This window comes from Vulpes lagopus, chromosome 18 (genome assembly GCF_018345385.1).
Source record: "Vulpes lagopus strain Blue_001 chromosome 18, ASM1834538v1, whole genome shotgun sequence".
Classification (NCBI taxonomy): domain Eukaryota; kingdom Metazoa; phylum Chordata; class Mammalia; order Carnivora; family Canidae; genus Vulpes; species Vulpes lagopus.
In genome coordinates this window covers 10,923,899-11,203,679 of record NC_054841.1, presented here as the reverse complement: position 1 = coordinate 11,203,679, position 279,781 = coordinate 10,923,899, and the positions used below count along the sequence as shown (strand labels likewise).

General features: G+C 52.1%; 3 protein-coding genes and 3 long non-coding RNA genes across 10 annotated transcripts; 2 read left to right on the top strand and 4 right to left on the bottom strand.

Annotated features, from left to right (window-relative positions):
• Positions 1-64,277: 64,277 nt before the first annotated feature.
• On the bottom strand, positions 64,278-95,081 carry UBE2V1 (ubiquitin conjugating enzyme E2 V1). 3 transcript variants are annotated; one of them, XM_041732698.1, is made up of 4 exons: positions 95,003-95,081; positions 76,642-76,790; positions 67,291-67,416; positions 64,278-66,071 (listed from the first exon to the last, which is right to left on the bottom strand). In XM_041732698.1, exons 1-4 carry the CDS (start codon positions 95,022-95,024, stop codon positions 65,925-65,927), a joined length of 444 nt encoding a protein of 147 aa, XP_041588632.1. In that variant the 5' UTR covers positions 95,025-95,081; the 3' UTR covers positions 64,278-65,924. The 3 variants fall into 3 exon arrangements, with proteins under 3 accessions (XP_041588632.1, XP_041588633.1, XP_041588634.1); XM_041732699.1 differs by lacking the exon at positions 95,003-95,081 and adding an exon at positions 77,494-77,562; XM_041732700.1 differs by lacking the exons at positions 76,642-76,790; positions 95,003-95,081 and adding an exon at positions 76,456-76,577.
• Positions 95,082-103,803: 8,722 nt separating this feature from the next.
• LOC121478010 (plasmanylethanolamine desaturase) lies at positions 103,804-127,598 on the bottom strand. The gene is made up of 6 exons (XM_041732697.1): positions 127,373-127,598; positions 119,305-119,424; positions 110,165-110,256; positions 108,867-109,011; positions 107,322-107,534; positions 103,804-105,305 (listed from the first exon to the last, which is right to left on the bottom strand). The coding sequence occupies exons 1-6, from the start codon at positions 127,494-127,496 to the stop codon at positions 105,184-105,186; spliced, it is 816 nt and encodes a 271-aa protein (XP_041588631.1). The 5' UTR covers positions 127,497-127,598; the 3' UTR covers positions 103,804-105,183.
• A 142-nt stretch (positions 127,599-127,740) lies between these two features.
• LOC121477715 lies at positions 127,741-143,173 on the top strand. Of its 3 annotated transcripts, XR_005984347.1 has the most exons (4): positions 127,741-128,555; positions 128,849-129,023; positions 140,995-141,930; positions 142,412-143,173. It is a non-coding gene; the product is annotated as an uncharacterized LOC121477715 (long non-coding RNA). The 3 variants fall into 3 exon arrangements; XR_005984346.1 differs by lacking the exon at positions 140,995-141,930 and having other exon boundaries at positions 127,741-128,192; XR_005984345.1 differs by lacking the exon at positions 140,995-141,930.
• Positions 143,174-154,885: 11,712 nt separating this feature from the next.
• CEBPB (CCAAT enhancer binding protein beta) lies at positions 154,886-156,881 on the top strand. The gene has a single exon (XM_041733236.1). It carries the CDS (start codon positions 155,091-155,093, stop codon positions 156,132-156,134), a length of 1,044 nt encoding a protein of 347 aa, XP_041589170.1. The 5' UTR covers positions 154,886-155,090; the 3' UTR covers positions 156,135-156,881.
• A 37,960-nt stretch (positions 156,882-194,841) lies between these two features.
• On the bottom strand, positions 194,842-198,076 carry LOC121478358. The gene is made up of 3 exons (XR_005984460.1): positions 197,915-198,076; positions 196,394-196,634; positions 194,842-195,500 (listed from the first exon to the last, which is right to left on the bottom strand). It is a non-coding gene; the product is annotated as an uncharacterized LOC121478358 (long non-coding RNA).
• A 70,821-nt stretch (positions 198,077-268,897) lies between these two features.
• Positions 268,898-272,548, bottom strand: LOC121477711. The gene is made up of 2 exons (XR_005984339.1): positions 272,454-272,548; positions 268,898-269,309 (listed from the first exon to the last, which is right to left on the bottom strand). It is a non-coding gene; the product is annotated as an uncharacterized LOC121477711 (long non-coding RNA).
• Between the last annotated feature and the right edge of the window lie 7,233 nt (positions 272,549-279,781).

Genomic DNA, 279,781 nt, shown 5'->3' with positions numbered 1-279,781 from the left:
AGGGAGTTGCAGGAGGGGAAATGGGGCTGCTGAGACAAGAGAGAAGGAGCAGAGAGACAGTTTTTTAGATTTTTTCTTATTATTTTAATGACTTTTTTTTTTTTTTAAATTCAGGAGAGACACACAGAGAGAGGCAGAGACATAGGCAGAGGGAGAAGCAGAATCCTGATGTAGGACTTGATTCCAGGACCCCGGGATCACGACCTGGGCCAAAGGCAGACACTCCACCACTGAGCCAGCCAGGTGTCCCCCCCCCCACCTTTTTTTTTTTTTTTAAGTAATCCCTACGCCCAACACGCGGCTCGAACTCACAACCTGGAGATCAAGCGTCGCATGCTCTACCGACGGAGCCAGCCAGGCGCCCTAGTTTTTTACATCTTGAAAACACGTTTTATTTTGAAATAATTTAACCTGACAGAAAAGTTGGGAGAAAAACACAGCAAACTAGGATCTTTCATTCAGATTCTTGAAAATATCGAACATTTCTCCTGCTTGCATCTTCTCTCTCTGCACACGTACACACCTACCCACCCGTCGTTGGCTTCGGAGTCATTGGAGAGTAAGTTTCAGACGTGCTGCCCCTGGACTGTTAAACAGTTGAGCATGGATTTTTAAGGTCAAGAACATTCTCTCCTATAACCATAGACCAATGCTCAAGATCAGGAAATGGAACATTGGTGCAATACTATTATCTAATGCACAGACATGATCAAGTTTCCGCAACTGTCCCAGGGATGTCCCCCCCATAGCACGTCAGAGGTGAGGTGGAGAGAGGTCCCAGGCCATACACCTGTCTCCTTATTCTGAGATAGTTCTTTTCTTGATCTTCCATGATTTCGACGTTCTTGAAGCATTAGGGCCAACCGTTTTGTAGGATGTCCCCCGATTTAGACTCTCCTGATGCTGCCTCGTAATGAGGTTCGGGCGGTGCGCTTTTGGCAGAACCACGGGAGTAGTGTGACGTCTTTCTCGGTGCAAGGTATCATGAGGCACATGGGGTCCGCTTGTCCCGTTACTGGAGACGTCGACTTGGACCACTTGGCTAAGGAGGTGCCTGCCAGGTTTCCCTGGGATCAAGTTCCTTTTTTTTCCCCTTTTGTACTTAATCCGTATCTTGTGGGGAGACATTCCGAGACCATGTGAATATCCTGTTACTCCTCAAACTTCCACCCCCGGCTCTTAGGCCTCACTGGCGATTCTTGCCTAAATCAATTATTCCCGTGGTGGCTGCCGAGCAGAGATTTTTCTAGGCTCCCGTGTTCCTTCTGTTTTTCCTGGTCGGCTTTCTACGGTAGCGCAGGACCTGCCCCGCGTGTCCGGGCCGCGCTCAGAGCCGCCGGGTGCCCAGAGACGGGGTGGGCAGTGGCAGGGTCCCGCAGGGCCATTCGAGCCTCCCCTGGGCGCTTCTTTAAAATGAATCCAGGACATAAACTGATGGCCACGTGGGGTCCAGGCCGGGGCCACCTCTGGGCACCTCTGGGCCCCATTAGTGACTCGGCAGCTACTTCTGGGCATCCCTGGAGCTGGGATGGGGGGTCTCTGGCAGGTGGGGATCCGGGTCCTTCTTGCTCTTCTTTGCTTTCAAATTATCAAGATCACATGCTATGGGGATTTATTCTTTAACAAAAAAGAGAGGGACCCCTGGGTGGTTCAGTGGCTGGGCGCTTCCCTTCAGCCCAGGGTGTGATTGAGTCCTGTATAGGGCTCCCCGCATGGAGCCTGCTTCTCCCTCTGCCTGTGTCTCTGCCTCTCTCTCTCTCTCTCTGTGTCTCTCAAATAAATAAATAAATAATAGATAGATAGATAGATAGATAGATAGATAAATCTTTAAAAAAAGAAAAAAGAGAGATTAGATGTGAGGCTCATTTATGGGTGATTAACACACCTCATCCTGGTGCCTCTACTGCACTCAGTGTGGTGCCACGAGAAGCTCTGAAATTAAAATATAAACATCTATGTACATGTGCCCAAGCTCCAATCTCAGCCACGGGGACAGGCCGGACTCCTCCCCCGGGGCCCACAGATGCTGACTCAGGCCCTATCACCTCTGCCTCAGCCCCTCCCCCGTGCCCTCACTCCTCTGGCCTCCCAAGCCCTCTGCCACCTCAGGGCCTTTGCACCTGCCTCCTCTACTCTCATCAGAGAAACACACCAGCTCCCCAAACCGTTCCTCTCCCGTTTGCTCCCGGTGCCTTCCCCTGTTGAGATGTGTTTCTCCGTAGTGCTTGCCATCCTCCAACAAACCATATTTTCACTGTTCACAGTTTCTGTGTTGATCGTCTCACCCACCAGAATGTAGCTCCCTGTGAGTGGAACTTTTGCCTGCTTTGTTCACTGTCCAATCCCTGGTGCCTCGTGTCTCTTATGCAAGGAGGTCAAGGAGGTGTGCACTTGGTAAAATTTTGCTGAATGGTTAATGAATACACGTGTGCCCCTAGGAAAGACAGCAAGGTCACCACATTTGTGGGGTACCTTTTTTTTTTTTTTTAGATTTTACTTATTTATTCACAAGACCCACAGAGAGAGGGGCAGAGACACAGGCAGAGGGAGAAGCAGGCTCCCTACAGGGAGTCCAATGTGGGACTTGAACCCAGGACCCTAGGATCATGACCTGAACCAAAGGCAGACGCTTAACTGAGCCACCCAGGTACACCTAAAATTTCTTAAATTGCGGTGGAACAGATTCTGGGTCTTTATCTACTGCCCCGGCCTGCCCAGCAGCTCTGGCACAGAGGGGCCCTGGTCTTCTAAGAAACCCCACACATCCTTCTCCAGTCAACAGTGTGTGGAGGCATGGGAGTGGGGTGCACAGGGTAAAGAGAGCTCAATGCCCAGCGGTACCTCTGTGTGGTCCCTGCGGACCAGGAGAGAGGCTTCCAGACTGGGAGCTCTGTGACCACCCGGGCCTGATTTCCCCCTGCGCCGTGGGCCTTGGGCCCACTCTGGGCACCCCTAGCTGGGTGATATATTCATTTCCTTCCTTGCCTCTCCTAGCTTGTGGTGGCTCCTGGTAATCCTGGAGTTCCTGGGCTTGTAGCTGCATCGCTCACTCTCCACCCCTGGCTTCTTCACGTGGCCTTCTTCTGTGACTTTATTTCTCTGGGTGTGTCCTCTCCTCTTCTTATAAGGACACCAGTCATTGGGTTTAGCACTCGCTCCAGTTCGGCATGACCTCATCTTGGTTTGATTACAACCAAGACCCTGTTTCAAAATGAGGTCACATTTACTGGTTCTGGAGGCTGGGACTTGAAAATACCAATTTAACCCACTACAGGGGGCTATAGCCAAGGAGGGGCACGTCTTCCTCGGGGCCTGGATCTATTTATTATCTTTCCCAAACCCTGAGGGAAGGTCTGGAATGGGCCTGGAGGGTGGGGCCAGGGTGGGGGGCATTAGGAGCAAATCTGAGGAATCAGACTTGGCCTCTGTGCTTCCTGGGAGGGAGGATGCTTTAAGCAGCCCCCAGTCTCAGGAGTTACAGGGTGTGCAGGTGGAAGGGGGTGGGGAGCACAGAGGTGGGAGAGGTCAGCTGGGACTAGGGCCTGGGAGGTGAGGGGATTTCACGGTTATCCTGAGGGCGCTGGGGGGCCACAGCAGGGTTTGCGCAGAGGAGGGACATGAGAGGGTTGGGACAATCGATTGTCTGGGTGACTGTGTGGGGGCGAAGCCAGCAGCAGGGAGCCCCCTGCCCTCTCCGTGAGGATGAGGAGGAGGGAAGGGTAAAGTTGAGGGACGTTTGGGAAGCTTGGTGACCTGCAGACAGGAAGACTGATGGAGAACACAGGGAAGATGATGCTTTGTCTAGATTTTTCAGCAACTGAGGGAAATAAAGATCCAGCAAGGCAGAGAGCAACCAGTTGGGCAAAATCATCATCATAATGATGATAATAGTAAACATCTCATGACGGTTCACCGTCTGTTTTGCACAGATCACCCTCACAGCAACCCTGGTCCCATAGTGGGTAAGAGCTTGAGTTCTAGAGCCAGACTGCCCCGGTTCACATCTCTCCTCTGTGGCCTCCCTGCTGTGTGACCTCGGACAAGTTGCTCTACCTCTCTGTGTCCACTTCCTCATCTGAAGAACAGCCCCTCCTTCTGGAGGTGGTTGTGCAGATTAACTGAATGAATGTTTACAAATTGCTTGGCCTCAGGCCTGGCTTTAGAGTAAAGCCTCAGTAAGCACTGGCTGTTCTTATGTCCATTTTACAGCTAGGGAAATCGAGGCTCTGAAAGAGTAGAGAACTTCCCCAAGATCACACAGGATCATCCTACTCTTTCTGGCTCTTGGAGTCTCCCGGCCCTCAGTGAAATCTGGGGTCCGGGCTGGCTTGCCCACTCCCAGAATCTGGTGTCTTGCCGCGTCCCCTGGAGCCGTGTGCAGCCAGGGCCCCAGGAAGCGGAGAGACTCTCCACTCAAGTGTCCTGTTGAGTGCACCTCTGTGGGTACAAGCGGGAAGGCCTTGGGTGAGCGGCACTGATGCTCCCGGACACAGTTCGACTGAGCTGGTGCTATGGCCCGAAATAAACGCTTTAGTGGGGGCTGACAAGGCAGCAAGGAGGGAGGAACCCCATGCTCGTGGGGGTGCTTGGGGCAGGACAGGGGGATTGCCTGAGGACCTCGATGCTTTCCCTGCAGGTCTGAGCACCACAAGGGCTTCACTCCGTGACCCTGGATGAGTCCCTGCCCACTCGAGGCTTCACTTCGCACATCACTAAAAACATGTTCCACCTTTGACCTGATAACACAATTAAAACTACATAAACTCAAAAAAACAAACAAACAAACAAACAAAACCCACTACATAAACTCATTCTGCCCAGCATTCCTCAGGAGAGCAGCACGTCACCAACATCCTCAGTGCCCAGCACAAGGGGACTGGGTATGTTAGCTGGGGTAGCTGGGGTCCTGGGGAACTCTGAGAACTTGCAGCCATTGTAGGTGATGCTACAACCTTTAAAATATATATATATTGCGTGTAGCACCCGAACAGACAAACACAGAATGCCAGGCACACGGAAAGCGCTCCAAATGTTTCTTGAGTGATCTTGTAAGTGAATGAGTGGTTAGTACTCAAGGAATATCTGTCGACAGGAAGGGAAGAAGAGCAGGAAAGAGAAGGAAAGAAAAAAAGAAGGACCTGGAAGAAATGTACCCACTGTTCGTAGTGATTTTCTCTGGGCACCGGTTCAAGAGCTAGGGAGGCGGAAGACGTTTCATTTGATATAATTTTCATTTCTATTATCATTGCTTCTTTCAGTGAGCATCTCTTGACTTTCAATCAATCAATCAATATTTTAACATAAACTAGATGCTCCCAGGGGGACTTGAAAGGTACCCATGTGTGCTGGCACGTGCAAGCAGCAACTTGCAGAGCAGCCTGAAAAAAACATGGTATGATTCCATTTATGTAAAATTTTATCTCCGTTTCCACCCACGTACCTTCGTGGCGAGGGAAATGCGTGCCCTGGGGGGTCAATGGGGCTTCTGTCTAGATGGCACGGGCCCGTCGCTGGGGTTTTAATTCTCTTCTCAAGAGATCTCTGAATTTTCTGCAATGGGCCTGTGATTTTCTTTCTAAACAGAAACACGCACAGTGAAGAAGCGTGTTCAAGAGAGGGCAAGGTCCCACGCTGAAGAAAGTGGCGCTTGGTGATCACAGCCGCCCGGTCACTTTCCCTGGGGCCTGCGGGGTGACGTCTGGCTGCCTGCCCTTTGGGAACCATCCTGGGCACCGCCCGGGAGCCCACTGCCCTCGGCCTCTGAGCTCGGGCAGCCCCTTCTGCAGCCGGTGGGCGCTCGCTCCCCGAGGGCACGAGTAGGGGCCGCGTGGGCCCTCCACCTGCGCCGGGCACCCCGCGTGGGAGAACAGGCCGCTCCAGCTCAGGAAGCGCACGGGACTTCCCCAGGAACACACAGCTGGGAGGCCGCTGGTGGCAATGGCATCGTTTTTTTTTTTAATGGCTTTAGATTTTTTTTAAAAAATGGTTTTATTGAGCACAGTTCAGCGCACAGGGTTGTGCAACTCTCCCCACCACCTATCCCAGAACATTTCATCACCAGGAAAGGAGCCCCCCGTCCCCATCCCCCCGGTGCCCATTGCAGCTGCTCCCCATCTCCTGCTCCCCTCGGCCCCCTCTCAGGCCCGGCGATCTGCTGTCTGCTGTGAGCACTGGTCTATACCGGACATCTCAGATGCGTGTGCCACCTTATGAGTGAACACACGCGTCGCCGTGTGCCCCTTCGTGACGGCTTCACAGCATCCTGCCGCTCCTCCACGCGGCGGCTTGTGCTTTGTTCTTTCCGGCCGGGCCACCTGCCACTGGCGGACGCTGGGCATCCTGTCTATGCGGGCAGCAGGGTGGCTCCCTGGCTCCGGCTCTGCGTGGGGGGCTGCGGCGCCCACTCGTGGGCCTGACTGTGTGCGTGGACCGGGCTTCCGTGAGCGTCCACGCTGCCCTGCACCCTTGCCTGCACCTTGTTAGTATGGGGGGGTATTGTTTTCCTTTAGCCGTTTTGGCAGGTAGGTGTGTGCGGGTGACAGTCTTCTCAGGATGTAAGCGACATACAGCAGCCTGCCACATGGAAAGTGCCAATTGTGGGGGCGCCTGGGGGGCTCAGTGGGTTAAGCATCTGCCTCCCTCTCTCTCTGCCTCTTCCCCTGCTTGGGCGCTCGCTCTCCCTCTGCCAAATAAATAAATAAAATCTTAAAAGAAAAAAGCACAAATTGTAATTTTTTAAAAAAATTTCTCTTGGGAAATAAAAGGAGTGGAATTTGGGTGCCATGCAGTAACTCTCTTTAGACACCAGGGTTGGAATGGGATCGTCCCTGCCCGGGGGTCAGGGTGATTTCTGCTGGCGGGGCCCACTTCCCACGGGGAAGGAGAGGCCGGGGAGCCCTCCCTCTCCCATCTGGGTCTCTGCTCTGGGCGGAGGGCAGGGGTGCAGAAGGTCTGCGGCTCCAGCCCTGGGCCCCTGCCACGGTGGCTCCGTCTTCCCTGCATTCAGCACGCGTGCGCCCCGCCCCTACTCTGTGCCAGGCCCTGTTCCAGGCGCTGGTGGTGCAGCAGTGAGCGGACAGGCAAGTCCCTGTTCTCAGATAGTCTGGGGGCGGGGGGGGGGGGGGGGGCAGTGATGTTGCCTGGCAAGACTGCAGGGTGCCGTGGGAGAGCAGCAGAGGTGCACCAGGTCGGTCAGGGATGTGGGGGGGGGGGTGTGGGGAGCCTTCCCCGTGATGGTGAAGGAGGAGGGGTTAGTCTGGCACAGAGAATTGAGTGGGGGGAGGAAACTGTGGGCAGCGGCAATGGCAAGTGCAAAGGCCCTGAGGTGAGAATGTGCTGGGTGTGTTCAAGAAGTGGCCAGTGTGGCCGGAGAGGAGAGAGGTGGGAGGTGGGGTGGGAGGGGCTGGCAGCGGCCCGCCGGCCGGGCATTGTGGGCCGGGTGCTCGGATCTTATTCTTAGGCATGGGAAGCTGCCAGGGGATTTTACACAGAGGAGTCACTCCTCTGTGTGTGGGAAAGAGACTGAGGGGATTGAAAGGAAGTGGGAGACAAGAGAGGAGGCACCTGCAGGCCCTGGCTTCCGCTGGAGAGTCAGGAGGAAGAAGGGGTGGGAGACATCTTTTGCCTGTGCTGGCAGGGTGGGGGTGTGGGGGGCATGACATGACGTAGAGGGGGGACTCTAGCTCGGCCAGCTGTGGGCTTGAGCCCTGAGAAGGGGGGCGGTGGGTGGTGGTGCCGGTTGACAAAATTGGGCCCTCCAGAGAGGAGACGGGGAGGGAAATGATGAGATGTCTCTCCTTAGGATGCTCTTCTCACCCAACCCTCTCCCAGCTGTCTCCACCAGCCCCCCAACGACCCCCACGTTGCCTGAGTCCTGGCCTCCGACTCGGTCGGTCACACCAGCAACCGAATGCGCAGATCCCAGACTCTGTGCACCCCTCCGCCACTGCCTCCCTGGCCCACCACCCTTCCCCATCTGTGAGCTCTGAGAGGGGCATGACCTGGTGCAGCGCCTGGCACACAGCAGACTCTCCACAAATAATTGTTAATTTAATTAAAGAAGGCTGTGGATGACCTTGGTGGAGAATAGAGTACTAGGGAGCCATAGAGGAGTTTGGAGGGAGGAGGGAGGACTGAGTTCTCTCACTCTCTCTCTTTCTCTTCACCCAGGACTATGGGAGGGCAGAGGCTCTTTGGGATCTTGACTGAGGTGGAGCAACAGGAATGAAGCTTTATCACAACAGCCAGTCCTTGGGGGAAATGAGTACCCCATTACTATCACATCTCCATTTTACAGAGGGGGAGACTCAAGTCCCAGAGGGAGGTGACATTTGCCCAAGGTGATCCCCACGTGATAATGGCGGAGCAGGGATTCAAATCTAGACCTGCCTGGCTGCATAGTCCTCATCCAACCTTTTGTCCTCAAAAAGGATTTTTAGAAAAATAAAAATAAAAAGTAAGGACCCAAGGGGCAGGGAAGAATTTCTCTCTGTAGAGGCCTTTCTAGATTTCAGGAGTAAATACGGACATGTGTCAGCATCTGTGTTTGGTGGACTCCGTGGAAGAGACTGGAGGCTGGGGTCTGGGCAGGAGGAAGACTGACTTGTCACACTTTTCATTCTGATCTCTCTGGATGATTATGATGTTAAAAGTGTTAATGAGGGTATAACAATCGTACAGAGATGCAGGCATCTGCATCGTTCAACTGTTCAGCTCAATGACTTTTTTCAAATTGAATCCACCTGTGGGATGAGCACCCAGGCCAGAAAACAAGAAACAGAACATCCCAGTCCCACAGAAGCCAGGTTTTACTCAGCAGATTTTTCTGTGGGACTCATCCACGGTGTTGAGCATATCCATAATGTGATCCCTTTTCATGCTGTTTGCATATTCCACAGTGTGTTTATTCACTGAGTTGCTTCTGGTGTTTTTCAGTGTTTTTTTTTTTTTTTCAATTATGAATAAAGCTGCTATAAGCGTCCACATGAAGATTTTTATGTGAATGTTAGGTTTTCATTTCCTTGGGGGAAATATCTAAGATGGCATTGTTGGGTTGTATCGTAAGTTATGTGTTGGACTCGATAAAAAAAAAACCTGCTGAACTGATTTCCAGAGCTCTGCCACTTTGCCCTCCCACCAGAAATGTGTGAGAGAGTTCCAGTTGCTTCATTTACATCTTTGTCAGCACTTGGTATTCTCAGTTTTTTTGGTTTTGTTTTTATTTTAGCCATTCCAGTAGGTGAGAGAAGTGGTATCTCATCATATGTGCACCTGTGTTTAACAGCTTCCTCAAGATATAATAAAGTACAAATATAAAGGTCAAAATTTGGTAAGTTTTGGCACATATCTACATGAGTGAAGCTAGCACAATTTTGACAGTGAACATATCTGTCACCCCCAAAAATTTCTTTATGCCTCCTCTTTGACTTTCCTTGCTCCCTCCTTACTATTAGCCCCACCCCCAGGCAATCAATGATCTGTTTCCTGTCACTATTGATTAGTTTTGCCTTTTCTAGAAATATTGTATTTATTCATGAGACACAGAGAGAGGCAGAGACACAGGCAGAGGGAGAAGCAGGCTCCCTGCGGGGAGCCCGATGTGGGACTCAATCCCAGGACCCTGGGGATCATGACCCGAACCAAAGGCAGATGCTCAACCACTGAGCCACCCCCACCCAGGTGTCCCTGCCTTTTCTAGAAATTATATAAATGGAGTCATGTGAACTCTTCTCTTTTGTGGTCTGGCTTCTTTCACTCAGCATAATCATTTTGAGGCGCATCCATGTCGCAGTGTATATCGACAGTTGTTCCTTTTAGTTACTGGGTGGCATCCCACCGTGGGAATGGGACCAGTGTGGGGATACACCCTTCACCTTTGGAGGGATTTCTCGGTTGTATCCTGGTTTTGGCGATCACAAACAGAACTGCAAGAAGCATCCACGGGCACGTCTTTGCATGGGCATATGTTTTCATTTCTCTTGGGTAAATGTACAGGAATGCAACTGCTGGATTGTTTGAGAAGAAACCTTTTCAGAAATCATTAAACTCTTTTTCCCAAGTGGCCACACCACTTTGCTTTCGGGCCAGCGGTGCCCGAGCGCTCTAGTTCCTCCACGTTCTCGCCCACACTCGGTATGGCCAGTCTGCTAGATTCTAGCCCTTCTCCTGGGTGTTTAGTGGTATCTCGTTGTGGTTTTAATTTGCATTTTCCTAATGACTAACGATATTGATCTCCCTTCCACATGCTTACTTATAACCCATATATTTTAGTGAAGTCCCACAATACTTAAATCTTTTGTCCATTTCTTAATTGATTTCTTTTTTGGGGGGTGTGGTTCTTTATATATTCTGGATTCAATTTTTTTAAAAATCAGACATCTGGGGGCACCTGGGTGGCTCAGTAGTTGAGCATCTGCCTTCAGCTCAGGGCAGGATCCCCGGGTCCTGGGATCGAGTCCCACATTGGTCTCCCTGCAGGGAGCCTGCTTCTCCCTCTGCCTGTGTCTCTGCTTCTCTGTGTCTCTCATGAATAAATAAATGAATAAATCTTAAAAAATAAAATAAAATTAAATGAATAAAAATAAAGATCAGATATATGCTTTGCAGATACTTTCTCCCTAGTCTGTGGGGATTTCTTTTCTGACCATATCCTCTGCCCACTTTTCACTGGGCTAATTGAAGGTCTGACTGATGTTTAAAAGAGTTTTGTGTTTTTTTCTAATCTTCACTTTTGGCCACAGACCTTGTGTGTCCTAGCTCAGGGGGCTGCAGTGGGGGCGTGGAGAGAGGGTTGTTCGAGAGTTTGGCATTGGAGAAATTCCACCCCTGCCCTTTATAGCATCTCATGTGGCCTCACTTCCCTCTCGTGGGGACTGCTAAGTGCCTCTCCTGGGCTGATGCAGTCTTCACATACCACGCTTAGGAAACACTGGCTGGCAGTTTTGTTACTCTCGTTTTCATCACTGTGGTTGTCTGGACCTGCAAGTGTGAGGTCCTAATCTCAGCCCTGCCACTCCCTGACTACATGACCCCCAGCCAGGGCCTTCGGCCAGGTCTCCCCATCTGTGGAGCGGCCGATGAGGGGTGAACATACAATGCGCATAAAGCACTTGGCATAGAGTAAAGGCTGCAAAAGCAGGTGTTACTCTTTTTTTTTTTTAAAGATTTTTTAAAAAATTTTTATTTATTTATGATAGTCACAGAGAGAGAGAGAGAGAGGCAGAGACACAGGCAGAGGGAGAAGCAGGCTCCATGCACCGGGAGCCCGACGTGGGACTCGATCCCGGGTCTCCAGGATCGCGCCCTGGGCCAAAGGCAGGCGCCAAACCGCTGCGCCACCCAGGGATCCCTTTTTTTTAAAGATTTTTTTTTTAATTTTTATTTATTTACGATAGTCACAGAGAGAGAGAGAGAGAGATTTTTTTTTTTTAATGAAAATCAAACAAGTTTAATGGGATATCAGATTTTTGGTTAGCTGTGGCTGGAGGTGCTGAGAGAGCAGGTCTGTGTCTGAACAGATGCGGGGATGAAGCACCAGTATCACCATCCCCTCACATGGATCATCTTACTTAACCCTCATAGTGGCTCTGAGTGATCAGAGCTGATGACCACATTTGACAGAGGAGGAATGAGGGTCCTTCATGGCTTCACCTCCCTCCTCCAGGACCCACACCTGAGCCTGGCCTGTGACACTGTGCAAGGGAAATACCATGTCTCCTCCAAGGTGTCTGGGGGCTGAAAAAGCACCAAGAGAGGTGACACCTGGGACCCAAAATACTAATGAAAGCATGAGCGGGTGGGGGGGTCGATGATCAAAGTTAGGTGTGACCAAGCCTTGCTTAAAATAACCCAAATGGAAACAGGAACAATGAGAGCTATACCTGTGTCCATCTGATAGAGTAAGGATGAAAAATATTTTAAGAATTTAAGAATTATTTTAATTTTTTTTTGTCTTTCCTACACTTGGCGTGACCTGTGAATATGTGAACATGTTGTCATCTCATCAGTCTTAGTGACAATGGCAGGTCAGTGTCAGGGATAGGTCAGTGACAGTGACATGAACCAAAACCGTTTTCACATTACTGGTTGCTTCTGAAAGTCACCATTAAGGACACCTGGGTGGCTCAGTCAGTTAAGCATCTGACTCTTGATTTTGGCTCAGGTTGTGATCTTAAGGTCGTGAGATCGAGTCTCAAATCAGGCTCCAAGCTCAGTGCAGGGCCTACTTGAGATTCTCTCTCCCCCTCTGCCCCTACACCCATGCATGCTCTCTCTCTCTCTCTCTCAAATAAATAAATAAAATCTTTTAAAAACAATGAAAAAAAAGTCATTGTCAAACACAGCCAAAATCCTAGTTGGCAGTTGACTAGTCGATTATCTTCTCATGGGCTCTTGATTGAAAACCCAACAGTCACTTAAAATATAAACGTATATTGATTATAAAGGAATAGAATATGGTCCTATTTTAATTATTGTGAATGTGGCCAAGGGTATTAAAACAAGAAGTTTCAAATAAATAAAATCTAAGAAAATAAATCAATGGTTAGTACAAAAGCAATAACTTTGGATGAAACTTGGAGTTTTTTTTTTTTTCTGGAGCAAATGTTTTCAAATAATTAAATGATAATGAGTAGCAGAACAGTAGAATTAATTCTAATACTTGTATCATTATGTGGTTTGCTAGCTTTCATAACAAATAATAAAATTCATATTAAGAATATAACCTTTAAGAATGTAATATTCTTCAGTTATTTAATTTCCTCTAGGTCCCTGAGACTGTTAGGAAAAAATCTTACTTGGGCCTATTCAGAAAATGAAGGAAGATTTGGAGAAAATGAGGAACCCACATGTCCTTTGTCCCCGTCAATCAAATTTCAGAACAATGGACATCAGGAGGGAGGCATAGGCATATACTTTTTTTTTTTTAATATTTTATTTATTGGGACATCTGGGTGGCTCAGTCAGTTAAGCATCTGCCTTCAGCTCAGGTCATGATCTCAGGGTCCTGGGATGGAGCCCAGAGTCAGGCTACCTGCTCAGCGGGTCATCTGCTTCTCCCCCTCCCTCTGCTGCTCCCCCTACTTGTGCTCTCTTTTCCTCTCTTGCTTTGTCAAATAAATAAATAAAACCTTAAAAAAAAAAAAGGCAGTTTCATGAGCAGGGGGGAGTGGTAGGCAGAGGCAGGGGAGCCCAATGGGGGGCCTGATCCCAGGACCTGGATCATGACCTGAGCCAGAGGCAGGCATTTCACCCACTGAGCCACCCAGCCGCCCCTAGGTACACACTTTCTACACTGTTTCTGTCCTCAGACTCCAGTGCTGCACAAGCAATGTGCTGTACTTCTCCCTACCAGATGCAACTACTTCACTAGCTGAAAAGGAGTATCTTTAATTTGCCCAACTCTTGATTCCTGGGTAAATGTTCCAGTACGAGCACATGTTACTAGGAAGCATGTCTGGGATCTCACGGCCCTGGTCCCAGGGAATCAGTGACATCCTTCAATGTTTCCATGGAGAGGCGTCATCTCTTCAGTGTGTCCCAGGCAGAGTGGTGACCGGGCACTGGGAGGGGGTCCCCAGGCAGCCGACAGTGTGAAATAATCTGCCCAACGAGCTCACACCTTGATGACTAATCAGGATAATCACAAAATGGACCGATTGCTTGGAACTGTCCGATAGAATCTTGCATTCCCCTCTCTTCCATATTTGTTCCATTGGGTGGTGACAGCCTCAGTCCGTGTCCAGAAAACAGATGTAACCCTCAGAATGGCAGCAAAATTTATACCCAGGGGAGGAGTGGCCAAAGAGGGAGTGGGGGTTGATGCCCTGGGGGAGACATAGCTCACAGCGCAGATGGGTGGGTGCATGGACACAGGGGACAAGCCGGGGGTTGATGGTCTGTATGGGAAAACCCAGGGACAGAGAGCAGAAGGGGTGGTGACAGAAGACATGCAATCAGTATGGGTCTGAGCACAAAGTGGGGAAGACCTTACAGGGTGGAAACAGAGGGGACGACTGGCTCACAGGGGACCGGAGCCTCTGGTGAAAGGAGCCAGGAGCAGAGATGAAGTCAGGGCAGGGCCGGACAAAGGTCAAAGACAGGCGGGTGGGGGCTGGGGGCAACATAAATGCAGGTGATGATGGGCATCAAGATGTAAGTGGATCTGGGGACGGATTAGGGTCTGGGGGGAGGAAGGGAATAAGAAGATGGAAAGAACTAGGTGGGGGACTCAGAGTTATAGAGACAAGGTCTCCGGGAGGGGTGGCACCAGTGGGAAGGATGGGAGAGGAGAGGCAGACACAGGGGAGGAAGGAGGGAGACAGCAGGAGGGGACATAGAGAGGGGAACATAGGGAGAGCCCAGGGCCTTTGCACGTTCCCCAGGACGGTGCAGAGGGAAGCCTGGCGTCAGCGGGAGAAGGATCAGAGCAGCAGTGGGTGATAGCAGAGGGAGGTTGAGGCAAGACAAGGGCCCGTGCAGTGGGACACAGCGGGAAACCAGACCCAGAGGAGGAGGGAAAGATGGTTGAGCCATGTGGGGAGGTGAGAGGTGGGAGCCAAGAAAGCTGGGAGCACAGGGAGCACCTGGGTGCCGGGGAGGTTGTCCAAGGCCTGCAGGTGAGACCCTGGGGAGGAAGCCGGTGAGGTCTGTGGGTTAGGAGGGGTTTCCTGTGGGTGGCTGACTGTCACAGAGGCAGGCCTGGCTGCAGGGCAACTGGGTGACACGGGTGGTTCTCCGAGCACAGTGGGAGGACAGGAAATGGGGTACCCTACTGGGGAGCAACGGGACTCTGAGGGATGGCCAGGGAAGGCCGGGCGGAGCAAAGGGACTTGGCGACTGTCCACTGTTGGGTCTGCTGTGGAGAGGGAAATGTGAGGCTGCATGGTAGGGGGGATAGTGAGATGACGCCGGTGTCACCCTGGGAACAGCGTGACATAGACTGGGGTCCCTGCAGTTGCCTCTTGGTTCTGAGATGCCTGGAGTGGAGAGCTGGGTGGGGCCGGCAGCTGGTGGGGGAGTCAGGGCTGGGGGCCCCGGCGTGGAGAGGCCAGACGGCACCCCACTCTCCTCAGATGGGCTGCAGCCGAGAAGGCCCCAGCTCCCAGGACCCCTGACTCCTCTTTGGCAGCAGAAACGGAGGGTCCCGCGGTGTGCATAAGCCAAGTGTGGGAGAGCATCCTTGAAACAAACTCAGAAATAAACAGAGCAAGGCAGACAGGTTCCCTCGCCCAAGTTTTGTCCTTCTGTCCTCTGGATTCCCTTCCGGGTCCCAGAAGCTGCAAGCACCACGTGCAGGTGGTGCAGGCTGGTCCAGACGCTGCCATCCTCTGCGAGGCCCTATAGGTGTGACTATTGTCGGAGCGTCTTCACATAGAAAGGAGCCATCACGAGGAGTCCCACCACTCCTCGGTGCAGGTGGGCACCGACCTGACATTCTCCCTCCCTTTGTCCCTCCCCTGCTGCCCTGGCCAGTCCCTTGCTCAGAGACGGGGAATCAGACCTGGCCTTGCCCACATCACATCATTGGACCCCGTCATTATGAGTACAAGAGATTGGTTCACATCCTGGCTTGACTACCACCTGCTGAGGGGCCTCAAGAGGCCCCTTAACCTCTCTGAGCCTCAATTTCCTCAGCTGGAGAGATGAAATTATACAGATTCCTAGATTGGCAGAGTGGTGGAAAAAAGAATGGGGAAAAAAATGCATGGGAGGTAACTCGAGTAAATGATCAACAAACGCTGGCCAGGCAGGCTCCTGCCTCAGGGCCTTTGCACAGGCTATTTCTTTCATCTGGAATGCCCTTCCTTTATTGATTGATTGATTGATTTGTTTTAGAGAGACCGAGGAGGAAGGGCAGGAAGAGAGGTGGAAGAGAGAATCTCAAGCAGACTACCCCTGAGTGCAGAGCTCACGCAGGACTCAGTGTCACAACCCCAAGACGGTGACCTGAGCCCAAACCAAGAGCACAAGCTTAAGTGACTGAGCCACCCAGACGGCCCAGAACACCCTTCCCCTAGAGGCCCACATGACTCCAACTTTCAAAGAGACCTTTTCTGACCATCCGGTGACCATTTCATGCACCCCTCCCCACCTTCAGTCCTCACCCCACCCTTTCCTGCCTTATTTTCCCCTACACTCAGCACCACCTGACACTTGATGTTAGGTGTTTATTTGCCGCCGTCTGGCTCCCCCGCTGGAAGGCCAGCCGCAGGAGGGCAGGGGGTGTGCTTTCCCATCAGCGAGGTACCCAGGTATCCTGTACCGCATCTCCCAGAGCAGCGCGGGGCACACAGTAGGTGCTCCCCAGAGGAGCCTCCCGGGATGCCACCCGCCCTGTGTGACCGCGGACGCTATTTCAACTCCCCAGCGTGGCTTTCGGGGCCTCCCCCCCACCCCCAGTCTGCCGGGAGGGTCTGGGGCGCTGGGGCGCTTCTGGGCTCGCCCTGTACTTTCAATCGCCTGTTTGCAAATGTGGAGCTGGAGCGCTCTGCGCGTCCCCGGGAGGGGCCCGTCCTGCACCGACCCCCCTACCCACCCCCACCCCCACCCCGCCCCGGCCTCGCAGGCGGGCGCCCCTCCAGCCCCCTCCCCGCCGGCCCCCAGCGAGACGAATGCAGCACACGGCCGCCTTTATGGGGCCCGCAGACAGCGCGTCGCCAGGCTAACCCTGCGTGGAAAATTCGGAGGTGGAAGGCAAGGCGCCTTAATGAGGGGCCGGCGGCGGCGGGGGGAGGCGGGGCGGCCCCACCGGAAACGCGAGCCGCTCCCCGCCCCCCCCCCCCCCCCGCATTCCCGGCCCGCGGACCGCGCGCTCCCTGGCAGGTGGAGGGGGGCGGCTCGGCAGCTGACCCCCTGGGTGACACGGTCCGACCCCCTGGCGGGGGAGGGGGGTCAAGGGGGGCGGGGGGGGGGACACTGCACCAGCTGACCTGCGGGGGGGCATGTGGGAATGTAGGGATGCAGCGAACGTTACCATTTCACTTTCACCAGCTGCAAGTGGAGCCCCAGATATCCAGGAGAGGGTGGCCCCTTGGGATTTCCTGCCTGTGGTGGGACCTGAGTGGGGACTTGAAATCGGGACAACCCCTGAAGACCAGGCCAGGAGGTCAAGGTTATGGGCTGAGCCTGGAGAAGGAGGCAGCTGAGTGCCAGCTCCCCCCGCCCCCCCCACCACCAGGGAAGGCCGGAGTCAGCCAGGGTGTCACTCTGTGGGACCTGTTTTCTCCTGTGTTAAGTGGGTCTGGGCCAGGCACCGTGCCCTGGGCTGTGGGACAGCAGGGGCAGGACGGCCCAGCCTCTGGACTCCTGGGCTTGCCCCAGTGGGGGTGACCCAGGAATTCCCCTGAAAGAGGAACACAGGTGTGCACAGGAGCTGCTATAACCACCCTGAGCCCTTGGGCTGGAGAGAGAGGGAGGGGGGACAGGTGACTGGGAGTGGGGGACTTGGAGACCCAACTGCAGACTCACCCAGAGCCAGCAGAAAGTAAGGCCCGAGGCAGCCAGGCAGCAGCCTGCTCCGGCTCCTCCCTGCACCCAGGGGGCTGTTCTTCACCTGGTATCCCCTCAGCTCTTTCCCTGACTTCTTTCAGGTCACCTCCTCCGAGAGGCCTTCCCAGGCCACTATCTCAATACACTCCTAGCCTGGGCCTTTCTCTCTGCCCTGGCCCTGATTTATTTCTTTTCATTACATTTATGTACTTTTTGTTCATGTTTTTAAAAGATTTTTTATTTATATGAGAGAGGGGGAGAGAGAGGGGGAAGGGGGGAAGCATGAACAATGGAGGGAGTGAGAAGCAGGCTCCCCAAGGAGCAGGGAGCCCGATGTGCGGCTCGATCCCAGGACCCCGGGGTCATAACCTGAGCCAAAGGCAGCCCCTTAACAGACTGAGCCACTCAGGCACCCCCGTTCATGCCCATGAGCTTGATGAGGATGGGGACTTTGTTCACAGCTGTTGCCTCTGCACCCAGCCTGGCACCAGTAGGTGCTCAATAAATGACTGAGGAATGAATGAATGAATAAATGAATGGATGGAGCCAGGCAATGGGGGGACAAAGGAAGGCCCCACCTCTTTTCTGGTGATTCTGCTTCTGGCTTGTATGGGGCAGTTTCCTGAGCTACAGACAGGCAGACAGAGGTCAGGTGAATAGAGGGACAGGGGACGGAGAGCCCTAGGGCCCACCGGCCATTCCTTCCTCCAGGGGCCCCACAATAGGAAGCTGATTTTCCACATGTGTGCGGCCCCAGCAGGGCCTGCGAGCTCAGGAGCCAGGAGCCTGCTCTGCCTGCCTTTGCCACCGGTGAGAAATCTCACACGTTGTAAACGCAGCTCGGCTCCCTTCTGGCTGGGGCAGCCCTCTGGATCTGCCTTGGGTTGCCCTGCTGGGTGCTGTGTACGGTGGGGCTCCCAGGCCCCGGGATTCTCTTCCTGGTGTTGGGGCACGGGCCTCAGCTTTCCACAGACAGGACAGCAGCATAGGGCTCCAGGGTGAGCCCACCTTCCTGGGTTCAAATCCCAGCCCCGCCATTTGGAGCTGTGTGATCCCCGGCAAGCTGTCCAACCTCACTGTGTCCTATAGAAGGTATCATGATAGTAAAAATGTGAAATAATGTAGTACTTGGGTTTAGTTCAAGGGCTCCTATTTGCTTTCGTGCTGTGGATCCCCTTTCATGTTTATCAATCTAGATTTAAATGTACAAAGTGTATACAATTAGAAGAAAGCCAATTATATCGAGCTAGGTTTATTTAGCTATGTAATAGCGAAGTGCTTGATACAGTGACGGCTGTCCTGCTTTGTTAGTGCATTTAATGACAAGATCTGGCCGCAGGCTCACTAATAACTACAGTCATTTTGAAGCCGGGAAGAGAATAAACGCTATTTCTGTGATGCTGTAAAGGTTTGTGGAAATGCCTGTGATTTCCGACTGACAAAGTCACAGTCGAGCTACAGCCGCTGTGCTTCATTTGTCATGTCTGCCCCCCCCCCCCCCCCGCCCGGGAAAGGAAATGCCAGATTTCAGCTGGAGGTTACTGGAAATCAAGATGTACCTTTCTTCCCCAGTGCAAGTTCATGGGTCCCTGAACTGCCTTGTGGGGCCCTGGTGCCGTGTGACGGGGTCTCTCCAGAATAGTCTAGGTGCCCAGGAGCTCAGGTAAGTCAGGAGGGACACCCTCAGGTGTTCTAAGGAAGGCACTGGATGCAAAATCCTTTGGGTCTGAGTCCACATCAGCAGTGACTGCCGGTCCCCAGGGCTCCTTGGCCTTTTGCTCTTGGCCTCTGGGAGGGAAGGGGCCAGGGTAGCAAGTGGCAGATGGCTGGCACAGGAGCCTGGGCCCTGGAGAGCAGCTCCCAGGTTTGGGGGCTGCGGGAGATGCGGGGGTGGGAATGGGGCTCTGAGAGAGGGCAGCATCCACTCTGTATCTGGCAGCCTCTCTGGGACCAGGGCCTGTGTATAAGTCACTGTTTCGAGTTTGTGTCATCTGGTCGGGGCAGGTGTGTGTGTATGTGTTGAGGGGGCACGTTTCAGGATGGTGCGGCTGTTTGCACGTCGGTGGAGGAGCCTAGTGTGATTGGATGTGTGAGTCTGTGTGTATATTTGTAAGTGGGTTTGTGTGTGTGGGGTCCATTATGGGAATGGACTGTTGAGTGTATGTGTGTATGTATGTGTGTATGTGTGTGTGTGTGCGTGTGTGTGTCAGTCAAGGTTGGTTGCAGGGTGCGTTCTGACGGAGATCTGTCTGTGTTCAGGTTGGATGTCTTTGGTGCTGGTGTGAGTGTGAGAGCGTGGGTGGATTTGGGGGCAGATGGAAGGGTGGATTGTGTATGCACACTCACATCAGGGCTGGTGGGGGGTGTCCGATGTGTGTCTGTGTGAGCGTGTGTGGCCCTGTCACCGCCGGCTCCAGGCCTGGCCACATAAACTTCACACCCCTGCGGGCGGGCTCCGTCGGCCCCGCAGTGGCCGCGTCAGGCAATGGGAAGCAGATGGGCCGGGATGGAGGCCATATGGGGCTGGGGGTGGGGGCGCATTCCTCCCTCCCAGAGCCGCCAGGAAGCCCCCTGCCTGCTGGCCCCCCATCAGGGTGGGGGCTGGAACTGACACAGTAACAAATGTCCTGCAGCCAGCATGGAGCCTTGGGGCGGGGCGGGGGGAGCAGCCCCAGCCCCACAGGGGAGTGTGTGTGTGTGTGTGTGTGTGTGTGTGTTGGGGGCTGGTCCAGGAGATGCCAGCTGGGCGAGGACACTGCCCTGAGAAACCACAGCTAACCCTGGGACCGTGCAACCTTGGGCACTGCACATACTCTCTGTGCCTCAGTTTCTCCAGCAGGGTCACAACAGGGTGGCCATGTGGGATGGGACACTGGAAAGTTTGGGCCTACCCTACTCCCCAACTCAGGGTAGAACCCTAACTCCAGAAAGCTGGGCAGATCCCAACAGGAGGGGCAGCAATAAGCCTTGACTACGTGCGGGGCGAAGGAGAGTGGTTAAGAGGTGGGCTCTGGAACCAGCCTGGCCCTCGTTCTGACCCCTGCCCTCCTCCCCCTCCTTGGCTGTGTGACCTCAGGCAAGGCAGGTCTCTCTGTGCTTCTTCCTCGGTAAAACAGGTAGTAACAGGAGCACTCCGCTCCCTCCGCACGGTCTCGAAGATGGTGAGTTAATCTGGGCAGAGTGCTCACCGCCGTGGGCATCCCAGGCCACGCTGGCCAGGCTGGGGCCCCGGAGCCATGCCGCACGGCTTTTTATTAAGTGCTAGTTGTGGGCTTCAGCTCACCCGAGCTTCTGGGAGCTTCGCCACGACCCCAGGGGTAGCTCCTGGGCTTAGGGCCATTTTGCAGGCGAGACCTAGAGATCTGAAATGCTCACTCTTGCCTGCGGTCACGTGGATTTAAGGGGCAGAGCTGGGCTCAGACCCAGGCCTCCTGTCCCTAGAGGCCACTCTTCTGCCCACCTTCTCAGGGGGCCTGGCCCCGTGGCAGGAACCAGCCCTGGAGGTTCTGAGTGGACTCAGGCAGCACCAGGTCCCGAGCCTGGCTGCCCCTCCCTGCCATGTGGCCCTGGGCAAGTACCTGGACCGCTCACGGCCCAGGAGCTGGGAGGGGTGGGGGACAGGAAGACAGGCTGAGCTGAGGAATCGAATGTTCTTACCGCAGTGTCGTATAAATCATCCTCCTGGAGGTTGAGATGAGAGAGGGCAGGGGTGAGGGGAATTGAGGCCGGTCTAGGTAGCCTTGGCCTGGTCCGCTCCAAGCATCCTCCAAGGGGGTTGTCAGGAAGCCTAACAGGAACACATAAATAAATAAAGTGGCACAGGTGGGGTGCTCTCCTATTCGAATTCATACCCATTCTGGGCCCCTGTAGGGGAATCCGGTGTTGGTTGCTAGCCAGCACCCACTCCGCTCCTCTGATCCTCAGTCCAGGGGTTCTGGGTGGAGCCAACTCCATGGGGGGGTGCGGGGCATGTGACCCAGTACCGAGCAATTGGAGCACTGCATCTTCTCAGCCAACGAGAGGCTGGCCTGGGATCTTGACCAGAGCCATAAGGAATGAAACCTTTTCTTTCTGTTGGGATTGCGGGTTGGGGGGGCAGCCTGGAGTGTGGAGCTCCTCTTGCCTCAGTGAGCGGGGAGTTTGAGAGGAGCCAGCAACAGAGGACAGAGAACAAGTCCTGGATGACATCTAAACACTTAGACGTAGCCATGCCTGGTACCATCATGGTTCCTGCTTTGTGGGTGAGAAACTGAGGCCACAGCCAGGATCATACAGCCAGAAAGGGGCAGAGCAGGGATTTGAACCCAGGCGGACTGGCGCCAGCGGCTGTGCCCTGACCCTCTAGACTCCACAGAGCCCTTTGGTGTAAATCCCTCCCCCCGCCTGGAGTCCTCTCACCCAGCCTAGTGTTTGGACTCTGCTATTTCTGATCATCCCAAGGGAGAATGTTTCCTGCCTCTGGCAGAAAAATCAGGGGAGAAATGAGAGCCCTGCGGTCTGGCCCCAAACTCAGTTTGGGCAATCTTGGGCCAGATGAGAATTCTTTCCTTTTTTCATTCTTTCATTCTTTCATTCTTTCTCCTTCTCTCCCTCCCCACCCCCTTTCCTTCCTTCCATCCTTTTACCCTCCTCTCCCTCTCCCTCTCCAAAATACAATATTCTTGCTGCAGCCCACCTCACACCTGGATGGTGCTCTCACCTGTGCCTGGGTGACCTCCATCTCGGCCCTGCTCCAGGCCTCACGGGCAGCATTAGGCCCCAGGGCAGCAACCATCAGCAACACTGATAAAATGCAGACCCCTGGGCCCTGCAGGGACACAGGTGTGTTTGCCCACTGGGGGTGGGCCCATGGAGACAGCACCTGGCGGAGGTTCGGACGCAGGTGATCCGCTGGACACTGCATGTGGGTGTCCTTGTAGGGCCTTGAACACTGACATTAAAAGTTGTGCCTGGAGCAGGGAAGGGGCTGGGGAGCTGGCCCCTCTGAGCTGGAATAGAGTGAGTGCGGATCGCTTCCTGAGGAAGGGGTCCCTTCAATCCTTTGGACATCCGGAGTCAAGTTCCACCTTGACTAGTCTTTCATGCGGGGCAGGTGTCATAACTCCCCTGAGTCTGGGCTCACTCAGCTGAGAAGGGGAGAGTAAAAAGAATACTCAGTACGTGTTGAGCGGTTAGTGTGCACCAGGCTCTGTGCTGGGTGCTGGCCGTGGAGGAATGTGTGAAATCCTCAGGACCCCGTGAGGTGGGCACTGTTATTACTTTTTCAGAAAATAAAACTGGGGCTCAGAGTGGTCAAGCTACTTGCCCAAGGTCACACAACTTGTAGGTGGCAGAGCTGGGACTTAAACCCAGGCATCTGGCCTTCTCCGGTGCTGTACAGAGTTCTGGCTTTATTTTCGTCACTGCTATGTCCTCAGTGCCCCGTACGTGCGTCTGGTGTCTGTCCATCACTGCCCATTCTCCCTAAACAGGAGCGATACTGAAGCATGTGCTAATCTTCGCTCCCCACTTTGTGTGACAGACGTGGTCGCAGCCCTGCCACTTAGGGTCATCAGGAGCATTGCAGGAGAGGAGTCCGGCACCGCAGTACATGCTCCGTGGTCGCTAGCCAGTTTGGTCGACGGCCTGGTGTCTTCATTCTGCTTTCCTGGTCTGATCCTGTCTCGCTCACAGGCCTGTGCTGAGCCCACAGTAGGTGCACGGAGGGAAAAGGGTAGATATATGAGTGCCTCGCTGTGTGTTGGGCCTTTTGAATACTTCTCATCCCACTCTCTGCCCTGCAACCAACCCAAGAGGGGGGCCCAGGGCCTGGCCCGGAATAGACCTCTGTAGATGTTTGTTGAATGACCCAAAGAGATGCAGAGCTGGCCGCAGGGGCGGAGTGTGTCTGGCCCAAGCCCCGCCCACCACCCACTGTTTGCCAGCTCAGAGCCAAGCCTGGTTTCCACATCTGCTGGTGCTGCCAGGAGGTGAGCAGGCCTTGGGGGAGGCAGTTCCCGGCCGTGGAGCTGGGGATCGTGGGAAGGCTGCCAGCGGGAGGAATTTCCTCCATGAAGTTAAACTGGGGCTGAGTAAGTCCTCGTTGGGTCCTGGTCCAGCAGTGGCCGGGAGGGCAGGCAGGGGGCCGTGGGACTCACCAGTTAGAGCCGAGCCTGGAGCTCTGCCAGCTGCAGCCCTCGGGCCCCAGGCTCTGCCCCAGGACGAGGAGCAGCATCCAGGAAGTGCCACTGTCAGCTTGGATTAGTCCCATCGACTTTCTGAGCCTGTTTCCTCGTTGGCACCACGGAGGGGCAGCTGTCCTAGCGTGGTGGGCTGTTCTGAGATTCGGAGGGATCCCAGGTGTCAAGCTGCGGTGGGTTTTATCATCGGATGGAGGACAGGAGCTTCGTGGGAGTGAGGATGGGCCTGGCCTCAGAGGCAGCAGGCCCGGAGGGCCCTGGGTGAGTCACTTCCCTCTGCAAGCCCCGGCTTCCCCCCACGGCCTGAGCCTGAGACCAAGGCAAGAATGTTGTCAGAGGCAGGAACTTCTGAACCATGAGTTCAACCACAATGAACAGATTTAGCAAACACAAAAGCAAGATCGACAACAAGAGACCCAGGATGCCCACTTACATTTGAATTTGAGATAAGCAACAAATAGTTTTTTTTTAGTGTAAGTATATCCTATGTAATATGTTAGTGTACGTATATCCTGTGTAATATGTTAGTGTAAGTATAGCTTACAGCAAGCCCCTTGGGAGGCATTCTGTTCACACTGCCCCATTTCTTTCTCACACAGTCCTGTGAGGTGAGAATTATCACCCGTGTCTACCCACAAGGAAATGGAGGCTCACAGAAGTGTGTCCACCTGCCCAGGATCACTCGGGCTGGGCATCCTGAGGGCCATTGGCCAACCCGCCCTGACATGGGCACGCTCACCCTCTACTCAATTCCCAGAAGGCAGTTTCGGGAACACAGGGCCAGCCTGGCAGCTGCCCAGCACTTTCCCCCTGCCACAGCTGTCACCTGCTGGGGAAGTCCCTGTGGGTCACCCAGTGCTGGAGGCTGTCACAGTCAGGATGTGGGCTACGGAGCTGGGTGGACAAGACCCCCAGGACGTGTGAGCAGAGGGGACGCCCAGAGGGAGGGAAACAGATGGGCCTGTGGTCACCAGGAGTAGCTTGGCCCCCGCCCCTCGTCAACAAGCCCCTCACGGATTTCCTGGGTGTGGCCTGGGTTGATAGGGGTCCCTCGAGGCAGCCCTGTCCCCTCCTGCAATGCCCTTGTGGCATTCTCGGCCCCTTTCATGGCTGAGCCCCATCCCCTCTACAAAGACGCATTCATTCGTTCATTTACTCACACATTCTACTCATTCATTTATTTGTGCTTTATTCCCAAGGTTACTTCTGGAGCACCTGCTAGTTGCCAGGCATAGGGCACCAGGGGATACACCGGAAAACCAGACAGACAAAAAAAGCCTTGCTATTGTGGAGCTGATGGTTTAGCAGAGGAGATGGATAACAGACACATAAAGAAGATAATTTCAAATGGGAAAAGTACTAGGATGGAAACAAAGCAGGGTGTGGTGATGGAGGGTGATTTCAGGGGCCCCTTAGGACAGGGCAGTCCAGGAAGTCCTCCCTGACGAAGTGATATGTGAGGAGTCAGCAGAGAAGCAGCTCGTCTGGGGCAGATATGGGGAAAGTGCTCCAGGTAAAGTGAGAGGCAAGTGCAAAGGCCCTGGGGACAGAGCAAGTGAGACAGTGAGAGAAGGTGTTGCTGGAATTCAGTGAACCAGAGAGAGCCTGGTGGGGCTGAGGGGGCTGGGTGTGAAGCATGCAGCACCGTGCAGGTCACAGCTGGAGATCCTCTCGGTTCCTTGAGTCACCTGCTCCAAGGAAGCTTCCCTGACGACCCTGGCTAGACTAGCCCCTTTTCGTTCTTCCTCTCATTGCTATGTGGCACCACAGTCTCCGTGTACTGAGCGTATGGGATATATTGTCTTTCTTTCTCCATAATTACAATGTCAGCTGGGCAGAGGGACCCAGAGTCACCTATTGGCTGCCATGTGGCACGGAAAATGTGACCACAGGGACCCAGGCCTGGGTGCCGTTGACGGATGGCAGGGAAAATAGGTCCTGTGTTTTGTGGATTGTGGCTTTGCCTCGATTTTGGCCTCACAAGCCAACTCTGGAACCCAAGCCTTAAATACAACGAGATTCTCCCGAAATGATGTTAATAATCGTGGTTGACTTTCATTGGATGCTTGCTGTCTGCCAGGCACTGTGCTAAGCACTTTTTAAAAATTATGGTAAAATACACATAATATCGACCGTTTTGAAGTGTGCAATTCAGTGGCATTCAGTACACTCACAACGTTGTGCAACCACGACTCTCCCATTCCAGAACATTTCCATCACTCCAAAAGGAAGCTCTGTACCCATTAAAGAGTCACTCCCCATTCCCCCCCTCCCTGCAGCCTCTGGAAACCACTAACCTACTTTCCATCTCTACGGGTTTGCCTCCTCTGGGTATTTCACATCCATGGAATCACGCAGCCTGTGGCTTTTTGTGTCTGGCTTCTTTCACATGCTCATCCACGTTGCAAAATGTATCAGAACCCCATTCCTTTTTATTGCCGAATAAGTCTATTGGATGAATATAGCACATTTTTTATTCATTCGTCAGCTGGTGGACATTGGTTCCCCACCTTTGTCTATTGCGAATGGTGCTCCCGTGAACATCTGTGTACAGGTTTTCGTTTGGACATCGGGTTTCGGTTCGTTGGGGTATGTACCTAGGAGTGGAATTGCTGGCTCAGGTGGGAATACTAGGCTTAATTTATTGAGGACCTGCCAGCTAAGCACTTTTCCGAGCGTCCGCCACCTTGGCAGATTCTCACCACGAGCTCCTGAGGGAGGCTCTGCATTGCCCCCCATTCTGCAGATAAGGAAACTGAGGCTCAGAGAGCGGGAATTGGGAGCCAAGGTCACACTGGTGAGAAGTGAGTTGGGTTTGTTGGATTCCAAACGCCCTGGAGCCCAGGCTGAGATGCGAGAAGAAGGGAGAGCGAGAGCAAGGTGGTCTTCCAGCCTCTTGCGGAGGACGCTGAGCAACAAGGTAAATGCCAGCGTTTCTCTGTCGGACTTGCGTGGGTTTCGATCCCCCTTGCTGTTCCCTGCCTGTGTGGCTGTAGGCCGGCGGGTTCCCCTAGCCTCTCTGTATCCCCAGGAAGTGGTGCTAAGGAGACAACTCCTGCAAATGGTGGTTCTAAGAATGAAACGAGAAGCCTGCCTCTGCTGTCAGCATTATGCTTTTTCTGACCCAAGGGGAGGAGAGTTTTTCCGGCCGTGAGATCTCATGCTCTTGGTTTAGGTGGGGCTGGGGTGGGGGGACAGCAGGGACTCAGGGACTCCCAGGATCTCCTCTCCAGGAGGGCTCAGGGGGCAGGGGGTGGGGTGGGCAGCCCAGGCTGGAAGTGGCATCCACCTCGAAGTCCCATGTCCATAATGACATTTGGATGGGAAAACAGTGCCTCGTTTCCCAGAAATGCTAGGGATGCCACCTCATCAGAAGGGAAAGTAGCCTGGGTCCATTAATTTCCCCAAACCGCACTGTATTTTAGGCCAGAAAGAATAATAACTATGGGTTGTTAAGTGGATGCCAGAGAAGAAAAATCTAACTTGGACATGTAACTCTAGCAGGAGGGACAGGGTGACTGAGGAGTTTCGCAGATGAGCTTTCGGTGTGGGCATGGGGTGGGGTGCCCGGCCGCATTGCTCCACTCGGCACGGACTCAGGCTTGCGAACGTGGAGGATCACGGGAACCCTCGCTGAGCGCTTGCCGTGTGCACCGGTTCGTTCAAGATGCAGAGCAACCCTGGAAGTTGTAAGTCCTGCAATACAGATAGAGACGCCCCGCGACTCAGAGGGGGACGCCCCACTATACACATGAGGCCCAGAGAGGTGAAGACACTTGCTCAGGATTGAACAGCTAAGAAGTGGCTGAGCTGGGGCTTGAACCCAGACAGCCAGGATCTGGCTGGAGCCCGTACTCTGAATGACCATGAGCCTTTTTCAGAGAAGGCCGGAAAAATGTTGTGTCGGGTTCTGCAAAATTAAGTGACCTTGAGGTCACTGGCTGATGGGCAGGAGGTCACTAATGGAGGAGAGTGGGAGGGGACAAAGCCACCCCAGGAAGTGCCCCTTGTCCCATTTGCTGGGTGTTTTCCTTCCCGGACTCTTGGTCAAGTTGTTTCTTGGTGTGGGTCTGAGGGCTAGTGAGAGCAGGGTGAGCCCAGCTCTGAAGTTGGGGGACAGGTCGGCAGCCCTGCCTGGGAGGTGCCTGGGGAAGCGTGTGGTCTGTCTACACTGGTGAAGGCTCGGCTCCACCCAGCCTGCCGCCTTGGACTTGCCAAACGGGCACTGCCGTTGCAGGCACCATAGCCCCGCAATGCCGGGTCTGCTGGGTGACCCGGGCAAGTGGAACAGCTTCTCTGGACCTCGGAGTCCTGTGCTGGAGGGTGGAGACAGTCCCTGCACGCGGCGGGCAGGGTCGCATGGTTGGGGTGGCCGCTCTTGTTCCTGCCGCCGCCAGTAGGAATCCACGTGGAGCGTCTGCCCCGCCGGGAGGATGCCCTTGGCCGGAGCCCAGATGAACGTCAGGTGGGAGGGTCCTCGGTGGCAGCCAAGGCTGGCTCCTGCCCGGCCACCCGCCCAGACGCCTGCCCGGATGTGGAGGGAGGGACGGGGGAGGGAAGGGGGAGGGAAGGGGGGGCAGGCCCCTTGTCTTCCAGACTCTTGAGTCACAGTTCCCGTTCTGCCAGCGGCACCAGGCGGGAAAGGCGGGAGGTGGGTGGAAGAAGGGGGGCAGAGGGCGGAGAGCTGAGATCCCAATTGCGGCCGCTGTTGGGTGGGACAGACAGAAAACCGTCAGGCAGGAGCAAGTCAGATACTAAGGGGGCCTCGGGGTGTCCGGGTGGGATCCTTGCACCGCTGGGTTACAGGCAGCAACATCAATCCCCAAACTTGCCTAATCGCCCTCCGCCCCCGGCAGACGGGCACATTACACCCAGCTTCACGATCCTCTCTCTATGTCTTGAGTTTGTGGATTAGGTTCTTGCCTCAGGGCCTTTGCACTTGCTATCTCTGCTGCCTGGAACACAAACACTTGGAGGGACTGGCTCTCTGTCTACCTCAGGCTTCAGCTTCAATGTCACCTCCTCAGAGATGCTCTCCCTGAACACCTGTGCTTTAAAATGTGCCCTTCCTACTCCCCTTCCCGAGTTCTCCAGCTCAAGCCTCCACTCACTGATCTGCCCAGACTATACTGAGCACCTGCTGTGGGCCAGACCTTGGCCTGGGCACACGGGATAGAAGGGTGAGCGGAGCAGACAATCTCCCAGCCCTCGTGGAGATGTTGCGGTACCAAGGGAGGTGGACAAGCACCGGTGAATATGTAGTACAACGTCCGGTGGTAAGGGTCAGGAAAGAAGAATCAAGCACAGCTTGGGGAGCCAGCATGCTAGAGAGTGGTCTCCATGTTGGGCGAGGAGTGAAGCAAGACCTCTCTCAGGAAGTGATGCCAAGCAAAGATTTGAAGGCAGTACGGTGCGGGGGGTGGGGGTGGGGCATGTAAATATCTGGGAAAAAGAGTTTCAAAAAAAAAAAGTTTCAGGCAGAGGGAAGAGCCAGTGCAAAGGTCCTGAGGCAGGAATTTGGTTGCCATAATCAAGGAACAGCAAGGAAACCTGTGTGGCTGGAGCGAAGTAGGTGAGGTAGGATAAGGTCATCGAGGAAATGGGTAGATCGAGCAAACCACAGTGAGGATTTGGCTTTTGCTCGAAGAGGCAAGAGCCCCTGGGGAGGATCCCGAGCAGAGGGGCAATGGAGGTGGTGAGACGTGGTCAGATTCTAGATAGATTTCGGTGGAGCATCGCCCTAGTTCAGTGATGGGTTATGGTGAGGGCTAAGGAGAGAGGGAGAGGTGCCAAGATAATGCTCGGGTTGGGGTCAGGACCCTCCAGGCAGACAGGCAGGGTCCCCCTACTGAGCCCCTTCCCTGCCAGGAGGCCCAGGCTTTAGGCCAGCACCCCACGCACCAAGGGAACAAAGGCTTCCTGAATTGTGTCGGGCAGGGAACAGCATCTCACTAGTCAGCCTTCCCCCGTGGAGGGCTTCTTGGTGGGGGCGGTGCCCCGCATCTTCTCTTCTCTTCTTTCCTAACCAGCAGCACTTGGTCAGGCCTGGAAGCGGGGCTGGGTCCTCGCAGAGCCGAGCTGTGGGCCGGGGTGAAACAGAAGCCACCAAGGAGGGGGAGCAGCAGGCTGTGGCCCGCCCAGCACCCATCCTTCACATAGACTCGGTGTCTCATCCCTCTGGCCCTGGTCACCCACCCCCAGCACGATTAGGCCCATGGGATCCTGTTTAGAGCCTCAGCCAGTGACTCAGCAGGAATCACCCCAGACAGGAGCCAGTGCCCCAGTGCCCAGACCAGAAACCACCCCTGACCTGTCCGGCTGGACAGGAACAGGGACCAAGTGGGCGGAAAAGCCCTCAGACTAGGGGAGCTAGAGGAGAGGTGGCACGGGGAGCCCCTGCCCCAAGTCCAAGTGCAGCACTGAGCCACCTGTCCCCAGTGGTGCCCACCTGGGCCCTGGTCATAGTTTTAGGTGGAGGTTCTGCAGGAGGGAACCTGACAGTTTCTCCAAGTCCACTGAAGCTTGAGGCTCCTCCTGGTTCTTCTGGGTCATGTTGGGTTGCCATGGTGTATCACATCCATTCCATTGTTCCTGTTCTCTTGTATGTTCTGGTCTGTTCTAGAACCTTCCATTCCTTCCTAGTCTGTTGTGTTTCATAATGCATTCATTCAGCAGATATTTTTTGGGAACCTACTATGTGCCAGGCAGTGTTCAACTTTGCACAAAGAAAGAGCCCTGCCCCGGAGAGTTCACAGGGAGATGGGCAACAGATAAAAGAACGTCAGGTGGTGGTGAGAGCTGTGGAGAAGAGCAGGGGCCAAGAGACAGACCATGAAATAGCGCTGCATGGGGAGGGGCCTGCAGCTGGGGTCGGGAGCGGCCTCACTGAGTAGGTGATACTTGAGCAGAGACAGGAAGCAGGAGTTATCCCCTCTGGGGAGGGAAGCACACCCGTTCCAACGCTAGCAATAAGCAACAGCCCCTCCCTTTCCTGAGCCTTTACAGGACGGGCTGGATCCTCCTCGACAGAACTGTTCTGTTCCTTGTGGCTCAGATGGGGAAACGGAGCCATGCAACTATCCGAGGGTCAGGAAGAGCGTTCTGGGCAGAGGGAAGAGCAAGTGCAAAGGCCCTGAGGCAGGAATGTGCCTGCTGGGTTCAAAGAACAGCCAGGAGGCCAGTGTGGCTGGAGCAGATACCAAGGGGGACAGTCAAAGACACCGAGTGGGAAGACAAGTCTGCATTGTGCATTTTGAACAACTTAAGGATTTCCAAGGATGTTTCTGCCTTTGCACCAGATAGAGCAGCAAACGTCGCCACCTGAAATGAACCTGCAGGCATTTTGGTCCAAGCCTTCCCTGGTTAGGATCTGATCTTGCCAAACAAGATCTCGCTGCCTCCTGGCGCTGGGCCAGCTGTAGCAGGGCCCCGGACTGGTTCCTTCACCCTTCACGCTCTCCTGCGCGCATTCATTCACTCCACCAGCATCTATTCAGCTGGAACAGTGAGGAGCGAGACAGCCTCGGTTGCTGCCCACAGGGAGCTAGAAGTCCAACATTGGAATCCCCGACAGAGGATCCCAGAGAGCCCGGTGAGAAAACTGGAAGCTCCAGCTGCCCCTGGGGAGGGGATGAACACCTGCTTCTACAGTAATGAGGACCGGGCGGTCCTGGACCAGCTCGTTGGTTCTTACATCGGTTACTGCTCCCATTTCACAGACAGGGAAGGGGAGGCACAGGGGAGGAAGGGGCAGGATGGGCGGAGCCAGGCTTTATTCCTCAGGTGTTGGCTTAGGCCCCGCCCTCTGGTGTACCCCACTGGGGCTGGTCCTCATGCATGGAGGAGGGGGGCTCATTGACAGGTTTATGCTGTTATTAGGTAGGAAGCGATTTTTAAAAAATTGGGATCCCTGGGTGGCGCAGCGGTTTGGTGCCTGCCTTTGGCCCAGGGCGCGATCCTGGAGACCCGGGATCGAATCCCACGTCGGGCCCCCGGTGCATGGAGCCTGCTTCTCCCTCCGCCTGTGTCTCGGCCTCTCTCTCTCTCTCTCTCTCTCTCTCTCTCTCTGTGACTATCATAAATAAATAAAAATTAAAAAATTAAAAAAAAATAAAAAATTGATAAATCGCTGCGGGCCCAGCCTGAATAGCCACCGCTTGGCGGGGTGGAAGGCAGGGAGGGATGGGAGGCGATGTCCCCTGGGTGGCAGGTCATCGTCCAGGGTGGGAGTCGTGGTGCCAGCCGGCTGGGGCAGCTTCGAATGGAAGGTAAATGTGTGTTGTGTGTCCGTGACGTGGGTGCCTGCGGATGTGTGTCCGTGTATTTATGTGTGTCTGTCTGTGCATCTGCACTGTGTGTCGGATTTGGGGCTGTTTGTGCTTCTGTGTCTGTAGGCGCCTGTGAGTGTGTGCATTTGGTGCGTGTGTTGTGTGTCTGGGATTTCACTTGATTGTAAGCGTGCAGGTCAGTGTGTGCCATGGGTCTGGTGTTTCCGTCAGGTGCCCAGTGAGTGCTACTGTGTATGTGGAGGGTGTTGTGTGTGTCTGCTGTGTATTTGGGGGTGTGTGTGCGCGTGTGTGGTAGGAGTGTCCGTGTTCCTGTGCCTGTGATGTGGTCTGTGACAAGTGTCTGGGTTCCATTGGGTGCAGGGGCATGGGAGGACCCTTCCTGCACACACACCCAGCCAGCAGCAGTGCCTCCATATGGTAGGGGATGGATCTGGGGGTCAGGGGGGAGTGCTACCCAGGGCAGGAGGCTGAGTCCCCGCCACGAGTACCCCCCTTCATGTCACCAGAGCAACTCCACAGCAGCAGGAGGATCAGGTGTGGAGGGAAGGTGGGGATTCAGCTCACCATTCTTTCTAGGTCTTGCAAGGTCCCTGTCAGGACTCTGGGGTCAGGAGCCCCCAGAGGAGATGTGGAGTGTGGGGGCGGGGGGACAGTGGACATTCGCAGGCTGGAGGGTGAGGGAGCTTGAGCAGCTGGGGGAGCTCTGGCCTCCATGGGTCCCAGAGAGTCCCCTGCACACACATGCCCACCATGCACATGGACACACACGCGCGTGTCCATGCGAGCGAGGCCCAGGCTACCACTGACACATGCACACTGGGCCCCAGTGAGCTCAGGAGCCCCTGCGGATGACGTGTGCCCCTCGACAGCAACAATGGAATGAGAAGAGCGAGAATTGTACCCAGAGCAACATTCTCCGTGTGTTGGGGGTGTCAGCATGTGGCCCCAAGAGCCGGGAGGCCTGGCTTTGAATCCTCTTCCTGCCCTTCCTGGCCAGTGGCTCTGGGCCGTGGGCTCCACCTCTCTGGTCCTTGGTCTCCTCACCCCTTAGAACATGCCAAGCACTTGGTTTTACATCAGATACTAAAGACCTCTCCCTCCTCTCTGGCACCAGCCCCGGGTTCATTTTCCAGATGAGAAAACTGGGCCCAGAGAGGGTGCGGCCCTTGCCCAGGACCACACAGCCAGGAAATGGCAGATCCAAGATTAGAAGCCGCCAAAAGTTTCCTGTGCCCACAAACACACACCCGTCTGCAAAATGTGCACGCTGAGCTCACAGATTCACTTGGAAGAAGCCCCAGGCTCTGCGCACACTCACAGGCAGGGCCCTGGCTACAGGAGGGCCCCGGGGTCAGCAGCGCCTGGAAAGATCGGAGGGCTGCTCCTTCCCAGCAGGGATTGCAGATTCTGGTGCCTGCAGGGGCTGCTCTGGGGAGCCCAAACCCTTCCTCCCCTGACCCCTGCCTAAATGTCACAGTTGTTCTTTCCCCTGCTTTACGCAAGGGGTAGATGGCTCCTAGGTGCCCGGCAGGTACCTGAATGAGCAGGGACCGGGCAATAGGGTTTGGTGGGGACTGCAGTGGGTGGGATTCATTGTCCCGTAGAAAAGGGGGCCCGGTGCCCTGGGAACACAAGAAGTCTGGATTTTGACGGAAATCCATGGGCAAGGAATTCCAGTTTTTTCGAACCCCAGGGGGCCACATCGACTCCTCTGTCCCTCGTGGGTCTGGGTGGGCCCTTGGGCCCCCGGTTTGTGATGTCAGCCCGCCGGCTGAGGCCAGAGACTGGACGCTTGCTGGTGTCCTAGAGAAGTCCCAGGCATCTCTGCATTCAGTTTTCCTTCAGCCCAGGCAGGGGGAGGACCCACAGGCTTGAGAGCCTGGCCTCCGGGGAGGAGCCAGACCTGGACAGAGAGAGGAGGCGCTGTCCTGCCTGCAAAAGTCATTTCTCACTCCCATCTCCACCCTGCCTGTCTCCTGGCGTCCGCTGGGACCTTAATGGATAAAACATCCTGCCAGTGCCTAAGCTTCCCCTTCCAGCCTGAGATGGGCGCCAGCTCAGGATGAGTGACTCTGGGCACCCGGATGGAGGGGGTCGGTGTCCTTCAGCCTACGGAGTCCCAGAGTTCCCTCGGGGCAGGGTCATTACCGAAGGCTTCCTGGAGGAGGGAGTGGGGCTGGAAGTTCTGTGCTGGCTTGGGTGTCAGGACACTAGGGCTCCACCCAGACCCCAAAAGGGCAGCGACTATATCATCTTGGTCCCTCTGTGTCCTGAGCTCCCAGATTAGAGTCTGGTACACAGTAGGCACTCAATAATTTTTTGTACAATGAAAGAAGAGAAAACAAGAGCTTTGGAGAGCCATTTCCCTATGCTGAGAACTGTAACCAACCCTCTGAGGTAGGGGTTATTATTGCCTCCCAGGAGGAAACAGGCACAGAGAGGTTAAATAATTTACCCAAGGTCGCACAGCTAGCAAGTGACAACCCGACCTGTCTGCAAAGCTTGGTGCGTATCACTTCTTGAGTGGTTCCGTGTCTGTCTCTGCGGGGGGACTGTGATGGTCGTGCAAGCTGAGTGTGTCTGATTTGATCCTTCCTCATCTACTTTGGCCTGGCACACAGCAGGTGCTCAGCAGATCTTTGCTGAGTAAATTACAGAAGCCCTGACCTGTCTCTGAGTCCCCAGACAAGTCACTTCTCTCTGCACCTGTTTCCTCGTCTGTGCGCGGGGCCTACTCTGAGTAACAGCCTCATAAGGTATTTTGACAATGAAGTGATTCTCTTGGTAAATCCCTACCTGCTGAACAAGGGTTCTCGACGAATTTGGGCCTGGCCAAATGCCTGGCACAGAGCTGGTTTTCGGCAAAGGCTATAGCGACAATGATGGCTCAAGAAGGACATGGTGAAGGAATAGGAAAAAACCTTCGGGTTCTGGATCTGCCTGCTGTGTGACCTTGGGCAAGTGCGCTGCCCTCTGTCGCTGGGCCTCTATCACCTCAGCCAGGAGAAGGGAGGACCGCAGGGCCTGCCTCCAGGGTTGCTGGGAAACCTAGTGAATTCTATAAAAACCGGAACCAGCCCGTCCCCAGCAGGTGCCCACTCACTCCCCTCCCCCAGCTCTGTGCCTGGAGGTTCCCCAGCTGGCCAGGGTGAGTGGGGAGGCAGTAGCCAATGGTGTCTGTGCAGAAGGATGGAGACTCCTGCCTGCTGCCGCTGCCTCCCCAAGCCAAAGCAGGGTGCACCTGCCCCAGGTCACAGAGCACAGGCAGGGAGCCGAGGGGGTGGGGAGCAGGCATCCTGGGGTCTCCAAGGACAAACCATCCATTGTGGGCTTGTGGGTGGCGGGGCCTCTCAGGGCCTGAATGAGGGTGAGGAGGCAGGGGCAGGTGTGGGAGCAGGTGGTAATCCCTCAGCATTACCCGGCAGGAGGGAGGGGTGGGGCGGGGATGCCCCCCAAACATGCCCTGGAACCGGCCTGGCTGGTCAGACACCTGTCCCCAGCTGCTTCTTGTCAGGAGCCATCACAGGCATGAGCCAGGCCCTGGGGGAGGAGGGGGGCGCGGGGGTCTGGGCAGAGGGACCTGGGATAGAATCCCAGCCCTACTCGGTCAGACTGGGGACACTGGGCAAGTCACTTCATTTCTCTGAACCTGTTTCCTTACCCACAAAATGGGGCTGCACCCCCCTTCCGTGAATCTTCCAGGCACATGTGAGGCATGGGCGGTCGGGGCCTCTGAGAAATGCTTTGGGGGCTCACAGCTCACCCCCTCCCCAAAGATTTTATCATTCTTTCACTCAAGAAACATTTATGGGGCACTTCCTGTGTGCCAGAAGTGTGCCAGGCACCGGGGCCGCAGAAGCGGGACAAGTGTGGTTCCTGTCCCAGGGAGAAGGCAGACAATCCATGGGAAAAAGAATGAGCCAGAAAATTTCAGACAGCAGCACAAGTGACGAAGAATTAAACTGAGGTGCTAGAGGGTGACGAGGGTGGGAGCTACTTGAGCCGGGGAGGTCAGGGAGGCCTGTTGGCGGAGGTGACGGGAGTGACCTGGAGGAGGGGCAGTGGGCAGGGACAGAGCTGGGGAGTGGGCTGGGGGCAGCTGGCACCGCCAGGGCACAGGCCCTGCGGGGGGCCGGGCTGGCAATGCTCTTACAGAGGAACTGCAAGGAGGCCCCTCCGTGAGGGGGTCTGGTCGGGGAGGGGGGACCCTCGTGCCCTGTTCCCAGGGGCTGAGGCCAGGGGGCAGGGCAAGGGCCAGGCTGGAGGAAGTGGGGCCCAGCCCCAGGCCAGCAGCCTCTCGGGGGACTGCTAATATTCCCGAGTGCCGGTGACGAGACCCAGCCCCGGGTGGCAGGGGGCGGGGGCCTGCGCCTCCATAAACAGCCCGGGCTCGTAAAGCAGATCAAAGCGGCCTGTCCGAGCCTGGCCACTTCCTGCAGGGCCCAGAGCCCCCTAGCTCGTGGGAAGGGGCCTCTCGGACTTGCTCGGGGGTCTCTGTGTGGCTGGAGGCAGCTCCCCGAGCCTGCCCACACCTCGGTTTTCCCACTGGCCTCACAAGGGGGCTGAGTAGAACCTCTGGACGGCCTGTCTTGTTCTCCAGCTCTGGCAAGAGCCTGGCCTCTGGAACCACAGGTCTGGGGGTTCAAATCCCAGGGCTGCCACTGTGTGACCTCAGGCAGTGACACCCCCCCCCCACACCAGACTGTCCTCAGCTCTCAAATGGGGCTACTGATAGTATCTACCGCAAAGCCCCTGGGCTGTGGGGTGTTATCATTTATAATTATAGTTGATTGCTTATCTAATGACAATGGTAGTTCTCCTCGGGCATCCCGGTGCAGAAGCCGCGTCACAGGCAGCAGAGTGGCCGGGGTTCGTGGAGCACAAGGCCAGAGTCCAGCACTTCAATTGCACAAGTCTGGGGAGGAGAGGCCCTGGAGGTGAGGATTTCCAGGCCAGGTGGAGGCTTGTCCGGGCAAAGCCCCAAGCCCAGGGCCCCGGGGGAGGCAGTCCTTCCCAGGCCGCAGGGCCCTGGGGTGGGGGGCTCCAGGACCACAGTGCAGCCCTCCCCATCACACTCTCCGACGCACCCCCCCTTCCACCAAACCCGCTCCGCACGACTGCCTTTCTCTGGTCTTCTCCATCTCCAACAGGCTGCGTAAAATACAGATGCTCCCTGTCTGTCTCCCCCACAAATAGCCACTTCTGAAGGGCGGTGCTGGTTTTGTTTTGTTTTGTTTTTTTTCTGTTTTGTTCTTAGCTGTACACCCGCTCCCCCCCACCCCAAACAGTAGGTGCTTGATAAGTATTTGTGGAATGCATGAATGGATCCTCACCCAGCTCCCGGAAATAGGCACTATTGTTATTTCAGTATATGAAGGAAGAAAGTGAGGTTGAGCAAGACAGCAAGTTGGTGAGTTGCCCAAGATCTCAGACAGCTGGGGAGTGGGAAAGTCAGGGTCATAGTAACAGGAATAATCACAGCCAAGACGTATATTGAGCACCTACTGTGTGCCAGGCCTTGTGATGGGTGTTGGAAGAGAAGTGGAAATAATAAAGCCAGGCACATAGTAAGTGCTTTATAGGTGATATTCTTGGGATCCTCAGAAGGAGTCTCTGTAGAGGAGGGGACTGTTACACCCATTTCACAGATCAGGAAACCAAGGCTCAGAGGGATTAAACAACTACAACAACTAATCCAATAAGAACAGCTCTAACAACAAGCCCGGTTTACTGAGCGGTGTTCCGGACACTGGCTTTACATCCACTATCTCTCACCTTTACCACGTCTTTTATTATACTTTACAGCGAAGAAACCTCTGAGAAGCAACTTCGTATCTGTGGTAGGATGGGATGAGGGAGCTTGAGCTCATTTCCCAGCTTCTGTTCCAGGACACGTCTGCCCTGGGTGGTGAACAGGCCCAAATATAGAAGCCATCGCACACTTGGTGCCTCAAAGCCAGAGGATCCTCCCTGGTACCTTAGTTCCCCCAAGTGTCCTAGAGTCTGGGGCTCCTCTCCTCCTGCCTCCTCCACATGGAACTGGCAGGTGGCTTCTTTCCCATTTGGACTTGGGTCTCCCACTGTCTCTGGGTAGGGAAGTAGGGGGGAGGCTGAAGAAGTACTGGCAACTCTGCTGTGTGACCTCAGGCCAGCTGCTCTGCCTCTCTGAGCTGCCAGGCTCTATTGAGTCCATGGAGTCACAGCTTGCTGAGAAGGCTCTGGGCTGGGATCTGGAGCCAGGGTCTGGGGAGGAGTGAGAAGTACTCATAGAAGCCCGGCAACTGAAAACACCTTCCTTCTGCCTGAAGGACCAGGGGGAGAGGACAGAGCCACCTTCACCCCTGCCCAGGCCTGTTTCTCTCACCCTCCTCTCCCCTGTTAGCACTCTGCAAGCCCCCAAGAGATGGGGCTCGTCCCACCTGACCTATTCTGGCCCACCCTTTATCACGAGGAGAGAAAACCAAGGCACAAGGGGGCTACATTCTTCGGCTCCCAAAGCCCTTAGTGGCACCTGTCTTGAATCCACTCCGTGCTCCCTTCTCCCGATGCTGCCTACGGGGTGATCCCTTCTCCTGTCATTCACTCCCTGCCAAACAGCCAGCATCCCAGCTCTTATGGATTGGGAAGGTGAGGTGCAGAGAGGCACCTGGACTGGCCCTGAGTCCTAGGAAGCCAGGACATCCTTCCCAGAGGGCCCCGGGGACCTCTCTGGAGGCCAGCCTCCCCTGTCACACCCCTGCCTGGGGTCATGTAATCGTGGGTCTGTTGAGGGAGCAGGTGCAGTGTGCACGGTCCCCCATCTTACAGAAGGAGTTGTGGGCTTCAGAGATGAGAGCCACCTGCCGTAGGCCCCACAGCCAGGAGAGGGCATAGCTCTGATTCTGAGCCTGTGACTACGGAGGGGGAAACTGAGGCCCCAAGAGGAGACAGTCTTGTCCAGGGTCATGCTGCCCTGAGAGGCCTGGAGCCCCACTGAGGCTGGGCTGGTGTTGAGGCACCAGAGCCTCAGGCAGAGCCTTCCCACGGCCGGTGGTGGGGGGGTGTAGGTGGCGGCACTGCCTGGCATTTCCTGTTTGTTTGGGCAGGACTTAGGGCAGGACCTGAGTGAGGAGCTGTGGGGGGACTTCCCATGGCCCCTCCTCACTCTCAGGCAATAACCAGACTGAGAGGCCAAGCCCCTAGCGTCCCCTGGGGATGCAGAGGCTGGAGGCCAGTGTCCTGGCTCCCAGGCCTCCTCTCCCTCCTTGTCTGTGTGTCCTTGCCCTGTCCCCCCCATCATGCCACCCCAAAGTCTCTGTGTCCTTGGGTGTCCCCTTCTTACCATCCAATGAGTAGACTCAGCCAAAGTCCCTGGCCCTCAGGAGACCCCAAGGTCACGAACTTGGAGAATCACTTCCCCCTTCTGAGCCTCAGTTTCCTCTTCTGTCAAGTGGAGTCATGGTGAGGGTAGACTGGGGAATGCCAGCTCAGCACTTTGGGAACTCCGCCGCCCCAAGGGAGGGAGTCATCAAGGTCCTGACACTGACCTGATGCCGGTTCCCAGACGGGGAACTGAGGTAGTCAAGGTCAGGGGATCCACAGAAGGACACAGCCCACAGAGGGCACCCCCTGCCATTTCCTGGGAAGTATCGATACAGTGTCAGGAAGGCACATGCTAGTCAGATACCCTGGGTTCAAACCCTGGCCCTGCCACTCACTGTGTGGCCTCAGGCAGGTCACCCTACCTCTCTGGCACTCAGTTTTCTCTTCTGCAAAAGGGGGAGAAAATTAACCAGGCATTACTTTTGAACTAATTAAGCATGTAAACCACTAATGGGACAGCCTGGCACCCAGTCGACCTTCAATTCGTGGTAGGTCTTCTTCCCAGAGGGGAGGCTATGCTGGTTCCATTTGGTTCCATTTGGGGCAGGAAGGGCCCCTGGCTGGAAAGGGTCAAGAGTCCAGCTCGTGTGGCTGGTCACTGACCCTCTGCTCTATGTAAACAAGATCTGGCTCCTCTGCCGCTCAACCCTCCCTGTGCTGGTGTGCTGGCCGCAGCTGCTGCCCTTTCTTATGCTCTCAGGGACTTGGCGCTGCTGACTTTTCCTGCCGCACCCCAACCATGCTCTTTTGCTAGTGCAAATTTTTTGCTCCTCTCTTTCTCCAAGCTCACTCCAGCCCCAGGGGCTTTGCACCTACAGGTCTCTCTCCCTGGATTCCTTTTTCCCCATATTTCCCCTTCTTTAACCGAGATTTTATTTTTAGGTTCTAGCATTAGAATCTAAAACAGGACCTAGAATATTTTAGGCATGGAGTAAGTATTTGTCCTATAAATAAATGAATGAATTTTGATTTCCGATCCAATGTAAGAGTCTTTGTTTTTTAATAGACCCCTTCAATCCATTTACATTTATTGTTTACATGGATATGTTTGGTCTTATTTCTTCCTCTCTTGTTTTCTATTACTTATCTGAATGAATAAATGAATGAGTGAATGAATGAAGCAGAATACATTGTGATTGCTGGGGTGGATTGGGGACTGGGGCTTCTCCAAGCTGCCCTGGGCGGTCCAAGGTAGGGAGAACATAGGACTGTCCTGGGAGACCGCTCATTCTTTTTTTCTTTTTCTAAGATTTTATTATTTATTTATTTATTTATTTATCCCAATGTGGGGCTCGAACTCACAAATCCAAGATCGAGAGTCACAGGCTTTCTAGACCAGGTGCCCGGGGGACCCCCTCCGCTCATTCTTGCAAGTATTTATTCCACACACACCCCCCCTCCATCTCCCAGATAAGGGCTTATCTTCGCCTCTCCATCCCCCCCCACAGGAAGTGCCAGGCTTATGATGTGGGTTCTGGAGCCAGACCCTCCCCCCTTCCCAGGTGCCTGACCCGGTGGCCTCGTCCTCACTCGCCTCCCCAGCAGCAGGGTCCGCTTCCTCCGTGATGTTGTGGTGTCGTGATGTCCTGGGAAGGACCAAAGGACAGGACTCGAGGCCCGGGTCTTGCATGGTGCCCGCTTGGAGTGCGTGCTCAGGGATCGTCAGCGATGACGGCACTATTGTTGTTCCCGTACCTCAGTTTCCTTCCATTGTACGGAGGCCGCGGGTCACTTCCTCGTCGGCACCTCGGGGTCCTCTTCAGAGTCTGCAGCTGGATGACAGCTCCGTCCACCCGCCCCTGTCCTCCTGCCCCAGCGCCAGGGGTCTTCATCCAGGACTCCAGGGCCCCCCAGAGGCCTGACCTGCCCCCGGGAGGTGGGGAGCGGCTTGTTCCTGCCCTGCGGCCACATCAGCATCATCCCCATCACGCAGATGAGGAAACTGAGACCCCTGGGTGCATCACATCCGCAGACATGGTCTGAGCGCCTACTGTGTGCAACCGTGCTGGGCCCTCTCCCCTAGGGCTCACGGCCTAGCAGGGAGGTCCCTGCAGGACATAAAGCAAGTGTCTTGTCCCGCCCTTAGCAGTCTCCCAGAGAACCTTCCAGCATCACTGAGGGGGTAGGTGGGGGCACCACTCCCTTTGCACAAAAGAGAAAGTGAGGCCAGAGAAGGGCATTCCTGGGCAGAGGCGCCAGCTTCCTGGGGTGTGGCTGCCTTCCTGCCTTTGCAGCAGCTGGTGCCCCTTCGGGAATAGTCTTCCCCAGCCGCTCTGGCTCCAGGGTGCGGGGCGCTGCGCGGCTCGGGCGCCACTTCCTCAGGGACCCTTTGGGCCTGGGAGGGCGAGGTCGCCCCAAAACTCTTGCTCAGCGCCCGCGGCCTTCCTCTTCTATAACCCCGTCCCTACCCCGCCCCCTGCTCTCCCCGCTTTACCTGGCGCTGAGTGGGTGCGCCATCCAGGTGCGAACGAGCCCCTGTGGGGCCCCGCGTCGTGAGGGAGGCACCCCCCTTGGGCCACTGCAGGTGCAGCCACTGGAACCTCGCCCCTCCTCGCAGCGGCTGCACTTCTGCATTTCGTCTGAGGGATGACTGCATCGCTGGCTGGTGGGCATGGTCCTCTCTGGAACGTGAGCTTCCAGGACAGGGCTCTCCGCCGTTCCCTGCGCTGGGGGGTCCCCGGCACCTAGTACAGGGCCTGGCCCACAGCAGGTGCTTAATTACTATCTGCGGAAGGAAGGGAGGAAGGAAGGAAGGAAGGAAGGAAGGAAGGAAGGAAGGAAGGAAGGAAGGGAGGGACAGCTTGCAGTTTATTTATCCAGCTCTATTTGTTCATCCAGCAAATTCTTACTGAGGGCCGACTGCACGCGAGTTTGGGGACCAGAGCATGACAGGCGCAGACTCAATTCCTACCCCCGAGGCACGGACTTTCTGGTTGCTGCAAACAATTGTGATGTCAGTGGTGGAAAGTGCTGCGGGGAAAGAGCTGCAGAGGGGGTGTTTGGGCTACGGTGGGGGGGGGGCTGCTGGGAGGAGGTGGCAACTGGCAGAGGCAGGGGCAGGCCCCGGGTTCCGGGCCCCCAGCTGGCAGATGCGGGGCTGTCGTAACTGTGGGCAGCCGGGGTTGCCAAATGCCACCACAGCTGCGTCACTGAGAGCCGGGAGGGCCAGGGGGGAGGGGTGGGGAGGGGCCCCCACGCCCAGGCTGGCTTCAGCCCCGAGTCATGCAGAGTGGAGGCCAAGCCTGCTCGGTGTCCAGTGTTAGTCACTCGTCATGGGGTCACATGGCCACTTGACCATTTTCAACATACCCGAGCGTCTGTGTTCCCACGCTGAGAAAGACAACGTGGCAGAAAGCGTGGAAGACCCTGTGCACGCCCCTGCCCTCCGGTGACTTCATCCTGGGTTTGGCGTGCGTGACCTGGTGGGTGATTTCATAACGTTACTTTCCTGGGTTTGCTCTGTGCGTCCCTGGGCAAGACGCTTGCCCTCTCTGGGCCTGGGATTGCTCATCTGTGTGATGGCCGTAATACTTCCCACTCAGAGGACCGGTGAGAATTGAACCGGCTCATCTGTGTCAAGTGTGCAGATGAGGGCCTGGTGCATAGTGAGCTCATTAATGTGGTGGAGCACCCACAAAGGGAGAAGCAGACATCAATTGTGTCAAGAATGTAACCTTTAAACAAGCTCTCTCGTGGTGGTGCCAGGAACCAGCAGCTGGCTATGTGTGAGGTGCCCAGGCTCTAATTCTGGTTCACTCTGCTCCACTTCCTGTTGGGTTCATCTCCCTCATCAGCTCGGAAAACCCAGAGTCCAGGCCTGCCTTGTTATCTGCTGTCACCCCAGCTCCCAGCCCAGGTTCTGGAGACTCCCAGGATGGGTTTGTGGAGTGAGTGAAGGGGACTCAGTTTCCTCATCTGTATGATGGGTCTCATCATAGGAATGAGAAAATGCCTGATGTGCAGCAGGTGCTTTGTAAATGTTGTGCCCCCCTCTCCTCCTGTCCCCAGGGCTAGTGCTGGACCCCACTGCCCTCGGGGCAGCCGTTATGCCAAAAGATCCAGGCTTTCCACTGACTCATTCATTCATGCACTCATACATTCATGCATTCATTTCTGCATGCATGCCTTCAACAAAAAAATTTGTGTGTGTGTGTGCACCTGCTGTGTTCCAGACTCTGCTCTAGGATCAGAATATACCAAAAGGGATCAAACAGGCAAAAATCTTTACCTTCCTGGAGCTGACATTCTGTCAGGGGACACAGCCAGGGGACACTGTTAGACAACAGTGTGACCCAAGCTAAGATTTGCTGAGCCAGGCAGGAGGAGCCAGGGGAGGCATCTCCTTAACCCAGTCTGGGGGTTCGGGGAAGGCAGTAAGCTCAGACCAGTAAGCTCAGACCAGAAGGTGAGAAGAAGTTAGCCGGATGAAGGGTGCAGAACCCTCTGCACGTTCCAGATGGATGGACTGTGCAAAGGGTGAGGTGGGCGTGGCAATCTGGGGACCTGTCTGTGGCTTGGCCTGGATGGAGGGAGGGGGCAGTGGAGAGGGTGTTGCACCTTATCCTGAGAGGTGGGTAGTGAGCCTGGAAAGGCCTGGCTCGATTTAGGTTTACAAGGTTTGCTGTGGCTGCAGCACGTGGCCTGCACTGGAGGGGTGAGGCTGGAGGTGGGACGATCACTAGGGAGTCTGGAGTCCTGTCCACCCATCATAGAAGAGATGGCCGGCAGGCTTTGGACAGACCCTGGAGCTGCAAACCCTGGATGTGCTGGCCCGGATCTGGGCTTCCCTGGAATCAGGCCCGGGATGTGGCTGCTGCTGAGGCTTCCCCTGTCCTCCCCGGGGACCAGATCAGGCGTCAGCACACCTCCACCACGAGAGCCTTTGGGCAATGGTCCTCGGCCCTCCGGCTGCTAACCCCTGTGACCGGCCAGGCCCTTTGGGGAAAGGAACCCCCCCAAACCCTGTGCAGCCTGACGTCCCACCAGAGTGTTTGCACACAGTAGGCACCAGCCCAAGATGAAAACAATCCCATGAGGCATCACCAGAGGCCTCATCAAATTTACCAGGAACCATCCAGACAGGATATTCTGGAGCCTTGGGAGAGGCAAATGGTACTGAGGTTTGGAGCACAGACCTCGGAGCCTGACAGCCTGGGCCTAACTCCCAGCTCTGCCTGTCACTGCTGTGGTGCTAGGCCTATGCCTTGCTGCTCTGTGCCTCGGATTCCCCATTTACAATGAAAATAATAGAGCATCTTAATAGGATCACTTGAAACTTACGACTGATTAATCCGTGTAAGGCATCTGGAATTGTGCGCAGCACACAGTAGGTCAGAGATACAGAAACCCTTGCTGCTACTGTTTACATGATGGTGATTAGCAGCAGTTGTGCCAGAAATATGGATTAATCCATGGGAGAGAAAAGGAAGGGGCAGGACAGAGTGTAAAGTGGGCTGCTGCTTGTAGAAAAAGGCCAGAAGAGTAAGTGGATGGTGTGCGTGCAAACACTTGCACTGTTGCAGGAGACCCCAGACACTGGCAACATTGAATTCTCCAGTTAGAGGGAATAGAGACCTGGGAGGAGGTGGGTAGGGACCCAGACTTTTCACTCCACACCCTTTCCATCCTCTGCGCTGTTGGAGGAGTGTGTGTGTGTGTGTGTGTGTGTGTGTGTGTGTTCCCCCATGCACTTGTATGTATATTCAAAACCAAACACCAGAAAGCAATTCTGCAAGAGGTTTCCTTCGGGAAGGCCCCAGGTCCCCCGCCCCCACCCTCCCCAGCCCGCCCCCGCATCCTGGCCTGTGTGTGGCCCAGTCTCGCCGCTGCTGGTTTTCAGAGCTCTAGGCCTTGGAGCAGGTCCGAGCTGGAATGCCCTGCAAGAAAAGGGGCTCCTTGGAGACCCCCAGAGCGGCCTCGGCTCCGGGTGGCGCGGGGTGTGGGGGTTGGGGAGGGGGGTCCCGACCCACTGATGAGAACTCCAAATGCTCCCCGGCCCAGGCTGCTAATCGCTTCCAGATTGGCCGGGTCAGGGCCAGGGCCGCCGCCGCCTGGCTCCATAAACAGCCCGTTGCTCCAGATGGTGGCTGGCTCCAGCCTGGCGAGCAGGTTCACGGGAGACTGGGGGGTGGCAGCAGGTGGAGGACCCCCACCCCGTCTTGTTGGGGCAGCGAGGCCCCAAGCAGCCGGCCTCGGCTGCCGCTCGCTCGTCCATGCTGCTCTGAGTCAGGGACGCAGGGCCGGGAGGGGCGGGCTGGGAAGTTGAGCCCATTGCTCTGAGGAGGGAAACTGAAGCCCAGAGGGTCAAGGAACGGTTCAAGGTTGGCGGAAGGGGCCTCTGAGGTTGACACTGGGTTTGCTTTGTCTCTGAAAGCAGCACAGGGTAGGGGCATGGTAAAGACCCAAGGAGGGATGGGGGTGCTGCAGAGATGGAAGGAGGGAGGGAGGGAGGAGACCAGGAGGCATTAGTGCCCTCCTACGTTCAGATTCTGGCTCTGGGGTTTTACTTCCTGAGCAAATAAATGATTTTTGCTCTCTGAGCCTTAGTTTCTTCATCTGTAAAATAGGGATGGCTAAAGTTCCGACTTCAGCAGATTGCTGGAAGAGTCGGTGATGTGGCTCCTGTGAACTACTGGGCGGGTGTGAGGGCCACGGACATTGTTCCGTCTCCCATCCTCTCCCTGATATGTCTTTGATCCCCACTTCTCAGAGCACAGTGGCCTCCTCCAAGAAGCTGCCCTGACTTCCACTCAGACCTCTCCCTTTGTGCCAAGCCCTGTGCCCTTCCCATGGCCTCTCTCACGGAGTCTCCCCAACGCCGTGGCCCCGCTGGAACCCACGCTGTGGCCCCTCGGCAGATGGGGGGGTGGAGGACCAGGTGGTACCCGGCCGTCTCGTCCCTGTACATGAAGACACGGAGGCAGCGGGACGTGCTGAGCACCTCATCGCCAGGAAGAGGCGGAGCCAGTGTGCACTGGAGCCGGTTCTCCTGGTCACACAGCACCGGGGACCGAGTCAGGAGACCCGGCTGCTTCTCCTGCCCCTGCCCACCGACCTGAGAGCCCACGTCGTGCCAGGAGGTGAGGACCTGGGCCGGCTGTTGCCCTGGTTGGTTCTGGGCTGTGATCACCCAGAGAAGGGGTGTGACACCCTGGCCAGACCACTTGTACCCACACCAGCCTGGAGCCCAGGGGAGCAGGCTGCGGGACAAGCTGGGGGCCTCCCCTGGCCATCATGCCTCCCTGCTCAGCTGAGCCCTGTCGGTCACCCTCTTAACCCGTGCATGGCACAGGACACCCTCCACTCAGCGTGGTTGGATAAGTGACCAAGCAGTCACACTACCCAGCCCTGACGGGCCTCACACTCTTCGGCAACTCTAACAATCACCTAAGCCACCGGGGGAGGGCCTGCCATCATTCCCACTTTACAGACGAGGAAACGAGGCTCAGAGAGGGAGACGGCCTTGCTCAAGATCACACAGCTGAGCAGGCCCTCGAACCCAGGCCTTCTAGCTCCAGAGCACACACTCTCAACCACAGGTCCCCACTCCTGGGGCAGCGGGGAGCCCACGGGGAGCTGCACCCCTGGCCTCCCTCCCTTCTAGCCCCGCTTCCACGTCGCCCAGTGCCTGGATTCCCATTTCGGCCCAGCCTCGAGGTCAGCGGCCCGTTCTGCCCCGAACGGGGAGGAATGTTGGTGGCGGCCTCGGCCCGGGTCCGAGAAGAAAGGCAGCCTTGTGGGCGAAAGGTGAGCCGCTGGGTGGGCGCGGGCGTGTTTACCCAGGGCCGGGCGTGTGGCTCAGGGTGGCGCCGCTGTCAGCCGCGCCGGCTGCCCCGGGCCTGTGCTGGCCTCCAGATGTGTGCTGGCTCCAGCCGGCCGGGCCCCCCCACCCCACGCACAGAGGGGCTTTATCAAAAGCGGCTGTGAGGAGGCCCGGGAGGCCGCCTGGCTCCAGCCTGCTGGCTCCGAGCCCCGGGCCTGCAGGAGCCAGGCGAGCCGCATGCGGGCTTTTATGCCTGGGTCCTCGTTGGCTCCACGGCCCGGCCGCTCGGGTCTCCTCGGACCCCCCACCCTGGGGGGCGGGGGGGTGCAGCCCCCTTTTCTGGAAAACCAGAGCTCGAGGAGCAATCTGGAGGGGTGGCAATTCAAGAAAACTTTTTAAAAATATGTTTTCCTGCATCCCTGAGGGGAAAGGTGACCCACATGGGATGAAAAAGTCCAAAAATTAGTAAAGCTCGAGGGGTGCTAGGTGAGGGGTCAAAGGAAAGACCCTCGTGGGCAGGATGGAGCGCAGATTTGGCACAGTGCTGCCCTTAGCGGGAGGGGAGTCTGAGGAGGGCTCAGTTCTCGGCCCTGGGTCTCCTTTCTTGGGGTGAGGGGTGGGGGGCGGTCCTTCTGTATATAGTTTTTGGTGGCCGGAACTATTTTGCATTAATAAACAATAACTGGAGAAGAACTCGAACAAACGAAGACTCCCTTCCGCTTCTGATCCTCAGCCCTACCCCTGTTTGAAATTGTCTTCCGACACCTTCTAGAAACGGCTTGAGAACCCACACACGGATCCACATACATTCTCTTTCCTATTTTCTTTTCCTTTTACAAGCAGCATTCAAATGTACACTGCGTGGTGCTGGCTGTTTACACCTGACAGTCTGTCCGAGGCCTCCTGCTGCCCCGTGCTTTGTTCACGGCTGTGTAGTAGTCCCCCGGGCTGCAGCCCACATCCGCTCCCGTGGACCACCCTGCAGCGGGCCCTCCCCCACCCCTGTACCTGGGTCTGGGGCTTGGGAGTGTTTTCTGGATGCTCACCTCTTAGAACTACAGGGTAAGTGTGTTTAGTGGCCAACTTTCAGCACCCAGATCCTGTCTCCGGATGCTGAGGCTTGTGTCCTGCATTGTCCCACAAGGAAACTGAGGCACCGACACGCAGCTGTTCTTAAGGATGAGCAGAAATAGCTTCACGTGAGTCTCTCCTAAAAACACAAACTAAAACATCTTTTTCTTGGCTTCGTTTCATCCCGCTTGCAAAAGAGAAGCATGTCCACTGCAGAAAGTTTAGGAAAGTCAGAAAATCACCAAGTTAGAAAATAAGGCTTCTGCCCACCTCGCCGCCCACCACCAGCCGCTCCAGCTGCACTGTCACAGCCCCCTCCTCACCCTCACTGGTCTCCCCCTTTCCAGCCTTGCTGCCCTGCAGTCCCTTACAGGCTGAGGGAGATTTTGCACCCCATCGCCAGGGACTTGTGGCAATTCTGGGGACATTTTGGGTTGTCACACTGGCAGAGGGGTGTGCTGCTGGCATCTGGTGGGTGGAGGCCACTGCTGAACATCCTAGTGTGCCCAGGCTGGCCCCGGGACAGGGAATGACCCCGCTCCAATGTCAATAGTGCGCAGGCTGGCAACCCCGCGTTAGGCCCGGGTCATGTGCCCAGACCTTCCACGGCTCCCACCGGGCACAGAGAAGAGCCAAGTCCTCACAGCGGCCACAGAGGCCCTGCAGGCTGTCTCTGTCGCCTCCCTATCCTCCCTCTCTCTCTCTCCAGGACACCAGCTCCTCCTTCAGAGCCTCCTTGCCACCGCCCACCACCATCTCTCTCAAATGTCACTTCCTCTGGGAGGCCTCCCCGAACTCCCTATTTCATACGTGCCACTCCCTGAAACTTGCTGCCTTCTTTCTCCCTGGCACTGGGCCCTGGAGTCCTACTGCTTCGTCTGCTGGTCTCCCCACCCAGACACCAGCTCCATGAGGGAGGGAGAGGGCTGGTCTTCTGCAAAGCAGCCCCTGGCACACAGCAGATGCTCATGGAAGGACAGTGGACCCTCTGAAGTCCTGAAGTCTGGGCGGCAGTTGGAGACAGAGGATCCGGATGCTGAAAGCTGGTCACTGAGGTGGGGGCCCAGAAGGAGGAGCAGGTCCCCAAGGCCACAGGCTGGAATTTCCTCCACCGGGCAGCCCACCTGAGTCTCTCCCAGCAGCTATGCCCCCGGCCCCCCTGGGCCACCCCACTCAGGTCCTGCCCTCATTACACCAAAGCTTCCCTCACCAAGGACAGCAGGAAAGACAGAGGGGACTCCAAGGGCAACTCCTGAACCACCTCCAACACTTATGGAGCACCAACTGTATGCCCCACCTTGGACTGGGCACCATAGGGATTGTATCTCAGTGATTTCCTAGAGGCCAGGGGTGGTGGCTTAACCATCTCCATGTCCTCAGGGCCTACTGTGTCCCAGTGTCTATACAGAATGTGCCTTCCTGCAGGAGAGAGAAATTCTGCACAGTGGATTTAGGGAGGGAGAAAGTCAGTACATTTTTGTGTTGAAAAATTAATTTTAATTTTTTTAAACAGAAAGTGATTTCTTAAAAAGATTTTATTTATTTATTCATGAGAGACACACAGAGAGAGGCAGAGACTCAGGTAGAGGCAGAAGCAGGCTCCCTGTGGGGAGCCCAATGCAGGACTCCCTCCCAGGATCCCAGGATCACGACCTGAGCCGAAGGCAGATGCTCAACCACTGAGCCACCCAAGCATTCCAGAAAGCAATCTTTGTAAATAAACAAAGAATTCTCAAGTAAGAAAAAATACAACCCTACCACCTACCGATGCTGGGAGTTCAGGAGGCCTCGGAGCCCAAAGTGGGGAGCTATGGGGCCGAGGGAGGCTTCCAGGAGGAAATTAGTTCTGAGCAGAGGCCCCAGGACATGTGGGCAGAAAGAGCCTTGGGGGAGAGGCTGCTGCCCAGACCTGCGGGAGGCAGCTGGTCGGCTGGGGTCCTGATGGTCCAGCACCCCCGGCCCAGCGGGTGAGGACCAGGCTCTCTCTGTGTGTCCCTGGGTCCAGTGTTTCTTGGTGGAGTCATTGCAGCCTCATTCCTGTGATCATGCTTCTGTCTGTCTGGCGCACTGCTGCGCTGGAGCTCTGTGAGGGCAAAGCCCACTCTGTCTCGTCCACCTGTCCACCCCCAGGGCCCGGAGCTCCCAGCAGGCACCAAAACTCAGGTCTTCCCTGAAGCTCAGAATGTGGCTCTTTGGACATCGGTCTTTACAGATGTCATTAGTTTAAGGATCTTGAGATGAGACCCTACTGGATCAGGGGTGGGCCCTGCCTCAGTGACTGGTGTCCTGATGAGGAGGGAAGGACACACAGACACACAGAAGGTCTCGGGAGACAAAGGCAGAGACAGGAGTGATGTGTCTATGAGCCAAGGGACCCTGGAAGCCCCCGGGTGCTGGGATGGGCGAAGCTTCTGCCCTGGAGCCCCCAGTGGGCATGGCCCTACTGACCTTGGCTTCTCTTGCTTTAAGCCACCAAGTTTGTGGCACTTTGTTACAACAGCTCCTGCACACTCGCCAGGTTTGCTCACACAGATAAACAGGTGAGTGAAGGAATCAGCTGAAGCAGCTTTGGTGGCTGTCCCTAGCCTGTTGTGTGTGGCGAGGTGGCTGCCCTCACCCCCTATGACTGGGTTCGTTTTCTGGGGTGCTGGGGTAGAGCTGGGGAAGCTGGAGGCAGTCCAGAGAGGGGGGTTGTGAGGAGCTGCTAAGGTGACAAGGAAAACAGGTTGCATAGACGTCACCCCCCCCCACCTCTACCCCCACCCCCAGGAGCCCATGTCCATACCCCGTGTGGCTGCCCAGCATCTGGGGACCTCACCCCTCCTGAGGTCTTTCAGATTCGCAGCAGCTGGTGCCTGTCCTCAGATACAGGCGCTGCTCGGGATGTCCACCCAAGTGACTGTCCTCCTTAGAGCCTGGGGCCGGCCTGCCCTCGGTCCTTCTGCTGTGGCCTCTGGAGGTCAGGTGGCAGCGGGACGCAGAGGGAGAAAGCTGGACCCTGGCTCTGGGCTGAATGACTGAGTGAGGGCCGCTCCCCTTGGAGCCCGTTGCCCTATCTGCAATGGGAAGGATGTCACCTGGCTTCCAGAAAGCCACGGTGGAGAGTGGGTGAGACGAAGCTGGTCCTGGGCTGGTGGAGCACCTGGCCTGGAGATGCTTACTAAGCACCAGGGTCCCGCTCTCCTGGGACACAGCCCTGAACCCTAAGGAGGGTGAGCCCTTCCTGGCTTCGGATCCTTTCAAAGCCCCAGTCGCTGGTCGGTGGCCTGTCCAGTGGCCCCACAAGCCACTCCACCCCCAAGGAGCACGATATCTTTAGAAGGACCAAGGCTTGGATTTCATGCCCTTAAAATGCCTGAAATCAAAGCAGGGCTGGAGACCCGGAGAGTTTTGAAGTTGGCTCAGGGCAGGAGGGGCCGTGAAATCCCCAGCAGTCTGGGCTCCTCTCTGGGAACCGGCGTGAACGGGGGGCCCCTGGCTGGAGGGTAGTGGCCAGGTACAAGGGGAAAGCTGCATTTTGGGGATCATCTGAGTTCCAGCAGTTGATCATGCCAAGCCTTAGAGAAGACAATTGGGACAACTCGCCTGAGAGATGCCCCTCTGCTGGTGTCAGAGGCAGCAAGGGCGCCGGCGCGTGGGCCCTGAAGCAAGGACCGTAATCCCTCCTCTGCCACTTACTTACTGTGTGATGCCAGGCACTTTGCCTAACCTTTCTGAGCCTCAATTTCCTCACCCGCCAAATGGGAGACAATGATCTCTCCCCTCAAGGGTTGCAGTGAGGGTGACCGGAGTGATCGCTGCGTGTGATGTGCGGGCCCAGCCCCAGGGCCTGGTTGGCACTCGGGCGCCGACACTGTCACTGTCATTTTTCCTAACGACACAGACGTGAGCTGCTCTACCTACGCTCAGGCCGTCCATGGCATCTTCCTGCGGTCGCTGGAGCGGGTGTCGTGCGCACCCCCAGGCCGCGGCCCGTGACCCAGGGGAAGGCCTCGCGCCCCGGCACATAACTGGTGCAGCTCCAGCTCCGGGTCCTCTGGCTGCGCCACCGTCCGTCCCCCTGACCACCTCCTTCAGGAGATCTGAGGAGCGAAAGGGAGGCGAGAGAAGCCCCCCACGTTCCCACAGGCTGGGGCAGGCCTCCTCCACCTGGCACCCTTGAGCTGGATCAGCCTCTGTGGTGGGACCACCCGGTACGGGCTCTTCAGCAGCAGCCCTGGGCCCTACCCCCCAGATGGCAGCGGCACCCCCGAGTTGTGACAACTATAAATGTCTCCAGGCACGGCCAAGGGTCCCAGGGAGGGTGCAGCCCCTGGCTGACAGCAGGGCTGGAGTGAGGGTGTTAGGTGTTGGAGTGTTTCCTCCCCGGTTATGCACGCACGCATGCACGCACACGCACACGCACAGACACGCTTCAGAAAGTAGATGAGCATTTCAGCCGAGTCCTATTTTTTCCCATAAAAACACAGCTGGGTGACGATCACTCACACCCTTGGCTTTGGCAAATCCATCTTCTTGGGAGGGGGTTCAGGAGAGAGAGCGGGAAGGTGCCTGAAGGATGGGGTGACTCTGTGCCCGTGAGCACGAGCCGGGGGGCTGTGTCCGCCCGCTGGCCTGGGCCGTGGGCATCTTGCGGTGCTGAGTGAATCAAAAGCTCAGCATCTAGGTGTTCAACCCACACGCTCCTAGATCCTCTGTGAGGTGCAGCCAACAGCCGACTGGATTCTGGGGTGGAGGGATGGTGGGGGCGGGCTTGTGGGGGTGCTTGAGGCCTTTCCCTGGGACCTCTGTCCAGCCACCGTGACCACGCCTGGAGTTGGGGTGGGGCGCCTCTCCCCCTGACTCTGCACCCCGTGTGGTGCACGACCGGGGCCCTGACTCTCCTGCTCAGCCTGGGCCTCCAGAATTCCCCTTTCTCGGCAGCAGGACTCCAGCCTAATCCCACACTCCAGGCCAACTCGTGGTAGACTGAAAGGCACCATTCTTGCCACTGAGGAGTGAAAGGGGGACACTGAGGCTCAGAGAGAGACCAGAGCTGCAGAGTTCCAAGCCTCTGGAACCCACATGTGGCTTCACATCTGGGGGGCATCCCTCCAGGGGCTCCGGGTCAGGCTCTCACTGCTCCTCAGGGCATCCCCTCGTCTGGACCCCTCTGACCCATCCCAGGGCCTCCGGAGGACAGGATAAGGAATCAAGATATGCTGAACACAGAAGGAAAGGGGGGGAGATGCCCCGGAGTCCTGAGGCCGGGCACAGCACCCACTGTCCCCATCTGCAGCCACCTGAACTTCTGCTGTGGGAAAGCCCCTGTGCTGTGTGCCGAGGGAGGCCCGGGGCCGACAGGTCCCTCAGGTGGCAAAGCCTACAATGAGGGTCCGTTATTGTTCCCATTTCCCAGGCAAGGACAGTCAAGGCCCAGAGGTCAGGTGGCTTGCCCAGATGCACAGGGCAGTGTGTCAGGGGGCTGGGGTTTGAACCCAGGCTGTCTGCTTCAGAGCCTATGTCTCCCCACCGGCTGTGTTACACAGCTGCTGGACACACACACACACACACACACACACACACACACACACAGTCTCAGCGCCTCCCAGATTCAAGGACCCAGCACCCATCTCCTGGGACCCCCGGGAGCCTCCATTGGCCACTTGCCAGTTGTGTGACTCTCTGTGCCCTGGGGTCCCCCTCTCCCTGTCTCCACCCTCCTGCCTGGGGCTGAGCTGTTTCCACTGAACCAATGCCCGGGCAGCAGAGCCCGTTCTGTGATTTATCTGAACAGAGCTTTGGGGGGTGCAGAGACCCCCCCAACACAGCCCACGCAGATTCAGCCCTGGCTGGACAGCTGGGGTGGGACTCCCTGGGCCCTGGGCTTGTATCTATGATTTCATGGGAAGCTCTGGCCTTTGGGGGAAACTTCCTGGGGTGTCAGCCCAGCAGATCTGGTCCCGGGCCGGGGGTGAGCAGCGGGGCTGGAGTTTCCCTCCTAGGGTTGAATTCTTGGGGGTTGGGGGGGGCACTCGGAGCTCTGAGTCACAGTCTGTGGTCAGGCTGGCCTCTCTCACGACCTCGGGGCCCGTGGGGAGGTTGGGGTCAGAGGGGGCAGCAAGAGCTGCAGGGGCCAGCGGACTTCCCCTGACAATCATTTAGGTCTCGGTTTCTTCTCCCGTGGAATGGGTTTGGTAAATAGTCCCTGCCTCTCAGGGCTGGGGGAAGATGTTTCTGTGATGTGTGCAGCACGCAGAAGATGCTCCTTAAGATCAGACTGGGTCGCCTGGCTCCCTCTGCCCCCTCGAGGGCCCAGAGGGAAAGCTCTGGACGAAGAGTCTGGGTTCCGATCCCAGGTCAGGTGCGCCGCCCTATACTAGCGATTTAACTTCTCTGCCTTGGTGCTCTCATCTGTAAAATGGGGACACCAACAATGTTACAGGATAGTGGGGGTTACAGGAAAGTGCTGTCGGGGGTTGGGGGTGCGGTGCGGTGCACTGGATTGAATCTGTGCTGAATAAACGGACCTCACCAGGCTGGTCAAGATGCTGATAATCCTCGTGGTGGGGCGGGAGGCGGGGGGTAGGCAGTTAGGGCAGTGCGACTGCTTGGACGCCAGTGTGGTCAGAGTGAACCTGGCTTTGTGGCTCAGTGCTGTGTGATCTTGGGCCAGTCACTCAGCCTCTCGGGGCCTCAGTTTTGTCCTGTTAACATCAGAAGGCCGCAGAGCCTTGCAGCAGAGGGCTGCAAGGAGGGGGACCTGTTCCTGATTTGAAGGCATGAGCAACAGAAGGCCCTTTTCTCTCCAGCCGCGCTGCTCCCAGGAAGTGCACACCCGAGCCTTAAACTCCATTCTATGGACACTGGCCACTGCGGCGTCCGGCCCCAGCCCCAGCCCTCCACGCAGCCTGGACCCACCAGCCCCCTTGATCCCTCTGTCTAGAGTCCAGGACCATGTGACATACCCAGCGCTGAATGCCCCACCCCCGCCCCCCGCAAAACGGGCTCCTCCCAGCAGGAAAAGGCAACTCTCGCCTCCCTGGGCTGGGCCAGCGCTGGGGAAGAGTCTGGGTTCTGATCCCCTCACCCCGCACCCACTCCGTGGGCTCGCTCTCTGATCACTTTGCATTTCGTGAATCTAAGAGGCTCTGGAAAATGGAGAGACGTGCAAGGTGACGTACAAATGCGCGCGTCCTTGAACCAGCGGAGGGCGGTGCCCAGCACCCAGGTACGCCTCACCTGGTCCCCTGGGAAGGCCCATGGCAGCCCCGTCCTCTCCCCACGGTCCATCTCCTCCACCTGCCCGTCCCCTGCTTCCACCTTCCCCGCTACTGTCCGTCCCCCTGGTGCAGCTAGGACTCTGTGAAACCCCGAGTCACCTCCTGTGGCCCCTTTGCAGTTTCTAGCTCCCTCGGAGAAAAAGGAGGTTTCTCCCTCGGAGAAAATTCTTGATAAGGCCCCGCATGAGGTGTCCCTTGTCACTCGGACCTCATCCTCTCCCTCATCTCCTCGCTCACTCTGCTTCAGCCACACCAGCCTCCTGGCTGTTTTGCCACCAAATCGGGCATGGTCCTGCCACAGGGCCCTTGCACTGGCTGCTTCCTCTGCCCAGAGTATTTTTCCCCAAGGTAGCCACATGACTCGCTCCCTCATCTTCTTCAGGTCTTTGTTCAAATGCCACCTTCTAAATAGCAGGTCTTTCCTGCCCCCATGCCCGTCACTCCCCTCTGCCTACCCTGCTTTATTTCCCTCCATGGCATTTATCAGCAACCAGTATTCTACATAATTGAGTTCTTACTTGTTTGTTTCTTCCTGTCCCCTCCACGGTCACCACCCCCAGAACATCAGCTTCAAGACGACAAGTGTTTCTGTTTCGTGGTTTGCTGCATTCCCTGGGCCTGGGGCAGAGCCTGGCACACAGTAGGTGCTCATTAAATACTTGCTGAATGAATGAATATGGAGGTGTGGATGCTGACACATCCCTGGGTTATCTGTAAAGCCCTGAGGAGCTCTATGATTGGGAATCACCCTGTAAACTGTAAAGTGCAGTACTCCCTAGACACCGTGGCTGGGTCAGCATGTTCTCAGCTGAGGTTTGCGGGAAAGGGGCAGCTGAGGGTCCTGGTATTTACAGTCCGATTCCCAGAGCTGGGTCCTGATCAGGGGCCAGGGCGAGAAGGGGAGGCATGGGGGCTCCAGGGTCTGGCTTTAGGCCTCTGACCACAGTGTCAAGTTTGTGGACAGAAAGATCAGGAAGGCAGTGGGGTCAGTGTGGCCGGAAGTGGCTGGCCCAGTCTTCTGGCCTGAATTATCTGGGAAGAAAAATAATCACATTCCAAGGAACCCATGGCTTGGGCGCCACAACCGCTTGTGGGGGCGGGGTGAGGAGGCGAGGGGCAGGGCCGGCCTGGGCAGGTGGCGGCCCTGCCTGAGGCTCACAGAGGTCAAATGGTCAGGTCAGGGTGACCCAACATGGCTAGGATTCGGGCAGAGCTGGGGGAGGTGCCCCCAAATTGTGAATGGCTGGGGCACGCAGCCAAGGCACAGCTCTGGGGGAGAGGAGACCACTGCTGCAGGGTGGCGTGCAGCCCGGGGCCCTGCAGTGTTCACTCCCATCCCCCAGGCCCTGGTGGGGGGGGGCAGCCGGGTCCACAGAGGGGGCTACTGACCCTACAGGCCACAGCTAAGGCCTCAAAGAACTGATGGTCCTTCCTAGGGTGGTCCCGAGGCCCAGAACCAGGGAGAATGATTGAAGTTGGTGATAATAGTAATGATAGAGCCTCGTATTGTATTCCAGAGACTTTCCTGTACTGTCTCATTTTACCCTCCCATCACCTCATGAGGAAGTCACCATGCTGCCACTGCAGGTCCCCAAGGACCTGTGAGGTCTGCCTCCGTCTCACTCCTACCACCCATAACCTCATACACTGTCTTCCAGCCACACTGGCTTCCTTGCTGTTCTGTCAGCCCATCAAACGCATGCCAACCTCAGGACCTTTGCACCTGCTGTTCCCTCTGCCAATTCTTTCTATAATCAGCACCCAGCTCAGATGTCACCTCCTTAGAGATCTTCTCTGACCCCCCACCTAAGGTAGCTCCCCGCCTTTTCTCCCATCACATTAGCTCACTGTACTGTTTTTATTGCCCTGATCCAGTTGTTATCTTGTATATTCATTATTTCCTTACTCTGTATCTCCCATGCCTGGAATGACAGCAGTGTCCGGGCAAGGGACTTTTCTGCTCTATCCTCTTCTGCACCCTTGGTGCCTGGCAAGAAGAAGCCCTCCCAATATTTGTTGAATGAATAAGTGTCAAACAGACAGACAGACGTGTCCTTTCTCTGGGCCTCACTCACAACTAGACGGGCCAACAAGGCTACCAATCAGGAAGGGTCTCATTTCATCCAGGGGGTGGGGTTTCTGTGGCCCTCAGATCACTGCCTCTCTCTGAGGACAGGCCTGAGGTTCCTGGAACCCCCTGCCCACTCAGGCCCGGGGAAGTCAGCTCAGCTCCCCGCTCCACCCTGTGCTTCTTGACAAGCCCGTGTGGACTCTGAGCTGGTTTGTAAAACATAGAAAACGGGGCTCAGGCCAGATGTGGGGGGATGTCGGGGACCTTGCAACCAGAGGTAGAACTGGAAACTCACTCCCAGCCAGGCTGCGCATGAGACCAGAACACGAGTGAGAGAGGCTTGGGATCAAGCTGATGAAGCCAGGGCAGGAGCAGCTGGGCTGGGTCTGTTCATTCATTCATTCTTCACCAGGCATCCCCTCCCCTGTGCCCAGCACAGGGCCTGGTACAGCACATCCGTGTGTCTACTTATCCATCCATCCACAGAATGCTTGCGATGGGTCAGGCACTGCGGACTTCTAAAGTGATGATGTCACATGCGTCTTCCTACCCCAGGGCCTTTGCTCGTGTTATTTCACCTGGAACTATTCACCCTGCCAGGTTCTGGGCATAGCAGGGCCTCCACACACTTGGGAGTCCCGTCCTCAGAGAGGCCCTCTCTGCCCAGTGCTGTTACCCTTCCATCCTGTTCATGTACTTGGGTATGTGCTTAATGCTTTGAAAATGACATTGTCTCTTGTCCATTTCCTCCATTCAAACATGAGCTCTATGAAGGCAAGGGGTTTTGTGCCCTACAGTGTCCCCACCATAGTGGTCAACATATAGAAAGCACTTAGTAAATGCTTGCTGGATGAATGAATGAACAAACCAGTGAATACAGCTTTTCTGGGAGGGGCGCCTGGGTGGTTCAGCGGTTTGAGCGTCTGCCTTAGACTTAGGGCATGATCTCGGGTCTAGGGATTGAGTCCCACATCGGGCTCCCTGCATGGAGGCTGCTTCTCCCTCTGCCTGGGTCTCTGCCTCTTTCTCTGTGTGTGTCTCTCATGAATAAATAAAATCTTAAAAAAAAAAAAAAAGCTTTCCTGGGAAAGCTCAGGGATGGGGGTTGGCTCCCAACCCAGAGGACAGAGGTGACCTACAAACCGAGGCCTGGAGGGAACCTGAGGGGGCAGGTGCAGAAACAGAGGGATATGGGTTTATCTCAAAATGTCTTCCTCCAAGGCAGCATTAAAAGGTAGGTCAGAGGTGGCAACTGGTGGTTAAAAGTTTAAAAAAAAAAAAAAAAAGTCTTTAATCCATTTCCACCATAAAAATTGAGATATTTTACTAAATCCTGATGTCTGACTTCTCTCTTGAAAAATCGAGAGATGTGAAAAAAAAAAAAATCGAGAGATGTGGCCGTCCTGAGCCCCTGTTCCAGGGGCCAGGTTTCCAGTCCACAGAGGCCCGGGTCAGGTCTGTGGCTGGTGTCTGTGACACCTGGGGCGTTTGGGTTTGTGACCCCTGCAGCCAGAGGCTGCTGGAGTGTAGCTGAGGTGCAGTCGGGGTAGAGCTCGTCCAGGTGTGGGGGAGGAGGTGGCTCACCCTGCAGGGTCCCCTTTGCCAAGTGCACGCGCAGCCACCTGAGAGCCGGCTCAGGAGCGGTCCCTCCCCGCCGCATCCGAGCCGGGCCCTGGGGAACCGAGGCGTGCCCGGCAGCGGACCGCAGCGCGCGGGCGCCCCCTGCTGGCCTGTGGCGGGCGCGCGGGGCCGGGCCTGGAACCCGGCACCTGGGAAACTTGTGTTCTGTTGAGTGTTCAGCAGGTAACTAACGTTTCTTGAGGGTTTGCTATGTGCCGAGGGCTGTGAGAATCCCACGACACGTAAAACCTCTGGAAATCCTTAGAACAACCCTGTGGAGTGGACACAGAGAGAGGCTAAGGAGCCGGCCCCAGGGCCGCACAGCAGGTAGACGAATGAGCTGGGGGGTGGGTGAGGGTCGGCCCACCTGAGCCAGGTAGAGGACGTGGAGATCTCCCCTCCACTCACGCACTCGTGTGCACGTCCTTCCATCTACTCACCATTTACAAGCTTCACCTGTAACTGCCAAAGTTAGTGGAACCTTCGGCCCACTCACGCACCCACCCTGCTGCCCAAATGTCACTGAGTGTTCATGGCAGAGGCAGACGGAGGCCTCACAGGCCATCAAGAACTCCCCCACCCCCCGGGCCCATCAATGTCCATGGCCGGGAGGGGAAGGCCCAGGAATAAATCAGATGAGGTGCTCACCTGCATGAGATCCACTCTAGTGAGAGAAAGGGGAATAACTAAACTAATAAATCCAATTGTTAGGTATTAGTACAAAACACAGGTGACAGGGACAGAGAAGGCCCGGGGACTGGGAAGGCCTCTCTCAAGAGGACACACAAGAGCGGCTGTCCTGGTGCCGGGGAGCCAGCCACATAGAGAAGGGAGTGAAGCGCACTCTTGGCTGTGCCTGTGTGGAGATGGGGACAAGGCCGAGAGCCCAGGGAGCCAGCGGAGGTAGTGGTGGATTGAGAACTGGCTTCTGGAAGCACGAAGTTTCTTAGTGCACCCACTCGTTGGCATGAGATCTGTGCTTTCCCAAGCACTGCCAGGGGGCAGGACACATCAGAACACACACCCACGCCAGGCAGCAAGCTGTGGGTGGTGTCAGGAAGCCACTCTGCTGGCCACATGCCTGTCTTCATCCCAGTACATTTACAGGCCCAGGAGGTGGACGGGGAAGGGACTGAAAGTGTCCCCAGCTGACCACGAGGGAAGGGCCCCTGATGGCTGGTGAAGGTGGCCACCCATCAGCCGACCCAGCCGAGTATACCAGCCCCATTCGTGTATGCTTCGGATGACCGTCCCAGGCGGTGAGAACTCCTGTGGGGCGCGCTGACAGATCAGCAGGAAAACGTAACAAACATGCCGTGGTCGAGAGGGAAACCCAGGACTCCTCAGCTGGAGGAGACGCAGCCTCACACATAAGAACAGGCACAGGAAACTGTGGGACAGCCGTTCAGCTCAACGGTGGGCAGGCAAGGAAGTCCCATCAGAGAGACCGGCGGGGGGACCTGCCCTACTGTCGACGGAAGGGGTGGCGGGGGCGCCTGGGGGGCTGGGGGGCTGATCCTCTGCCTTCAGCTCCCGTCATGATCTCAGGGTCCTGGGATCGGGCCCCACATCTGGCTCCCTGCTTAGTGGGGAGGCTGCTTCTCCCTCTCTCTCTCCCTCTGCCCCTCCCCACAGCTTGTGTTCAAATAAATACATAAACTGTTAGAGAAATAACTATCTTAAAATAAAGGTGGGGGAGAGTTGGTACTTCTTTGGCAGGCAGCTTGAAAATGACATAAAGTGCCCATGACCTTGGATGGAGGAGCTCACTCCCAGGACTTGACGCCACAGATGTGTGCCTGCACATGCGTACGAGCGCGCACACACAAATGTGCGTGTGCCTTGAGGCCGCCGGTGAGTGCTGCCAACCGTCAGAGACCACCTCAGCGTCCCGTCAGGGCCGGGTCACCGGGTGGGGGTGCACTGTGTCCTGGGTGCCCAGCAGCTGTTCAGAACTACGCACCTGTTCCCTCCGTGCTGCTCCCCAGGGACCCTGACAGGTCCTGTTGGGGAGAAAACATCCAGGGGGAGAGCAAAGTGGAGGCCACATTCCCAGTGGGAAGGAGAGGCGGGGAGGGGGCCAGCACTGGTTTGCATGTGCACACGGGACCTCACAGGGGCCCACTGCACGGGTGCTTGTCTGGACAGGATGGGGTGAGAAGCCGGAGAGGACTGCACCTTCCATCCCTTCGCTTTCTACTGTTTGAAGTCCTTTCTAAGCCCACGTATTCTCTCTTTAGTAAATTTAGAAATGGGAGTCAGGTTTGCCCATCACAGGTTTGCAGACTAGGGTTTTTAGCAGGGGATGTGAGGCGGTATCCGACCTTTGTCACAAGTGTGGCCACCTCCTCTGTCCTTATCATGACAGTACACCCTGCTTCTCACCAACTGGACATTTCCACATCTTAACATTTCTGGGTTGGGGGGGTTCCTTATAGTCAGTAGTGTCTTGCACTTGTAACTGACAGCATGTTTTCTTGGTGGCACTAAAATAATGGGGCATGTCAGTGGACTGCATCTGCTCAGTGAAACATGGGTCTGTCTCCTGTGGATCCTGCAGCAATTCTGGTTTCTTAGAACCTTCTACCTGTGCCCCTGCTCGGAGGACCCACCACATGTCCTTGGGCAGAGCTCCCAGGGTCAAAGGCCACCATGGTAATGATCCTGAGGGCCAAGGTGCCACCGGTGACAGAGCCTTATGCACACGGAACTCTCCCATGGCCTGCAAGTCGTAGGGGTACTTTGTTTATACATAGAACGAGAAGCTGGTCCGTCGACACTAGTGTTAGGAGATTTCACATTACATATCTGCATTCAGTTTCTCCTGTGAACCAAAGATGTGGCATTCATTGAACTCACATCCCCAACACTGAGTAGCACCTCCACACCCCTGTCCCCACCCACCTGCACCACATCAGGCTCACACCTGAACTCCAATGCGCAGCCTGTGCCGTCTTGTTCATGGTAAGAAGTCAAGTCGTCTGGCAGCAGCAATGAGGTTGGCTCTAGCACTAAGACCTCTTCCAAGGTCACCTCTAGGCAATGTGAGGCAGCCTGGACTAAAAGCAAAAGCAGGTAACCTCATGTCATCCCAAGAATGTCTTCAAGGTGAGTCCAGTTATTGTGCACACAGCTCAGAACTATCTGTACAGCCCCCAGCCCAGATGATGACTCACAAGCTGGAAAGATGACCTGCTTTCACAAGCTGCCCTTCCTTAGAATTTCCTCCTCTGTTGAGTAAGGAAGGGGAAATCCCTAACGCTAGGCCCCAGTCTTTTATGGGATTGACGATGGAGTAATATGAAGCAGGCACGAGTAAGGAAGGGGAATGTGGCTGAGTATCCACTAGCTCCCTGGAGGCAGGGAGGGAATTCAAAAGGGCAAGAGGCTGAGCAGGGGGCCCTGATGGCCAGGGTGGACAGGGGAGGGACCTGCGGAGTCTGTGCCATTTATTGGACACCATCCATGCTGCCCTATCACAACTAAAGGCACTAGTACTGCAGGGTGACCCCACCCAAGGGCTCCAGGAACTGTCTCGGCAGGGCTGAGACACAGCTCAAGACCCTGCTCTCGTCCCAAGATTATGGTCAAAAGTCATGGGATAGTGGAGACCCACCACTGGTTTGCTGTTGGTAAGTATCTGAGGGTGCATGTCCTCTTCCACCTGGTCAGATCATTGGAGACCTCCGTGCACCCCCACACCCTGCAGTTCTACACAGTGAAAAGTAACAGGAGTGTCTTCTCTCAAAAGCAAAGACCTGACTAGAGCTGCGGATGTGGAGGTGTGAGCAGAGGCACCTGGTGAAGCAGCGCACTCAGCCCCCCTACACAAGCGTTTCTTCTCTGCCCTAAATTTAGGCCCAAACTGCAGACCACCTGTAAACCCATCAGCAACAATGAGAAGCAAATCACATGACTGTGGGACGTAACCACAGATGAGGCTCAGCTATCACAGAAAGTTCCAGCTCAATTTCCCCCAACTCTGAGGTCAGTTCTGTCGTACATGAAGGAAAAGGTGCCCACTCTAGGATTCCAGATGACTCTTCTCTCTGGAGGTCACAAAGCATGTGAGAGCTGCTACCTTTAGAGTTAGCTCTGAATTTGCCTTGGAGTTTTCCAGCAGCATTTTGAAATAATTTTAGAATCCCCCCCCCCCCCCCGCCAAAAATCTCCTGTCCTTGTCCTCCCTTGGTGAAGCTAAGTACTACGGGTGAAGAACCCACAGCTGAAAGGCAGTAATTCACTCTGGAGGACTCCTAGGGACCATCTGGCAGTGCTTTCTGAAGGGTGACCCAGTAAGAACAATTTGGCGCTACCCAGGCACCAGGTTCTGACATCTGACCTGGCCCCCAACAGCCACAGAAGAATGGCCTGGCTCCTGCCACAGGACACCAAGGTCACGCCTGCTGGTGGCTGGGACCACAGCAGGAAGTTCAAATCCTGGATAAAAACAGCCACAGACACGTTTCTACTCCCTACAGCATAGGGAGTAGACAAACTGTCAACTGTCAGGCAAAACTCTGGTCTCAAATGCCAGAAATTCATGTGAAAGCCCTATTTTTCCCTTCCCAACAGACTACTAAATCCAGCTGGTAAGTAGGTGCTAGAGGGGACTTAATAGCTAGAGTCCCACAAAGCTACTTAAAGGAAAGATCACCCGCCCCCCCCCCCCCCAACCTTCTCACTATAATCTTGTAAGACAGGGGTTGGCAAACTGTGGCCCATGGGCTAAATCTGGCCCATTGCCTTTCTGTACAGTCCCTTGATGAAGAACTATTTTTGCAGATGAACATTTACAACAGACTTGATAAATCAGGAATACTAGCTTTAAATTCCAGTAAGCAAAATGTTACTCTCCAAAAAAAGAATTCCATTTTTCTCATTAGGCCTATAACATTAGAAAAGAACTGCACTCAGCTGCTAGATTTTGAATTTCATCAATAACCAATTTTGTGGAAATCCATTTTCTCTCACTATATAAATATTTACACAGTACCTTCAATTTTGTCTCTTGGCCCACAAAGCTTAAGTATTTACTGACATAGGCCCTTGGCAGAAGGATGTTTGCCGACCCCTGATTTAAGGACATCAATTTGAATCCCAAAGCATCTTAAGATGTCAAATTCCATTCCTAAATTATATGCCAAGAGGAAGAAGGGCACAGCTTCTTAAATATTAACGCACACTTTCTTTTTTATTATATTAAAATCAGGCAATGGTCTGACAATAAAAAGGCTGCTTATGGAATACTGTTATGTTCAACTTTACTTACAGGATGTTAAATCCTTAGAACTAAGGTATCCCCCAGAAAAAGATTAATGGAAACATCGATTGCTTTTCAGACTTGATAGTTGCTGCTTCAAAAGGTGGTTTTATACAAACACTAAATTTAAAAAAAAAAATCTTTAGAACACAATGAATCGCTTTTATTTCGGTATGCATCCACATCTCAGCATTTAGTGGTCCTGAACAGAAAAGTGGAAAAACGCAGCAATTTGCCAGGAAGTCAAGCCCGCCAATTTCGGGGATCTGCTGTGCACACTGAGTTCTTTCTCGATCCCTGCTGAGGACCATGAGACGCAGCAGCACCAAAACCAAAGTATGCACCGAATCCAAGGTTCTTTTCGTTCCAGTTGTCAGATTCCAAACTAGACCCAAATGGATTGTAAGATGACCACATGAGAACCCTGTTTAAAACTTCTTCAATTGTTAAAAGCAAAAGCAATTACAGGAAAAGAAAACAATTCATTCAGAGGGATCGTGTGTGCTTACAAGTGTCTTCTGTGGCCTTTCTCCAAGTTTTACCACCAAGCACTTTGAGAGCTGGCAGGTCTGAATACCCCTGGTGACTGTTCTTTTCACTTTATCAAAACCTGAGCTAAAAAACGGCATCAGCTGATGATGACAGCAGAGGGTGGCAGGGCTGAGGACCCAATATTCATTCCCAGGCTGGTGGAGAGTGAGTAAATGTGGTTCCAAACTAAACGAGGGAAGTCAGAGACTCTTTCCAACCTTACCTGATGGCTTCTGGCCAAAGCAAGGAAGTATTGGGTTGTGATGGTGCAAAAAGGGACTTGAGGAGGAAGGAAAAAGCAGCACCCCTCGATTAAGGTGGGGGAGAAGATATGGGGAAAGCCCTGAATTCCTCACCAAAGGCCAATTTCAGAGGGGAGCAGAGGGGGTTACAATCTATGCTTCGGCCGAGGGTGGTCATGGGAAGTGGAGAAAGGATGATGGCTTGGAGGGGGGAGGGCATCATTTAAGACTTAAAAAAAAAAAAACCAGGGGTGCAGCTGGAGCACCCCTGCACACCCAGCAGTAGTCCCACAGGCTGCGACCTGAAACCTTCACGCCTATTCTAGCAAGCCACCCCAAGCTGGAGGGCTGTTGCAGGGACAGAGGGGTGGGTGGGTGGAGGGAGGGAGGGAGGCAGCAGGAGGAGAAGGGGAGAAGGCAGAGACCCCAGGCCATGTAATCAGCAGCAAGGTGATTGTGTGATGTGTCTTTTCACAGTTGAGTTAGATGTGCCCCACCGGTTATGATGGGAATCAATTTAAATATACTTTCTTGATCCCAGAAGTTCAACTATGTGGACAGTGGTTACACTTGACAGGATGATTTGTTATAGCACAACTTATATATTTCAGATGGACAAAAAATTAGTATCGTTTACAGTATCTTAAGATAAATTGCCTTTGAATGGGAGCTTCCTTTCCAGTACTTTTGAGGTCTACAAGACGTATCTAGAAAATGTACTACTGTGGAAAATGACTGCTTAAATCGAATGGGGGGGGAGGGGGGGCCTGTGGTTTCTCTTTTTGATTAATTGCTGTAACACTGTCCTTCGGGTGGCTGAGGGAGTTTCATGTTTTCTTTAGACATCATTAGGCGCCGGAGCTCTTGCAGGACAACTTTGATGCTATATGAATTCTGCCATTTTGCTAGCACGGATATGGCTCTTGGGTCCACCTACAGAAAGGCAAACAAAAAACTGTCAGGCTTTCCAACAAATGAATCACTATATGCTGGAGTAAAACTGCAGATAGGAGTAAAGTGCATCTCTCAAGTGGAACATGCCCATCACACCACCATATCTGACATGTAGAATTACCTGCATGACTCCCTCCCTCTGGGCAGTCTATTTTTTCCTGTTTGTGTCTGAACCCTCACTGTTTAGGAGAAGGAAACTATGGATATGTAAAGCTACCTTCAGAGAAATGGCCCTGACACTTAGCAAGACTCCACCCAGCTGGCTCTAGAACAGTGACCTGCTCTCCTGGACTGGCTGCTGCCTCTGCTCAAGCCTGTCCTTTCTTGGCTCTACACCCAGGTGGTAGATGATAACAATGTTCAGTGCAGTAAGGAGCAAAGGCAAGTGGTGGCCCAAATCCACACTCTGGTGACAAGGCCCTGCCTCTGAGTCACATTCTCTCATGTTAGTACAGCAATTCCCAAAAGAAATTTCCCAAAGTGTGAGTTGAGTTCTGGGTTCAGGACTTTGGTGGAGCTCAGATACAACATTAAACACTGAACACACAGCAACAAGCCCATCTCTTTTCGCTTTTCTTTCAAGTCTTCTGAGCGTCTCAAAACAAAGGCTTAACTCACATAATGCTAACACGTAAAACCCTTCAACACTTGCTGATCTCCCCTTTGAGCAGGTCTCAAAGGCTCAAAGCCTTTGGCAAGAAACATGGGGCATTTATTAATGTCACTTTGATTCTGTAGTATTTACTGTTGCCATTACTGCCTTCTATGACGAGAGGCTGGTTTTCCATTTATGGTAGTAAAAATGAATGTGAAAAGGCAGGCCATTAAAGGGGAAAAAAATAGCATGTCCTGTAAATAAGGCTCAGGAAGTACAATTATGACCCCGGATAGGACTTTGCAGCTCCAAGCCTCAGGCTCCTCATCTCTACCTCATGAGGGTGTATCATGAAGACAGAATGAGCTCCTATCTCAAAGCAAGCAGCACAGTGTTGGCCCAGAGTAAGTGTCACACGAATGATGATTTAAACACAGCTGAGGAATAGGCCCTTACACCAAGTCTGCATATGTTCATACTGCAATATATTTCATCATCAAATCACCAAGGAATATATAGAATTAGGGCCACAGTGCTCCTGGTGTTTGAGTACAAAGCATCTCTCAACCCAAAGAACAAGTATGGGCAGGAAAAACAACTTACCACTCCATTAGAACTATTAACTCCATTCATATTAATTTTTGTTACAAATCTTACAAAGGGGGGTGCTTCTGGGTATTTAGGTCCACATTCTATTTTAAGGCTGTATATTCGGTTTTCATAAATTGTCTGGAAAAAAAAGGTACAGAGATGTCAGGCAATTACACACCATGAACTCAAAAAGGCAGATCTTTTGAAACCCCATTTATTCCTGCCTGCAGAACTGGTGCATCTGCTTCCTATGTTTATACATAGTCTACCTGTTATTTGTTAAATTAGTAGTAACTTGTCCCCACACTAGTGTATATCAATTCTGGTCTTGGGGGAATAAAATGGCAGAAAATTTAAAATAGTATCACTGAAGTTTCAAGTTAGTGTTATTTAAATCCAATCAGATGGATTTGTTTTTATATTAATTTCTCTACTTTGCAGACCTGTCCTGTGCTCTGGGTAATGGTGTGTAATAGGCATTCTTTACTCTGGAAAGCCACATTAAAGGTCTACTCACAGCAGGGTCATCAGCCAATGCAGTAAATACCACCATGTGCAAAGCACTGAAAAGGTAGCTCCTTTGAGAACTTCAAAATTAAACAAAAGTTAGTGGGTGTGGGTGCGGATACAAGAACTGTTTTCCCATTTCCTCATCACTTTGGGGTGGTGGGCAACATCATCTCTCCCTGCAAACTTCATCAATCTGAGAGACTACAGGTATTTAGTGGGTGAGGTGGGGAGCCGAGGATGCCAGGCCTACAGAGGGAAAAGACTGTCCTTCAAACACCAACCGTGGCTCTGTAGAAAAACACAGCCATGCCAGTCGCCCATGGCAATGAACTTTTCACTGTAACTTCCACTTGACGAGCAGCAAAATGTGCTGTCTTAGCTTCCATCTGCCTAGAGGGCCCTGCCCCAACCTGAACTATCTACCGTACACCCATTAAGACCCAGTTCAAACATCATCTGCTCAAATGTCACCTGGCTCAGTCATCATACGGGATAAGTTAGTCCACAGCTTTCTGTCTTATATGAAGTGGTGATGTCCTAATTTAAACATCTAAAGGCCACCCTGAAGGGGGACGTCTCCTCATCAGACTGGTCCCCTTGAAGGCAGAGGCCACCCACCCTCCAATGGGACCCCTTCTCAGGCACCAGTGCTCCAGCCTTCCTCAGGAACTCCTGCCCAAATAATGACTCCTGTGTAAACAGCGACATCTAGCTGTCTTTGGGGGAAGACTAAATTCCAGAAGATCCTTGAAAAGATTATGTTTAAATAATGGTCTATCCCTAAGAAAAAAACTGGAACATATTTTAAGATTCAGAAGACATTCATAATGTACCCATAAAGACCTTTCACATCTACTTAACATGGACTCCAAACTGTGACAAACTTAAACTCAATTCTGGATTTCCACCCACCCTCAACCTGCTCTTCCTCTCTTCTTCCCTTATAAATGGCACCACCATCTAGCAGTTGGTTAAAACAAAACCTGGCAGCCAGCCACAATTCCCTTTTCTCTTACCCACTACCTTCCAATCAAAAGGAGATCTCAGCTTCCATCTCCAAGAGTAATCCCACACCCACCCACTTCCCTTTACCACGCCCCTCGTCTCAATCACCCCAGGCCTCTGTTTTCTCTTGCTCCTCCTACAATCTGTTCTCCACACAGCAGCCTGACTGATCTTTCAAAATCAAGAACCAGCCCTGACCCTCTAATGGCTATGAGTGACCCAAAAAGGAAGACCACATTCCCAGATGGGACCCTGTGTACCCCTGCCCTCCTCTCTTTTTATTCTTCTTCCTCTTCATCTAGCCCCACACTATCTCTCCCTTGGGGTCCTGGCACCACTTGCTGTTCTGTGTCCATCCTGCAGCTCTTTGGCTCAAGGGTACCATCCTCGCAGAAGTCCTCCTGACTCCCCATCTCATGCCAGACTGGATAAACTACGAAGGAGGGCAGGGGCCTCCACGGAACTGGTACTCAAGTGTTTCTTGACTTGAATATTGCTCTTTACAAGTTTATAAAATGAAGAGCTTGTTGCAACTAAGGTGCTCCCTTGGAAGACAAAAATTAACTCAGTCAACACAACAAAAGGGAAGCAAACAGAGGTTTGTGGAAAATATGATAAAAGGTCTATCCTCAGGGGCTAGCACCATCTCCATTGGCAACTATGCACTGAACAGTACCTGCTGACTGCATGGATCCCAAGTTCATCTCTGGACGTCTGGCCTGCTCATCCTCAATGGTTTTGTCACACAATTCAGACAGAATTCCTTACATAAAGTAGTCCCTGGAGGCATGGGCTTGTGGTAAATATCGAAATAAGTTAAAAAAATATTTGATATCATATTTTGGAGGTTCTGATGCACCAATTTATTCACCTGCTAGTATGTTTTGTGGCTTATCAGTCTTGACAAGATTTCACTAATCGTTCTACCTATTAACAACAGCATCAAATGGTTAAGAAGGTGAGCAGCCTGGTAACAGGATTCTGTTTATTACATGTGTTAAATCTTATTACTCTTGACACTATGAAGTCTAATCTAAAAATGTGCGTTCTATGATTACTTTCTTAGAAAGCAAAAAGAAATACTAAATTTCTGACCATAGATGTTCAACTTGCAACTTTCCTAGAATACACTAATAAATGCAAGTCAAGTGAACATCGAGACACCTGAAGGATCATTAAAAAGTACAAAGCAAGACTTTTGTAGAAAACAGGGTTATGTTTTTTTTTTCTGTTTTGTTTACTAGTGCTCCAGAGACCTGCTGAAAATGTTCCATTGATGAAAGGAATTATGCCTGAAGGAGAACTGCCAGAACATTCTATGAGGAAACACTGGTCAAGATTCATTATTTGATCATGAAACACTTTCCACTTTGTGGATGTGACCTGAGCTTCATGGGGCAATATGGTAGTGCCTATCAAAATGTGAAACAGGCATGCTCAAACCAGCAAGACTATTTTTAGGAATTTCCTACAGGCAGACTTGTATTTGTGCACAAAAATGTGAAGCATTAAAAAAAAAAAAAAAAAAGTGAAGCACTGTCTGCAATAGCAAAAATAACTACAAACAATCTAAATGTCCACCTGCAAGGGAATGATTGAACAAATAGGGCATATTCCAAAAATCAGATACTTTGTAGCCTTTTCAAAGGCTGAGGCCCAGACAAGCACATGGAAAGACCACATGGAAAGACTGCTAAGAGGTAGGTTTCCATACAGCCCAGTTGCTGAATATGTACAGCCTGTAAAAGCAGACAAACACCTCCCTCTAGCTGAGACTACTAATGTACACATGGGTTGTTTCATCCACTAGACACTACAGGCCCTGGGTCTAAAATACATATATGAGAGAATCCCAGCCTAATCATGATGAAAAACAGCAGATAAAGTCCAACATGGACATTCTACATAACACCTGACCAGTACACCTCAAAACTGTCAAGGGCCAACAAAAAATAATGTAGTATCTTGGATAGGATTCTGGAACAGAAAATAGACACAAGGTAAAAACTAAGAACGTCTGAATAAGATATGGACTTTAGTTAATAGCAATGCATCAATATGGGGCCACTGGTGGTGACAAATGTACTATTCCAATATTAGATGCTAACGACATGGGAAGCAGGGTTCCCCTGCTTCCAGGTACACCTGGAACTTTCCATACTATCTTCACACCTTTTCTGTAAGTCTAAAAGTATTGTGAAATAAGTTTATCTTGAAAATGCAGGAGATATGAACAAAAGGAAAAGGTACTGGTTGCAAAACAAGCAAATCACAAAACCTCAATATATAAAAAGGTCAATCAGGTCAAGCCAGATGACTGGTACTCAACTGAAATCTTACGCAGGCACCTGCAAGTTATATGTGATGTACAATGTGGGCAATGTGCTGTGTGAGAATGAGGGGTGAGGCCTTCAAAAAGTGAGAAGGTCTATATGGCTCTGGAGGAGGATAGGGAGGAAACCACATAGGAAGAGGTGTGTAAGAAGATGTACTGAACACTGCTTACAGTGAATTTGGAGAGCGGGGATATGGCAGTTAGGATAAGCCAGAAAATGAGATGCAGCACTAAGCATTTTAAGAGAATTTAGCTCAGGGAAATGGTTAAACAGGTGTCACTGGACTGAAAACATAAAAGGGGAAGCTGAGCTAACCAGAGGCAACCTGCAGAAAGCAGGTGGTACCCCTTGAGGCTGGGAGAACAAAGGGAATAAGCCGCGGTTTTTCAGACCTAGAGGCTCCGGGACAGAGGTCTCTAGAGCTGAACTCGACCTCTGAGGAGGAGATGCAGCCGCCGGCTCTGGGAGGAGCCCCAATAGCTGGTGCCGGGATGAAGGGCCATCACCAGAGTGGTGCATACAGAACAGGCAAACAAGGAAAAAGTCCTTTTTCCTTGCCTTTCAGGCACTGTCCTGCGTTCCCAACTGGAGGAAGCTAATAGGGTGCCAGCTGGCAAAGGAAAAATGTAGTCTGCAGAGTCCCAGCCCCAGTATCCAAAAGTGGAGCTGAGAAAGATGGGCTAGCTTGAGTTGGCACCTGCCAACATCCCTCCAGACACTGACAAGACAAAATTTTCCTCTGTACTGAGCCTCTACCTCTTTCCACAAGTCAGAATATCCTGCTGAGTGAGCTACTGGACCTATCTTCAGGCAACATTAACCATTCATTTCTCCAAGTCAATGCTAGTGCCACTTAGAAAATTCTAGAACCTAAAAACTAAATTGTCCAATTAACCACACAATCCTAATCTAAATTACAAAGGAGAAGGCAAGTACTTATCCTTTCCATTTGTCGTCTGTTCCTGTCGTGTCAGCCCGCATGTGCCCCCCCATCCAGGCTGGGAGAGCTGCTCTAGTTTCCAATGTCTTTCAGTGTCCCCGATATTGTTGCTGCCTCCTGGGACCTCTCCTCTGGGTGCTCGGTTCTGCCTCCCACGTCCTCCAAGCCCCAGGGCGGAGTTACTGTTTGCTCCACTGTTATCTCTGTAGCCCCACAGTGTATCTTCTCTGCCTTTTCAGTCCAACACTAATTTGATCAACTCCTTGTATTAAATTCTCTCTGTTGAAATACCTGGCATGGTTTCTCTTTCCCTGACTGACTCAAAGAGTTAAGCGGAACAAAGTGAACTTCTTATTTGACATACTCTGTATTGTCTGAGAATGTTGAGGATATATTCATGGATCACACATGCTACATAAAGCTTTTTTTAAAAAAAAGACAAACCAATATGCACCGATATGGAAAGACATCCACCATCTGTTAAGTAAAAAAAATGAAGTTTCAAACCATTGTGTATATATAGCAAGGTCTCATTTTTATTAAAAAGGATATGTACTTATGTTTGTGTACCCAAAGCAAAAGCCAGTAGAAACACTCATTCTGTGGGCAACATGATGAAAGGGGGAAGGATTACTTTCCTTTTACCTCACACATTCCTGTAATTATGTTTTGTTCTCAAGCACGCACACAGTATTTTTAGATAAGTACGTGTATAAACACACACCCAGGCTCCAGCCCGCACATAAAAACATTATCTTGGACAACTCAAGACATAAACAGTGTTTCTCAACCAAGGCAATGTCTGCCCGCCCCCATCCCCCACCCCCACAGGGGGTGGGATTTAGGCAACATCTGGAGACCTTAATGGTTGTCACAACTTGGGGAGGGAGGTGCTACTAGCATCTAGTGAGCAGAGACCGGGGGTACTGCTAACCCTACAATGCACAGGACAGCCTCACAACAAAGAATGATTCAGCTCAAGATGTCAATAGCACTGAGGCTGAGAAATTTCTCTGTAACCTAGCTATTCTTAGCACCTCTGTGGTTAGAGGTGAAATAATCCACATCTAATGCTGTGGACAGTTGGGCATTTGCCAGAATTCTGCAAAGGGCACTTGCATGAGAAACTCTGCTTTTAGGTTTGGAGAAGTTGCTTTCTTAAAAAAATAAAAAATTCAAATAGCTAACACACATAATTAAAGCAACTCAGAGTACAAAAAAGTCTATGATAAAAAATAAGTCTCCTTTCTACCCTGATCCTAGCCAGCCAGATCCCTTTTGAAGAAGGCAACCACTGTCAACAACTTCTTTCATGTTCCCCCAAAAGTACTATAAACACACAGAGGCACAAGTATATGTATGACTTTCCTCTTCCCCACCTCACCACCCCAGTAGCAGCATATTCTATACTGCTTTGTACCTTTTTTCACTTAAATATCATGGAAATAATTCCATTTCAGCACACAAAAATCTTGCCTCGTCCTTTTCAATAGCTAAACAGTACATACTACATGGTCTACTGAAAGACACTGAGGTGGCTTCCAATATTTCACTACAATTGAAAATGCTGCATTCCATAATTTTGTATATATAGGCCTTTGGGCAACACATTAAAAAAAACTGACTAAATTCCTAGAATTGCTGGATCACTTTTGATGGAGGATCTTCTTTTGAGTTATATAGTCACAAAAATATAATAGGGAAATAAGTTACTCAAGTGCTCTATTTGGATGCTTTAGTAATTATGTTGATAGTCCAGAGGCCTAGCATATACCTTGTATGCTAGTAGGCTGGTCACAGGAAGCACCTAGGGCAGACATTTCCTTTTACAACTCTGCTTTTAATCTTGGGGAGCCTGGGCAAGTATAAATATAGGGGTAAGGGCAGGCCCGGTGGCTCAGCGGTTTAGCAACGCCTTCAGCCCAGAGCGTGATCCTGGAGACCTGGGATCGAGTCCCACGTCCGGCTCCCTGCACAGAGCCTGCTTCTCCCTCTGCCTGTGTCTCGGCCTCTCTCACTGTCATTTCATGAATAAATAAATAAAATCTTAAAAAAAAAAATAGGGGTAAAAAAACAATCACTGACAACATTGGTGAGGGTAAAGAGAAACTGAAACCCTCAGGAGCTGCTGCTGGGAATGCAAAACGGCTTCCACTTTGTAAAGCAGTCTGGTGGTTATGTAAAATGTTAAACATAAAGTTACCATATGATCCAAATGATTCCACTCCTAGATATACACCTAAGAGAAAATGAAGACATATGTCCACACAAAAACCTGCACACAGATATTCACTGCAGCATTATTCCTAATAGGCAAAAAAAAAAAAAAAAAAAAAAAAAGGAAAAAAATCCAAATGTCTATCAAACAAAGTATAAAGAAAATATGGTCTATCCACATAAGAGACTATTATTCAGCTATCAAAAGGAATAAACTACTCAATTACTGTTAAGTGCTAGAACATGTATGAACCTTGAGAACATCATGCTAGTAAAAGCTACCACAAAAGACCCCATGTTGTGTGATTCCATTTATATGAACTGCACAGAGGAGACGAATACACAGGGGCAGAGTAAATGAGTGGTTATCTTAGTAAGGGAGAGGGGCAGGGAACAGGTTGGGAGCGACTGCTAACGGGGAAAGAGGTCTTTCTCTGGTATAATGAAAACGTTCTGAAATTAGTGACAGCTGCAGAATTCTGAATATAATAAAAATCATGGAGCGGTATACTTTCCACGTGTATTCTACAGTAAGCAAATTCTATGATATGTGAATTACATCTTGATAAGACTGTCATGTGTATATGAAGAGAATGTGTGGAAAGCATCCTGCCTACTGTAGCCACTCACTAAGCAAGCCCCCTGTGGAAAGAGTTAAACTGAAATGCAGGGTAACCTAAGGTGTTGTAGGTAGAACAGAATATTTTCAATTGAATTTGGTGGCTCATTTGTTTAAGTGTATAATTCAGTGATATTTAGTGTATTCATAATGTTGTACACTGGTCCATTCTTATTTTGTTAAGAAAATCAGTCCGCTAATGAACAAATCTATTGAACAACTGCCCCATTCCGAGTCATTTCCAGGTGCTCTGGGGAGCAAGGAGGAGGGAAGAATAGTTTTCACCTTCAAGAAACCTAACCATTCTTAGGAAAAGAAGAAATGCAGTGAAGGAAGCCATCACCATACAGTGGGCTTTCAGAAACAGCAAGAAATGATCTCCATGAAGAAACGAGCTTTCTAGATCAAGTTTTCCTCAGTATTTAATAGATTTATAAATCCTAGCTTTCAGAGATTTTTTAAAAAGATAAAGAAATGAGTAAAAAACAGTAAATTGAATATATATATTTTTAAACCCAAAAAACAAAACCATAGGGTCAAAGATGACTCAAGAAGCAACGTTAAATAGCAAAGGCAGTCATTCACTGTGTATATTTACGATAGTCCAAGATGAACGGTAGATTATCCTAACACCTAATGAACATGACCCTCTTCCTTGTTTCAGCCAGGGCCACATCCTATGTCTTTCTCCTTCCCACAGAGTTGGTGCAGAGCCTGTGCACACAGTGAAAAGAATGACTGGCTGCCACCATCTTTGAGCACACACAGGAAAGGTCCTGTTACATTCAGAAGGAATCTCCCATGGTCTGAAACAAGTGTCACATTATGAGAATCTATTTCTTCACTCCTACCTCATATTACTACTTAACACTCTGGAAAATTCTATAATGGGAACACATGAAAACTCAAAATCTAAACAGAGAGGAGATAATGGAGCATAGGGTTAAGAGTACAGGGTCTAGAGTCAGAACCCCTTTGGGAATTATCAGCTATGTGACTTTGGGCAAGTAATTTTACTTCTCTGTTTTGTCACCTGTAAAATTGGATGTGACAACACAATAGTAGCTCTTAACAGCAGGTTCTTGTGAGAATTCAATGACATTTCTTGGAGGTTTTACTATGTACACTAAAAAGTTAGCTGGTACTACAAAGCCTGGGAACTCTCACAAAACACAAAGCTCTAAAAGAGAGGTCAATTTTCTCATCCCTGTTGTCTCTGTCTTCTTTGCAAAGGCCTCTGGGTCTCACAGTGCCTGGAAGAGACTAGAGCCAACCAGGCAGGCAATAAGCCTTTGCTGAATGGCCTGATGAATTAGGACATGAGTGTGTGGCAGACCTGGGAAACTGTAAATGAAAACCACAACCATGAAGGCATTCCAAAATTTGTTTGGATGCTGTCTTCAGAACGCTGGCTACTGTACCTGGGGCCTTGTTATTTGATAAGCCCAAGAGTCTGTTCTAAACTAGCCGTGAGGGTGTAATGACCTCACACCTCCCTGTCTACATGTTATGTAAATTCACACTATGAGTCTAAACAGGTTTTTGCTTACCATGAGAGGGATTAAACAGCATCAGAGGAGGTTCAAATATATAAACTGAAACTGGTCAAAAAAGAATAGCCACATTTCAGAAAATATACCATTGGTGAGCTTTTTCCGTGATAAGGCTAATATTTCTTAAAAGGAGGCACAGTGAATTTAAGACATTGACATTTATAGCCGTAGCTCGACGCTTACTCTTGGAGGCCCAATTATCATCCCTGTCCATCTTGTAAGTGTCATGTCTTCGTCATCTTCTAGACCCCAGCTAACTGTGCCATCTCCTACTCCTTTCTGGCCTTCTTCCAGTTCTTCCAACAGTCGAAAATTGCGAGGGACTTTTACTCCTAAAATAAATGGAAAGAAATTCAAGATACTAGCAACTCCAGGGGAACCTGTAAGCCTGGATCTAGCTGCTCATTATTACTACGTGGAAATAAAGATGCTAACATGCAAAAAATGGCTCAAAGTTGTCATCCCTCCGACTTGCTTACAGAGCTTCTAGTACCGACCAGCACACCCACACGGAAGGGGCACATGGTTTTGTTTCAGGTGATGTGACCACTGAACCAAACCTAGAAGGACCACCACCCCCCCCTCCCTGGCCCCGCAGCTTTGATAAATTTCAAGAGTTTACATGTCAAAATGTTGATCAATTTGGGTCCAGAACAGATGAAAACCACCAATATCAGTATCATGAGGATTAAGTGCCTCAGGAGAGAAGAGGCTACTGCTTTTGTTTCATTCTTATTACACATTTCTGAGGGTAAGGGTGTGTGCGCATTTGTTGGAATGACACTCAAACTACCTCAGGAGGAACAGCCGCCAGGGCTGCATGAAATAAAAATGGTGTCCTTTTGATCAGCTAAGAGTCAACTGAAGGCACCAAGGATAAAATTTTCAACTATTCAAAACAGTTTCTCTCTTATGAAAAAGCCAAAGGAGGGTGGCTGGCTCCCTGATTTACTTGTTTCTGAAAATTCCAAAGCCTGGCAAGTAGCTCACGGAAGGAATCACACAAACACATCTCATAGGTTCAAGCTACTATACCTGAGTTCAGATTGAGGCTTGAGCCATTTCTGGGTGTTTTCCAGAACAGAGCCGAGGCATTGGGGCCAGGTAGGGGACGAGGCTGTGGGAGGGCAGGGAGAGCAATTTTCTTCCTGTGCTTGGGCACCAAGTAACTCTCCCAGGGATGCTCTCCCAACCAATCCTGCCTGCCTCTCCCCTCCTCCCACCTCCCTCCCTGGCATTTGAACTATTACCACTGGGGGAAAAAAACCCCTCAGATTCAGACAAGTTACAAGCTCTCTCTTGCCTTCAATGCTGAGCCCCCAACTGGCCAAACTCCATGAGGCGAGCGGCACTTACCACGTAACCGTGGAGGAAAACCCACTGGAGAGACTCCAGACTGGGAGGTGTTCCCAGTATACCTTGTGTTTCCTAAGGTGGGACTCCTGCTACTATTCATTCAACTGGAGTAAATACCCGAGAATCCACTATAGGTCAGGCACTTTCCTAGGCAATGGGGAATAAGCAGTGAACAAAACAAAAATGCCTGTCCTCATGGAGCTTACCTTCTAGTGGGAAACATAAAATGACAAAACAAAAATACGAACTATATATATATATATAGGAGGACAGCTGTTGGGAGTTCTGGAGCAGGGAGTAATGGGGGAAGAGCTACAACATTAAATGGAGTGATCACAGAAAGCCTTACTGAGACCAGATTTCATGACTAAGACCTCACATGAAGGAGCACGACCTATGCACAGCTCAGGGGGGAGTCTTCCAATGAAGAAACAGCAAGTGCTAAGACCCTTGGGTAAGACTTTGCCTGGGATGTCAAAGAACAGCAAGATCCTAATTCAGCTAAAACTGAGTCAGTGAGATGGAAGAGCAGTGGGTGGTTAAGGACTCCAACTACTACTGACCTGAGAAGCCACTGGAGTTCTGAACAGAGGAGTGACAGGATCTAACTTGCTTTTTTAAATAGGATCCTCTGACTGCCGTGTGCAGAATAAAATGAAGGGAGCTAGGGCCTACGGCAATAATCTTGGCAAAAGAAAATACTGACTTGGACCAGTAAAGGTAGTGAGAAACAGCACAATTCCAGGTATTTGGGAGTTACGTATAAACTGGTAAGATTTGCTGTCAGATTGCTTGAGAAGTAGGAAAAAAGAGTAGTTAACTATGGCTTCTAGGCTTTTGTCCAAGCAAGTGGAAGGGTGGAGTTGCTAGTGGCACATAAATGAACACCTCATTTTACAGTTACGTATTTACTTTTAAGAATAATTTAAGGCAAGTAACATACAAATTTCCCATGTACAACGATGGTAAGAAATTTCTTAACATAAATGTAAGCAAAAGAGCTGGCTGATTGTAGGTACTTTTAAATGACACAAATAAAATAAAAAAGTACATAAATAAACGACACAGTACCTGAAAGTAAACAGAATAAACTGGATGGTTCGTTTGGAAAACATTGGCATCTTAAAAAAATTTATTTATTCATGAGAGACACACAGAGAGGCAGAGACATAGGCAGAGGGAGAAGCAAGCAGGCTCCATGCAGGGAGCCTGATGTGGGACTTGATCCTGGGACCCCAAGATCACACCCTGAGTTGAAGGCAGCCGCTCAACTGCTAAGCCACCCAGGTGTTTTCAATCCAAATAGTCACCTGAATTATTCAACTATAGTGGATTGTGTTTTCTAGCAAACACAAAACTAAAGGATGTTTGTGACATTATAAGCCAAACAATACAATGCCTTTTGTCCAGAGAGAATTAAATCTGAATCTTTAGTAATCTTCATTTCCCTGGGCAGTAGAGCGGGGAGCGGGATCACTATGTTCAACTACTGCTTTTACCACTGTTTAATGTATAAGCCTATTCTCACAAAAATGAATACCAAAAGAACACAAAATCATACAGATAGGAAGACTGATAAATATCAAATGGTGTAACAGGCTGAATTGTGTCCCTGCAAGTTAAAGCCCTAGCTGCTAGCATCTCAGAATGTGACAGTATTTGGAAATGAAAGTCTTCAAAGAGGTGATTAGGTTAAAATGAGTCCATTGGGGCATGTAGCTGGTTCAGAAGGTAGAGCATGTGACTGTTGATCTTGGGGTTCTGAGTTCAAGCCCCATGTTGGAGATGGAATTTACTTGAAAAACAACATCTCTTAAAAAATATAAATAAAAGGGGCCCCTGGGTGGCTCAGTTGGTTGAGCATCCAACTCTTGATTTTGGCTTGGGTAATGATCTCAGAGTCATCAGATGGAGCCCCATCTCCATCTGATGGGCTCCTCACTGGGCAGGGAGCCTGCTTAGAATTCTCTCTCTCTCCCCCCTTCCTCCCTACCCAGCATACAGACTCTCTAAAAACAAAAACAAAACAAAACACCAACAACACAAACACACATAAATGAAAAATAAAATGAGTCCATTAGGATGAGCCCTAATCTAATTTGGTGTCCTTAAAAGAGAAGGAAATTTAGACACACAAAGAAATAGGGATGCACAAGTGAATGGAGGAAAGACTGTGTAGACACAGGAAGGGCAGCCCTTGGCAAGCCAAGGGGAGAGGCCTAAGAGGAAATGAACCTGTTTGACACCCTGATCTTGGACTTTTAGCCTCCAGAGCTATGAGCAAATAAATTCCTGTTGTATAAGCTACTCAGTGTGTGGTGTTGTTTTATCAGACCTAGAAAACTAATACAGATGCTAGGTAATATTTCAAGAAGCTTAAGAAAGTTGAACGGGGCGGGGGGGGGGGGGGGTGCCTGGGTGGCCCAGTGGTTAAGCATCTGCCTTCTGCTCAGGGCATGATCCCGGAATCCGGGATCAAGTCCCGCATCGGGCTTCTTGCAGGGAGCTGCTTCTCCCTCTGCCTATGTCTCTACCTCTCCCCCCACCCCGTCTTTCATGAATAAATAAATAAAAATCTAAAAAAAAAAAAAAAAGAAGTTGAATGGGTGAGAGACCAACAGTGACATTGGTTATCTCTAAGTATATGGGTGATTCCAACTCCTTTCCTGTATTTTTTAAATTGTTTTATTTTTTTTTATCATAAGTGCACTCTTTAATTCCTATCCCCTACCTTTCTGTATTTTCTAATTTCTTCTATGATGATCTTGTTATTTGCAAAACAAAACACATTTAGGAACTATGCCAACTATACTCGAGACAATGCCATTGTTTGGGCTTTCACATTTGCTGTTCCCACTGCCTGGAACACTGTTCCCCTAGATTCCCATCAAGCTCCCTTATCTTCTCAGGGCCTCAGTTATATGACCCCTGATTAGAGTACAGATCAAGGATTCTCTGAGGTAGGAATCTCACTTAATGGTTTTCCTAAGTGACTAATTTTAAGTGGTTCAGTTTTCAAATTTTATTAAAACTTGTTTAAGACAAATGAACAATGGCAAAGTACAACAGCTCCCATAGCTAAGCCCTTCATTACTAAATGGAAGCTATGTGTGTGACCTCTATTTCACACGTGTGCCTTTTTGTGTAAGGTATTTCAATCAGGCAGGATTAACTATTTCCAGTACAACTATTTCTCTTATACACTTTAACAAATCAGGCTCCCTGCATGGAGCCTGCTTCTCCTTCTGCCTGTGTCTCTGCTTCTCTCTGTGTGTCTCTTGTGAATAAATAAATAAAATATTTTTTAAAAATTTTAACAAAAATTTTATGGCTAGAAATGTCTCTTCATTAACAACCAGATCTGATTAGGGAATCTTAATCCAAAGATCACAGGCTCATTGTACTAGTTTCAAACAAATAGTGAATTCAAGTTTTGTTTTTTTCCTTAAAATTTTATTTGAGAGAGAGAGAGAGAGAGAGAGCGAGAGCGAACATGAGCAGGGGGGAGGGCAAGAGGGAGAGGGAGAAGCAGACTCCCTGCTGAGTAGGGAGCCGAATATGAGACTTGATCCCAGGACCCTGGGATCATGACCTAAGCCAAAGGCAGATGCTTAATGGACTGAGCTACCCAGGTGCCCCCAAGTTTTATTTTTCTGATGTTTGATTTCTACTTGTGAAAGAGGTAAAAATATTCTATTATTTAATCCTATACTTCCAACAGACCTTTCTATTAGGATTAGACATTTTAAAAAAAATATATTTTATTTATTCATAGAGACAGAGACACAGGCAGAGGAGAAGCAGGCTCTATACAGAAAGCCTGACATGGGACTTGATCCCGGGTCTTCAGGATCACACCCCAGGCTGCAGGTGGCACTAAAGCACTACGCCACCGGTGCTGCCCTAGGATCAGACATTTAATTTAAGCCCATGTACACAACTGAACCAAAGAATAATCAGTTCAACTTATTTTAGGTTAGCATTTGGAATAGTCACAGAGCACCACACAGGTCAAAGCAGTGTGCAGTTACTGCAGTACTGACATTATAGGATCATTCAATTTGATTCAAGTTCTAAAACAGGCATCAGAAACAGTTTAAGGGATGCCTGGGTGTCTCAGTCAGTTAAGCATCCAACTCTTGATGTCTTGATATCTGGGCTGTGTTCAAGTCCCATGATGGGTGTGGAGCCTACTTTAAAAAAAAAAGTTTAGGGCAGCCCAGTTTAGCTTTAGCTCAGCTACAGCCCGCTTTAGCTCAGCGGTTTAGTGCTGCCTTCAGCCCAGGGTATGATCCTGGAGATCCGGGATCGAATCCCACGTCGGGCTCCCTGCATGGAGCCTGCTTCTCCCTCTGCCTGTGTCTCTGCCTCTGTGTGTGTGTGTCTCATAAATAATAAAATCTTTAAATAAATAAATAAAAGTTTAAGGAAATAAAAAACTTTGGATTGGCTAGTATCTATTAGGTAGTCAAAAAACATTCCAAGCGAGAGTTAGAACATACATATAAATATAATTGTACTATATATTGATTCATTACAATAAGCATTCATTCCATTTGAACAGCAGCTCTCAAGCTTTTCTGGTCTCAAGACTACTTTATACTCTCTTAAAAATTACTGAAGATTTCAAAGAGCCTTTGCTTATGTGGGTTATAGGTATTGATACCTGTCAAATTAGAAATCAAAATTGAGAAATGTAAAAAACATTTAACTCATTTAAAACTAATCACAATAAATCATCACATGTTGAATTAAATAACATATCTTATGAGATAATTACAGTTTCCAAAGAACAAAAGAAAATTAGTGAGAAGAGTGGAATGGCTTTGCAAATTTAATGTCTGACTTAAAACAGGGAGTGTTAAGAACTGAGGTAAGCTGGAGAATACATGTTCTGTCCAATGGGGACAGTCACTCCTTTGGTCTGGCCAAGTGTCTGTGGGTCAGGTTCTGCATATGGACCACCACCATGCATTTGGGGTCACCTAATTGTTCTCAAGATTCTCTTTGATCCTTAACATCCTAGATTTAGCCCAGAGAATATTTTAAACCCTTTCTTTTGTTAGAAAAGTAAAGATTGATAAACACTGTCCTAATCTGGCATTGGGTGGGTAAGTACTCTGTTAACCTTTATACAGCTAAATATTGAAGAGTTTAAGTCTACAAACTATAGCTTTAAAAGGGACTGTCACTTTGAATTCATTTTTACTAAGACATAAACTTTCATTTTTACTCAAAAACTGACTAACAGGGCACCTGGGTGGCTTCATGGTTGGGCATCTGCCTTCGGCTCAGGTTGTGATCCTAGGGTCCTGGGATCGGGTCCTGCATTGGGCTTCCCACAGGGAGCCTGCTTCTCCCTCTGTCTGTCTCTGCCTCTCGCTCTGTGTCTCTCATGAATGAATAAATAAAATCTTAAAAAACAAAAACAAAAAACCGACTAACAGCAAAGTCTGGGGAATAGTAACAGCTAACAGAAATCAGGAATTATAAAATTATGGAGTGGTTCATTTAGTTTTTTTCTGATATTTACACATAAGTGGCTACTTGGCACCTGATTAACTAGTTTACTGAACTCTACTTGGTAAGGTACCATTCTGGGGTTCACCATGTTTAATGGCAGTAAAACTGAGCTCACTCCACACTTCCAAGCAAAAAAAATTTTTTTCTCTCTATTCCTTAAAACCGACATTTAAGGACTGCAATTTAAAAAGTTTGATAGGCTTTTTATCTGCTTGTCAAAATTTACATATATAAATGTCAGTAACATATATGTACACAATTTCTTTCTGTGCAATAATATCCAACTTTTTATTCAGTACCATGCCAGACCTTTGAGGAGCTATTAAAGAAATAAAAACAGAAGTCTCCCAAATGGAATATAAAATCTCACTATGAAAGTAAGATCTATACATACAAAGCTCAATAAAACAAAACAGTATCAAAACTTCAGATATAAGAAATATAACCTATCATAGGACAATATTTCTTAGCCTTCGTAGGGGGTCCTAGGCCCCTCTGAATTTGATGAAAGCTAAAGAGGTTGGGCCATACCGCCAAGAAGCTGGACTTTATCCCCAGGGTCACTAGGCGGGAGCCACAGAAGGCTCCAAGTAGGAGGAGAGATAAGGCCAATCTCCTGGGTAACCTTCAGGGTGGGCTGGGAAGGATGAGAGGCCAGGTTAGGGGTATGCAACCATAAATGTCTCAGGATGCAAAGCCAGAAGTATTTGCTTAGAGCAAATACTGTGGCAGAACATTGTATCAACTTCTTACAGACCCAGGGTATGGGAAACAGAAGGAATGTTAAGAGATTTAAGGCAGTGCATATTTGCATGACTGTGGTGGTAGTTTTCATTTTCACAAAGTGACAAAAACAACTAGCCTGTACACAGCAGGGTTTACGTAAGTACTTGTTGAAAAATCCAAAACTGGAGTTGGAGGTGAGGCTAAAAAGGTATGCAAACCCCATTTAAAATAAATAAGCACAGGAGCACCTATGTGGCTCAGTCAGTTAAGTGTCTGACTTGATTTCAGCTCAGCTCATATCTCAGGGTCTTGAGATCAAGCCCTGTATCTGGCTCTGCACCGTGCATGTGGGACCTGCTTAAGATTCTCTTTCTTTTGCTCTGGCCCTCACCCTTACTCTTGTTCTGCCCTGCCCCCCCAAAGCACAAAAGTCACCCATGCTTGTATGCTATACTGACATAAAAGATCTTTAGATGTCACAAACACACAATCATAAAGATACTTGGTCTACCATTCTTTTTTTTTTTTTTTTTAGAGGTTCTATTTTTAAGTAATCTCTACAGCCAACATGGGAACTTAAAACCCCAAGATCAAGAATCTCATGCTATACTGACTTGAGCCAGCCAGGCGCCCCATACCATTCTATTTTTTAAATGTTCATCAGAGCAATGGCTAAATTATCTCCCCCCACACAAAAAAAAATTAAGAGTACACTCTAGAGAAAGTTCTATAATCTCTGCACAGAGGTTTAAGAACACGACCTGGGACCAAATCCTCGCTCCACAGCTTCCTAGCAATCGAGTTGTGTGACTATAGCAGTTACCTCGAGCATCAACCAATGGGGACACCTTCATTCCTGTCTCTATGGGCGGCAAGAAGAATCGATGAGATAAAACCTGTAAAGTGCTGTGTGTAATATCTGGCAGAGTAATTTTTCTATCGAATCACTTTCATTAGCACATTGTATCATTCATCATAAAACGAAGACCAAAACCCTCACTTGATCCCATACCATTTTCTGCTACCGTCTCATTTCTTGGTCTCTTCTTACTTAGCAGAAAAACCTCAAAAAGTGTTGTCTAGACTCCTTGTCTGCCATTCCTCACCTTACCTGCACCTACTCCAGTCAGCCTTTGCTGTAGCCACTCACCAAAACCGCTCTGGTCAGGGGCACCAGAGGCACCCTCTAGCCAAATCCTGGGCAGAATTTCAGCCCCTAACCCCCCTTCCTAGAGCTCCAGCAGCAACTCTAGGGGCTTCCCTGAGCCTCAGATTCTCTTCCTACCTCACTGGCTTCTAGGCCTCACCTCCCTAACCTCCAAATACTGGCTGCCAAGAGATTTTACCCAGACCAAGGAGGCTGGTGGTGACTTTACAATTTACATTTCCAATTAACTGACCCCCTGAAATCTCAGTTTAGATGCCTATGAGGCCTCTCCAACTTAAAACACTTCAAAATAGAACTCCCTTGTACTCCTCAAAAGAAATAGAAAAAAAAACACCCCCCTTCCCCCCAAAAACCCCCAAACCACCTACTCCTCAAACTCCATATATGGTACAAACATTTACCAGATTGCTCTGGCCGAACATCTTGGAGTCAAGATGAGAAAGCTTTCCTTTACATCCCATACCCAATCCATTTCCAAATATATTCCAAATATGGTCATTTTTGCCTTGTCCACTGTGATCGCTATAGTCTGTGGCCCCTTCAGCATCCTAATTGGTTGCTAAACCTACTGACCTCTAGTCGCCACAGTGAGTTTTTACAAGTTCGCTCCAGTCACTTACTCAGCCCTCCACCCACCTAACACTCACCAGAGCACCTTATCCTGCCTCCAGAGCACCACCTGTATCCCCAGCATTTCCCACCACCCTCTTCCGTGCTCCTTGTCCTTCAGCCACACCACCTTTCTCTCTATTCCTGAAAGAACTGGCACCCTCTCTCTTTGCCTCACCCCGGGGATTCTCTGAATGGCTGGTGGGTTGGCTCTCTTCCTCACTAAGGTTGAATTAATTTCCCATTCCCTTATCTTGCTTTGTTTTTCTTCATAGCACTGGTTACCACTTGACATTTTAAATATATTCATCTCTCCTTCATTAGTTGTTTACTCTCTCCCACCACCTGAATATAAATAAGCTCCATGAAAGTAAAATTTCATCTTTTTGTTCACTGCCAAATCTTCAACCCCTCAAAGAGTGCTGTGTCAGAGTATGTGCTCAAATGCTTGTTGACTGAATGAATGGGTGGCTGGGTGTTAGCGAGGGATCTTCTTTCAGAAAATATAGCATGGAAACATTTATAGCACTATTAAAAGAAAGTCTTAATATTAGAAAGAGTATCAAAGAGGCTTACTATGGATTTTAAGTAGCGGAAGGTAAGTTATACACTGAGTTCTGAAAGATCTTGAGAAGTAGAAATCTTAATTTTGAAGCCAGGCAGTTTACAGAGGTCTTCTCAGAGCACTCCTCACTCATATCCCTTTACCCTCCTCACACAATGTCTGTGCTGGACCCTTTCTTTTTTCTTAAAATTTTATTTTCTTTCCTTTTTATGTTCTGACTCACTCCCAGAGCTTCTCGAGTTAGAGTTGTGACTCATTCAATCCTGCCTCCCCAGAATATGGTATGTTACCTGGCATACAATGGTACTCAATAAATGTTTCCTGATTGAAGAAACAGCAGTAGCTCTTCCTTTCCTACCATAAACTCTAACATGGTCTACTGTGGCCAAAAAAACTGAACACTGATACCATGATACCATGTAACTGAGATACCTAATGTCTTTTATTTTGAGATAATTAAAAATGAATAACAAGTTTTATTTTTTAAATCAACTATGATAGAGACTTTTAGGGAAACCTACATTTTTTTTTAATGAGGAAAAACTGTTTTTTTTGTTTGTTTTTACCTAAATCACACAAGCCAAAGGATTCTTCACTACAAAATGAACTGTTTCATAAAATATACATAAAAGCATGTTACTCATATTTTACACCCTTTAGAAACTGTACACAAAGTTAATACATCAGTATTTTCTACAAAGTAAGCACATTTAACTCCAAATGGCCTGACTACACCCTAGTGCTAGAACGTCCGGGGACAAATCCAAATATTGGTGGAGTTCAGGGGCGCCTGGCTGATTCAGTAGGTGGAGTGTGTGAGACTCTTGATCTCGGGGTTGGAGAGTTAAGCCCTAGGGTGGGTGTAGAGATTACATAAAAATAAAATCTTTTTTTTTTTTTAAATTTGTTTTTTATTTATTTATGATAGTCACAGAGAGAGAGAGAGAGAGAGGCAGAGACACAGGCGGAAGGAGAAGCAGGCTCCATGCACCGGGAGCCTGATGTGGGATTCGATCCCGGGTCTCCAGGATCGCGCCCCGGGCCAAAGGCAGGCGCCAAACCGCTGCGCCACCCAGGGATCCCTAAAAATAAAATCTTTAAAAAAATATATAGACTCGTGGAGTTTCAGAGATCTTATAGATCTTGTATCAGTCACAAGTTAGGACTTCATACCATTCTGAATAGAGAGTATAGGTTTAAAATCATGATACCTTAATTTTAGCAAAAGATTTCAGTGAATATATTTAAAAATTAAATCCACACATGCCAAAGAACAAAAAGCATCACAGATCAGAAAAACTTAAGAATACTCCAATGTACGTTTAATTCCTATGGCACTTTAATCCCCTGAATCAACCTCAATTTTAAGATTCCTAATATTTGTGTGTGAATCTGACACCAAAAGGCAGCTGGAAAAGCAGCTTCAAGTAACAGACAATACAGAGGATGTAAAAGTGAACTCTTGTTAATCTTAGTAAGCTATTAAAAAAGTTAACTATGAAAATGTTAAGATAACTTCACCAAGGTGCTAAAATACCACAGTAGTCCAAGATTTCTTGAAAGAAAATATTTGTCCTGTTACTTCAGAATTCCTTCCAGAAGGATTTTTCCTGGATCTGTGTCAGTATCAAAAGTCAGCCAGTTATTCTCCTGGCTAAATATAAACTGAAAAGTCAGCAGCTGCAGGATATTACAAAGAAAATACAACAACCAGGTTGAAAAAGCATGAATATTTGATAGGGTTTTACACCATGTCATAGTAAAACATTTAATGAAGTACTCTGAAACACGGCAACATATTAAAGTATTTGTGGTACAAAATGGATGGGAAGCCCTTTAAACACCTTTTGGGAAAGTCACGACCACAAAGCAGCCGCTACTGTAGCATGCCAATCCTGGAAAACCCTCGCCTGGAAGGACCTCATAGGTTTTCTCCTAAAAAGAAAGTTGCCAGTTAAAACTGGTTTGGTTGCCCATTTAAGGAAGACAGTGAACTAAACTAGGAGTCTGGTGCTGCTCCCGTTTTGGAAAATAAGGAGGCCTGGAAAGTGATGTACCAGCTTCAATGTTCCTGAAAAGTAGGTATAAAGTCAGGGGCAGGTAACTTTTATTCCTGAGCAGTGGTGAGCACAGTCTGGCTCCTATTTAGTCTCTGCCCAGAGGAGCAGAATCCTTCTCTCCTCTACAGCAATTGTCTTCCAAGGATGGTCCCCAGACCTGCAGTCTACACATCACTTGGGAACTAATTAGAAACGTAAATTCAAAGTCCCCATTCCAGAACACCACAACACACTACAGAGGTACTATATCTGGAACCCTAAGGGTGGAGCCCTGCAATTGAGCAAGTAATCCTGGTGATCTGGACACTAGTTTAAGAGCTGCTGATCTAGGGGAAGAAACGGTGGCAATCTGTCTTTACAGTCCAGACAATGGGACAACAAACAGCTGGAGACAAAATGCGAGGCATTGGGTTTCTCTGACACTAGGGTGACCAAGGACCAGATTTTCTCTGACTGGGGTGGAGACAAAAAATAAGATGTGGGAAGCGTATCAGGACAGTTACGGGAGAGGACCAAGTGAAGCCTATGCTAATGTCCCCCTAGAAATACCAACTTATCAGGATAAGAGCTTTCCTTTATTGAAAGGCTGAAGAGTCACTTTTGCTTCTGCCTTACCAGATACATTGTTTCTTCAAATACATCAAATTTACATATGTGGCTATATCAAGGTGAGACCTTGGATTAATTCACCGCAACAGTCAATACATACGGAGCACCTACTATGCCAGAGCCTATGCTGGGTACCACAACATAGTAGTTCAGAACAGTTTAGAATCCTACCCTAGTGGAAAAGCACAGAAAACAAGCAAGAATGCAAATAAGAAAACTTCAGGTAAGGTGAGCGGTTTAGAAGAGAACAGAAGAGAGATGTGATAATGACTGAGAAGACTACTGAATGCGGTGGTCAGGGATGGCCTTTCTGCAGAGTGGAGACCTGAAGAATAGGAGGCAGAACTTTCCAAAGGGGTTAGAGCAAGAGCAGAGGTGTGAGTGATATCACAAGAGGTCAGGGGGTGGGCAGGACTGAGACCAAGAGGGCCTTCTGGGCCCCAGAGAGTATGACTGGATTCAAAGTGTAGGGAGATTATAGACTCTAAGGCTTTCTGCAGTGGACTGGCAGTTTTTGTTTTCAGTCTGCAAAGGATCACTGTGCCTCCTCTAGAGAATGAACTGGAAAAGGGTTAAGACTGGAAGCTGGCTTCTGCAGTCTTCCAGGTGAGAAATGGTTCTGGTTTGGCAGAAATGACAACAGTGGAGACAGAGAGGAAGATTTAGCATCTTTTGTTGGGTTATATCTACTGCATTTGTGATGGGTGGACGTCACGATAAGGAAAGGACCCTGAGAGCGGCAACTATCCACCCATAAAAGAACCCTAATTGACCAAGTTGGAAATGTGTCAACAGACCTGCCAGGGGCTGAAGGAATGTGAGATGCCTAGCTGGAGAGAAGGCAATGGGGGCTGGATGATAATGTGGCCAAGAGCACATGCCCTGGAGCAGAACGGTCCCAGGTTCTGTACCCTAGCTTTGCAAGTCACTGGATCTGTACCCATTTTTCACCTTCAAGACAGTTACCAGTTTCAGAGGACTATGGTGAGATCATTTAATTTGACTGAATTTAATACAACGCCTAGTACACAGCAGACCCTAGAAATGGACTTTAAAAATTAGTCTGGGGGCACCTGGGTGGCTCAGTTGGCTGGGTGTCCAACTCTGGATTTCAGCTCAGGTCATGATCTCAGGGTTGTGAGATCAAGCCTGTGTCAGGCTCCGCTCTGGGCATGGAGGCTGCTTAGGATTCTTTCTCTCCCTCTAACCCTCCCTACCTTTTTTTTAAAGAAAAAAAAAAAAAAAGGTCTGAAACCCTTGCGTGTAAATGAAAGCAAGGCCCTACTTTGTAAATGATATGAGGGGCTCCAAGTCCGGTGAGCAGAATATAAGGTATAAGAAAGAGCTTCCTTAAAAATGGACATCACACTCATTGGGCAGCGGATCACCCAGAATGGGACAAACAGTGGCCAGGGCTGCTGTAAGTCCCTGCTACAGCTGTCAGATCCTTCTCATTAAAGCCTGTTCTCTCACCAAGATTAAACACTCCAAGACCCAGGAAGAGAACACGCCAAAAATGCATGCCTTTCCATTTCTTTCCTATGGTACTGGAGCAGGTTGGAGAGGGAGGTGGAGCCAAACCCCCTGGGCTCTAGTCCGAGTGCCATAACTCAGCCACCCTTTTCCCTCAGTAATGCTGTGGGGACAAAATTTTCTCTGGTTAGTTCATGCGGTTGTGGAGTGTTGGATGAGATGACGTAACAGGTAAGTCAAATTACCTGGAAACCCCAAAGTGTTTTTTTTTTAATTTTTAATTAATTTATTTATGATAGTCACACACAGAGAGAGAGAGAGAGAGAGAGAGAGGCAGAGACAAAGGCAGAGGGAGAAGCAGGCTCTATGCACCGGGAGCCCGATGTGGGATTCGATCCAGGGTCTCCAGGATCGCGCCCTGGGCCAAAGGCAGGCCAAAGTGTTTTAGAGTGTTACATGTTTACTTCACCAAATGTACTGCTCTGTACTTCACTGGGGCCTTTTGGAATTAAACAGAGGATTCCTGACGTCATATTTTGTATTTCGTTTTTTATCAAAGCACTGTAGCTACAATCCAGGTGAGAGACAAGGGGAGGGAGAAAGAGAATGTGATAGAGTGAAAAGTATGGTTTGAAAGTTACCATGAAGGGGAAAATCATAACCATCAAAATTAACCTTGGGACACCCTGAACAGAGTAATAGGTTGTACTTATACCTACCAACCATCACCGGAGCAGAGTGCTCCAGCTGAGCACTAAGTATCACAAGGCAGTTCTCTTGAACACAGGGCCCACGTTGTATAAAAGACAGCTGGCTACAATCAGCACAAGATACTTACACAGTGAGACATACAGGAACAAGATCAACTTCACAGACTACAGGTTCTCATATCCCATCATCAGCTCTCTGGGAACACCCATGAATGGAATGGAAGACTACTTAACCTCCACTGCCCATATGGGTAAAGTTGCATACGCCAAGTGTATAGAGGAGGCCACTCTAGTGAATGCAAATTTAAAATTAGGCCCAGCCAGGGCTTATTCTTCTGGCACTCAGGTTTCTGGTTAACAGGCAGGGAAGACTGTAGGATGCTGGGTGAGAGGAAGGACCTGCCAACCAAGGGCTTGAGGTTCTGCAATCCTGGCTAAGGCAGGAGGAAGTCACCTGTCACAGCACTGGCATCTTGAGGGATTCTCATAGGCTCCTCACAGTACCATGCTCTAGGATCTATGCAGAATTCATGCACTGCAGAACCATGGGAGGTGGCAAGGTGTTGCAGCAAAGTGCTGAAAGCACTGATCATAAAAAAACAAAACAAAACAAAACAAAACCCAAAAAACACACAACCAAAAACACCCCCCCCCCCCAAAAAAAAACCCAAAACCACCACCACCAACAAAAAATGAAGGCCAGGCCTTTACAGGAACTTGAACTCAAAGACTTCAGGGCTGTTTCCTGGCAACTAGGGGCACAGATTAATCAAGTGCCTTCTTCTAAACCTAAGGAAGGCCTCAAGGTTCCTGAACAACCTGAAAGACTTCTCATGGTTAGAAAGCAGAGGCCTGAACATTCATTTTTATTTAACCCAATTAAGGCCCTTCTGCTTCCACTCTCAGCACTCTGTACTCCTTCACTGCATAGAGGCAGAGGTCAGATCCTGTCAATCCTCTCTTTTTCTTAAAGTAGGCTCCCTGCCCAATGTGGGGCTCAAACTCGCAGCCCTGAGTTTGAATGTCACATGCTCTAACAACTGAGTCAGCCAGGCACCCTGTCATTAAGACTCATCCATTCAATGAATATTTACCTAATGCTACTTCATATTGGCCACTTTGAGGGCTTCCCTTCACACTTAATAAAACCTAAAGCCATATCTGCCCAACTTATTTCCTTAACAAGCCTCTTGTGCACACTAAGGCCTTTTACCTGTTCTTTCAACAGACCGGGCTTGGTCCTGCCACAAGACCTTTGCACTCATTGTCTCTACCTCTCTTGCCTATGATATACACTGCAGGGTTGGCTCCTTCCATCATTTACATCAGTTCAAATGCCATCATCTCAGAGAAGCCTTCCCTGATACTACTTTTATCACTCTGTATCACATCACACAATTTCCTTCATAGCACTGCTATCTGAAATTGGCTTAATTATTTAGTCCTTGAATGGCTTTCCTCCTGACTAGAATGTAAGCTCCTCAAGGACAGGGGCTGTCCATCTTGTTCACTATTCACAGTGGGACATAACAGGCCCTCAGTAAACGAGTGTTGAATAAACAAAGGACTTTTCGGAAGCCCACTATTTAGAGCACCTTAAAGCCTGTTCTATGCTATCTACACCATGCCAAGTGCTTTTGACGCTGGACAGGACTTGACGATGTTTTATCTGACTGCATTAGCATTTATGAAGCACTCATCAACTGGCAGGGCTTCAAGAAGTTAGAATTAAGTAGCTGTTAAACCAGATTGTAGGTAGCCAATCTCAAGTGACTGCAAACTGGGCTGAGCTGCAATATGACCATAATGCTGGCTGCCACAGTTACACTGTAGCCCCCACTTCACAGCAACCTGACAGGGGTGCTATTATGGTGAGAAGTTTCTCACAGCAGTCTGGCCTGACTCAGCCTCTCTCTTCTGTGGCAGTATCTTAAAAAAAAAAAAAAAAAGAGTTGACTCAGCACTATTCCAGCTAAAAATCAAAATCTAGGAAAAGGATGTGTGGCCTCCTCTATGCTTCATCGGGGACCCCACTGCTCTAAGTATAAAAGGCAGCTTGTGATAGGTCATTTCAGTCTGATCCCCTAGAGCCAATTCTCTCTATTGCTACAGTAACAGACAAGGATGGTTTCTTGGGGGTACTAGAGGAGCAACACCCTGGAAAGAGGGACTCCCTTCACCCTGTTTCCTTTAGGTCACCAAGCCTCTCTTAACAGTGCTGATGCTGTGCCCTTAACTAACAGAGGATTTGAGTACCCAGGCTCGTGGCCCTGCTTGCTTCCCTCATCATCACCCTCTCTGTGAGGACCTCCTTGGCCAACATCCCTGGTACCTCAGGGTACAGCTCTCTCGCCATAAGGGGGACATTCAGTCTTCCCCCAAATCCTGCACTTCCAAAATCTTTCTTGCCTCATCAACCCCTCTGGGGGACCTCCCCCAGCCAATCTTTACCCCTCCTCCTCGAGAAAGCCATCCCCTGAGGTCCATTTGTAGAACGTTAACTCTGAAACAGACCCTTCAGGATTTGATCCTCGGGCCCATTCTAGGAGTGCAGAACAAGGAATCGAGTCTCAGAATAAATGCTGCCTCCCTTACGCCACAAGGCACTGGATGAACCTCCCTCTCTCAAAGTACAGCTCCCTTTATTTCCTCTTCTGCATCATGGAGATGGGGGTTTGTCCAGCTTTCCTGCCCCAGAGTCATCCAGAGTCTTCGTTCCTCTCCCCATGCCCATCCACTAAATGGGAAACCTCTGAGCTGAACCCACATATCTTTTACCAACATCCAAAGGAGTGCTAGGGAGTGACAATGTCCACAAAACAGACACTTCTAGAGTACGCTTCTTTCACCCAACAGAGATTTTTCTTCTCTAAAAAGAAAGAAAGAAAGGAAAGAAAAGAAAAGAAAAGAAAAGAAAAGAAAAGAAAAGAAAAGAAATCTCTGAAACAGGAGTTTTTCCTCACTCTCACCCACTGCATGGAGCTTCTTTCAGTTGATCCTCCTCAAGTAAAAGCCTGATGATGACGGGATCATATCCCTTTGGAACCTGAGAGATCGTTTTCCCCTTCTCACTTGTCCTGTTGGGATGCGCTTTGATACCCCTTCCCCCAGAAAAGCCACCTCGAGACGCCCCCTTTCCGACCAACACGGAGATTTCCTCAGCTAACCCCATCCCCCAAACTAACGCTGAAGCCGTCCCCTCAACCAGTGCAGGATCCTCGGTCACCCCCCGAGACCCCGTTTTCTCCTCCCGTCCTCCCTAAGGGGTTTTGTCAAGTCCCTGCCACACGGACATCCCGGGGCTGCCCGGTCGCTCGGACCTCCAGCACCCAGTAAAGGACTCTCATCCGTTTCGGGGAGCCTTCTCATCCCCTAGGAGACCTCCTGGTCCCCGCCGAGCCGCCAGCCTCCGTCTCCCCAGGAATGCCTCTGGGCTCGCCCCTCGCTAGCTCCGGCCGCTCAGCGGCGCCTTGGGGCCGGTCCTTCCTCTCAGCGGGGCCCTCACGTCGCCCGGGGGAGCCTGTGGGCCCCGCCGCGCCGCCCACAGGCCCCTCAGGCCCCCGCCCGTGCTTCCGGCCACCGCCTGCTCCTCCTCCCCCCTCAGGCCGCCCGGCTCGCCACCGCGGAGCCAAGCGGACAGAGGTAACGCAGAGGCCCTGGTCCCGCCGCAGGGCCTTTGCGGGTCCTCGGTCCCCGGCCCAAGCCCGCGCCCCCTTGGCCAGCCGGGCCCGGCGCCCCAGCTCACCCGAGCCCGTGGTGGCTGCCATCTTGCGTCGCTGTCGCTCGAAGGCCGGCCCCTTCTTCACCCCCCGCCCGTCCCCGGGCCGTTCTGCGCAAGCGTGCGCGCCTGCGCAGACGCCGCTGCTGACGCCCGCTCCGCGGACCGCGCGACCCGTTGCCGGGAAGGTGTTTTTTTTCTTTTTTTTTTCCCTGCCTTTTCAGAGGAAGGAAACCTGATGTGCGTGCGGGAGGGCCCAGCAACCTGCATGTTCCTCCAGGCTCGGGTGCGAAGGAGATACTGAGGTGTTTGGTGAGAAAGGCAGGGGTGATCAGACTTGGGAGGACGCGATTGTGGAAGATACAGAAGAAAGCTAAAAAGAAAAAAGAAAGCCTATTTTACTTCGTGCATTTCCCTGTCTAGTTGGATCCTCACAATATCTCTACCGGGTCGGGATTAATGTGAAAAATGAAACTGAGGGGCAGGTTCAGCGATTTATCTAAATTTAGCGGTTAGGTGGCTGAATCAGAATTTGAAACCCGGCCAGAGTCCTGGGCCAGAGAAGCTTTGTTTTGGGGCATTAAGGTGTCAAGGAAAGCATTCACTCACTCACTCACTCACTCATTCATTCATTCATTCATTCATTCATTCATTCATTCATCCATTTATTCATCCAAAGAAATACTTAACTAAGACCTACTATGTGCCAGGCGCTGTGCTAGGTCCTGGGAATGGATATACACCCCTGAAGTCTGTTCTTACAGGCTTACATTCTAGTCAGAGAGCTAGTTAACAAAGAAATAGGAAAAGATATAACTATGATAGGATAGAGATTAAACCTAGGAAGGGGCAGCAGGGGGTGGTCAGGGAGGGCCTCCTAAGGTGGTTGCATTCAGCAGAGACTGATTAGGAGGCAGAGGGAACAGCATGTGCAAAGGTCCTATGGACACCTATTTGCAAATGTATGTTAAATCCAAGAAGGGATTGATCTTTCATTATAAGCGGTCTAAGAAGTCCTGATGTGGATTTAGAAACAAGCTGAGAGAGGTGAAGGGACTGCCTCAAGGTCACACAGCTAAACACTGGCAGAAGAAGGACAAGGACTTCCAGTACAGAGGAGCAAGGAAACCGGAAGCCCTTATCCAGGACATCCCGTGCATTACCTTGTTCTGACAGTAGTGCCTCCTAAGCATTTCTCAGCTCCATCTATTTCATCCACTTAGGGTAGGCTGCCCTTGTCTTCCACCTGGGTGACCCCAGCAGCCTTTATTCTTGCCCCCATGATCCATTCTTTGTATGGCAGCCAAAATTTGCTCAAAATACCTTTCAGTTAAATCTTTCAGTGGCTCTCCATTTCCTTGTGATAAAATACAGATTCTACAAGTTGCATGAATTATCATCCAACAAAGACAATCATCAGATGAAAAGGAGACCTAGTATTATCTGGCCGGAACAACAGAACTCTTCAGGGCAAGCCACTGTGGATGGCTACCCTAACCAAAGGCCATGCGCCTAGGGTCCAGTGAGACCACTGAGACCAGTGAGACCACTGAGGTGTCTAGGACTTACACTCAAGCCTCATTTAAGGAGACTTTTAACCTTAGGTCTCAGCTCTGCACTTGCATGATCCTGCAAGTGAATACTTTCCTAAAATTTGCACCCTGGGTACCTCTTACCCTCATCCTTGGCACAGCCTGTACCTCTGAGACTTGCCTGTACCTCTCTGCAGTACAAGTCCCCTCCCTCCTCAGGGCTTTTGCCTGTGCTGTTCCCACTCTTCAGTTCTCAGATCCAGCGTCACCCCCTCAGGGAAGCTTTCCCTGATTTCTCCAGGTCCAGTTCAGCTATAATTGACTCTTAAAGCTCCAAGTGTGTCTCCTTCAAAGCACTGGCAATAGGGAATCGACTCGATAGTCTGTGTATCACGTGATTCAAATTTATCTTGAAAAATACAGAAAACATTTGCCCTGGACTTTGGGTTGTTATAAAGCCTCAAATAGCAAGTGGGAAGCATTTGGTCTCCTAAAGTGAACTCACCTCTGAAGTGAAATTTTCTGGATTCCAGTGCTCCTTCACCTACTCTTTGCTGTGTGACTTCAGGCAAGAGATTTGAATCTCTCTTGGCATCAATCTCCCCCTTCTGAAAAGAGGAATGATGGTATCAACCTCATAGAGTTGCTGGAGAGATAAAATGCTTTGATAAAACCTTCTAGCACACAGGGAGGAGGGGATACTACAACAGCTGAAATTTGCCAAGCCTTCATATCCAGTTTTTATTCCTCACAACAGCTGGATGCAGCAAATTCTAGGGATAACCCCACGGTAAGGATGAGAAAGACTCAGAGCTAACAGGTGGAGGAGTGAGGATGGAAACACAAGCCAACTTATCCACGATGCTCCTAAACGTTTGCTTGCATAGATTCCTTGGTTCTCGTAGGGAATTTCTGGCAAGCAAAACTGACAGTAAAGCAAATTCCTGTGCAGAGGACCTCACAGAATAGGTTAAGCCTGACGCCCGGGGGCATGCTGGGTACTGTAGTTTCGCGGCGTCGCGGAGCCTGCCGGGAGTTGTGGTCCTCTCCGCCGAAGCTCCCTCGGAGAGGCTCCGCCCTCTGTCTGGGAAGTCACAGCGGGTCCCCAGAGCCGGATTCCTTCGGTGCCTGCGCCGCATCTCTGTCTCGCGCTGGACCTGGTAGCTTCAGCTGATGCGGATAAGAGTCCTGTTTATTGGATCGTTGGGAAGATTAAAATGGTTAATGGAACGAAAGAATTTAGAAAAGAGCGAGGGCTATATAAGTATTAGCTACTATTTTTCTTATTATTTAATCCTTAGTGACCCCCGCAAAGTAGCTTTTATCATCTCTATTTGTCAGACGAGGAAACTGAGGCTCGGAAGCGTTAGAATGCTTTCCCAGGATCACGCAACAAGAAAGGAGTAAAATCAGGTTTGGAATTCAGTTCTCTTACCCCCGGGGCACCTGTGGAGCCTGGGAGGTTGGAAGCAAAGCGTGGGTGGGTTTGCATTTTTTTTTTTTTTTTTTTTTGTGCAAAATGCAGCCTGACTGCCTGGAAAGGACTGAATTGGGCGGCACCGAGATTGGAGGCGGGGAGTCCGGATAGGGTTTGTGCTGACGCCGTTGACGGCCTGCAGGCACCAGGTCCTTGGGTGCCCACAGCAGCTGGTTTTGATGAGGGGGCTGAAGGTCCAGTTCCAGGTGTGAATCTGAGCCCGTCCCCGGCAGGGCCGTTTCCTTTTGCCAGCGATTGGTCCAGCGGTGTGCCTGTCACCTAGTTCTTTGCTGGCCAATGAGCTGAGGAGGGTGATTGGAAAGTTTCGCTCCCTTGAGAATAGCTGGGGAGAAAGCTTTTTTTGGTCCCCTTTCCTCTTTCCTGTAAAAGGAGGTTGTGATGGTTGGAGCTGTGACGATCCAGAGGCCAAAAAACCTAGAACTACACCATAGGTATTTGCAAGAAAGGAGGTGCTAGCACAGAAAGATGGCAAGAGCTAGGACCTCCCAGGATGTGGTTGAGCTGCTGAAGAGAACCCTGGGGCCGTTTACCTACAGGTCTTTCTTTCTTTCTTTCTTTTCTTTCTTTCTCTTTCTTTCAGATTTTATTTGTTTGACAGAGGGAGAGAGCACAAGTAGGCAGAGCTGCAGACAGGGAGAAAGGGAGAAGCAGGCTCCGTGCTGAGCAGAGAGCCTGACAATGGGGCTCTGATCCCAGGATCCTGGGATCATGACCTGAGCTGAAGGCAGACATTTAACAGACGAGCCACCCAGGCACCCCTCTTTACTTTCTTTCTAGATTTTATTATTTTTAAGTACTCTTTATGCCCAACATGAGGCTCGAACTCACAACCGCAAGATCAGCAGTGGCATGCTTTTCTACTGACCCAGCCAGGCGCCCCTACTTACAAATGGGTTTCCTAAGACATGAAATAATAAGTCTTTATTGCTTCAGCTGCCCTTAAAGGTGGGTTTTTGTGACCTACAGTCAAAAGCATACGTAATTGGTACAGGAAGCTGGCACAGTGCCCCAGTGAAGAGAAACAGATGTAGACTGTTCCACAATAATGTTCATTCAAAAACTATTCTCGGGGTGCCTGGGTGGCTAAGTCAGTTAGGCATCTAACTTCAGCTCAGGTCATGGCTAGGATTGAACCCCACATTGGGTTCCCTGCTCAGTGCATTGGGCTCCCTGCTCAGCAGGAAGCTTGCTTCTCTCCTTCTGTCTACTGCTCCCCCTGCTTGTGTGCACTGTCAAATAAATAAATAAAATGTTAAAACAAAACAAAACAAAAACTTCTCAATAAGGTGGGAAAACATCTGGGCAGTTTGGGAATCTCTGTGATGTGAAAGGCATGAGTAGTATATTCAAAATGTAAAAAGTGCCATATAGTTTTTATAAAGCCTATAGTATTATTTTTTAAAGTAATACTCCTCAAACTCAAATGTGCCCCCAAATCACCAGGAGGCTTGTTAAAAATGCAGATTCTGATTCTCTGTGTGTGTTTGGAGGGGGGTGGTTTGTGCTGAGATTCTGCATTTCTAACAAGTGCCTAGGGGATGCACAGACCATACTTTGAGTAGGAAGCTTGTAGGTAACATTGTGTAATTTTATGTTTATATTTCTATTTATAGTTAAGAACACACACCCCCCCAACCTCCTGGTATAGCTTTTTATAATACCAACTACAGAAAGTAAAACTGACAAGTTGTTGACAGAGGGGTCATGGGCACCGGTGAGGCAGAGAACAGAATGCCTGGAGAAAGAGTCTGTGGATGATGGGGTGTGGGAGACACACTTGCTAATGGCATTTCATGGCAATACATGGAATTATGTCCCTCTGGGGTGTGTCTGAAGCCTAGCATTAAGATGTTTTATCTAACATTTGATGAAGTTGCTGAAGTATACAACCCAAGAGGGATGGGAGTGGGTGGGGTAGGGAGGTCATGATACAACTTATTTACTCCCTTCTCTCTTGATGGACATGAGATGTTTCCATTGGCTTCTTCCTATGACTTATTTCTGTAATGTCTGAATTTTGTACCATCTGTTACTTTTGTGGTCAGGGAAAAATAAATAAGAACCAGAGCTCTGGGGCAGTGGGGTGGGTGGAACCAAAGGATGAGTTTCCCTCAATTTTAAAGAGCCCTTGCAACTCATTGTGAAAAAGTGATAAACACTCCAAAACAAAGATGTTAATCATAGCAAACATTTATGCAGTGTTTACTATGTTCCAGGAACATAGGGTTTTTGCATATATTAATTAATCTTCACAACTACCCTATAAGGTCATAGCATTACTTATAGATGAGGAAAAGAGACACAGAGAGGTTTAGTAACTTGGCCAAAGTCACAAGCTTTGGGATTTGAACCCAGAGCTCTCAACTACTACTACCCTGCTTCCCAAGAAGTAAGGAAATGAGGTAAGATACCGATCTCACTCAACATATTGCAGTTCAGTGGTTCTAAGCACATTTTCACATTCCAACATCTCTGGAATCAGGACGCATCTCACAATCAATGGTTTCTTAGATTCAGTGAAATAGAGTAAGAGAAATGCAAATTAAAACCACCTATCAGATTGGCAAAGAACAAAACACTTGATAACACAGTGCATTGGCAAGAGTGTGAGGAAACTGGCACTCTCAAAAGTGGTGAGTTTACACTTGATCTTAGCCAAAAGGCCGAGGAGTGGTGAAAGTGGTGAGTTTAGATGGGTAATTGGAAGGCAATTTGGTGTGAGCTATCCAAATGGAACACAGACATCCTGGGCCCAACAATTCGGTTCCTATGACCTGACCCCTCAGGTCTCCTGGTCCTCATGGGTGAAGACTTAGGTTTTCCTGTGCACACAAATAGCAGTTCATATTATCCAAGACGGAACACAAGTTCAATGTCCAACGAAAGACTAGTTAAAACACGAAAGTCCATTCTGAACTTGTAGTTGGAATGCTACACCACTGTCAAAAAGAGGAAGGAAGCATTGATATATAACACTGTCTCCAAAATACACTAGGTGAAAAGGGCAAGTGCAGAACTGCGTATGGAATATTCTACCTATGGTGGGAAAGCAGGTGCAGGGATGCCTTGCCGCCTGTTGGAGGGACTTGCAGGGGTCTTGTTGCAACAATGGCCTCTGGGAAGGGAAACAGGGCTTGGAGGAACTCCAGTGGGAACAGTTTAGTCTTCACTCTAGACCAGGAGTTGGAAAAGTTTTTTTTGTTTGTTTGTTTTGTAAAGAGCCAGATAGTAAGTATTTTATGCTTTGAGGACCATTTGGCTCTCAACTTTGCCACTGTATTAGACAATATGCAAATGAACAAGGGTGGCTGTGTGCCAGTAAAATTTTACCACCACACTGAAATTTGAACTTTATGTTTTTGGAGATACTTTTTTTCCTCCCCACAACCACTTACAAAAAATGCTCATGGGGCCATAGAATAACAGCTGGGCCAGATTTGGCTCACTAGTGGCAGTCAGCTGACCCCTGCTCTAGATCATTTTTGTATCTATTCTTATTCTTTACCTTATGCATGGATTACCTATTAAAAAATGTTTGGGGCGCTTGGGTGGCTCAGTCAGTTAAGCGTCCAGCTTGATTTCTGTTCAGGTCAGGATCTTGGGATCATGAGATCAAGCCCATGTCTCTCTCAAGTAAATGAAAAAATAAAATCCTAAGAAAAATATTTAAAGGATAGCTTGAAATTTTTAGGTTTATCAAAAGGGGGTGAATCATGTGAGCCCCTGGGGGCAGGTGCCCCACCCAGACCACCTTTAGGAAGAAGCCAGCACAGAGGAGGATGCATGACATTCCCAGACAAACTGGAAATACATGTTTGCCCTGCACTGCTACCTGCCCCACTCTACCACCAGATAGCAGCACGACTCCACTGAAAAGCGGGCCATCCCTGCACCAGCTGGGAAGCTGAGGGCAGAAGTCAGCCCGTACACCTGTTTTATTTTGCTTACCGTATGCTTAAAAAATGGAGCCAGCATTAACAAAGAAAAAAAGTCTGGAATTCTAGTTCCTCTAAAATCAATCAGCTGATGTGAGCCGCAGCTGCCCTCTGGGCCTGATGTCCCCAGGGCATCTGGGTCCGCAGTGTCAGCTGCTTTTTCTCATCCTGAGTATAGTAAGGGACACATTTCTCACTTGCCACCTGCCTCCTTACCTCCATCCCTCCACTGGGGCTATCAGCAGGTGTTAAAGCATAGAGGCTTTGGGTCAGATCAGGGCTTAGATTCCAGCTATGTGACAGCTATCAGCTATGTGACCCTGGGCCTGTTCCATGACCCAGCTCATTGTCCTCGTGTGCAAATGGGGCTGCATGTACTCACCTCTCAGATTCAATGCATGGAGCTCTGTGCAGTTTGGCATGAGTAAGCATTCAGTGGATATGAGCATTTTCCCCTGCCCAGCCCTCCTAGGCACTTTTTTTGCAATACCTGCATCTCACAAATGACCCCAACACTCCCAGACACAAAGCATAACTCCTGGTTCTGAAAGTGTTTTTCCAGCCCCCGGGATTTAGGAGCAGTGAGACAAGTTCTGCGTGTGAGGCATGGCTCTGTCTTAATAGCCATGATATCTTGGGCAAGTCAATTCATCTCTCTGGACTCAGACTGGGTTCTTTTTTTTTTTTTTTTTTTTTTTGCTTGTTTGGGGTAATACAGGTTGGGAGGCCTGGAAAAAAAAATCTCGCCACCAGGGCCAATGAGCAGGAACCCAACCTCTGTAGCTCCAAGGCTGCTTATCTGACTCTTCTGAAGTTTGGCTGTCTGTCCCATCTGTTGTAGACTTCTTTGACAACACCTTACTTTTTCTTTTTGGGAACAAACCATCTCTCCTTCCTCTCAATCCTGTGGCTTGGGAAGGATCATTCCCACCCCTAAAACTCCAGGTGGGTGTGTTTCAAACCCGGCCAGCCAGAACCATTCACCACCACGAGACCCAATTTGTCCCAGTGAGAAGCCTGCCTTGGGCATTTGCTGCAACCACAGGCAGGGGAAACTTTTTCCACTGAGATTGCAGAGCTGGTCCAACGTCAGGTCTCAACTCAGGGAAAAGTGGAACTAGACTGACCAGGGTCTGGTGAATCATGTGAGCCCCTGGGTCCTGCCAAATCTTAAGTCACAGCCACCTCCTCTCAACTCTTCAGTTATAGGAGTTAAATCATTCTGGCTATTTTTACTTAAGCTATCATTTTCTGTCACTTACGAATTGAACTCTAATTCCCCTTTTGTGGTCCCCTCGGACAATTACAAATCTAGTGGTGGGCAAACTTTAAGGAAAATTAAGTCATGGGTCACATTTTTACAAAAGCTTTATCTGTGACCACTCTAAAGAGTATTTTATCATTTCTCTGTCCCCCCCCTTTTTGCTAGTATCGCAGAAACTATCTAGCCCAGACTAGATATTGATTGTAATGTCTGTATGTTCACTTCTGAATATCATGGGAAATTCAGCACATGGGAGGTGCCCTAGAATTTCTTGTTCAATGAATAAATGAACATACTCATTTGTCTAAAATGTCCAGTGTCTCCCAACTTCCTCAGCCTGTAACAAGTCTCTAATTTTCCAACCATATCTTCCACTTTCCCCTTGTTCACTTCAGTTCAGCCCCACTGTCTTTTAAGCTCAGACTTGTTCCTGCCTCAGGGCCTTTGCATTTACTGTCCAGTCTGCTGGTCTCTTCCCCACAGCTGGCTCCATCTCCTCCCACGGGTCTCAGGTCAAATGTCCCTTCTCAGAAAGACCCTCCCTGACCACCCTGCTTTTCCAATGTGATTATTTTTTACCTTCTTTACAAATCACCATCTGAATGTACATGTGCATTTATTTATGTTTATTGTCTCTCTTCAGGAGGTCAGCTCCGCCAGGGTAAGTCTTTGTCTGTCTGTTCACTGCAGTGCCCAATGTCCAGGTTGGAGCCTGGCACACACCAGGTGCCAATAACATTTGCTGAAGGAATACACTAATAGGGATTTGCCTTCATCACTCTATCATGATCTCCTGCAGGAAGACCATTCCTCTTCCAGTCGTGGGTCCCCTCCAAAAGTGTTTGGAGCAGACGGCAACATTAATTCACTGTCTCAGGTGACAGAGCTCCCATTTGAGCCCAAGGCTGGAGGAGAGGAGCTAGGAATGGGGTAGGAGTGGGGCCTTATCCTCTAGGATCTTTAACCACCCCCCAACCAGCCAACCAGGAAACACCAGGCAGCCAAGGTTAAGTAGACTCTTGCTGCTTTGTTATAAATATATTATGTACATCCAAAACATGACGTTAAAATATTACTCCATGTTACAGAAAAGATATTAAGGCTTTCTATTATTTACATTAAACAAGCAAGCACCTTTAAAAAAAAAAAAAAACAAACCAAAAAAAAAAAAAAAAGCCCCATTCTTCCTTCTCTGACATTCCCCTAGCCAGAGGGGACACCATGTCCCCTTCCAAATGACCACGACCCTTTGCAGGGGCTGCACTCTGTGAAGACATCCTCTGATTAGAGATATCAGCTCTGGCTGGAATCACATGGGCAGATGGGGAGGTGGAGGAGGGGGTCCGGGCTTGGGGAGGGGGATTCCTGCCTCTTCTGGCCGGCTGCCCTCAGACCCTTGCTGCACTTTGCCATTCTTGGGTGAACAGGTTAGGATGCAGGTGGTGCCTGGGGCTGTCCAGCCATCCAGGCCTTCAGGGTCAGTTCACAGGGCCATGGCAGGGCAATGTTCCAGGGACACTCAGGTGTGCCTGAGAGCTCCTCAACCACTGGGGGCAAGCAAGGAGAGACAGCTAAGACGACTCAGTGGTCCCAATGCCAGCCACGCTGAAGGGCTGCCCGGTGAGGAAGGGGTAGGGGTGGGCTGTAGGGGTGCAGGGAGTGGGTGAGTTTCCCCTCTACCCAAGGAAGGGCTGGCACAGCGGGGCTCCTTTTTCTGCAGTCAGGCTTGGAGACAGAGCAGCTCAGGTGGCTGGGAAGGGGCCCAGGAAAGAAAATGAAAAAGAGGAAATGAAAAAAATCAGTGGCTCAAGTATTCTGTGTCACGAGGGGGTGGGCTGGGGGTGCCCGGGCCCAGCCCAGGAGGCGTCCTCTCCATCTGGAGGGGGCCAGCACAAGGAGGCTGGAATTTGGCAGATGGCTTCGGTTTGGGGGTACGGGGGCTGGGGAAGGTTGGCAATAAGGTGGCAGGCTCGGAGGAGTTATTTGATCTTCTGGGCCCATTTCATGTCATCTGCCCGAGGCTTCTCGCCAGTCAGGCCCTGGATGAGGTCCTCTAGGCGTCGCCAGAAGCCTATCTTCTCCAGGGGGTAGTTGAGCCAGCCTGCAGTGAAAACAGGGCATCGGAGGATTGAATGGGAGAGCAGTAATAGAGGAGATGGAAGGAAAGTTCTGGCTTGGCTGGGGGCAGGAGCAACCAGGAGTATGTCTGTACGGGGCAGGGGACAAGGGTGGACTGAGGATCTGTGAATGGGGCCCTCCCACCCATGGGCTTAGCGGCTGTTCACACATGTCTCCATACCCTAACTCACTCACTTTCCCACCAAGGGCTTACTATGCGCCAGGTGTGGTGGCAGCATTTCCTATCATTGGGCTCACCTGCCACCTCTTCCAAGAAGCCTTCCTTGACCCCATCACTCACTTTTGTTTCGTTATAACCTTTATGATGACCTGTAACCATTCTCATTAATACACCACTTTCCTGTTTTGTGTTAGTTTTTCTCCCCAATGCCCAACTAGAATGTCCTGCTCCACCCAGCCAAACCCATGTTTTTCTACTGTTGATCCTGCGGCACATAGTAGATGTTCACTAATATTGCTTACAATCTTCTTTCCTCTGTTACAGCTTTTCCCCCAAATCATGAGGTAGGTACTATGAGTCCCACTTTCCAGAGGTGAAGACAGGCTTGGATGGGAGTCTCCCAATGAGTGGGTGGCCAAACTAGGATTGACCCTTGGCCTGGCTGAGCAGTTAGTTACCTGAGCTCCTCAACAGCCTAAATTCACATCCCTCCAACTGCCCTCAAAGAACATGACTTTAGGACATACAAAAAAAAAATATTTGTTGTGGTTCTCAGTTCTGTCCCCTGTAAAAACCAGGGGCAGTAACTCATCAAGTACATATTACATGCCGAGCAATTTGCATCTGCCGTCATGCCATTCACACCCTGGCCCTGGGGAGGTGGTCTGTAAGGAGGCAGCTGCAGCCCCATTCCGTGGGGGAGAAAAAGGACATTCAGCGAGGTCTGTGAAACCCCGAAAGGCCCCTGTGGAAGAGAGACCAGTTGGACAAGCTGGACTAGCTTGCTGTCAGAGTGTCGTCGGCACCTCTGCTACACTTAATTTTCATGCCGGCTGGCCCCGGAAAACCTGCTCCATTTACCTTTGGTACTGGTTCGTTAACTGCCAATGGCATGTGGGTCTCCTTACAGTTCCTCAGTCACACCAGGCATGTTCCTGCCTCGGGGCCTCTGCACTTGCTGTTCCCTTTGTCTGAACCGGTCTTTCCTTACTTGGCTATGGGGCGCCTCCTTCACTTTTCTTTTTTTAGATTTCTGACTTCCTTATATGAACAGTGACTCCTGCCTTCCCACTCCAGGACTCTCTGCCATTTACCCTGCTTTGTCCCCTATAACATTTCTCACATCTTGACTTTGTCATCTCCCCTCTACTCTGCCCCTAATGCCCTTCACTCCAGCCACACTAACCTCCTTGCTGTTCCTCAAACCAACCAGGCACGTGTGTTCCTCCTTCAGGGACTTCGCACCTGCTGTTCCCATTGCCTGGAGGGCTCTTCCTTCAGATCTGCATTACCTTCTCCCTCAGTCCACATGTCACCTTCTCAGTGAGGCCTTTGGTGACCACCTTATCTCAAGGGCAAAGTCTCCCCCCGTTTCCTTCTACCCTCTGCTCTCATTTGCTCCACAGCAGTTAGCATTGTTAAATGTACTACTCATGTATTGTCTGGAATGTCCCCTATTAGAGTGGGAATGCCACAAAGGCAGAGATCTGTGCCTGTTTGTTGAGTGCTGTGTCCTAAGCCCAGGACTGTGCATGGCACATAGTAGGTGCTCAAAAAACATCTGCTGGATGGGTGGGTGGAATAATAACTCCATGATGTGGGCAGTGGGAGTGGGAAAGGTTGTCTCCCTTGTACTGCTGTGTCCTCAGCACCTAGGAGAATGCCTGACACATAGTAGGTCCATGAGTATCGTAAGGGCATGTTCTTGCAGGGCAAGGATTACATGACCTCCTACTGTGACCTCTGCCCTATGACCCTGAGGATGGAGCTACAGCTGGAGGTGGGGACAGCCTGTTCCACGCCACCCTGTAGCCGAACCTGTGGTGATGCAGAAGTAGGTCTCGTGGGGAGAGACATGGTGGATGCGGTGGTGTTTGCGTGGCAAGATGATATGCCAGTCCTGCAGGAGGATGACCCAGCGTGGCAGCCCAAAGTACGTGTGTGACCACTTGTGGATTTGGTTGGTGAAGGTGCCGAAGATGATCAGGCAAAAGACGAAGCACTCCCAGGGGTACAGCTGCTCCAGGGCTTCTGCAGGGTGGGGAGAGGGTGGTGCCCACAGGGCCACAAAGTTGTCACAGGGCAGGGCCACCGCAGGCCTGGCCCTCACCACTTGTCCCTGGGCAGCTCCCAGGCCTCCTTCCACCCTCCCCCATGGTCTTAGGCAAGTTCAGACTCCTTTCTGGGCCTCAGTCTTCTCTTCTGTGCAGTGGGCAGATAATGGAGTAAGCATAAGAAATAGTTATAAATGTTGGCTCTGGAGTCAGGCAGAGCAGGGTTCAGGTCTGTGCTCTGACACTTCTTGGCTATATGAGCTTGGGTCAGTGCCTCTGCCTCTTTGAGTCTCAACTTCATCATCGGTAAAATGGGAGTAAGTCTTTGGGTTCCCTAGAAGCAGAGCCTGAGACAAGGGTTCATGTGCTCATAATTTATCCGTGGGGGAATGGAAGGGAGGCGCATCCTCTGTTCAGTAAAACATCCGAGGGAGTGAGGGAAGCAGTGGGAGAACTAAGCGATGATGGGGTTGGGGGGAGTCTTGTCTCAGCCTGATCCAGGGGGCAGCTCTGGAGGGTTAGTGGGTCTACAGAGTTGATCCCACCCAGAGGTGAGAGGCCTGGTCTTCTGTAGACTTTCCCTCTCACTTTGGGCTTAGGCTTTGGGCTTATCCCAAGGGGAGAGGTGGAACCTGCTCTGGCAGTTCTCAGAGGGGACAGCTGGGAGTAGTTAGCAGCCACCACTCACGGCAGCTAGGGATGGGTGCATGCCTGAGTGAGAGGATATGGGTGGGCACTGCAGCACCCACGATACCACAGAAACTCATCACCTCTAACCAGAGCAGGGCTGCTTTCAGGATCAATGAGGTGTCAAGTTGTTAGAATAAGACCTGGTACAGAGGAAGTGCATATCCCCCATCTTCTGCCCACTTGACAGATAAGGTAACTGAGGCTCACAGAGGTGAAATGACTTGCTTTTTCCCCAAGATAGGGAGGGCAGAGATCAGAACTCAGAGCTTCCTGAGTTCACAGCCAGCATTCTTCCTCCTGAGCCAGGGCAGCCAAGCCAGCAGCCCTCAGGGCCAGGCAGGTAATGCAGATGCACAAGGTGGTCCAGGTGCAGGGCAGCAGGGAGCATTGGGGACTGCCTAAAGGTGGTGGCCGCAGCTCTGCTCCCGCCCAGTGAAGCCAAATAGGAACAAGGGCCTGGGATGGCCAGATTGGATGGTTCAAGAGAAGCTGGGAGCACAGATTTTTATGTCAAATGGCCCAGTTTTACATGTTGATAACTAAAACATTTTTTATGACGTTGTGAGGGGACTCTGCCCCCACAGACCCCTTGCAGCCCACCACCAGTGGGCACACTCACCAGGGCTCTGGGTGCGGAACTTGTAGGCCATGTTTAGCAGAGGCAGCAGTGTCACCAGGCAGTTGTCCCCGTTGGTCTCGATGAAGTCATGTCGTGTAATGGCTGTGGGGTCAATGTGATGCTCCCGGAAGGGTCGAATAAAAGCCTGGGTGAGGGCAGGGGTAGGGGGTGGGGGAGGAGAAGGGATACACCGACCCAGTCAGCCTGTGTGGCCAGCCTCTCTCCACCGCCTCCTGGCCTCTGAGATGACAGAAGCCAACCAGGCTACTGAAGCAGAGCCCACGGGGCTTCAGGGTCCAGTCTAAGCAGCTCTAGCAGAAGCCAGTCGAAACGACTTGGTGGGGACCTCGGGATGCTACTGCCCCACTTGGGGCCGCAGTCTCCCCATCAGGGGTGTGAGGGGAGTTGGAGACCCACTCCACCCTAACACAGCCGCAGACGCCCCGCACAGTGGCAGGGGGCCTTCTCTCTTTCTGGGAACAGCCTCCCCCCTCTTCCTCTTCTGTAGGTACAGGCTGTTCCTCTGGGGTGGACCCCGCCTCCTGCTAATTTAAAGTGAGCACGTGACTCTGACTGGGCCAATCAGGCCCTCTCTCTGCCCCAGTGACTGGCAGGGATGGGCACATGACCTGAGCCGGGCCAATGGGAGAGCGCCATGGGACTTTGGCTCTAACCGTGGGAAAGGAGAGCTGGCTCTCCACTGCCAGGGCCGACCTGGAAGGACGGTGAAGGAAAAGCCTACGTGACAGTGGAGCCAACAGAGAGGAAAGCAGACGGAGACACGGAGAGAGACCAGAGGGAGTCAGGAGAATGTGGTATGACTATGTGTGCTGCCGGATGCCGCTGCACTTCACCTCTGCTCTACTTCTGAATTTTCCAGTTTCATGAACCAGTACCTGGGTTTGGGTGAGCCAGCTTGTACTGGGCTTTCTGTCACCTCCCAAGAAGTCTGACAGAAGGTAAAGTGTGATTCAAGCGCACAGTGAGCCGCAGCAGGGCTGGCAAAGGAGAACAAGGCGTCGCCCCCAAGTTCAAGGGCTTCAAAGCTTTCAGATTATCCCATGCCTGATGCTTTTGCGTCCAGAAAGTCCCAGGGGGTTTTCTTTTTCTTTTTTTTTTCCCCAGGGGGTTTTCTAGACTGTTTGGGTCCCGGATGGGGTGGGAGATGACGTCAGACTGGAACAATGGTTTCCCTCTTTCGCACAGGGCAGCAGGAAGCTCGGAGAGGACGGGAGCTCACCCGAGGTGAGCCAGCCCGAGCTCCTGCTGGGCTGCAAGGCCTGGGTCAGCATACGCACCTTCCCCACGATGGGCAGCTCCACGGAGCCCCAAGTGTCAGCTCCCCAGTGCACCAGGCCAGACAAGAAGTCAACAATGAGAGCGCCTGCAACTGTGGACAAGAGAGGGTGAGGTGGGGCTGGGGGACCCAGAGGGGGCTGTCCTGCTCACCCTCCACCCCGAGGCAGGGCGTCTGCCTAACCTCGCCTGCTGGCTGGCTCACTCACTCACTTGTTATGGGAGGTGGGGGTGTCCCTTCTCTACCTGGGATGCTTGCTTCCCTGTGAATGGAACCTGAGGCATAACACTTCTGTCCCTCTACTTGCTCTGTCCAGGGGATTTGTGGGGACTCATCTGTTCGGTGGGTCTAGAGGAAATAAACTGGGCATGCACAGACCAACTCAGCTTTTCCCCATTAGGAGCTGACCGTGCCCTTCTCTCTGGCCCCCAAGCACTCCACAGAGGGAAGCCCGCTCTTGATGCCAGTGACTAGATGGAAATGTCCTTCTGGGGTCTGGTGTTGGGAAATACCTCCGGTGCAGACAGGAGCTTTCCTCCCTGACCTAGTTTTTTTTTTTTTTTTTTTAAGATTTTATTTATTTATTCATGAGAGACACACAGAGAGAGGCAGAGACACAGGCAGAGGGAGAAGCAGTTCCTTGCCAGGAGCCCAATGTGGGGCTCGATCCCAGGACCCTAGGATCACAGCCTGAGCCGAAAGCAGACACTCAACTGCGGAGCCATCCAGGCATGCCCCGACCTAGCTTTTATCACAATAAATGTCATGATTTGGTTTCTGGCAGCCTTTTCCCTCTTGACTTTCCCAATGTATTCTGAACTGGGCTGGGGTTCCCTCAAAGACCCCAACACCATTCACTCACTTGAGGGGGTCAGTATAAGACAGAGGCTGAGAGCTGTTAGATCTGGACTTAAATCCTAGGTGTCTCTCACTAGCTGTGTGACGTTGGGCATGATACTTAACCTCTCTGTGCCCTAATTTCTTCTAGGTAGATGGGAATGGTGATTACAGGAAACAGCTACAGGAAGCAGCTGCCATTTATTGAGCAGTTTCAGTGCTAGATACAAGTGCTTTCCACACTTGAGCTCAGTGGATTTTCAGTTTGTTCCAAGTTGGGACCGTCCTCATGCTCCCCTTATAGCAGTGGGAATAGGAAGCCTGGAGAACAGAGGTGACTAGGGCAGAGGCCACAAAGATGGCAAGTGGCACAGTCTGGCTCTTAACCTACCTGGAGGTCCAAATCTAACACAGCAGGATGCACCACCACCCCTGTACAGTGGAGAAACTGAGGCAGAGTGGCCAGCTACCTGTGCAAGGTAACACCCCAGTGCTGTCTGCCATCAGTCCCCCTGCTCACTGCCATCTCAGCCCTTCTGGCTTATTCCCTTTCCCCTGTACACCCTCACACACCTCTGCATCTCTCTCTCTGCATCTGCTGTTCCCTCTGCCCAGAATATTCTTTCCCCAGATGTAGCACAGCTCACTCCTTCACTTCCTCCAGGTCTTTGCTCAAACATCTGCTGGGAACACCTGATCTAAAATTAAAACCACCCCCATCTTCCAGCATTTCCTGTCTCCTGTCTCTCTTTTTCTCCAAAGCACCTATCCTGGTGCACAGGCAGTGGGCTTCACTTTTGTTTGCTCATGATCTCCCTACTCAAGAGTGTCAGCTCCACAAAGGCAGAGGTTTTAATCTTTTGTTTATGGCTGCATCCCAGTTCCTGGTACTTAGTAGGCATTCAATAAATACTCCTTGAATTAATCAATGTAAACCACTGAGTACAGTGCTTGGCATGTAGCAAGCACTCAGTACACAGTATTATTGTTGTTCTGGGGTCATTTTGTCAATCAAGCAACATCCTGTGAGGACCTACTGGGTGCCAAACTCTAGAGCCAGAGATGCAGCAGACACTGAGCTCACTGTCCACTAGGGCAGAGTGATAGGATGGGGTGGGGGCAGGCTGTGAACCATGCAGGCTACAAAAGCAGTTTCGAGTGGTTTTCTGAGTCCCAGGACTTGAGGCAAACCCTTTCCCTTCCCCTGCACAGATTGTTTCTCCCTGTGAAATCTTCTGAGGCCCAGCTGGGGCCATTTAAGGATTCTTGGTGTTCTGCTGGGGTCCTCAGCTCCTTGGTGACAGGGGACCAGGGCCTCGGGACACTGTGAAGGCTGCAGAAAAAACCCCTGGATGCTAACCAGGCTGGGCAGTCCTGCCCCTCGGGGACAGTGCTAGGAGAGTGGGCCTGGGCTAGGGGAACAGGGGAGACAACTTTATTTATGGGTGCCTCAGTCAGTTAAGTGACTGCCTTTGGCTCAGGTCATGATCCCAGAATCTTATTCCCTACTCAGTCATATCTCTCAAATAAATGGATGAAAACTAAAAAAAAAAAAAAAAAAAAAAAAAAAAAGATTTTATTTATTAGAGAGTGAGCGAGAGAGCACAAGCATGGGGGAGGGGCAGAAGGAGAGGGAGAAGCAGCCTTCCTGCTGAGCGCGGAGCCCGATGGAAGGCTCAATCCCAAGACCCTGGGATCATGACCTGAGCTCAACTAAGGCAGTTGCTTAACTGGTGAGCCAGCCAGACACCCCAAGCCAAGAGCTTCTGCACTTGCTGTTCCTCTACCTGGCACTCCATCCCTCCCTGAAGATCCTTGAGTGGCCAGCTCCTCCTCAGCTCAGGGCAAACATCACCCAACACCCCTGGCAAATCCATCCTCTCAGGCAGATGCTCTTGGTAGCATCTCCCTGCTTTATCTCCATCATGGCACATCCTTTTTATTGCTGAGCAGTATTCCATTGTCTGGATGTACCACGGTGTGTTTATCAATTTAGCTGTTGGATGTCTGGGTGGTTTCCAGGTGCAGCTGCTAGGAGTCAAGCCACTGTGAACATTCACACACAAGTCTGTAGGCAGACATATGCTTGCATTTCCTTTGGGTAAAGATGACAGCTATTTATTTGTTCTCACTCAACATTTATTGAGCACTTATAGGTAACAGACCTTGTGCCAGCACCTTAAATGTTTTATCTCTCTTAATCCCTAAACTGTACCACAGCCATTCCTAAGCCGGTTACACATCTTATCTCCTTAATCGTCCTAAGCAGTTAATCCTGGTAGACGACAAGAATGATAATAAAAATATTAGAAAAACAGTATTTATGATAGTGGTTAGCAGTTATGGAGCACTTCCCATGTGCCAGGCACATGGTGTTAAAAGGTGTTAAAAATGCATTATTGGGGAACATAACTCCCATGCCTTAAATATGGACTCTTCACAATGACTTCCTTCCAGGGAAGATACTGTATGGAAAGAGGAGGAGGGTAACTTTACAGTGGGGAAAGCTGGCAAACACTCCGTGGGCCAAGTGGTCAAGGTCAACATCACAGTCTAAGTCATGTTGATAGTACATTCCCTAGCTACGATGTGATGGAAATGGTATTTTACCTCTGAGCTCTTCCTCCCCCAAAAACAGAATGTGGTCTATGAAAAGCACCAGAGGGATCCCTGGGTGGCTTAGTGGTTTAGTGCCTGCCTTCGGCCCAGGACATGATCCTGGAGTCCAGGGATCGAGTCCCACATTGGGCTCCCTCCAGGGAGCCTGCTTCTCTCTCTGTGTCCCTGCCTCTCTCTCTCTCTGTGTCTCATGAATAAATAAATACAATCTTAAAAAAAAAAAAAAAAAAAGCACCAGAAAGGGGCACTTAGGTGCCTCTGTTGCTCAAGTGCCCGACTCTTGATTTTGGCTCAGGTCATAATCTCAGGGTCCTGGGATTGAGCCCCATTTTTGGCTCCCTGCTCAGTGGGGAGTCTGCTTCTCCCTTTCCTTCTGTTCTTCCCCCTTGCTTGCGCGCTCTCTCTCTCTCAAATAAATTAAAAAATCTTTGGCGAAAAAAAAAATGAAAAGAAAAGAAGAAAAAAAAAAAACAACCCCAGGCAAATTCCCAGAGAGGGGCATCCTATGAAATACCAGGGTTCCTCAAAATTGTCAAGGTCACCAAAAACAAGGAAAGTCTGAGAAACTGTCACAGCCAAGAGGAGCCTAAAGGAACATGATAAATAAATGTGAGTGGGATCCTAGATGGGATCTGGGAGCATTAAAAGGACATGTTAGGTAGAAACTAAGGAAATCTGAAGAAACTATGGACTTTAATTTATAATAATGTATCCATATCAGTGCATTGATTGTAACAAATGTATGACACTAGTGTAAAATATAAGACGTTAACAATACGGGAAAGTGGGGGCAGGGGACATATGATGGGAAATCGCTGAACTATCTGCTTGTTTTCTGTAAATAAAGTCTCTTTTTGAAAAACTGCATCATCTTATTTCACATCCTTAGTGATGGGTCCCCATACATGCCGACTTTCCAGAGGAGGAATGAGACTCAGATGGTGAGGGCAGCCGTGGCTGCTGGCAAGTGGGGCTGGGGACCATGGTGAGGCTGGTTCACGTTGACACCAAGCCTTTGTGTCCAGGTTTGAGAAATGGGGATGTTAGCAGCACTTACCTTACAACTGGTTAATAAACTGGTTAATAAAGTCAGTCCCTGGGACACAGTGAGTGCTCCCAGGGGGAGCTCCAGTTAGTAGTTTAACTATCACCCCCCTCCCCAGGCCTCAGTCCCATCATCTGTCAAATGACTGGCACCTGGCCTTAGCAGGCTGCCGAACAGGGAGGGATATGTGCTTTGAACAGATGTCAGGAATTATTTTTGGAGAGAAGGAGCACCCCCCTCCTTGGGCTCTGTGATCCCTGGGCCTCTGCAAGCGGCTGTTTCTAGAGCAGTGACTCCAGGACTCCTGGCCTGCTGCCTGAGGAGGCTTTCATTGGGGGGGGGGGGGGGGGGGGGGAAGGGGTGGCAGAGGCTAGCACACAGGCCGTCTTTGTCCCAGGGCAGGTGGCAGCAGCTGGGGCTGGCTCATCCTGGGAGCACCCCATGTGCGGGACACTGGAACAGGGTACGGGTCAGTAAATAATTCACTCCAGGCTACCATAACCCACCGGTGACCTTGACATACTCCTTGGGCCCCCTGGGGCCTTCATCTGGCCATAGGTCACCCAGCTGTGACTTGTTAGCCCCCTCCCATTCCGAGGCCCCTCCTATTCCGAGAGCAGCTAAGACAGGAGCTATATGCTGAAGGCTGCTCCATGGGGGTCTGGGCCAAATCCTGGCTTTACCACCTTTTATCAGCTTTCAGCTTGACTCCTCACCTGACCTGAGGCCATGTGACCTCTGTCCTCATCGCCAGTCTTTGCATTCCCTGGGTTCCCTAGTCTGGAACACCCTCCCCTCTACCAGTCTGCCAGAAAATTCCTACGTACTCATTGAGTGTCAACTTAACTCACAGGCACTTTCCTCAGGTACAGCAAATAGCCAAGGCTCCCAGGCACACTTACTTCTTCACACCTTCCCTGACCACAACACCGCCCTTGTCAAGGTCACTGATGGTCTCCATGTGGCCAAATCCAGTGGTCCCCTCGCTGCCCCATCCTGCTGGTCTGCTCAGGGACCACTCCCAGTTGACCCCCACGTCTTCTGGGGACACATTCTCTTCCTGCCCTCTGCAACCCCGCCCAACCCCTTGGCGGTCCTTCCTCCCCCCAGCATGGAGGCAGAGGGGCCTGTGGCCTCTTCTGCACTTGCACTCAGCCCCTGGGGGCGCTTCGTCAGCATCTGAGCTTCAAATACCTCTTCTACTGTGAACACTCCCAGATTTCTATCTCTAGCTGCCTTCCCTGGACTCCAGACTCAGATTTCCAATTTCCTGCTCGGTACCTCACCCTGGCTCCCAGGCAGGCAGCTCAAGCATCCCCCCTCAAGCCACCTCTTCCCACCTCAGTTAGTGGCCACCTCACCCCTTGCATCAAAGCCTGAGAGGTGCCACTGACAGGCCCTCTCTCATCTCCACAGCTGACCTGATGGGATACTCTGGCTGCCTGCCTCACACAGCTCACTGAGAATCTATTGATTTTTCACCACCTCCACCACCTTACCGGGTCTGGGCCACCATCCTCGTAGCCTCTCTGGTCCTCCCTGCCCCCCTCCCCCCACCCACAGCACCAGTGGATGTCAGCTCCCTGCAGGAAGTTCACCAATGGTCCCCTCATAGACTGTAGAACAAAACCCCAAGTCCGGACCACAGTCCTGCAGAGGCTGCGCCCCTCTCGTCCTGCCTCTTGAGCTGCCACTGGCTATTTCCTTTGATCAATCTTCTTTAAAAAAAAAAAAAAAAAACTTTAAAAAATTTTTTATTTGACAGAGAGAGAGACATCACATACACGCAGGGAGAGCAGAAGAGGGAGAGGCAGGCTCCCTGCCAAGCAAGGAGCCCGATATGGAGCCCGATCCCAAGACCCTGGGAGCATGACCTGAGCAGAAGGCAGACACTTAACCAACTGAGCCACCCAGGCCCCCCAACCCCCTCTGATCAATCTGCTCCAGCCACACTGGCTTCCCGGCTGTTCGCTGGGCACACGCCAGCCTCTGGGCCTCTGTACCTGCTGTTCCCTGCTGCCCCTCCCCCACATATCTGCTTGGCCTCTTCTCTCACCTTTTTCACTTTTCCAGAAGAGCCTTCCCTGACCTCTTCACTCTTTCCTGCCTGTTCTCTTATCTTGATTTTGATTGCCAGCATTGCATCATCTGTCCGTGTTTATTAACTGGGCACCTTTTCATGCTTCCGCCTCCCCTGGTTTCCAGGGCCTGCCAGGGGCACCGGAACCTCTGGGGAGATAGTGCCTGGCTAGAGGTAGGCTCTGCAGACTGGCACGGTGCCTGGCCTCCTGCGTGTTAACACACAAATCAGGGTGGCTACTTAAATCGATTAGGGACTGTGCAAATACCACTATCAGGAGATTGTCTGCTCTTATCAGCTCAGAGGCAGAGGTGTGGGATGGGGGAAGTGGTGTCACACGCCGTGACTAGACAACTAGAGAGTTCCTGAGCCAGGGACTGGAAGCTTGAATCCCGACCAGGGCAGGAAGGTGGTGACCTGCCTGGGACACCCATCCTCCTGGGTCACACAACATCCACTTGGGCTCTGACATAGTCTCCTAGCAGTGCTAACTGGAGACTGTACGGGGCCCTGCTGCGAGAGTCTGCCTCGAGAGCTGGCAGGTCTGGATGTATGATCCCAGACTCTGCTGCTGTGCCAGGGAGGGCCAACGGGCAAGTATCTCGGCCTCTCAGGGGATAGTGATCAAAACCTCCTCACTAGGTTGACATTAGGAGTTACAAGTGTCCAACGTGTGGCTTGGTGCATAGCAGGCACTTAGGAAACATGGTGAAGCAGAGCAGCACATGTCAGGTGGGGCCTCCTCCCCACCTCTACTTGGTCACTGGCCCCTCAGCTGCTACGCACACCTGTATTTTGGCCTCACAAGCAGCCTCAATTTGTAGAGGTGTAAAAACAAGGCTGAGGAACTCAACAACCTTGGCCCAAGGCCCCACAAGCCATGAGCTTGTGGAGCTGGGACCTGAACCCAGGGGCTGCCGATAACCAACCCCAGATGGGGGAACAGGGCTCAGGCTGGCCGCATTCCTGCCCTTGAACGTGATGCTCTGAGGCAGAGACACTGCAGGTGGGGACCCACTCAGGCCTGGGCGAGGGGGCACATGTGGCTCCTCAGATGGGGCCCAGGCTCCCCAGCATCGGATGGGTTAACTCCCTCTCCTCCAGCTGGCCCGGCCCCGCCGCACAGGCCCACCCCACTGCAGACCCAGATGGCTCTATTAGCCAGCCTGAGCACTATTGGCTTAGGCGGCCAGAGTGCTTTTAATGAGATTGTGGGAGCTGAACACTTAGGGAGGCCCAGGTGGACAGATCAAGGGCACAGCTGCCCCCTCCTCCTGGGAGCCTGGGGCCAGAGGAGGTGATGAGTGCCTTTCGAGGGCAGAGGGGAGGCTGGTGTGTGGACAGGAAGAAAAGGAGTCACCCTGGGACCTGGGAGTAGAGATGCTGAATGAAGAACTATGTTGTGCTTCTGGCTTGAGGTGGACACTGGCTGGCCCTTCTATTAGCCTCAGTTTGCTCATCTGGAAAATGATTACCAGTGTAGCACACCCACCTCCCTGGCTGTGGATGGGGGAGGACTGACCAATGGGAAACACTCAGCGGGTACTGTAGGTTACAGCTTGCTCATTCATTCACTCTGATTCAATAAACATTAATTGAGTACTACTGTGTGCCAGGCCTCGTGCTTGGGGCTGGGGCCGCAGCAGTGAACACAAAGCATGCCTACTCTCAGGGATCTGAGATTTGAGTGGAGGGAGAGATACTGAGCAAAGAAATATATTGTATAGCAGAGTATGCTGAGGTGATGGTGCATGGCAGGGCTGCCATTTTTGAGGGGTCATCATGGAGAGCTTCCATGAGGAGGTGACCTCTAAGTAGAGACCTGGATGAGGAAGTGAACTGGGCAGGTGTCTGTAGGAAGAGAGTTCCAGGCACAGGAACAGCATGTGCAAAGGCCCTGAAATATGAGTGTGTCTAACAGTACATGGTGGAGACATAATGAAGAGGCCAGCGTGGAGGGAGTGGAGGCCCCAGAGGACGGGAAGGGAGATGAGGTCTGAGGAGGAACCGAGGCCAGGCTGTATCGAGGAGTTGGTGTTTTATTCTATGTATACAGAGAATGGGGGTGTAGTGTGACCTCATCAAGGATCTAATGGGATCCTTCTGGCTACCAGCGAAGAATGGACAGTGGGGGCAAAGGGAAGGTGGGGATCAGGGAAGAGGCTCCCACAAGAGTCTGGGCAGGAGAAGTCAGTGGCTGGACCAGAGTGAGGACAATCGAGGTGGAGAGTAATGTTTGGACTCTGGGTGCATTTTGAAAGTAGTGCCAAGGGCACCTGCTGAGAGTCTGGATGTAGAACAGAAGAAAAAGGAACTGAGGATGATGTCCAGGGTTTTGGCCCAAGTGAGAGGAAGAAGAGAGGCATCACTGGGCCAGAGGTGGGGTTCCCACAGCATGTACTTGATTCACACGTGCATAGACTCGCATGCACACACATGCACACACACAGCCACACACCATTACACATGTGTGCAAGTTGCCATCAGGGTGGCACAGACACCAGGGAGGTCCCTGACCCCAGGGGAAACCGAGGCAGGCAGAGGGTCCACAGGCACTTACCGACACCCAGAACGACGAGGGGCGTGTGCTCCCAGCGGGCCAGCAGCAGGAGATGAGCCACGTTGTGGGCAATGAGGCCAAAGCACAAAACCACACAGCACCACTCCTGGAAGCGCTTGCCTGTGGGGACAGGAGGCCAGAGGTGAGTGCAGGGCCGGTGGCGAAGGCCAAGGGGCTGAGGACCAAAGCCAGGCAGAGCTGGACCAGGACGAGCTCTTCCACCGTGTTCAGTGAGCCTGAAGTGCTAACCACAGGCTGAATGCTGGGACTGCCATGTAGAAAAGGCCTCAGCCTACTCATTTCACAGATCATGTCACTGAAGCCCAAAGAAGGGGAGGAGTCGGGCAGCCCCGGTGGCGCAGCGGTTTAGCACCGCCTGAAGCCCGGGGTGTGATCCTGGAGTCCCGGGATCGAGTCCCACGTCAGGCTTCCTGCATGGAGCCTGCTTCTCCCTCTGCCTGTGTCTCTGCCTCTCTCTCGCTCTCTCTGAATAAATAAATCTTAAAAAAAAAAAAAAAAAGAAGGGGAGGAGTCTGCCCAAGACACTGGTCCATGAAGCTTGCCTTATGTATGCTAATTCTTTGACAGGCAGGACTAGAACTTGTCTTCTGGGCTCTTGTGGGCTCACTCCAGTGACACCCAAGGGAACTTTAATGAGTGCTTTCTTTTTTTTAAACTGACATGGTGGCATCACTTGTCCCCTTTTGTATGTAATTATTTGGAGGTGGAGGCTACCAACTTTTTAACCCCAGAGGAACAGATCCTGCCCAACTTTCAGCAAGCAGGGCTCCAGCGAGTCAGGGATTTAGGAGAAATGGGCCTTGATGACTACTTCTAGGGCTCCTGCCAGAAGCAGGAGGTCAAGGAACATGACACTGGAAAGAAGAGGCAGTGCAGATGAGGGTTTGCAGACTCCCAAAGCCTCCAGGGGCCAGGCAGGTGATGTGGAGTAAGGTGAGCTGGGTGGGGGGCCGTGCGATGCAGCACAAGTGCCCTTTGGAAGGACGGTCACTCACTGGCTCCCTCCTGCCAGGTGGGAGTGTAGGCCCAGGGTGCTCAAGCTTCTCATTCCCAAGAGAAGCTAGAAATCTGGGCATGGGTGTGAAATCTTTTTAAATCTCCTGCCACATATTTTTAAGAGGCATGTGAGCTCAGACAAGCTGATTCACTCACAGCAGCTCTGTTTGAGGTGTCTTTTGGGGTATCTACACTGGAAAAAACGGAAGCATCCAACGCCTGGGGGGTCAGCCAAATTAATTTGGTCCACGGCATCTCTGCAGCCAGGAATTAAAAAAAAAGCCTGGGCAGCTGTTTATATGTGCACATGGAGGATGTCCAGGACATACAGGTAAGTGCAAAAAAGCAAAGCGCTAAACAGCAGCCATTTATGTAAGAAAGGAAAAAGCTATCTAGTCAAGACTGGCTTTCACTTCCTCCCCTTGGAATTTAAGATTTGTGAATGTACTCCTCTATCAAAAATCTTTTCTTGTAATTGTAAATTAACACTTAAAAAAAAAAGAAAGGGAAGGAAAACATTGCGTGGGTGACACAGAATGTGCTACAGGGCCCCTGGGGATGTTTTCCCAGGCAGCTGGTCCCAAGGGCATGGAAGACCCTTAATGATAATAATTTCCTTATCCTTAGTGTTTAACATCTACTGAGCACTTGCTATGTGCCAGGTACCTGCTGAGGCGATGCCTTTTTGCAGATGAGAGATCGGCGGGTCAGTGGTCCCAAGCAAGTAAGTAACCTAAGGCTGCAGAGCTAGCCAGCGACACACTAGGATCCTATGGCCAGGCAGGTCCTTATGTGTGATTAACCACCGAAGGGGACATGGCAAATGGAGAGGGTTCCTCCTGTGTCTGTCCTCTCGGTTTCCTTCACTCCATTCTCACCTGGAGTGACTCTGGCAATGCCCTTACAGATCTCAGCCTGGAACCTCCACCTCCAGGAGGCCATCCATAATGCCTCCTCTGACTCTTAGGACTCGCCCAACATGGGGCCCGTCATGAGGGACTGTCACTGCCCCTATGATATCTATCTGCCCCTACCCAAATGTGAACTCACAGGAGGCCCAGGAACACGTCTGGCTTGTTTACCAGGGCCCTGGCACACAGCTGGTGCTCAATAAATGCCCACAGAATGAACAAATTCCTGAACATCATCTTAGAGGACAACTTCCAGGCTTTGTCTCTGGGTGCCCCTCACCAAAGCACCTCAGGAAATATCAGGCATTCCACTGCTCCTGCTCCTGACAGGGAAACAGGCTCAGAGAGAGGGAAGGGCGGTAGCCAGGACGTACACATGCTATCATGAAAGCCATGCTATCATGCTGTGCCCTGGGCTGGAATCAGAACAGCTGTCTTCCCTTTGCCATATGAAAAACCGAGGGTCAGAGGGGAGAAGGGACATGTTCAGGGCTGTCTACCCTTGGCCCTCTTTTGCACAGATGAGGACACTGAGGTCCAGCAAGGGCAAGGGCCCCAGCAGCAGTCACACAGCAGCAGCAGTGAGCCTAGAACCTGTTGCATCCCACTTCTTGGTCAGTGGCTGTTTCTCTTGGGTCACGTGACCCTGTTGCTCCAGCGGCCCCTACCTGGGGTCACTGTAATCTGGCCCAGCACGGCCTTCCCCTTTCTGGTTCCTGTTTGTGGCCCGGACATAGGACCCAGAAGCAGAAGTCTGCAGGGTACAGGTAGGGGGGTAAGGAAAAGTGATTCTTCAAGCCAGCCTGCCTGCCTGCCCCCTAGCCTGCAGAGCCAGCAATATGTGGGGGTGACACACACCAAGGCCTAGCACAGTGGGGTGCGGGGTAAAGCCCACAGCAGAGATGCCGCAGATCAGCTCCCGGCACATTTTGCTCTCAGCTTGAACACACACACACACACACACACACACACACACACACACACACACACAAAACTCCTAATTTCTTGCTTCCCTTGAGAAGGCTCTGGGCACCCCAGGCCTGAGCAGCAGTGGCTGCCTGCCCCCACCGGATGGGGCGAGAGCTCCTGGAGTCCCCAACTTCCCCTGCAAAGTTACCTTTTGGGTGGCTACCTTTGGGGCAGCCCTGCAGTCATCTGCATTTTTGAGCTGGAAGCACAGTCCCTCATTTAAGTCTCAATCCTTCCAGGGATGAGCTATATGATCTCACTCTCCAGGTGGGGAAATTGAGGCTCAGTGGGTGAAAATGAAGAGCTGGGTTTGGATGCTGGGCTTGTCAATGGGACACATTAGCCTGGATGTTCTGAGGTGTCCTGGTTCTAAAGAGCCCCCAACTCTCTCCCCGTGTCTTGGAGAATGTCCCCTAAATTGGAATAGTTTCCCATCTAAATGCTTTCTGTTGTTGGCCTCTGGAATCTGGATCCTTCCCAGACCAAGTGCTTCAACTTTGATCCATAAAAAATCCATGTATAATAATAAGTGAGCATCTACTGTAGGCCAGGTATGAAGTAAGCATCTGAAGGTTCACTGGAGCATCTGTCTGGAGAGCTGGTGACAGAGAGAGCGGGCCTGGTGTCTGCAGGAAGCTGTGAGTAGCCTGATGGGTGTGGCAGCGGGTGGTGGCACCAGCGAGGGCCACCAACAGGGGTGGCCTCGGCCCATCCCTGGGGCCCCCAACGTCTCTGGTGGAACATCTACTGTAGGCCAGGTATAAAGCCAGGGATGAGCTGAGCCAGCCCCTGCCAGACACTGTGGGCTGGGGACCATCTGTCCTGTCCTTCAGAGGGAGAGACTAGGCCTGAGGGATGAAATGACTGGTCCAAAGTCACAGCACAGACAGTCAGCCTGGCAGGGCCTGCTGGGTCACATGGTCTCAGTGGTGTCACTTTACAGATGGGCATACTAAGGCCTGGGGGAGAGAAGGACACAAGCACTCGGGCCACCTCTGGCAGAGCGCTGGGCCTTGTTTTCCGGAGCTGGCCCCCGGCCTGGCCTGGGTCCATGATCTGGGCTCTGAGTTATGGCAGTGAATGCCTGCTGGCCTGGGGAGATCAGGCTTGTGTGCGGTGGTTGTGGAGGGCTGGGAGGAGTCAGGGAGGCCAGGCGCCAGGCCTCGGCCATCTTTGCTTTCCTGGGGGTAGGCCACAGCGGCCAAGGGCTGGCATCAGGCCCACCTCTTCATGTTTCGGTCCGGCAAGCCCTGAATAACCTGTACTTTTGATGGCTTCCGGCATCGGGAGTGGAGAGAAGGCAGGAACCAGAGGAAGACAGAGGAAGAGAGACACACAGATAGTCAGAGACAGAGAACAGGAATCAGAGACATGAAGAAATGAGAAATGGAGAGACAGGAAGAGAGAAAAACAGAGACACGAAGAGATTATAGGGAGACAAAGAACAAAGACAAAGAGCATGGCTGGAGAGGACAGACAAAGAAGTGGAAAAAGAACGAGACTGTGGGAGACAGGGACAAAGCTCGGCCCGGAATGGCAGGGACCAGGCCTGGCCAGGGAAGGGGCCGATGTCTCTGGCTTCAGTCGGGCCCACTTTGAGGGACTTTCCCCTGACCCCAAGCTAAGAGATCCTTGTGTCCCCTGGGGCCAGAGGTGCCCGTAGTCAAGCCAGGGTGGTTTGGACAGCTGGCCCCAGTGATTCCCTGGAGCCACCCCCAGAGCCCCGGGCGCATGCACACTGCAAGGTGTCAGCTGGTACCCGCGGGGAAGCTAGAGGCCAGTCTTACCTCGGGGGTGGCCCAAGAGGCCTACCAAGCACCCCAGGTCCTTCACAGATCCTGGCATGGGGCAGGCTGCAAACCCCAAACCCGGAGTGCGGTGGACTGTGGGACTCTCCGTGGCTTCCTGGGACCCACAGGCCCCAGGGATGGGCCGAGGCCACCCCCCTTGGTGGCCCTCGCTGGTGCCACCACCCGGTGCCGCGCCCATCAGGCTACTCACAGCTTCCCGCAGACACCAGGCCTGCTCTTTCTATCACCGGCCCTCTAGTGACCTGGAACATTGGTCCCCTCTGGCACACCCACCCAGGGCTGCCTCACTTCCACAGTGAAGACCAAGAACACGGAACCTGGAACATCCCCCTCCTTCCGCCAGTGTTCTGGTTCTGGCTCTGCTGCTAACCGGCTGTGTGACTGTGCTCAAGGGCCTACTCTGCTCTGCCTCGGGAAATGTCTTCGAGACGGACAGGGTGCTCATGAAGCGCCAGGCGAATCACACGAGGGCAGCCTCTGGCCTCACTGCTCTACCCTCTGGGAGGGGCAGATACAAGCTTGATCTCACACAGGACAAGCATGAGGAAGAACACACAGGGGGCTGGGCTCTGAGAAGACTCCGGGTGCCAGGGTGGGGACAATGGGGTTAATACTGAGGGGACACCTCAGACAGCTGCAGTGAAGATGAAAGGAGAGCATCTGAAGAGAATGTGCAGCACAGGCAGTGCTCAGTAAATGTCAACTATGTTAACTGCCTTGTTATTGCTGCCAACTGTCACGGTGCCAATCCACATCTGGCCCCAAGAATATCAAGAATTCAGTCCTGGAACCCAGAAGCTTCTCCTACTCTCCTCTTGCTCATTTTTCTCCAGCCCATGGGACTCTTCGGTGTTCTACAAACACTCCGGGCATGCTCCCACCTCAGGGCCTTTGCACTTGCTGGGTCCCTGGTCTGGGGCAATCAATCCTTCCTGAAATATCTTCAGGTCTCCCTCCCTTCACGTCTATGTTCAAATATTACTCACTCAGTGAGGCCCTAACTGTTCCCTCTCTAATACGTTACTGCTCCAGCAACATTTCACTTCCCCCTTTCCTGCTATGTGTTTGCTCCATAATGCTTGCCACCACTGGGCATGTGAACTATTTTCCTTATTTACTTGGTTTAGTAAGATGCCAGCTGTTTTTTTTTTTTTTTTTTTTTTCTGTCTTATTCACTGCTTTGCTCTCAGGGCCTAGAACAGGGACTATGACAATGGTGCTCCATATGTACTGAGCCTGGTTCCTCATTTCATAAGTTGGGTCCAGAGAGGTCCAGGCACTTCAGCAAGGCCACACAGGAGAGCAAGAGAGACAGGGGAAGGGAGACCTATGAATTTGAAGAAATCAGTCTGGTTCTCCTGCTTCTCCACTCTTTATTCCTCACCTCCTGGCCTCCTCTCAGCCCCAAGAGAAGTAAGGCCTTTACTGAACGCTTGGGGCATCCAGGAGGCTGTCTGCAGTCTCAGATCCCTGCGTGGCTGTTCTTCAGAGGGTGAAGGGTATTTGGGGAAATCAGAACCACCATGCAATCACGGTGGAACGAAGAAAGGGGAGTCTCCTGGGGGAGCTTAGAAGGACTGAGTATGATTGGTTAAAAATGGGTAAGGTTTACCCAGGTGGGCAGAGCTGGACACCAAAGGAGGAGGCCTTTGAATTCTTACTCTTCAGTCTGGGAACCTCAGGTGGCGAGTCTGAGGACCAGAGAGGTGAAAAGCTTACTCCAAGACTCAAGGGAAACACCAGACAATTGGGTCAGCAATACGGAGTGCCTACTATATGCCAGGCACTGCAACAAAGTGGATGAACTTGTTTCCTCTTCCCCAAAACACTAAGGAACAGGTAAACTTTATGCCCATGTGAGAGGTGAGAAAACTGAGGCGCAGAGAAGGAAAGTGGCTTGGCCCAGGTCACGCAGCAAAAAGCAGTCAGGATGCCAAGTCCCGCCTGTCCCAGGGAGTGTAGGAGGTTTTAAGTCCATAGGCTAGGTGTTTTGGGAATAGGCTAAAGAAACCATAGCATCATGGGCTAGGTGCCCAAGTCTTTTTTTTAAAAAAAATAATAACACCCAGAGCATAGAATTACAAGTCCAGAAAGGCCTCTGGTGACTTAAGATTCAACAAGAAAGCAAATGGTCCAAGGTCACACATCCAGTGATGGCAGAGATGGTATGCAAACCTTGGCCAGCGTAGAAAGCCTCACTGGTGACAGTGAACCCATGGCCACCCCAGGCCAAGGTCTGTGCATGGTGGCTGTCCCCTCGGCATAAGGAAAGATGTCAGAATATTTGACAAAGCTTGATGTGATGGTGACATCCAGGCAGAGGGGCACTTCCTTAACCCCTGGGGGCAGAGGGCCCAGGCAATGAGATCCCTTGGGCCCTACTGGAAGTCAGAGAGGGGTGGGGAAGCTGGTGTTTGCTGGAGCATAAATAGTAGGCACAGCACGAAGGAGCCAAGGATCATGGTCTGAGGGCAGAACGGGGGTAAAGGTCTCTAAACTGTGGTCTGGTTTGGAGAATGAGGGGGGCTCTGGCCCCAAGTCCCTAATGGAGGGGGCTAATATATGCAATGGGAAAGGAGTAAGGGCTGGACTTGGGGCTTGCATATGGGAGGAGCTTAAACTGGAAGATTTACAGTCCCCTCACCACTCGGGATTCCCGAATAGAGTGAGAGATGAGGCTCCTCTCTGCTGGGGGAGGGGGTGGTCTGTGGCCACCGAAGCTACAACTAGAATGGGGCTTGGGGGAAGGGCGGCGTCTGGGGCGCTAGGTAGCCGAGGGGGATCCTTGAGTTGCGGTTCCTAGAACAGGGAGGCTGGTGTGCCCAGATCTGGGGGGGGGGGGGGTGAGGTCACTGTTTGCTGCCCAGGGCCCTGGCTGGGGCATAGATGGGGCCCTAGGTTGTGAATTCCGGATGGGGAGACCTGGGATGGAATGTGACTTTTAAGAGGCCGTGGGGGGGAGGGGGGAGCGTGCATGTGGCTGACGGGCTGCCTCCAGCTCGGACAGGGTCCTGGAGGGGGGTCCCTAAGTCCAGGGGCTCTCTTTGCAGCCGCTGATGCTCTGAGGCTAGGATCCGGATCCGGGGGTGCCATGGGAGCTCCGTACGTGGCCCGGGGAGCTGATATGGCAGTTCCCTGATATAGGGATTGTCTGTGCGTCCAGAAAGCCCCGTGGCTGGGGCTCCGGCTCGAGCTTGGACGGGGCGCTGGGGTGGGGTCCCCGGACTTGGGGGCGCTATTTACAAGTTGAGAAGCCGAGGCTGGGGTTCAGATCGGGGGACCCGGGGTCGCTGTCCGCAGCCCGGGCTGGTGACTGCAGGCCCGGAGCGGGGGCCCGGAGGGGGGGCCCGGAGGTCTTACCTGGAGAGTAGAGCGCGGCCAGCTCGCGGGCCCCGGCGTGCTGCGCGCCCCAGCGCCGGCAATACGCCGCCTCATCCTCGTCGAGCTCCGGCTGCTGACCTGGCCCGTCCTCGGCGCCCGCCATGGCCGCTCGCCGGGCCCGCCCGGTGCGCTCTGCTAGCGGCGGCGGCGGCGGCGGCAGGGCCGCGGCACCGCGGCGAGATCACGCCGCCCAATGACCGCTCAGCGCCGGGCGCGGCGGCGGCGCGGGCGGGGGCCTCGCCCGGCCGCGCGTCACAGCCAATCGGAGGCCGCGCCGGGGTGGCGATGGCCAATCAGCGGCCGCCGAGCCGCAGCCAACCGCGGCGCTCGGGGGGCAGGAGCGCAGCTGGGCGCAGCTGGGCACGGAAGCGCGGGGCGGCGGCGCGGCCCTCCCCGCGGCGGGCGGCCCCCGGCGGGCCCCGGGCCTGCCCCGCCCCCCTCGCGCTCGGTGTGCCGGCCTGTGCAATGGGCCGAGGTCCTGCGCCGCCGGACTCAGACACGCGCGGCTCTTCGGCGCGCACTGTCAAGCGCCTCCTGTGCGCCCCGGGCGCGGGCCAGGGAGCCGGCGCGCGCTGGACACTTGGAAGGGCGCTTGCTGGCTGGGTCCGCTGTCCCCGGGCCAGCTCCCCCAGCCCCCGCGTGCAGAGGTGCCGAGGGCCGTGCGTACACCTACTGTGTGCTGGCTGGTGTGGAGCGCCTGGGGAGGAGGGTGCCGAGCCCGACCCCCAGGACCTCCCGCCCCCCCGAGGAGAGGACACTACACTGGTGACGAGGACCTTGAGCGTCGCTGTGAGATTTGGTGAGCGCTTCGTATCCGTGAGGCGCCGGGCCAAGAGCCAGCAGCGGCCTCTGCCAGCGGTGTCCTCAGAGGCCCTCCTGACTTCCCTGCTCCAAGCTGCCCCCTCCTCGGGTCACTGTGACATCACAGCGCTTGTCACGGGCAGTGAACACAGTTCATGTGTCACCCACCAGAAAACCACCAGCTCCCGAGGACCCGGACTCGCTTTGTTCAAAAACAGCCGAATCCCCGTGGCTGGGTCAGCATAGGGCACCGAGTAGAAGCTCAGTAAAACGCTTGCTGACTGAATTACGGCGCAGCCCAATGCTTTCATTCAAATCTTTTGCCCATTTAAAAATCGGATTGTCTTTTTATTGTTGAATTGTAAGAGTTCTTTTTTTAAAAAGATTTTATTCATTTAAGAGAGAGAGAGAGAGAGCACATGGGGGGTGGGCAGAGGAAGAGGGAGAAGCTGACTCCCCACTGAGCCTGGAGCCCTTAGCAGGGTTGATCCTAGGACCCTGAGATCATGACCTGAGCAGAAGGCAGACACTTAACCCACTGAGCCACCAGGCACCCCCGTAAGAATTCCTTATGTATTCTGGACAGTGGCCTCTTATGAGATACATGATTTGCAAGTCTTATTTCTCAGTTTGTTGTGTTTTCACTTTTTGCAGTTGCCTATTGAATGGACATTTGCGTTGTTTCCTGTCTTTGGATGTTGTGAACATTCTATGTAATGTCACGGTTGCATGTGAAGGTAGATCAAGAGGCCACACTCGAAGTGGGGTCGCTGGAATAAACGTTAAGTGCCTTTGTCATTTGGGAAGGTAACAGACTAACCACCATGAGGTAGGTGGATACTGGGATTAGAATCACATGCTAATTTATATTCCCACAGCTGTGTTCGAGAGTGCTTGTTTTCTGTAGTCTTCCCAACAGAGTTGGCTATTTAAGTAAGATTAAAGATTCAATCCTTTGGGGGTACCTGGGTGGCTCAGTTGAGCATCTGGCTTTGGTTTGGGTCATGATCCCAGGGTCCTGGGATTGGGCCCTATATCAGGCTCCCCACAGGGAGTCTGCTTCTCCCTCTGTCTGTGTCTCTGCCTCTCTCTGTGTGTCTCTCATGAATAAATAAACAAAATCTTTAAAAAATTATAAGTCCTTCAGTTACACTAAGGACATTTCAGTAGTCCCATGTGGCAGGTGGCAAATGAATTGGACAATACAGCTGTAGAACATGTACATCTTCACAGAAGGTTCTGTTGGGCAGTTCTGGCAAAGAGTTGTACAGTAACCTGGGCTTTACATTTTAATAGGGTCTCCCTGGCTGCCTGCAGGGAATGGATTCAGAGACTGTGCAGAGGCAGGACAGTAGGAGGAGGTGACTGCGATAGCCCAGGCAGGAGCAGATGGAGGATCAGACGAGGGTGATCATGGACGTGGGAGAAATGGTTGATTCTGGATGTTTTGAAGGTGAAGTGGCCTGCATTTGCTAGTCGATGAGATGTGGGGGTGAGGGAAATTGAAGTCCAGGATGACTCCCAGGTCCCTGGCCTGAGCCACTGGGAGGATGGAGGTGCTGTTGACTGAGCTGGGGAGCATGTTGGGGAGGGGGGAGACCAGGAGTTCTGTTTTGGGCATATTGCATGTGAGGTGCATGCTGGATGTTCCAAGCAGAGATGTCGAGGGAGCATCAAGTTGTTTTTCTGGCCTAGAAAATGACATGTGCTTTTGATTACCAAGTTAGAGAAAGGCCAAGAAGGAGAGAAGAGGCAGGAATCACCGGCCTGAGATGGGGATGAGTGGGCGGGGCTAAGGTCAAAGGCAGTGATGGGCAATGGAAGGAGCCCAGCCTTTGAAACTCTCACAGCTCTGTTTCTAAGCTAATGTAGGTCCATTTTCCTTCATTAAATGGAAAGATAATGCTTCATAGGCTTTAGTAAGGCTCACAGTGAGCACAATAAGAGGTAGGGTACCTGGCAGGCAGGAGACACTGCAGAAACATTCATCACCTCCCCTGTGTGTTACACTTGACTTGAAAGTGTTGGGATAAGATTCACACCCTCATCTGAAAGTCTAGGCCCTGCTGATCTGGGCCTTGCTGACTCTCCAGCCTTTTCTCCCAACATCTCCCACTTGCTGCAGGGCCTTTGCACTTGCTATACCTATTTCCTGGCCAACCGTCTCCTTGGAGAGGCATGTGGCTGGCCCCTTCTCGTCCTTCAGGTCTCTGTTCTCTGGTTCTTCCCAGCTCTGAGACTCAGGCTGCAAAGCTGCCCGAGACGGACACCCTCAAGGTGTCACAGTGTTGGGGCCTGGAGCCCCCACTGGCTTGCCCCAAGTAATGTTGATCTGGATTGCTCTGTTCATTTAGTCATCAAATCTTTTACCAGGAATTGCTATGGGCATCCTGTGCCAAATGCTGACAGTACAGCAGCAAACAAGACACATGAGGGCCCTGCCCTCAGGGTTGCAAGAAGGACAGGCAAGGAGTGTGATAAAAGGATAATCTCAGGGCAACCCTGGTGGCTCCGCGGTTTGGTGCCTGCCTTCAGCCCAGGGGAATCCCAGGATCGAGTCCCATGTCAGGCTCCCTGCATGGAGCCTCTTCTCCCTCTGCCCGTGTCTCTGCTTCTCTCTCTTTCTATCTGTTATAAATAAATAAAATCTTAAAAAAAGATAATCTCATTTCAGGAAGGGACCAATGATGTGGAGAAATGAAGCAGGCTGCAGAGATGGGTAGAGAATGTCAGGGAGTGCTTCACCAGATGGGAAGGAGAAGGTGTCAGGAGGCCTCTCTAAGGATGTGGCACTTGAGTGGAGACTTAAAGGAAGTGAAGGGGCTGCCATGAAGATACCCAGAAGAGAGGAAGAGCAGAGGCCCTGAGGCGGGAGAATGCCTGGTGTGCTCAGAGGACAGCAAGGAGGCTTATGGAGCTGGAGCAGAGGGTGAGAGGAGGAAAGGGGGAAGGTGGGATCAGAGATATGAAGGACCCAGATCATTCATTTGGCGCCATTTAAGCCAAATAAGTGTTGAATTAATGCATGAATGAAAGAGGCAAACAGCTATGGGAATACATATATAATGGCTACCTACCTCAGGGTGAGAAATCAGGGTGGGCTTCCTGGAAGAGGGGATCACTGAGCTGAAATCTGAAGTTAAGTAAGAACTGGCTGGGGAAAGGGAGTCAGGTGAGGTACGAGAGGCTTCCAAACATAGGAAAAGCATGTGTACAGATCCAGTGATGAGAGATTATTGTACTCATCAAATTGAGGGAAAAAACCAGTCAACTAGGCTGGAGTATAGCATGAGAGGAGAGTTGCAGAGAAATGGAAGTTCCTGGGGGCAGACTGTCTGCCAACACCTTGAACATCTACCTGCCTCTTGACCCTGCTACCACCACAGGGTGTGGCTATGGACAGGAAGTCCTCCTTCCATGGAGGGTCATGGCCAGACTAGACTGCCCAGATGGTGCATGCCTGGGCTATGGCACAGCCAACCTCAGACTAAGCCTTCATCTTCTCTATATTTTAAAGCATGCTTGGTGCCCTATATAGGAATCTAGACCTTTCCAAGGGCAGCAGTGGGGAGCCCCGCAGAGTTGAGGTTCCAGTTTGTGCTTTGAGAAGGTCCCGTCAGCTGCTGAGAGGAGGTGATGAGAATGAGGTGAACCTAGAGGGAAGGGCAGTGCAGTGAGTAGGGAGGGTCCACAGGAATGATGCGTGAGGGGGCTGGAGGCTCAGAGAGGCTGTGATGGGGGCTTGTGCCAGCAGACTTCTTCTCCATCTGACTGTGCTTATGCTGGCTGAACATTTTCAACATCTGCTCTGAGCCGGCCCTGTGCTGGGGGGTGAGGGACCTGTGGGGGACAGAGTCTCATTCCCAAGAGATGTTCCTTAGTGACACACAGTCTCCCCCTCCCCCCCCATTGAGGAGAATGTTTACAATCCTGCCTCATGCATATTCACCTAGGCTCCAAACAACACAAATTGACTGCAAAAATGAGTTTCACTGTAATTTTAATTTTTACCATCTGTTTTTTCACTCAGCAAATATTTATTGAGCGTGTATTATGAAGCAGGACCTGCTCTAGGTCCTAGGAACGTAACAGGAATGAAAGGAGATAAAGACAAATATCTCTGCCTCCTGGAGCTGACACCTGGGGAAGTGATGGGGCAGATAAGCAATGATCACTAAGTACCAAACTATGCTGACATGCCAGGAGGTGATGGCTGCTTTGGGAAACAAACAAACAAACAAACCACACACACAAAGCAGGGTAAGGAGGATTGGAAGCTGGGAGGATGGAGGGCAGGTTGAGTTGTTAACCAGGGTAGCCAGGGAATGCCTCACTGGGAAGGTGATAGGCTAAAGGTAGGTGAGCAGACCAAAAGAGGGGATGGAGGGAGCCATGTGGAACTGTAGGGGAATAGTACTCCAGACAGAGCAAAAAGCCAGTGCAAAAGCCCTGAGGTGGGAAGGAGCCTTATTGGCTTTTACTGACTGAATGTGGAGACTGTTAAGAAAAAGTGGGCTTGGAGCCTACGGGACCTTAAAAGGTCCAGGTCATTCCCTGACTGTGAAAAAAGTCTTGGAGGCACAGGAGAGGGGCACTGTGCTGTCAGGATGCCAGGTATCCCTGCCCGCTACCCCTGGAGGCTCTGTGTGCCCAACTGGGCTGCTTCCTCCCTAAGTCATTCCGTGGGACCCCCTCCTTCCCATCTCCCCTGTTCCCAGCAGGGCCTTTTACCCGGAAGGAAGTGGCCCAGGCTGTGCTCTGGCCCTGCTGCAGGCTGTCTGCCAACACCGTGAACGCCTACCTCTTGACCCTGCTACCACCACAGGGCGTGGCTATGGACAGGAAGTCCTCTTTCCGTGGAGGGTCATGGCCAGACTAGACTGCCCAGATGGTGCATGCCTGGGCTATGGCACAGCCAACCTCAGACTAAGCCTTCGTCTTCTCTACATGTTAAAGTGTTTTATTGTGTGTATGAGTCATGGGGATGTAGCCATTTGTTTCTGGTTGCCCACACCCATTCCCCCTCCTTCATGGAAACAATGCCCTGACTTTTTTGGAGGAATCTCTGTGGCCTGCTTTCTCAGCCTATAGTTTGTATGGAGCAGACTCCACCTCTTTAACATAAGCCAAGCAACATTGTCCAGATATCTGGGACATGGTGTTTGGTTCAGAGATGGGTGTGTGACTTCAATTGGCCCAGTCGGAGTGAATTTCAGGATCCTGGCATGGAATTGAGACATAGATGCTTTTTCCCCATTGGACATAAATGAGAAAGCAAGTCTCATCAGAATCTGCTGGCAGCCACAAGGGGGTCATCTTTAGAGTTTCCTGGAGAAGGCAAGGAGGAAAGACCAAGAGAAACCAGCTCCTTGGTGAGATCTTTGTTTGGCTGGATCAAGCCTTACCTGAAAGTAGTGTTCCCTTTCTAGTCAGACTTAGGTTTAAGTCTCAGCCTCACCACTTGTGTGTGGTGTGACCAGGGGCAAATGATTTATTGTCTCAGGATGTCAGTTTCCTAATGTGGAAAATGGGGATAATCAACGTATGCCTACCTCATGGGGTTGTTATGAAGATAAGCTAATAAATATATTGTGGTTAGAAGAGTGCCTGGCACATTGGAAGCACTCAATAAATTTTAGCGATTATTATTATTAGCATTAAACACCTAGAGCAAACCTTACCTGATCTGTGTGTGATCTTCTTCTGGACTTTGCAGTTATAGGAAACCAGTACATCCTCTTTTTTTTTTTTTTTTTTTTTTTTGTCTTCTTTCTTATAGAGTGTAAGGATCAAGATCAGGGTGGGACTGGGGAGAAAGGTGTGGGGACTGGTGTTTGAAGGTGGCTGTTTCTGTGTGCTGGATATTTTACTTACACTTGCTCTTTGGCCTCATTTTACGGGGAAAAAAAATCGAGGCTTAGAAAAATTAACTTACCAAAGATGAGTAAGACTTCATCAGGGAGAAAAGGTGAGGAAGGATATGTTGGGCAGTAGGTGTGACAAATCAAGGGCCACGTGGTGTAAATGTACTTGGTGTACTATTCAGGGAACAAGAGGATTTTGGAGTCCAATAACAGATTAAGGCCATGTTTTTTTTTAATTTATTCATTTTTAAAGATTTTATTTATTTATTCACGAGAGACACAGAGAGAGGCAGAGACACGGGCAGAGGGAGAAGGAGGCTCCCTGCGGGGAGCCTGATATGGAACTCGATCTCAGGACCCCGGGATCTTAGGACCTGAGCCAAAGGCAGATGCTCAACCACTGAGTCATCCAGGTGCCCCTGAAACCATGTTTTTTTTTTTTTAATTTTTATTTATTTATGATAGTCACAGAGAGAGAAAGAGAGAGGCAGAGACACAGGCAGAGGGAGAAGCAGGCTCCATGCACCGGGAGCCCGACATGGGATTCGATCCCGGGTCTCCAGGATCGCGCCCTGGGCCAAAGGCAGGCGCTAAACCGCTGCGCCACCCAGGGATCCCTGAAACCATGTTTTAAAAACTAAAACAAAACATAGATGATTGTGGTAAAATCCTTTTAAAATAATTTCTAAGATAATTTTAATTTTCCAGAAGCGTTGTAAGAACAGGGTAGTAAGCTTCCATATCTCCTTCCCTCAGATCCCCCAATTATCAAGATTTTGCTACACCTGATTGATCATTTTCTCTATTGCATATATGATTTTTCTGAACCATCTGAGAGCTGGTTACAGACATGATGTCCTTTTACCCCTACATACTTCAGTGTGTGTTTCCTGAGGACAAGGACATGCTCACACACATCCATAGGCTCGAAACAGGTTTCAACATCAGGAAATTTAATGTCCACAGAATGTTCTGATATAATTTCTATTTGTCCAAATTCACTATTGTCATATTCACCATATTCACATGCCACTAACTGTACCAATAATAACCTGGTATCTTTAGTGACTACCTGGGTCATCATACCCCTTTCAAAGAGAAAAAACATGTACCTGCCCCAAAAGGACAAAAATCACTAACATCCATAAATCTGCTTAGAGAATCTGTTCTTGGAAATCCTACTTGCAGGCTCTGTATATCTCGAGCAGTGGTTTTCAACTGGGGATACTTTTGACCTCTACGGGACGTTTGGCAATGTCTTGAGACATTTGTGGTTGTCACAACTGGGGATGGTGATATGCGATTGTCATCTCACAGCTAGAGAAGCTGGGGAGGCTGCTAAACTTCCTACCACGCATAGAATAGAGAATTCTCTGGCCCAAAATGTCAATAGGGCTGGGGTTGAGAAACTCTGATCTGAAAAGTAAATTGGGAAGAGACATTTCCCTTTGCTGCCATCAGAGCACCCTGTAGGTCTACAATTCACCCCAGCAATTCTATTTCTCCCCAGCTTCCCTGGAAAACTCCTGCTCCTATAGGCCTAGGGAGGCCCAGCCAAGGCCGTTTATGATCGTTCCAAACTGGAACTAACCCACATGTCCTATTAGGAGGAGACTGATAAAATAAAACTGTGTAGTCATGCTGCGGTCACGGCTCTTCCCTCAGCTCTGTTTGCTGTTCTGTAAAACAGGGCCGGGGCCGAAGGGAGTGGGATTGGAAGGATACCAGTTATCTTGGGTCTAGCTGCTACTTTATGACCTATGGGCATAACTGTTTCTGACTCATGCACGATGGACGCATCGGGATTATGTGCTGACTGGTCTCTGGACTTTTATTTACAGGAGGCTGTCCTGGAATGTCTCCCTATTGGAATCGAGGGCAGGGCCTCTGCTGAGTCACCCCTGGCCTCTGAGAGCCCAGCTCAGGGTCTAGCTCATTGTAAAAGCAGGTACCTTTCCTTCGGTCCCACTTGCACACTGGGCCCAATGCTAAGTCCACATGCTTTCGTGTGGCACAAACACACTTTCTTATCTCCATTTTATACATGAGGACACTAAGGCTCAGAGAGGTCATGACACATAGCTCGGGAAGACAGAATTGTGGTTCAACCCAAGATGAATCAAATTCCAAAGTCTGTGCTATTTCTAGCCTGCTGCAACTTCTCTCATACGTGGTAGGTGCTCAGAAAATGAGGGGAGCCCGGGTGGCCCAGCGGTTTAGCGCCACCTTCGACCCAGGGCATGATCCTGGAGTCCCGGGATCGAGTTCCGGGTTGGGCTCCCTGCATGGTGCCTGTTTCTCCCTCTGTCTGTGTTTCTGCCTTTCTCTCTCTCTCTCTCTCTCTGTCTCTCATGAATAAATAAATAAAATCTTTAAAAAAAAAAAAGACAATGAATGGGTGGCAGAGTGGACAATATATTCATTGGCTATTGGACTCCGAATTTAGCAGAAAGCATAGCTGCCCAGCTCTGTGAACTACTGACTACTGTTTCTGGCCTCCTGCACAACAGTATAGGACATGTGACGAATTCTGGCCAATCGAATGAGAGTGGAAGTGGCACAAAACATTTGGGTTTGTGCCCTTAAAGAGGTCGACTTCTGCTTCCTTTTCTCCACTTCCCACTGGCAGGAATGTCAATGTGATGGTAGTGGTAGTGCAGCCACATTGGGCCATGAGATGGAAGCTGCCAGTCGAAGATGGACAAGCTATAATAGAGTCTGGGTCTCAGGGGTGCCTGGGTGGCTCACTGACTCTTGATTTTGTCTCCGGTCATGACCTCAGGGTCGTGAGATGGAGCCCCGCTTTGGGCTCTGTGTTCAGCATGGAGTCTGCTTGAGATTCTCTTTCTCCCTCTTCCTCTGCCCTTCCCCCTGCTTGTGCTCTCTAAATTAAAAAAACGAAACAAAACAACACAAACACACACACACACACACACAGAAAAAATACCCAAAAAAATCTTTAAAAAAAAAAGGGAAAGAAAGAACCTGGGTCCCTGATACCATTCTTAAAGAGCGTGGATCCAGTATCTTACCTGTGCATTTGTGAAGTGACTGAATGGATGACTGAATGACAGAAGGCACAGTTAGACACAGGTCTAAATGCATATGAAAATGCACAAAGAGGGGGATCCCTGGGTGGCTCAGCGGTTTAGTGCCTGCCTTTGTCCCAGGGCGCGATCCTGGAGTCCCGGGATCGAGTCCCACGTTGGGCTCCCGGCATGGAGCCTGCTTCTCCCTCCTCCTGTGTCTCTGCCTCTCTCTCTCTCTATGTCTATCATGAATAAATGGATAAATTTTAAGAAAAAAAAAAAAGAAATGGTTAAAAAAAGAAAGTGCACAAAGAGGGCAGCCCACATGGCTCAGCAGTTTAGCACCATCTTCAGCCCAGGGCATGACCCTGGAGACCCAGGATCGAGTCCCACATCAGGCTCCTGGCATGGGGCCTGCTCCTCCCTCTGCCTGTGTCTCTGTGTCTCTCTCTCTCTCTCTCTCTCTCTCTGTGTCTCTCATGAATAAATAAATGAAATCTTAAAAAAAAAAAAAAAGTGCACAAAGACTGCCCTTGTGCCTACGTGGAAGTATCTGACCAAGTACGTTGGAAGAATCTGTGGCCAGAGGAGCCAGTTTCAGACTTGGCCCTTGTACGGACTTGCCCTATGCCCCTGGACGATCTGGGGGCCCCACCCTCTCCGCTGTAAAGCAGGCTTAGCAAGTTCATGGAATCTACGCAGTTTAATGGCGTTCACTGGTCTTTGCAACTTCATTTCTAGAACTCCATTCCCAGGGAAATTCTCACCTCGTAGCTCATGACCATAGGTGCTAGGATATAGCTACATCTTGGTTCGTGGGGGAGACACTTGACTTGGAAACATCCTTAAAGGTAATGAGATAGACTACGGCACAGGCGTGCTTTGGGGTGCTGATTGCACGACTGTGGCCACCAGGAATTCTCTGGTGACACCTCCTGGCACAGAATGATACTGCAGCCCACCCCACCAAGGCACTGGGAATTTCCAGAACCAGGGAGGTGCAGGGTGGCAGGGTGGCTGTGAGGGTAGTTTGGGAGGCCACAGAGCAAGGATTTTGGAAGGAAGGCACTGAGGCAAGGAGGCAACCTGGATTCCAGCTTCACTGCTTACTAACTAGGTGAGTGCGAGCAGATTTGGGATTTTCCAAGCTTTGGTTTCTTCCTCTACATAACATGAGGATCCATGGGCCCACCTTATGGATGTCTGGTGAGGATCTGAGGAGAGAATTCATTTATTAGATTAGTTTCCTTTATTTGAGAGAGAGAGAGACAGAGACAGAGACAGAGACAGAGAAGGGGCAGAGGGGGAAAATCTCAAGTTCCTGCTGAGCATGGAGCCCCCCATTGGTCTCGATCCCACAACCTTGAGATCACAACCTGAGCTGAAATCAAGAGTTGAATATCTAACTGACTGAGCCACCCAGGTGTCCCTTGATTAGTTATTGAAGGGACATCGAGTACCTATGATGCGGGTGATTGAGACTCTCATCCAGGCAGTCAGATATATCAAGCCCCAAGTCCTGCCCTCGTGGGGCTTACAGTCTAGTGGTGGGGCAGGTGGGGGAGACAATAGACAAATAATGATGTGTATGATACAATTTCAACCATTGATAATGCTGTAAAGGAAAATAAAGCAGGAGATGGATCTGTGTGGGTGGCAGCATTATTATTGGGCACCTCTGAGGAGGTTTGAGCAGGGGTCAGAAGGAGCTGCTCCCTGTGTATATGGAGTGCGCAAAAAATACCAGTGGAAGATCCTGACATATAGTAGATGTTCGACTAACGGTGGCTCCTAGTGCTATCATAGAGCTGTGTTTCCAGTTTTGCCGAGTAGCCCAGGCCTGGGGCTGCTGTATAATTTCCTCCTCCCTTGCTCCATCCAGTTTAGAAGTGGTGGTGACTCCTGCTGAGTATTTCTGAGCTTTTTCACAGCCTCTTTTTTGACTTTTGAGCTCCTCTATCCCCCCTGTAACCAGTTCCCTGTTGGAAAGTTTCTCTGTTGACATAAACAGTGGTTTCCTTTCCTGATACAAGGAAAGGATCGGAGAGCAACCTGGAAGGTGACCAGTACAGCAGGCCTTTGCAACCCTTTCCCCCTTCTTGAAGCTAAAAGCCCAGGGGGCTACAGATTGGAGAGAGGCACATGGGGGCCGGCGCCCAGAGGGTGCCCCGAGAGTCAGACAGGCATCGTTTTGTCTGAGTTCTGCCACTTGTCAGCTCTGTAAACTCCATCAAGTCACTTCCCCTCCCTGAAGCCTGTTTTCTCACCTGGCCTGTGGGAAAAAAGGGTTGCACTCCTTGATACGCGGCATTCTGAGGATTTGGTGGGACGTGGCCTGGATAGTCCTTAAACGACTCTAAGAAAGAATAGCAAAGAGGAGACTTCCCCGACCAGCCAAAAAAGGCCCATGCCTGTATGTTCAAAGCAGGGGAGGTGCTGCTGCACAGAGAGGCAGGCCAGCGAGCGAACGCAGTGGTGCTGGGGTCCATCACGGTTGTATGAGAACTAACTGCATGGTGAGGGCAGCCCTACAGCTGGCCCAGGAAACCAGAGAGGATGGTTCCGAAGACGGGGTTGGGAAACTGGCCCCAAATAAAGCTGCAAACAAAGGCAGACTCTTACTAAGGATTAAAGTCTTAACATGGAAGGGAAAATCATAAAGTTGGTAAAGTTAGAGACACATGTGCAATATTACTCAGCCATAAAAAGGAATGATTTGGGGGCACCTGGGTGGCTCAGTTGGTTGAGTCTGACTCTTGATTTTTGGATCAGGTCATGATTGATCGTGAGTTTGAGCCCCACATTGGGCTCCATGCTCAGCGTGGAGTCTGCTTGAAATTCTCTCTCTCTCTGCCTCTCCTCCCACATGCACCACTGTCTCTCTAAATAAAATCGTAAAAAAGGAATGAGATTTGTAAAAAATATTTTATTTATTTATTCATGAGAGACACAGAGACACACACACACACACAGACACAGGCCGAGGGAGAAGCAGGCCCCATGCAGGGAGCCCGACGCGGGACTCGATCCCAGGACTCCAGGATCATGCCCTGGACTGAAGGCGGCGCTAAATCACTGAGCCACCGGGTTCGCCCAAGGAATGAGATTTTGACACATGCCACAATGTGGAGAGATCTTGAAAATGTTATTCTAAAGGAAATAAGGTGGATACAGAAGAACAATAATGGGCAGGTTCATTCATCCAGAAGCTGGAGAGAGAGAGAAGATGGGGAGTTATTGTTTAATGGGGACAGAGTTTATGTTGGGGACAATGGGAAATTTTGGGGTATTGAGTGATGATGGGTACAGGATGTTGCAAATGTAATTACTGCCATGGCATTGTACACTTACAGACGGTTAAAATGATAAATATCATATATATTTTACTCCAAAAAAGTACTCTGCCATTAGTAGAAGAATAGTCAGAAAGTCATTTTATGCCTAGAGGTGAGAAAGGACTTCTTTAAATGAAGCAAATTTCAAAAGCACAAGCATAAAGAACCTGATTCAGAATGGCCAAAACACTTGAATCGACCGCTCTCCCAAACAAAACAATAACAACAAAAACCATTTAGATGGCCAGTGTACACACAAAATGATGCTCAATATCATTAGGGAGACACAAATTGAAACCATGATGGGATATCACTTCACACCCATTAGGATGGCTCACACACACACACACACACACACACACACACACACACACAAAATCCAAAAACAAAACAACCCCCCCCCACACCAGATTGGAAAAGAACACGTATCGGTGAGGATGTAGAGACACTGGGAACCCCTGCTCAGTGCTGGTGGGAGTGCAAAACACAGGGCAGCTGGTGTAGAGGGCAGTTTGGCAGTTCCTCAAAAAGTTAAAACAGAATTACCATATGATCCCCAATTCCACTTCTAGGTTTATACCTAAAAGAATTGAAAATGAACTCAGATTCTCGTACACCTGTTCACAGCAGCATCATTCACAACAGCCAACAGGTGAAGACAATACGGATATCCATTGACGGGTGGATGGATGCACAAAATGTGGTATCACCGAATGATGGGATATTATTTAGCCTTAAAAAGAAGTGAGATTCTGACACAGGCTACAACATGGATGAACCCTGAAGACATTATCCAGGGGAAATAAGGCAGACACAAAAGGACAAGTATTGTATGGTTCCACTTATTCAAGGTCCCCAGAGCAGTCACATCCATAGAGAAGTCACATCCATAGTCACATCCAGAGGCTGGGGGAGGAGGAGGACAGAGTTTCCATTTAGGGAGATGAGAAAGTTCTGGAGATGGATGGTGGTGATGGTTGCACAACAATGTGATATTATTAATGCCAATGAATTGTACCATTAACAACCCCCTGAAATGGTAAATTTTATGTTATCAGTATTTTACCACAACAGAAAACCCCACAAATATATAAACGGCAAAAAAATTTTTTTGTTTGTTTTGCATATCCTGATGACATCAAAATTAAGGAATTCTGGCCAAAGGATATCACGGACAGAGGAAATAGGCAGGTGTCAGAGTGTGAAGACATGGCAGGGTCTGAAATTGCAGAGCTTAGAACATGCAGGAAACGTGCAGATAAACAACAGCAGAAAGACAGCCGCCCCCCAAAGGAAAAGGGACAAAGGATGTGAACAGCAATTTGCAGAAGAGGAAAACACTCCGCGAATGAAGCAGGCTCAAACTCATGAGTAATAGGATATGTGAATGAAAACAACTAGGAAATGTCACTTTATGCCTGTGAGATTGGTGAAAATCAAAAAAGTTGGACAGCACCCAGATTTTGGTTTCAAAATACCATTCTCCAGTGAAAAGAACTGGGGCTAGGGTAAGAAAAGTAAAAATTGAGCATGTAACATCTTGTCCCAGAAATAAAGGAATGCCCAGAGAATGATGGGGACATGGTGAAAAGTTAAAAGTGACTAAGACTGGCTGAATCTGGGTCACTTTGAGCATCGAAATAAGTAATGGTAGTGATGGATTTATAACCCCTGGAATAAAATAAAATCCACGGGTCCCATGGACAGCCCGGGTGGCTCAGCGGTTTAGCGCCGCCTTCAGCCCAGGGCCTGATCCTGGAGACCCGGTATCGAGTCCCACTTCGGGCTTCCTGCATGGAGCCTGCTTCTCCCTCTGCCTGGGTCTCTGCCTCCCTCCCTCTCCCTCTCCCTCTGTCTCATGAATAAATAAGTAAAATCTTAAAAAAAAAAATCCACGGGGCCCTCCTGATATAAATGAATAAAAAAATAAATGGGAGTATGGTGATTGTAAGACATGTCCACCGACTCTTTGACGTTCTTCTTCTCCAGGGGGACTCTAACTCACTTCCCCTTGCGTGGCAGCAGGACTCCGTGCTTGGACTCTGATGGTACAATACAGCAGAGGTGATGCTGCGTGAGAGCTCGGGGTCAGTAAAAGCAGGTGCTTCCTCCTCGCCGTCCTCTGCCATCACCCTCTCTAGGGGAAGACAGCTTCCATGTGGTGGGGACACTCAGGCAGCCCGACGAACAGGCCCACGTGGTGGGGGACCCAGGCTTCCCATCACGGCCCTGTAAGTGAGTCATCTTGGAAGCAGGTGCCTCCGCGCTGAGCTGTCCCACACGAGTCACTAGCCACCCATGCCTGTTAAGCACTTCCTCTGGCCAGTCCAAACTGAGATGTGCTGTGAGAAATATACACTGAATTTCAAAGACAGCCCGGAAAAGGAGATGTCAAATACGTCAACAGGGACGCCTGGGTGGCTCAGTGGTTGAGCATCTGCCTTCGGCTCCAGTCGTGATCCCGGGATCCCGGGATCGAGTCCCGCATTGGGCTCCCTGCGTGGGGCCTGCTTCTCCCTCTGCCTGTGTCTCTGCCTCTCTCTGTGTGTCTCTCATGAATAAATAAATAAAATCTAAAACAAACAACAAGAAAACCCCTACAAATATGTCAATAATTTTTTACATTGAGAACATGTTGAAATGCGATTTGAGTTACAGTGAATTAAATGCAGTATATTACAAAATGAATTTCACCCCTATGTTTTTCTACTTTTTAAACGGTGTGGGGGATCCCTGGGTGGCTCAGCAGTTCAGTGCCTGCCTTTGGCCCAGGGCGCGATCCTGGAGACCCGGGATCGAGTCCCACGTCGGGCTCCCTGCATGGAGCCTGCTTCTCCCTCTGCCTGTGTCTCTGCCTCTCTCTCTTTCTGTGTCTCTCATGAATGAATAAATAAAATTAAAAAAAAAACAAAAACGGTGTGTACTGGGAAACTGAAAGTTAAGCATGTGGTTCTCGCGTACGGCTCACTTACCTTCCTACTGGCCGCTGATGCTCTAGCCTCGTTGAGCTTTCAGGTGATGACAGCCCCAGCTAACACCTTAACTGCAGCCTCCTGAGAGACCCCAAGCCAGGACCTTCCAGTCAAATTCCTCCTGTATTTCCGGCTCACAAAAACAGTGAGAAAATGAATGATTATTGCCTTAAGCTGCTGTGTTTTGGGATCATTTATTACATAGCAATAGACTGAGGCAAATGTCATAAGTGATGTTAAAAGTAGTGAAAATCAGTGAAACTGTGAAAAATTAGTGGACATTGGAGGGTTAACAGGATATTTAGATGGCTTAAACATATCTCCCTATAAGATACTTCTCATTATAAGGAGAAAATACAGCAACTTGACAGCAGTGAGACTTGGCTGACATCATCTTGACCAAGTGATCAATATTGGCGTCGCCACTAAGGGGACAAATGGCTCTTGGGTGTCTCCTGATGGCAGGCATGGAGGAGGACAGACACACCACCACTTGGGTGTTTCCTGACAAAGGTCCAGAGCCTGAGTCTAACTATAAGGAACTGCAGACAGAGACACAGGAGGGACATTCTACAAAATGATGGGTTTGTCCTCTTCAAATGTGTCAAGGTCATGAATGAGAAAGACTGAGGAATTGTTCCCAATTAAAAGAGTCAGGACAACTAAATGCAGTGAGTTGCAGGCACACCTCACCCCTAAACGCTTTGGCATGCATATCATTAGCTAGAGTTCAGTATTTATTTCTGTCTATAAAACTTATATTCAGTGAAATGCACGAATCTTAGGTGTACTTTTGATTATTTTTGGTAAGTGCATCTCCCTGTGTTGTCCAAACTCTTTCCAAGGTAGAGCACATGAGGTGGGGTTGGATCGAGTCCCTCATAGAGATGTGTTTAGAGTCCCAACTCTTGGTAATTGTGACTGTGACCTTATTTGGAAATAGGGTCCTGCAGATGTAACCAAGTTAAGATGAGATCATCCAGGATTAGGGTGGGTCCTAAATCTAATGACTGGCGTCTTTATGAGAGAAAGGAGGAGATTAGGACACAGACACACAGAGGAGGAAGCAGGCTGCGCAGAGACAGAGGCAGAGATTAGAGGGGTGCAGATACAAGTCCAGGAATGCCGAAGATTGCTGGTAGCCACCATAATAAGTTGGAAGAGGCAAAGAAGGATTCTTCCCCAGAGCCTTCGGAAGGAGCATAGCCGATTTCTGATTTCCCACCTCCAGAACTGTTGGAGAATAAATGTATGTTGTTTTAACCTGCCTAGTCCATGGTGGTATTTTGTTATGGCAACCCGAGGAAACTAATACAGAACATTTCCCATCAGTCCAGAAAGTACCCTCATCCTTCCCCATTCCAGCCTGCCCCCCCCGCCCCCGGTTCCAGGCAGCCACTGCTCTGATGCTTTCTACCGTAGATGCATTTTTGCTTATTCTAGAGCTTCATATAAAAGGAACCATGTAGGGTGTATTCTTTTGCATCTGGTCTCTTTCACTCGGTGCCAACATTTTGTAGACTCCTCCAGCTTGTTGCATCTACCGGTGGTTGGCACGCCTCTACTGAAAGTCAGTTTGCTTGGGGGGGGGGGCACAATTTGAAGCTGAGGAGGGGAGCGGGCAATAAGGATGGGCTATCCTCAAGGCTGGGCTTCGGGCCCCCTGCCCTGGCCTCGCTGACCTCTCAAGCTTTCCAACCTGCCTGGGCTTTACCAGCTGAGGGGCACTGGGAGGTTAGAGGCTGGGCTCTACTGCCACCTGGTGGTGATTCCAGACAGTGCGGCCTCAGGTGCCCGCAGAGGCCCAGGGCGCTGGGGAGATTGTGGGTCAGGCAAGTGTGTATTTTGCTGGGTGGAGCCCCCAAATCACTGAGCACCTACTCAGCACCTACATGACTTCACTGTGTGTGTGTGTGTGTGTGTGTGTGTGTGTGTGTACATGTGTACAGACCTGACTTCAATTGAACTGTCCTTCAGTGGCTGCCAGGAGAGGTGGATTACCCCAAACTAACTCCAGTAGGGGAAGAATAAGATCCTAGAGGCACAAAGGGTGGGGAGTGGTAGAGGAAACAGGGAGTCGTTTGACTTGGGCACACAGGGAAAGTTTCTCTGGGCATGTCTCAGCTGCAGGTGGAGGGAAGGGCATTGAGGCCAAGGGAACAGCATGGGTAAAGGTGTGGAGGCAGGTCCATGCAATGTATGACTTTCTAAAACTCAAACAAATAAGGTAACACATAGCCATTGTGAATGTTTTAAAGTTAGAAAAAGGAAATGTAGGTCTTGCTCCCACCTCAGCCCCCAGCCCTCTTCCTCTGGAAGATTTAATGCAAGCGGCTCCCAGTGAACCTGCCTCCTGGTGCAAGCCGGCCTCTGTGTAGTCCCACCAATAGGACGGGACAGGAATGGTGGTGCCAGGTTTGGATTTAACCTCCAAATGGAGGCCTAGCATCTTTCATTTTTGTGCTCTGGAGCAGCCAGCTGCTGTGTAAGCGGTGTGGTGACAGTGCTGGGAAGACCGCATGGGGAGGAAGACACTATGGAATGATGAACCGAGGGACCGAGGACTGCACTGGATGACTTAGGCTCCAGCCAGCCAGCAGCCACCCGGGCCATCCCGGCTGAGGTGTGACACATGAGAGTCAACGCCCTGGACCCTCCATCCAGCAGCCAGCACTGGAGCAGAGACAAGTCACCCAGATTTCTGACTCACAAGATTGTGAGCAAACCAAATGGTGGTTGCTTTAAGCCACTAAGTTTTGGGGTGTGTAATTATACGACAGTATTCAGAGCACCCCGGGCCCTAGGCTGCCCCCGTTGTCAGTTTCTCATGACCCTTCTGTTGGGAGAAACCTCCTCAAACAAACACGTTGAGTGAATTCCTGCAACTCCTCCCAATTATGTGGGGGTTTGCATACCACACATCCTGGCTTGCACTTGGTTTCTCTTTCTCTCTCTTTTTTAAAAAGCATTTATTTTTGTTTATTTTTAAAGATTTTATTTATTTCTTCATAGAGACACACAGAGAGAGGGAGAGACACAAGCGGAGGGAGAAGCAGGCTCCCTGTGCGGGGAGCCCAATGCAGGACTTGATCCCAGGACCCTGGATCACGCCCTGAGCTGAAGGCAGAGCTCAACCACTGAGCCACCCAGGCATCCCAAGAATTTATTTATTTGAGAGAGCAAGAGAGAGAGATAGCGAGGAAAAGCATGAGGGGGTGGGGAGAGGGAGAAGCAGGTTTCCCACTGAGCAGGGAGCCAGACGTGGGACTGGATTCCAGGACTCCGGGATCATGACCTGAGCCAAATGCAAGATGCTTAACCAACTGAGCCACCCAGGTGTCCCTTAGTTTTTTTTTTTCCTCTAAATGACAGATCTTGGTTCTAGATGTGTGCTGTTCAATACAAGAGCCACTAATCACAGGAGGTTACTTAAAGTCAATTAAAATGGAATAAAATAAAAAATTCATTTCCTCAGTCACACTAGCCTCAAGTGCTCACTGGCCACAGGTGGCTCATAGCTGCCATGTGGCACAGCACGGATGTAGCACATGGCCGTCATCCCAGAAAGTTCTGTGGCACAGTGCTGGTCTAGACCCTCTTGCTCACGCAGGACCCCCCTCATCCTCTAGACTCCATCCTGGTCTAGATCCTCTCCCTCGTCCTCAGCAGCTGCATAGTGTTCCCTTGTGCTGTCCCCAAGCTCCTGCCATCGTCATGTCCATTTTTCTTCATGTAGCTATGACATCCTTGTAGGATAAATGTCCAGCCTTTCTGGGCTCAATGACGTTTCTGGGCCAACTTACCACGAGAGGCTCTACCACTTTAGACAGCCACTAGAAGTTTGTAAGACTGTTTGTTTTCCCACACCACCAACACTGCGTGTAATTAAAAATTCTTTTTTAGCTAATGGCAAATGTTTTCAAGACAAACACAACTCCACCAGGATCCTGCTCCACTACATCCTTCTTTCACCTCATAGGGCCCTTGGGTACCTTTCCATGTTGACATACGAAAACTTGTCACATCCTTTTTTTTTTAAAATTGTGATAAAATTCAGATAACATGAAATTCACCATCTTCATTATTTTTAAATGTACAGTTCAGTGCCGTTAAGGATATTCATACTGTAGTGCAACCATCACCACCGTCTGTCTCCAGAAGCATTTCATCATCCTGAATGGAAGCTCTGTCTCTGTTAAACAGCTCCCCACCTTCTCCCCTGGCCCCTGGCATCCGTCACTCTACCTTCTGGTCTTTATCAAAGCGACAGCTCTCTCGGTACCTCATATAAGAGGAATCATATGGGGGACGCCTGGGTGGCTCAGTAGTGGAACGTCTGCCTTCGGCCCAGGACATGATCCCGGGGTCCTGGGATCGAGTCCCACATCGGGCTCCCTGCCCGTGGAGCCTGCTTCTCCCTCTGCCTGTGTCTCTGCCTCTCTCTCTCTCTCTCTGTGTCTTTCATGAATAAATAAATAAAATCTCAGAGGAAAAAAAAGAGGAATCATACGGTATTTGTCCTTTTGTGCCTGGTGTATTTCCCTTAGCATAATGTCCTCGAGGTTCATCCGTGTTGTAGTATATCAGAATTTCCTTTCTTTTAGAGGCTGAATAATTGTACGTGTATCCCACATTTTGTTTATCCATTTACTTTGATGGACACTTGGGTTGCTTCCACCTTTTGACTATTGTGAATAATGCTGCTGTGAACACGGGTGTGCATGTATATTGTCAAAACCCTGCTTTTGGGGTGCCTGGGTGGCTCAGTCGGTTAAGCGTCTGCTTTCTGCATGGGTTGTGATCCCGGGGTCCTGAGACCCAGCCCTGCATCTGGCCTCCCTGCTCAGCAGGAAACCTGCTTCTTCCTCTCCCTCTGCTCCCTCCCCACTCCTCCACCCCTGCTCTTATTCACTTGCTTTCTCTTTGTGAAATAAATTAAAATCTTAAAAAAAAAAACCCACAAAAAAATCTTGCTTTCAATTCTTGTGGGTATATACCTAGGAGTGGAATACTGGATCATATAGGAGTTCTATTTTTAATTTTTTGAGGAACCGCCATGCTGTTTCCAACAGTGGCTGCACCAATTTACATTCCCATCAATGGTATAATGCACAATTTCTCCATTATTATCACCAACACTTGTTAGTTCTTATTTTTCTTGAGCGTAGCCATCCTAGTGGATGTGGGGTGGTTTCTTGTGGTTTTGATTTGTATCTCCCTAATGATCAGCGCCTTTGAGCATCCTTTCATGTGCTTATTAGCCATTCACATATATTCTTTGGAGAAATGTCTATTGCAAGTCCTTTCCCCATTTTTATTTTTTAAAAATATTTTATTTATTCATTTGAGCCAGAGAGATACAGAGAGAGAGAGAACATGAGCAGGGGAAGGGACAGAGGGAGAGGGAGAAGCAGCCTCCCCCCCTGAGCAGGAGCCCCATCCCAGGACCCTGGGATCACGACCCGAGCAGAAGGCCAACACTTAACCATCTGAGCCACCCAGGGGCTCTGATTTTCCCCCATTTTTAATTGAGTGTTTCTCTGTTGTTGAGTTGTAGGAGTTCCTTATATATTCTGGATATTGACCCATCAGATATATGATTTACAAATATTTTCTCCTATTCCTTAGAGTTGACTTTCCACTCTATTTTTCCCTTTGCTGCACAGTTTTTAATTTTGACATCGTCTGATTTATCAACTTCTTTCTTTTGGTGGCCGGTGCTTCTGGTATCATATACCCCATCCCTTTAAATGGCTATGGAGAGGTCCATATGGAGTGTGGCTGTTTTATAACTGATCTATCACCCAATCCTGAAGCTTCTACTTTCAAAAGAGATTCAGAATCTGACCACTTCTCTCACCATCTCTGTGGCCACCGCCCTTGTGGAGTCTACTGGACTACAAGTACCTCCTCACTGGGCTCCCTGCTTCTGCCTTTGCTGCTAGTAGCGTCCATCCCCGCCCCTTGCAGCCAGAGGGATTCCATTAGAACCCAAGTCAGATCCTGTTCCTGTTCTGCTCAGAACTCTCCATGGCTCCTGCTATCCTAGAGTAAAAGAGCCAAAGTTTATTCAGTGCCCCACAGAGCCCTGTGTGATATGGCCCCCACTATTTCTTTCTTTTTTATTTTTAAAATTTATTTGAGGGGATCCCTGGGTGGCGCAGCGGTTTGGCACCTGCCTTTGGCCCAGGGCGCGATCCTGGAGACCCGGGATCGAGTCCCACGTTGGGCTCCCGGTGCATGGAGCCTGCTTCTCCCTCTGCCTGTGTCTCTGCCTCTCTCTCTCTCTGTGTGACTATCATAAATAAATAAAAATTAAAAAAAATAAAATTTATTTGAGAGAGACAGAGAGAGAGAAAGTCAGAGAGAGACCACAAGCACAGAGAAGGGCAGAGAGAGGGACAAGCAGACTCCCCTGCTGAGCTTAGCACGGCGGGGGGGGGGGGGGGCGAATGGGCCAGGCATGTGCTACTTAGGGCCTTTGCACTTGCTGTGCCCCCTGCCCGGCCCTCTTTCCTCACAGCTCTCTGCATTCATGTTTTTGCTCAGATGCCACCTCACTGAGGCCTCCCCTGACCACCCTAAAGTTAAAATGCATGCCCCCCACCCTGCCAGCACTGTTCATTCCCCTCCTAGGCTGTGTTTTTCTCCAGGTTGCTTACCAGGACCTAACACAATGTGTACACTACTCATTTATCTTGTTTCTTGTTTGTCTTCTCCAAGGGGAATGTCAACACCATGAAAACGAATTGCTCTGTCTCGTTCATGAATGTTTCTAGGGCATGAGCCACTGTAGGTGCCAAAAAATATTTGATGAGTGACTGACTAAGTGAAAACGAGCACCTTTTGTCTGTAGACATTAGTTCGTTTTCACTTTAGTGAAATGTCTGTAGACATTAGTTCGTTGGACATTGTTCTTCTTTCGGTAGCCTGCTCCTGCGCTGTGACTACCTACCCACCTGGCCACGACGCAGACCTCTGCATCCCAAAGCCAGAGGATGCCAAGAGGATGCCCTTTAACCACGCCTGCATCCCCAGAGCCCGCCACACGGTGGCAGCATACACACAGACAAGTTTCACCAGCCAGCTCTGCGCATCTCCCAGGACTCCCCAAACTCTGGATCCCAGGATATGGGCTTGGCAGCCCGCAGGGATCTAATTTCAGCCCCATTGGGTAGACGGGGAAAGTGAAGCTTCAAAGAAGAGGTGTAGGGGGGAAAATGTTGAACCAGGGATCTGGCTTTTCAATCTGGCTCTTTTACCGGTGATACCCTGTGATCTAGGGGGAGGTCCTAACCCTCTTTGGACCTGTTTCCCATCTGCCTACTTTGTTTTCATGAGGTTTCTATGACTTACTAGGGTCGGGTCCTCTGGGGGCGAAGGGGAGGTCTGATGCAGTCCCATGCGTCACAGTGGGCCAGTGGGAGGGGGACCCTGGCCCAGAATGCCCCAAACAGAGGATTTTATTATTTATTTATTAAAAATTTTATGTATTTATTTGACAGAGAGAGAGAGAGAGTGAGAGCACAAGTGGGGGGAGCGGCAGGCAGAGGGAGAAGGGGGCTCCCTGCTGAGCAGGGAGTCCCCTGCGGGACTCAATCCTAGGACCCCGGATCCTGACCAGAGCCAAGGCAGATGCTTAACCAACTAAGCTACCCGGGTGCCCTGGAGGGGATATGATTATCCCATTCTATAGACCAGCGACCAGGGTGTCACAGCCAGGAGGGTGCAGAACAGGAACCCAAGCCCACCCTCTGCTGCCATCCCCCTCCAGATCCACTAGAGAACAGCGCCACGGACCATCTCCGATGGTTCCTCTTTCAGCCTTATGTTTCCACCTGCTCGCTGAATTCTCCCCCCTGCAAACACCTTTAAGCGTCAAAGGAGTGACATTAGGGCTCCCTTTTGGGCAAGTTGCCTTGCTTTTCTCCTCCTGAAAATGGGGCCGAAGAAAAGCTGCAGAGGCTGGGAGAAGGGATTTTGAAAGCAGTTTGGGGGTAGAGGAGGGTGTGTATCCGGGTAGGAAAGAGCCTGTTCCCCCACAGCCCCCGCCTGGCTCCTGCCCACACTTGCAGCCACAGAGGCCCAGCCCACGGATTCTGGTTTTAAAAGAGAAGCTGAAAACTGGAATTTTGATGTGAAATCTTCTGATTTTTAAATGTTGGCAATAAATCCATTAGAAAAAAAAAAAAACACAGACAACAAAGCAAAACACCAAGGGGTCACACTGAACGTGTCTGTGGGTTGGACTTGACTCCTGGCTGCCCGTTTGAGACCCTTCCCCACCCCAGGCTCCAACAGACACCAGGGCGTCGGTAATCGGGTGGTGTCAGGTGGAACCTGGCTACCGGGCTCCCCCAGGTGCAGGGCCGCGGGGTGTGCTGGTGGCCTCTGGGCCCCAGTGGTTCCATGCCCATCAGCCCCTTCTTGGAGGGGAGGCTGAGCGTTAATGGCGTGGCAGCAGGCAGGCCTGTTGAGCAATGGAGCTTGTAAAAACAAGAGCTTACGTCACCCGAGCATGCAGCGTCTGGGGTGGCAGGCACCTGGGGTGGCACCTGGGGTGGCTACTGCCACTGATTTCACTGTCAGGCCAGAGTGGAGAATCTTGAGCAGGGAAGGGCAGGAGGCAAAAGGCTGTGTCTGGTGGGTGAGGTCCCTCCGGGAGGCCAGAACAAGACCCTGATGGGTGAATCTGGTCACCAGGATTCAGGCTGCCCCTTGACTCACAGTGTGATCGCGGGGCACCCTCCTCTGGGTCTCAGTTCTTCCATTCAGAAAATGGGGTTTACATCTTCACACCCATTATGATTTATTACAAACCCAAAGGGGAAGGTGAGCCTGGAAAGACTTTAGTCCTTCCCACCCCTTAAATGGGACCTTGGCCTCAGTTTCCTTATTTGTAAAGTAGAGATGATAGGATGGGCTTCCCACAAGTTATCAAGAGGGTTAAATGAGTTACTACACGCAGAGAGCTCGAGGGTGGTTCAGAGAGGGCAGAAGACGTGCTGGAGGACACACAGCAAATCCCCTAATTAGCTTCAGACCCCCCAGGTCTCACTGCACTCTCCCCAGAACCCCGATAGATGTGTGTGTGTGTGGGGAGGTGAGGGGACCCCTGAGGCTCACAGAGGGAAGCCGTCTGGCCTGAGGTTACTACACAGCCCAGCACATGGGTGACCTCACTTTCTCCACCTCCTCCGTTCACTGAGCAACTTCCCTGTGTCAGGCACTGTTCTAGGCACTGGGGTATAGCAATGAATGAAACCCAAATCCCCGTCCTGGGCGGGGTGATGTGGGGAGGGGGTGGTGGGGACAGAAGGCCACAGGCATAGGTGAGATAATTTTGATGGTAAAGAGAATATGGGGATGTGAGAGAAGTGACCGAGGGTCTGGGACTTTGGATGGGGAGGTTAGGGAGGGCTTCCTGGAGGTAACCTCTGGGCTGAGCCCCGAAGGGCCATCTTGGGCAGAGCTAGGGGAACAGTGTTCTTGGTCCAGAGGGAACAGCAAATGCTTTCACCACTGGTAAATTTTGATCATGCCCAGCTGAGAGTTCCAGTATCCGAGGGCCAGCCCTCATGGAGCGGGCAGTCTTTTTGCAGGGGTGGGGTGTGTGTGTGGGGGAGACGAGGGAGGCTAGACAAGCCGGGGAATGGTAGTTGGTGACAGGCTGGGAAGGAAATTCACTAGCAGGTGGGGCCAGGAGGGCCTCTTGGAGGTGGTGTGAGCGTCCCACTTTGTAGCTTGGAAGGCCTGGCTGAATGGCCCTGGGGCTTCGGATCCCTCCCTGGCCCAGAGGCTGCTGGGAAGGCCCGGGAAGCCAGCAGGCCGGGTCAGTGTTTCATCCTGTTCTTCCCTGCTCCCCCCACCCCCCAAGGGCGCTTGGAGATGTCATTTCTCCAGCTCTCTGGGGCGGAGGTCACCCCAGCTCAGCAGATAACGCTGAAGGTTGAGCAATGCCTGCCTGCCCGCCAGGGCCAGGGCTGGGGTCAGTGGGCCGGGGGTTATCCCCAGGCAGGCTGGGAGCTCCTGCCTCAGCGGCCCGGGGCCGGGAATGGCAGAGGGGTGAGGGGTGGGCCCTAGGAGCAGCCCAAACGGCCTAGGGATGGGGCTGCAGAGGGCAAGGGGCGCCGTGAGCCCACTCGGCCCAGCGTTCAAATCCAGGACCGGCCACGGCCCGTTTTCCCATCTATGTACCAGGAGCAGCAAAAGCATCCTCCTGCCAGGGTGGAAAAAGTCTGGGTCCAGGCCGACCCTCAACACAAAGTAGGGGCTTGGTAACAACGGGGGGATGTCCCTTCTCTCTCCCGCATGGCTCCCAGTGGGGTCTGGCTTAATCCCCCCACCCCCAGCCTCAGAAATAGTTTTTTTTTTTGACCTCAGGTTGGCAAAAAGGTCTTAGGGTGCTCTGATAAGAGCTTTTAAGACTAGTGGGGGACATGAGGCCCTGTGACCTTGGGTGTCCTATGCCCCCCCCCGCCCCCCCCCCCGGGCTTCTTTGTACCCTGTGGGAGGGGGGTGGCTTCTTTCTGACGTGCCTCCCAGAGCGGACCTCAAACTTAAGCCTTATGTTTGGGAGTCTGTGGTGGAGGCAACAATACAGCTAATAATAATAACCGTAACAGCACTTTCACGGATGGAGCTTGCAGTGAAGTGACTCGCCCAAGGTCACACAGTGTGGCAGCCGAGCACCCCCCACCCCCTCCCACCTCCCTGGGCCCAGGTCAGGGTCGGGTGGGGCCAGAGAGGACCCAGGTGTGGTCTAAGGGGGCGGGCAGGTGCGGTGGGCGGGGCTGGGGGCGGCGCAGTCGCCGCGGCAGAGGTCCCAGGGGGTCTCCCCCGAAGCGCCCCCACCGGGGTCCTTGCGTTAGACGCGCCCTTAGGAGGGGAGGCCCCAGCGCGGACTCCCCTCTTTCCGAGCTGGGGTTGGGAGCAAGTTTTGGGGCACATCGCGGGGGAAGGCCGGTGGCGGCGGGTCAGCCCTCGGGGGGCCGGGGCCGGGGCGGGCGCTGGGGTCTCCGGGATCCGGCCTGGGGAGCGCCGGCCTCCTCCGTGGGGCGTCCGGCCGGGCCGGCTCGGCGGGTCCTGGAGCCTCCGCCGCCTCCAGCAGGGGGCGGGCGGCGGCCGCGCTTCGGGCGGGGGAAGGCGGTCGCGCGGCCCCCTCCCCGCGGCCCCCCCGGCGCGGCCTCCAGCCCGGAGGGGGCGGTCCGGGGGCGGGGTCGCGCCTCCCCTCCTCGCTCCCAATCCCCGCGCCGCCGGTGGGGGTGGGCAGGGGGCGCAAGGCCGCCCCCCCGCGGGCCCGCGGACCCCCGAGGGCGCGCCCGGGTCTCGGTCGGGCCGCCGGGCCCCGCCGGCGCCCTCGCGGGGGTCCCGGGCCGCCACCCCGCGTCCCGGCGGCGGCGGGAGGGGCCGGGGCGGCTGCCAGCGTGACGCAGCCGTTGCCATGGGTCGCCTTATAAATAACCGGGCTCGGGAGAAACTTTAGCGAGTCAGAGCCGCGCACGGGACCGGGAAGAGGACCCACGCGAGGGTCCAGCCGTCAGCCCCCGCAGCGGAGCGGCCACCCCGGCGGCAGCGGCGGCGGCAGCAGCGGCGGCGGCGGCGACCCCGCGGCGACGGTCGGAGCCGGGAGGCCGCGCCACCTGCGGGCCGGCCGGAGCGGGCAGCCCCAGGCCCCCTCCCCGGCACCCGCGTTCATGCAACGCCTGGTGGCCTGGGACCCAGCATGTCTGCCCCTGCCGCCGCCGCCCGCCTTTAAATCCATGGAAGTGGCCAACTTCTACTACGAGGCGGACTGCTTGGCTGCTGCGTACGGCGGCAAGGCGGCCCCCGCGGCGCCCCCCGCGGCCAGAGCCGGGCCGCGCCCCCCCGCCGGCGAGCTGGGCAGCATCGGCGACCACGAGCGCGCCATCGACTTCAGCCCGTACCTGGAGCCGCTGGGCGCGCCGCAGGCCCCGGCGCCGGCCACAGCCACGGACACCTTCGAGGCGGCCCCGCCCGCGCCCGCCCCCGCGCCCGCCTCCTCCGGGCCGCACCACGACTTCCTCTCCGACCTCTTCTCCGACGACTACGGAGGCAAGAACTGCAAGAAGGCGTCCGAGTACGGCTACGTGAGCCTGGGGCGCCTGGGGGCCGCCAAGGGCGCGCTGCACCCCGGCTGCTTCGCGCCGCTGCACCCGCCGCCGCCGCCGCCGCCGCCGCCGCCCGCCGAGCTCAAGGCGGAGCCGGGCTTCGAGCCCGCGGACTGCAAGCGGAAGGAGGAGGCCGGGGCGCCGGGCGGCGGCGGCGGTGCAGGCATGGCGGCTGGCTTCCCGTACGCGCTGCGCGCCTACCTCGGCTACCAGGCGGTGCCGAGCGGCAGCAGCGGGAGCCTGTCCACGTCCTCGTCGTCCAGCCCGCCCGGCACGCCGAGCCCCGCCGACGCCAAGGCGCCCCCGGCCGCCTGCTACGCGGGGGCGGCGCCGGCGCCCTCGCAGGTCAAGAGCAAGGCCAAGAAGACGGTGGACAAGCACAGCGACGAGTACAAGATCCGGCGCGAGCGCAACAACATCGCGGTGCGCAAGAGCCGCGACAAGGCCAAGATGCGCAACCTGGAGACGCAGCACAAGGTCCTGGAGCTCACGGCCGAGAACGAGCGGCTGCAGAAGAAGGTGGAGCAGCTGTCGCGCGAGCTCAGCACCCTGCGGAACTTGTTCAAGCAGCTGCCCGAGCCCCTGCTCGCCTCCTCCGGCCACTGCTAGCGCGGCCCCCGCGCGCGGCCCCCCGCCGGCCGGCCGGCCGCTCGCTCCGCCCGCCCGCCCGCGCGCCCGCCCGCCCGCGCGCCCGCCCGCGCGCCCGCCCGCGCGCCCGCGCGCCCGCCCGCCTGCCCGCGCGCTGCCGGCCGCGCCGCGGGGACCGGGGACCCGGCTCCGGGAGGCGCCCGCGCCCCCGCCCCCGCCCCGGGGGCGCCGGCGGAACTTTGGCACCGGGGCGCTTGGCGGCGCGGGGAGCTCGTCGGTAATTTTAATATTTTATTATATATATATATATCTATATTTTTGTCCAAACCAACCGCACATGCAGATGGGGCGCCCGCCCGTGGTGTTATTTAAAGAAGACGTGTCTATGTGTACAGATGAATGACAGGCTCCCCGCCTCCCTGCCTCCTCTCCGGGCGCCGGCGGGCGGGCCGGTTCCGAAGTTGATGCAATCGGCTCGAACATGGCTGAACGCGAGTGTACACGGGACTGACGCAACCCACGTGTAACTGTCAGCCGGGCCCTGAGTAATCGCTTAAAGATGTTCCTACGGGCTTGTTGCTGTTGATGCGTTGTTGTTGTTGTTGTTGATGTTGATGTTGATGTTGATGTTTTTTGGTCCTTTTTTTTTTTTTTGTATTATAAAAAAAAAATAATCTATTTCTATGAGAAAAGAGGCGTCTGTATATTTGGGAATCTTTTCCGTCTCAAGCATTAAGAACACTTTTAATAAACTTTTTTTTTTTTTTTTTTTTTTTTGGAGAATGGTGAAAAAGCCTTTTGGGGGCAGTAGTTGGCTTTCGATTTTTTTTTTTCTTTTTAATTTAGTTTTTGGTTTTAGATGATTTTAGACGTGCTTTCCTGGATGGGGGTGTGTGTGTGTGGGGTAGGAGGGATGGGGTTGTTGTGTGTTGGGGGGTTTCTATTATTTTTGGGTTTTTTTGGTGGTTGGGTGGGGGTGTTAACAGCTGTGTGTGTGTGCTTTTTTTCTTTTTTCTTTTTTTTTTGGACCTCCCTCCACTGCTGCTCCCTCCAGGGTCTGTGCTTGGAGATGGGGGATGCCAATGCCAGGTTTCTGGGGGGAGGCAGAGGAGTGCTGGGTCAGGCTCTCAGGGTGACTCAGCGCCCCTGAGTGCTGGGGAGGAGTGACCGGGAACCCTGCTTGGGAAGAGGTCGGCTTGTCCCCAGTGCCAGGCTTGAGTTTAGAGGGAGGGACCTGTAGGTCTGTGACCTCTGTACGGTACAGTGTTTGGGGGATCTGGCTAGCAGGCCACATTATGTAGGAAGAGGGCGTATGGGTCTTGGTCTTGCTGAGTCCAAGTTGGAGCAGATTCTTTTTGGTAAGTGTAGTTGGGCGGGCTGTTTAAAAAAGACTTTGTGTGTGTATATATTTATTTTAAGAGGAGCCTGGGTGTGTGGGCGAGCTTGTGTTTGTGTGTCCCTGGCCTGCCTGAGGGGAGAAGCTGGGCCAGGTGGAGGGAGGTGTGGGGGGAGAAGGGTTCCTACATTTCTATTTTCCCTTTCCTCGGGTTGGGAGGTTCACCCCTTGCCTTCTTTGCCCAGGTGTGGACGCAGGGTCCAGGCCTCACCTGCTTGCTCGTAGTGGCCGAGCCTGGTTTGAACCTGGGACCCCGCTGTCTCTGATTCCCTGGGACAGAAGGGACCCCCTTGGCAAGGCTTCTGCTTCCCTGCCCCCTGATTCCCTCCTGCCCCTCTGCACTGCACCCCCACGGCCATTCCGGCCCTGGACAGCATTCCTGAGAGCTGAGGATGGACACGGAGGGGTTAGTGTGGATACACGTTCGGCGTCCCGCGGTGCCTGGCACACAGGAGGTATTATATAAGCGTTTGCTCTTGTTATTATTTTTTGCTGGGAGGTTCCTGGCATTTGGCAACCAGTCTTCAGTGCAGCGAGAATGTGGCGAGCGCCTGCCAGAGGTCGGGTGTCCAGTAAATCTTGGACCTAACCCATCTCATGTAAGCCTCCCAACAACCTTTGCACAGGTGGGTACTATTATGAGGGCTGTTTTTAGAGCCATGGAGCAGCCTTTTGTCACTTCCCTAAGGGTACGAAGTTGGTTTGGGGTCCCCCTGGCTTAGGAATTCAGGGGTGGGGTCAAATGGGAGCCTCACAAGATTGGTTTGCCAAGGGCCCAGGGCAGCCTGGGATCTTGGGAGCAGCTGCTGGTGTGGTGGTTTTAGAAGAGGAAATGCTTCTTCCCTTCCATGTCCCTCTGGGGGCCTGGATATACTTTCTATGTGGGAGCCCCAGGTATGGGGGAGAGAGACAAGGGGTCCCTCCCCCGCCCCCACCATCATGGAGCTGAGGGTCAAGGCAAACTCCACCTACCCCCTCCCTGCCCCCGAGTGGCTGTACGGGGCACTGGGCCCAGATAATCTCACTTTGGTCCTGGGCCTCTATTGTTCCCTCCCACCCCCCAGCAGGTCTCCTCTCTGTCCTGGGTGGTCGGATGACTGGTTGAGTCCCTGGAGCTGTGAAGTCAGTCCAGTACCAGTGATAGCACATTGGTTCAACAGCCTTTAGGATCCACCTGCTGAAGGGCCCAGGCTGGGAGTCCGACTCCAGGGAAGGAGGTGGCTCAGTCTTTCTGGGGGTGGGGAGGTCATGGTCTGGGAATGAATCTTCTCAACAACTGCTCTCCTCTTTGTCACTGAGGATTGGCTGGTAGCTGCTGCTACACCCAGAGGAGGTGAGAGGGGAGCAGCCTAGCCACACAGAGAACCCCAAGCTCCCTTTTCCTGAGCACTGTCCAGCGTTGAGTACAGCCCTTTACACACTCACATCTAGATTTAATCTACAGAAGCACACCAGGGAAGGTGTTATACCTATTTTATTTTAAAAGATTTTATTTATTTATTTGAGAGTGAGAAAGTGAGGGCACGAGCAGGGGAAGAGGGAGGGAGAAGCAGACTCCCTACTGAGCAGGGAGCCCAATGCGGGGCTCAATCCCAGGACTGAGAGATCATGACCTGAGCTGAAGGCAGATGCTTAAACAACTGAGCCACCCAGGCGCCCCTCATACCCATTTTATAAAAGTAAACTGCAGCCCACAAAAATGGGGTTAGTTTTCAAGGCATGGAGTGAAGCCAGGTCCAAAGTTAGGTCTGACACCCGCCTCCCCCCCACCCCCGGCCCCGCCAAGTCTCTGAGGAGAGCTTGGGGTTGAAAAGCCTGTTTTGTGACCCTGGCCCCTGGCCCCCAATCCTGGGCTCTGCCTGGATGACTCCTTGCCTGGCCCCAAGTTCAGGTACTCCAAATGCCAGAGTTAAGTGACTTGCACAGTTTCCCAATTTGGAAGCAAAAGGAAGGGGATTTGACCCTGAGACCAATCTGAAGAAGGTTGGGAAAAACTTAACAGGTTGAGGGCTCTGCTGCTGGTCTGGGTGGCCTGGTACGGGAGCACTGTGGACAGAGCTATGTCCAGAGGACTGGGAGATGTCATAGGTGGGAGAACAGCCACCCCATGGATCACTAGTCTAGGAGTGCTAAAGGCTTGCAGGAGGTGAGAGGAGGCCATTCGTAATCGGGAATCAGGAAAGTATGCTGGGGAAGGGGCACTGGGGCCAGAGACGAGCCTCGAGAAGTAGTAACAACAGTGCGTGTGAGTTCAGTGCTCGTGATGGGCAAAGCGCCACTCCAAGGCCTTGGCTCAGATGGACTTGCTGGATCCTTCTGCCCAAGAAGGCTGGTCATGTTAACCACAGACCCATTTAGTGGGGTTGACCACTGAGGCTAGCTGGGAACCCCAACCAGTGTTTGCTTAGGACAGGAGAGTTGACAAAACACATTCATACCTCGTAATCTTAGGCGGTTGTCCCACGGCCTGGTGATTTCACCAAGGAGAAAAGCGGGCTCCAAAGTGAAAGCTGGAGACACTGCCTGTTGAAGCAGCCCATCCACTTGGAGGCTGCGGCATCTTCCTGCCAAGTGGCCAGGCTCAGAGTGGGGCGAGGGACCTGTCCAAGGTGGCACAACTAACCTGTCTGTGGTGGGAATTGGGGTAGGGAAGAGAAGGGAGACTTCACCATGGAAACCTAAAGAAGGTGTCCTCCTCCCCCACAGTCCCTGGGACTGTTTTGTCCTTGTGTCTGAGACGTTGATTTGTCCAGTTACTTTTTTTCCATTTATTTGACAAGCATTTAGTGAGCACCTGCAGGGTGCCAGGCCCTATGCTGGGTGCTGGGGACATGGTGATGAAGACAGAGGTGACAATTTATGGGGAGAGGTAGACACTAAGTATCCAGTAACTAGAAGAGGGTAATGACAGGTGGCGTCAAGGGCTCTGAAGGAGGGAAAGTGGGGCAGGGAGGGACTGAGAGGTCCAGGAAGGCCCCTCCTAGGAGGTGGCATCTGAGCAGACACCGGAGCCAGGTATGGAGCGAGGGGGACGGGCCCTGGTCTATTGGGCATGCACACACTATGCTGGCTGTTACCATGTTTTGTATGGCTTCTCTTCTTATAGTAACCCAATGACTTGAGTGCTGTTTATCATCCCACTTCCCCAGTTGGGGAAACTGAGGCACAGGTGAAGTCACTGCCCCAACCCCTGATGAGTGACTTGTGTGAGATTCGAATTCATATCTTGAATTCACATCTGAGAAGCCTTCTCTTCTGTCTCTGCCCATGGCCCCACATTTCTCATTTGCTCTGTTTTCCTGTCATGTCCCTCTTCTCCATCCTTTGCTGGCCTGGCTGACCTTCTGGGTGACCCCTGAGGGAGTCCCAGCAGCTCCAGTTATCCATTTGGCTGCTCCTCCTTGGAGGTTTTCAACCTTGTATTGGCTGTGGCCATATGCAGGGGAGACTGGGGGATGCTGGGGAGACTGGAGCTTCTGGGGCCCCTGCCTGTCAGTTTGAGCCACTCCTGGCCAAGAGGTAGGAGTCCCATTTTCCAGAGTGGGGACCTGAGGCTCTGGGAGGGAACATTATTTCCCCAGAAATCAGAATAGATATTAGAATCCATACCTGTGTGAGCCCCATTTAGCTATCTTGTCTGCTTGTCAACTGCATTCTATGGGGGGCAGATGGGAAAACCTCAATTTTACAGGCTTTGAGGGGTGGGTAAGATGCTCGGGCCAAAAAATAAAAAAATAAAAAAATAAAGAAAAGCTCCGAACTTTGTCCGTTACTTGTCAGATGACTCTGGGCAAGATACCTAACCTCTTTGGGCCTGGATGTATATTCACGCATTCAGGTATTCAGTCGGTATCAAGCAAGCACTTATTGTGGGCCTGGGCCGGTCCCTGGGCTCCTGGAGTTGATACTCTGGCATGGGAGAAAGAAGAAAATGAAGGGGGACAGTGGTCGAGGGTGACAAGGGGAGGGTGTTCCGAGAGTGTTCCAGGCAGAAGGAGCAGCAAGTGCAAAGACCCTGAGGCAGGACGGAGCTCAGTGTGTTAGGGGAAGAGCAGGGAGCTGGCATGGCTAGAGGGGAGGCAGCCAGGTGTGACATGGACAGAGGACAACAGGGATGGCAAGGATCCTTCCTGAAGAGTGTGGAGGCCGCGGTGAGGTCGAGGGAGGCGGTTTTGAGGATGAATGAGTGGGTGTCCCTGGCACCTGGAAAGCCCTTGACAAGTTTGTTGATGGGATGGAACAGGCCCCTCGGCCTCAGGAGGAGGCAAAGAGCAGTGGGTGAAGGGCACAAGGAGGCCGCCTGCCCGGGCCCAGGAGATCTCGTGGGTGAGGAGCCTCTGACCTAGGGCCTGGAGCCACAGGGAACTAACTGTTCACCAGGCAGGAATGAGGGGAAGAGCATGCCAGGAGGGGGTACTGGAGGAGCAAAGGCTGGGAGCCAAGAGGAGGAGAGTTCCTTGGGAAGCTGTGACTGCAGAGGAGAGGGCACCGGTGCTGGAGAATAGGGAGAAGGCGGCCAGGCTGGAGAGGGAAGTGGGGCCCAGCCTCCCTGAGGCCTCTGGGGTGAAGAGGGTTGTAGGGTAGGCAGGAGGCCGGACCCCAGGAGGGGTGTTTTCTTTTTATTTGACTTCCCAAGCAATGCATGATCCTGGTGAGAAGGTTGGAGAATGCAGAGCATAAATAAAAGAAGGAAATAAAAAGCAAAGCACCCATAATCCCACTGCCCGGAAATAAACCCCATTAACGCTTGCTCTGTGGCCTGGGACAAAGCCACTTCACCTGTCTGTGCCTCAATTTCTGTGCTCACAAAATGGAATAATAAGAGTACCTGTCTCATAAGGTGGTGAGGATTGCATGCATCAATCCATGCAACGTGTTTAGAGCAGTGCCAGCGCACCGTAAGTATCAGCGATCATCATCATTATTAACAACATCATTGCCATTTTGGTGGGTGAAGAGCTCCGGCGCTGGGATTGGGCTGCCTGCATTCTCGTTCTGAAACCCCCATTTCCTGGGCTGCGTGATTTGGGGGCCAGGTGACTACATCTTGGTGTCCCTCCGTTCCCCCATCTGTACTGAGAAGATAATGATGTTCCTCATGGTGTTTTGTAAGGATTTGACAGGTAAATTCGCGCAGGGTGATTGTAGAGCGAGTTCTGCATGCAGTTCTTCCCTTCCAGAATTTTCCCTTCATGTAGCTCTAACATTACTTACTTGATATTGGCTCCCCTCCTTCTTCCTTAGCAATGGGACAAGTTGTTGGGAGCAAGTGCCCTCCTAAGAGACTACATTTCCCAGGTTCTCTTGCAGCTAGGGGTGACTAATGAATATAAATAGAAGCTGTAGGTGCGGTTTCCAAGAAAGCTCTTTAGAGGGGGCTGATTCAGCTAATGAGGTACATTTCCTTTTGACTCCTTCCTCTGTACCCTCTCCCCCACCTCTGCAACTTCTTCCTACTGAATGCCTGGAACCCAGATATGATGGCTGGAGCTTCAGGGGCCATCTTGAAGCACATGGCAAGCATTAAAGCATGGAAGCCACCTCCTGAGGGTGATGAAACTGGAAGATAAAAGGCACTTGGGTTCTCGATGGTAGTGCAACAGCCACACCGCTCTTTGCCTGCCTTGCTTTGGACTTGTTTATGTGTTATAAAAAATAAAAAAAAAAATCTTATGAAGGTCTCTGTCATTCTGGCTTCCTGTTGCTGGCTGCCGAAGCTACTTCTGATACATTTGCCCAAGTGGAATCAATCTGTGTGGGACGGACAGACTCTCTTCTGCTAACCCCAACAGGGTCAAATCCCGGCCCCGCACCCTCCATATGCAAACCACCAGGGAAGTCCACAGTCTGGAAATGGAGAGGGTCAGTCTCTGCTGCGGAGCTCACAGAGCATGTGGCAGCTGTGCTGGGACCCGACACCCCACACCACCCTGAATAACCCCTCTGCCTCATGCTGCCACCGCCACCACCTGCTCCACCGAGCCCTTGGCCTGCCAGGCCTGGGAGGCACCTTTGCTAGCCTGCCTGGGGCCAGCACAGCTGGGATCTCTGTGGGGTGAGTCTGTAGGCCAGGGAGCCAGGCTGGGTGAGCTTTTATTTTTATAGCTGTCACCAGATCCCTGCCTCACAGGCCCTAGCCCTGGAGCCCTGGAGAGGACGGAGGAGGTCAGGGAGGAGGAAGGATCCTCAGGGAAACTGGTGGGTGGGGATCAGAAGGCGCCGGAGGAGAGAACACTAGGGCAGGAGTCGGGGCTGCCTGGACTGTCTCATTCCAGCCACGCCTTGGTCCTCATGCTAAATGGGGGTGGGCATCGAGCTTGCTTTGCTGATGCTCCTGGGGGCTGCTGAGGGACATTCAGGTCATGGGGACCCTTTCCTTCCTTTAGTCTTGAAATTCAGGTGCGAAGCATTAGCCAGTCACCCCTTTCAAGTCTGAAGATATGATTGCCACCAGTCCTTGCAAAGCCTGCAGTGCAGTTTTATTTCCCTCCTTCATCTCAGCTCCCCGCATCCATTCCACCCACTTCTCATAAGCCCCACCTCACTGTGGTTGGTATCTGTCCTTATATATGTGCATCTGACTGTTTTATGTCTTTTCAGTGAAATATGCACAGACAGGAAAGTGCACACGATGTAAGCATACAGCTTGGTGGGTTTTCCCTGCATAGACCCGTGAATGGAACCAGCACCCAGATCAAGAAACAGACCATTCCGGCACCCCAGAAACCCCTTTCCCCCTTCTAGGTACAGCCACTCCCATCACCACCTAAGTGGAGAAAGGAGAAATCATTATCCCAATTTCTAAGACCAAATACTAGTTTTTTGCTTGTTTCCTTTTTTTTTAATAGAGGGACAGAGGGAGGGGCAGAGAGAGAATCTTCAGCACGCTCCACACCCAGCACAGAGCCGGGCTCGAGGCTTGATCTCACAACCCTGAGATTCTGACCTGAGCTAAAATCAAAAGTTGGACGCTTAACTGACTGAGCCACCCAGGCGCCCCTAGTTTTGTCTATTCTATACTTTATATAAATGGAATCACAGACATTCATTTGTGTCTGATTTCTTTTACTCAGTATTGTAACTGTAACATTCCTCCAACTTGCATGTATCAAGATTTGTTCCTTTTTTTTTTTTTTTTTTTTTACTGAATAGAATCCCACTGTATGGATATACCACAATATATCAACCTGTTTTATGACTGAGAGACATTCAGGTTATTTCTAGCTTTTAGCTCTTTAGAATTGGGCTGTGATGAACATTCTAGACTCCATGTCTTTCGGAGAGCTTAGGTACACATTTCAGTTGGGCATATACCTAGGAGTGCTTGCTGAGTCACAGGAAATGCTGAGAGGACATGTTTTAATTCCTGTTAATGGTATTCAACCCTAGATCTTATTCCATTTCTTACTTTTTTTCTATTTAAATTTTTTTTCTTAGCCAGTTTAGGCTGCTATAACAGACTGCCATAAGCTGGGTGGCTAAAAAACAACAGAATTTTCTCTCTCACAGTTCTGAATACTGAGAAGTCCAAGATCAATTAGTGGCAGATTTGGTGTCTGGTGAGGAGCCGCGTTTGGATTCCTAGATACTATGTCCTCACATGGTGGAAGGGGTGAGGGAGCTCTCTGGGGTCCCTTTTATAAGGGCACTAATCCGTTCATGAAATAACCCTCGTGTGGGGTTATTTCAGCATATGAGTTCGGAGGACACAAACATTCAGTCTCTAGCACTTTCTGTTTTGAAAAAGATGTCACATGTATAGAAATGTTACAGCAGTCCAAAGAACACTTTCCCCCCCTGAATTATTTAAGAATAGGGGCACCAGGGTGGCTTAGTCAGTTACATATCTGACTCTTGATTTCGGCTCAGGTCATGATCTCAGGGTTGTGAGATCATGGCCTGCTTTGGGCTTCATGCTCAGCGAGGAGTCTGCTTGGGATTCTCTCTCTCCCTCTGCCCTTCCCCACCACCTCTTCCTCTCTTAAAAAAAAAAATTGTTGATCTGCTGCCTTATCACCCCCTAATACGTTGATATCTATTTCCTACAAACAAGGCCATTTTCTATATAACCACAATATAACCATCAAAATCAGGAAATTAACACAGCACATTACTGCCGTCTCCTTGGACCCATTCAGCTCTTGCCAACCTGAAGGATCCAGTTCACATGATGCATTGAGTTGCCATGTCTCTCTCTCTTCCTCCCTTCCTTCCTTCCTTCCTTCCTTCTTTCTTTCTTTCTTTCTTTCTTTCTTCTTTCTTTCTTTCTTTCTTTCTTTTCTTTTTTTTCTTTCTGATTTTATTTATTTATTCATGAGAGATGGAGAGAGGCAGAGACATAGGCAGAGGAAGAAGCAGGTTCCCTGAGGGGAGCCTGATGCGGGACTTGATCCCAGAACCCCAGGAATATGACTGGAGCCGAGGGCAGATGCTCAACCCCTGAGCCACCCAGGTGTCCCAAGTTGCTGTGTCTCTTTAGTCTCCTTTGGTCTAGAATAGCTCTTTAGTCTTTCCTGGCTATTCATGACCTTGACATTTTTGAGGATGACAGGCCATCTATTTTGTGGTGTGTCCCTCAGTTTAGGTTTGTCTGTTGTTTCCTGGTGATCAGACTCAGGTTCTGCATCCTTGGCAGGTAAATCACAGACCCGATGCTATGTTCTGTTTGTCCCGTTATCAGTGGTGTTCACTCTTCCCCTCCCAGTGTTATGGAAATATAATTGACATATAACATCATATAAGTTTAAGGTATACAAAATAATGATTCAATAGATATGTATACAGTGAAATGATCACCACAATAAGTTTTGTTTACATCCACCACCTCACATGGTTATAGTTTTTCCTCTTGTAATGAGAATGATGGTGTTCATTAAAAAATTTTTTTTTAATTTAGTTTTTTTTTTTGGTGTTCACTTTGATTACATGATTGAAGAGATCTCCCAGGCTTCACATCTGTAAAGTTACTTTATCCTCCTTTGCAATAATATTTGAGGGGAGGCTGGGAACCCCTTCTAGCTGGCTTTTGTGCCCTTCCGACATGTCACCCTCATTCTCTGAGTACTTCCTTACTTTCTGACATGTGATGCTCCAGCTTATGTGGTGCTTTCCCTGCCTCAGCCCTGGAATCAGCCATTTCTCCAAGGAGCCCTGGCTCTTCCCCGTGGGGAATGGTCTCAGCACAAAATCTGCTCATTGCTTCTGGAATGCCACTGCTCCTGGACCCTCCCTAAGACTGTATGTATGTATGTACACGGACATATACTTATATCTGTGTCATTTCTGTATCTGATTATCTGTCTTTTGTCTTCTATGCATCATCTATTTAGAAAACTATGAGTTTTCATGGATAATTCTGCTTCCAATCCAGCACCACAGAGTTTATTCTGATTTTCTCTTTCTGTGTTTGGAACTATCTTCCCCAAAAGTGACAAGAATATTCACTTTCCTTATTCTTAATGTATATACTTATCTCATCAATCCTCCTGACCAATTTCCTCTTTCTGCACCATACTTCCTGCTCTGCCCACCCCTTCCCAACCCAGTTCAATGCCCTACTCATCCTGCTCTGGCCCCCAGACTGTGCCATGTTTCTTGTGGATGATCTCAGTTCAACGACTGCATGGAATTTATACATTTTAATTTTAATTTTTTATTTAATTTGAATATATAATACCTACTCCTTGTCTGAAATTCAAAAGGTATGAGAGGGTTTATAGTGCATAGTTGGTCTTCCTCCCCAGTGGCCCTCACTCACATTCCCCTTCCCTTCCCAAAAGTTTTTCTTGTTTCAGGTGGTCTATGACAGCATGCAGGCACAGGCACACACATGATATTCCCACACATCACACATTGTAGCACTGTCCATACTGGTCTCTACTACATTGTTGAATGTATCTTGGAGGTTGTTCATATTGGTACTATAGAGCTGCCTCATTCTTTTTGTTTTTATTTTATTTTTAAATTTTTTACTTCATTTTAATTTCATTTAAAGATTTATTTATTTATTTGAAAGACAGCAAGCACGAGAGCTGGGGGGAGGGGCAGAGGGAGAGGGAGAGAGAAACTCAGCTATACTCCCCAGAGTGCAGAGCCCAACATGGGGCTTGATGTCACAGTGCTGAGATCATGACCTGAGCTGAAACAAGAGTGAGATGCTTAACCGGCTGAGTCACCCTGGTGCCCCTACCTCATTCTTTTTAATGATCACACAATATTCCATTGCATGGAGATACCGTAATTACCTAACTAGTCTTCTTTTGATGGACATTGAGACTGCTTGCAACCTTTTTCCAGCTCACACAATGGTACATTGGACAACTGTGTCAAATAGGTTACATTTTGCACGAAGGCAATGTAGATTCCCAGAAGACTGTTTTAGAGATGACTTCATGTTGCCCTGTGTCCCTCTAATTCACTGCTTTTTGTTCTGATTCATAATGTGCCTCTGTGTGTAGCTGCCACATTGTCATGAACTGTTCCCCTTGTGACAGACACTGATGTTGCCACATCACAACCCCTGAGATACTGAGATGGAGTTTGGGGAGAATGTGATGGAGGGATGAACTGATGCTGACTCTCTATGGTTCCTCTGCCAGTGTCACACAGTTTCCCTTGTTGGCCTCTGCTCTGTCACCATCTCCCTGTCAGGCTCATGAGTCAGATGGGCAGGTGTTCACATCTCAGCTTTGTCACTTAGATGTTTGATCTAGAATAAGAGACCTCTCCCTTCTGGGCCTGTTTCCTCATCTGTGCAGTGGGTCTTGTCACATCCCTGCCAGTTGTATAGTGTGGGGTTTGGTGGAAAGGAAGCCCTTGATAAACAAAAGGGTCCCATTACATTAGGGTCCCCAGGCTTTTGTGGCATAAGTTTATTTTTTATTTTATTATTTATTTATTTATTTATTTATTTATTTATTTATTTATTTATATTATGTGGCATAAGTTTCTACCTCGGGGTTAGGTTCAGGGATAGAGTCTTGTTAAGTGAAGTGGGGGGAGCTGACCTGGAGAGGACCAGGGGTCCCCGGGGCTTGGATTGGGGTTCTTAGGCCCCAAGAAGAGTTATAACCAGGTTTTTGACTCAGTAATATATGAAGGAGAAAGCTAATGTATATGGGAACTGGTATTCATTTCTTTATTATTAATTCGTGTTCCTCTTAACAGCTTGTGACTTTAGGCAAGTAACTTCACTTTTCTGGGCCTGTGTTCCCTCTTCTGCAACATGGGGATGGTGACAATAGAACCTCTCTCACAGGATGTGGGGAGATTAAATGAGATGATACATACACAGTGTTTGAATACTGCCTGGCACATAGTAAATGCTCAATAACATCAATTAGCAACATAATTCATTCTTTACTCCCAACCTATCATTTACGGAGAATCTGCTACATCCCAGGCTTTGTTGTCTCTTTCTACCTGGAGCTAGAACCATGTGGAACCTCAGAGTCTATAAAGTCAGAGCCCAGAAAAGATGATAGGATTCCAGGGTGTAACCACCCCCCACCCAGCAAACAGGCTGCAGGGGGTGGTTTAAGATTTCCCCACTCCCTGCATTTTTAGGCCAGGGATCCTAACGTCCCTATAAGCCCTTCCCCTCAGCTCCCCAGAGGTTGGGACAGCCTCAAACCTTCTCCAGCAGTGCTGACCAGAACCCTTGCGGACTCAGAACAAAAACAGACTTGGGTAGCAAAATCCTTGTTGTACATGAAGGACTCTCCTTCTTAAGATTCAGATGATGCTGAAGGTCCAAACTGCTTTTTCTTTTCTTTTTTTTTTTTTGCAGCCAGTTGGGCCCTGGGAAAAAGTTGGCAGCATAAGTTGACCAGAGGTGCACTGCTGCCTGCTGTCATTAGTTTGGTGTGAACCAGGGCTTCTCAACCTCTGCAGCATTGGCATTTAGGATAGGATCATTCTTGGTATTGGGGGGTATATTGTATATTGGGGGGATTGGGGAGGGCAGAGGAAGAAGGAGAGAGAGTCTCACGCAGACTCTGCACTCAGTGGGGCTCAATTTCATGACCCCGAGATCATTACTTAAGCTGAAACCAAGAGTCAGATGCCTGACTGACTGCACCACCCAGGCACCCAGGATAGGATCATTCTTCGTTGTGGGACACTTGTGCATTGTAGTTTCCCTGCCTTTATGCACCAGATAACAGTCACACACACCCCACACCCCTAGTTTTGACAACCAAAAATGTCTCCAGACATTGTCAAGTGTCCCCTGTGGGTGCAAAGTCACCCTGAGTTGAAAATCCCTGATGGGGAGGATCCAACAGCTGGGCAGAGCTGAGTGACTGGCCCTGTGACATTGGGGAGGTCCTGTGCACTCTCAGGGCCTCAGGTCCCCCTCAATTAGGGGGTCAGACTAAGCCAGCATCAGGGGGCCTCCAGCCTGGTCTGACTAGAATTCTAGCTCCCATGCATTCCTGTCTCTCTTTGCATCCTGGCTGTAAGTTCTAGGAGGCCAGGTGAGGATTGGGGCCCAGGAGACAGGTCTGGATGGGGCCAGCCCTAGGTTTGTTCTTTACCCCATGCCTGGCCCTCCCTCCAAATGCAAGAGAGATAATAAGTATAAATTCGGGCCTTGGACTATGTCTCATTTAATTCTTGTAACAAGAGGTTAAAAGAGGTTACAAGAGGTTACAAGGTGAGGTGGGAGCTTTTATATTCCCCATTTTCCAGCAGTGGGACAAATCACAGTTGCTTGCCACTTGACTGGGCACACAAGAATACAGCATCACTTCTACGATGTCCATGTAAAGATGCATGACCTGAATCTAGCGACGAGGAAACCTCAGGCAAATCCAAAGTGAAGGGCATACTGCAAAGAGGCTGGCCTGTAATTCTCAAAAGTATCAAGGAAAGAAAAGTCAACGAAAGACTGAGGAGCTGTTGAAAGAGCCTAATACAATCAGAGGAAGTGCAGTGTGGTCCTGGACCAGAAAGAAATCATAAAGACCTTTTTGGGGACAATTAGGGAATATTGAAAGTGGCATGTGGGTTTGATGGTGGTGTTGTATCGATGATAAGCGTCCTGGGTTTGCGTGCTGAGTGCGTGTCGTGGGGGAGAGTTGTCAGGAGACACATGCTGGAGGGTTTGGGCATCAAAGGACGTCACATCTACAACTGACTCTCAATAATTCAGGGCAAGAGAGAAATATAAATAGAAGGGAAATGATGAAGTGGGACAGAATGTAAATAATCTGGGCAAAGGACATCCCGGAGTTCCTTATAACTCCCAAAATTTTTCTGTAAGCTCTTAAGTTGTGCTACAGTCAGTTGAAAATCAGAAGAGCCAACCTCCAATAAACCCAAGAGAAACGAAGCTATATGTCCACAAAAAAGACCTGTAACCATGTTCACGGCAGTTTTATTTATAATAGCTCCACGCTGGAAATGACCTAAATGTCTTTCAGCGCGTGAGAAGATGAACAAATTGTAGTACGTCTATAAATGGAATACTACTCAGCAGTGCCACGGAGCTATGGATTCATGCACATGACGGGTAAATCGAGAATATTACGCTGAGGTAAAGAAGCCACACACAAAAGACCATGGACTGTGTCATTACTCTGATAGGAAGTTCCAGGACAGGTCAGATGAATTAAAAGTCACAGCAGTGGCTCCTTCTGTGGGTGGAGGAGTTATTGCTTGGGAAGGGGCATGCAGGAGCTTTCTAGGCTGCTGCAAAAGTTGTCTTGACTTGGATGGTGGTGATATGGATTTATCCACATGTAAGTAAATAAAAAGGAAGATACACCTCAAATGCCAGGGAATGAGGTGGATGGGGAGGGGGGAGTAGAGTTGAGGGGATAAATAAAACCAGGGATGGGGCTCGCATGGCAATGACAGCATGTCAGGAATTGAGGAGCTGGGTAACTCAGCCTTTCATACCTGAGGTTCAAAAGAAAAACTGAAAAGGACAAAAAAGGGCTCAGAGAGGGGGGATTACCTTGCCTAAGGCCACACAGCTGGTAGGTAGCAGAGGCAGGATTTGATCTTGGGTTTGGGTGACTCTGGGGTATGCTCCTTACCCAGTGCTCTGGCCTGGACTCCCTGGGCTGGACAGCCCTGTTTGGTTCCCAGAGGCTTCCTGGGGCCTGGTGGAGATGGGATGGCGAAACCAATGCCTGGTGGAGGCCGTTCTAGCCCAGAGCTTGAGACTCCAAGTGGGGTGAGGAGGCAGTGGGACAGAGGCCGGCTCCATCCCCAGAGCCTCACTCCCCAGTCCAGGGCAGCCCTGCCAACCTTGCCCGCCTCCTGTTGGCCTTTGCCTTCCTTCCTGGGCCAGTGTGTGGGCTCGAGCTCCACAGACTTGGGTGTGAATCTCCGCTCTTCCCCTATCTGGCTATGTGAGCTGGGGTGAGCGGCTCTCCCCCACTGTGTGCCTCAGTTTCCTTCCAGGGCCTGTCCATGACAGCACGTACCTAATAGCATTGGTGGCAATGTGCGCAAAACTTGACATGATGCCTTCATATACTAAGTACCCAGAAAGGGTACCTGCTGTTGTTGTTAATTATTGCTACATAATAGCAATAGGGAACGGGGGGGGGGGGGAGCCCCTGTTGGCCTCAGGCCTCGCAAACACCTGCATGTTAAGACAGCTGGCATGGGATGGAAAGTTCTGGAGAAAGGAGCTTTCAGACTGCTTGGAGGTTACTTACAAAACTCTCTTACTTTCCATTCTGGGTCTTGAAAAAGTTCTTGGTGAGCTGAGGCAGGGCTGGGATGGGCTTCCCGGGGGGTCTCACAGTGCTCAGTGCTCAGAAGGATGCTGCATGTGGTTTAATGCTGTGCTGTGGTGTCTTGAAATTCTTCATGATTTCAGGACCAGGGCCTTGGCATTTCATGTAGCCAGTCCTGGGCAGGAACGACTGTGGCATCTGGCGAGGTCGCTCAGCACTTTCACCTTCGTTGTGTCCTTGAACGTTCAGGAACATTCTTTAAAGTAGGTGTCCCCATCACTAACCTCACTGACCTTAGTTAGTTCTCTTATCTGGGAAGTGGGAAGAAGTGTTTTGTGCCAGGCCAGAGGGCAATGAAAGGAACCCAGACCTCCTCGTTCCCAGCTTCCATTGGTGGCTGAGAAATGATGAAACTTTGGGAAACAGGGACTTGGCGGGCCTAAATGTGTGCCCCTGGAGCACATAGTAGGTGCTCAGTAGGTACCAACTGTTCTTTGATCCCAGGCTGGCCTGTCTTTTTGTCTCTTGCACAATTAAATTTTGATTTAAAATGATGCTAGTAATACACACATCCATTTTCTTTCTTTCTTTCTTTCTTTCTTTCTTTCTTTCTTTCTTTCTTTCTTTCTTTCTTTCTAAGAGTATTTATTTAAGAGAGAGAGAGTAAGCACAAGCAGGGCAGGGGACAGAGGGAGAGGGAGAAACAGACTCTCTGCTGAGCAGGGAGCCTGATATACACACATCCATTTTCTTAAAACATGAAAACATCTCCAGTGAGGCTACAGTGGGTCGTGGATCACACACCCTGGGACCTGCCCCTTCCTCGGGATTTTGTGATGTGACAGGGCAAACTTGCAGGACTTGCCTAAGTGTTAATGCTGTCCTTTTTTTTTCTTATACTTTTTATATTTTACTTATCATTTTATTATTATTATTTTTTAAGATTTTATTTTATTTTTGAAGTAATTTCCAGCCCCAGCATGGGGCTGGAACTCATAACCCTGAGATTTGGCTGGCACCCCTCTGTGATATTTTTTAAAATATAAACTTTTTATGGAAGCGTAACCTGGGTCCAGAGGAGCTGCTCCATTGTCAGCAACCCAGCCCAGCCCGTGCCCACTCAGGGAGCACGTCTTCTTGTGGCCTCACACTGCTCCCTGTTTTCTTTTTCCTTTCTTTTCTTTCTTTCTTTCTTTCTTTCTTTCTTTCTTTCTTTCTTTCTTTCTTTCTTTCTTTCTTTCTTCTTTCTTTCTTTCTTTCTTTCTTTCTCTCTTTCTTTCTCTCTCTTTCTTTCTTTCTTCTTCTTTCCTTCCTTCCTTTCTTCTTCTTTCTTTCTTTCTTTCTTTCTTTCTTTCTTTCTTTCTTTCTTTCTTTCTTTCTTTCTTTCTTTCTTTCTTTCTTTCCTTCTTCTTCTTTTTTTCTCCCTGTTTTCCAGCCCAAATCTCACTCCTTGTTTCTGAGTCTCTGTGCATCAGTCCCGTCTGCAAGCGGGCGTCACCATACCCCACAATGCCCACACACTTGGTGCCCAGGAAGTAAATGGTTGGTAAATGAGCTAATAGAAACGAGGGAAAATGGCAAACAGCAACATCCAGTTCTGCATAATTGAGGGGTCTGTCAAGGTGGGTTTGGGTCAGTTGGAGTTTCTTGTGAAAGCTGTAAAAGCACAGAATATTTGGTACCAGCAGGAAGGAGCCCAGCATTTTCTGTGTGGATGTCACAGGGTCCTTAGGAGGGGCCTGTGGGATGGCTCTGGGGGGAGCGCTCCTCTGTGGCATCAGCTACCCCACTGCCTCTGGTCTTTTCCTGCAGTCCCACAACTGGAAAGTGCAGCTTCGTTCTACAATGTTTTCAGTTCGTTCTCTGCTGTATCTGGGAGGCTCACCGAGCCTAACACACAGAGGACTCTCAAAGATGTGCTCCAGGAGTGACTTCACTGAGCACCTACTGCGTGCAGGCACTGTGCTAAGCCCGGGAGTACTGCACAAAATAAGCAGCCCCAATCCCTGTCTCGTGTTCACCGTGGGGGATAGTATTGATCAGATGGGCAGTGCTGTAGAGAAAAGTGAAGAGGAAGGAGAGAAGTGGTGTGTGTGTGTGTGTGTGTGTGTGTGTGTGTGTGTGTGATGTTGCACTTAGAGGTTCAGGGAAGGCCTCGCTGAGAGAAGGGAATGTTGAAACGAAGACCTGAAAGAGGTAAGGCAGAGAGCCATAGGGATATCTGGTCCCTGAAAGAGGGACTGGCAAGTGTAAAGGTCCTGCGGTGGGACCACGCTTCTCTGTGCAGGGAGCAGCAGGGAGGCCAGTGTAAGTGAGGAGAGAGTGGGGGGCGGGGGCTGGAGGGTGGTGTGTGTGTATGTGGGTAGAGCGCAGGTGGACTTCTGAGCAGAGGAGCCCTATGATTTGACCTCCTCTCAGGGTTAGGGGGTGGTGGCAGCCAGGGAGAGGAGGGAACACAGGGACGGACCTGGTGGCAAGTGCTGAGCCCAGGGCCTGGTGCAGAGTAGACACTCAGTAAACATTGCGTTACTGTAGAGAATACATGGAGACTGTGAATGGGGTGACCCACTAAGCTTTAATGGGTTGGGTGATGGCTGAGGGGTCCTGTCTGCTGCCCCTCCCACCACGGAGAGCTTGGTGCCCCTTGATGAGCTGGGGGTGGGGAAGGAGGACACCCCCCTACAGTGGGACAGGATCAGCAGGTGAGTGGGAGGAGGAGGCCAGGCCAGGGCTGGCAGGGAGCTGGGAACTGGCGGGGGGCCAGGGAGACAGTGTTCAGACTGGGAGGACAGGCTGGGGCTGGTTGTCCTGGGGAGAGAGGCAGGAGGCAGGACCCAGCCCTGCGTGGAGCCTCCCTGTTCCCTAGCACCTCTCCAGTACGGACTTCCCAGAAGCCCAATCCCTGCCTTGGTGGTTTCTGTTCTGGGGCTTCTATTCTGGTCCCTCTGAACCTCTCACCCTCTCCCCACCCCCAGAGGTAGGACTCCAGTTGGATATCCTCACCATGTCCAGTGTGTCCCTGCTCACACCTACGCCCCGGCCGCTTCTTACCTCCCACCTGGACCTTTTCTCCATCTCCCCCATCCGTGCAGCTTGCCAGTGCTCCTACTCTTTCCTTTCCCTTCTTACCAGGTTCAATCCAGCCCATTACTTTATTCTCAGAGGAGAGGGTCCTCAGGGAGGCTTCCCTGGATCCCTCACCTCTCCCCTCCATTCCTGTGCACAGCCAGGACCCCCGTTTGGGGGTCAACATGTGTGTGATTATCTGTCTGTGGCCAGTCTCTCCCAGAGGCAACAAGCTCCTGGGGCAGGAACAGGTCTGTTTTGTTGCTGCTCTGCTCCCTGTGCTTGGAACCGCACCTGGCACATAGTCGGATGGAGGATGAAGGATGGGTGGTTGGTGGTAGGACAGAGAAACAATGGACTTGGACAGGTAGGGGTGGGCTGGGTGATGGTGTGAGCAGGAAACAGGTGGAAGGGTAGGCAATGGCCAGCTGAGAGGAGACTGGACCAAGGTGGGTGGAATGCAACAGAAAACCCTGGCCTAAGCATTAAGAAACCTGGGTTCAAGTTCAGCATTGCTGCCTATTAACACCAAGGCCCGTGGAGTCGTGGGCATGTGCTGTTGCTCTTTGCCTCAGTTTCCCTATCTTTTGGTTTTTCTGTTTCGTTGTTGCTTTTATTTCACTGCATAAAACCCTTTCCGTCCCCCACCCCCAAATTTTTCTGGAGCTGCACCACATGAACAGAACAAAGGGAAGCAGCTGAGAGGGAGGGCAAGGCATCCCCTCCGGAGCCTGATGAACCAGGAACAGAGCATGAAAACCTGGTCAGACAGTCCACAGCCCCTGGCTCTCAGAGTCCCTCTACTCCAGGGGTGGGGTGGGGTGGGGGTGTTTGCTAAAAATGCCGATTCCGGGGTCCCCACACCTAAGCTTCTGTTTAAGGTGCTTTGGAGAAGGCCCCGAAATCTGCAGTTTTAATAAGCTCCTCTCCAGGATTTTGAGCTCATTTCTGGGCAAGACTCACTGGCACCTTCCAGGATGACTAGATCCTACAGGTCTAGTGTGTGTGCGCGTGTGCATGTGTGTGCTGTGGGGGATGGGGGCTGTTGAGACATTTTCTTTAAAAAAACAAAACAAAACAAAATAGACTAGAAACAACCGGGATGACCCTTGGTGGAGCTGGTGAAGTACCTTGCTGCTGGTCCACTCCCGGGAGGGCCCAGCAGGCATAAGAAATAAGGAAGAAGGTCTTGATAAGGCGAGATCTCCAAGGTATGGGTAAGTGAAGAAGCAGGTGCAGAACAGTGCTTGTTGTTTCACCACTTGTGTTAAAACATTCATAAAAGAAGAGAAATATGGATATGCATGGACAGTTCTGGAATGACATACAAGAAATGGGTCAGGGTGGCCTCTGGGGAAGGACTTGGGGGACCAGGAGCAGGAAAAACACCCTTGGTTGTGTCTGAATCTTTCCCTGAGTCTGGGGTTGGAATTCTGGCCCTAACTAGCTGTGTGCCTATGCCCTATGCCCCTATGCCCCTCTCTGAGGCTCAGTTTCCCCTCATGTAAATGTGCTGTAAAGCTGCTAGCCTGGGCCTTGCCAGCATGATCCTGCTCCAGCTTCCATTTCCCAGGACACTCCTGGTTGGGCCTCACCTTCTAGCAGCCCCACTGGGCCCAGGGAGGGTGGGTCCCCGGGGAGGGGGCAGCCCAGGTCCAGGGTGGGGCTGAGCTGGAAAAACCGGCAGGGTTGGAGCAGTTTGTGCAGGCACCATCTTCACTCCTCTGCCTGGAGGCTGCTTGGGGACACTCACCCCCACCTGCTGCCCCTGAGGGGCTGGGACCCGAAGAGCACCCCTGCCACCCCCAAGCTTCAGGCTGGAGACCAGGGGAAAGGGGACAATGACTGGCAGTGAGCCAGGGTCTGGGGGGACAAGGGGACAGAGAACCAGAGAGACACAGACACAGAGACAGAGCTAGAAGTGAAAAAGAGAGAGAGAGGGAGGAGAGAAAGAGAGAAAAGAAGGAGAGACAGGGAGAGAGAGACAGTGAAAGAGCCAGGCAGACAGAGACAGAGGAAGAGAAAGACGTGCACACGTCCACACACACGCACACGCAGGAGCCAGATTCAGGCTGAGAGAGGCAAATAAATCAGTGAGGAGGAAGGTGACTGTGGAGCTGTCCAGGTCCGGGTCTGGGTAGGGGTGGGGGTGCGGGTGGGGGCTGAGCTCCCTGGCCAGTGCATGGGGCTGGCCAAGGTGCCTGAGTGTCAGGGTGGCAGGGTGTGGGCCGGGGGCCCTGGGTGCTGAAGCCACATCCCCAGCACCCTGGGTTCCACCCTTCTGCAGGCCTGCCTAGTCCTAGGAAGCAGCTCTGGGCCCCTTCTCGGCCTTCCAGCCCTCCCTTGGGACCTTGTACCTGGAAGCTGACTCCCCAGGGGGCCCTCTCAGAGCAGCCCTGGGAAGGCCTGAGGTGAAATCGGGCTAATTAGTGCTCAGAACTGAGATAATCGCTGTCTGGAATGTTCCCTAGGAGGTCCAGGTGGGGGCAGACAGCCAGGGGCCACAGGGTGCCTGGGATTGGCCCAGCCGGCCTCTGCCTGCTGGCTATAGAGCCCTCTATACTGGGAGGGAGGAGACCCAGGAGCCCCGGATCCTCAGGCTTTAGGACCTGTAGTTGATCGGGGGTCCCTCCACGCCGTCCTGCACAACAGATCCGCCGCACTCCAGTCTAATCACGTCCACCACAGCTCCTGCCTAAAGTCTTCTATGGCTCCTGTGGCCCTTAAACTATAATTCGAGCTCCTTACCCTGGCCTCACTTCCTCACCATCCACCTGCCCATCTGTTCATGCTCCTCACGCATCACTGTGGCCCCCCTCTTCTGCCCTCTTACCCTCAACACTCCACACTTGGCCCACCTCAGGACCTTTGCCTCTGCGGTATCCCCTTCTAGCCTCCTCTTCCTCCACCTCCTCCCAGAGCTCTCCCTACGCATCCTTCAGGCCTTTGCTCCAGGTTTCCTCACTGCGGAAGTACCACTCCTTGGTACTTTCCTGAGCAGTCCCCTGCGTCTCTCCTTCCAACACTCAGCACTACGCTTTCTCTTAATGGTTTTCCTTATTTGATGGCTGCTTCCTCCATGCAAGTGTGGCTCCCTGAGGACAGGTTCCAGGTCTGCTTGGTCACCACTGTGTCCCATAGGACCTGACACACCATAGGTATTCCACGAGCAAGCCACACTGACCACCAAGAAGCAGCCTGGACATTTTTTTTTTTTTTTTTTTTGCTGTGTGGATTCCTCCTAGAAAGGGACCCTCCTGACCCCTGGGTCTCCCTTCTCCATCCCTGTCCCTGCTCCAGCCCCAGCACCAGCCGGTCCTGCCTCTGAGTCTTCAGACTCCACGGGTGGCCCTAGCCATGGTGTTGTAATGAACCACTGGCCAGAATCTGGTCTTGATTATCTCTAGGCTGGGCATGGCCTGTCTGTCCTCACAGGGGCTGGGACCACAGGCCCCTGTATCAGGGGCCCAGGTATCCCATTGGGCCTCTTGCCTCTGGCCACAGATAACAGCACCGGCCCTGGTGGCCTCACCTCAGCTGCAGGCACCTGCAACCAGGGACACACTGAATGGCCTCAGGCAAGTCCCTGCCTCTCTCTGGGTTATGGGGTCACACAGGGTGGTGTCTTGCCCCCTAGGAGAGAGTGAGCAACTCGGTAGAAATGGAGTCTGTGGCTGGGACTCCATGGATGTAGTAATTACACTGACTTCTCAAGGAGGCTGAAATGAGAAAGTGGGGACACATGGCTGGATTCCCACCTGTTCCCAACTAGGGGTTGTTCAGAGTGTGTGTGGGCGGGTCCCGCCCCAAGGTCCCCCTGGATGCTGGAGATTTACAAGTGTCCCGGGCCCTTCGAGGTGGGACAGAAGGTACTGGCACGTGAGAGTGTGAACCATGTCTAGGGCACTGATCCCACCATGCTTCAGCTTCCTCATTGTGAAGCAGGGGGAAGAAGAGTTTCTGCTTCACGGGGATGTGCTTAAGTGAGAGCCTCTCTGTGAAGTGCTTGGAATAGCACCTGACTCGTGGGAAGTGATCAATAGGTGCCATTACTATCACCTCCTAGAGTCTTGCCTCACCCTGTCCCCACCTTGCTGTGCTTTCTTCCTCCACCACCATTCAAGCTGGGGTGATTCACCTGAGTGATTACAATAGCCTCCAAGTGATCTCTGCTCCTGGTCTCAGCCCTAGGTCTATTCTTTGCGTGCTGCCAGACGAAGCCTTAAAAAACGTAAGCTGGATCACCATCCTCTCTTGCTTAACAGTCTCCCATGACTCCTGCTGCCCTCAGAGTAAGCATTAGCCTCCTAATCATGATGGACGACCCATGTCTCTTAATCTCCTGGTTACTCTCACTCTCATTTACTCTGCTAGAGCTACCTTGGTTTCCTTTCAGTAGATCTGGCTCCTGCCTGCCTCAGGGCCTTTGCACATGCTGCTTCCACTACCAAAATGCTTTTCTTGCTGCTCCTCACCTAGGTAGTGCCCAGACCTCAGATCAGGGGGACGTCCTGGGGTGGGTACTGTGATGACCAACCTGGATATTCTTCTGCTGGACCCTGCACTCCTGTCAGCTGCCATGCAGTGTTGGCAGCTATGGGCTCCTAGCCAGAACTTCTTTCTGGAGCTGTCGCGGAACAGGAGCTGCCCCACCTATGTGGTCCTCTTACCCCCAAAATGGTGGACACAGTCACGACGGATTAAGTCAGAGGAACAAAGCTCAGCCCCCCTAAGTTCAAGGTGGGATCCTCTCTGCAGCACTGTTCATGCTCCAGAGCTCCCCATGGGATTAGGCTGAAGCTAGACTTCAGTTGAGACCACATCGTAGCTTTGCTCTCCCCGCATGTCCTGTTTCACTCTCTCTTTTTCTCCCCAAAGCATTTCTTAGTGAATCACTTGCATTCCAGTCTCTGTTTCGGGCTCTGCTTCTGGGCAACCGGGTCTCAGGGACACCTCTTCAGGGAAGCCTTCCTTGATCCCCCTGTCTGGTCTCATCTCCGTGGATCTCTCTTTGCAGCCCTCATTAAGGCCAATGTTTTTGTTGTTTTGTTTTGTTTTGTTTTGTTTTACAGTTTCTCACATGTTTATTCAGTCGAGGTCTGTCTGCTAGAATGCAACACAGAGATCATGTGGACTCAGTTCCCTGCTGCATCCCCGGTGCCTGCAACAGAGCCTGCCACCGAGTAGGTGCTCAATAAATATCGTACGGCTGAGCGAGCGGCGGCGGGCAGCTGGAGGTTCGGGGGGCTGGGCACGCTCGCCCCAGGTCCTGCCCGTCGCCTCCCAGCCCAGCTCCTCACAGCCCCACGACGGGGCCAAGGCTCCCGCCATCTGGCTGTCGCACAGCCACGGCCAAGGCAGGAAAAGGCCCTCACGTGTCCTCTTAAGAATGAAGAAACTATTCCCAGAAGGCCCTTGGCAGACTTCCCCATCTCACTGGCCGCAGACGCATTCCAGACCGCGCCGCAGCCAATCCCTGCAAGGGGCGCCAGGGCCACGTGTGCCGAGAGCCAATCAGCGCTCGCCCCCGGGCGGTGGGCGGAGCTTGCCCTTGCCCGGGGCCGCGGGGATGCACCTGGGGCCCCGGGGCAGGCGGCGAGCTGCGGGCCCTGGACCTGGGGCGTCTGCATGTGGACCCCCCCGGCTGGTGGTGTGCGAGGGGAGGCGGGTGCGCTGTGTCGAGCAAACGAGGTGGCGGAGGTGGCCGGACACCTTCCCTCAGTGGACGTGTCTGGAGAGGAGGAGGGAGGGCCCCGAGGGTGGGGGGGGGGGCGGAGAGACATGGGGAGATGCAGAGACAGAGGGAGCCGCACTTGGAGGGTTGGCCTGAGAGACACAGGGGAGAACAGGGGAGGTAAAGGGGGGGAAGCAGAGAGAGAGAGAGAGAGAGAGAGAGACTGCCTGGAAGGCTCTTGCCATCAGCAGCTGGAGTGGTGGGAGAGCCACGTCCCCGGCCCCTTCTCTTTGGCTTGGACGTCATGTGTCCAGCCTGAGCCTTGGGGTCCTCCTCTGTCGGGTGGGATAAATGACCCTCATTCACAGGACCAACCTGAGGTGCCCCACACACTGGCCAGCGGCCCCCTCTGGCCTGTAACCAGCCTGGAGTGCTAGGAGTTGTCACCCCACGGTCACAGCAGGAAGGCAGGAGTGATCCGGGCCATGGGGGGGGGGGGACCCAAAGCCCCTGTCCTGTCTGGGCTCCACATAGCCCGGCTGGGCAGCGAGGGGAGGGAGGAGGGCATCCTGGCTGCCCTGCACCCCCATGGGAATAATCATAACCATAAGGACCACCAATGTTCTAACTGCTCCCCAAGTGCTACCAACCCCATGAGGGGAAGCACGGCTTAATCCCATCGATCTTGTAATTCCCACTTTACAGATGAGGAAACAGCCCCAGAGAGCTGCAGTGACTTCCTAACAACAGAACCAGGCCCTGAAGTCGGACAGGCCGGGGTCTGAGTCCCTGCTCCACACCCGATAGGCTGGATGCCCTGGGGAGTGACTCCCTCTCTTGGAGCCTTCATTTTCACATTGTAGAATGGGAAAATAACAGTTTAAAGGTTGATACGAGAATTTTTATAAAGGATTTATTCATTTATTTGAGAGAGAATGTGCACAAGCAGGAGGAGGGGCGGAGGGAAAGGAAGAGAGAATCCTTCCGGCAGACTCCCTGCTGAGCACAGAGCCCAACAGCACAGGGGCTTGGAGCTGGATCCCATGACCCCGAGATCATGACCCCGAGATCGTGACCTGAGCTGAAAGCAAGAGTCAGATGCTCCACTGACTGTGCCACCGATGTGCCCTGGCTGATGTAAGGATTAAATGAGACGTTGTACAGAAAGTGCTCAGCACAGGGCCAGGTACAGAGTCAGTGCTCAGTACTTGTTAAAAGGTACGTTAGATAACAGTGTTAGTGTAATTTAAAAATAATTCTTTTAGGGACACCTGGGTGGCTCAGCAGCTGAACGTCTGCCTTTGGCTCAGGACGTGACCCTGGAGTCCTGGGATCAAGTCCCACATCAAGCTCCCTGCAGGAGAGCTTCTCCCTCTGCCTGTGTCTCTGCCTCACTCTCTCTGTGTCTCTCATGAATAAATAAATAAAATCTTAAATAAAAATAATTCCTTTAATTACTCCCCTTATTTCAGAGGAAGAGCTGAGGTTCAGAGGGGGAAGTGACTTGCCCAACATCACCAGCCAAGTGGAGGAGCTGGATTTTAACTCAGTGGGTCTCAGGGCAGCGCTCACTCCCAGCCCTTCTGCCACCATGATGGTTGAGCATTGGATGGCCTGTTTGGGACTCAATCCTTTTGGGTCAAGAAGGAGATGCCTGTGGCCTGGCCTGATATCCCTCCGGCCTGGCACCAGCCATGATCACCCACTGGGGGGATTGCAAAACCCCACTCCCTTTACTAGCCGATAAAGGGTGCCCATTGCAAAACACGGCGGAGAAATTATTAAGTGTTGTGTCATCCTGCGGCCAGGCCCTGGGTGCCCCTTTCCTGCCTAGAGGCCTGGGTGGGGCTGACTCCTCACTCTCTCCCTTCACAGCCCTGACCTGGGAGAGGCTGGGGTGGCGGTCAACATGGGGATTTCGGGGAGTGGGCAGCAGACCCAGCCACTGAGTCCACCCATAGCACCCCCAGTCTCAGGAAATGGCAATTCCATCCTTTCAAGGTGCTCAGGTCTAGGCCTTGGGGTGACTTGTTTATGTCTTTCCCCACATCCAATAATTGATCAGGAAATCTTGTCAGCTCTACCTTCAAACTACATCCAGAATCCAACCAGGTTTCCCTGTTCCACTTCCACAAGGGATTCAAAGCGCTTCCCCTCTGGTCTTGATGCTCCTACCTTAACTCAGTCCATTTTCCATATGTAGCCAAAGGGATCTTGTGCGATCCAAGTGGATCCTGAGTCATATTTTGTCTCCGCTTAGATCCCTCCAAGGCTCCCGTCTCAGAGCACATGCTGAAGTCCTTTCAAGGGCCTCATCTAGCCCCCTTGCCTTTCTGACTTCATCTCCACCATTCTCTCTCCCTTGCTCATTTGGCTCCAGCCACAATGGCCTCCTTGCTATTCCCCTAACATGCCAGGTATGATTTAACCCCAGGGCCTTTGCACTTGCTGCTCCCTCTGCCTGGAATGCTCTTCCCCATTTCTTTCATGCAGCTGGCTTTTTCATTTTATTCAGATCACATCTTAATGTCACCACCTAGAGGAGGCCACCCTGTGGCCTGTGAAAGGCTGTGAAAGCCACCCCATGGCTACCTGTGAAAGGTTACCTCCACTGTCACCTTCAGCCCCTTCATTCTTCTTCCTGACTTGTCCTTGTTATACATTTGTTTGTTTGTTTAATGTCTGTCTTCTTCCTTAGATTGTCCTCTTCCTCAGGGCAGGGACTGTTGTCTGTTTTGTTCACCATGCTCCCTTGGCACTCAGCCTGGGCCTGGCACCCAGTAGGTACTCCACAGAGATTTGCTGTATCGGTGAATGGGTGGGCAGGAAGGGCCACATCAGCCCAGATCATGTCTCAGCAAACTCCACTAGCCCCCTTCGTCTGGCCAGTGGCTTGAGGATGGTGCCCAGAGCATGTTCCACCTTCTGCGGGTTGCAGTTGGAAGGAGATTCCCTTGCCACCCTGCCAAGTGGCTCCCCACTGGCCCAACTCCCACCCAGACCATCTCCCCGGCTCCATGAGGGCCCTCGTCAGGAGTGCTGTTTTCTTTTGCTTCCATAATTATCAGCCTTCCTCTGCCCAGACTCTGAGATGAGGACAGGACTTTGTCTGCCTTGGTCACACTACTGTCCCCAGGGTCCAGCATCAGGCCTGGCACCCTGTGGGATGCGTCAGTGGCTCTGATCAGGGTTCTCCTCACGTGCCCCGTTTACAGGACCAGTCATGGCCAGGAGGGAGTTAAGAGGAGCCTCAGTGCCTGGACCTGCAAAGTCAGGGAGAGAAGGGGGCCCACTCAGGCCTTAATTATAACACATCCTATAATGACATGGTGTTATAATAGGCACACAAAGTGTACTAATCTGATATTATATCTGGGCTTTTTACAATAGATACAATCAACCGGCCGCAGTTTGCTAACTCATTCTCGACCTATCTCCACACTCCACCTAGATTATTATCGGCTTCCTTAATTAAGTGGAAGGCAAAGCTCTGCAGGTGATGCCCACAGCCCCAGCACCAACGAGTCCGGCCCGGCCCTCCCATAAGCCAGGATAATAGCTACTCCCACATGGGGTGAGGCTGGTGCTGCCTTCTCCATCCCAACCCCCTGTCCCAAGCTGGGGTGTGACAGGCCTGTTCAAGGCCTCAGTGAGCTACAAATGCTAAGCACCAAGGACTCAAACTGGTGGTCTGTGGGCCAGGTCAGCCTTGAGGTGTGTTGGGTTTGGCCTGTGCAGTGCTTTTGCTGAAAGTCCTATATGAGTTGCCAACACTGAAAAATTAGGATGTTGTCTACAAACATCCAGATTTCTCGCTTCTCTTGAGGCGTGGGAAGGTCTGGGAACTCTGGGCTCACATGCACTGTGCCCTGGAGCCCAGAGGCTGTTCCACAGGCAGGAAATGGCCACAGTTGCCCCCACCCCGCAACACATACCTGCTGTGCTTTTATGTCTCTGACTGGCTCTTGTAGGCAGCTCAGTTTGCAACCCCTGCTCTAGGGTTAGGGGTCAGTTACCTATTTGCAAGATAGAAACTGAGGTTCTGGAAAGGCAAGTGACTTCACCGATATTGCACAGTGAGGCTAGAACTCAGGTCACCATCATTTAACAAGTCTTTACTGAGCACCCACTGTATACCAGGCAGTGGGGACACAGAGAGACCACCATAGACACAGTCCTGCCTTCTGGGGGTGAGAGTCTTCCACATTGCAGTCATATTGTCACCTTTATTGCTGGGAAACAGTGTCTGTTGGAGACAGGTCCTTATCCCTTTGGGGTAGTGGCTGGCCCCCATCGCAGGACAGGGGTAGAGGCAGGCATCTTGGAAGGAAGCCTGTGGCAAGGGCTCCCACGACAGGCTGCCACTATCCCCCATCCAGGGCTCTCAGGGAACTGGAGATGGGGACAGGGGTCCGGTGAGGGAGTGAGGAGGGTGGGAGTGGGGTTGGGGTGGGAAGTGAATCGAGAACACACAGTGTCAGCAGGACAGAGCATGAACACCACTTTTCTGCCCTGGTTGAACCAAAAGTGAATCTACTGGGCTTCTCCCACTGCCCTTGGAAAGGCAAGAAGTGCAGGGGCAAGTTGCTGGGATACCCAAGTGGCTACCCACTTGCTAGTCCAGAGAAAAGGCATTTGCTCAGCCAGCCTGGGACAAATGCTTCCCCGCCCCTACAGCACCACCTCTGCTCAGGAGGAGAAACTGCAGCCCGAACCTCCATCCCCAGTCCCTGGGCATTGGACCCAGGTAGGGTCTCTGGGATCAGAGACGCCACAAGGGCTCTTACAGACCTGCTGGCCTCCCAGGATCCACATCTGAAGAGCATTAAGCAGCCTGCGGGCTCTGTGGCTGGCTCCCCACTGACGTGGGGGGTGGGGGGATGAATAACAGTTCCAGCCATCATGTGCGTTTGCTAAAAATAAACTTGACATACTTTTGCGTTGGGAAACAATGTAGATTCCAAACATTCTCAAAGGGCAGAGAGGGGAAAAAAAGGAAGAATGGAAATCAGGTTTTCGAGCTTAGTAATTAATTAGCCTGTAAACAAATGACTCACACTCCTTCTTGGCTATTTTTCTTTCCGTTTTGCGTGGATTTTCGCAGAGGCCAGGGGAAGGAGGCCAAGTGAGCCAAGCTGATAGGCAAGACAGGGCCCAGATGTGTCTATCTGGGATGGAGGGTGTTGAGGGGTTGGCCAGGTGGCGAGTGAGACGAAGAGCCTCACGTGAAGGGAATGGCATGCCTGGTGGCCCTGAGAACCAAAAGAGCTTGTTGTGTTGGAGGAACAGTGGGGGGACCCATGTGGCTCAAGTGGAGTGGCCAGAAGGCTGAGGCCAGAGAAGTCTGCAGGGCCAGATCCACACAGAGCCTGGTAGGCTGCATCAGGGCATCTAGACTTGATCCCGAAGACAGTGGGAGCCATGGAAAGGTTTTGAGCTAAGAAGGAACATTATCTGATTTATACAATGATGTCATTTTCAAAATGGATGAACAAAAATAAACTCTAAATGTTCTCTGTTGTTTGGATGCTTCTGGTACTTAGATTGTCCAAATAAATGATTATTTAGTGGTTATGTTTCTTGGGGGTTTATATGTTTAATGTCTGTCTCCTCTCTGTAGAGCATCAGCTCCATGCTATCAGCAACTTTGTCGGTCTTATTTGTGCTTCCCCAGTGCTGAGACCCCTGCTTGGCACACAGTGAGAGCACAGTAAATGTCAAGTGACTGAACCCTCTCTGCAAGGTCACGTGCAGAGAATGGCCTCATCCATTTTCCAGAGGAGGAGCAGAGGGCAGGGAGGTCTCCATGACCACCTTGGGATGGTCCCAGGAAAAGGCAGGTTTTATTTAGTTCAAAATAAGGAGAAGTTTTACGGGGGGAAAATATCTATTTTGTGAGGAACTGAGCTCCCTAGTAATGGGGGCATTCAACTTGAGATCACACTGGTAGCCTTACAGTATCCCTCTATGACTTGTGACAAACCCTGTGCTGGCTCAAAGATGTCACCTGACAGTCCATGAGGTTGGCATGTTGTTATGTCCATTGTACATATAGAGAAACTGGGCCCAGAGAGGAGTTGTAACATACCCAAGGGCACATGATTACAAGTGGGGAAGCCCAGATTGGAATCCAAGTCTGACTATAAAGACTGTGCTTTTTAGAAAAGATTTTATTTATATTCATGAGAGACACACAGAGAGAGGCAGAGACACAGGCAGAGGGAGAAGCAGGCGCCCTGCAGGGAACTCGATGGGGAACTTGATCCCAGGACCCCGGGATCATGCCCTGAGCCCAAGGCAGATGCTCAACCACAGATCCAGTGGGGCGTCCCTAAGGCTGTACTTTTAACTCCTTTTCTGAGCCATAGACTTAAATGCCTGCTCTACCACTTAGATGCTATGTGACCTTGGGCAAGTCACTTTACTTCAGTCTTTTGCTACAAAAGATCTTCAGTGTTTTGCTACAACTAAACGGGGTTGTGGATACCTACCCTAAATGGGTCTGAGTGGATAACGGTTGGCACATGGGTGCTCAAAACACGTACACCTCTCCTCTCTCTGCTGAGGTCCTTCTGCTTTTGGTCCCCCTCCTGGGCCATTGATCCCCTTTAGGCAGCGACTGCATGGAGCCCACTCTCCAGGTTCTACCCACCCACTGGGTGTTGATTCACCCATGAGCTTCTTGCCCTCTGCCTGTGTTTTCTTCCTCCTTTTCTTGGTAAACCCATTGCCTCCTGTGATTGCCAAAGCTTCTCTCAGGGAGCAGACAGGCAGTGGGGGGACCCCATCATCCCACACAATGTCTCTGCTGCTTCCGCATCCCTCCCACCCTCACCACACCCAGCCGAGGTCACCAGGCATGGGGCCTAGACAGGGACACAGGTCACAGTTGGGGGCTTAATTAATTATCATGAGGCAGATGGGGCTCTGGCTGGTCCAGGGGCCCCCATGGAAGGGCCAAGCTGGTGGAGAGACACAGGAGGGGGTGTCAAAGGAGAACGTCTAGGAAAGATGGCGCTCATGGTCAACAAATATGGGAAGAGCCCACCTGAGTGCTAAGGGGGCATGCACTTATGGGGGCTGGTGGGGGGCAGAGGTGGGTGGGGGGCTTGGAGAAGGCTTCATGGAGGAGGTGTGTCTGGAGCCAGGTATGCAGAGGGGAGATGGAGAGCATGGCTCTGGGACCAGCTCACCTGGGCTTGAATCTCAGCTTTGCCTCTTTCCTGTTGTGTGAATTGTTTGATTTCACCTATTTGTCTGTCTCTCGGTTTCTTTGTTTGGAAAATGAGCTAATCATAGCGCCCCCTCACAGAGTGTGCTTAGGACTAAGTGAGCTGCCGAATAAATGCCCGGGGCAGGACCAGGAATACAGCTAATGCTTAATACGTGACAGCCATTATTTTTATTCTTCCTATCAGCATAGTGGAAAGTACTAGAATTTTAGCCTCAGATAGGCCTGGATGCAAATCTCAGTTTTTCACATCTCCATATTTGAGAGGAAGCCTCCTCACCACAGCCTTGGTTTCTTCACATAGATGTGGAGATGTTTTAACCTTATGGGGCTCATCGTGAGGATAAAGCACATGAATCCATGGAAGTGCTTAGCAAAGTGGCTGGCAAAGAGCAGGTGCTCAAAAAGTAGTGATTGGCATTCCCTGGCCTTATGGACTCGTGGTTAAAAGCAGGGTTGGCATGTTGGCTGGGTCCGAGTCCTGGCTCTGCTGCCCTGGCTTGTTGTGGGGCTCAGGAGCTTAGGAATAACATACCCATTCTGGGGCCTGCACACAGTAGGTGTGCTTTTGCCACTTTCACAGTGAGGAAACTGAGTCTCAGAGAGGTGAAGTCACTGGCCTATGGGGGGACCCCCCTGTCTGCTTGGCTCTAGAGCCCATCTTTTAAAAAAATTATCTTATTTAAATTCAATTTGCCAAAAAAGTTAATAAATTCAGTTTGCCAACATATAGTATAACACCAGTGCTCATCACATCACGTGCCCTCCTTAATGCTCATCACCCAGTTACCCCCCACCCCCACCCTGTCTCCCCTCCTGTAACCCAGAGTTAGGAGTCTCTCATGGTTTGTTTTCCTCTCTAATTTTTCCCCACTCAGTTTCTCCTCTTCCTGTATGGTCCCTTTCACTATTTCTTATATTCCATGTATAAGTGAAACCATATGATAATTGTCTTTCTCTGATTGACTTATTTCACCCAGTGCAATACCCTCCAGTTGCATCCACTTCAGTGTAAGTGGTAGGTACTCATCCTTTCCGATGGCTGAGTAATATTCCATTGTGTACGTAGACCACATCTCCTTTACCCATTCATCTGTCGAAGGACATCTCGGCTGCTTCCACAGTTGAAACCTGTCTTTTTTTAGGAGTGGGGAATGTCTTTTGGTGTGTGCATTGCTGGAGAGATGTGCCACCCGTGGCCCCTTAGGTCCACCATGGACACTGAAGTAACAGCTTTTTAATGATTAAAGCAAGCAGTGAGGGCAGTGACTCTTGGCGCAAGCTTCTGGGATCCAGCAGTCTGTTCCCAGCCCCCCCGCCCCCCTGTCCTAGGCTGGAGACTGGGGGTGGCTTTGCACACATAGGGGCTGGCCTAGGCTCTTGGGACAGGGGGCAGCCTCTACCAGGCCCAGCCTGGGCCTTTCTCCTTCCACCTAACCAGCTCTGTAGCACTCTGCCTATTTCTTTTTTTGGTTACTGTTGGGTACTTTGGAGCATGTTTCTGTCCCGATCTGAAACTCCTTCTGATGTTTGGAGCAGGTTCCACCTCCCACAGAGGATGCCGAGACTCTGACACTCATTTTCCAGCCTCCCTTGTATCTAGAGCATGGACACGGGACCCAGTGCAGCCGATCAGATGCCTTGTCCTGTGGTGCGAGCTTCAGTTCCATGCCGTCCTGTCGCTTCCTGCTCAGAATCCCCCATATCTCCTCATTGCCCTTAGGATAAAACCCAAACTCCCCCTTCATGTCCCATAAGCACCTCACCTCCTTCTATCTGTCTCCTCCTCACTCCTCCAACCACATGGGCCTCCTTCAACTAAAGTCAACGTGCTGAGCTCATCTATGCTGCAGGGCCTGTGTTTGTTGTTGCTTCTGTTGTTCTAGCTCCATGGCACAGGTGAGGAAATGGGGCTGAAGGGAACCATGCAGCGTGCAAAAGAATTGGAACTTGGGTTGGCCCGGCCTCAGCCTCAGCCTCAGCCTCATAGCTTCCTCTGCGGAGTCAGAGGCCCCTTCCCTCAGGAAGATAGGACAGCTAACTGACCCATCCTCAGGGGCAGTGGAGTGGGCATGGGGGGCCATATTGTCCCCAGGAGGGTGGAAATTGACTCTCCTGAGGGGAAGAACACTTGTTGACAAATAAAGCACAGACACACAGACACACACACACACACCACATGGTATATCTGTGGCCTTAAAAATTTCTTAGGGGGCATAGATAGGAAACAAATGTGTCTGAAAATGCTCCTTGGGGGGGCAACAGCAGCCATGACAAGCTGAGAAACATTAGTTTACCTCAACTCAGCTAAAACTCACCTGAACTTGATATGACTCAAGGCCTCAAGTCAACTCAAAACTCAACCAAACTCAGCTCACTCACTTCCAGGGACCTCAGCTCGATGTGGCTCACTTAGTATACAGCAGCTCTGCACCCCTCAATTCTGTATAGTGCAATTCAGTAAAGAACGCAAATGGATCCAGCTCGAGTCAACCGAACTCAACTTCACTCCCCTTATCTCAACTAGTTGTTCACCTTAATTCAGCTCAGCTTAGTTCACCTCGACTCACCTCAATCCCACCCACATCAGTTCAGCTAGAGTCAGTCCCACTCAGCTTTGTGCTCACCTCCCCCCCCCCACCGTTCACCTCCTGTCCTCCACTCACCCCATCTAACCTTGATGTAACTCCACTCAGCTTGACTCGACCCCGCTTTGCCACCTCTACCCACCTTATACATTCACTCCGCTTGTCACCTCCCCTCCCCAGACATCACCCAGGTCTTGACAGGAGAGGGATGCCTCAGACCTTGTTCCTGCCCCCAACGTGCTCCCAGTCTAGCTGGGGACTCTGACACATCCATCTCATCACTGTCATTTGATTTGGGAAGGTCCCACCCCCTTTCAAAGAAAGACTCTGTTTTCATTGTCATTTCACAGGAGAGGAAATTGAGGCCCAAGGTCATAGAAGCAGGAAGTAGTGAGGCCGGGATTGGAACCACAAGTAGGAAAGTGTTTCTATGAACAGGAAGGATGGTCATCATTAGGATCTTCAGCCATTTGAATTTTAGTTCAGGCTTCATGTGCGCACTGAGCGGCGCCTGCAGACTGCACAGGGGAGAGGATCCTGCGCTCGCCCCTTTCCTGCTCAGAATTCCCCCAAGGCTACTCACAGCAGGAGGATGCAATCCAGGCTCCTCCAGAGCCCGTGCCTGGTGCCCGATCCGCTCCCCACCCTGCCCTCCTCTCCGACCTCCCTCCCACATTCTCCCCTTCTCAGTGCTCTCTGCTCCTGTCTCCTCCAACACATTTCCCACCCCAGGGCCTTTGCAGATGCAGCTCCCCTGCCTGGAATTCTCTTCCCATGGCGACTCTATCTTATCCTTCATTTCTCAGCTCTAATGTCACCTTCTTCGAGAAGCCTTTCTTGATCATTTGAGCTCAAGACCCTTCCCCCCCTCCTCCTCACCCCCAGGGCTACCCACCACATCACGTTTTCTTTTCTTTTTCTCTTTGCTTCTTGCTCCCTCGCTGGAATTTTATTTGTCATCTACCTCCTCTAGTGGGGTGAGCTCTTGTGGGCAGGGACCGTGCTTGTTTTGTTCACTGCTCTACTGCCTGGCATATAGTAGGTGCTCCATAAACATGTGTGGAATGAATGAATGAGTGCAGGACGGATGGAAATAGTTGAAGAATCCAGGTGCTAAGAGGAGGAGAAGAAGGCTCAGGGCCCAGGCTGGGGTCTCCCCTTACCTCCCAGGGCCCAGGCTCCTTTCCCTGGGTCTCCCTGGCCTGGAGAGGGGCCTCTGCCAGGGTGGGAGGGTGGAGGGGTGGGTGTGGGGGCAGCGGGCAGGGCCGGGCGAGGCCTCCTCACTCCTTACTGTTTTCATCCTCTCGGTAATTATGGGCTCAGACACTCCTCGATGCCTTCTCAGAATAATAGCCGGGCCTGTTATCAGCAGCATCTCCCGGACCTTTTCACAAACAGTCATTAATCAAGTCTCGCTGCCACCCTGCCCTCCCTCCTGGTGGAAACCGAGGCACAGAGAGGTGAGGCCGCTTTCCCAGCATCACACAGCCAGTGTGAGGAGGATGGGCTGTTTTGCCCCAACCCTCTGCTCTGGGATGGGGGCTCCTTCCCCATATTCCACCTGGGGGGAGCCTCTGAGCCTGCCATGGCTGGGGGGGCCCTGCCCCCAGTTCCCGGCCCCCAGTCTTCCTTGAAGCCCTGGGGGCCTTCCAAGGTGGCCTCTTAATCACTGCCGGTTAATTAAGGAGGTTAACCAACGCTGTGGGGCCCATGCGGGCCTGCCCGGGAGAAGGTGCTAGGGCTGTCTCGCTGCGAGGCCCCTGTTCCCCAGGCCTGGCGGGGCACCGCGCCGCCTCTGCCCTCCGAGGGGCCTGGGGGTCTCTGGGGAGGGTTCCATAGGACTCCATTGTTGGCATGTGCCCCCTCCCCTTCTTTGGGTGGTGTGTGGGAGGTGCTGGCATCACTTAATGAGGCCTCCACGGCTGCCAAGGAGCGCTGGAGGAGTTGAAACAGGTTCTGGGTGAGGTGAGTTTCGTGGGCTGGGCAAAATCTGTGGCTCTTTGCCATGTGGGTGCTCCCTGGGGCCGTGGGGGGCAGGCATAGGACCCCTTCCTCCTCCCTGCCCTCCCTTGGCCCCTATGGGGTGGGAGCCGAGGATGGTGGTCAGGACTGCCCTGTTCCCCACCACAAGCGGGTGGGAACCAGGCCAAATAGGACCATGGCAACAGGGCCCGGGGTCCGGAGATGTTGCGAATCTGCACCCTGATACAGACTTGGGCCCGGGGCTTCCATCTGAGCAATGGGGGTGGTTGGATGTGGCAGGCTCAGGTGCAAAGCTTCAGTTTAGGAATGATCTATCCCAGACAGAGCTGCCTAACTTGCTGTGTGACTTTGGGCAAGTTGCTCTCCTCCTCTGCGTCCCTGTAGCTCTGGCTGTATCAGTGGTGGTGGGACGGACAGAGTGATGACAAATGGTCATTCCTGCTGACCCTCTGTCTCCGGTAAGGCTGAGACATCTCCTGAGGGGCACCCAGACCCGATTTCTCCAGGCCACACAAAGAGGTTCTTCAGGACGTCTCTGCTGGCCCTGGGGAACCTGAGACGCCGGACTCAGGCCAAGGAGGTTTGGGAGGAAGCTCCCGATGGTGCTTGAACACTCCCTAAGGCTGGGCTGTGGGTCCCGAGACCTGGAGGGCCATCCCCTCTGAATTGCTGAACCCCACTGCCCCATACCCCCATCCCGGGTCCACAGTGGGACAGGCTCAGGCGAGGCTGGCTCAAGGCAGGACCCTCTGTGCTTCCAGAGCACATGTAGGTGTGGGGCTCTAATGGCTGTCCCACAACTTTTTTTTTGAAATCACCTTTTTGGAAGTATAATTTACATACAGTAAAATTCACCCTTTTTTGGTGTACAGTTCTGTGAAGTTTTACAAACTTAGTTCCATATCCACTACCATGAGCAAGATAGATATTTCCCTCACTCCAGAAAGTTCCCTGTGCCCATTTGTAGTGATTCCCTTTCCCCACCACCAGCTGCTGACAATCACTGATCTTCCTCAACTTCTTATTTTAGAAGTTTTCAAACTTACAGAAAAGTGCAAAAACCTTACCATGAACCTCGGGTAGTTCCTTCCCAGATTTGCCAGCTGTCAGCGCTAGGCCTCATGTGCATTCTCGGCCTCTCTGCATGATTTCCACTGAACTGTTACTTGCAGATGTCGGGCCACTTTACCTTATACACTTTAGGGCACATCCCTGAAGAATAGGGCATTCTTTGGCACAATGCACAGAACCAATGCCGTTATTATATCTGAGAGATTTAGTATTGACCCATTTTTTTTTGTTTTTCGTTTTTTTTTGTTACCCGGTGTCCAGCCCAAGGCCAAATTACTGAGGTTGTTCCAAAGTGTCCCTAATAGCTGGGGTCTTTTATTTTTTGTTTTTTCCTGGTTCAGATTCCAATCAAGAATTGGGCTCTACATTTGATGGCAAGTCTCTTTGGTGTCCTTTTATCTGGAACCTTCTCCCTGCCTTTGCTTGATAGGTAATGTGCCCTTTCTTAAAGCTCCCTCATGATTCTCCATATCTAGAGCTCAAGAGCAAGTACCAGATGCTAGGGAAGAGGACTTGGGGGTGTGGGGTATCCTGAGGGTCTTTTCTTAAAACCTTTGTTTAGAAGGAGTGGGGAAGAGGAAGGGAGAGAGAGACAGAGAAGGAGAGAGAGAAGGATAGATGTGGGCTCATCATTTCAACTTCCAATGATGCTGGAAAATTCTAAGAAAAAGTATAAATGACCCAGTTTGAATTGAGAGGGGTCTGTAGTCCTATGGTTGGCTCACAACCTAGCTCTGCCCACCCCCCTTCCTGGGCTGTGAGACCTTGGGCAGAAGACTTCACTTCTTGGGACTCAGTTTCCCCATCTGTGATATGAGGATAGCACCAGTCTATCCACCTCCCCCCACTGTCTTGAGAACTCTGTGGATGAACTCATGTAGCATATAAATAACAGCGACTTTGGATGTTAACGATTTGGTGACAGTCTCCCCGGATATTTTTCTCTATATCTGCCTTAATGCATGGAAATATGTGGATATTATAGTACATAAATTGGGACACCTCCTTTTCCCCTCAATAGTTTATCCTAAGCATTTTCCCACATTCAAAAATGTAGGGCTCTTCCGTCATTTAACAAATTTTTAACTTCTATTAGTATTTGTCCGCAGATAACACCTTCACCTGGCACCAAATACACAGGTACAAGAAGCATACAGTTAAAAGTCTGTCTTCCTCCTGCCTCCCTTTGCTCAGTTCCTCATAGGACGTTTTGTTTGGCTTTCCAGAAGGGTTCTACACATAGACAAACAGAAGCATAGATTTTCTTTCTTTTTTTCCATTCCTACAGATAGTAGAAGACGGTACACTCTGTTTATGTGCCTTGTTTTTTCACTTCATAGTAGATCTTGGCGATGGTCCACGTCAGGGCATAAGGAATGCCCTTCTTTTCTTTAGAAGTCGTCCCTTGGGGAAGTGGATCAGGATTTAATGACCCAGTTCTCATTGTTGGCCATCAAGGTGCTTGCCGGCTTTCGCCACTAGAAATTGCAACAGTTAGCCTTGTGCAAATGTCTTTGTGTCCATGTGCAAGTCCGTAGCATATATTCCTAGAAGTGGAACTGCTGGATCAGATGTCATGTGTATTTTGAGCTTTGCTCTGCCGTCATTAGTCATGGCTACATGGATCCCAGGGTATGTCACAGTCCTATCTTGGTGGACATTTAGGTGGTTCTGATTTGTCTTTCCTGTAAACAATGCCACAGTGAACATCTTTGTGCAGCTGTCTTTGTGTGCGGGAGAAGGCTGCTTGGTGGGGAGGGATTCCTGGGAATCTGGGGACAGACCCACAGAAGTGTTGAGAAATTTAAACCAAAAGGGGCCAGCCTGTGGGTATGGTGGTGGTTGGAGTGGCTGCCAGTGGGATCCTCATAGGAACAGACTCTGCTAAACTCTGTTAGTGGAGTGTGATCTAGGATCTTCAACTTGGGGCCAACCTGAGGGGCTGTTCGAAGTGCAGTGTCTCGGGCCTCATCCCAGCCTTGTTGGGTCAGGACCTCTGTTTGGCTGGCACAGGTAATTTTGAGACTTGCCCAAAAACAAACCCAGAGACCCCAAGACCTGTTCTGGAAGGAAATGGGTTAGCCTTGGCAGATCTGGGGCCAAACCTGGCTTCCCCACCCACTGACTATATGACTGGGGCTGAGCCAGGGTGACCTCTCTGCCTCAGTGTCCTTGTCTTTAAATAAGAACGAGAATAGCACTCACCTTATGGGGAGCTTGTGAGAATCATAGGTGCTCCCTCACACGGGGTGTTCAGTATAGTAAGTGCTCACTAAATGCTAAAGTTGTTCTTCCAGAGGGGTGCACGTTAGGTAAGATGTAGGAGTCAGATCCCTCCGTCTCCGCCATCACCACTCCCCCGTCTCTCTGTCCCCCTGTCCCCATCTGTCTCTCCTTCTGTTTTGGACTCTGTCTCCCTGTCTCTTGTGGTCTCTGACTCTCTGTTTTCCTCTCTCTTATGCGGCCATATGAGCTTTAAAGTGTCTGTGAAATGCCACAAGCCTGGAAAAATGAAACTAGAATACAAAGAGGAAAATGCAAGCTAAAAATTAACAGTACCATGGGGGCAAAGCCATACCATTACACCAGCTCCGAAATATTGACAGCGAAAAATGTACTTTTTCAGCAAGGTGTGGGACCCTTTCATCCTCTGCACGGTGGCTGTGGTGAGGGCCTGCCAGGACGGATAGCTTGCCCTGTGGTTGCCTCTCTTTCCTATTTCTTTGGACCCAGTGGAGCCTTGGGCCTGGAGAGCAGAGATGCTGGCCCCAGCTGGTCACAGAGTCCCTTCATCTCTGTCATGTCCTCGCTGCGGGACCCTGGGTAAAGGCAGAGTCAATTAGCGATTTATTGAGCACCTGCTGCGTCAGGCCCTGGGATGCAACCGTGTACAAGACAGACAAAAGCCCTGCTTCGTGGCACTTAGGTCATAAAGGTATGCATATGGAAGATATAGAAGTGAGTGAACCAATATGCAGAACAATTTTGGATAGTGCTAAGTTATCTGGCTAACATAAAATATGGTTATATAATAGAGAAAGATAGGAGTGGAGTTACTTTGCCCTGTGGTAGGGGTCTGGGAAGGCTGCTCTGACCTGAGTTCAGGGAACAGAATGATGAAAAGGATTTGGGCACAGAAAGTTCTGGGAGAAGGGCATTCCAGAAGAGGGAACAGCAAGGCAGAGGCCTTGAGGCAGGAACCAGCCTGGGGTCCAGTCATGATTGGAAGCTTTCAGAGGAGGAAAAGATCTCAGAAGCAAGACCATCTTTGCCAAGTGTTTTAAACAAGTCACTTGCCCTCTCTTAGCCTCTCTTCCCCTTATGTAAAATGGTTAAATCCAGTAGTGGGCCAGAGTCTCTCTGTATCAGGGAATGATTGGGGTTTGTGAGGATTTATCTTGAAACTGGGCACAGCAGGACCACTCTTTGCACTTGTATTACTTGGAGCAGCTTTTGGGGGGTGACAATGGAGATTGTTTAGGGCCAAAAGCAATGCTCCAGTCTCCCCATGGCTCAGACCCTGATTTCAGGAGTTAATAGCCTAAAGCACTCGGCATAATGCCTGGCACAGAGCAAGTAGACAGGAATGGGGAGGGCATTCCAGGTGGGAGGAAAGGCGTGGAGATGGGAATGTTTAAGGCGTGTTAGGGGAAGAGTGAGGAGACCAGCTTGGCTGGTGGGGAGGGGTGAGAGAAGAGGCTGGAAAGACAGGTTGAGGCCCAGGATGAGACCTTGAATGGCATGCAAAAGGAGGGTGGGCCTTAGCTCGCAGGCAGCGGGGAGCCATCGTACGTTCTAGAGCAGGAGAAGCCACGGAAATGGTTTTTGTTTTTGGTTTGGTTTTCAATGAAATATTTTAGACATTCAAAAAAGTTTAAAGGAGAATAAGATAAGCTTCTGCACAGCCATCATTCAGCTTAAGAAGAAAACACCCCAGAATAGGCAACAACCCCAGAAACCCCTCCCCAGCTGTCTCTCTCCTCAAAGTTGCTGCCCCCCCGGATTTGGTGTTCAGGGTCCCAGGCACGTCTTTGTCCTTCTGTTGTTTGTTCGCGGAGGTATAAAGTGCGTGTCCACCAAGTGCGCGGATCTTACTTACACAGTTTGATAGCTCCTGGGATCACCACCTGCATCCCGTCATTGACCGATTCTAGCACTCGGTCTTGCTGTTCCTGAACTTCAGATACGTGGAATCATTCCATATGTCCTGTTCGGTATCTGGCACTTTCACTCAATATTGTGCCGATGAGATGGCTCCGTGTTTTGCGTCAGTGGTTCGTTTCCTTTCCCCGACTATGTCGTTGTCCGCTGTTTAAACAGACCACAGTTCGTTTAGTCACCCTACTGTCTATGGAGAGGGACATGCCTTCCAGTTACCAGTATTTTGAATAGTGTTGCTGTGAACCTTCTCGTGCGTGTCTCTCGTGGGCATAAGAACACATTTCTGTTAGTTTGTGTTCAAGAAGGGAATTGCAAGATGATGGGATGTGTGCATATTTAGTTTTGATAGCTGTGGCCAGTTTCCCAAAGTGGTTGTGCCACATCTTTATACTTTTACACACACACACACACACACACACACACACACGCACACACACTTCCCTGAGGTTCGGGGGCCCTGCTTCGGTGGTGGGTGTGATTGTACAGATGGCGTCACTTGTACATTCACTTCTGCAATTCGCCTTTTTTTCCACTCAAAGTTCTGTTCTGGAGATCTGCGCCCGGTGGTATAGCAGCTCGAATGCATCGATTTGTTCTCAGCGGAGGGTCTGTCGTGTAAACAAACTGCAGTGCTCTCCTCCTAGCTCCTGTGCATGGATAGTTAGCTTACTCCCCAGGGATTCTCTTTCTGGATTTTCATGATCATCTGATATGTGTTGGGCCCAGCCAGTGAGAATGGGTGTGGGGGAGCTATTGCATCTGTCCTGATGGGAGATGAGGTCGAGGGGCTGCTGGTACAGATGGAGTTGAAAGACATTTAGGGAACTTGATTGTGGTGGGGGGTGGGGGAAGGAAGGAAACGAGACTGGGACTCTGGGGGCTAGAAGCCCAGGGTTGAATCCCTCTTCCCACTTTCTGGATGGGTGACCTCATCACAATCTCGGTTTTCTGGTCTGTACTTTGGGATCATTCACCCGGTCTGGCAGGATGGGTGTGGGGGTTAAGGGAGTAGAGACGGTTGGTAGTGGACGTGGCAGGGTTTGAATCCGTTTATTAGCTGGCTGACTTTAGGCTCGTTGCCTCCTCTGAGCCCTATCCGTAAAATGGTGATAACAATACTACCTGCCTCCTGGTGGATTTCTGACAATGAAATGAGATCCTGTACGTAAAGCAGTTATTACACGCTCAATAGCGGACAGCTATGCGTTATCATTACTGTTTTCACCGCCTTATCTTTCTTTCTCTCAGAAGGTGGGTGCCAGCAGGGCACGGCCTGGCCAAGAGCCTCTCTCTTCCAGTGTGTGTGGGGGGGGGTCATTGGAAATCTGTGAGGTCTCACTACATACCACGGCTGTGTCCCAGGTGGGTGACCTGGGTGAGCCCTGCCCCTCCCAGAGCTCGATGGTCTCCTGATCTGGGGCTCGTGGCAAGACCTGCCTGACCAGGAGGGTCCTGCTGGGCCTATGATCTAGAAAGGGGAGAGAGCTCTAGAGTGGGTAAGTGGGGCCTTGTGAGGGGGCATTTTCCTAGCAATGCTATGGATGCAATCTTGGGGGACCTCCTGGAGACAGGGTGGGTGGGGTCCTTCTGGCTGAGCCCCTTTGGAGAGGGGACATGAGGGTGGTAAGAAGAGAGAGAGAGAGAAAGGTCATTGGGGCTCTGATGACCCCCCCCCCCCCAGGGAAGGTCTTAGCAGCAGGATGTCCAAGCTTCTTGCTGCAGGGTGGGGACACTCAGGCCACCGTGAGAGGGAGGCTGGCGTCTCAGTTCCTGACCTGTGCTGGGTGGCCCTGGGTGCCTGGGGTACCTGCTCCGTGCCTCGGTTTCCTTTGCTGTGAGTGTCTCAGGTAGGCCTCGCTCCCTCGTCGGCTGGGTTTCCCGGCCCCCGCAGACCCCCCGGCCCGGCCCCCTTGCCCGCGTGGAGGCTGAGGCCAGGGCTCGGGGCCAGGGCCGCGCACCTTGACAACCCGCCCACGTCAGGCACAAAGGCCCATTGTTTGGGCCCACGTTGGCGGGGAAGCGGGCGGGGAGCAGCCGCCTTTCACCCAACCCGCTTGTGGTCGGCGGGGACTGAGGAGCCATTCACAGAGGCCCCCGCCCCCTGACCGGGCACCCTGCCAGGCCGCCTCCCGGGCAGGCACCCTTGCCAAGCTGGCGGCTCCTCCTCCGAGCTGGGCCTCAGTTTCCCCAGCTGAAGAAAGGGCAGCAGAGTGGCTCTGGTGGGGCGGGCAGAGATAGCTCTCTGACCTTGCTGCCCTGAGATCCACTTCTGTGGGGCCGTGGCTTCACCGGGCCCCAAGAGGTCCCTTGGCTGCACCTGAGGAGGCCATGGGCACCAGGGCGGCTTCGGGGCCTAACAGGCCTTGGTTCGAATTCTGGGTGATTTGGGGGTGAGTCTGTTCACTTCCATGGACCTTAGTTTCTTCATCTGTGAAAGGAGACTTGGAATCCACGACCTTCAGTGTAAAATGAGAAAAGGTGCCACAAATGGCATTTATTTGCTCATTCATTCAAAAATGCATCCTGAGTGTCAACCATGTAGACGACTGATGATAGGATTTGGGAGCAAAATTAAATACAGCGCCCCTTGTTCAAAATAAGAGTTTCTGGCATAAGATGGCACCGGCATGAAACCAAACTTGGGAACTTCCAAGCGTGGGACTCTGTGTGATGAGGCCTACCCCGACGGTGCCGTTCCAGGCTTGGGGACACAGCTGATAAACAGAGGAAAGTGTGGGTCCTCATGGAGCTGACAAGCTGTCTCAGGGGGACCCAGGGCTTCCTTGGGGGCTGCCTGGTAGATCTTTCTAAAGCCAGGTGCCCCTGGAGGCCTGCTCCTCATGGGCCTGCTGGCCAGGCCATGCAGAGTGAGCTGGGGCACCCAAGCTTCCCATCGAGGCTTTGGTGTCAGTGACCCCACATCAGGCTGGGCACCCACGGGAGGGATAGCTGACATTTACTGAGAGCAGAGTCCATGCTGGGGCTGATTGAGATGCTCTTCCCAGTTAATGTGGATCATCTTTGTAACAGCCCTATGCGGAGGCAGGGCAGTATGGCCACCCTTTATAACAGATGGGGAAACTGAGGCTCAAGTCAATAAATGGCAGAGGCAGGGTTTATTTAAACCCAAGCTGTCTGGGGCCAGAGCCTTCATCTCCTGGTCCTACTGTCTGCCAAAGGGGGCAGCGGTGAGCCAGGTGGTGTGTCCCTGGGACAGAGGCCCTGCTAGGGTTCGAGGCTGGGAAGGGCACGGGTGTGCTGGTGGCCTGCCAGCTGCCACCTGGGTTGGCCCTACTGTGGCCCTGAGTCACAGCCCTGTGTCCTGGGAAGCTGGCTGTGCCTTGGGCACCCGTGGGGCCTGAGTCACAGCAGAGCACACCCTGCCACCCTGCCTACCTCCTGCCTGGGGCTGGGGACAGGTAGGCCCTAGAAGCAGATCCCGAGGCAGGAAGTCACATTTGTGTCCACTGTCAGGGGCAAGAGAGAGAGGCACCTGCTTGGAGCCCCAGTAGCACATTTCTGCCTTGTCTCACTGAGCCCAAGCTCACCCTTCTAAGTTATCCCAGGATGGATTAGCTGGTTGGTGAGTTACTGAGCTCCACGTCACTGGGAGCGAGCATTCAAGGCAGGATAGCCTGTCAGGGTGCCGAGGAGGGTTGCTGTAGCAGATTGGGCCTGGCGTTGGAGTATGTGACTTCCAAAGCCCTATGCTTTGTTCGTGTACTTATTTTGAGTAGATACTATGAGCAAATGGCACAAAACCCCATTAACTGATTTTTCCCCCAGAGCTAATTTACGTACATACGAACAAATATACATTGTCCTTTCCTCCCTCCCGCCTTCACACACAAATGATAGCCTGCTGGTTTATATTCCCTTCTGCCCCTCATTTTATTTCTGTTTTACTTGACAACTTATCTTGAAGGCTGTTCCAGATAGCACACACAGAATGTGCTGCCTGACACCTCTTACCGTGCCGCATGGTATTCCTTCCCCTCTTCTCAATAACCCGTACAACACATTTAATTAAAAATTGTAACAAATTTAATTACATTTCAATCCTGAATTTTGCATTTTGGGGTTGGTACCGTGCTTCGCTTTGGTGATGGCCTGATGACATTTTCAAAGTTTGACTGGAAACTGTAAGCTCTTCCTACATCGGCAGTGATTTTTTGGGGGGGGGGGGGGGGGGCGGAGTCTGTTTTTGGTTGAGATTATACAAGAAGTAAAAGAGAGTAAGCAAACGAGAGCCTTTCACCCACACACCTCCATGCCAGGCACTGATGATCTAATGGTGAACCCCATAGGCATCAGCTCATCCACCTGTAGTGTGGCCAGGCTGTGGGAGGAGGTGCCCATGTGCGGTGCCAGGGAGCCCAGAGGAGAGGACTTCCTGTGCGTGTGTGTGTGCGTGTGTGTGTACATGTGTGAGGGGTCAGGAGTGGCTCCTCAGAGGAGAGACTTGTTAGGTGGGGCTTTAAGGTATGCATAGGAGTTCATAAGAGACCTAGAGGTGGGCCTATCAGGCAGGGGGAACAACACGAAGAGCGAAACTACTTGGTGGATGCAGAACTGACTACCAGCTTCAGTTTACGGAGTACCGACTGTGTGTCAGATGCTGTGCTCAGTGCTTTAAAGTCATTGCTCCACTTAAACTCCCCAGAATTCTAGGCTATTATCACCCCCATTTTACAGATGAAAACCGAGGTGCAGAAAAGCATAGTCACATGCTCATGGCCACACAGCCGTAAGTACTGGAGCCTGGATTTGGAGCAGGCAACTTGAGCTCTCGGCTGTTCTAATATTTCACAAAGGCAAAGGGATAACTGGCAAGGCCCTTATTGTTGGACCTCAAGCTCTAACATCCCCAGCGCGCAAACTCAGGTCCTGCCCCTGCTCAGAGGACTTCACTGGCTCCCCGTGGCCCCAGGACTCCCCGGTCTAAGCTACCCTGTGTTCCCACAGCCGGCATGGTTGCCTCGGGCAGCATGAGACCTTTCTGGTGTCTGGGTGCTGCAGGCACTCCCTAACTGCCAGGGAGGAGTCGCAACGGCAATCGCAGAGCAAAGGAGTACTTGGGGCATACAGACCCGGGCTGTCCCCACTGGTGGGTTTCAGATGTGGCTGGAGATTGGACTGGATTTCAAGGTCCTGGTGCTTCTAGGCCTCCAGGCTGTCTCAGGTACAGCTCTGGTTGGCACTTTGGCCCAGCCCCTCTGGGCTCCAAGGAGCAGAGCCTGAACAGACCCGGGCCCCATCCATCTGTTTTTGTGCTTTGGGGGGTCCTAGGCCTGAGGCTTCTGAAATCCATGCCCCTGCAGTGTGGGAATTCATCATCCCCTCGTACAGTGGGAAAATGGAGGCTCAGAGAGCTGAAGTGACTTGTCTAAGGCCACACAGTGAGTAAAGGGCAGAGCCAGGCTCCGAGTTTGACTCTTAACTACCCTACACTCCTGCCTCCATTTAGGGGGATTTTCTAGACTGCCGCTTGGCAGGAGCTTCATATCTCTCTCTTTCTCTCTGTCTCTCACCTAGTGTTCTGGAAAGGAGCAATGAGCCCATTGCCCTGGGGAGCTTGACTGCTGTGCCCAGGGACTCAGGATCAAGGGGGGACCTGGAGACAACCTGGGCTGCTCCCCCCACCCCTCTGCCAGCATTAAGGCGCAGGCCCACGTTCCCTCCTTGCTTCTCCCAGCAGTGAGAGAATAATAGTCGGTTCAAATGTCAGGCCTGCTCTGCTGCCTATGGGGAGACTGGTTGAGCAGGTCTGGGGGAGGGACGGAGGGAGGAAATTATTAATAATTGCAAAGCAGCCGGCCTTACTGCAGGCCTTGAGATGAAGTGTGGGATTGGGGGCGCTAATCCTAGGGTCCCTGCCCCAGACGGAGGGGCAGCCTGCAGCTTCCCGGGGCCTGTGCATGTGGAGGAGGTGATGGGGGGGCACAGAGTCAGCCTCTCTGATTTGAGACACATGTTGGCCTTCCTGGCTCCCATCAACCCGTATCAGGAGGACTCTGCCAACGTCAAGAGGAGGCAGGAAAGAGCGTACTGTGTGCCTTCAGAAGGAGTCTCACTTCACCCAGATGAGGCTGCCATTGTTATTGTCTTCAGTTGACAGTCGGGGAAACTGAGGCACAGAGGGGTTCAGTGGGGATTTGAACTCGGGATGTTTGATTGTGGCTAGACTGCCCTTGCTGGCGTCTCCACACTCTGCTTGGGGTGGAGGGAAAGGCCCGACCCCCTCCAGCATCAGCACAATCCCCAGCGTCATACCCCAGAGGATGGAAATTGGTCCTGGGCTTCTCTGAACCTCGGTCTCCTCATCTGTGGAAAGGGGAACCCGAGTTCCTTCCTCCTGGGTCAGGGGTGGCTGACAAGGGCAGGAGGTACGGAGGTAAAAGGCAGGGTTACCACCAGCCTACCATCTCCTCCCCGCCAGCGCTAGTCCCTGGGGCCTGACCCTCCGCCAACCCCCTTTTCTGTCCTCCGTTCCCCAGCACCCACTGCAAGCTCTGCTGGGTCAGCCATGAGCACGGGCAGCTCTCCGCTGGGTCTCTCCTGGCCTCTCGGGTACCTAGAGAGCGGGTTCCTAGCCGGGCTCGGGGAAGGCTCACTCTGAAACGTCTTGGGACCGATCAGCGTGCACCTCTAGCAGCAAACCGCTTGAGTGGTGCAAGTGGAGGCCACTCAGGGAAGGGATGGTGGGAATTCTGGGAGCCGAAAGCCAACCTCTGGGCTTGTGGCTAGCTGCCACGGATGGCAGAGGCATGCCCGGATCGCGTGCCACTGAGCTGCAGGACCGCCGCGTCTGTGGGGGACCTCCGGGCATCCCCCTCCTTTGCCGGCCCCGATGGACCGATAAGGCCCAGCTTGGAGGAGGAGGCGGCGGCCATAATTACAGGCCTCAGTGGTGGCGGGAGGCGAGTCATGGGGTGGGAGTGACTCAGAGGATTGCTCCACGAGTAGAGCGGGGGTGGGGCCGCCCGCCCGTCTGCCCCTCACCCAGCTGGCCTCAGGAAGGCCTGGGCACCCAGGAGGCCCTGCAGGGCCACTGGGTGCGGCCAGGGCAGGGGCTCACCCCTGGGCTTGTGACTAGGCCCCTGTGCCTCTTGGCATCCTTGGGGCTTGGCTTTGTGTTGGGATCTGGGCGGCTGGGTTTTCCCCTTGCTCCCTCTCAGGCATCACTTCTGGGAAGTGGGAATCAGGGCTCAGAGATGCCAGAGAGTGGGAACCAACCGAGAGCAGCAGGCTCCCGGGCCTTGGAGATTTACCGAACCCCAGGGGCAGGGTGCCAGGAATTAGCGAGAGGTAGGACCTCAGACACGTGTGGACTCCGAGAACCAGCAGGTGACGGTTTCTAGAACCAGTGTTTCCAGGTCCAAGAATTCATGGATTAGCAGATTTGTAGAATTACAGATTTATAAAATCAGGGCATCAGTTACAAGTGGTGCCAGAGAATTCATACATCCATCGAGGGAGAGATTTCTTTAAAAAATCACAGCAGCTGAAGAGTTTAGGAATAAATTATCTTGGTGTCTTCAGCTTGCTCCCACATTGGTCAGAAAGAAGAAATAAGAAAAGGAAATAAAAGGATGAATATTCATCTTGTTCTCTCTAGCAAGAAGGAGAGTACATGAAGCTAAACGTCAACAACTGGTGACTTGAGGCATTCGTTGTACTTGGTTTTTCTCTCTCGAACTTTCTCTGGTTTTGAAATTTGTCAACATGAAAAACTGGGGAAAAGTAAAATAGGAAACAAAATGTAAACATGAGGTGTAGTGTACCAGATGATACAACTGGGAGATCTTTGTGGTCTATGCATCTGTAATTCTCTTGATTTGTTCTTCACAGTTTTAATCTATATGATGTTCAGGTTACCTGCTGTAGGCCTGGAGCTATTCTAAAGGCTCTGCAAAAAAGAAAAAAAAAAGAAAGAAAGAAAGAAGAAAGAAAGAAAGAAAGAAAGAAAAAAAGAAAGAAAGAAAGAGAAAGAAAGAAAAAAGAAAGAAAGAAGAAAGAAAGAAAGAAAGAAAGAAGGAAAGAGAAAGAAAGAAAAAAGAAAGAAAGAAGAAAGAAAGAAAGAAAGAAGGAAAGAGAAAGAAAGAAAAAAGAAAGAAAGAAGAAAGAAAGAAAGAAAGGAAGAAAGAAAGAAAGAAAAACAGGACACCTGGGTGGCTCGGTGGTTGAGCATCTGCCTTTGGCTCAGGTCATGATCCCGGGGTCCTGGGATCGAGTTCTCCATTGGGCTCCCTGCAGGGAGCCTGCTTCTCCCTCTGCCTGTGTCTCTGCCTCTCTCTGTGTGTCTCCCATGAATAAATAACTAAAATCTTAAAAAAAAAAAAAAAGGCTCTGCAAATCTTAATGGATTTCATTCTTAACAACCCTTTGAGGCAGGGGATATTGTGGCGTTCGTTTCACAGATGGGGAAACAGGCACGGAGCAGGGAAGTAACTTATTCAAATCGTGCTCAGTGCGTTGTTCGGTGCCTGCTGCCTGCCGGGTACTGTGCTAGACTCTGGGATAGAGCCGCGGCCAGGACAGGCTCTGTCCTTGCCCTTAGGGGGAACGTGGCAGGGGAGACAAATAACAAACACATGAGTAAGAGTATTGTAAGTTTAAGGAGGAAAACGAGCCTGCTGCTTTGAGGGGCAAGGTGTAGGGGCTCCCTCGGATCAAGTGAGTAGGAGGGGCCAGCTGAGGAGGGGGCTTCAGGTGACGGCCTAAGGGAGAGACTGAGGCTCGTTGGGCAGCAGCCCTCCCTTCACCCCGCTGTGCCTTCTGCCCTTCCCTCTGCATCTCTGCCAAACTCCCACTCACTGTTCCAGGCCCTGCTGGGCAGGTACTTCCTCTGCTGGTGGGAGGTGGACCGGGGGGCTTCCCCAGCCGCAGGGGGAACCTGTCCTCCCCTGTCTTCTCTCTCCTCTCTGTTCCCAGGATCTGAATGTGGGGGGCCTCCATCGAATCAGTGGGAACACCCACCTGCCAGCCACTATGCTGGGGTCTCTCCTGGAGTGGGAGGCAGGACTATCTCCTGGGAAAGAAATGAAGGTCCAGAGAGGTGAACAGACTTGCCCAAGGACACACACCTAGCAAGTATTTAAGGAGGGGAGGAGTCTGCACTCAAGACTTACAGGCTGCCTTTTGCTTATTGTTTACCTGCCATCTCCCTGCCCACGCCAGCTGGGGGCCTCTTGAGGGCAGGTGCTGGGAGTCCGGGTGAGCTTGGTGCCCGGCATCCCCTAGCTCTGGGCCTGGGCTGCTTGGAGAAGGTGTGTGGAATGATTTGACCTTTGCCAGGCTAAGAGCATGAAACTGAGCTAGGGCTAGCTAGGCCAGAGCCCTGGGGGTTGGCCTTAGCCCCAGAGAAGGCAGGTGGGGACCCGAGCCCCTGGGCATCTGGAGGGATCCTGTGCCCGCTGGCACCCTCCATGTCCCAGTGAACATCAAGAACCCACTTGGGACAAGTGGCCCACGTCACCCCCACACTGGGCTGGTTCAGACCCTTTGCTCTCCAAGCCTGTTCCTGGCATTGAGTGGCAGATGGTCAGACCCTCACACCCAGTTCCCATCCTGGCCCCAGGGGGCTCCACCAGGCGGTGGGGACAGGGAGGTGTTCAGAAGGTTCTGCCTTAGATGAGGGGTGCATGTGCATGGGGGCAGGACCACCTCCTGGTAGGAACCTGGCAGGGTGGAAGGAGCCCAGACACTGGAGTTCTCAGACTGGGTTCAGAGCTGCTCTATCCTTTGAGGCTCTGAAGCCTGAAAACTTGGTCTTATCTGCAAAGTGGAGACCATAAAATTACCTGCCCCTGGGATGAAAAACAGTAGCACAGCAACCCACACATAGTAGGTGCTCAATAAACACCAGCTGGTGTCACTACCAATTAGGGCCACTGCTGAGGATTTCTTTTTTTTTTTTTAATTTTTATTTATTTATGATAGTCACAGAGAGAGAGAGAGAGGCAGAGACACAGGCAGAGGGAGAAGCAGGCTCCATGCCCCGGGAGCCCGACGTGGGATTCAATCCCGGGTCTCCAGGATCGCGTCCGGGGCCAAAGGCAGGCGCCAAACCGCTGCGCCACCCAGGGATCCCTGCTGAGGATTTCTAAGTCTATTCATGCATTCGTTTCACCAGGATTTCCTGACACTTCCTATGTGTCAGGCTCTGGGTAGAGTGTTAGAGGCCCACACAGAACAAAACAGACAAAATCTCTGCCTTTGGACACAAGGACAGTGAAGGAATGAACAAGTCCTTCTAAAGGCTTAGAAGGAAAAAATAAATAAATAAATAAAACCAGGGAGGTGTGATAGAGAGTGACTGGGGACTATCTTTAAGGAGGGGATCTGGAGAGGGCCTCCCCGAGAAGCAGCTGGGGCCTCAAAGAATGGTGTTGGAGGTTCGGGGGAACAGCAGAGGCAAAGGCCTTGCAGTAGAAACAAGTGAGATGGGCTCACAGAAGAGCCCATGCGTGGGGCACAGAGCGAGGGAGAGGGAGAAGGTGGCAAAGAGAGAGAGGCAGGGGTGAAGAATTGGAATTGTATTCCAACAGTGATGACGGTAAACAAAGAGTGATGGCGAATGACTGCCACAGACAAAGTGCAGACTCATGGTGATTCACGTGGAGCCCGGAGCTTAGGCATTCTGGATCAGGCTCCTGAAAGCAACGCACCTGCACACCCCTCACCTGCCGCCTTTCTTATATAAAGAAACGCAAAGGGAACGGGTCATTGCCACCTGTGAGGTGCAAGCACAGTGTGTTAGGTGTGAATGTGAGTTTGTTGTTTGCGAATGTGGCCATGGTATCTGGCCTTTGGTCCCTGTGGGGAGAGTGAGAGGGGCCGGCAGGGTTGGGGGGGGGGCGTGCATAACATCACCAGCCCTGATTTCAACAGCACCATGTCAACTGGGGAAGGCTCTAGAGATCAGCTGGTCTAACCCCCTGACTCCCCGATGAGGAACCTGAGGTCCAGACGAGGGGAAGTGAGTGGCCAAAGGTGACACTATGAGTCAGAGGCAGATGTAGGACTTGAACCCAGGCCCCTAACTTCCAACCCAGACTTTCTGAGAAATGGGTGTCTTGCCATGTGCTTCCCCTTTGTTCTTTCCTCCCAGACAGAGTCAGCTGCCTTCAGGGCCAGAGAGGAGGCCTGGGGCAGGGGGCATCCAGAGATTTGTGGCCTACCCCTTACTCTACTGAAGAATTTCTTGGTAACATGACTGGCCTTTTGACCCAGATAATCTACTGTCTGCTGTGGAGGCCGTCCCGGTGGAGCCTTGAGACCATCTCTCAGATGAACCCCTGCCTAGAAGCAGGGGCAAAGGAAAGCCTCTTAAGATCATAAAGCTGAAGGGAAGGAAGCATTTACATATATAAATATATATATTTAAGATTTTAATTATTTGAGAGAGAGAGAGAGAGAGAGAGAGCACAAGGACGGGGAGAGACAAAGGGAAAAGCAGGTTCCCCGCTAAGTCGCCGGGCTCGATCCTGGGATCCGGAGATCATGACCTGAGTCAAAGGCAGCCGATCAAACGACTGAGCCACCCAGGTGCCCCGGGGAGGGAAGAATTTCACATTGAATTAGTAATAATCTTTGAGAATTAACCCCCCAATGGTGTTGCTGGATGTTGACATATACAGGCATCTAGAGGTTGTATAACCAAAGGGCTACTCCCATGTCTGGAGAATAGATCCTTTGACACAATTTCCACATGGGAAGATTTTCACAAAGCACCCCTTCCCACCAGCCTGGAGATGGGCATGCTGTGATCTGGGTCCCCCGAGGTCGGGAACTCATGGAATGCATGGCAGCACAATGAAGGTGCTGATGCCCAAGCGGAGTCATCCTGGTGCAGAGAAAGTCACTCCAGGGACTATAAGAATATGGGGAAACAAAGCATCCTGGGAAAAGAAATGAATTTTTAAGAGTAGACTCTATTTTTTTTAGGACAGTTGTAGATTTACAGAAAAACAAACAAACAAAAAATAGCACCCTACTCCCAGTTTTTCCCACGGTTAATGCCTTAACATCAGTGCGGTATATTCGTTACAATTAACGCACGGGTGTTGATGCCTTATTGTGAACAACATCCGTAGTTTATCCAGATTCCCTCAGTTTTTACTGACATCCTTTTTCTGGTACAGGATCCCAGTCAAGATTCCACATCACATTTAGTTATCATGGTCCTTTAGGCTCCTCTTGGCCGCGATGGTTTCTCAGACTTCCCTTGTATTCCGCGACCTTGACAGTTTTGAAGAGTGCTGGTCAGGTTTTTGGTGGGCTGCTGCTCTACTGGAATAATCTGACTGATGTTTTTCTTATGGTCAAGGGAGGACGTTCCCGGGAGGAAAGTGCTATTTTTGTCATATCACATCAAGGGCACATCCTATCAACATGATTTATCGCTGTGGGTGTTGACCTTGACCACCTGGCTCAGGTATTGTTTGTCCGTGTTCTCTAATGTCAAGTTACCGTTTTTCCCTTTTCATCTATCCTCTTTGGGAGAAGTCCCTCTGTGATTCAATTTTGCTTGTATCAGTATGGACTCAAGGACATTTATTTTATTTATACTTTGGGTTACAGTTCAACACTACTGTGTTTTATTGCTCAGGTTGTTCCAAATTTGACCACTGGGAGCTGTTTCAGTGGGCTCCCTTGCCCCTTGGAGTGCCCTCATCAACACTGGTGTTTTTTTTTTTTTTTTTTTTTTGGCTTTTGTTTTGGGCACTTTCTTACCTCTGGCACCACCAGATGCTCCAGGCTCATGTTGTACGTTCCCTGCACCGGTTTTAGAATCAGCCATTTCTCCGTGTGGAGCCGTGCCTCCTTCTTCTATTGGAGAACGGTATTAGAAACCAAGCTCTGGGTGGTAGGGGTGCCCATGGCTAGTGGGGTGGCATTTCTTTTAGGCCTTCTCAGCTGACAGAGCCAAGAGACATATGTGTGTATATTGACTAGTATATATCCACACGTCTATAAATATTTTTATATGCATCCATCTATACCTATATTTAGCCAAAAGTGAGTTCATACTGAAGTCTCCAGAATCCATTATGTTTTATTTTATTTTTTAAAAAGATTTTATTTATTTATTTATTTATTTATTTATTTATTTATTGAGAGAGAGAGCACAGACGGAGAGAGAGAGGGAGAGAATCAGATTCCCCACTGGGCAGGGAGCCCGATGCAGGCCTCTAACTCAGGACCCTGAGATCATGAGCTGAGCTGAAGGCAGACACCTAACCGACTGAGTGACCCCTGTTGCCCCTCCATTATGTTTTATAATGTGATTTGAAATAGTGGTGTGTCCATATTGATAACCAAAATTATAGCTACCACTTACTGAGTGCTCACGATGGTTAAGTTCTTTCCAAGTGCATTATCTTTATGCTGCATGACAGCCCCAGGGCCTGGCTACTCCCCTCAACCCCATTTTACCGATGAGAATGTAGAGGCACAGAGAAGGTAAGTATCTTGCCCGAAGTCTCCCAGCCGGTAGGTGATGAAGTAGGTTTCAAACCCAGCCTCCATCATGTCAAACATTAAAATGCACCTACATCCTGCATTAACAGAACTTAGATACAACTGAACAAAGAAGAAAGAAAGAAAGAAAGAAAGCCCCAGATGTTACCTTGCAGCTGACTGGTTGACACAGTATGACATTTCAAAGATATCTAACTTAAATGTCATGATTTCCTTTGAAGCCAGGACATTTCGTGTTTTGGGTCTCAGACATTTAATGCTTGAGGTTCTGTTGTCTTGAATGACTGACAGATGAAAGAGTTCGAGCATTCACCCTTTACCAGTTTTCCCAGCCACTGTGCGGGGCCATTCTTAGTACCTCCTTCCAGCCGGCCCCCTGGGAAATGCACAGGGACAGTGTTTTCTGGGAAACAATTCCTAGACAGCTCGGATCCCAGAGAGCCAAAGGAGGACAGGAAGGAAGCATGGGTGCAGAGAGGGGCGGGCAGCCTTGCTCTCTGACTTCCCGGTGTTTCTGGGGTCAGTCTGGTCTCACCTGCGGGGTCTCTTCAGGGAGTCTTGGACAGGAGCCTACTCTGACCCTCAGTGTGGCCCAAGGCCGGCGCCTCCTCTCAAGCCCAAAGCAGCCTGATTCCACCTCCTCCAGGAAGCCTTCTTTGCTGCCCCACCCTCAGTGATGTCCATGTTCCCTGAGATCCCAAGGTTAGACCAAAGGTCTCAAACTAGGAGCCCTCAGATGTGCATTCTTTATCTTGCACAGTGTCTTCTAGAATTTCTATTTGGTTCTAGCATTAATGAGCAAGAGGTTTCCTATAGACACGTGGACGCTCGGCCTATCTTACAAGGGTTGAAAGCCCGGCAGCCCTGAGCTCACATTCCTGGGGCACAGAGGTCCCTTGCTGCTGTGAACATCGTGAACGGGCCAGGTGCACTCAGCTTGGACACCTGCTCTAGGAGGCAGACAGGACTGATTTTCACTGCCAGCCCTGCCCCTTCCTGGCTGCAGGAGCTGGGGCAAAAAAAAAAAAATTTCTACTCAGCCTCCATTTCCTCCTTTGGAAAATGGGCTTACATCCTACCTCAAGGTGTTGCTCTAAGGGATGAAGTGAGTTCATGTACGGGGTGGGCCGAGGACAGGACAGGTGCTCCGGACACCTGAGCTTGCATCCTTTGCTGTGGCGCCTCTCGGTTCCCGATGCTCCCACCGTCCATCTGTTCATTCTGCACAAACCTGCTGTGTGCCAGACTAAGTCCTGAGTTGCAGACCCCCTGGTCTAGCTGAGGTGGCATCTTGTTCATGCTGGCACTTATTCACTTATTCATTCACTGTTGAATACCTACTGTGTACCAGGAGTTGTTGGGAACACTAAGAATACAGTGGTGAACAAAACAGACCGAAATCCCTGCATCACGGAGCGGACAGTCTAGTGGTGCCTGACAGGACACCAATATAGTGTTGCGGTAGCACGAAGTTCTGCGAAGAAGAATCGTGGGCATGACAGCCGGGCTGCTGCTTGGCCAAGGGAAGGTGTCTCTCTGAGCAGGGAGGGAGGGAGGGAAAGAGGGAGTCATGTGGCTGGCTCTCTGAGGTCAGTGCATTCCGGGCAGAAGAAACAGCAAGTGCAAAGGCCCTGAGGCAGGCGTGGGCCTGGAGTGTTCTGGGGCAAAGAGAAGGCCAGCGTGGCTGAAGAAGGCTGAGTTACGTGTTCCTGTAATGTTAGAATTTCTCTCCTTCCCTTTTCTCTCTCATCCCTCTCTCTCTCTCCCTCTCTTTTTTCTACAATGAGTTTTAATTTTGTAATCCAAATACACAACAATTTATAAAAATAGAAATCATATCTGGGAAGCCTTTGGCATGTTGCTGGTATGCAGGAGCAGTGACTGATATTATTATCATTTCTGGTCAGAATGAATCACTTACTCCCAACGTTTCCTAAAGAGGCAATGGACCCTGGGGCCCTTGTCTACCGTGGAGTGGCTTTCTTTGTCTTTTCCAGGTTTCTTGAGATATAATCGGCACATATCATTGTCATATTTAAGGTTGGGTTGATACACTTACCTCTGGCAAAGCAATCATCACCCTGGTGTTAGCGAGCAGCTCATGCTGTGGTTTTGGGGAAGGTGGGTGTGGGGTGGGCGCCTGCGTCTATGGCTATAGGAAGGCCCTTCTTCATCCCCCCCCCTCCTCCCTCCTCCTCTTTTCTTTCCCCCCCCTGCAGACTTTTCAGCAGAAGGAAGCATCCAAACTTGGGAAGTCTCATCTCAGGGCCATGGAGAACCTGTGAGGTCTCTGGAGTCCGTGCCACAGGGGAGCCTGGGGCACAGTTCACTGTGTCAGGAAGAAGGGGCTTGGCTCACGGAGTGCTTGGGAATGAAGGTCTTAAAAGCGGGTGCTGGTCCCACCTGAAGGCCCCTCACTGTCTCCAGGGCAGAGCTTCCAGCCTGTCTCCCACTTCCCCTGGCCCAGCCCCATTGTCTCCCACCCTGACCACTGGGGCGCCTCCTCCCTGGGCTTCCTGCTTCTGCCCAGGGCCCTACAGGCCTGGCATGACACACCCCATGGCCTCTCGGAGCTCACCTGCTCCTAGCCTCGTCCATTCCTCGGCTCCAGGGCTCTGGCCTCCTTGCTGCCCCATGACGGGCTCCTCGACTGCTCTACTGCCCCCCATGCAGGCAGATTCTCTCCTCCTTTGGGGGGAGGTCAGCCTGGCCCCCGGCATCCTGCCGGCCCACCCTGTAGGAGTAGGCCCTCCTGCCACACCTGCTTGCAGCTCCCTGTCTCCCCAACCACCAAGCTCTTTATTACTGTTTGAAGAAACACATTCATGGGTCTGCTCACTGGGCAACCGCCCCTGTCTGCTTAGGGGGTCAGTCCCAGGGGGGCCAGCTGGGGTCTGGGGGCTGTGTCCCAGGGCCTGGAACAGTGTTGGTGTGTGGTATGCAGTAGATGCTCAATGCATGCTTGGTGAATGAATGAGCACTAGTGCTTTAATGTCAGGCATTGGAGTCTCTGCATGGTTCTGAAAATTCCAGCAGTGGAATCCCTCAAGGCTCACGGGCCCCAAGCCAGCTCCTGCTGTGGGACACCTTCTGCCTCCGTAGCTGCCATCTGCCCCAGGAGGGCCCTTCCACGTGTGACAGAGCTGGTCCCATGAGGCGCAGGAAACAGGCCGGGGAGGCTGGAAGCCCTCAGCAACCTTCTCACGGTGTGACACCTCAAAGTTGATAACCTCTCTGCTCTCTGTGCCCCGATTTCCTTGTCTCTGCAAAAGAGAGTGAATAATTTCTGGGACTTCCTTTATTTCTCTTCCAAATATGCTTATTATTTTATTGGCTTGTGGTGAAGCTCAGAGAAGTTTATGGGTGGGGGAACTTCACCACTGCAACCTCCCTGGCAGCAGAAACAATTCTTGCCAGGAGCTGACCATGTGTGGGCCTGGAATGGGCGTGTTCCTGGCTGAGGCCACTGTCTGCCCTGGGCTTGGCACACAGGGCTCTTTCTGCCTGGCCGGGCCTCCTTTCAGAGACTCGAACTCACTAGGCTGCCTCTAGTCTCAGGGCTTTGGCAGGTGCTGTTCCCTCTGCTTGAGATGTTCTTCCTTCTATCCTCAGCCTGGTTAAATTCCTACTTCTGATTCTGATTCTGGCTCAAACACCACCTCTTTCAGGAAGCCTTCCCTGATGACACCCCATGATTCAGGTCACTCGGTCAAACTTTTTTTAACAACTTTTTTTTTTTTTAATCGCCATTGCATTACTTTATTTATTTGTTCTCAGCTCCCAGAAGGCTCCCTACCCCATCATCTGAGGTTAGATTTCCCCTGGAGGGAAGTTGGGAGGCCCAGGCCCGTGAATCAGCAAAGTTCTCCTTCCCCTCTTGGCACTTTGTCTGCAGAGGGTGAGAGTTGGTTTCCTCCAAGGGGACTAAATCCAGGGGTGCATAGATGCCGGGGAGGTGGTGGGCAGGGTCTCTCCCCATCCCCTAGACAGCCTTGGCCCATCAGAGGCTCTCTACCTCCATGACAACAGCTCCCTGCCTGAACCCCACCCCCCTTGACTGCTCTCCCTTCCTCCATCCTTCCTGGAGACCCAGAGGGAGCTTTCCAAAATCCAAATCTAGGGGCACCTGGGTGGCTCAGTGGCTCAGTGGTTGAGCGTCTGCCTTTGGCTTCAGGTTGTGATCCTGGGGTCCTGAGATCGAGTCCCGCATCGGGCTCCCTGCAGGGAACCTGCTTCTCCCTCCTCCTGTGTCTCTGCCTCTCTCTCTCTGTGTCTCTCATGAATAAATAAATAAATAAATAAATAAATAAAATCTTAAAAAAACCCAAACCCTAAATTTAATCCCCATCTGCTTTGCTCCAAACCTTCCTTGGCCTCCTGTTATTCAGAGGTGGCCGGGCAATAAGCCTTCTGTGGTCTGACCTTGCCTTTTTCCCTTCCTGCCCCAGCAACACCAGCTCCTTGTAGCTAGCTCCTTGCCTCTGAGTCTTTGCACTTGCTGTTCCCTCTGATCTGAGCACTGTTCCCCAAATGGAGGAAAGCCACAGGACTCCCTCCGTCACCTCCTTTGGGTCTTTGCCCAAATGTCCCTTTCCCAGCAAGGCCCTTCCTGACTGCCCTATTTAAAAATTTAATCTCCCTCTGCTGCTCCTTCTCCATACAACCAGCCCCTTCCCTCCTTTATTTCTCCCTATCATCCTGACACCCCGGACTAGGCCACGAAGGTTCCTGATTCGTCTGGTTTCCTGTCTGCATCTCCCACTAAAATGTCAGCTCCCCCAGGGCAGGTGCAGGGGTCAGTGTTGCTCCCTGCTGTATCCCCAGCAAGGAGTGGGCCCAGGGCTACGTGGCTTTGGGGTCACACAGGCCTGGCTTGGAGTTCTGGTTCAGTCACTTCCTGGCCTCTTCTTTTCTGGGCCTTGCTTTTCCCATCTGAAAAATGGGAGAAAATGTGGCACTCAAGTAAGGGCGAAATAAAACCCTGTTTGTAAAGTACCTGGTGCCTACATGTGTCAAGAGATTCCCCCCACCCGCACCACCTCCCCCCCAAAAAAGGCCAAAATGAAAACTCATCATTCATCATTTTGGGGAAATGAGGGATACCATTCTGGTCCGTCCACACCGTGGGCTACTGTGCAGCTATTAAAAAGAATGGTTCACGGTTTTCCCAGGTGACTTGTGTGGCTCATCTTGTTTGTTTTCAAACATTCTTTATTACATGGGCATTTTTTTTCCTCTAGGATTTATTTTTAGTTGAAAAGGTTCAAAGTAGGATACAGTGTGCGTAGTCTTTTTAGCCTTTGTTTTAAAAAGGAGGAGAACGTAGACATTTATATTTTTAATAGTTTTAAAAATTGAAGTGAAATTCACATCGTGAAAAAGCAACCTTTTAAATTCATCATTAAGTCATTAATTAACCAGTTTAAAGTGTGCAATTTGGCAACATGAGGACATTTGCAATGTTGTGCAATCACTGTTTAGTTCCGAAACCTTTTCATCGACCCCTAAACAGACCCTGTGCCCACTAAACATGCCACTCCTTACTCACCCAGGTGCCCCCAGCAACCACCCCGACCCGCAACCACTAATCTGCTTCCTGTGTTATTGGGTTTATCTATTTTGGATATTTTATATGAATAGAGTCATACAGTATATGACCTTTCGGATCTGGCTTCCTTCAATTAGCATCATGTTTTTAAGGTTCAAGTAGCGCATACCAGCCAGTACTTCATTCCTTTTTATGGCCAAATAATGTTCTATTGTGTGGATAGACCACATTATGTTTATCCATTCATCTGTTGATGGGCATTTAGGCTGCTTTCACCTTTTGGCGACTGTGAATACTGCTGCTCTGAACAATTGAGGAGAATTCTTGTTTGTATGGAGATTCTTAAATGAGAAGAGCAAGACCCTGGAAAGGGTGTACAATGTGATCCTAATTCGTAAAAGAAATGACAGATAAAGAGATCCCTTGTCCAGGCATAGTCTGTATGGGATTTTCATGCTTACAGAAAAATATGTAAAAACCCATTCTCAACTGTCAACACGGGGAGAGAGAAGGCTTTTGCAGAAAGGAAAAGACAAAAAAGAAGGCCAGATGCCAAATGAAAGCAGTGCACACAAAATGATTCCATTTAGGCATGTGTGACAAGTTACAGATTGAGTAATTGTGTGTGTAGATGTTAAAAAAAAAACACGAAACCCAAAAAACAACAATAAAAAAAACCCCCAAAACCCTCCTCTGCAAGAAGGGCTGGGCAGGAGCCTGATGAGGTGGGGAAAATGAGGTTGGAATAGAAGGGAACTCGGGGAGGGGAGTGGGTTTTCTCCAGGGTGTCCCGTCCCCACCCCCAGCTGACTGTGAGTGAGGTCCCCTTGGAGCCACATTTCCTCAGTATTGCCCGTTTTCTGGCTGAGACCTGTGAGTAGGAGCCAGAATTTTCCTTGTGGGGGTGCAGTGGTCCTGCCTGGGGGCCCCTCGGAAATGATCCCTTGCATGTGGTTCCCATTTCCTGTAGGGATATGCTGAGCCAAGGGAAGAGGTAGGAAGGGACTGGGGAGGGGAGGAAGTGGGCCAGTGTGGCCACACTGGAGGATGGACCCCTTGACCTCCAGTGACCTCAGGGCCCTCCCCAGGGATACTCACTGATCCTCCAGGCTGCTGAACCTGCTGTGTCTCCTCTGCTCATTCTTCCTTTAAGATGTCCTGAAGTCAGGGATCCCTGGGTGGCGCAGTGGTTTAGCGCCTGCCTTTGGCCCAGGGCGCGATCCTGGAGACCCGGGATCGAATCCCACATCGGGCTCCCAGTGCATGGAGCCTGCTTCTCCCTCTGCCTATGTCTCTGCCTCTCTCTCTCTCTCTCTGTGACTATCATAAATAAATAAAAATTAAAAAAAAAAAAAAAAGATGTCCTGCAGTCACCCGGAACGTCAGGGGAGATGCTTATACGGAGCCTGAGCCTCTGGTCCCATCAAATCCTAACACTTTACTGTATTGATTTCGGACCGGTAGTAAAATCAAGGTGTGGCAGGAAACAGACCTCTCGAACCAAACACCTCAGGGAAGATTGAATAAAGTGACTCTTTTCAAGGTGTGGGCAGGGAAGGCAAGGTGCAGAGCAGGACTTGCCTCGGTGGGGAGCAGATGTTTGCAGGGTTGGGGTGCAGGGAGCAGCCCCCTGGCCAGAGCTGAGAACTGAGGGAAGGACAGTCCCAGCCCAGGGTGTGGGGACACAGCAGGGAGGGGGCTGTCAGGTTCCTCCCAGCACCCCCCCCAACTCCTGCATTCAGGGAACCCCACAGGAAGCCCGGAGCAGGGTTGGTGGCATCCCTCCAGGTCAGCTTCGGAGGCAGGCGCAGATTAGGTTCCCTGTTCCCAGTGGCCGTGTGTCTGCCAGTAACCTTTGCCATTTTCAAGCTCTGGTTTTTAAGCTCCTGGTAATGGAGCGCTGAGTACCTGCTAAGTGTTTCTCACAGCCGATGGCCCAATCCCCTTCCCAGCTGGTTTTCTAGCTTAGAAGAGCAGGGTTGGAAGAGAGCAGAGGGCTTTGTGCAAGGCAGGGCCCGGAGCTGGACTTGAACCCAGAGCAGCTGCTGTGGAAATCTGAGCCCTTAGCAGGGATACCTCCTGCCTCACAGTCCAGCTTTCTTCCATCTCTCCCCTCTGAAGTCCCCAGGAGGACTTTCTACTGAAAGGACATAACTGCCCCAGAAATCTCCTGATGTGTGCTTCCAGCTGCAGAGCCAGGGTCCCCAGGCCCCCTCCTGGGAAAGCGTCTTGATCAGCCTGACCTGGGCTCTATTGATTCTACCTACATCAACCAGGGTGGGCATCTGACTCCCCAGGCCTCAGTCTCTCCATCTGGAAAATGGGCACACGGCAAGCCCCTCCCTGCAGTGAAGTTGTCAGGGTTCGACGAGGGGACAGGCAAGAAGCCGAGGACCCGGTGCACGCACGGGAGGCCACCCCAGCTGGCCCTGCTGGGTTTCTGATTTCCTGAGACGCCTCCTGGGGGCCGGATCCCCAGCTGGAGGAAGGATGAGGCCTGGCCCTGGGGGCCCTGGGAGGGCCCGGTCCCAGGACAATGCCGAGCATTGAGTTCATGCCAGCCACGGTTTGGGGTTGGAAAAATAAGAGTAATCTGGGCAGGACCCAGACAAAGACTTGGGGGCTGGGTTGGCCGAGGGGCGTCAGGTTACCCCCCACAGGCTGCAGCCACACCAGCGGCTCCCCCAGCAGCTTGAGGGGGTGTCCTCCGTTCCCTAAAGATTATAATTAAGTGAGCGATCAGGGCTCCTCGCTGAGGTCTCGCGGGCGGGCGGGTTTTGTTACAGGAAGAAGTGCAGGTACAGGGGTTCACAGGTTGCGGGGCGGGGCACCACCATAGGAATAGCAGCGGGAGGGATCGTGCCAGCCAGGCCCCAGGGGACCCGGTTGGTGGCAGTCGCTCCTCCCTGAAGTCCTGAGAGGCAGTCCTGGCTCATCCCCATTTCACAAAGGGACAAACTGAGGCTCCCAGTCACTTTAGCGGCTCCTCCCTTCATTTCTTCAGCTGGGGCTGGAACCACATGGGGCCTCCGAGCCTCCTTGCCTTGAGCTTCTCCCCTGGGAAGTGAGGATGACCCCGGTACTGACCTCACTGGGAGTTACCATGAGAATCAAGTGAGTGCAGCCTACGTGAGGGCTCTGGTCTCAGGCTCTTACCCACAGAGTGAGTGTGTGAGAAGAAAACCTTCTGCAAAGTGCTGTTGTGAAGAGAGCAGTGCCTGGCACGTGATAATACTCCATACACGCTGTTATTCATAACCGCTTCCTACAGGAAGCCCACCCTGACCTCCTCTGGCTCCTGAGGCCCCCTGGGCACCCTCCACCCCGGGCTGTTGCTTCTTCCACATGCGGGTGTCCCACCCTCACCCAGATGCTCTGATCAGGATTCCCGGAGGGCTGCCCCCCAGAGCCCAGGAAGAGCCCAGGCGCAGCAGCCACCGGAGGCCAGGTGTTGGGTGAACGGCATCCCCGAGCACCTATATCATGTGTCAAGCCCTTCACACACAAGTTCCGAGTTTAACATCTTCTCCCAGAATGTTGGCTTCACCAAGACTGGCCCATAGTAGGTGCCCAAGAAACACATGATGGAATTGTTGAGAGGAACAAGTACTCAGAAGAACAAGTACTCAGCAGGTTGAGCTCATGTGACAATAAGAAGAAAAACAACAGTAGTAACTAACTATTTGCCATGCCCCGGGCTCCATGCTGAGTCATTGTGGTTCATCTGCACAGCATGCTAGTACTCTTAGTGTTTCCATCTCCCAGCTGGGGAAACCGAGGCACGGAGAGGTTAGGGTGGCTTACCCCAAGTCACACAGCAAGGGGGTGGCAGAGCCAGTATCAGACCCAAGCCTGTCAGACGGAGGAGCTTGCCCCGAGACTGTAACCACATTCCTGCTCCTACCTAGAGAGAAAGGACTGTTACTGTACCCGTTTTGCAGGTGGGGAAACAGAGGCAAGATGACCTACCCATGTCTGCACACAGACACTGTGGCTCAGCGGGAGATGCCCGCAGGGCGGGGGCCCTGGACAACCTGGCTAGCACCCCGAGGGAGGGGTAGGAGCCCCCCAACCAAGCTGCCCCTGCCCGTCTCTGGCCGATATCCTGGCTTCCGTTCACCCAGCCCAACACCCAGAATGCTGCCCCTTCTGCTTGCCCGGGAATCTCAGGTGCCTTCACAATAGGATTCTCTGTCCCTGCAGCTGGTTTTCATTCAAGCCCTTTGTGCTGAAAAGAAAAAAATGAAAAGAAAACTTGGCTCCCAGCCACCCCCCACCCCTTCCCCCACTTCCTACGGAGAGAGGAAGAGCCCAGCCTCTTCTTTCCCTCATTCTGGGGCCCAGAGACATCCGCAGCCTGCCAGAGGTCACACAGCAGGATTGGAGCCAAGACCCTGGCCTTGGACTCCTCATCCAGGGCTCTGCTCATGGGACCCCCGCTCCTAGGCCAGTCGCACCCTCCTCACCCCTGCATGTGCTCTTCCTGGCTCTGCCCTCTGGGCCCGGGGGAGCGGAGGAAGTGGGCCTAACGTTCCCTGAGGCTTACTACATGCCAGGCACTCTGCCATCCCCAAGCTCAGAGAATCCTCAATACAGCTCTGCAGGGTCTGGTCACCCCAGTTCACAGGTGAGGAAACTGAGGCACAGGAGGCGAAGTGCCTGAGGTCACACGGACGAGCAGAGCAGGGATTCGAACTGGCATTCCCGGGGCTCGGTTGCTGCCACACCCGGCGCCCTCTGGGAGGGAGGCCGGCGCCCTGCAGATGGTGGGGGGTACGAGAGGGAAGTGGGAGCCTGGGCAGGACCAGGACCCTGGAGGGGAGCCAGGCAGGAACAATGGGTCCTCAGAGGCCACAGTGGCCCCGGGTGGGGTGTGAGTCGGAGCCAGGGGCCGCAGGGCTAGGCTGCGGGCTGGGAGACTCAGCGCTCCTTTCCTTTCCTCCGGCTCCTGGGTCGGGACCGAGGGACACTCCTGACACCTCAGCTCCCAAACCTGACAGACCCAGGGCTCCCGCAGGGGGCAGGGAGCAGGGGGCAGGGGGCAGGGAGCAGGGGCAGGTGCGTGCAACGTTCATGGCTAATCACCCTCCTTCATGCTGCTCAAGAACTATAGGCCTCGCACCGCGTCCACAGCCTTCCTGGATCCTCACAACCAGCCCAGGAGGCGTGACTGTCATGAAAACCCTTTTGCTCATCTGGGAAGGGAGGCCCGGGAGGGGCCCTTGGTCATACACACACAGGGACACAGAATTTTGACAGGGGAGGGTCCTGGACTCTCTGAGGAAGAGTGAGCTGCCTGTCCCAAGAGGCATGCAAGCAGTGGAGGAGGGAACTCGGTGGGGTCACTGCGCGGAGCTCACTAAGGGTGGCTCACTGAACACGGGGTGGGGTGCGGGGTAGCCCGGAGCTGGGGAGTGGATGAGGCCTCTTCGGGACCAAAGGCGTGTATGTTATGCCCAGGACTGGCAATGCACCTGCCGTGGAGTAGGTGCGCCCTTCCTGGGGCATCCGCTGTCTGCGGACGCGGTAACTCACGCTCGGTGGGCCTGCCATGCGCCCAGGCCCTGTGCCTCGATGGCTTTGAGTGCTCACTGCTTCTCAGCCAGTTTGCTGAGTGCTCCAGGGATCCTTGGGACTCACGACACCTCGGGTCAGCTGCCATTCACATCATTGGCAGATGAGCGAGCCGAGGCTCAGAGAGGCCCAAGGACACGCATGGGAGGTGAGCAGCACGGCTGGATGCGTGAGCCAGTCAGCCTCTGCTGTGTGGCCTTGGGCTGCTACTGACTTCCCTGGGCCTCAGTTTCCCTATCTGTACGTTAGGTGTGACTATCCTCGGCACAGCTAGGTACTATCCTTCTAGGTGAACATTTGAGAGTCTGTAAGGCTACACTATTTTCTCCCCAGGAGTTTGCTGCCCTAAATGAAATCCTCTCTAGGAGACTTCCTTTCAGCCTCCTCATTCCCACCCCCTCCCTACTCTCTCCCCTGTCTCAGGGTTCATTCCTAGTTTCCTCTTGTCCCGTTAGGCCATCTTCTACGCCTGGAACAGTGAAGACATTGAATTAAATCTTAGAACAAGAAGTCTGCATATGGGGCTGTTCTGGGATCTGTTATCAGGGTTCTAGGTTGGTATCTCTTTACTTCTCTTTCCTTCGTGGGCCCCAGTGGCTGCTGTGGCACCAGACATCACATCCCACATAACCACATGTTAATTAGGAAGGGAAGAGGGTGAGCAGAAAAGGGATTTTTCTCATCTAGAATCTCACTCTTTTATCAAGCAGGAAAATATATCCTAGATGTCCTAGTAGACTTCCCCTGTGACAGTGTGACAATGAGGCCACACGGCCACCTTTAAACCAGAGAGGAGTTCCTATGGCTGACTCCGATCAATCAGGACTCAGCCTCTTTGGTTGCCCCCAAAGAAATATGGCTCTGGGGACGCCTGGATGGCTCAGGGGTTGAGGGCCTGCCCTTGGCTCAGGTCGTGATCCCGGGTCTGGGGATCGAGTCCCTCATCGGGCTCCCTGCATGGAGCCTGCTTCTCCCTCTGCCGGTGTCTCTGCCTCTCTCTCTCTCTGTCTCTCGTGAATAAATTAAAAAAAAATCTTAAAAAAAAAAAAAAAAGAAAGAAATATGGCTCTGAGGGTGATGGGGCCACAGTCGGGCTGGGCACGGGTTCCAGCCTCGCTGACATTCAGTTCCCTCTAGACTGCGCCAGGGCTCGGATGTGCTGGGCCTCCTCTGGCCGTTCTCCGGGGGGAGCTCGGTCTTCCCAGGCCTCCGGAGGGCAGCCCGCCGTTTCTCCTCTTCCTCCCGGCCTGGTCCTCCTCAGGCCTCACGAATGCCCCTTGAGGTGAGGTGGAGCCCTCTCGTGCCTTCTTCTGCCCATGCCTGGCGAGCTGGGCAGTGTGGGGCCCCTGTTCCTTTATGAGGGCTCCCCAGTCCCTGTCAGGGTGACCACCCGTGGCCCACCAGGTGCAGGGACTGCCCCAGCCCGGCCTCCTCCTCCTCCCATGTCTCCGTCTCTTGTCTCGCTCAGTTTCGCGATCAGAGACGTGGGTGTCACTCAACCTGCCGTGTCCCCCTCTCCACTCCGGCTCGGGGAAGGGCGCTGCCACCCACCCAGTGCTCAGGTCTCAGACCCTGGACATGTTTCCCACTGCACCCTCTCCAGCCCCACACCCATCGGCAAATCCCACAGGCCTCACCTTCCAGCCCCGTCCAGAATCCCACCTGCCTGTCCCTCCCCCACCCCAGCCACCACCTGGTCCACCCTCACCTCTCTCCTTCCACCCTCGTGGAAGTCGTTCCCGCCACTGCCCTGCTCAGAGCCCTCCTGTGCCCCCCACCTGCCGCTAGGAGAGCCCAATCCTCCCCTCTCAGGAGACCCTGCAGGATGGGCCTCTCCCCTCCGCACCCCTCCTTTCTGGCCCTGCTGACTTTCACTCCTTAAACAGCCCCCCGAACTTTTCCCACCCTTTTGCTCTCTTCCCACCTTTGTCCTTGTCGTCCCTCTGCTTGGAACACTGTTCTTCTGGATCTTTCCATGATCTGGGCCCATGCACCTCAGAGAGGCCTCCCAGACCAGCCCCTACTGCAGCCCTTCCATTGGTCTCGATCCCAGCCCTGATTCCTTTTTCTGCTGTGCACTTGTCATCCTCTCTCTGTGTGTTTGCTTGTTCAGTGTCTCGTGCCCTCCCTGCAGGTGAGCTCTAGCAAGCGGGAGCTACGTCTTACTGAGCATGGGGCCTGGCACACGGGCGTGCACAAAACACTGTGCTTGCAAGATAACCTCCCAGGGATGGCCATGCAGACTGTCCGGGTCCGGAGGTGGCTCCCGGCTGGGCTGGGGGTTGACAGTGCCCCCCACCCACCGCCCACTGCAGGGGTGCTGCCTGGACCTCGGGGCGGGGGAGGATCCCAGGCAGGGGGGGAGAGGATCTCTGAGCCTCCAGCTCGTCCAGAGCAGAGGACACGGAGTCAGGGCCATCACGGTGTCCCAGAGCCTTCCGGAGCCCCGAGGTGATATTGGGTGGGAACAGACTGTAGGAATTTCCAGCCCACTTTTGGCGCTCCCTTTGGGAACATCTTGTCCGATGGTTTAATTTTTTTCTTTCCTTCTGGGCCAGGGAACCCGTTGTTCAACAGAGGACCCCGGTGCAGTGGCCACGTCTCCCAAGTGCAGGGAGGCTCTGAGGTGCAAATCGGCCACGGCCAAGTTCCCCTTGGGGATTCCACAGGAAGGACACAGCCCTCCCCAACAGAGGCGGATGTTCGGTTTCCATAAATTCAGCCCGCCAATCTCCCCTGCGTCGGTCCCGCCCAGGGAAGGCCTGGTTGGTGTTCCGGGGGCCATGGTGTGCAGACAGGGCCACGTCTGAGCAGGCTCAGACTGTGGGGGAACTGCTAACCCATATCTCCCCCTCCTGGCATAGCCACCGTCAATCGGCTCTCTGCTCTCTGAGATGGTCTTTTTATTTTTTTGCTGAGCATGTGGAGTCGAATTCCTGTCAAAGCACATAAGTTGTGACTGCCCTGAGTATCAGAGGGCAGGGGTGGTGGTGCTATTCTGGTTGATATTGGAGATGGGGGCCTCGTGGCCTTGACCCCAAGGCCCATCCTTAGAATACCAGACTCAGGAGAACCCAGGCCTCGATCAAGGTCTATATCTCTGGTTTCCATCTAGGAAAATCAGGCTGTGAGAGGTGAGGGAGGTAGTGCTTTGGGGACAAGGAGCAGGGTGGCTGAAGGGGCCATCCTGGGGATGGGGTCTGGGCAGGCAGGGGTGGCATGGGGCCCAAGGCCAGAGCAGGATGTGAGAGAGGGCGTCAGGGGACATAACTGGCCTGTTGCTCTATTCATTTTGTGTTTATCATTCATTTATCGAGCAAATATTAATGAAGCACTTACTCTGTGCCAGGTGCTGGGGAGGTGATGACCCCTCCCCACAGGAAGCTCATAGCCCACTGTGGGAGATGGACATTAGCCAAATCACTCTCAGAAATGCCAGTTTGTGACTGAGAAGTACAAAGTGATGAGGGCCTACAATGGGCAGGAGGGTTGATGTGATGGGAGAGGTCAGAAAGACTTCCTAGAAGCTGCTGAGCTGAGCACTGAAGGGTGATAGAGGCCAGGGAGACGAGAAAGGGAGGAACAAATGTTCCAGCAAGTATCAAGGCCCTGCGGTAGGACACAACAGAGTAGGTGAATCCAAAGGACCCTGTGGCTGGAGCTGTGAGGAGAGGAGTGAGTGGGAAGCAGGGAAGGCTCAGGGCTGGGTTGGACAGGCTCCATAGGGAGAGCAGCCTGGTCTCATGCTGAGAGCAATGGAGAGCCTTGGGAAAGTCTGAGCAGGGAGATGGGGTCACGAGGCACCTCTGCCCGCCTCTGCCTTCCCACCTGACTACCTGGCACGTCCTGGCTCAGCATCTTTCATGAATGCTCTCTTTGAATCTCCACCACTTCTGAAGACCAGCTTCTGAAGGTGCCAGGGGTTGAGCCCACTTGTCAGATGAGGAAACTGAGTCTCTGGATCTTCCCAAGGCTCCACCCGCTTCCTCCTGCTCAGAGAAAAGAGGAACGGGGAACCGACACCCTACAGTCAGCCGGGAAGAGTCTGGTCTGGGAATGGGGAGGGTGAGGCCCGCACCCGGGATGGGCAGGGGCCCTGCTTCCGTTTAACCACAGCCCTGTGACATGCCCCAAAAGGGAAGCAGAGGCCGCCTGTCCTCATCCCCTGTACCCCAGGGAGGGGGCTAGGGATGGCCAGGGTGAGGCCTGACCGACTGGGATCTTGAAGAACTTTTGGGTCAGCTGAACCCAGCTGGGTGACCTTGTGATCCAGCCTCATTAGCAGGACTTCCTCCTCTAACTAGAGGATCAGAACCTCTCCCTTGCCGGTTCTCAGGATCAGCACATGGTGGGCCTCACCGAAGGGTTGGCCGATGGTTGTTGGTAGAATGAGCTAAAGGTGTGTTTCTTCCTGAAAGGAGTAATCAATTGGATAAAGAACCCACATATTTGACATTCGACAAATATTTACTGAGCGCCCACTGTCTTCCAGGCCTTGTCCTGGGTGTTGTGGACACAGCAATGAGCAAACCAGACACCAATGCCTGCAGATGCCCCGCCGCCCTGCCTGCCCTGTGGCAGGCATCAGGAATCGATCATCTTTCCCACCGCAATCAGAGTTCTCGCCAGCAGTGTGCGCCAGCTGGGGTCTGGCCCCCGAGGGGGCCCCACCTGTCATTCCCAGGGAGGTACTGCCAATGTGGGCTCGGAAGATTCCAGTAAGAACCCCCTATGCTATTGAAGGTGTTTCTTCTCAGTCTCTTTCAACAGACATCTGTTGAGCACCTACTGTGTGCCAGGAGCTGGGGACATAGCAGTGACCAGGGTGGATATGATGATGCTTGTCTTTGTGGAGCTGGGATGCTGGTGAGAGGGTGAGAGAGAGAGAGAGAGAGAGAGACCAGGGTACAAATAAGTGGGAACTTCCAGACACGGATTCGTGCTACAGAGCATAAGCAGAAGGGTGCAGTGAGGGGTGATGGGGGCATGGTGCTCTGAGAGGAGGTGGCACGTATTGAGACCTGACTAATTGAGATGCAGCCACCAAGGGAATACAAAGGGGAACAGTGTCACAGGTAGAAGGAACAGCAAGAGCCCAGGTCTGGAGGTGGGAATTGGGTTGACTTATTTTAGGAACAGGAAGACGTTTATATCTCTGGGAAGGTGAGGAATGGGAAAAGGAGGAGGTGGTGCTGGCAGGGACAGGGGCCAGATGTCCAGGACCGGAGGCAGGGACGGTCATGTGGATTTTATCCTAAATGTGACGGGCAGTCACTGGGGGGTTGAATCAGGGGAGTGACTTGGTCGGGGTTACACTTTCGATCCCTCCAGCTGCCACATGGGGAGGTCATGTGGGGACAAGGGTGAAGCAGGGAGAGCAGGCTGGAAACAGCTTAGGGTTTCCAGGTGAGCTGTGACAGTGGCTCGGACCGGAGTGGCGGGGCAGTGAACCAGAGACAGATGGCCAGGGCTGGTGGAGGGCCCAGGGCTCTGCATTTGGTTTCATTTTTTATTTTACACAATCCATCCGTGGGGCTCTGGGTCACTGGGTTTTCCCTGGCACTGCTGGTGTTGCTCACAGCATGCCGGTGACCTGGCTCTTCCTCCTCCTGGCCCCCCACCCCCACCCCCCCAGACCCAGCTGCGTCTCACTGACTTAGTTCCTCGGGGACCGTGGTCCCCCCAGGATGCTGCTGCAGCCCTGTGGGCTGTTCATAAAGCACTTGGCAGCCCTGCTGGGTAGATGGCTTCTTCTGGAGATGCCTTCTTCAGCTCAGGTTTGTCCCCAAGGCTGGCGACGCTCTCCCTGAGAGTCTGGGCTGGTCGGAGGAGATTTGTTTTGGGGTCCCTGGTTCTAGAGAACTCTCCAAAAGTAGCTTGCCAGAAGGCAGCCTCTTTCTTGGGACTTTTCTCGGATCCAGCCTGTCGGTGGGATGGAAAAGGCAGACTCACTTTCCTTACTTGCTCGGCTCTCAGGTGTTTAAGGTTTGCTAGTGACTGGGGCGCTGTGCGCAGCAGGGTTCTGAGGCTGCATCTGGGCTCCTCGGAGGGAGAATCATGATCGATTAGTAATGCCTGCTGTGGGTCAGGACTGAGGGTAGGGGATTCTATGGGCTCCACTGGTGTGTGTCCAGCGGGCAGTGGGGCCTCAGGGCTGTCCTCCCCCATCATGCCCCTCAATCTTCAAGTGCAAAAGATGCTGGTTGAAAACAACCTTTGGCTTTGGGTTCTTCATCAGTGAAATGGGCCTGGTGATGACAAGCCCGTGAGGGGCTGGGAGGCTTGGAGACTCTCCTGTCCTCCAGCAGCGAATGGAAACAGAGGCCCTGAGCCATGTTGTCCAAAGTCACGCAGCTGGTTGATGGCAGAGGTGGGATTTGAACTCCGGGCCCCTGAATCAGGGACGGCGGGCGGAACGGTTGGGCCGGGGAGCGGAAGGTGCTGCCTGGATCTCCCTGTGACCCCAGACTCCACTTCTCCTTTCTGCCCAGTGTACTCAGCACACAGGAAGCCTGGCTGGGGCCTCCCTTACCCATCCCGTCTGCAGCGGGTGGACATGGGGTCCTGGCGTCACCCGCCACCACCCCGGGCCTCCTCTTCCTGTCTTGTGCAAGACGAGGCGTCCCCTGCGTGGAATGGGCAGGCGGCTCCGGCGGATGGGTGGACGGGTGAATAGGGGCCTCTCAGGCGGGGTCACTGCCCGCAGTTACCGCTAGCAGGCCCGGCCTAGCCCCAGCCCCTTCCTCCTCCTCCTCTATCTCTCCAAAGTTCAGGCAGCCTTAAGCAAGAAGCTGGAGGGCCCAGGAAATTGGGGAGGCCACTCCACCTGCATCTTGTCCCTGTTGGGGGACAGGCCTGGGCTCGGGCCATTACCGAGAGGCCCTAAACAACAGTGACAACTGCAATGGTCACAGCTCCCACTTACTGCGTGGCTTCTGTGTGCCAGGCGTGACCTCCTTTAGACACAAATCTTTAGGGAAGCACCTACTATGTGCCATGTGCTGTTCTAAGCCCTTTAGATCTAGTGTCCCACTGAGTCCCCACAAAGATCTTGGGAGGAAGTTTTTGTTGTTGTTGTTGTTTTGTTTTAATGATCCCTTTCTTCTGATGAGGAGGCGGAGGCTCTGAGAAGTGGAGGGGCGAGCCTGTAGCCACACAGCTTGGCCACATCCTTGGTCATCGCCTGTGAGCCAGGGTCGGTACCGTTCTGGAAGTCAGGTGGCCCAGCAGGGAGGTACATTCAGCTACTCTCCCGCCGAGCAGCCCATGGCATGTGGGTGGCTCCTCTGGTCCTCATTTTTCCCATCTGTACCAGCTCTGGTTTCTCAGGCTTATGTATTGGGATCAGAAGATCTGGGGCAGTGCTGGGTCGGCAGTGTGGGATGAGAGAGGGACAGAAGCCCCTCAGGGATGGCCGCAGTCCCGGGTCCTCTCAGGGAGGACCTGAATCATTCTGGCAGCAAAGTGTGGGGCCGACATGAGACACACTCGCCAGTGGAGGGGAGAATGGGCGTGTAGATACCCCGGCTTCCTCACCCTGGGCTGGGACAAAGCAGACACATGTTCTACTCCTTCTCCCAGAGGTTCTTGGGGGCTGAGCCCACTGAGACGACCTCGTCACCTTCCTTCCTGTCTCACCTCCTCATTCCCTACTGGTGTTTCTGGGATCTCCTCCCAAATAAAATGCTCATACCCCAAGCCTCGTCTTTGCCCACCTGAGCCAGCAGCTGTGCCGCGTGGGGGTTAAGAGATTTGGAATCAGACAGACCTGAGTTTGAATCCTGGCGCTGCCACTGACCTTGCCTTGGGACCCTGCCCCCTCTCTTAGATCCTCCACCTGTGAAACTGGAACCAAGTGATGATGAGATGGATGGGGAGTTTGGCGTCACAGGGACGGGAACCGGGTTCCCAGCTGTGAGTCCCATGAGGGATGCTGGGTGCCATCTCTGAAGGCTCTAGGGTGGAGGGTGGGGGTGGCGAGCAGCAGAGTCCAGCGGTAGGGTGGGCAGGGGAAGGGGGCAAAAGGGAACATGCCCCTCCAGATGTGGAGGAAGAACTGGCCTGGAGTCCTCCTCAGCCCTGTTTGGCTGGCAGGGGAGGGGCATGGGTGGGAAGGACACCCAACCTTATTCCATTCCCACCCACCCACCTCTGCCTCCCAGGATTCTAGGGAACCTGGTGGGGGAATACTCAGGGCAGAGCGAAGAACAGTGAGTCTGCTCACTGTGGGGTGAGGTTGGGCTGGTCAAGGGCTCTCACCAGGCAGTTAGCACCTCATTTCTGGGGACATCTGACCAGGGGACCCCTTCACTGATACTGTGCTTGAGGCAGGGGTGTAGGGGACTAGGTGCCCCTCCCTTACCCCGAGTGGGGCCTTATGCCCAGAAGAGCCCCCCTGCCCCCAGCACAGACCTGGGAACTTCCCCCCACAGTGATGGCAGCCCCAGCCACTTGGCCGCCCAGGCTCCAGACCTGGGTTTCCCTCTGCTGCTCCGAGGCGGGTCAGTGGCAAGCTTGTCCAAGCGGCCAAGGGCCCACCTCCACTGCCCCACCCGAGCCCCACCTGCCTCCTCCCACTGGCAGCTTTGCAATCCTCCTAAAGCAGAGGGATTCCCTTAGAACCCAAGACAGATGCTGTCGCTCCCCTGCTCAGAACCTTCCATGGTTCCCACTACACTCAGAGCGGAAGCCAGAGTCCTGATAGCAGCCCACAGGGCTCTGGGGATCGCCTCCCCTGCCCCGAAGCCCGTTCTAATTTTACTCCTTCTTGCTACCCCAGCCTACCCGTTCTCTCCCCTTTTCTGCTCAGCTGCAGCCTCCGGCCTCTGCCTGTGGCCGAACATGCCAATTATGCTGCTGCCTTAGGGCCTTTGCACTTGCCTTCCCCTCTGCACTGGAGACACTCTCCCCATGAGGCGAGTCGGGCCTCGGCTCCAAAGTCACTCCTCAGAGAGGCCCTCCCTGGCTAGCCCTCCCTGCCGTCAGCTCACGCTGTTTCATTTTCTTCCCAGGACTTAGAGCTTACTCTAGAAAATCTCTCTGCTTCTGGATCTGACTTCTTGACTGTTCTCTTCCACTGGAATGTCACCATCACTCAGGTGGGCAGTTTGTCTGTGTCGTCATTGCTGTACACCCAGCTCCCAGCACAGCGCCTGCACCATAAACCCTTGTGAATGAATGAATGAATGGATGGATGAATGGATGAATGAATGATAGGGGACTGAGACCCAGAGAAAGCCCCAGGGGACTCACATTCCAGAACCTTCTCCTGACTCACCCTGGTCTCTGGAGCACTGTGTTGGCAGTGTGGCCACAAAGAAGACATGCCCGGCTTGGGGTCCTGGGTACTAAGCTGGACTCCTGTTTGCCTTGGCTTGTGCTTTGGGGACTCCTGGCAAGTCAGCTTCCTGTAAGGTGGGTCCCATGCAGGTCCCAGCGGCACAGGGTTGGGGTGCTAAGGGGATGGGATGGTATGTGGTGAGGGCTCAGCATGAACTAGGTGCTCAGTAAACGGGAGTGGCTGTGGGGGAGGCTCTGGCTTGTGGTCCCCTCCCCCTCTGCTCCAGGGCCTGTAATTACCACTCACCCTGGTCAGTGGGCTCGAGAGATTCCATGTGTGGGCAGGGCTGTGGCCAGGGTGCTCGCCCAGCCACTGGCGGGTCCCACGGGCACTGTCCGACCCGGGGCCTCACGGCTGACATTCCAGGCACGTTTCCCAGCCCCGGGGCTGCCACAGGCCCACACAGGGGTGGGGGTAGGGGTCGTAGGCTTCAGGCTGGACAGACCAGTCAGCCTCCCAGGCTGGGTTGCTTGACCACCGACTTCCTGCTGGGCCTCCTGAGGCTCAGAGGGGCCTCCGAGTCCTTCCTTCTGCCTCCACTGCCACCATCACCGCTCAGCCACCGTGGCACAGAAGCTTCCATCCAGACCCCACAGAAAGTCCCTCCTCACATTCAGCCAGAGAGGTCCTTTGAAACTCTGGCCCAGCCCCGGGTGCCCCTGCTGAATTGTACCCTCAGAGCCTCAAGAATCGGATCTGGACTCACAGAGCCTCCTCCTCACTCACCCTTCCGGCTATACCGACCTCCTTCAGGACCGTGTCTCTGAAACAGTCCAAGCACATGCCGCCTCATGGCCTTCGCACTGGCTGTTCCCTCTGTCTGGAACATTCTTCACCCAGGCGTCCACAGGGCCTGCTTTGTCCCTTTCTTCAGGTTTCTGCTCAAGTGTCATGTTCATAGGAAGCCTCCTCTGATCCCCCCACGTCCATGTGGCGCCCGGGAATCTACATTCTCCTTCCTGCTCGATGTTCCCCTGGGGTGCTCCTCACCATCTGACACCCTGTAGGTTCTACTTATCCACAGGAACACAAGATTGGGCGTTGGGCGTCAGACTCTTGGCTTAGGCTCAGGTCACGATCCGGGGTCTTGAGATTGTGTCAGGCTCCCTGCTCCGCGAGGAGGCCGCTTCAGATTCTCTCTCTCCTCCCTCTGACTCTGGCCCTCCCTCCACTCAAGACTCTCTCTCTCATAAATAAATAAATCTTAATAATAAAAAAAGCGCTTTATTCTCTGTTGTATCTTCAGTTTCCAGTGCATAATCAGTGCTCAACAAACATTTGCTGAATGACTGAACAAACCACCCCGTGAGTTCTTGGCAGATAAGGACACTGAGGTCCCTTGGGGTAGGTGACCAGCCCAAGGCCACACAGCTAGTCTGAGATGCAGCCAGGAGAGGAGGGGAGCTTGGGTCCATGAGATCCTGGAGCTGGCATCTCGGAAACGGTTTTGGGAGAAGAGCAGATGCAACCGAGACCCTAGCAGTGGATCTCGATGATTCTGTTGCCCTGCCAGCCCCAGGGCCAGGCAGTCCTCGGGCTGATCCAGGAGTCCCGGCCTGCCTGCCCAGGCATTCCAGGCTCTGACCCAGGTTCCGAGCTTTCTATTTTGAGCCTCCTCAGCCTGAGGACTGTGTGTTCCCAGCAGGCGGCGCGGGCCAGAGGCTGAGCCTGGGCGTGGCTGTCACCCTAACCGGGGGCCTCGTGGGTGGGTGCTGAAGCTGGGGCTCTGCCAGGGCGTCCAAGGACCCAGATCCCCCGGTCCTTAACCTGTTGTCCGCTGAGGCATCTGGCACAAGGCTTGTTCCCCACCTGACTGCCCCGCATTCAAGCCCCTGCCCTGGTATCTCCTGGGAGTGCTCTTGACTCATCCCACCTTGGATTATACACTTCTGTTTGTCCCCAGGGCTTTGGGGCCCATTCAAATTCTGGCTCTGCCCCTTTAAAGAAGTGACCTTGGGCAAGTCATTTGACCTCTCTCAGCTTGTTTCCTCACCTGGGAAATGGGGACAGTAAGAGCTCCTGTCTCCTGGATTGCTGGATCACACATTCGGTGGGCTCAAACTGGTCAAAGTGCCCTGCACTTAGCAAGCATGTGATCATGGGCCCCCATCTGGGGGGCATTTCTTCCCCACGTGCCCTGATTTATTCCCCCACTGCCCTTCTCACCACCTGGTGCATTTGCATTCGTTGTCCCTTGCTTGCGTGTCTGCCTCTCCAGAACATAACTCCACCGGGGCAGGGAGTTATGCCCTTTCCACTGCTGTGTCCTCTGTGCTCATCACAGCACCTGGCACGCAGTAGGGCCGCAATAGATATCTGGTGAAAGAACAAAGAAATGAATAATGACCACATAGGCTCCGACCTCAGAAAACGTGTCCTCACTCCCTTTCTCAGCCTAGGGAGGGGGGCACCTAGTGTTCTTGGGTGCTTGTTGGTACCAGATACCAGGCCCCGCTGCTCCATCTCAGCCAATGGCTCTGGGCGAGTAGCGTCATCCTTGATTCACAGATGGGGAGGATGAGGTGGAGACGGAGTCACCTGTCCAATGTCACACCGTGGTCAGCACCTGAGCCAGGATTCCGGCCCAGGACTGTTCTTGGGATGGCTCAGTCTTTCCCCAGAGGGAGCTGGTGGTGATGGAGAGGATAGTGGTGCCAGTGATGAGGTCCTAGGGGAAGGAGGGATGGGAAGTGAGTCAGCCCCTCCCGAGTTCCATCTCTCTTTGTGTCTCCCTGGATCCCTTTGTCCCTGTCTTTGTCTATCTCTGTTTGACTCTGTATCTCTCTCCCTGTCTTGTGTATTTGACCAACTGCCTAGACACAGGTACGGGCAGCAGACCCCTAGCTACAGGGTTGGAGCTGGGGCCTACCTGGGGGCAGACTGACATTTGGGATTGAGCAGAGGATCTGGATCCAGACTAGGCCCTAGGGTCCCGGTCTGTCTCCGTGCTTCAGGGACAAACTTGGAACCCCACTTGGGGGCACTTGAGAGCCCCAGACCCGGTTTCAGAAGACCTGTGTTCAAATCCCTGATTTATGAATATCCCAGCTCCATGGCCTTGGACACTTGACCTCACTTTCTGTAAAATGGGACCATCAGCAGTCCTCTCACATAGGCTTCTATAAGGAGGAATGATGTGAGGCCCTGCTCGGCTTCCTGAAGCCCTAAGTAATAAGGAAAGCATTTGATAAATTACAAATTGTGATGATTTCTTTTTAGCAGGTGGAGAAACTAAGACTCAGAATCACTTTACTCATTCATCAAACATCATTGAACATGTGCCAGGTGCTCGGTTTTGTATTCATTAACCCGGGGGTTGGTAAACTATGGCCCTCAGGCCAAATCTGGCCCCACAGCCTGCTTTTGTTAATAAAGTTTTATTGACACTCAGCATGACCATTCATTTACTTATAATCTTCAACTGCCTTACTCTGCAACTGCAACATTGAAGAGTTGTAAAAGAGACCATAAGACACTCCCCTCCCAAATGGAGATATTTATTTACTATTTGGCTTTTTACAGAAAAAGTTTGCAATGCCTGAATTAATCCATCACAGCCCTGGAGGGCTGATTTTATGAATTTTACAGATGAAAAACTAAAGCCTTTGCCTGTTGAGGCTCAGAGGGTTGGGCCTTGGTAAACGGTATCAGGTCTTATTCTTCCTCCCCTGTCCCTTAAGGTCCCTCCCAACTCTCGTTCCCATCCTACTTGGATGCTGATGGGCAAGTGGAAGCCTACAGTGGAAGGAATCCTGTTTGAGGCTTAAGTAGATCTGAGTTTGAATCTTGCCTTGGTCCCTCTCTTGCTGGTGACCTTGGGTGAGAGGTCTGACACACAGTAGGTGTTTAATCAACGCCACACCCCTTGCTGTGAGTGTTGGCTTTCTTTCAGGCTCCATCCAGGTTATGGGCGGCGGGGGGGGGGGGGGGTACATTACCAATCACAGCCGTTGGCTGGTCGGGCATTATGGCTACAATGAATGGCAATGTGGGGCATCGGTGAGAGAGCATTTTGGGTGCCCGAAGGGCTTTCTAGAGCTCCATATAAGTGGGGGAGGGAGATCTCACTGTCCCCCAAGCTTACCCCCCAAGTCATAGTCTCTCTCCCTTAGCTTGAGGACCCTGTCTGGTCCTTGCCTGTGGTACCCCCTCCCCTGCTTCTCTCCCAAACTTCTTTCCAGCTTTCCTCCTGCTGATCTTGGGGAGCTCTAGGTTTGTAGTCAGCCCTTTCCCAGTGGTCACCAACACGCAGTCCTTCCTGCTGCCTGGAGGAGGAAATGTTGGTGACTCAGGGACCTCTGGCTCCCCCCAGCCGCAGCCCCAGCATCATGAGCAAGTGCTGCTAAGAATGGAGGGGGCTCTCCCCTGACAGCCCCACCCGTTGCCTGTGGTACCTCTCTGAGGGCAGCCTTCCCATATGAATTAATTCAATAGTTTATTTTCCCGATGCTGGTGACACTTCGGGCAAATTCTTTCACTCTCAGCTCTGTAGACGGGGCTCCGGTGGTACCTACTGCTTTAGGATGTTGTGAGAAAGAAATGCATCGGCGAGAGGAAGAGCTTGGCCTGGCCCCGAGCTTGGTGGGTACTCCATACAAGTGCTCATGGACTTATTTGAGGGTCCCCTGGACACTCCCTGAAGCCTCCCCAAGGCCAGCCTGGTGCTGGGGTGAGGAAAGATGGAGGACACAAGAGGACACAGGTGCCAAAGACACAGTCCTTGTCCTCACCAAAATGCCGTGGACTTTCAGATGCATCTCTCCAACCTGGACGCCTCCCTGACCTCAGACCCCAGGTCTCACCCCCTCTCCCCCATTGCTGCTGGGGTGACTAATAGTCACAAATTCAGCACAGCCATCACCCAACTCCTGATCCTGTCCCCAAATGTTCCCTGTCTCGGTTACTGGCTCCTTCATTCTCCAGGTACACCCCCCAAACCTGGGAGTCATCCTTGACCCTTTGTTCTCACTTGCTCCCACATGCGATTGCTCGCCACATCCTGTTGGCCCCCCACCTCCACTGCCTCGAGCTGGCCCATGCCACCAGCACCTTCCGCTTGGGGGCCTCATGCCTACAGTTTGTTCTTCACATACAGCCAGAGGGATCCCCTTATATCTAACAGATCAGGTCCCTCCCCTGCTTAGAGACCTCCCAGGGCTCCCACCGTGCTCAGAGTAAAAGCCAGTCATCCCCATGGCCCCTCCAGGCCCTGTATAATCCCCTCCCCCAGCAACCCTGTACCTCTCTGATGATTTCATCTCCTCCCACCCTCCCCCTTGCTCCTCCTTCCCAACCCAGTGGCCTCTTTGCTGTTCCTCTAATAAGCTTCAGAACTTTCTACCTCAGGGCCTTTGCACGTGCCCTTCCCTGTGCTTGGAAATCTCACCCATTATATATTCACACGACTCACTCCTTCACCCCCTTCAGGTCTCAGCTTGGATGCCACCCTCAGAGCAGCCCTCTCTGAGCCCCTGTCCCTTTCCAGCATAAATATTTTCCACCTCTTTTATACTGTCTCTCTCTGTACCCTGGTCCTGCTTTATTTGTCCTTTATGAGTGGAGGAGATTGCACAGGGGGAAGGGACTCCCAAAAAGGGGGATAGTATGCACGACGGCCTGGGACTGTGAGCAGTGAGGGGGTTCAGCGTGGTGGCCAAGGAGAGGTTGGTGAAGACAGTAGGGCAGGCTGAGCTCCAGGATAAAGCTTTGTCCAGGCAGGAGGAAGAAGAGTGCTAGGCCAGCAGTCAGTAGGCCGGGGTTACCCTGGTTCTGTTGCTCCCTGGCAGTGAGACTTCTAGGGACGCCTGGGTGGCTCAGTGGTTAAGCATTTGCCCTTTGGCCCACAGCATGATCCTGGAGTCTCGGGATCAAGTCCCACGTTGGGCTCCCTTTGGGGAGCCTGCTTCTCCCTCTGCCTGTGTCTCTGCCTCTCTCTCTTTGTGTCTCTCATGAATAAATATATAAAATCTAAAAAAAAAAAAAAAAAAAAAGTCCTGGCCTGCTGTGCACCCAAGCATCTTCAACTCCCGTTGGAGACAAACTAAGTGGACCCGTTATTTGACAGATGGGGAAACTGAGGCTGCAGAACTACTTCCCTGACCTGGTTAAAGGGATAGGGATGAACCAGGGATTGTTAGTCACTTGCAACTTAGCTTGAATGAGTTCCTTGGGTTCTTGGCTACTCAGTGACTTCTAGAGCTCAGAAAGCCCAGGAGGCAGGGTAGGCGCTGGGTGGGGGAGCTCCCTGGTCTGGACAGAGAAAGCAGGAACACCAGGCTGGTGAGGATAGGATGTCAGGGAGCTGAGATCCACAAACACAACATCCGTGGCCATGACACAGGCAGGTGACACATGCTGTCTGGGGGTCACCCCTGGGCCATGCAGCCTTGTCACATAAACTTCCCCTCCACGCGCAGTGTGACTTGTACTCTATTCCGTGAGCTGCCATTTCCTGACTGTGTGACTCTGGGCAAGTCACTTCCCTTCTCTGAGCTTCAATTTCCTCTTCTGTAAGGAGAGATAATGGAAGCACCCACCCCGCTGGCTGTTGGGAGCATTTACCCCACCCCTGCCACACTGACCCATTTGCTAAAAACGTGCCAGACATGTTCCTACCTCAGGGCCTTTGCACTTGCTGTTCTCAGCACCTGCTACGCCTTTCCCAAAGATGGCTTGCTCTCACTCCTCCTTCAGGTCTCTGCTCAAGCATCACAGCTCAGTGAGACTTTCTGTGACCCCTGACACTCCCTTCCTCTCTTAATTTGTCTTTAGCTCTTACCACTACCCGATGCATCCTGGTTTTGCTTATTTGTCTGTCTACCTCCCCTGGGACAGCAGCTCCATTTTTGTCCCTGTCCCCCAGCATGACACCTGGCACAGAAGGTGCTCACTAAAGACTTGCAGAATGGTTGACTGAACGAACAAACACATGTAGAGCCCTCAGCACCGTGCCCGGCCCACACTAGGCACTCAATGCCCGACGTGGTGCATGGTGCTGTTTTGGGCAGCAGCTTCCCAGTGGCCCTTCACTCCCGCCCCCTCAAATCCTGCTCTCACCAGCCCCGCACTCCTGCCTTGTCCTCCCGGCCTACCTCCCTGCTGCCGGCACAGCCTCATCCCTGGGTCAGGGCGACCTCTGGGGAGTCACAGGCCTGTGGGGCAGGCTCCCTCGGGCTCTGCCTCTGGCTCCTCTTACATCCCCGGGGGGAAGAGGCTTCTGGGAAGCGGGCAGAGCAATGCTTTGAAGCTCCCCTGAGTCAGACCCACCGAGCTCCTGGGCCTTCCTTCGACGTCGCCTGATGTGACCTTGCTATTGCACAAATGGGACAGAGAGACTAGGAGAGGGGCAGCGGTGCCGGGCGGCTCATCTTCGGGGCCCCTGGAGCCTTCGGGGCCGCTTCCGGGACGCCGGCTCCTTTGTGGCGCCCAGCACGGGTCTGGGACTCAGGCGCCTGTCTTCCAGATGGCAAGACCGACTCTGGTCTAGGCTTTGGGACCAGGTTTGAATCTCATCCTCCCACTTCCTGGCCGTGTGATCTGAGGCTTGTCCCTCGGTCCCTCTGAGTGACAGTTTCCTTGTCTGTACAACGGCGAGCTAATGGTTTCCAGCTCTCGGGGGTGGGGGTGGGGGGGTCTGGGAGGACAAGACCGGCCATCTGGCCGGCATCTAGGGTCCCCGGCCCCTCCCCTGGGCCTCAGGTGTCCTGGCTCCCGAGCCCCCTGGGCCCTGGCCACTCCGGGGCCTGGCGCCGAGCCTCGTGGTTGGGGTAATCCGCAGTCCCAGGAGGCCGCCGCCGCTGCTGCTGCTGCTGCTGCTGCTGCTGCTGCTGGAGTTTTTTCCCCTCCTCATCCTGGCCTCCCTTCTCCAGAACCAGCTTGTTTTTGTTTTCTGTTTTTACGGCTCCATAAATGAGTCACGAGCCTGATTTGATTTAATTTCGTTGTAACTGTTATCTTTTCAAGCTTGTTTTTTTCCACTCAGTTACTCACGAGACCACAAAACCTAAACAGGACAGGGCCTTCCCCTGCTTGCTGCCCAGCACCCACGGCCCGGCCTCCTGGGCCTCTGGGGCTCGGGGCCAGGCTCCGCAGCTCCTGGGGGCCGGAGGTGGGGTCCGGGGCTCCGGGGGGGTGGGTGCGCAGTGGCCGTGCAGAGCCGGGTGGCCTGCGACCCAGGCCGTAGCCCTGCCGTGTGCGCTGTGTGACCCTGGAGGCGTTGTTTAAGCTCTCTGGGCCCGATTCCTCCTTGGCCAGCTTCAGGACAGGGAGTCAGAAACTCCGACATTGCGGGTCGGGAGGTGACATGATGAGTGAGGTAGGCTGGGTGGTGACTGCCACGAACTGGAGAGCATAGGCCCTTCTCAGGGGACAGCTGCCTCTTAGCCGGCACACGGCCCAGATCTTTCCATTTATCGAGGGAAGCCAGAAATCTGAGGTCGCATGTGAAAAGTCCTGATTTTTAAATGTTGGCCAACGAACCAAATTAAAAACAACAAACAACCCAACTCCGTGGACACGTCTGGTTTAGAAGGTTCTAGAAGCGTCAGCCCGGCCCACACTCCAGCTGTGGCTGGAGTTCCTTCTCCCTGCACACCTTTGCCAAGCAGCTCCCTCTGCCTGGAACACTCTCCCTTCTTCCTCACCTCACCTTCTTGATGGTGAGTGTGTCACTCCTCTCCCACATGCCCCTGGGTGCCCCTGGTCACCACGGGGCGTTGGGTCACCCCTGAAGCCATTTATTTCTCCCACTGACAATGAGCTCAGGAGGAGGACTTCAGGAGCCAGTGAGGGGCTGAGGGATGGGGGTGCAGGGGGGTGGCAGGACCCCGGCCAGGGGGAAGGAGGGGTTGAGGGCTGCTCCTCCAGGCTGTGTCAGGCCATGTGACACGCGTGCACCAATCAGGCACGCCCATGCCAGTTTTATGAATCAGAAGTTGGAAATGATGGGGGTGGTGCTCGGGAGTCCATTCTGGGGTGGGTGGGGCCGCCTCTTCCTCTACTTTTTCCAGAGGCTGCAGTGGGCGGGCGTTCTAGGGGCCGTGACCAGGGCCCAGTGGTAGTAGCCGCAGTGCAGACTGAAAAGTTTTGCAGAAATGCCTCTCTCCGTGATTATTTAGGGTTGGCAATGAGAAGGACGTTGCACTGTGCTGTCGCGCAATTGTGTTTAAGTACGTTTAAATATAGCAACACTCGATTCACTTTGTTCATCCTAAGAATTTGCATAATTATATGTGAAGAGAGGAGAAAATCAATTTATTTTCACTTTTTTTTTTTTTTAACGTTGCAAAATAGGGTCCTAGTCAAGTTTCTTTAAGGTGGATCTTTAATTTGAAATTTTGGCCCTGATTCTCGATGAATTCACTGTATGGGCTTCCCTCCCCCGCCCCAGGCCAAATTGTCTACCTTTGTTTTCTGAGCTTCTGTGTGAATGCTCCAGAAATTGCCGCCCCTGCCCCCTGCCAGGCACAGCTCTTGTTCTGTGAGGGGTACCAGGGTCTCCAATGCTGGGAAGCCCTGGGATGTCTCCTAAGCTGGGGTCTGCTTCCATCACCCTCACCTGTAGCCTCCACCTACCAGCCTTCTGGGCTAGGCCCTGCCTCCCTGTCTGTCTGGCCTACTGGCCTTTCAGTAGTGCCCCAGCCTAGAATGGAAGCCCGGTGGAAGCTCAAGGTCACGGAGTCCTGGAAACATAGCATTTTTCCCTCCAGGACAAAGGAATCCTGACTTTCAGATGACTAAGCCCCTGCAATTCTAAAATTCTAATGTATAAGAGGCCCAGTAGACCCAGATCACTCGGTAGATATTTATTGAGCATCTATTATGTGCCAAGCACACCAGTGACCAGAACAAGCAAGCTCCCTGCCTTCGTGGCACTTATGTTGTAGCAGTGGAGACAATCAAGAAACAAATGAGTCAGAGAGTATATCAGATAGTGAAATAAGTGGCAAAAGGGGATGAGGAGTACAGGGGCTGTAGTGTAACGCGGGCTGGTCATAGAAGGATCTGGAAGGTGGAGGAAAGTGAGGGGACCGGCCTTGCAGACCTCTGGGGCAGAGTGCTCTCCATGGTGGGAATAGCAGATGCAAACACCCTGAGGTGGGAAAAATTTTGCATTATTGGGGAAAGATAAGGAGAGCAATCTGGTCGAGGGAGCCAGGGGGAGGCCCACAGAGCCCAGATCACTCAGGGCTGTTGGGCCCCAGGAGGAGGAGTTTGGATTTTATTGCAAGTGAAGTGGGAACCCCTGGAGGGTTGTGACACAGGAGGGGCAGAGTCTGACTGAGGTTCCGACACAGGCTTTCTCGGCCTGGGCACTCTGGGCATCTGGCCAGCTGTTCTCTGTTGTGGGGTGGGGGTGCTGTCCTGTGCCGGAGGCTGAGCAGCATCTCTGGCCTCTCCCCACTGGATGCCAGTAGCACTTCTCCCACACCGAGTTTTGACAGTTGAAAATACTTCCAGACATTGTCAGATGTGCCCTGGGGTGCAAAATCGCCCCCAGTTGGGAACTACTGGTCTAACAGGATCCCTCTGGCTGCGAATGAGGAGAGCAGGCTGTATAGGCAGTCCAGGGAGTGGAGGAAGTAGAGGGAAGAGAAGCCCTTGGATTCTGGGCCTGTTTTGAAGGTGAAGTGAGCAGGATTGGTTGGCTTGTACCTGGAGAGAGAGAGAGAGAGAGAAGAGAGAGAACCTAGGATGTTTCAAGAAGGGATTCTGAGCCTGAAGGAAGCCTCAAGACCTCTGCTCCAGTGCAAGGGTTGCAAACTCAGGTGCCTCCAGGGCCAGACAAGCAGTGCAGATGGTGAAGGGGCTGGCAGGACGGGCAGGCCTGTCTCAAGGGTGGGCACTGCCCAGTTGCAGCCCAGCGGTGCCATGGGGGAAGGCCAGGACTTCCAGTGTTTCATGAGCAGCTGTAAATCTGGATTGATGTTTCTGGAGTTTTCAGTGTTGGGGGCAAATCTACAAATATTACAGACAGGATCTGTCCTGAGGGCCATGAGTTTGACACCCCTTGCCCCCCTCCGGCCCTGTCATCTTGCAGATGGGGTGGGGGAGTGGGGGGGTGGCCGCTGCAGAGGAGGGTGGCCACCCCTGGGTTGGGGCGGGGCTGGGAGCCTTCTGGGGAGGGAAGTGGGGCTTGGACTCAGCTCAGAAGAAGGGTCAGATGCCGACAAAAAAAAAAAGAGGAGAGGGCATTCCAGGAGGTGGGGGAGTGTGAGTGAGGGTGCGAGGGTGTGGAGGTGGGAATAGGGAAGACTTGTTTTTGGGGGAGGAGGGAGATAAGCAGAGATGGAACCAGGAGGGAAGAGGAGATAATGGGGAGGGGGGTACCGGGAAATAAACGAAGAGGCCAGACCAAAAGCAGGGCTGTAAAAAAAAAGTCACAAAAGGATTTTAATAATATTAATAATTTCACTTCCGAAGTTGTTTGGCAACAAGCAGCTCATTTATTTTACCACTGACTTTGGGTTCTTGGCAATCCCCACGTACACCAGGGAGTGTTTGCCCAACAAGGAACATTCTCGTTTGCAGATTGTTTTCAAACGGCACGAAAATTTTCGTAAACACTAAATTAGGAATTTAATACTGAATTGTGAAGTTCGAGTGGATTAATGAAAGATTTATTAATTTCTATTTAGCAGGTTCCTTTAAGTATTTTAGAGGGAAAAACATTTCTTTTCCAAATCTCCCTTGCAAATTTTCCACCTCACAGCAGCCAAAATTTGAGGTGACGTGCGCAAAAATAGCTGATGTGTAATGATAGAAAGGGGTGAGCAAGGTTTAGGGAGAATCCGAGAGAGAGTGTGTTTTCAAAGGGAAGATCCGGGCAGGCTCCCTGGAGGAGGCGGTTTTGAATCCCAAGTGGCAAAAGATGGGTGAAATATAGACCAGGCAGATGAGTCAGGGTAAGTGAGGGCATGCCAGGTGGAGGCCCCTGAGTGAGCAGGTGTGAAGGTGGGAATAAGGAGGTGAGGGCCTGGACCAGGGGAGCCGGGGCTGGAGCTAGCGATGGCGAGAGGCTCTGCAAGAACCGAAGAGCAAAGGTGAGGCCTGTCAGGAGCACAGCCAGGCCCAGGAGCCGAGAGTGTGAAGAAGGATGAGGAGCTGACCTCCCTTGTTTGAATTGTTCATAGGTCCAGATGGTGGCGGAGAGTGTGGATGCCTTGTCCTGCCCGTGGCCTATGCCCCTTCCCCTCACCCCAGTGGAGTCAGTCATCTTGGTGCAGTAGAAGAACAAGTCACCTGTATTGAGTGCCTGTGGGATGCCCAGCGCTTCCTCCCATCAGCCGCATGAAGGAGGTGTTATGCTGCTCATCTTACAGATGACGTGGAGGCCCAGAGAGGTTACACTATGTACCTGAGGTCACACAGCAAGATGGGAGCCCAGACCTGCCTGAGTCCAAAGTCTGGGTTCTAACCTTTGCTCTGTAATGACACTCAAGTGCCTCCCCCAGGTCTAGCTCCCTGTGACCTGAGTACCATAGTCATCCCTGTTTATCAGAGGGGTAAACCGAGGCTCTGAGTGGTGGAATTACTTTGGTGACATCACACAAATGGAATGGGTGAAAGCCAGCGTTTAAATCCCCAGATCTGGAGCCCAGTCTCTTGCCATCAGATGACCACAGCTGCTTGCCTCCCCAGGCCTCTGTGTCCTCCTTTGATAAATGGGGGTGAGGACATTGTGCACTTGATAGGGTCCATGTGGTGGTCAGAAGTTGTGCGTATCAATCACCCAGCTCAGTGCTCGGCACTTAGTAGGTACTTTATTTTTAATTTTTATTTATTTTTAAAGATTTTATTTATTTATTTAATTTAAAAAAAATATTTTATTTATTTATTCATGAGACACACACACACACACACACACACAGAGAGAGAGAGAGAGAGAGAGAGAGAGAGAGAGAGAGGCAGAGACAGAAGCAGGCTCCACACAGGGAACCTGATGTGGGACTTGATCCCAGGTCTCCAGGATCAGGTCCTGGGCTGAAGGCGCGCTAAACTGCTGAGCCACCCGGGCTGCCCAAAGATTTTATTTATTTATTCACGAGAGACATTGAGAGAGAGGCAGAGACACAGGCAGAGGGAGAAGCAGGTTCCATATGGGGAGCCCAATGTGGGACCTGATCCCAGGACCCTGGGGTCACGACCTGAGCCAAAGGCAGTCGCTCAACCACTGAGCCACCCAGGTGCCCCACTTAGTAGGTGCTTTACAGCTGATGGCTATGATTATATGTGTGAAGGTGGCTGCATATGAAACAAGTGACTTAATGTGAGGCACTTAGAGCAGTACCCTGGTGGCACCGATGTACCGGCGGACACGTAGTTAGAAATGCTAGATGCTAGTGTTCCAGGACCTCCCACAGGGCACAGCCTGATACCCTTCCAAACCTCCCTCCTTCCCAAATGGCCTTCCATGTGTCTGCCTTCATCTGACAAACTGACGTCAGGCCCAGGTCAGGATTTGGGGGTAAGGAGGATGCAGTGTCTCTGGCCCTTCGGTCAGACAGATGCTGAGAGCACTGGAGGATGAGTCCAGAAATCTGGATTTGAAACCTGGACTCACTCTGTGGCCCCAGGCGAGTGCCTTGCCCTCTCTGAGCCTCAGCTTCCCCTTTCCTCTGCAGAGCCTGGGCCAGGCTGCCCTGGGAGGTGCCAGTCCTGCACAGGGATGGGGGCAGTTCCTGTGTCCCCCGTGGCCACCAGTCCCTGCGTCCTGCCTCCCGAGCTGCAGGCCCGCCTGGCTCAGCTGTGACGACCAACCAGCCAATCTGTTTACTGAACTGACTGACCCCTTCCGGGAACTCGGCCCAAGCTTCCCAGAACTCGGGTATTAATGACCTGGAGCCACATGACAGAGCATGACACAGCACTTTTGGGCGCGGGGCAGGGCCCAGAGGGGCGCGTGGGGGGCCGTGGCCCAGCCCCCAAGCCCGGCTGCTGGCCGGTGAGTCAACCCGGCCTCCTGCAGCTTCCCGATCGCAGCCACCCTGCCGCCCTCCCCGGTCCCCGGGACCTAGTCACCACGCAGGGCCACCCCGGGACCCCCGGACTTCTGCCCCAGTGACCTAGAAGAGGTCTTGGGTGATCAGGGCTGCCCTCTGGGGTTACAGATGGAGAAGGCAGGGCCCAGGGGACTGGAGTAAATGACTGTAAGCACTTATTAAGTGCTTAAGGTATTCGAGGCACTGGGCAAATATCTCATCCTAGTCTTATGACACCCTATGATACAGTGGGTGCCAGATGGGGAAATTGAGGCTCATAGGGGAGCAAGAGCATGCAGCGGTGCAGGGCAGCACTGGATCCCAGCTCTTTGTGACCTCAGGCGATCTCCTTTCAATCCCCCAACAACTTGACAACTTGACAGGAGGTGCCTGTGGTCTGTTCCACAGCTGGGAAAACTGAGGCCCAGAGGGGCTGACTGCCCTGTCTGTGGTCTCAGTACTCGTCAGCTTCAAGGGCCAGTGCTCGGAACCAGTGCTTGGCACACAGTGAGCGCTCACACGGTGTCTGTCGGCTGACAGGTGGGTGAGCGCACACTCACGTGGGCTTTGGTGCCAGGCAGAGCTGGGTTCGAATCCTGGCTGTGCCTTTCTCTGGTTGCTCGGCTGGGAGCATGCTGCTGCACCCCTGCTGCACCATGCTGCTGCACCCCTACAACACCTCAGTTTCTTCACTGGCAAAGGATCATTATGCTGATCCTGACCTTGCAGAGTGGCCGTGAGCACTGTGTGTGGTGTTCAGACGGCTCCTGGGCCCTGTAGAAGGTGCTCTGTGAACACTGGCGGCCATGGTCTGCATCCTCTCTGGGCCCGGGGTCTCCGAAGCCACATTGGGGTCAGCCTCTGGGCCCCAGGCCTGCCTCCTTTCCGCTTTGCTGCCCAAGGGCAAAGTGAGAGTGGTGGTTTTTATGGGGCTGGGAACCAGACAAGTTCTGGGACTCAGAGGGAGCCACCTGGTTCCCAGTCCCTAAACTTTGGGCTGGGGCAGGGGAAGGGCAGCACTTTGATGATCTTCCCTTTATGGTACAACCATTGCTTGAGCACCTACTGTATACCAGACTGCAGGGAACAAAGCGGCAGACAAGGTCTCTGCCTGCATTCTGGTAGAGGAGGCAGGAGATCAGCGAGCAAACCCATGAACAGATAAAACCATTTCAGCCAGGGAGAAGACCATGACAGAGATAAGTAGGGGTGTTTTGGAGCTGCGGGGATCAGAGAGGGCTTCTCTGAGGAGGTAGTGTGGAGACACATCTGAAGGAGGAAAAGGAATGGGACCCCAGGGGAATGGATTTTTCAGTAGGGGGGTGGGGGGAGGAACAGCAAGAGCAAAGGCCCTGGGGTAGGTTTGGGCTTGGAATGTTCCAGGAAATGTAGGAGGCCAGGTATCTGGACAGAACTGAGGTGGGAGTGGTGGTGGTGAGTGACAGGAGATGATGCTGGAGAGGTCAGTGGGGCTGAGATCGTGTAAGGATTTGTGGGCCAGCCAAGTGCTACTGGCAGGATCAGAGTAGGGACAGTGCTGATGTGACCCAGTTTGATGGACAGCAAGGCTTCACTTATTCTGACATTCAAATTTTCTACCCATCTGACAGATGAGCTAACTCATCTGAACTTGGCCCAGGCCAAGTTCACCCAGGAAGGTCAGCAGCAGGGTGGGGATGAAACCTAGGGTGGTTGAATGGCCAGTGCAGGACCGACGCCCTTACGGAGAGGGAAGTAAGACCATGGGCTGAGGAGTAGAGGGCCTGGGGGTCAGCAGAGTGGGGCCTTGCAACCCCAAGTGCTGTAAGCTTCCTGGTGCAGGAGTGGCCTCCAAGCTGAGGGTGGGGCAGAGGTGCTGGGACAGTGGTCTGGGTAGAGGGAAGAGCGTGTAGAGGGGACAGGTGATGGGGCGATGTGGTGAGGATCCCCGTCCCAGGAGGCCGGAGCCACGGGGAAGGAGTTGGAATTTCATTCTGAAGGCCTCCTGTGTGCCTGGCCTGGGCTGGACGGGCGCCTGTTCACCCCCCTTGGGCCCTGTGGTACAGAGATAGGGACAGCATCGAGAGGGGTGGGGGCTGTGAGGGGGCAGGAGGGCAGAGGGGAGTGAGCTCCCACCCTGGCTTTTACAAAACACACCCGAGGGCCAAATCTCAGTTCTGTGACATCTTCATTGTGACCTGGGGCAAGTCACTGTACGTCTCTGAGCCTTGGTTTCCTCCTCTGTAAATACGACCTGGAAAGATATTGTCAGAACTCGGTGAGATCATTCTTTCCTTCACTCATTCATTCATTCACTATTTTTTTTTTTTTTTGACCGCCTGCTATGTGCCAGGCACTAGACTCGGGGCTGGGGACACAGCAGTGAGGAAAACCTTTGCTCTGAGGGAACAGGTGGTGTGGAGTAGCAAGTGGTTAAGAACGCGACCTTGGAGCCAATGGTCTGGGGTAGCTCCTGGCCCACCACGTATCGACTGTGTGACTCGGGGTGAGTTACTTTACCCCTCAGAGCCTCATCTGTAAAATGGAATCATTCTAGTGCGTGCCTCATAGGGGTGCTGTGGGGGCATGTGAGTTGGTGCCTGTGATGTGTGTAGCACAGAGTCTGGGGCGTAGTAGGTGCTCAGTGAGCGTTCTCCGTGCTTGGGCTCAAACGGGGGAGACAGACGGTCAGATGGCAGGTGAGTGGACAGGATGGTGTCTGATGTGGGAGGTGGCAACACCAGCTCCAAGCCCCGGGTAGGTGTATAGTAGCTGCTGAGGGGCTTCTCTTTCCTGGTCCCTTTCTGAGCCCAGCTTGGACTGTGATAGGGACCTGCGTCTTGGGAGTCCGTGTGGAAGCTGGGAAGCTCCAGAAACCGGGGGCTGAGCTTCGGGGCCGGGGGTGGGGGGCCCCTCTGCCCCCGACATTCCCTGCACCCCGTCCCCAGCAATGTTCACAGCCTGGGTGGCTGGGGCGAGCTGGGGCCTGCCTGGCGGGTCCCCAGTAATGACACTCATTACACAGGTGTCTGGCAGCACAGGGGGTGGCGAGGGCCCCAGGGGCTGCGTTCACATGGCACCCAGCCAGCCCACCCCAGGCCCTTCCTCATCCTTTATGAGTCTGGTGCCTGGGGCGGGCAGGCAGGTCGGGGGAGAGGGGTTGGCATAGGGCCAGCTGGCACCTGGTGAAAGGAGGGAAAGTTGAGAAGTTTGGGTGCCAAGGGCTGATGTGGAGGACGGGGTGGAGGGTGCTGGTGGTGGTGCTGGTGGTGGTGGTGGTGTGTGTGCGCACGCTCACATGCACGGGTGTGTACAGGGGCGCAGTGAATCAGTCTAGGCATCCCTCTAGCCCGTCCACGTGGAGGTGAGAGGGTCGGTGTCGATGAAGCCCCGACGGCCCCCAGAGTGGGTCAAAATCTCCAACGCCCATTTCACTTGTTCATTTAACCGACACTGTAATAGGTGGACGCTAAGCTGTGCTGGGTGACGTCAGACCCAGTGCTGGGCCAGCCCCAGGCTCTGCCATCGAAAGCTCCAAATCCAGGGAGAGACAGATGCCAAACCAGGGGGACAAGATATCCCAAGGAAGTTTTTTTTGTTGTTGTTGTTTTTGTTTTTTTGTTTTTTTTGTTTTTTTTTTGCAGAGGAGAGTAAGGCAGGATGAGGACAGAGAGGGCAACACATCGGGGGCAGGAAGGGCCCTTCCAGCAGGGTCACCTTAGAGCTGAGGCCTAAAGGAGGAGCAGCCACGGCAAGATCTGGAGGAAGAGAGTTCTGGGCAGGAGGAACAGCAAGTGCAAAGGCCCTGAGGCAGCAGCAGCTTGGCATGTTTGCGGAGCATTCAGGGCGCCCCAGGTGGAGGAGTGAGTGAAGAGAGAGGGTAGGAGGCAGGGTCAAGTATAGGCAGAGCCAGAACTCACGGACCAGGGTCAGGAGTGTGGGTCTTATTCTGAGTACGAGAGGCTTGGCACATGGCAGACCTACAGACGGGGCACCCCCAGGTGAATGGGTTTGAGGAGAGTAGGGGCCAGGCCCGCTGGGTGTGGGAACTATCAGCGTTTAGACCCACAGACAGGAACGTGGGCTGCTCAATTTGTGTTTGAACCTCTTCTCCTGGGTTCAAACCCCCTGGCTCCTGTAGCCTGTTATTAAGCTGGCTGCACCCTGGGGCGCCTGCCTTTATCCCCAGACGGAGCCTGGCCCGCCTGGCCCGCCTGCCCCGAGGTCGACCCCGGCCCCCAGATGGGAGTGGACGGGCAGGACTGGTGAAGCCCTGTGCCCGCCCCAGCCCCCACCGGGCGCCTTGGCAGGGCCCGATCTACTTCTGAGAGCTGAAGGAGACAGTGGGGCCGCGCGCAAATCTCCAGGCTCTAGATAGGGGAACCGAAGCCCAGGGAAGGAGAGGGTATGGTCCTGGGGCTTCCTGGCAGGGAGCTGGGGGCAGCACCCAGGACGCCTCTGTCATAGCTCGGCTCTCCCTCCACTTCCTCCCCTGTCCACTGGGTTCCTCTCAGTGAGACTCTGGCCAGGGAAGCAGCTGGTGTCTGGGCAGGGCCAGAGGGAAGAGCTGGGGTCAATTTGAGAGGCCTCTTACCTGGACCCTACAGATGGAACCGCCCAACAGTTGAGGTAGTGAGCTTCCTGTCACTGGAGGCATGCAAGCAGACCCGGATGGCAGTCCTTCATCTGCTTACAGGATTGCAGAGAGCTTTAGATGTAGGAGAGACCACTTCCCTTCCAGCTCTGTGATTTCACAGGATCTCAGCCCCATCCTTCTCCACTGGGGCCTTGAGTTCCGGCGCTGTAAATTTATGTATTGATTTATTATTTGTTTAATTCAAGTGACTTGATATAAGAACAGCCTTGATGACGAATCTCCCCTGCTTCCAGTTCTTCCTTGACATCCCAGACCCCTGGAGACAGCTCCAGCCCTCACCAGGGCCCACGCATCCTACAGCCCTGACCCCGAAGCCTGGCCCTCCCTCTCTCTGATGAAGCCACCCTGACTCCCTCACGGTTGCTCCTATCACGGCCCCTTGGCGCAGTGTCGATGCTGTGACCGTTGGATACCAGGCCGAGTGCTTCCCATTATTTAAGTCCCCCATCAGCCCTGGGAGACAAATATGATTGTGGGGTCCATTTTACAGGTGAGGAGGCTGAGTCTCAGAGAAGTACGGTCTCTTGCCCAGAGCTGCACAGTCTGAAAATAGAGGAGGCAGGATTGGAACTCAGGTCGTCTGCAACTGAACGCCACTGTCTTTTCTTCTTTCCTTGTGTGACTCGTTTTCATTTTCGGGATTTTGCTCCATTGTCTCCCTCTCCAGGAAGACTTCCCTGATTGCCTTCCCGGTCCTTCCTGAGTTTTCCATTGCTGCACTGATCACACCACCTCGCAGTTATCTTTCTTTTTTTTCTTGACAGCTTTATTGACGTGTACCAGACATACGGTAACTGGCACACACCCTAGTGTGTCCTTTGACACATGTTGACACACGTATGCACAACCAAGGTGGTGAGCAGATCCATCACTTCCACAGGTTTCTTTGTGTCTTTTCGACATTCATCCCTCCTGCCCCCCACCTCCCCACTCCCATGCCAGGCAACCGCAGTGGGCTTTCCATGGCTGCAGGTTAGTCTGCGTTCTCTAGAATTTTCTGTGAGCGGAGTCATATAGCATATGTAACCTTTGCTGGGCTTCTTTCCCTCGGCATAATGATTACGAGGTTCCCCTGTGTTGTTGCAACCATTAGTTTTTTTAGCTATCTGTCCCCGGTCCCCATCAGACCGTGAGATCCATGGGGCGAGGACCTGGTCTCACTTGTCTGCATGTCCCCAGCGCCCTGCACAGGGCTGGGCACAGAGGAAAGGCTTCATACACATCGACTGACTAGCTAGGAGGAGGATGGGGATGTGTCCAAGTGGGGAAAGGGCAGGCACAGTTGCATGGCAGAGAGGAGCCCAAGGACTGACTGTCAAAACAGCCCCTGGAATGATCTGGAGGCTCCGTGGCCCCATCAGATAAGCACATCCGCTCATCCCTGTGGCTGTCTCTGTGGAACAAAGATGTGGATTGCACAAGGGCTGGGCTTGGGCTGAGGAGGCACTTACTGGCCCCTTTATCTGGCGTGGGCATCCGGCTCGGTGTTCTAGAACTGCACAGCCCACACCTCCCAGCAGGCCACACGTCCTGGGCTCCGGCAGCCACGGCAGTGGGCGGGCAGGTAGGTGGCGGGAAGGGGAAGTGGCTGCTTGGTCCTCCCCAAACCAGTTGGACTCCTTTGCAGAGGTTTCTGGAGGTGCTCCGGGAGCTGAGCAAGGGAGAGCAGGAGGCCATGGTAAAAGCAGGAGGAGGAGGAGGAGAAGGAGGAGGAGGAGAAGGGAAGAATCATTTAATTAGCGAATATTATAGGGAATTTCCAGTTCATGCCCCATCAGGCTGGGCAGGGAGGCCATGGGATTACAGGCGGTTTCCAGGTACCAGCCTCCACTGCGAAGGCTCAGTGAGGCCCAGAGGCCTCTAGGTCTCTATCGTTGGCTGGAAATCCAGCTAGCCAGGGTGACAAAGTGGCAGGCTGGCCAGAGCTACACCGTGGGACAGAGCCTGCAGCAAAGGCCAAGCGTGCGCATGAGCTTCCCGTGCCGGTCCTGCCAGGATGATCTCAGTGTCTATTCCTAGACTGAAAAACTGAGGCTGGGGGCTGTGGAGTTGGCTGAGGTCACACAGGGGTCACTGGGGAACCGGGAGAGCTTAAAAACCAGGGGTCACTTTGGAATGACTCCTTCAACAACATTCTTTTGACAAATGCTTATTGAACACCTGCTGTGTGCCGGGCACTGTGCTCAGCTCTGGGGACTAAAAAGAGTCCTGGGCACATGTATAGTGTGTTGTATCTTACCTCTGGATGGAACAGTTTTTGAGGGCAGAGACTGTTTTGTGGAATTTTGTTTTCTTGTTTGTGAAAACAAGGAGTTTTGACCGGGCTAGCATTTCTCAGATGGGGTTCTGAAGGACACAGGTTCTCTGAGATATTAATAGGAGGGATGGGGGGACAGGGTTCCACGGTCCAATGAGTCTGGGAATTACCGAGTTCAGTAATGTTAATGTTTGCTGCAGGACTTATCAGAGTCTTTAATGTCTTAAGCTCAGTGAATATCTAGGTAGATAGGTGTTCTGAGTCACTCTCTGAGAGATCTAAGAGAACTTATTCGCTGTGATTCTGTCTTTCCTGTCCACTGTTTTCCTGTCTCTATGAATCTTTGTTGGGATGCCACCTCCCCCAAGGAGATTTCTGAATCCCAAATGGACCTACATCACTTCCCGTGGGGGCACCTGCCTAGAGTGCCCTTTGACCTCTTAAGATTTTCCACCTTGAGTTGTAACTTTGTAACTATCTCTTCCCATTGCTGGACTGTGAGCTTCTCTTGGGAGGGACCAGCTCTGATTCATCTCTTGGTTCTGGTACAGGAAACAGAATGAATGGATGGGGAATTTAATGGGTGGAAGGATGGGTGATGATTTGATGGCTGGGTACATGGGTGGATGGTTGAGGGAACTGTTTATGGGTGGATGAAATAGATGAAGAAGAGACAGAGAAATGAAAGATAGATGAATCAATGAATGAAATAATAATGAAGTAATGGATGGAGGGATGGAGGGAGGGATGAATAAAGAAATCAGTGGATAAATAGATGGATGATGGATGGATGGTTGAATAAATAAGTGGATGATGGATGGTAAGCTATGACATGGCTGGTGTGGATAATTTCATGGTTGAATACTGTGAATTATTGATGGTGGATGAATAAACATAGAGCCAAATGATTAATTAAATTAATAAATGAAATGATGGATAAGTTAATAGATGGCTAGGTGAGTAAACACATAAAGGAATAAATGAATAGATGGACTGGTGATTCCATGAGTGAGTGAATGAATGTGCAGATTGATGGATGGGTGGATGGATGGATGGATTGATGACAGGTGGGTAAATGAGTGGGTTGGTGGACAGATGGATGGAGGAGTGAGTGGACGAATGGATGGACGGATGGATTAGTGGATAGATAGATGGATTGTACGGATGGGTGGGTAGATGAGTGAGTGGATGGATGGATGGTGTGTGGATGGATGATGAGTGGATGGAAGAAGGAATGAATGGGTGGATGGGAGAAGGGATGCACGCGAAAGTGAATGCATGCAGTGGCATAACGTCTAAACTGACGTCAGAATGGCAGAAAGAGCTCTATGTCCCTCCCTGATGCAGCAGTTTATCAAGGTTTTGGAGTTTGAAAGTTTAATGGGAGCAAGAAACCCTATCTCCAGAAAATTGCACATAGACACAAATGTTGTTTGCAATTTCAAGAGGACAGTGGTCACCACGCCTCATAGCCACCTCTAGGCCTGAAGTAAGGAGTCTGTGTGCAGGGCAATTTGTTTCTTTCTACCCTTGAGCCCTGACCTTGGAGAGGAACCCAGGCCCAGAGGGATGAAGCCAGCTGGGATGGGGACAGCAGGTGTCCCAGTGGAGGGGCCACTTGTGCGTTCATTTGTTCATCGCACAGCATATCTGTGACTTTTCTGGATGCCTGCAAGAAGACAAACCTGCCTCTCATAGTGGCAAGTGTTTGGAGCTTGAAGTCAGATTTCGTGTTTAATTTCATCTTGAATAGTTACTGAGTAATCTCAGGAAAATCATTTCACATCTCTGGGCCTACCCTTCACGTGTAAAAGAGGGACAACAGTAATCCCCACCCTATTGGGTTGTAAGATGTGAATAAGTATACAAAGCACATAGCTCAGTGTTCAGTGCATAGTAAATGCTCAAGAAAATGCTGGTGAGCCAGGGGTAGCGGACCATCCTGTCCCTCAGAGTGCTCATAGTCTGGTAGGAAAGACAGACGAGTGGACAGGGAATACATTCAACAGTGCCCAGGCTGCAGTGGGGAATCCTGAGACGTCGCGTTGGCGCCCGGTGTCTGTTTACATGAGCATTGGCTTCTGGCTGAGGCTGCAGAGGCTGCAGATCTGCAGGCCTCATTTTGCAGCCTCCTTTGCAGCTCGGTTCTGGGCGCTTCTTGGTTCCCACCAGCTGGATGCTGTCCCATGAGAGTCAGGAAGTGCAGCCTTCTTGGTTCTGCCTTGGTGCTCTCTCTGCTGCCGAACGTGGTCACTGGTGGCATTTTCTCCCGTAGCAACATGCCATGCCTGCTTGCTAGTCTGGGGGCGTCTGGAAGTGGTGTCGGTGGCCTTCACCTCCCTGGATCGCTGCTCAGTGGTGTTTTATTCAACTCCCATGGTTGCCTCCTGATTCCTCTTTCTTTCTTTCTTTCTTTCTTTCTTTCTTTCTTTCTTTCTTTCTTTCTTTCTTTCTTTCTTCTTTTTCTTCTTCTTCTTCTTCTTCTTCTTCTTCTTCTTCTTCTTCTTCTTCTTCTTCTTCTTCTTCTTCTTTCTTCTTCTTCTTTCTTCTTCTTCTTCTTCTTCTTCTTCTTCTTCTTCTTCTTCTTCTTCTTCTTCTTCTTCTTCTTCTTCCTTCTTCCAATTCTCCTCCTCCTCCTCCTCCTCCTTCTTCTTCTTTTCTAAGATTTAATAATCTATTTGAGAGAGAGAACAAGCATGCAAGTGGGGGCAGGGGCAGAGGGAGAGAGAATCTTAAGCTGACTCCCCGCTGAGCGCAGAACCCGATGCAGGACTCAATCTCACGACTCCAAGATCGTGACCTGGGCCAAAAAGCAAGAGTCGGACGCCTAACCAACTGAGCCCACCCAGGTGCCCCTGGATTCCATCCTTTCTGTGTAAAAACCTGGAGAGGTTTCTGGTTCCTGCAGCCGGAGTCTGGTTCACCTGGGGAGGCTGTCGGACCCCAGGTGGAAACTAAACCAGACATAGTGGGTCAGGGGAGGTTTATGAAACCCATGACACCTAAGCCGAATCCCAAAGGGCATTTGTGGAAGAGTAAGATGAGGGATGGGGGGAGGGGAGGGAACAAAACTCCAGGCAGAAGGAACAGACTTGCAAAGACTCGATGAGAAGGTACACAGCGTGTAGGAGAAGTAGTTCAGGCTGCTTGGAATGGCCAGGGCACAGAGGACAGGTTGCTGGACCACGCCGGAGTTTGAAGGCTGACCACGGTGTTTGGGCTTCCCTTTGGAGGTGGAGGGAGCTGCACCTGAGAGCTACAGCAAACAGTAAATGTGTGGCTGTGGGAAGCTGAATTTGGGAATGACAGAGTGCCGACACAGGGCGACCAGAGAGGAGGCAGGTCATCCGGGAGAAGGCAAGAGGCAGACAGACTTGAGGCTGAGACTCCCTGGTCTTGGTGACCATTTGGGTTGAGGGTGTGGCAGGGGAGGCATTTTGGATGATGCTTGGGCTTCTGGCTTTGGCCGTTGGGCAGATGGCAGGGCCTCCTATGAGAAGGGAGACAGAGGCAGAAGAGCAGTTGGGGGATGCTGCTGAGTTCACTCTGGGTGCATCGACTGGGAGGTGGCCTGGGGGCCATCCAGGAGCAGGCAGGCATCTGGGAAGCATGCAGACTCGTGGTTGGAGAAATGAGATGCCAGGGCTGAGACAAACAGATTGGACATGGACAGGGGCCCACAACTTTCGGGAAAATGAGATTTCCAGGGAATGAATGAAATATTCATTCAACAAACACTGTGGGGGATCCTGCGACAAACCCTATTTGTTCATTTCTGAATATCCAGCACCTGGCCTGGGGGCCTGGATGCTTGTCAGATAAACCAGGAGGAAGCTCTGGGGCTTCGGAGCCACGAACACGGGCTGGGTTCTAGCAGGAAGATGGGGTGAGGCTCCTATGTTCAAGTGTGCGAGGCTTGTGTTTGAGCACAGCTCCTCTGCATGCTTGTTGGAGGATCCTGGGCCTAACATTTCCTCTCCCGGGGCCTCAGTTTCCTCATCCAGAAATTGGCCATTAAGGGACATGGTAAAGATTCAGGGTTGCCTGTGGAAGCGTGTAGCTTGGAGCATAAGGGGGTGGAGCAGGGACATGAGCAGGCTGCTGAAGGCAGGGCTTTGGGGGACAGTCCAGAGCACAGAAGGAGTCACCTCCTTCCTGGTGTTGCAGCGACACGGGGGGTGGGGGGTGGGACGGGAAAGAGAGATTAGGATCCGCCTGGCAAACATGTCCACAGCTGTGTCCCATGTGGGAAAGGAGACCTCAGTCCCGCCCAGGCCCCCTTCCCCCACCAGGGCCAGCTGGGCCAGGCTGCGGGAGGGGGAGGCTCATCCCCATGGTGTGCAGGAGGGGCCCAGATGACAGGAACCTTCTCCGAAGTCCCTCAGAGCAGCTGGTGCCAGGTCCTGGCCACAGTCTGACCCTCAGATCCCGACTCAGGATTGGGCTATGATCGGGTGCTTCTCTGGCCACTCTGTCAGGCTGGGCCCAGGTTGCAAACTGTGAACCTGGCCCTCGGGTGGGCTTTGTCTGGCCCACACAGAATTTCTTAATGAATGGAGCCAACATTAAAAAATCTGTAGATGTTTTATGAGAACCTGTTTCTAGCTCCCCTTGGGAAATGAGAGGATCTGAAGATCTGATTGCAATGGGTCTTCATTCCTGCGGGGCCGGGGGCACACTTAGCTTAGGCAGGGCATGTGCCCCAGTCCCTACCACTCCTCTTGTCTCTCTAACACTGAGGTCAAGGAACAGTAATTATTTATTGTCAGACCCTGGCCTTTATTTATTTATTTAAAGTTCCTGCCAGGCCCCTGGTGGCATTGTGTTTTCTTTTTTTCTTTTTTTAAAGATTTTATTTATTTTTTTATTCATGAGAATACACAGAGAGAGAGAGAGAGAGGCAGAGACACAGGCAGAGGGAGAAGCAGGCTCCATGCAGGGAGCCTGATGTGGGACTCTATCCCAGGTCTCCAGGATCACGCTCTGGGCTGAAGACAATGCTAAACCACTGAGCCACCGGGGCTGCCTGGCATTGTGTTTTCAACCCCAGAGCCAGTGTCTTGTTCCTCCATACCACCAGGGCCTTGGCCCGTTCCAGGCCTGAGTCCCCCAATCTGTGCCTCATGGGATGCCTCGGGGCCACCGATCTCTCCCTTGCCCCACGAGGCCCAGCACCACACCCTGGGGGTGGGGGGATGGGCTGAGGCTTGGCTGGGGCCAGCTGGACCCGTGGGAGGCAGACCCACATCTGCTCTGAGATGTGTCAGCTGGGCCTGGTCACACTCTCTGTAGCTCATCCCTGAGGCATGTGGGACCAGGCGCTGTGCTTTCGACCCAGCCAGGGTGGTGGCGGGGCCAAGCCTGGGGATGTGGTGTATGTCAAAGCTGCACACAGCAGGCCTCATATTTCAGCTGCAAATGCATTGGCTGAAAAGAAGAGTGGAGGAGGGGAGAGAGACAGAGCAGCTTTAGCACAAAGTAGCCAAAACCCAGAGGTGGAAAGACCTGAATACACATCTTTAGCTGCTGTGTGACACTGGGCAAGTCACTTTACCTCTCTGAGCCTCCAGATTAAGTGGGAGCCAAGGAGAGGCCCAGGAGTAGTGGTAATGTGGCTGATGTGGGGTCTAAATGCCAGACGAGCAGCCTAGAATGAAGGGGGCATGAAAATCATAGACGTTGGAGCCATATCAACCTGCCACCTGTGAGTGCATGACCTTGGGCAAGTCTCATCTCTATCCAGACCCTGAAGCGAAGGTCATAAGCTCTGGTCTAGCTAACCCCTCACCAAATTATTCTGAGGGAAAAAAGAATTCATTCATTCAACGAATATTTATTGAGCACTTCCTGATGTCAGGCACTGGGACACAGCAAGACACAAGACAGTCAAAGGTCTCTGTCCCCATGGAGTTCACACTTCTGTGGGGTTAGCAGACAATAAACAAGATAAATAAGTTATATATTATATTTGGGATAATCAGTGTTACAGAAAGAAATAAAACTGGAAAAGGAGGTGGGATGTGCTGGAGATTTAAATAGGTGGGTCCAGGACAGCCTCACTGAGCAGGTGACATCTGGGCAACAATCTGTAAAAGGCGAGGGAGGGTGCCATCAGCGGAAGAGTTTTCCAGGCAGGGGGAACAGCCAGTGCAAAGGCCCTGAGGTGGGGTACCATGGGGAGGAGGCTGGTATGATTGGCACAGAGGGAGGGAAGGAGAGTGGGAGCCATGAGGTGGGAGCCATGGAGGGTTCTGAGCAGAGGAGGGACATGCCTGACTGGGGTTTTCACAGGATCCTTCTGGCTGCCCGTGGAGAATGGACAGTAGAGGCCAGGGCGGAAGCAGGAAAATCAGAGGGAAAGTGACTCTAGTAGTTGGCCCCCCGTTTAGTGATCATGTTCCTCCCCTGCTCTAAAGCCTTCATGGCTCCCCACTGCCCATGCACAAAGCCCAGGCTCCTTAGCATGACATTCAAGGCCCCTATTCCTTGACCCTGGCCCCATCGCTCCCTGTCCCCAGCCCCTCAATCCTTCCACCCCAGCCTAACTAGATACTCTTTCTCCCCTGCTCCGTGAGTGGTCTCTCTTTTCCCGTGCCACTCGCACGGCCAGGAATGCCCCTCTTGCTCCTTTTCATGATCCAGCTCATGAGCTGCTCAGTCTCATTAGGAAAATGGGAGGGAGAGAGGAAGTCTTATTCCCCAGGAGGGGCAGGGGAGGGCCGGGTCTCATCCCCCTCCCCCTCCAATATACTCCAGGGCCTCTGCCAGCTGCGGGCAGGTGCAGGAGGCGAAGGCCGGGCTGTGGTCCGCACAGCCGCTGTGTGACTTTGAGCAAGTCTCTGGGCCTTGATTTTTCTGCCCCATCAAATGGGGAGGATAATGAGCCTTCTCACAGGTGGTTCAAACGATGCTATCTATGAATTCGGGGGCCGTTGCAACGGGAGTCATGGCATCCCGAGGAGATGTGACCTCACGTCTTTTCTCAGCCATGCAGGCCCACACAGGATGGCCTGAGCCTATGCCAGGGATCTCTGAGGGGGAGGGAGGGCCTTGGCAGCCCCGGGCATCTCCACCCCGCTTGCTCGTGAGTTACCTAAGCACGCCCCGTGTGTCCAGCTCTGGGCCCAGGTGGGGCCAGAGGCCAGAAGGCTGGGGTTCAAATCCCCACTCCAGCGCTCACAGTAGCTGCGCCATCTGGGTAAGTCCATTCCTCGGTTTTTCTCTTCTGTGAAAGGGGAGAATAAGAGTATGGACCTCCTGGGGTGGTAGGAGAAGCCCGCGAGGTGCTGTACACAGACGGCCCAAGGAGTAAGGCCTCATCGGCGCCCCGCTTACTATTAGGGTTCTTATTACCGCCGTTTATAGCGGAGGGGCGCCGGCCAGCCCGTTACCCACCGCCCCCTGCCTCCCCTCTGCCAGGTGCAGTCATAATGCCTGCCTGGGCTTTCCTTGAGGACTGACGGAGTCTGCATGTGGACACGGTGCCTGGGGCAGGCAAGGCACGCAGTGACTCCTTAAACGATCTCAAATGTAGAAACCATTGAACTCAATACCATAAGTCACCACTGCTCTATGAATAGTCCCTCTGAAATGTTTTTGTTGTCCCTCTAGTCAAACAAACGCCCATTTGGTTTCATCAAACCTAACAGAATAAGCGAGATGAGCGAGAAAATTTCAGCCTCCGGACATTTCAGGGCAACCCAGCGGGGGTGACAGGGGTGACAAGAGGCGGTTTGCGTGCTTCCAGTGAAGAGGGGAGGAGGGTTAACACGGTCGCAGTAGGTCATGTTCATTACCGCTGCGAGTGACCGCAACCCGCTGGCCTGGCGGGGAGGACTCGGGAGAGCCCCCTGCCCCCCTGAGCCCCCCACCTCCTCTCTACAGCTTCCTGCCTGCTCTGTCTAGCTCACAGGACCAGGGTTTGGCTCAGACCCGTCCCACCTATCATGTATTAAGTGCCTCTGGTGTGCAAAGTCATGTTTGACACCTCCCTCTCCTGGTCCAGCCCTCCCTCCCAGGAAGGAAGGTTAGGTGCCTGCTGTCTGTCCGTTTTTTTCCAGAGAGGACAGCGAGGCTGGTGGAGGGGGTGTGGAGGGGGGAGAGGCTGGGGATGCGGGCTGAGGGAGGGAAGGAAGTGGGGGGCTGGGGCAGGCCGTGCTGACGCAGCTGTGATGTCAGAGACTGGCCGCAGGAGGTGGCCAGCCCAGTGCTAATGGCATGCTCTCCGCTGGCCTGGCCGGGTGCCTCCCCGGGGAAGGGCCCGCCGCCCCCCTTAACCCCTTCCCAGCCTCTTTTTCCCAGACAACCATCCCCCGGGCCTGGCCTTGCCCACAAGATTCCCAGATTTCACAACTGGGGCTGGCGCTGAATCATGTACAGTAAGTCCGCAGAGAGAAACTCCTGGCTGCCCGGTGTCCCTGGGACAGGACAGCCGCCAAGCCTGCCCTCCCTCCCTGTGGGCAGGGCCAGAGGCTGCCGGGGAGCCAGGGATCATCCCTGCAGGCCGCTGCCCCGCTGCGGGGTATCGGACAGGACTCATAAGCTCTCTGGGCTTTGCCAGGAACCGTGGGGTGGGGAGAGCCGGGGGCAGTGCGGTGGTCGTGGTGGCCTGGAGGGAGTCCCCTAACCTCTCTAAGCTACATTCTGGAGAATGGGGAGGATCACAGGACCGGCCTCCTGTGATCCTGGGGCCTGGGGTCCCTGCAAGGGCTGGGTGAGGCCTGTGTGCGCGCTTGGCACAGTGAGCGCCTGTCAACTATCAGGGTCCTTGTTGTGTTGATGCTCTTGATGACGCTCTAAGACCCTGCAGGGATTATTCAGCCCCCTCAGGTGACATGTCCCCCGGAGCATCCTCCCCTCCTCTCATGATATGAGTTATTTTTACCTTTTAGAAGCTTCTTTGCTACCTCAACAAACATTTATTGAACACTGCTGTGTTCCAGGTGCTCTACCGGGTGCTGGAGATCCCACAGTGAACAAAACAAACACCCACAGAGTCTGTATTGTAGTTGAGGGGATCAGGAGTTAGAGACTCTTTCAGAATGGTCAGGGCTCTGAGGGAAATAAAGCAGGGACTGTAAAGGATGGAGGCCCAGAAAACGCCCCTGAGGAGGTGACATTTGACCAGAGACCTGAACGAACGAGGAGAAGCAGCCAGTGTGCGAGGGTCTGGGTGGACAGTATTCTGGGTGCAAAGGCTAGGTGATGGGAATTAGGGCATGTTTGGGGATGCGCTTGGCCAGTGTGGCTGGAGGGAGCGGGCGGGGCGGGGGGGGGGCTTGGTGGGGTGGGCGCAGGCCCTCTGCCCTGGCCTAGCTCTCTGAACCTGAGGCTTTTCATAAAAGTGGTACACCCTGGGGCCCAACTTGGGCCTGCAGGGGCAGTTGCAGTCTCAGTTTCTAAGGAGGACCCAGCCTCTTCCCATCTGGGGGCCCCAGGTCCAGGATCACACAGAGGGGCAGGGCCCCTGCTCTGAGGCCACAGCTGGGACAACTCTGATTCCCTCTCATAGGTGGGGGCCAAGGCCAGAGGGCTTTGGGTCAGGACTACCGGGAAGCCGAGGACCTAGGTCAGACCTGAATGTGAGCTTCCCTGCCTCTTGCAGGCTCGGGACTTTGGCATTTGCCTCTCAGGGCCTCAGGCTCCCCACCTTGTGACATGGGTATGATGCTGCCTCTTGGAGGGATTAAAAGCGGGAAGTGGGGGCTCCAGCTTCAGTACCTGGCCTCACTCCCCTCCCCAGCCCAGGGCTGACCCCTGTAAGAGAAGAAGCATCACCGAGTCACTGAGGAATAGGCTTTGTGTTTGCAGCTGGACCAAGAGCTAGGATGCACATGCAGCATGCATGCATATGTGTGTGCGTGCATGCGTGTGGTGGTGTTGGGGGGGGGTAGATCAAGACCCAAGAGCCACAAAAAGGGGAAGAGAAGAAGGGGTGGGCTCCCGGGACAGGGGGCACTTAGAGCCTGACCCCGGGGGTCCAAGTGTGGGGAGAGCAACATGAAGCCTAATCAATATCTCCAAGGGTGTTTTAAAAATCATTTATTTATTTCTAGAAGAGTTCCTCGCCCTTTCCCATCAGGTCACGGAGGCCAGGATGGCTGGCAGCATGGGTGGCTGTGGCCTGACATGTGAGTTTTTCTCTCCAACTGAGGCGGCCAGAGGAGGTGAAGTGGGCAGATGGCACGGCGTCCGTGCACGTGTGAGTGAGAACACAGCCCCTGTGAGGTAGGCCAGGTTCTTAGCCCCATCGTGCAGATGAAGAAGCTGAGGCCCCGAGAGGGGAGGAGCACTGCCCGCGTCTCCCCGCCAGAGGATTGGCAGAGAGTGATTGAACCCCAGCCTGTGTGGCTCGCGACCGCTCACAGCCCCAGCCACCCCCACCCCGCCGGTGCAGGGGATCTTGGGGCCAGGAGGGCGGTCAAAGGCAGATGCCTGTGGCATGTCGGCCCCCTACACATCTGGAAAGGAGCCTGGGGTTGAATCAGAACCAGGTGCGACCCCTCTCGTCCTCCCCCAGGCTAGCAGTAATTACCTGCCCGGGTTAATAGCGCCCACTTCCCCTCACCTTTCATCAAGGCTCCGGAATTGCCAGGCAGTAATTAACCCTCAGAGCACCTCTCTGAAGTTGGCACTGGAGGCAGACATGTTATTAAACCCGTTTTTTTACAGGTGGGTAAACTGAGGCAGAGCTCATTGAGGCCTGGGAGCCTGTTGTACCCTCATTACTCAGCAGCCCACAGCAGTCTCCACTTTCTTCCCACAGTTAAGCAGAGGGCCTGCCCCCGTGCCCCTCCTCCTGAGGCCGAGCTGCAGCTGAGAAGCCTGTAGGTCCTGGACGACTCCTTGTTCCTGCCCTCTCACCTCTCAGAAGCACAGGAGCACGAGGCCAGATGGAAGGAGCTGGGATCTGGCTCTGCTGTGTGACTCTGGGCAAGTCGCTGCCCTTCTCTGAGCCTGTTTCCTCTTCAGTGAAAATGGAGCTATCCTACCCATTCCGTGGGTTTGTCTAAAGCAAAAAGCATGGCCTACCTCTGATCCATCTCCTCTCCCTCCCCTTGGTCTGGCCACACTGGACCACTCAAGCCACTTCCAACCTCAGGGCCTTTGCACGTGCAATGCCGTCAGCCTGGAATGTCCGTCCTTCGGTCTCCCCACCACAGGCCCTTCTCATCTTTCTCAGCTCAAATGTCACCTCCTCAACCTAGAGTGCCCTCCCCACAACCCCAACCCCTCACTCTGTTTTGTTTTGTTTTTTAATACTGAATGATAATTTATTTATTTATTTTTTGACTTAAAAAAATTTTTTTTAACTCTTTCATTTTCTTAAAGCATCTATGAAGGCAACTCATTATTTACGTTGTTTGCCTCTTTTCAGCTCCATTGGGGCAGGGATTTTTGTCTGCTTCATTCACCGTGTATTTATTCCCAGGGCTCAGCTCACTGTCAGGCATGCAGTAGATGCTTAAGAAACGAATGTTTTCTCCACTTCTCTCCTTGCTAACTCCAAGGTCAGCTACTAACTGTCTTGTGACCCTATGAGTTTGGTTCCCCTGTTCCCCCTCATTTTTTTTTAGTTTTTTTTTTTTAATTTTTAAAAAGATTTTAGGGTATCCCTGGGTGGCTCAGCAGTATAGTGTCTACCTTCAGCCCAGGGCCTGATCCTGGAGTCCCGGGATTGAGTCTCACATCAGGCTCCCTGCATGGAGCCTGCTTCTCCCTCTGCCTGTGTCTCTGCCTCTCTCTCTCTCTCTCTCTCTTTGTGTCTCTCATGAATAAATAAATAAAATCTTTTAAAAAAATTTTAAAAAAATAAAAAGATTTTATTTTATTATTATTATTTAAAGATTTTATTTATTTGAGAGAGAGAGAGAGAGAGAGAGAGAACACAAAGCAGGAGAAGCACCAGAGGGAAAGGGAGCCTGATGTGGGGCTTGATCCCAGGACCCTGGGATCATGATCTGAGCTGAAGGCAGATACTTAGCCGACTGAGCCATCCAGGTGTCCCCTCCCCATGACCCCCTGTTACCTAAGGATGGACTGGGCATCATTCTCTAGAAGGACTCAGGTGGCTTTGACATTCCCAGGACCTCAGCTTCATATGTGCCCAGGTCTCGGGGCTTGAGAGCAGGCCCTCTATGCTGCTGCTCTGCCCCCACCCCTGTTGCCTCGGGTTGCTAGGCTCTCTCTAGGCAGATCCCCACGGCCAGCCACCTCCTCCCTTGGCACGTCTGTCAGCACCCTTGGGGGAAAGAATTTGGTAAGGGGAGGAAGAGAGAGGAAAGAAACTAGGGTGCAGGGGATGGCTCCCACACCTGTGTAAATAATTTGTCATCTTAAAACTCATCAAATATGCTCACCTTTAATGACTGGTTCTTGGGCTTGTTTTCCTTGGCAAGGCCACCACAGCAGTGGAATTTCGGCCGAAGGGAGCCCAATTGTCATATTCTAAGCATGTTCCCAGGCCAGGGGGCCGGGGATGGCTCAGGCTGACACTCCACTTCCGTCCCCAGAAGTACCGGAAGGTTCCTGGGATTTAGAGAGCAGCCGCCAGTTCTGGAAACAATCCCGGAATTCTGGAATGTTGGAATTCGTACGGCCTCCTGCCCATTTTTCCGGAGGAGGAACATGAGGCCCAGAGAGGGGAAGGGGGTGTCCTGAGGTCACACAGCATGCTGAGATGAGCTAGGGTTTGCCAGAAGGTGGGAAGTTTATGAACCGGTCATTCGCAGGTAATAGCATCCCAGTTTCTGGCTGGAGGACTTCCTTCTCCCCCATCTCAGTCCTGGAGGTTTGGGTGGGGTACCCCTGGACCCTATTTCCAGGAGTGGGCACGTGACCACTCTGGCTGCAGAGATTAGCCTAGAGGTGGAGTTGTACCTGAGGTTGCCCTGTGAGACTCGATCCTGGGACTCGGGTTGCTAGAACTATTTGTGAAGGAGATGCGATTTTCCCATTGGATGGGGAGTGAGGGGGTGAAAGCCTGGGGCATCGGAGGACTTACAGGGAGGGGGCTGCCGGAGAGAGATCAACACAGAGCTGGATAGGGTTTGGACCCTGGAGCCAGCCATACCTGAAATTAGACATCCTTGGACTTTCTAGTTTTATGAGCCACTACATTTCCCATTTTTGGCTGAAGACTGTCGGGCTGGTTTTCTGTCAATGGCACACAAAAGTTCTGACTGACCCAGAGGATGGAGGCAGGGGGAGGGGGAAGAGATTCCAGGCAGAGAAAATATAGCATGCACGGTGACCGCAGAGCAGGGGTCACTCAAGAGACAGGGAGGAGAGGGGGAGGCAGCCCTGAGGTGAGTTAAGGAGGTAGCTGGTGGTCAAGGTGGGAGAGGGGGGTCTCTCAGCAGAGGGATCAACCAAGAGCCCGCAGGGGTGACTAGCTCGTGAGGGCTAACCGTGTGCCACATTGTGTTGCGTGCCAGGGGACACAGAGACAAAAAAGGGCAAAATTGAATCCAGCTGCTCCCTAACTGCCCCAGCTGAATGTGGGCTCCCGTGCTTTTGGAGCTGAGCCTTCCTGCTTCCTGCTGGCATGCTGTCTCCAGCTCTCGAGTGTTGTCCTAACTGGCACCGGCGGTTCCCACGTCATTGCTGTATGGGGTGCCTTGGCAGAGCGACCCATCACATTCCCACCAGCGATGCGCGAAAGGTCCAGTTGCTTCCCATCTCCGTCAGCACTTGGGATTGTCAGGTTTTCGGTTTTGTTCTTGTTTTTTTTTAAATGTAAGCCATTCTAGGGGGTGTATACTGGTATGTTGTTGTAGTATTGACTTGAATTTCCCTAATCATGAGTGATGTTGAGCATCCTTGATGTGCTTATTTGTCGTCTGTTTATTTTCTTTGGTGTCCTGTCTGTTCAAACTTTTTGTTCATTTAAAAAAATCGGGCGGTTTTCTTATTAATGGATTTGGAGAGTTCTTCATACGTTCTGGATGCAAGTCAGTCCGTCAGGTGATTGGCAAATACTTCCTCTCAGTCTGTGGGCTTGTCTTTTTGTTCTCTTAACAGATATGGGAATAACATTGTCTTGTTTTCATTGCGATGATTTTTCTGGTTATCTTTGATTTGCGGCAAGTGTTCTTTGTTTTTTGTTTTTTTTTGAAATCTAGGGATAATAGAAAGTGTTTCCTTTTAAAATAAATGTATTTAAATTACAAAGTAAATCAATGTGAAGAAAAATATTAACTAATGGTAGGATTGGAAAGCGGATTGCTCAAAAATCATGAAGGCAGGGCGCCTGGGTGGCTCACTTGGTTAAGCAGCCACCTCTTGGTTTTGGCTCAGGTGGTGATTTCAAGGTCATGGAATCGAGCCCTGTGTCGGGCTCTGTGCTCAGTGTGGAGTCTGAGATTCTCTGCCTCTGCCTCTGCCTCTGCTTCTTCCACTTGTGCATTCTCTTTCTCTTTCTTTCTCTCTCTCCCTAAAATAAATAATTAAATCTTTTAAAAAAATCATAAAGGCAGTTACTTGAATAACTGAAGTGTGGGCAGCTCCAATTCATTTCACCAGCAAATATCAAGTGAGCACCCACCAGGCTTTGTCTTAGGTGCTGGGATACAGGGAAGAGCAAGAGGAATATCTGCTGCCCTTTGGTGACAATTTCTGCCCACCGAGTTCTTCTTTATCCTTCAAACGTCAACTCAAATAACCCTCCCTCTGTCTGGCACTTGCTTTACCATGGTGCTTTAAAATTTTCTATTTTTTGTGAGTGTCTTCCCGGGAAGGAGTATATCTGGTCGCTACTGATTGGATTGCACAGAGCCCGGTGCATAGATTCCCAACAGCTAGTGCCTCATAAAGTAGACACAATTATGAGATGTCGAAAATGAGTTGGCTGATTTGATTGGTTGAAATCAGCCAGGTCTGCCCTGTGATGACATAGCCTGAAGCCACCTCCCTGCTGTATTCTGGGCTGGCCCCTTGCAGATCAAGGTCATCCCCCTTGGCCTGCTCTCCCACCGACAAAAACACCAAGAGAAATGGTGTTTCTCACAAACCCAACACCCTCATCGCCCATCTTTGCTCTCCATCCAGTGCCCATGGATGCCATCTCGGAGTGACTCATTGATCCTACAGATACTTGCCAGACAACTCTTTGCTCTGACCTGGCCCCAGTGACCACTTCACTCAGCCTCCCACTTACTCTTCCTCCTTTTCCTCATCTTCATTAGCCTGCTTCTTCTGTTCCTCCAATACACTAAGCTCCCACCCCCGGGCCTTTGTACTTGCTCTTCCCTCTCTTGAACCTTCTCTATCACTTTGCATGATTGCATCTCCACATTCAGTTCTGAGCTTAAATGACCCCTCCTCAGAGACCCTTCTCCCCATCTACTTTTTATTGTATTGTTTTGTTTTTTTCTTTTCTTTGTAGCACCAAAGATTCTCATTTCAGAGTTTATTTCTGTGTTCACTTGGGGTTTTTTTTTGTCAGCATCATCAATGGTTTGGTCTGGCCATCTGTCTCTGCCTGGCACAGTGCCCACACATAGTAGGTACTCAATAAACATTTGGTGAATGAATGAGTGCATGAGCTTTCCCTTCTCGAGATGCCTTCCAGGCAGAGTTGAGCCCATCAGCCCATGTGTCAGGCTCATAGCCCTTTGGGCTCTTTCAGAGTGGGACCACAGGTCCTTTTCCTGGTCTCCATCTGGCCTCTGTGCCCAGCCCAGTGCTGGGTGCTGCCCATGGGTCCACTGGGCTTGTGTTCTGCAAACTGCCCAGCCTAGGGGGTGTCTCCCCATCCTCGGAGCTGGCCTGCTGTTCCCAGGACCTCACAAGCCATGGAAGAGCCTGGAGATAATGATGTGGGGTGCAGGGACCCTGTGTGGAAGCCCATCACCTCACCAGAAGAGTCATTGCAGTTCCTTTTCTGTCCTCCTGGTTCTGCCTTGGGGAGGAAATCCTCCACTTTCGGCCATTACCACTTTTTTGCCACCTGTTCTTTTTAAGAAGCAGCAGAGGCAGCACCAAGCCATGCGCAGCAGTGCCGTCCGGCTGTGTTTCACTTCTTTGTTTAATTTGCTAAATATCTTTGATTTCCAGCAAGTGCCTTAGGTTGGGTTCCCCTAGAAGCAGAGCCCAAAGAGAATGCTTTGAAGACCAGTAGTTTATTTGGGAGGTGACCCCCCACCCCCAGAAACTATGGTAGGGAAGTAGTAGAGCTGACAGAGGAGGGCAGTCAATGCAGAGGGTCACGGAGACATCAAGGGCTGTGGCATCTGGGGCTCACCGCTGTGGAACTCTGGTGGAGACCGCGCACCTCCGAGTTATCCCACCTGGGGGTGAGGGCAAGGGTGGAGACGGAGCTGAGGAATGTAGACGTCCTCTCCTGCCAGTCCTGGTTGAGGGCGCCTCCCTGGAGTGTTCATTCCCAGCACTTCCAGCCTGCCACAGGTGGGCAGAGCCTGCAGGTAAAGGGCAGGTGCCTGCTGGAATTTGGTCCGTGGGAGGGGAGATGGGAGGAGCTCCGGCGGCAAATACCTCACCCTTAAGACCGGTTGCTTATTTAAAGAAGAGATAAAATGTTTGCTTTAAAACTGGGTTTAAATACACCTTTTTTTTTAAAAAAAAATTTATTTATTTATTCATGAGAAACACAGGGAGAGACAGAGTCAGAGAAGCAGGCTCCATGCAGGGAGCCTGATGCGGGACTCGATCCCAGGACTCTAGGATCATGCCCTGGGCCTAAGGCAGGCGCTAAACCGCTGAGCCACCCAGGGATCCCCCTAAATATACCTTTTAAAAGCAAATTGACTCAAAGAAAAAGAGTCTGTAAGTGGTGCACAGGGGAAATGCAGCATTTGGCAAAGGCTGTTTTTTTTTTCTTTTAGAGCATCTGAAAAGCAGATGTGTCTCTTCTCCTTCGTGACCCACCGACATGGGTGTGTTCCGGGGTGGTGAAGAGACCCCGAAACGCCTCCCAGCCTGCCTGCCTCACGCCCACCCCGACATTGCCCTGCGCCTCTGGGAGTCTTGGAAGTGGGCCAGGAAGGGTGAAGCCCTTTTGTGACTCAGGTCTGTCATCTCCAGGCCTGTCTGTTCAAAGGGTATGTTCTAAAGTCCCAGGAGGGAGTCGATTGGCAAAACTGGGCAAGACAATTCTGAAAAAGAAAACCCAAGAGGAGGACTTGTTCGTGCAGATGTTAGAATACACGACAAGGGCTTAGTCTGGCATTGGCACAGCTGTGAGTAAATAGATCAAGAGTCCGAAAATGACCCAAGTGTCACCTGTGCCGCCTAATGGATGCGAAAGGCTTTGGCAAGATGAAGACATTCATTAGCACGGCTCTTCGGATTCAGTCTGGGCTGGGGCAGGGGCTTCCCAGCAGGGTCCCCATCATTGGCCCCTCTGATCCGCTCACCCTCAAGGACCCCACACACCCCATGTCTACCCTGGAAATGTCAGAAGCCCCAATTCAAGATGAGCTAGGTGACAGGTGGCCCCAAGTGTTCTTCCCTTGGCTTTTCTCTTTGATTCTTCTGATGAACCCACGGAGAGAGCCTTGTGTGGGTGCTGGCAGCCCTTAACGCCTCAGCAGAGCTCACTCACCTCCCTTTACAAGGCTGAGCAGACCTTGACCCAGAGCCCTCGGCAGGCCCCAGGGTCCAGCTAGAACTTAATCATGCTGTTTTGTGGCCATTGTTTCTAAGGTCACTTTCCATCTGTAGAAATGAACTTGTTTTCCCTTTCTGGTTGTAATACAAATTTCCCTTTAAAATTCATTTTATTAAAAAAAAATAATTTTACTGGAGCACCTGTGTGGCTCAATGGCTGGGCATCTGCCTTTGGCTCAGGTCATGATCCCGGGGTCCTGGGATCGAGTCCCACATTGGGTCCCCGCAGCGAGCCTGCTTCTCCCTCTGCCTGTGTCTCTGCCTCTCTCTGTTTCTCATGAATAAATAAATAAAACCTTTAAAAAGAAATCTTGTACCTGACACGTGGTACAAGAAGAATGAGCCTCCAAAACATGCTGCGAAGTGAAAGAATTCAGACATAGAAGGTCTCCTATTGTATGATTCCATTTCTATGAAATATCCAGAGTATATAAGTCCACAGAGGCAGAGAGCAGATTGGGGTCGGGGCAGGGGGTCGGAGAACTGGGAACAGCTGCATGACGGGTGCAGGGTCTCCTTTTGGGGTGACGAAAATGTTTTGCAACTAGTTAGAGGTGGTGGTTGCACAACGTTGCGAACGTACCAAATGCCTCTGAATTGTTCACTTTGAAATGGTTGATTTGATGTTACGTGAATTTTACCTCAGTAAATTGTTTTTAAAAAACCAACCGAGGCAAAAAAAAAAAAATCAAGTTTACTTCATAAAAAGTACTAATGTCTTTAAAGATACCTTTCAAGTGAGGTGTGGGAGTCACTGGCTAAGAAGATCGATCTCACCTCCTGGCCTGGGCACGGCACGAGCGAAGGCCTGAAACGCCTTCTCTGCTCACGGAAAGAATCCTGCCTGTCCTCGGGACCGCAGGCCAAGGCTCACCTGGGCAGGAAGCCCTCCTGATTTCATGGGCCCAGCAGGTGACCAAGCAGTCAGGTGGGCCCAGCCCTGCAGCCCTCGGACCCAGGTGCGGAACCCAAACCAGCTGCTTCCTAGCAGGGAGGAGTCTCCTGACTTTGGGCACGTTGCATAACCTCTCCAAGAGGGTCTCAGCTTCCTCATCTTTAAAATGAGTGTTCATGATTGTTCTTATTTCATGAGATTGAGTAGCTACATAGAAAGTCTGTGGACAGGGCCTGGGGCTGAGCTGGCCACGCACTGATCACACCAGAATTGCATTTATTTGTCTCCTGTTTCCTGAACCGTAAGGAAGGGCTCAGGCTTCAGGATCTCTGCATCCATAGTTCACACATGGGGCTTACACGCAGTAGGTTCCCCAGAAAGGCATGTTGACTGATGCCCAAAGGAATTCCTAAAATCCTGCCTGTTCTTTCTACCTCCACTGCCCTTGCCCTGGTCCAGCCCCCTTCATCGCTGGACAGTCACAGTCCCCTCCTCCCTGGTCTCCTGACTTCTGTCCTATAACCCCTACTCCAGTCCATTCTCCATACACAGCCAGAGGGGTCGCATTAGAACCTAAGTCAGTTCTGTCCTTCCCTGCTCAGAACATTGCCAGGGTCCCCACCCCATCCCAAGTGAAAACCAGAGTTCTCCCCCGTGGCCCAGAAGGCCCTGCTTGTCTGCCCTCCCCCTGGAATGCCCCAACCCCTCAAGTCCCCTAGTCTCCCTCGTCCCAGCTCCAGCCACGATGTTGCTCTAAAACTCCAGGCCTCCCCCTTCCAGGCCTTTGTACCTGTTGTTCCCTATGCTGAGGACACTCTTCCTCAGATGTCACCCACTGCTCACTTCCTCCCCAACCTTCGGGCCTTTGTTCAAATGCCCCCTGGCCAGGGAGGCCTTCCCTGGCTGTCCAGATCTCTCTGTTGGACTCAGAGCTCTCTTCCTCCCTTAGCAAAGCCCCATGCCTGGGTTTCTGGGCCCAGAACAGGCTCCCAGGCCTCTGCCTGGACTCGGGGCTTGGGTTCAGGCTCTGTCTCCCACAGAGGCCTCTGCTTACTTGCCACGGGAGGTGGCTCTGAGCTGCTCCCACGGGCTTCCAGGGTACAGATGGGAAAGCCCCACGTCCTCCTCCACTTACCTGACTTGGGCTGACTCAGACCCTCACCCCTGGCCAGAGGGAGCCGCAGCCGCCCCACCCGGCCCCTTGATGGGAAACAGTGCTGCTAGGGCCTGGCTGGGCCAAACATTGACTCACCTCACCCCGCCCAGCCTCTGCCATTGGAAGTCACACCTTCCTCTGGCCAGAGACGCTCCGGCCCTTTGCTCCCAGGGAACCTTTCCCACTCTGTACCTTTGCCCAAACTGTGCTCTTTGGCCAGCAGTGTCCTTCTGCCTGGAGCCCTTCTGTGCCTCTCCAGCCCAACCAGAGGGCTGATTCCTGTTGGAAACATTAGAGATTCCTCTAGCCAGAAGGGTAAAGGGGGTTGTGGGAGAGCTAATACTAATACACTAATAATACGATTACCCTACTACTGATAGCTATTACGCACCAGTAATAGTAGAGTAGCCACGTTACATGGGTCAGGCTCTGTACTATACACTTTATTGTATTAACTCATTCAACCATCACAGGAATCTTATGAGGTAGAGGCTTTCATTTCCCCAAGGCATGGAGTGGTTAGTAACTAGCCCAAGGTTTGAGTTGGTAAGCAGAAGAAGGATTTGAATGCAGGCAGTCTGGAGAACAGATCTGGGGGCCCTGAGGCCAGAATCCGGGGAGCAGGGGAGGGAGGAGATGTAGGTCTGGGGCTGTGTCAGTGCCCCATCCTACCCCCAGTGCAGGCCAGTCCTCAGTTCCTCCAGCAAGGTGAATCCTCAGAACACAGGGTCTGGGCAATCCCCAAATAGCCTCTGAAAGGGGATCTGCACGTACGAAGCTGGGACTGTGGCCTGGGCGCTTAGGCCGTTAGCCTGGGGAGCAACAGTTACTGGCATCCATTTCACAGAGGAGGAGGCTGTGGCCCAGAGAGTGGCAGGGTTTGCTCAAGTTCATGGAGCCAGGATGTAGCAGAGGCTGGGTTCAAACCCAGGATTGTTCTGACATCACAAGGCCAGGGTCCCTTCTACTGGGTGGTGACATAGCATCTCAGTGAAGAACAGGGCAGGACCCACAGGTCAGAAAGAGCCTAGAACTTCGGTTGCCATCACCTCCTCTCTCCAGCATCCCGATAACTGCCACCCACCCATCCATCCGTCTGCCCATCCACCTATCTACCCATCTGCTCAACCACCACTCATCCACCATCCAGGCATCAATCCACCCATCCTTCCATTATTCCGTCTAGCTCTTCCCTCCACCCTTCCACCTGCCCATCCACACTTCTGTCCACCCATCCTTTTATTCATCTGCCTACCCATTTTTCTATCCCTCCCACATTCTATCCTTCTATATATTCTACTCATCCATCCATCTATCCACCCATCCACCTACCTACTCACCCATCCACCCATACATGCATCCCCAGATCCATCTCTTCCTCCACACATTGTTCATCCATACATCCAACAAACGTTTATTTAACTGACGGCCGCTATGACCAAGCCTTCAGATCATTGTCTCTTGAGCCAGGAGAAACACGCCTAATTAGGTTTCTGTTTATTTGTTGTTCCAGGAAGGCTAATTGTGGGGTTTGTAAACAGCCCTTTGATGGCTGGGGAGTTACTTAAGAGGACAGTTAAATAAACAACCGCTGGGTGGAACAGTCAGTGTTGGTACACAGCGGGTCCAGAGTCATGACCCGCCTTTGACAGCGGGAGGAGGGCTGAGTTCCAGAAAGTGTATAAGCTTTGGGGTCAGAAGAGAAGTCAGAATAATGGGAAGCGTGGCAATAACAGCCAACCTGTGTTGAATGCCTACTGTGTGCCAGATGCTATGCTAAGCACAGCCCTTGCAGCAGTTCCAGGTGGTGGGAACCATTATGATCCCATTTATGGATCGAGAGACTGAGGCTCAGGGAAAGGAAGCCATGTGCTCTTGGTTAAACAGCTGGGAGGTACCAGTGTCACAATACTGATCTAGACTTGTCTGTGTGCAGCAATGAGAATAATAATCGCAAATAATTATATATCACTCACTATGTTCCAGGCACTGTTGTAAGAATCTTCTTTACTCACTTCATACTCATACAACCCTGTGAGGGCAGTACTGTCATCACCCCCATTTTACAGATGAGAAAATTGAGGTTGATAGGCCTAAAGTTACTTGCTAAGATTACTGAGCCAGGGAGTAGCATTTAACTTAGGAAGACTCAGCCACACAGGGTTGGCCAAATATTATTTTAATCATTTTTCTAATCTCTCTATGTATCTAAAAATACTATAAGATTTTACCTTGATTATGGCTTTTTTGTTACTTAGTTGAGGGGTTGGTAAACTTTTTCTGTAAAGGACCAGATAATACATGTTTTAGGCTTTGTGGGCATGTGGTCTCTGTTGCAACGGCTCAGCTCGGCTGTGGTAGCTGGAAAGCAGCCACAGATAATATGAAACTAATGGTGTGGCAGTGTGCCAATAAAACTTTATATACAAAAACAGGTGGAGGGCAAGATTTGGCTCAGGGGCTATAGTTTGCCGACCCCTGACTTTGTGCATTATACATGTATTTCTATTCACCCAACCATGTTCTCTTGCCCTTTTATGAGCAACATGAAGGATTTTCAAGGATAATTTCAATCATCACCTAGTTTTACCTCCAGGCCATTTGCTCACCATATGCCCTAGACACCATTTACCCATTTGCTCACTTTTGGCAGCTTCTGAAGCAGTTTGCAAATTCCTGAGATTAATCTAATTCCCTTATTCATAAGGTCACTAAGTGAATGACACCTGTGAGTGGTGCTCAGCCTGTGGCTGGCTCCCTCCCCACCCGCTAAAGGACACTGAGAATGCTAAAGGCCCTTGGAATGACTCTTCTCTACACCAAGTTCCTATAAACTTTTTGCTAGGAAAAAAAAAATCATAAAGTGAAAGTTAGGAAGTCCTATGGCTGGGGCTGTAATACTATTTCCTATTGGTGATGAGAACAAGGAAATGAAAGGATGACTGCTGGAGATATTACAAAATGTACTCAGGGCTAGTGGGAACAAAATGGAGTAAGATTAGAAAGATCCCCTTTCGTCTTTATCCCCACCTCCTTCCCATCAACGTCTATTTCCCAGACTCAGAAAAAGTTGTCAGCCTGGGGGAACAGCATGTGGTCACTCCAAAGTTAAAAGACAAATGACAATGTGGGTAAAAATATTTGCAACATAAATGTGGACAGATGGTTTATTTCCATAATATATAAAGAATTGCTGCAGAACAATAAGGAAAAAAACCTCAATCCACTAGAATAATGGGGTAGTGGAGGGGAACAGGCAATTTATGGAAAACAAAACATACATGGCAAATAAACATGCAAGACATTCAATCTTGATAGTAATCAGGCCAATGTTGATGTAAAAATTTATTAGGTAACACTTTTCATTCCTCAGGCTGACAAAAATAAGAGACTGATAATGTAAAGTGTTCAGGGGACTATGGGGGAAATGGTCTTACTTATATATTGCTGGTGGGAAGAATAGGAAGTGGAATAGCCTCTCAAGAAGACAACTGTACAACGTTCAATAAAACCATACAATCATATTTTATAGAACGCAGTAATTCCATTGTTTGGCATCTCCCTTAGAGAAACATCAGGCACAAGGAGTATGTGCCAAGATGGTTGTTGGAAACAACCTAAATATCCATTGACTGGGGAAGGGTGAAGCACCTTGCAGTGGTCTGAGGACTCCCTATCTTTTGAGGCAAAGCCTGCCCTCCTCTACCACTGATGCTAAGCCTGCTGGACACTCACTCTTCCCAGCCTCCCTTGTAGCTGGGAGGTGGTCACATGGCCCAGGTTCCACCAACCAAGCATGCCTACCCAGACTTGGAAGCAGGGACAGTCCAGTGGGAGCAGAGAGGTCTTACCTTACCTGAAATTTGCGATTTGGGGCACTGTCCCTGTTGACTTTGATACCTGGTTTTCCAACCCTCCTGGCCTCCTCAAATCTCCTATTTTAGTTTGAGCTTTCCCTCAAGTATAGCCTACATACAGAAAAGCACACAGGTCATAAGTGACAATTTGACAGACCTTTATAAGTGAGCACATCTGTGTAACCAGCCACCCCCCCCCAATCAAAGAAATAGAACATTCCAGTCCCCTTCTTCCAGTCATGACTTCCCTGAGGGTAACCAAGGGTGGTGGATCTACTTCTAGTACTTAACATAAATGGAATCAAGCAGTATGTGTTGGTGTCTGGCCTCGATCACTTAATGGTAATGACTTTGAGATCCATTCGTGTTGTTGCATCCAGTTGCAGATCATTCTCATTGCCGGGCAATATTTCATTGTCTGAATGTGACTCAGTTTATCCATTCACTCTCCTACTGAGGGGCATAAGAATATTTTCTAGTTAGAGCCTATTTATGAGCAGGGCTGCTATGAACATTCTTGTGCATGTCTTTTGGTGAACATCTGTCTGCATTACTGTTAAGTTTAGACCTATTGCTGGGTCATGTGGTAAATGCATGTCTCACTTTATTAGAAACTGCCAGTTTTCTGAAATGCCTGCACCATGTTGCATTCCTATCAGTCATACAGGAGAATTCTTTCTCGATGCTCCACATCATCATCAGCTCTTGGTATTTTCTGTCTTTTTCATCTTACCCTGTCCTAGTGAGCGTATAGTGGTATCCCATTGTGTGTGTGTTTTTTTTTTAAGATTTTATTTATTTACTCATGAGAGACAAAGAGAGAGAGGCAGAGACACAGGCAGAGGGAGAAGCAGGCTTCTCACCAGGAGCCTAATGCGGACTCGATCTGGTGACAGGGGAGGGGGAGGATCTGGGATCACACCCTGAGCCAAAGGCATATGCTCAACCACTGAGCCGCCCAGGTGTCCCCTCATTGTGGCTTTAATTTGCGTTTCTTTGATGATTAACGATGTTAAGCACCTTTGTCTGTTTATTGGTCATTTGCCATGTCTTTTTGCGAAATGTGCAAGTCTTTCCCCTTTTTGTCTGTTGTACGGATGGCCTTCCCCCCCTCTCCCAAACTCCTTTTAGGAGATTATTTCTTTGTTTGAATTACTATATCAGCTAGAATTCTCCAGGGAGACAAAATCAAAGAAGGAATTAAGGAATAGGCTCATACAATTGTGGAAGTTGGCAAGTCTGAAATTTGTAGGGCAGGCCAGCCGGCTACAAACTCAGGCAGGATTTCTAGAGGTAGCATTCCTTCTCCAGGAAACCTCGGTTTTTGCTCTCAAGGCTGTCAAATGTTTGGATGGGGCTTCCCCACATTACTGTTGGTAATTTCCTTTATTTAAAGTCAGCTGAGTATAAATGTTAACTACATCTAAGGAAGACCTTCCCAACAGCATTTAGACTAGTGTTTGACTGAACACTACCCTAAACTATGACTAGGCAGCCAGAGCCTAGCTAAGTTGACACATAAAATTTAACCACCCCAATTACTCAGAGTTGTTTACTTTGAGTCCTACTCTGAGCCCTGTCTGATCCACCACTTATATACACGCATGCACACACACATGTGTGCACACACAGCTGTGCGCACACACAGATGCATACGTCCACGCAGACACCCCCAAGGCCAATGACAGTGTTATGCATTTCTATGTGTGTGGATGCACAGAAATGAATCTGGAAGGATGCAAACCAAGTCTGTTATATGATTGCCCTGGGGAGTATCGAGGATGGAGGTTATAGGGAATTTTAACTCTAAGTTATAATAGTAAAGAAAAATTTAGAGTGTAATTTAAGTGTTAATTGTGTAATTAAAATTAATTTTTATTTTAAAAAATATTTTATTTATTTATTCATGAGAGACACAGAGAGAGAGGCAGAGACACAGGCAGAGGGAGAAGCAGGCTCCCTGTAGGGAGCCTGATTCGGGACTCGATTCCAGGACTCTGGGATCACAACCTGAGCCAAAGGCAGATACTCAACTACTGAGCCACCCAGGTGCCCCTTAAAATTAATTTTTAAATGGGAAAACTTTTAAAGAAAAACAAAAATATCATTAATTCCCTGTTATTCATTCACCAAATATTTCCTGAGCACCTGCTATGTGCTAGTTGCTGGAGATGCAGTGGATTAGATGGGCAGTCTTTATCCTTGTGGAGCTGACACTATGGTGGGAGGAGTCAGGCAAAAAAACATTAAACAAAGAAATAAGCAGATAATTTCAGAGAGTTTTTAAGGACTATTTGAAGGTAGGTAAACCAGGTATAGAGACAAAGAATGAATGTGGTCGTGGGGTTACGTTGGATCAGGTGATCAGAGAAGCCCTCTCAGAAGTGACATTTGAGCTGAGTCCTGAAGGAGGAGAAAGAGCTGGTTTTGGAAAGAGGTGGCCAACTCAGCAAGTGCAAAGGCCCTGAGGTTGGAACAGATCAAATGGGGTAGGATGAGAACCTGAGCAATGCTTCTGACTTGGAAACTGAGGCCTAGAGAGGGAAAGGACAACCGAAGGTCACAGCATAGAAATGGTGGAGCCAGATGGGAACCTCTGCTGCCTGCCCCAAGAAGAGCGGGGTGCTGGTGCTGAGCTGTCTGTCCGGGATGGAGGCCTTTGAACTGCTTGCAGGGCTTTATCCATAATTCTGTCCAGAAATCTCCCTGTGATTTGAACTGAGTAGTGGAGAGCCAGCCCCTGGGCTTATGCCAGCCTCACCCTGCAAACCAAGGCCAGTGGCTCTGCAGGGGACCATCTGAGGGCCTCATACTCTTTGTCTCTGAGTTGGAGGGTGAGCAAAATCTACCACCACTATTTTACCAAATTATAACAGCAGCTAGGGAACGTGCCCAGAATAGATACTTTCCCTGCACCACCATCAACTCCTGGTAAGAGCCTGTGAGAGGCTATTTCCCATCTTAGGACTGGGAACACTGAGGCTCCAAGAGATTCAATACCTGACTTGAGAGCCTATGTTCTTCTCCCTTGGTGAAGAGTCTATGTCCTGCTTCTCTAGCTTTCAAGGCAAGAGGAAGGCCATCTTTTTTTTTTTTTTAAGGCCATCTTTTTTTAAATGACTGAGCCCCAGATGGGAAAGATAATCCTATCTAGGCCTTCATTGCATAGATGGGAATTCCAAGGTCTGAAGAGGAAAAGGAACCATTTCTTGACTACACAGAGCTAGAGCTGGAGTTAGGTCTCCTTGCTCCCAGTACCCATTCAGATTTATCCTCCGATTCACCTCCACAGTCTTCCCACCCTTCATGAAGTCTTGACTGGCCTCTAGACTGTTGCTCCAACATGTCAATCCCAATTCCTTCCCAGAGCCTTTGCTGTTTTCCCACCAGATCTGGCCCATCACCTCTGTCTTGTCTTCCTTGACTACTCCATAGACAGTAGCCCTGCAT

Coding starts and splice junctions, on each gene's coding strand:
- UBE2V1 (XM_041732698.1), bottom strand. CDS start 95,024: ATGGCAGCCACCACGGGCTCGG. Junction 67,417..76,641: donor TGATAATTGGGCCTCCAAGA/GTAAGCGTCGAG, acceptor TTTTTTTTCCAG/ACAATTTATGAAAACCGAAT. Junction 66,072..67,290: donor TTAATAGTTCTAATGGAGTG/GTAAGTTGTTTT, acceptor GCCTTTCTGTAG/GTGGACCCAAGAGCCATATC.
- LOC121478010 (XM_041732697.1), bottom strand. CDS start 127,496: ATGGCGGGCGCCGAGGACGGGCCAGGTCAGCAGCCGGAGCTCGACGAG. Junction 119,425..127,372: donor GGCCGCGCTCTACTCTCCAG/GTAAGACCTCCG, acceptor CTGTCCCCACAG/GCAAGCGCTTCCAGGAGTGG. Junction 107,535..108,866: donor GTTCCGCACCCAGAGCCCTG/GTGAGTGTGCCC, acceptor CCCACCCTGCAG/AAGCCCTGGAGCAGCTGTAC.
- CEBPB (XM_041733236.1), top strand. CDS start 155,091: ATGCAACGCCTGGTGGCCTGGGACCCAGCATGTCTGCCCCTGCCGCCG.